The following is a 288,358-nucleotide window of genomic DNA, read 5'->3' as shown; positions in this document are numbered from 1 at the left end:
GTCGTGCCAGACCCTTCTCTATTGCAGCACTCTCCCCTACTTGATATGCGTTGTGAGAACACGCCTGTACGCATTACTGAACAGGTAAGTGTCATGATGCGACACATCTGATTACAGGTAAATGAGATTTGTCCCCCCTCCTCCCCCCTACCCAGGAGACGTCACTCCACCGCCACGCAACACTGCCCCTAGCATTGAAAATGGACCCAAATAGGTGAAGATTCTTCACGTGCACCGTGTCCAGAAAAAGCTATTCAACGATGATTATATCTCGTACAGCTACTGAATATCTGGGATCCAAAGAGTCTCAGGCATTTTCTACCGTATTAATATCGCATGACTTAGTGGCCCAGTCAAGGCACGATAAGGTTCCTGAAAATCCGTCAACCAGCAACGTACATGTGTAGCCCGGTGAACACGAATGTTGACATCTTTGAAGATGGGAGCGTCCACAGCATACTCATCATGAAGATATTCAAGACAGGTAAACACTTAGTAATGTAACAGCCTTATTTCACAAATAACAATCTTAAAATTATTAAAAAAAAATTTTTGCGAACATTCTGTGTTGATTTTAGCGAGAATTAATTTGTTAGAAACGTTCTGCTTCCTAGGAAACACCTAAATAATTTATTAATGTATGTTATACAATTTGTACCATAACAGGGTACGCAAATAAATTTAGAAATAGCTGTAATATTCCTATAAGATGTAGCTAGGAAAGTCTAATTTCATACAATTTACTATGGAGGGAAGGACTGCCCTATGGGTTCACCTTTTCCAGTTCTGAGGATGACCCGGTAACGCCGCGTGGTGGAAATAACGACAGCGACGAGTCACAGTGAGTGCTGATGTAAAACTGGTTTCCACGCATGATTATGTGCATTTTTAAAGGGTAGAAAAGCGTGACGAATATCATGAATTGTTTGGCTATTGAGAAGATATACCAAAAAGTCATTTCTGAAAGTATGGGTCTCACATGGCAAGAATTTCTACTAAAATATCTGTTAGATGATTTGAGCCATATCTGTAGTACAAACAATGGCTTATGCAGGCATGATGGTGACCATTTGTTAATCCACATCGTCAGATATGAGAAGAAATTGCATATATATGATGGGTATTTAAAGGAAAAGGTATGAACCAATACTGTGGGTATAACTGAAGTCTTTATACAAAAATAATCACCAGAGGCCGTAGAAAGACTATCCCATGAGCTGAAGGCTTTCCTGCTACCAGAATTCCTGTAGGTTTGACAGTAGCCAGTCGTCCACTGTGTCTTTGAGTTCGTCGTCCGAGTTGAAGCGCTTACCTTTGAGATGTGTTTTAGCGGACCGTAGCAGTCGCGTGGTTCGGACTGAAGCGCCTAAAACCGCTCGGTCACCTCGGCCGGCAGGCCGATTGCACTTTATGAATTTGCGTGGGCTACGGAGTGTCTCTGAGTACACGTCACTGTTAGTAGTCGTCGTGCTCGAGGAATTTGATGAATATCAGACCCTGGACGTAGAAAAAGGAGGTGAGCATCACCTTTCCTGCTGAGATCAGAGCTTTGAATTATGTAAGAGGAGATGACGACACTATATCCGCGTCCGTAGATGTCTCACTACATTACCCAAAGCGGAATATGCAGAATTCAGTCGGTCTGGATGTTACGAAATTTCGTACATTTTCCTTTTAATACTCCTTATATTAAATTGCCACCACTGTTTCTGACGACACTACAAATTTCAAGGCAAGAAGATAATCGTAACCAATTTTCTTAGTAATGTCTGAGCGTATTACACTCATACACCTTCCATTGCTCAGAGTTAAAAAATACAGCGTTTCATAGTGTCAGTACGATTATTCACAGTTGTAAAATGTTATTAAGTATTCACTAGCGGAAGAAAATATTTTCTATTTTGAAACTGTTTGTGGTCACCTTTTGCTTATAAATGATAAATCGGCTTTAATTTTAACTTAAAGAGCTACGTATTACGTGCCCATCTTGCATCCATCTTGTTTTCAAACAAATCCACTAAGTGAAGTAATTGACTTCAGGATTTCAAAGTTCAGTGAGATTAATTAAGCTTCTGCTCCTCCTGAGTTGGCGATCATTTTCGTTGGAATGTCATTTACTGCAGAGGAATTGTCGTACGGTGTGTCACCACTAGATCTCAGTCCATCTTCTAAGGACAATGCTGTTTTTTTATTGGACGGAATAAAGTTTTCCAAAGCGTAATTCAGGTAGGCAGCAAAGTGAAAATTTTGTGTATATGTGTGTGTTAGAAATTACGACTGGGCCGTTTTTATTAGAATAACATTTATTGCAGGAGTATTATCGTACAGTAAGGCAGTGCCAGAATTCAATAAGTCTTCTTGAAACAATACTGTTCTTAACTCGATGGAACCAAGTTATTTAAACCATACCTCAGGCGAAAACTTTGTGAGTGTTAGAAATTACGATCGGACCCGCCATCGAGCTTACTCTTTGGGAAAAATTGTAGATTACCTTAAAAATTAAAAAATTCAGTTCGAGTAAAATTACTGTCAAAAGTCGGTGTAATTTTGTTTTATTATTAGGTAGTACGGTGTAGAATAAATGCCTGTATCCAACTGAGTGAATAAGAGCAGATACAGTTGTGGAGATGGTTCGTGGTGAAGACAGAATTCAACGTTACACCACGCAGTCGTGGTCATGTAACGAAGCTGCGAGAACGGCTGCAGTAGCCGTAATTTTTTTGTGTAGCTGACAGCTAATGAGTTCTGTAGTACACCACGTACGATAAAAATCGGTTCGGCAAGGCTTTTAAGCACAATATTAAGTCGAGGGAGGTGAGTTCTATTAGGTTACAGGCATAAATACGTAATAGTAAAACAACACGCCGTTAAGAAAACATTTGGTTCAATTAAACGTGGTTGGTTAGGCCAGAAAGTGGCAAACAGAATACGTGAGACTGGAGAGTTTTCACGTCCAGCCTGCAACACTCTCTCCTCAGGCAGCGGTTAAAGTTGCTTACTTTCTACATTTGACGCCTTGCATAGTTGTAAAAACAAGATCTCGACTCGTCGGACCACACTGCACACTTCCAGTTACCTACCGTCTAGCTTCTGAGCTGTTTAGCCCCCTTGGACGCCAACAAACCTGGCAGATTGATTCAGAGTGTTGTCATAGATACCTCCAAACACATTAGCATTTTTTTTGCTATTCTTATATGTCCATCATACCGAAAAATGGAGGCCACGACGTTGGGATCAAGAATTTACTTCAAACTTTGTACATCTTTAGCAGGCCATTAAAACAACATACTATGAAAGTAGTAAGGTGCACTACTCTGACAATTCCGAGAAAATCGCAAGAGAAGTTTTACGCGTCTATTTTGTAACTAAAACACTCGTGCGAAGATATTGGGTCTAAGAAGTCCTTGTACTCAAGTGCTTTTTTTCATCTCATTTTCGCGTTATTGTTCGTTGCATCATCATTTAATTGATATGACATTTGAGATGTAATATAATGGAAAAAAAGACCACGTGCATTTTCATGAATTTGTGTGAATTTCTTACGTTATTTGACAGTTTACTATTTGCAATTACATTTTCAAGGACGAGGGACAGGTTTGAATAGCCCAAGTCAAATCTCGATAAATAATTATGCGAATGATGTTATTCACTATCAGTAATATAGAAAGTCACAATGTGCCAGACCACAAGAGTAATGTGCAATTAATTTTCTGATATGCTCTCGACATCACACGTTGTAAGATAGTATTTGTCATACAGACATGGGAAACAAATTGAAACTTCATGCAAATGCACGTGGGCTTTCTTTATTATATTACCTCTCAAATCTTATATAAATTAAATAATATGACCAATGTGGAAACAGATTAATAATTAAGTTCGATCGGGCATCGAACCATCGCGTTATAGACGCCGCCTGGCGACGAAGCTAGAAAACACTTAACGTTGACTCTAAAGCGTTTCGGCTCACTCTTCCCTAGTTGACGTCGACGCATCATCTTTACTGAGACATCTGTGTTTGCTACTTTTTGTTGCTGTGGATATTTTATTTTGCAAGGTTTATATTTGACAAACCAGTGTGGAGGTGTAATGTTGTGATTCAGTATAACATTCTCAGTATGTCGACAAGACTGATATGTAATTATATTTTTGGGATGTATGTAATTTTTATAGTTCAGATAATATGGTTCCTTGTGTATAATGGTTGTGCGACCATGCCGATTACTATACTAATGTTATTGTATGTGTACATAGTAGATCTCGGAATCTGTGGATGTCAGCTAGTTGCTGTCGAAACTGGTCGTGAAATAAACTGTTTCATATCAAGCGATTTTGGCTTCTAATGTTATAAATTACAACATTAAATGGGCCCAACTACATGTAAATTATTTATCAACTTAGAATTTGTTCTGCTCCCAAACGCTAGCTGAACTTAAGTGGAATAGCCTCTCCGCACGGCAAGCTGTTACGGAGCACACTTTGCACTCAGGAGTACACAGGATTCAATATGATAAGACCTAGGTCATAGAAGCCACAAGAGAGTACTACCATAGGATGCGCAAAGAATCTGTCACCAAACTCGGCAATAATTCCGGTCGGAAAGAGGAAAGTGTGGAACTCAATGACATATAGGTTCTGGCAAAGAAGAAGAAGAAGAAGAAGAAGAAGAAGAAGGGTACTGACTTATCACGTTACGGAAGAGCCAGTGTACTACACCCCATAACGTCCAACTGTGTCCAGATATCATAAACAACTGATATCATCTCCTGCAGCTTGTGCACCACACTTAAAAATTGGTCGTTAGTCATCACAACGACACTTTGTGTGATCAAACGAAGTAGCGACACTACATATGAATACTAAACAATCGGATCATAAAGAAAATCCATCCTTCTGTGGAATAATAGCCCAGGAAGTTTTAACACCTGTAACTTCTCTCGGTATTCTCAGTTCACTTTGTGCTCAAATTAGACAACATAGGCAATGTCAACGTTTTAGGAGACGATCTCAACAGCTGTTTTAGGTTGTTTTCAGATTATTCTGTTGTTTATCTTCTAGGAAGGTCATCGAAAGAGAAAAAAAATTGCAAAACGATTTAAAAAAGATATCTGTATAACGCAAAAATTGGCAACTGACCCTAAATAATGAAAAGTATGAGGTTATCCACTAAAGTGCTTAAAGGAATCCGTTGCACTTCGATTACATGATAAATCAGTGAAATACAAATGCCGTAAATTCAGCTAATTACCTAGGTGTTACAATTACGAACAACTTAAATTGGAAAGAAGAAGTAGAAAATTTGTGTGGAAGGCGAACCGAAGACTTCGATTTATTGGCGTAACAGTTAGAAGATGCAACGGGTCTAGTAAAGTGACTGCCTGTACTACGCTTGTCCGTCCTCTTCTGGAGTCCTGGAGAGTCGTGTGGGATCCTAACTAGACAGTATTAACGAAGTTCATCGAGAAAGGTCAAAGAAGGCAGTACGTTTCTTATTATCGAGAAGTAGGGGATTGAGTGTCAAGGACACGATATAGAATTTGAGGTAGACGTCACAGAAACAAAAGCGTTTCTCGTTGCGGCGGTATCTTGTCGCAAAATTTCAATCACCAACTTTCTCCTCCGAAAGCGACAATATTTTCTTGAAGGCGATCTACAGAGGGAGAAACGATAATCATATTAAAACAAGCGAAATCAGAGCTCGCATTGAAAGATATAGGTTTCATTTCTTCCGCGCGCTGTTCGAGAGTGGAATAGTAGAGAATTGTGAAGATTGTTCGATGAACCCTCTGCCAGTCACTTATGTGTGATTTTCAGTGTATCCATGTAAATGTAAATGGATACTGATCACACTGGGTTGACCCTGATAATATCCGATTTCTCTTTCTACAAATAGCGGGTACAGTTCTACGATAATTCTGATCGCCTCTAAAGTAACACATATAATATCCTTCACGGTTGGAACAGCATTTTGCTTTAAGTTATATTTTCATTTAGGAGTGTTCATGACTATCATGAGCGGGACCTGGGTTCGATTCCCGATACTGCCAGAACGTCTTCTGTCTTAGGAGGACTGGAACGGACTGTTCTCAGTCTAGAGATGCGACATGAGGAGCTACTCGACCAGTTAGAAGCTGTTTGAAAACCATTATATCAAACAAACGCCCTACAATACCACATCTGATGATGTCACTGTCACAGGATGACACGGCGGTCGGCCGGCCCTGATTGGTCCAAATAACGCCAGAACGTGGTGCTTCGTTTTTATTTCTTTGTTTATATTATATTGTCGTTAAGCAAACTGAAAAACGGCGTGAAAAAATTTCAAAAGAGCAGTTTATTCCAAGCTACGCAGGGATGTGTAGCAACCGAATAGTTGTTTCCGAGGCAGATCTCGTTCGGAAACAAACGGTTACTTCCCCATCAGTCCGACACAGGTGCGGACGGCTACCAACGGACCGATGTGTCAAAGCAGCCCCCGTCCCCTGCGTAGCCATTAAGCGCTGCATAGTGCTGACGGGCACAATAAATTTTCCATAGCAGAGTGGCGATTTAACCGGGTCATTTGCGACAGGGAAAATGGTCTGTGGCTAGTGGACATGATAAATCTTTCTATCCCTAGTGACAGCAGTAATTCATCCTGGGAATCAATTTCCGTCAGTAATATAATCTGTGGCGTTATGTTCGACGCTCATCAACGGTTGGGGGCCTAGAATACCGAACGTGAAAATAGCGGATCTGTTTAGGTTCTGTATTAGTGCATGAATACCTTTAGCTCACAATGCATGGGATCGAAGAGATCTGCCGCAAAATAACGGCTCCTAGGTATCAGTGTTTCAGATCTACATCTACATGAATACTCTGCAATTCACAAATAAGTGCCTGGCAGAGGGTTCATCGAACCACCTTTAAGCTACTTCTCTAACGTTCCAATCTTGAACAGTGTGCGGGAAAAATGAACACTTAAATCTTTTTGTGCGAGCTCTGATTTCTCGTATTTCATTACGATGATCATTTCTCCGCATGTAGGTGGGCGCAAACATAATGTTTTCACACTCCGAGAAGAAAGTTGGTGATTAAAATTGCATGAAATGGTCTTGCTGCAACAAAAAACACCTTTGTTTTAACGACTACCATCCCAATTCGTGCATCACAACCTTGTCTATCCACTATTTCAAGATAATACAAAACGAGCTGCCCTTCTTTGAACTTTTTGGATGTTCTCCATCAATCCTACCTGACGCGGATCACACACCGCACAGCAGTACTCCAGAAGGCGGCGGACAGGATTGGTATAGGCAGTCTCTTTAGTAGACCTGTTACATTTTGTAAGTGTTCTGCCAATAAATCACAGTATATGGTTTGATTTCCGTAGAATATTATCCATTTTATCGTTCCAGCTTAAGTTATTCGTAATTGTAATACCTAAGTATTAAATTGAGCTTACAGCTTTAAGAATTGTGTAATTTATCGCGCAACTGAAATTTAGCAGCTTCTTTTTAGTGGTCACGTGGATGACTTCATACTTTGCATAATTTAGAGTCAATTGTCACATTTTACATCATACGGATATCCTTAAAATGTACACTGGCAATGGCAAGAAAGTCTTTTCTGGAAGTATTTGTGTGGAGTGTAGCCATGTGTGGAAGTGAAACATGGACGATACATAGTTTAGACAAGAAGAGAATGTAAGCATTCGAAATGTGGTGCTACAGAAGAACGCTGAAGATTAGATGGGTAGATCGCGTAACTAATGAGGAGGTACCGACAGAACTGGAGAGAAGAGGAATTTGTGGCACAACTTGACTAGAAGAAGGGATCGGTTGGTAGGACATGATCTGAGGCATCAAGATATCCCCAATTTAGTGCTGGAGGGCAGCGTGGAGAGAAAAAATCGTAGAGGGAGACCAATAAATGAATACAATAAGCAGATTCAGAAGGATGTAGGCTGCAGTAGTTACCCGGAGATGAAGAGATTCGCACAGGATAGAGTAGCATGGAGAGCTGCATGAAACCACTGTCTGGACTGAAGACCACAACAGCACTAAACGGATATCTTACATAAATCATTTTGTAATTCGTTTTGATCATCTGACGACATTCCAAGACGGTAAATGACAGCATCATTTGGAAACAATTTAAGGTCGTTGCTCTGATTGTCTCCTAAATCCTATACTTGAATCGGGAACAACAGAGAGCCTATAACACTTCCATGGGGAACGCCAAATATGACTGCTGTTTTACTCGATAACTGCCCATCAGTGTATCAGTACCAGACGTCTGTATTAAGTGAAGTACCATAGAGACCTTCGGTACTTTATGAAGGAAAAAATCAGAACAGTATTTAAAATATTAACATTTGTACCTGTTTCTCCTCAGCTGCTACTTACGTAATGCTTTAATGTATAGATAAGGTAAAAATTCCATATTTTACAACTGAATGTAGTAACTTAAAGAATAAACAATAGTTTAGATTTTTCGTTTGTGTTTCTGTATTGTTAAAAGTATTCAAGATATGGAAGCAACCTCAAGAGACCCTAAAAACATGGCTGCAGGTGTATTACATTTTCTGAAGTTGTAAAGAAACTTGTGAAACTAGCGGAAAATTGACAATATTATAGCCAATGCCTCCAGCAAGAGCAGTGTGTGTTGCATTGCAACTTCGGTTTACTGGAGAACAAGCCAGCCACCATGAGGTTCTTCGCACATGATGCGATTGTGTACAGAGAAGGCACAAAGCCGGAAAATTGTAGCGAAATGCGGGGAGAGCTGCTGAGGATCGACACTTTGTGCTGGTATTGGGAGAAATCCTCAACATTAGGAAATGTAGCGTACTGCGCATAAACAGGCGGAAAGCCCGTTGCTGTACATTACATGACCGTCGAACAGTCGCAAGGAGCAGCCACGTTCATTAACTATCTGGAGCGATTTCAAGCGAAACGACCACAAAAAGCTAATCGCAGAAAAGGCAGTTATGAGACTGAAATTCTTAGGAAAAATATTCAGGAAATGTAGTCCGCTCAGCCGCGCCCTATTAGCCGAGCGGTCTAAAGCGCTGCAGTCATGGACTGTGTGTCTGATCCTGGCGGAGGTTCGAGTCCTCCCTCGGGCAAGGTTGTGTGTGTTTGTCCTCAGGATAATTTAGGTTAAGTAGTGTGTAAGCTTAGGGACTGATGATCTTGGCAGTTAAGTCCCATAAGATTTCACACGCATTTGAATATTTTAGTCTGCTCATGAAGAGTTATCTTACAAAACCATTGTTCGATCGACACTCGGCCGGCCGCGGTGGTCTAGCGGTTCTGGCGCTGCAGTCCGGAACCGCGGGACTGCTACGGTCGCAGGTTCGAATCCTGCCTCGGGCATGGGTGTGTGTGATGTCCTTAGGTTAGTTAGGTTTAAGTAGTTCTAAGTTCTAGGGGACTTATGACCTAAGATGTTGAGTCCCATAGTGCTCAGAGCCATTTGAACCATTTTGATCGACACTCGAATATGTCTTGTCAATCTGCGATCCGTATCAGATAAGACTGAAAAAGGAAATGTGGAAGATCCCAAAAAGAGCAGAATTTTTCGTCACAGATTTCGTTTAGTATGGCGCTACAAGAGATACGTGCATTACGAAGTGGTTTATTGTTAGAATTCTGATAGCCTACGTTCCTAGGAGAATCAACCAATGTATTGCTTCCTCGTACGTCTATTTCACGAAAAGACCAGGTAAGTAAAATTTCAGACACAGAATCTTACCAACGATCATTCTTCCCACACAACATTCACAACCGAAACAGGGAAGATGGAGGAAGTGACTATGGTAAACAAAGTATCCTGCGCCACACACCATAAAGTGTGTAACACCAGAATTAATACTGTAAATATTGTGTAGTGATTAATTCTGTTTCATGTCAATTTTGTATTTTGTACTATGTAATGTCTTTGACCTATTGTAGTGAAGTGAGGAGTTGTGTAAAATGTTTTGTCTTTACTATTTAAATTCTTTGTATTTATTGAAGATTAATGATATATAATTAAGTGGCTTTTGTGTTGACATATTTATGTATTTCAATATTAAGATTTTTTAAAAGATGTTTGTTTACAACTATGTGCAAGCTGGTTCATGCCTAGGGACTTGCATTGTATAAAATGAAAAGCAACAGTACTTTCCATTTGTAACGGAAGTGAGTTGGCGCGCGCCAAAATGTGGTTAGCGCGGGCTAAAAGGTGGAAGTGGCGCTCAGTCTGAAAGCCGAGTGGGAGAACGCAGTCAATCGGCAGCTAGCTACAGGACAGTCTGGTCTGAGCAGCAAGTGAGTGATCAGCGCAAGTGCCGAGGGTGGCATCCAGTACCTGGATTAATATGGAAAGGCCTCGGATGTGTGTACGGCTCTAAAATGGTGCTCTATTATTGGAAAAGGCTCTAAAGTTGGTAATTTCGTTGCTAAGAAGAAAGTAATAGAGCAAATTACATCCCGAGGGAAGACCAGGTAGCCACCATGTACTCGCCACCAATATTACGTCATCACTTCAGCAAAATCTAAGAGGTCAGATTTATGTCAAAGTATGAACCAGTACATTTAAGTGTTGTTTGATTTACAATACTCAGGCAAATTATGTGAAACTATCTGTCTGACCCTTGAATTGGTTTCTCTCATCACGTCTCTTAGGATCCATTCCACATAATTACTAATATCCGCGTATCCTGTATGTGAGAAACGATTGAAAATAAGTGATTGTTGGTGTTGCGTAATTCTGAATGCAACAACATGAATAGAAATACTGTGAGTTTCATTGAAATCAAGGGAGGTAGACAGTATTGCATTTATGAAAACCTCCATAATGTTTTATTTGTTTTAATTCAAAGTATTTGTGCTTCAAAGATTAACTCCATTTAATTCTGGTCAGTGAAAATTACTAGTGGTGCTAATGACAAAAGGAAGCACGTTATTTTGAGGTTAGTTACAGTAAAAAGCATTTAAAGTCTTACTTGAGAACCTGTATGAAAAATCACTAGCATAAACAGTTTTAAAAGTCCTGCAAGGTGAGTGAAATTTGTGAAAGAGTAATACCTAAAATTGCATCTTACAAATCGTCTCAGAAAAGTGTGTTTAGTTTGCTTTAGTGTAATGGTCAGTTGAGAATCCCCACTTTAGTGTTGCTTAATATCAAGAGACATTCTTGAACGATAAATTTACCAATTGCATCATGAAGTAATTCTAGAGTTTTGTGTGCTTTGTATAATAAAAATTGGAGAGACAGTTTCAGCCCTCCCACCTAAGTCTTTGCCCATGAAAGATAAAGTTACTGTAATTGCTTTTATTCACAAAAGAGCAATAAGATTACTTCATAGAGAGTGTAAAAATCCTGTTTCAGGTGACTTATAATTATCTGTATACTATTTGGAAAGTAACTGTTGAAATAGGACTTTCATAACCTTTGGTGATCACATAATTCATATATAACAAAGAAATTACTGTTGAGAAGATAAAGTGTCAATTGTTACTGTGAGAGCTTGCACGTACTATTTATGACTGCTAGTATTCACTATATCACTTATCTTATTACAGCAGAATTTCATTGCACTTCCTTGGGTAAGAAGTAATAGTAGCTTTCCTTTATCATCATTCTATACAGATTATATAAAAGTTATGTTCCACATTACTATGCCTCATTAGGCTGGCGACCGTATTTTGTTTCATTTAAGTAAACTTGGTTACTTAAAACATTTTCCAAATTTCAGTCTTTAGCTTTCTGGTTTCTTCTGTAGCACTGAATTCGGGTTCGATAAGACAAATCTATTAGGCAACTCTCGGTCAATTTTACTTAAATTCTCCCAGAGGATATTGAGATAATACGCGATACAGTATATTGTTGTAAGTGGCTCTTGATGGATTATAGAGGTGGTTGAAGCATCTGTGGTTAAGGGTATGGAAATGCTTTTTGCCGACAGTTTCGGTATTCTTATTTGTTAAATTTTCTGTAAATTTTTAAGAAAAATGCTTAACAGTCTATACGTCAAGATATTGTTTTGCGCTGAGGCTCTCTAACGTCGTTAAAAATGCACAGTTTCACTTCAAAGCATCAGGGAGGATTCCGTATTTCGTTATATCAAAACTTTGCAGGTGTTAATAATACAGAAAAATATTTGTACCTGGGGATTACTCAGATGTGGTATCATGTAATTTATGACATTCAGAGATTTCTTCTTACCTCCAGCCCAGAAACAGGGTGTTGGTTTGTAGATGAATAGTGTTGCACCATTTCTCTGCAGACAGGGTTTTCTGATGTTTCGTGTTTGTTTTGGGTTCGAGCGAAAAGTTCGGCTGGGGTGGAAGTCTGCTCGACCGCGCTGCATATTCAGCACAGGCGGAGGCGTCGCTTGCTTTTCCCTGAGAGCAGAGGGCCGCCTGCTGCAGTGCTTTCTCAAGAAAAACGAAGCACCATCAGGCCTTCCGAGCTCGACAGTTGGGACCTTGACCCTAGAGCTAATGCCACCCGATTTCCGCTTGGCGTCCCTCAAGGTACTGAACTATAACGGGAATTTCAAGTGATGCAGGGAACGTGTGCATCTTACGTAAAGGTGTAGAAAATCAACCACTAGCAGAAAAAAAAAACAGACGCTTGTACGGGTTAGGTTTCATCCTTTGAAAGGCACTATAACGAGAGGTTCTCATGCAGTTTTAAATACCACCTTGAAAAAAGTTACGTCAATAATATTTATTTGTTTACAGTCCACGAAAGTACTGAAATCCCCATGCCGCAGTACCGTAGCATGACGCTAGGGAAGCCAAAACAGAAAATTCTAGGTAAAATCGAGTATCTTGCGGTAATTAGTTCTCTGCATTTCAAAAGGACCAACGCAGCAACAATAGATATGGACATGGGGGAAGCGTATGACAACAATGCACAATCACATAACGCAGCGGTTAGGTGGCAGTAGACGCTTCGGCTGTGGACTAGAGATGGGCAAACTGAAACACGTAAATGTTTCGAAACAAATGAAACAGTACAATGTAATGTTTCGATACGATGTTTCGAAACAGTGAAACAGTTTGTTTTGTAATCTAATAAACCTACACATTTTATCATCTTGAATGCCTACTGTACAAGTATGTCCATATAAACACAAATGAGGTGCGAGATCGCTAATCATATCGCAGAAAGTATGAAACTATCACTTAGGCGTCTTGGCAGTTTCGTATTTCCTGCAGCAATTGCGCTGCTTTTGTGTCATGTGACTTTCATACTTTTCAGTTGGCTGAGGAAAGCCTTAGCTGAAGACAGAAGAACCACCACGAACGGAACTGGAGGTGTGAGCGAACTGCAGAAACAACAGATATGCTACTGGAATTCCCACATTCCATTAGTATGGCTAATATACCCATCCTGCTAATTTCTATGCACACAAAGGGAATCATTGTGGATAATAGACACAGTGACTATAGACTCACAAATAGCGCCAAATAATTCGAATAAATAACAAAATATAACACAAAAAAAATTGTGTTTCAAGGTGTTTCGAACCATTACTATGAATTTACGATGCTTCCCGTTCACCATTACACTATCAGTGATATGTCAAACAGATTGCTTGTAATTATACCTACATCAAATTTATATACATGTCTAATAACTGTCACTCTACGCCTTTTTTTATTTAAAATGTTGTAGTCTTACTTGCGTTTCTTAATATGATTACTGTACATGAACAGAGAAGCGTATGTTATAAAAAAAAGTGTAATTTAACTGAATGATTTTCACATATTTATTATTTTGAATGCGAATAGTATGCGTTATTTTATTGTTTGGTTAGTGTTTATAAAGCAGATGTTACGCCATTTCGGAATAGGACAGTCAGCTAGAAACGAAGCTTTATTTCCGGATATCTTGAGCTTCATGCTATTGCTTGTCAAAAGATTTCGACACTCTTGAAAGTGTTTCATGAAGTGGTATGTTGTGTTTCAGTACCTGTGCCGACCCCGAATCTCGTCCGACACAGAGCGGAATGAAACATTACTGTTTCGATACAATTAGTCCGTTCCAGGCGCAGGTGGACTGAAACAGTCTTATTTTGAAACAACGATACAGTTTCTGTGCCTGGCTCGAGATCCGAGACAAGGGCGGAATGAAACACCACTGTTTCGAAACAGTGAACCATAGCCGTTCCGAAACACTGAAACAGTTCCAGGTATCGATACACTGTATCGAAACATAGAAACAGTGGCCAAGTCTACTGTGGACAAACAAACCTGAATGACGAAGAGCAAACGGTCAGACCATCTCTCTGTAACGACCCAAGAATTGCCAGAGATGTGGAGGCCCTCATCGTCAAAGACCTCCGTATCACAATCGAAGCGACAGCACAAGAGACTCGTGGTCTACAGGTAGCGTCTTTGGCTGGTAAGCAAAAAGCCACGCTTAAAATTTGAACAAGACACATCAACAGTGGCAGCTGAAGAATTCCTGCGGGAAGTCATGCTCGTTCTGAGGACAGCCTCGTCAAAGAGGGCGTAGGAGCAGTCAGAGGTTCAGGGCACTCTCTAGCCTTATTGGCGGCAACTTGCATCTAAAAGGCGGAAGAATCAGCAGTGACCAAAGGGATGAGGATGCAGTAGGTAATGGAAACCAACCGGTTAAATACGCGTAAGATGAATCCATAGGATGGTCTGTAACTGAAAAAGTGTCATGGTCATCATCTCTCCATTGATAAAATTCTCCGGATTAGTTCCTCATTCGGATCTCAGGGATGGGGACTGCCAAGGGGGAGAGTCCCACGAGAAAAAAAATGCAATAGCCAACGAAAAGGTAGCACTCTACGAGTCGGAGCATGGAATGCGAGAAATTTCAACATGGAACGGAAGCTAGAAAATCTGGAAAGGGAAATGCAAAGGCTTATGCCAGATATTCCGGTAAATCCATCTTGCATAAATGGAATGGAATTGCGGCAGTTTTCTTTAAGCTAGATATAGGGGGAATCGGTGAAGTGAAATGAAAAGAAGATAAGAATTTAATGTCAGCACGATGCAGCGAAATATCAACAGCAACAGGAAGTAGTATAGTGGAAGTGGGACTGATGAGTAGGAAGGCAGGTTAGAGAGTGAGTTTCTGTGAACAGTTCATTGACAGTATTGTCCTCATTAGATTCGGCAGCAAACCAGCGCTGACAACCAAAGTTCAGGTATCCATGGCGACATTGCAGTCATATGACGAAGAGATAAAGTATATGAGAACACTGAACGCGCAATACAATATGCAAAGGAAGTGGATCGAAATCATCTGTCCAGACACTCTATGACCATGGTACTTATAGATCACAGAGGAAGATCACACGTGGATCTTCCTTTAAGTTGCAGCACAAGCGACAAATGACAGATATCGAAATAAGTTATCAAGTTATAGAAAAACAGCTTAACAGAAGAAAAGCAGCTGCACCTGATGGGATACCAGTCCGTTTCTACTCAGAGTATCCGAAAGGACTTGCCCATCGTCTAACGGCAGTGTACTGTAGGTGTCTTGAGGAGCGAAGCGTTCCTAATAATAGGAAATAAAATCACAGGTCATTCCCATTTTTGAGAAGGGTGATCGCACAGACGTACAGAACTATAGGGCTATGTCTCTGATGTCACTGTTGTAGAATTTTGGAACATATTCCATGCTCACGTATTATGACCTTCCTGGAGACCCAAAATCGCCTCTGCAGGAACTAATACGGGTTCCGAGAACAGCGACTGCTTGATACGCAGATCGCTATGTTCGACCACGAGACACAGAAAGCAGTAGGTACAGACGCCCAGGTAGATACAGTATTCCCTGACTTTCTAAAGGTATTCCATACGGTTCCACAGGGCCTCCTAATAAAGAAAATACGAGCGTATGAAGTATCAGACCACCTGTGTGACCAGATTGAGGAGTTCCTGCCTGAGAAACAAAACACAATGTGTCATTCTGAATGAAGAGGTGACTTCAGACGTGCCTCAGGGGGGTGCTATACTGCCATTAATTTTCACAATACATGTATAAATGACCTAATATATAAATTCGACAGTTCCACGCGGCTTTTTTCGTATACAGAGAAGTCGCGATGCTAGAAAATTGTTGAGAAATGCAGGGAGATCTGCAGAGGATCGATGCTTGGTGCAGGGAGTGGCGATCGACCCTCAACATAAACAAATGTAACGTTTTGGAAATACATAGACAAAAGTACCCTTATTATGCTATTAAAATTGCAGAACAATCTACATCTACATCTACATCCATACTCCGCAAGCCACTTGACGGTGTGTGGCGGAGGGTACCTTGGGTACCTCTATCGGTTCTCCCTTCTATTCCAGTCTCGTATTGTTTGTGGAAAGAAGGATTGTCGGTATGCCTCTGTGTGGGCTCTAATCTCTCTGATTTTATCCTCATGGTCTCTTCGCGAGATATACGTAGGAGGGAGCAATATACTGCTTGACTCTTCGGTGAAGGTATGTTCTCGAAACTTTGACAAAAGCCCGTACCGAGCTACTGAGCGTCTCTCCTGCAGAGTCTTCCACTGGAGTTTATCTATCATCTCCGTAACGCTTTCGCGATTACTAAATGATCCTGTAACGAAGCGCGCTGCTCTCCGTTGGATCTTCTCTATATCTTCTATCAACCCTATCTGGTATGGATCCCACACTGCTGAGCAGTATTCAAGCAGTGGGCGAACAAGCGTACTATAACCTACTTCCTTTGTTTTCGGATTGCATTTCCTTAGGATTCTTCCAATGAATCTCAGTCTGGCATCTGCTTTACCGACGATCAACATTATATGATCATTCCATTTTAAATCACTCCTAATGCGTACTCCCAGATAATTTATGGTATTAACTGCTTCCAGTTGCTGACCTGCTATTTTGTAGCTAAATGATAAAGGATCTATCTTTCTGTGTATTCGCAGCACATTACACTTGTCTACATCGAGATTCAGTTGCCATTCCCTGCACCATGCGTCAATTCGCTGCAGATCCTCCTGCATTTCAGTACAATTTTCCATTGTTACAACCTGTCGATACACCACAGCATCATCTGCAAAAAGCCTCAGTGAACTTCCGATGTCATCCACAAGTACATTTATGTATATTGTGAATAGCAACGGTCCTATGACACTCCCCTGCGGCACACCTGAAATCACTCTTACTTCGGAAGACTTCTCTCCATTGAGAATGACATGCTGCGTCCTGTTGAAACGTCCCCTTAGAACAATTTATACAAAACTGTGCTTAAACTGACACACAATATTTTTTTCGCAACGCAATCTGACTATCAAAGATCCCTGCAAAAGAATGGCCCTGAGTAACATTAAACTATACCTTTCAGAAATCACTTACCTCACAAAAATCTTCGTCACTCGAACTACTGCAATACAGCGAGCGCCACTACTGCCAGCTAAATAAAAGATTCAAACTACGGAAGGCACTAACTACTGATAGAGATAGTTAGCAAATGAAAGATATTAATAGAGAACAAACACTGCATTTACCTTAATATCATCAAAAGTCATAATATATGTAATTTCAAAACTCCGCCATCTCTCTCCTCACATCCACCACTGCTGGCGGCTCACCTCTAACTGCGCAACGCTACGCGCTGTTCACATCCAGCTGCCGCTGCCTAACACAACAATGGCAGACAACAATGCAAACTAGCCACAGACTGCACACAGCACAGCCGGTGATTTTCATACAGAGCGCTACGTAACGTTGCCAATAAGAAAACATAAACAGCAAACTTACATAAAGAAAACATAAACAGCCTACTTACATAGAGAAAACATAAACAACCTACTTACATAAAGAAAACATAAACAGCCTACTTACACTGTTATCTAGGAACTCTTCGATCCAATCACACAATTGGTCTGATAGTCCATATGCTCTTACTTTGTTCATTAAACGACTGCGGGGAACTGTATCGAACGCCTTGCAGAAGTCAAGAAACACGACATCTACCTGTGAACCCGTGTCTATGGCCCTCTGAGTCTCGTGGATGAATAGCGCGAGCTGGGTTTCACATGACCGTCTTTTTCGAAACCCATGCTGATTCCTACAGAGTAGATTTCTAGTCTGCAGGAAAGTCATTATACTCGAACACAATACGTGTTCCAAAATTCTACAACTGATCGACGTTAGAGATATAGGTCTATAGTTCTGCACATCTGTTCGACGTCCCTTCTTGAAAACGGGGATGACCTGTGCCCTTTTCCAATCCTTTGGAACTCTACGCTCTTCTAGAGACCTACGGTACACCGCTGCAAGAAGGGGGGCAAGTTCCTTCGCGTACTCTGTGTAAAATTGAACTGGTATCCCATCAGGTCCAGAGGCCTTTCCTCTTTTGAGCGATTTTAATTGTTTCTCTGTCCCTCTGTCGTCTTTTCGATATCTGGAAACAGTTGCTTTCGTAAAGTATCTAGAAGTATATCTGCACAGCGATTTGAAGTGGAACGATTACATAAAAGTAATTGCGGCTATGGCAGATGCCAGACTTAGATTGACTGGAAGGGTCCTCAGAAAATGTAGTCCATCAACAAAGGAAGTAGCCTACAAAACACTAGTTCGACCAGTACTTGAATACTACTCGCCAGTACGGGATCCGTACCAGATAAGACTGATAGGACAAATGGAGAAGATCCAAAGAAGAGCAGCATGTTTCGTTACAGGTTCATTTACTAAGCGCGAAAGCATCACGCACATGCTCAGTCATCTCCAGAAGAAGACGATGCAAGAGAGGCCATATGCATCACATTATAGTCTACTGTTAAATTTCCGAGAGTGTGCATTCCTAGAAGAGGCAACAAACATATTTATTCCTCCTAATTATATCTCGTGAAAATATTATGAAGATAAAATTAGAGAGATTCGAACCCACACGGAGGCATACCAGCAATCGTCCTTCTCGCGAAGGGCTAGGCGAGAGTGATACACAAAGTACCCTCCACCACACAATGTAAGGTTGCTTGCGATGTATAGATGTAGATGCAACTGTAGACTGTAATTCAGTAATCATGGTGAACTGGAATACATTTGTAGGAGAAAGAGTAGAAGAAAGTGTTACTGGAGAATATGGGCTGGGCAACAGGAATGAGAAAGGAGAAAGATTAATTGAGTTCCGGAGAAAAATTCAGCTAGTAATGGCTTATAATCTGTTCAAGAATCACAAGAGGAGGAGGTATCCTTTGAAAAGCCCCAGAGACGTGGCAAGATTCCAACTGGATTACATCATGGTCAGAAAGCGACTTCGAAAACACATGCTGGATTCTAACGTGATCTCACGAGCAGATAAAGACTCAGATTACAGTAGGCTATTTTCCTAAGTTACGAGTGTCTTTCAGTAAGTAATGTCCCACATTCTTTTCTCAGAACACATTTATTTTTAAGAGTCAAAAAATGGCTCTGAGCACTATGGGACTTAACATCTGTGGTCATCAGTCCCCTAGAACTTAGAACTACTTAAACCTAACCAACCTAAGGACATCACACGCACCCGTGCCCGAGGCAGGATTCGAACCTGCGACCGTAGCGGTCACGCGGTTCCAGACTGAAGCGTTAAGAGTCAGAATTGGTGACAATATACATCAACATGTCTTGTCCATGTCGTATTTTTCTATGTAGTCTCAATCACGTTCTATGGCTCTGCGCCAACTTTGTTGAAGAGCTTGCATTCCCTGCTGGTAAAAGCTCTTGTCCTGTAGGTGTAGCCGTGCTTTCACTGCATGACTGACAAAAATGGTTCAAATGGTTCTGAGCACTATGCGACTTAACTTCTGAGGTCATCAGTCGCCTAGAACTTAGAACTAATTAAACCTAACTAACCTAAGACATCACACACATCCATGCCCGAGGCAGGATTCGACCCTCCCACCGTAGCGGTCACGCGGTTCCAGACTGAAGCGTCGAAACCGCACGGCCACATGACTGACACTCTCGTCATCTTCAAAGTGTGTTCCCCGCAGAGAATCTTTAAGCGGCACAAAGCGATGGAAGTCCGAGGTTGCCAGGTCTGGACTGTAGCGTGGATGAGGCAGTGGTGTCCGCCGCGCGGAGTGGCCGCGCGGTTTGTGGCGTCATGTCACGGACTGCGCGGCTCCTCCCGCCGGAGGTTCGAGTCCTCCCTCGGGCATGGGTGTGTGTGTGTTGTTATTAGCAAAAGTTAGTTTAAGTTGGTTTAAGTAGCGTGTAAGTCTAGGGACCGATGACCTAAGCAGTTTGGTCCCTTAGAATTCGCATACATTTGAAAATTTTCAGTGATGTCCAGTCCATACATTTTTAGACAACGTAGTTGTATGGATTTAAACAGAGATTAATTTACTTATAATCAATTATTCACAATGTCAGTCACCTTCGCATTATTTATTTTGCCGCCAACCGGTTTCAACCCACGATGGGGTCATCTTCAGGGCAATTTACACCATTTGGTCGCTCGCTGGAGTAGTACCCTGCCTGTGCACAGCAGGGTACGACTCCAGCGAGCGACCAAATGGTGTAAATTGCCCTGAAGATGACCCCATCTCTGGTTGAAACCGGTTAGCGGCAAAATAAATAATCCGATTGTGACTGTCATTTTGAATAATTGATTATGTCCAGTCCAATTTGGTGATGTGTTCCCGGATTCTCAGGATTGTGTGTGGATATGCATTATCGTGTTGGAGCAAGATTTCTGCTGGATTCTTGTCCGATCGAACACGCCGGAAACATTTCTTGAGTTTAATCAGAGTCTTCACGTATGCCTCTGAATTGATGGTTGCCTCTCTTCGCATCACATCCACGAGAATGACGCCTTCACACTCCCAGAAGACCATGACTTTTCCGGCAGAGTGGGTTGTCTTGAATTTCTCCTTTTGTGGTGAATGACGATGATAGCACTCCATGGACTGGCATTTTGTTTTCGGTGCAACGTGGTGTACCTAGCTTCCATCACTCGTAACGATCCGTGACAGAAAGGCCCCTTCGTCGGTCTCAAAACGCTCCAACAATTGAGATCAAATGGCCTTTCTTTGAATCTTGTGTCCGCTGTGAGCATTCTTGGAACCCATCGTGAGTACCTCTTTGAATATCCGAGAGTCTCGATCGTTGCAGACTCACTTCCAATGCTGAATTGAGTTGTGATGCGCCGGTTGACACGAATAATGGCATCGGTACGATTCAGCATGTCTGGAGCAGTGGCTGTGACAGGACGTCCCGAGCGTAGCTGATCATTGGACTCTGTTTCTGCATTTCCTGAGGCTGTAACTTTCGTTACCCATCGCCCAACTGCATCCCTATCAAATGCATGTTCGCCATAAACTACACACAAACGTTTATGGGTGTTCACCACGGTTTCTTTTTCTGCACCAAGAATTCTATGATAGCACGCTGCAAGTAATGTGAGACGTATGCAGATGCTATTTTGACACTGTACTATAGCGCTAGCGTCTGCCAGAACGGGTCGAAACTACACCTGCGCATAGAACAAATATAATATGTGAAGCGCCAACAAGGACTATTGTCTATGTGTGTAAATGGCTTAAAAAGAAAAGAATGTGGAGCATTACGTATTGAAAGATCCTCGTAAAATGTGATTCGGATTGTTGTTATTCTGAATGATTATAATGTTCAATAGCATTTTCGGTCAATTTTCTAACAAAATATCTGTTATTTTTAAGTACTTACTGCTTAAAAACAATTAATTTTCAAGATCTGGTCATGTGGTTGAAACCGCTCAGTTATTGGCTGAAGCTGTGGTGACGTCACAAGCTAGGAGTAAGACGAAGCTGTACGTAGATTATAGGAGTATTAGCCGAAGTTACTAATGTTTTTCCGTAGTTTTTCTGCAAACAGTTTAGTTATTTGGTTTCGGGAAATAATTCATTTACAACTTTTACGTAACAATGGAAAGGGATTTGAAAAGGGCTGGTAGTAAAATCCTTCCGAAAAGTGTTGCGTTTATGATCTCTTCGTGCTTAAAAAACAAGGAACGTGAAAAGTGAACTGAAAGGCGCCTGAGACGGAAGCATTGTCTCGCAGCAACAAATGACAGAATTGTCTTAAAACTGAGGGAATGTGGAATCAAATAGTTTTCTAGTGCAACTTGTGAAAGACTGCACAATAAAACACAATGGAAGCTTTTCCATTCAGACCATTATTTGCTTATCGATTGCAGTGGTTGTTGCCAGAACTACTGTTTTCTTGATATTGCTTTGCTAAGTTTTCAAATTTTCAAATATCACAATAACACTCGAGGGGAACTGCAAAGCATCATGCTGTTTACCTTCAACGGCTTTACACGTTGCAATTTTCCCGTTCCTCACGATCATTAATTTAAACTACCGGAAAGTGATGAAATATGCAGTTGATTTTGCAGGACCTTACAGTATCTGATTTTCTACTACGTACGTAACTCCTGCTGAAACATTATGGTTTGAAGGGTTTAAGTAGGACCAACTTACATTTTAACGTAATGCCCTGGTCTTACTAGCTTTTCTTGCAGGTTCCGAGAAACATTCAATTTTTCAAAATGATAAAGAGCAGCAATCAGCCATTGTTTCCGTTCTAGCTTTATGAGAGCAGATTTCGGCTAGTAACTAGCCACTGTCAGTGCAGTATTTCGGAGTTATCGTAAATACCCTAGTATGTCTACACCTTCTGTTCACCCACTTGTCACAGTTCATTTCTGAACTGAACAACAGGTGTACACCTACTAGGGCATGTATAACAACTCCGAAATACTGCACTGATAATAGCTACCTACTAGCCTAAATGTGGATCAGCTCTAATAAAACTAGAACGGAAACGTCGACTGACTGCTGTTGTTTACCATTTTGAAAAATCACAATCGTGGAGCGCATTCTACTTTCCTGATGATAGGTAATTTCGTGTTCAATTTTTCTCTTTGTCAAAATCATACAGCCTTACGATATGCACAATGGAAACAGTTGGAAGACGCAAATTACTGTCTTCAACGACTTGTTTGGGGAGAATAATGTGCTCAGCAATTGTTAAATTATTTCTCAAATTCTTCACAATAAGAGTTACATCATGGATGAAATACAGTTTCTTAACACCATTCTTGTGATTCATCTCAAATTATTCAGGGTAAAACGAAGCTAATAAATCAAAATATATATTAAAATATAGCATGTTAGAAAAAAATTTGGAAATTTGTGGCAAGGTCTTATGGGACCAAAATGCTGAGGTCATCGGTCTCTAAGCTTGCACACTACTTATTCTAACTTAAACTAACTTTCGCTAAAGACAACACAAAGACCCACACCCGAGGGAGGACTCGAACCTCCAACGGGGGTAGCCGTGCGAACCGTGAGAAGACGCCTTAAATCTCGCGGCTACCCCGCGCGACATGATAGAAAATTTAATGCTCTTAAAGAATTATATTACGGACATTGTAAACCTAAGAAGTAATATTAAGCAATGAGGAAAGAAAACGAAATAAAAAACAAAACTTGCACTGAATGAGAATTTATCTAACGAATATTATAGTAAAAGTCCAGCACTTTATCTATTACGCTATAAGCGACAAGGTGTTAATTTGGAGTTTTTACTTACTTCAGAATGATCCTCACAGGAATAAACACACGCCGTAACCGCAATCTCACTGCGAGTTGCAACTACATTTTACTCATCTTATCAGCTTCGGAAAACTCAATCCAATTTTTCAGGAGTTTTTTAGAGAAGTATTTTCTGAAATATGTTACTGTAGTATCACAGGCATAAATTAGTCATAAAAGTATGGAATAAGTCTGTTTAGATTAAAGGAATAGTGATTACGTAGGAACAATGGAAAAATATAATATCAATTAGAAAACTACCCATGAGAAGACAGATCCCAAAACTTCATCGAAACTGTTGAAGTGAAAATAGATAAATTTATATATATATATATATATATATATATATATATATATCAAATGATCACAAATATTAATTAACTAACAGCCTGTATGAAGAAAGTCAACGAAACGTAGTTGAGGACACAGTGGCGTAACACATCTCATATGAAGTTACGTTCGATAAGAATAACCAGGATCTGTTTACAGACAATATAAGCACGACGGCAAATAACGTGGAAATCGCATAGGCGAATAACATGACGTAACGGGATGAACGAACGAGTCATAAAATAAGAATAAGAAAGTTATAGCACAATGTAGAATACCTAGAATATCAACATCACCAGCAATGGCTTACGTCAACAAGTCAGAAATAGTATAAATACGGTAAAAGTGGCCAAACAAATAATCATAAGATCGAAAAGGGCAATGAAGATATTATTGATGGATCATATGCGGGAATCTAAAATAAACAGGTTATGTATACATGATTATGAGAAGAGATGTGGGCCGAATGTGTACCATAATAACTGAAAATCACTGTGAATGAGCTTTACCAAAGTAATTAGCAGCATGTTATCCAGTAACGTCACAACCATCGCATGACTCAAATGGGGCGTTATAGCGGGCTTCCAAATTATTTGAATTTCATTTCTGTCTTTTTAAATACTATAATCACGAGGAAAAAAGCATGTTACGAGTATAAAATGACATAATTATCTAAGCCGCTTTCCAGAAAACAGTGAATACCCTATTTAATAACTGGAGAATAAATTGAAGAGAATCGTACGGAAGAACGCAAAAAATGGCTCTGATTACTATGGGACTTAACATCTGAGTCCCCTTGAACTTGGAACTACTTAAATCCAACTAACCTAAGGACATCACACACATCCATGCCCGAGGCAAGATTCGAACCTGCGACCGTAGCAGTCGCGCGGTTCCAGACTGAAGCGCCTAGAACCGCTCGGCGGAAGAACTCATTTGGTTTGAAGTGGACTACTGAAGTACTGAGGAAGGAGAAAACGCATCTGAAGTTCACTAAATACATCGATACTGCGACAAGGAACACCACAGTAGGCAGTTCGGTTGAAGAGGAGTGGACAGCAGGAGAAAGAGCAATCAGGCATGCTGGACAGACAAATACAGGTAGGGTTCCAAGGAAGGTAGATGCGAATGAGCCTTCGCTAACAGGAGATATACTTATATTGATCGAGGAAAGAGTGAGTGCAAAAACGTTTAAGGAAAGGCAGGGATATAGAAATATAAATCACTTAAGAACGCAACAAAAAAGGAAATGAAAGGAAGGAAATCCAAGGCGAAATGGCTGCAAGATAAGCGCAAAGAAATCGAAAAGCAATAATTGTCGGAAGGATTGCCAAATGTGCTACGCGGGGCAGACTATTCGTGAGTTCCATGTCAGGTTCAGAGAGCACACAGATTTGAAAAGCTCAGTTTCTTCCTTGAATATCAGCCTTCAATACTATGGTCACCCGGTAGTCAATATAAGTAAAATATAAGTATATTACACAGGGAGAGGAAAAGGCCCTTCATACTGTAGAAGATGTGTAGATTACGTGTAGCTTGATATTGTATCCGGAACTCACTTTTTAACAAGATCGAGATGCGGCATGGGGGCATGTCCGAAAGAACAGACACCGCGCATTCATACAATCTGATAGGCCTAGCTGGGCAGTGAATCCATCTTCGTAATTGTAGATGCACAAATACGTCCGACCTCCTGTGGGAATCTCGAAAGAGCGAATATGGAGGAAATGGACAGGGGATGCGGATAGGTGGCGCTCGATGGGAGCGTGGATCGACCTTGAGGCGAGCCGAGACAGTCCGTGCAGTTGGGATGACCGTGTGTCCCGAATGGTGCAGAGGTTAGATCGGAGAGAGGTGTCTGGTTCTTGGTGCGACAGATGTTGTCCCTAAAATATAGACAATTTTTCTCCAATTTCCTCTGCAGTTTCTTCCTTAACCCGCCCCAGGGCTGGGGTGTTTCTGTCATGAAGAGTTGGTCCCCACCACTTCCAGACTTAGAACCGAAACATTCACTAGTAATCGGAATGTTCTTGTGATGGTCTCAATTAGTCCTCCTCCTCTTCCTCGCGTGGTGCCTGTTTCCTGGTATTAAGGACAAAAATAAATACAGAAAGAAAAATAACAAAAACAGAACGAAAAGTAAATAAATAGAAGATGTTCATTGTACCTCTACTCCAGGTTATCTACGCTTTCATTGGTTCCTGGAGGGTGGGAACGGGATATAGTGGGGTTGCGACCCTTGCCCACTTTGCGACCCCCACCCGCAGGGAAGGTTCCTAAAAATAAAAAAAATAAAAATGGTTACCGCACCTGCCAAATAAGAAGAAGAAAACGGGTACACATTTTCACTTGTCGCTGTCGATTCTGCGTAATGTTCCAATGAAACTGATACCAATGATCCCTCGCCTTCCTTTCACTTGCTTTCTTCCCCTCTTCACCTTCAATTTACAAGTAACGAAATATTTATTTTCAGTTAACAAAACAGAAGTTTGTGAAACCTTAAATTAACAAACAAACAAAAAAAAACATTAATTAAATATCTGAAAAGCGATTTAAAAACTGAAACAAAAGTGTAAAACATGTGATAAGAACAACAATGAACGTTTGGATATTTTAATTAGGTAAAATTTACTCGATATGACATTATGTAGAACTTATTTTCCAAAAACGATATTTTAGAAACCAGCTTTGGTACAAATGGATGGATGTAGCATGAAAGCTTCTTTAATTTATGCTGTATCAAAACTTTTACTTCTCAATATTAATAAATGGTGTGGAGTATTTTGTAAATTTTGAATTCATTACATAAGCTGATTGTACCATTTTCAAGAACGTTAATTGCATTCCAACTTTTCCACGAAACACATTTTTTACATATATCACGTTTTCGGAGATAGTCGCTCTAAACCAAATATGCCAAATTAGTTTTCGGGGTGTGTTTTACTTAGAAGTGAAATTGGGAAAAAACTAAAAGCTACTTGTTGCTTTACTTTCACTCCTCTGCATACCAGCCAAATTTCCTCAAGATTATTTATTCACACTTGCGAATGTTCCCTTGTCAGTATTATTGCAGTTGAATCCTATTCCCTTCAGTTTATCGTGGAATTTGGTCAATTTACATGCATTCCAACTCAAACAATAGCAACTTTCATACAAGTGATCAACATCCATTCCTTGGTTCTCATTTAAATTATTTGCCAGCCCTACTCCGTTATAAACGTTTCTCAATGAAACGATGCTTCATAAATCCTCCAAAGGCTCAGTAGTGAAACTTCCTGGTGGGTTAAGAAATTTGTGCCACACCGAGACTCAAACTTCGAAGCTCGAACTCTTAGGGCATGTGCTTTACGGACTTCCCTTTTTTTTTCAGTATTTCCTACCTCAGGTAAAAGCGGAAGCCTCACAGGATCCCTTTGTTGCGTGTCTCTCCATCTGTCAGATGGTTAAGAACCGCTTTTTTTCGGGAATGGGTAGACGTACCAAGTGGAATGTTATGTCAAGTATACTGAGGCCTATAGTGTTTTGTCGGTGTAAAATATTTAAGCTGATATGTCAACGGAACCAAAAGATACAACCATTTACGCCACATATTTTGATATTCACGAACTCACTCATGAAAACTGTAAGATACTATTAGTTGAGCAAGAATTTTTAAATTTAGTAAGAAGCAAAGTTTCACAGTAAAAGTAAAGGAAAAAATCGAAAAGTTGTTAATTGGTAATTATATCACATGAGAAAAATATTTTTTTCATGTTATCCGACTCTTTGTCTGCCTGACCGTCTGTTAAGACTCATGTTTCTTGGGGGCGGGTAGACGTATCAAGCAGAACTTAACGTCACCTACTAAAGTCTAAATTTCATTGGACGTGTAAAAAAATTAAAGTTTTACGTCGATGCAGTCAAAATATACGGCCATTTATGTCACATATTTTGATACCTTGTCTGTGTCGATATCAATAAAAAACAAAAATCTGCGAAATTCTCGGTTCCCGGTGTGGATGAACCATCTATATACATAGTTATGTTTGTACGGAACCCTCGGTGCGTGGGGCCTACTCGCACTGATGCGGAATATTTTTTTTCTTTGATTGAGATATCCAAGCACGATCCATCCCCTCAGCTTCGCTTCTGCCAACACCTCTTCTTCTACTTAATTTCATAGAAGTTCTCCTGCGTACCCTGCGGGACCAGCACTCCTGGAAGAAAGGTCCCAAGTTTGACTCCCGTTCCGGCACGCTAAATCTGTCAGGAAGTTTCAAGTCAACGCTCACCCCGTTGCAGCGTGAATCGTGAATACTAATTACGCAATAATCACTCAGGCTGTGGCTAAGCCATTTCTCCGCAGTATCCTTTCTTCCATGACTCTTAGTTCCACAAGATAAACAGAATAACTTCTGTCAAATTTTGATGGTAGGAATGAGGCTGTGAAGATGAGTCGTGAGTCATAGTCGGACAGCTGTCTCGGTAGACGGCAGACCACGTACCTGCGAAAGGCAAAGATCCCAGATTCCAGTCTCAGTCTGGCACACAGTTTTACTCTGTCAGCGGGTTTCAAAACTGGGCAAATTTATTCTGGAAACTTAATACATTTCGTGGATTTGTTAATGACTTTCAATCAACTGAAGTTAATTCTCAGCGATGAGAGTCATTTTCGAGAAGGTTCCCGGAGTGGTAGACATGCACGATTTCTTCTACTCTTAAGGAAACATCAACAAATTGACCTCTTATTTTAAGGAAAAGGATGCAGACGTCCAAGATAGCATCCCAAGTAGTTGATGCAGCGAGAAAAGTTGGGCTATAATTCTAATAGTACGCAGTTATGACCTTCTGAATGTACAGCTTTTAAACTTCGTGTGCTCCGGTTGTCTGTCATTCGCTCCGCACCACTACACACGCCTAATGCCCGAGCGCAAAGTACTGTTCAGTGACGTGAGTTTAGAAGTTTTCGAAATACTGTTTTGGTATTGCTAACATGCTTTGTTGTTGCGTCAAAGTGCTCGGTACTAACCCGTAGCTAGTGCCAGAGATCTCCTTGCTTTTAACATGTTTATGTTGCGATTAAAACTGCGGTGTAAGTGAATGAAACGAATGAGTGTGGTATTAAAGGAGCCACATAGTGCTGTTTAGTTGTTAATATCGCTGTTCTGCGTTGTTGCATTATTCTTCAACGTGTATGGCATGATTAAGCTGTTAATCGAAACTTATTTCATAATAATTCATCAGAATTATTTTTAAGCCGGAATTTCATGTGCCCATTCGATACAGCGTTTCCAGATTAGTTTAGTGCGACATTGGGTTATCGATATGTATTAACAGTGACAGTAAAACTCGAAGGATAACCAGTACTCCAGCAAGCGACAAGACTGTCCTGGCTGACTGCTACCGCCAAGCATGCAGCGCTACTGAAACTTCCTGGCAGATTAAAACTGTGTGCCAGACCGAGACTCGAACTCGAGACCTTTGCCTATCGCGGGCAAGTGCTCTACGAACTGAGCTACCCAAGCACGACTCACGCCCCGTTCTCACACCTTTACTTCTGTCAGTACCTTGTCTCCTACCTTCCAAACTTTACAGAAGCTATCCTGCGAACCTTTTAGAACTAGCATGTAGGATTTTGCTATTCGTCTGCGCCACATAATCGCCAATGACGGGGAATATCTCTAGTGTCGTTTACATTTTGAATAAAGTGTGTGCACGCCGTAGTTTGGAATTTTTTTCGAATAGTTCAATAACCTTCACTATATATATACTACGGCTAACATTGTGTATGAGTTTGACATATTACCCACTCGTATTGTTCACCTGTTTTTCCCATAAAATAGCATACGTTCTGGAAAAAAATTGCAATACACTTTCGGCAGCCATGACCCTTTCCCTACTCCCCTATTCCTCCCATGCCTTCAAGATACCACTAATTGGAGGGCTCTGGGTGTCACTCCACTGCCTTGGGCGGTTGCTGTGTGAAACAGCGAGCGACTAAAAACTGATGCCAAGTTTGAAAGCTGTACATTCAGACGGCCATTGTTGTGCTCCATCAGAAACATGACCCAAATTTTCTAACGGGGTCGACTGTTGTGACTGGTGTACTGCAAGTGTGCTCTGTTCTCCATAAAATATGACATCAAGTGGGTGATGTTTCCTCTTCGGTAGTGATCTCTTACGCAGCCGCACCCAACATTTACTGTCTCATTTGTGGTCTGCCGTCATTAGCTCCGATTCACGTCGAGGCGCGGTAGCCGGCGGCGCCACATGTAACTCACAGTAATTGTGCGTGCGTGGAGACGAGCGCGTTATGCTCGACCGCACGGTGACGTGTAGTAGCGGGACGAAAATTGCGCGCGCGTATGCAGTCTCGTATTATCCAGTAAATGCGCGCGCTCCGGGCCTGGGAAGCGACACACGCACAGCCGAGAGAGGGGCAAGGCAGTGCGGCACGCGCCGAGTTAATGCAGGAGGTCGGCGGCGCGGCGCGGGGCGGAATGCAATTACAAGTTGCAACTGCGCCGACTGTGTCGCGGGACCGAGCGCCCCAACTGTGTTAGCGACCGCACCGCAGCCGCAGATGGGGGAAGCCCCGAAGTTTTTCGGATTTAGCTGTGTCCTCTCTGCGACAATGTGATAATGGGCGCGCCACCTCACGCCTGTCGGCTCCACGAGTCCGCCCTATTACTGCCAACGAGGACGAAGCGTGTTACTGCGCGCTGCTACAGGACATCTCAAATGTAAGAAGACTGCCTGTACAAAAGTGCTGAACGTCCCACTGGCGTTAATTTCGCACTAAACGATTGGCGAGCAGAGTGTCGGCAACGACCAGAACTTTTCTGGCAGTTACTTCAGACACAGTTTCTGTACTTTTTGTCGTCTCCCTTTCAGCAGACCATTATTTTCGCCTTAAGCCATACGTTTTGTACCACTTATCCCCCGGAAAAGCAAAGTGCAGAGCAGATAGGGGATGTATTTACCTCCGAGAAACAGGGAGGCAGTAACTGCTTACACCCTGAAACTTTCTACACTACTGGCCATTAAAATTGCTACACCACGAAGATGACGTGCTACAGATGCGAAATTTAACCGACAGGAATAAGATGCTTTGATATGCAAATGATTAGCTTTTCAGAACATTCACACAAGGTTGGCGCCGGTGGCGACACTTACAAAGTGTTGACATGAGGAAAGTTTCCAATCGATTTCTCATACACAAACAGCAGTTGACCGGCGTTGCCTGGTGGAACGTTGTTGTGATGCCTCGTTTAAGGAGAAAAGCGTACCATCACGTTTCCGACTTTGATAAAGGTCTGACTGTAGCCTATCGCGATTGCGATTTATCGTATCGCGACATTGCTGCTCGCGTTGGTCGAGATCCAATGATTGTTAGCAGAATATGGAATCGCTGGGTTCAGGAGGGTAATACGGAACTCCGTGCTGGATCCCAACGGCCTCGTATCACTAGCATTCGAGATAGGCATCTTATCCGCATGGCCGTAACGGATCGTGCAGCCACGTCTCGATACCTGAGTCAACAGATGGGGACGTTTGCAATACAACAACCATCTGCACGAACAGTTCGACGACGTTTGCAGCAGCATTGACTATCAGCTCGGAGATCATAGCTGCGGTTATCCTAGACGCTGCGTCACAGACAGGACCGCCTGCGATGGTGTACTCAACGACGTGCCTGGGTGCACGAAAGGCAAAACGTCATTTTTTCGGATGAATCCAGGTTCAGTTTACAGCTCCATGATGGTCGCATCCGTGTTTGGCGACATCGCGGTGAACGCAAATTGGAAGCGTGTATTCGTCATCGCCATACTGGCGTATCACTCGGCGTGACGGTATGGGGTCCCATTGGTTACACGTCTCGGTCACCTCTTCTTCGCATTGACTGCAATTTGAACAGTGGACGTTACATTTCAGATGTGGTACGACCTGTGGCTCTACCCTTCATACGATCCTTGCGAAACCCTACATTTCAGCAGGATAATGCACGACCGCATGTTTCAGGTCCTGTACGGGACTTTTTGGATACAGAAAATGTTCGACTGCTATCCTGGCCAGCACATTCTCCAGATCTCTCACCAACTGAAAACGTCTGGTCAATGGTGGCCGTTCGACTGGCGCGTCACAATACGCCAGTCACTACTCTTGATGAACTGTGGTATCGTGTTGAAGCTGCATGGGCAGCTATACACGTACACGCCATCCAAGCTCTGTTTGACTCAATGCCCAGGCGTATCAAGGCCGTTATTACGGCCAGAGGTGGTTGTTCTGGGTACTGATTTCTCAGGATCTATGCACCCAAATTGCGTGAAAATGTAATCACATGTCAGTTCCAGTATAATATATTTGTCCAATCAATACCCGTTTATCATCTGAATTTCTTGTTGTTGTAGCAATTTTAATGGCCAGTAATGTAACTGAATGAACGTGATGCAGCTGTTTTGCTTTACTTGGAAACTGTATAACTTTTAAATTGCGATTACAGATTCTGAACTAGAAAAGCTTTAGCTACGCTACTGTTGATCATGCACGGAACTGCGGAAATTATTTTCCATTTATGCGATACTAATTAAATGAAATTGTAACTAACTATCAGTAAATGATATTGAATGTAAAGAATGGTTATCAATGACACTCTCAATGGCTTTCTCATGAAATAATAACATAGAATGGGTGCTGCGTATTCGAAAATGGAAAATGACATGAAGATGTGTTAGATGATGATCACCTTGGCTTCAGGAAAGGTGAAGGCAGCAGAGAGGTAATTACGACGTTTTGACTGACAATGGAAGCAAAACTAAAGAAAATCAGGACACGTTCATAAGATTTGACGACACGGAATTATACAACGTAAAATGGTGCTGGATGTTCGTAATTCTGTGAAAAATCTGAGTAAGCTACAGAAAAAGACGGGTACTGTACAACATATACAAGAGTCAAGAGCCAACAATAAGAGTGGAAGACCAAGAACGAAATGCTGGATTAAAAAGGGTTAAAACAGGAATGTAGTCTTTTGCCCCTACTGTTAAATCTGTACATCGAGGAAGAAATTACGGAAATGAGGTTCAAGAGTGGCATTAATATTCGAGGCGAAAGGATGTCAATGATAAGATTCGCTGATGACACTGCTATCCTCAGTAAAAGATAAAGAAGAATTATATGATTTCCTGAATGATTGAACAGTGTAATAAGCACAGAATATAGATTGAGAGTAAATCGAAGAAAGACAAAAGTGATGAGAAGTAGGATAAACCACAACAGTGAGAAACTTAAAATCAGGACTGATGATCACGAAGTAGATGAAGTTAAGGAATTATGCTACCTAGCGAAGAAACCGCAGGATAGTTGCTTAATTCATATTCTCTTGTTGTGTACATACGACCAGTTTCGTGTTAACTGTTGTAAACTGTAGCAATAAATATATTCTGTTACACGCGAATGGGAAGGGATCCTCATGTCTGAAACATCAGATAAGGAACTACGCGGCCAAAATTTCTAAATTAAAACAAATTAAAACTGAGAACCGGACGTTATTTACAAGTAAAATCACTTAATCAGTTGAGTTCATCCTCAGCCCAACGTTGTCCGGAACCAAAGTTTCCGTGTCAATAACGCATGCTGGAAGGTGGAAGCAGGACATAAAAAGCAGACTAACTTAGTGAAAAAGGGCATTCCTGGTCAAGAGAAGTCTTATTAATATAAAAGGCAGGCCTTAATTTGAGGAAGAAAATTCTGAGAATCTACGTTCGGAGTAGTTCACAGTATGGCAGTGAAACATGAACTGTGGGAAAACCGGGAGAGAAGAGAATCGAAGCGTTTGAGACGTTATGTTACGGAGGAATGTTGAAAATTAGGTGCACTGAGAAATTAAGGAGCGACGAGGTTCTCTGGAGAAGTGCCGAGGAAAGGAATGTATGGAAAACAGTGACAAGAAGAACGGTCAGGATGGTAGGCCATCTGTTAAGGCAGCACGGAATAACTTGCAAGGTACCAGAGGGAGCTGTAGAGGGCATAAACTGTAGAGATTGGAATATGTACAAGAAATAATTGAGAACCTAAGTTGCAAGTGTTACTCTGAGATCTTAAGATTGGCATAGGAGAGGTATTCGTGGCTGGCCGCATTATGCCAGTCAGAACGTTAATTTTTTCTGGAAAGGTTCATTTAGGCCCTATAATTTTTTCAAACCTGTACAACAGATAAGTTGGATTTATTCTGTCTTCTCACTGCAAGAACATGAAATGTTGTGCAGCATGATCCGTAATGAATCTCTGCATGGCAAACTGTCTTGTTTTATTTTATTTTCGTAAATTAAACTTTTGTTACTTTCTGAAAGTATGGTTCACTGTCCATGCATTAGTGTAAAGCGTGGCAGTACAGGTTTTAGAAAATTCATCTTCCACGTACTTGTGTGAGGTTAAGCTCTAATCCAGTATTTATAAATGGTAAAAGGTGGTATTAAGAAAATTATTTCTAGTGCTTTTAATGACATAAAAATGACTTGAAATAACGTGGACAGTAACCTCTTCTCAGAATTGCCATACAATGAAAAAAATTTCTTGTAGACACAATATCTGAATTATTTAATATTCACTCTTTACCTTCCTAATGAATACTTTTAACTAACGATGGTAGGAATGACCTAATTAGAATACTGTACACATGCCATATTTTACCCTGAATACCAACACGAAGACAGTGGTAAACACAATGAAACATTTACACTAAAAATACTTCGCTATTAGTGCTTGCAGCAAATAAAACTTAGTGTTTTTCCAAAAGTTTCGTCTCTCAATGAAATCATCTCAAAATCGTTTTCCATCCTCATTCACATTAGGGAACGTCTCAGATGAAAAGTCATTCTCTGTGTTGTACGTCCACTGTCCAAGCTTCTCACTGTGGTAACATCTTGAAAAGTGATTAGTAAATAAACACAACAAAAGTAAATCAGAGGTGATGGAACGCAGTCCAGTGAAATCAGACAATTCTGAAAGAAGTAGACTAAGACAGTAGAAGTAGCAGATGAGTTCTGTAATATGAGGAGCAGAGTAGGAAGGATATAAAATGCAGACTGGCAATAGCAAGAAAACACGAAAAGAGAGTACAAGTTGATTGTAATGTGGGGCTACAGAAGAATGTCGGAGATTAGGAGGACAGATTGAATAACTAATAAGGAAATACTGAATCGGTCTGGAGAAGAAACAAATTTATGGAACACCTTGACTAAAAGAAAAGATATCTTCATAGAACACATCCTGAGACATTAAGGCATAGCCATTTCTGTAATTGAGGATGTATAAGGAATAAAAACTGTATAGGCTGACCTAGGCATAAATACAGCAGACAGATTGAAATGCATGTGGATTACGCAGAGATGAAGAGGTTTGCGGTAGTATGCAGAATTGCATCAGAGCAGTCTTTGATCTAAAGACCATGGCGCTTGCTTTATCATCGTAGACAATTATGGTATTTTCAGCTGTTTTTCTGAAGTTATGTGTATGAAGTGAAAGATGTAAAGTGTGTAAGATATCGAGCCGAAGGTAATATTGTAGTTTACCAAAGATTAACAACACGCCAAAGCAACTACTACGTAATTTTGACAGTCGTGCCTAGATTGTTTTTAATATAATAGTAATAAGATGATGAAATATAATTTTGTATCCTATTCTGTTTCTCTGTCTACTTGATGTCGTACCTTGATGTAACTGTGAGATGCTTTATGTTAACAACAACAGAGTAAAGTAAGTCTACACTCTCTTTTTAAATCGAAGTTATTTTCTGTGATGTCCTCAGTAACTGTACTAGCTGATGCTTGTGTGGAAGTGTGGACGACCGGTCGACTATCTCGGCAGTTCGAATTTTCAGTGTCTGCAAACACCATTTTGATTCATCAGTAATATACGAAGTCCAACACTTAATCAAAGCGATGCACTGCAACATTTATTTACGTATTTCAACGCGATCTTAGTGCAACGACATAAAGCCGATGTAATTTCAGTAACTTTGGCTTGAACCTAATTCAGTGCATTGGCAGAGGCTAACGCTTATGAAATTCTAATTATCATAATTTGCTTCATAAAAGAATGCTTTATTTTAACAACCCAGAGTTATTTTCACTTCCATTATGTAGCGTGGCAAGGATAATACAGAACAACAATATAAATATTTTCCCAAGTAATATTCTCAAACTTTTCTTACCGTAGAATTACCGTAGCCATTTCTAAATATTTTTGCATTTCATTTAAGTGGGCTACCTGGGGGTAAGTTGTACGTGGCGTCCGAAAAAAAGCTGCAGAATCTGTGGAATTTTATGTGTACGTGAACTTTACACATTTTACCTGAAGTAACGGTAATTTCTGTTACATATACTACAATTAGCGTGATTCTGGTTGCATTTAAAGTAGAAATAGTTTTGATAAAAGAATAAGATGTGGAAAATGAGATTTTATAGCATTTTTCAAGAATTTATAAAATTTCGGATTATATGCTGCTGTACCCAAAATCAGTGCTAAGTCCACTGCGTATGCGAATCGTGTCTGAAAAATAATCTTTAACGTAATATCTGTGATTGACAGTTCTTTATAAAATTATAGATTGTTGCAAACTTAAATTTCTTACAAGAGCGACATTTGCAGCAAACGCTAAAAGAATCGTTCATGTTTTTGTCTGACGAAAATGGAATGCCTAGCGGACAGTGATATTTGAAACGTCACGTTCCATTTTTATATTTTTGTTTCTTCGTGGTAAATAATTTAAGAAGTGAATTTTTTATTAGTGAATATAAGTGATTACATGCAATGGGAAAGGTATGTAGACGTAGGAAAATGGAATCACAGCATATATTCAGAGAGAGCAATTAGCCCATGAGGAAAGTCCTACCGACACTGAAGTCCAAGATATTTCTCCTGTCTCAACTGAAGCAGAAATGGAAGAAGGACCTTCTGAGACTGTATTGGTAACTAAACCCTTGTCAGATCCTTTTGCAGAACTTTTACTCAGTCTTCAGGATCGCGACAAGGAATTATTAGGCAATTTTTCGAAACAGCAAAATGAACAGACCAAAGGGATATTTGAACACTTAGATAAAAAGCAAGATGAGCCTATATAAATAAGTTTAGAAAATTTGGCCAAATACAAAGAAGCCGCTCTGACAAAAGAGATTTTCGAAGTCCTAGACAAGAAAGAGAAAGAAAGAAAAAAAAAACCATGAGGAACGTACAATGTAGAGTTTGGATTTCCTGCCAAAGCAAGAGTATTAACAAATAAAAACTTTCTTCGAGGATATTTAGGCAGAAATTAATCAGTCCAAACAAGCCTATTAAAACATTCCAGACACATTTGGTAAACTCAACAGTGATACAACACTTTATAATCTACAGTAAGTGATTCGTCTGAACAGGTACAAAACAACAATTTGGAGCATAGAGCAGATTAAAAAGCATGGTTCTGAACAGGAATAAAGATCCATAGGTGGCTTTAATAGCTGGACATCCGAGAAAGACACTCAGATAGCTGAGAAAACAGGTTTACAAACCAGAACCATTTAACCATAAACGGGGAATATTTAGGAAATGTTCACAGCGTTATTTAAACAAAGTGAAACATTGTGTTGAACCCATATAACATCATGATGTATTAACAATTTTGAATGTTAAGTTACCGCTTAATATAAATGAGCAACTAGTCATCGTACCAGATACAGATGTTGAAAATTTCTTAGCTATCCTAGATTCACTTGATCTGCTCTATGAGGCCACACAAAACAATAACGATAGTATGTCAATGGCTATTATTGTCAGTGTGCGAACTCTAGTAATAGCAATGACAATGGAAAGAGAACCTCAGGTATCACAAGGTTCAGACATGCAGGCAAGACAAAACAATGATTACCAACCTTTAGACGACTATAATACATTCAGTGTCAGTCGCATATGTAGGAACGATAACTGATACCATCCAATACACCATCCGAATCAACAGAACAATAATGCACACAATACTAGGTGACAAGGGACAGTGGCAACCAAATGTCGTCCCTAAATATTAAGAGAACGTGAGTATATACAATCAAAATAACATACAGACTCAGGAACCAAACGCTGTACCAAGTTAGGAGCCGCAGAATCATAACGTTCGGGTAGTTGAAGTAGTAGATAACAACTGTCCAAACACATCCGGACAGTCATACTAAATGCAACCTCGTTTTGCACTCTTGTGTTGGTCGTTAAGCGGGAGGAGGGCAACACCCATTAATTGAACCAAGTCAGTAACAATGATAACGTCAAACGTAGTGTTAAAATCTTCGATAGAACGTTAGGAAATATGAAGGAAATTTTATGTAGTGAGGTCAAGAGATGGCAGAAGCATGTCAGTAGTAATGATAACATCAAACATAGTATTAAGATGCTTAGCTACTATGTTGTGGAAGAAATGAAGGAAGATTTATGTACTGAGGTCAAGAGATCGAATGGACAGAACATCTAAGTTGTACAAGCAGCGGTTCGTGCTAGTACATTCAATATTTCTGACATAAGCGTTACCATTGACGTTATTGATGTGCATTTGCCAAAAAGATAAGTAATGTGATGTTTTTACCTACCCTTCCAGTAAGTAATTCTGGCGTTATTGCGCTATTGATGCTAGAACAGTGTGTGTGGGAGCAGATACAGGTAAAGGATCATATAGGAAATGGAGCCAATATGTGCACGTTCCTAGTGATTAAAAATTTGACTATAATGAAAATTCTCGGTTTGAGATTCCTACGTGACGGATAGGCAAGACTTGATTTTAGTTATGGTGAATGTTTTTTAGTGGATGAGGGTAAGAAGATATTACCACATTCAATAAAAGCTCAAGCAATTCATGGTAAGTACTGCCACTCACTGAACATGAGATACAGGACACCTAAAGTATTCAACATGGGTAGCCAGTGTTCGAAAGGATATTTGTGAACAATTTGTCACAAATGGAAGATGCTGCTACTAGCCTATCAGACATCCATAACAAAGTTACACAGAAAGTTTGAAAGAGCAACAACAGGTTCACTTTTATAGCCTCCTTGCTAATTACTTAAACATGTTCTCCACAAAACTTTTGAAACAACAAAGGTTATGGGTATAATGCGGATGTGGTCCCTCAGAAATTTTTTGTCACTTCACCTATTCTGTCTCGTGGACCAAAAGGGAGGTGGTCAACAAAGAAATTAAAATAGCATCTAGGCTTAGTTGAAAGAAAGTTAAAGAGATCTGCATCTGCTGGAATAAGAGCAAACCTTGAGAAATCGAAGTTCGGTAGGACAACAACAAAGTTTTTGGGCCACATAATATAGCATACTGCCCAAATACCCAAACCCGGAAAAATCGGTGCTTTTCAGAACTGTCCATACCGGAGCACAAAGAATCAACTTCAAGCATCCCTGAGATTAATATCTTTTTCTGCACTACAATTACTAAACAGTCAAGTGCAGTTGAATCTTTTGCATAAAAATACATGTTGGATTTTATCACCTGAAAGTGAAACAGATTACGACTTGATTAAACCGGCTTCAGTTCGCTCTCAACTTCTACACCACCCAGACAAGAAAAAGTATTTCCGTTTCGCGACAGTTTCATCAAGTTGTGGCCTGGGTGATTGTTTACTTCCAAATAAAAGAAACCAATGGCAGTACTATGGTTAAGGTGATAGGTTTTCCGAGCCTCAGTGTGAAAGAGCATATTCCACTACATCATAAGGTAAAACAAGCAATAACAAAACACGAGAATAACAAACTGTTACAAAAATTTAAGAACGATAGCAACATCTTATTTTATATAAATAATGCAACTTCGGTCGCTGGCAAGTATGCATTCCTACAGTTATAGAAAAACTAATAAGGTAATCCTACACTACATGGGGACACTTTAGATCCACAAAATGTACAAGGAAGCGAGGACTGTCACGTTATTTTCCAAACTTAGCTCGAATCTTGCATAGCTGAAATACAATCTATACTTCTCAGGAGACCACTTCAATAAACAGCCATTGACGTTTCAGGACCACTACCCCATGCAAGAGAAGATCTTAAACATTTACTTGGTGTCTATGACATATTTTAAACTATCTAAAATTTTAAGCAACCAAATCAACAGCAGCAAGCCCAATAATTATAAAAAAAGTTGAATGACTGTATGCTACAGGTTGACAAATCAGAATCAACGCTGTGAGATAGTGCTTCCAATTTTACTTGCTCTAAATGGAATGCATGTTTAAGAGAACAAAACATTAACCAGATTTTAATATCCAGATTTCATGCTCATACAAACGGTATGGAACGCATGTTTACAGGAATTAATGGATTTGTCCGAACTTATGCAGCACACAGGAAACAAAATCGGTAAAACTTGTTGAACCTTTTCAGAAGATTGTAGACTGTTTACCTCACTTGTTTACAACATACTTTTTCCAGCTGAGTCGACATTAAAATCTAAGTAGTTGAACAAGTGATTAATACACTTCTTAAAAATACCAAGGGAAGAAAATAGCTAGGAAGAAAAAAATTGAAAAGGCACTGCTTTTACATAGCAAGAAAGCAAAATTGAGAAAGATATATATGAAAAATAGTTTACATAACACCCAAAAGTTTAAAGTAGGAGAAAAAGTATTACTGAGGGCATACCCTAAATCTTTGGTATTAAAGTAGGAAAACAAAAAAAGCAATGTTTGTATAGTGCATCATATGTAATTGCTAACATACCATATTACTGTAGTTATTTTCTTATTTATTCTGACACAAACGATCTCAAAGGAGTGTAGAATCACAACGACTTAAAAAAAGACCTACACTAGTGTTTCATAGTATTTAGTCCTATAGATACTTTTGTGTAGTAATGTAAGAAAAATCTTATTTCTGTAAATCTCAGTTTCAGGATGTGAACACTAGATCATGGATATATAATATGAAATGGATTGAACAGAGAATGAGAAGTATGAACTTTTTATCTGAAAAGAGTGTTATTGTACATACATGTACTGTAATTTACTAGGCAGTAACTAATCATTACACTTTGGAAGTAAAATATAAGTTTGTGCTCTAGAAATTATAATCTTTTCACGAGAGGACATTTGACAGACATAAAGACCAGTAACTAGGATTCCCATGAAATTTAAACCACGGTATAAATTATAATTGATAATCCAAGTTTATTGAACACCTGTACCTCATTCTCCAAACAAGTTACGTTAATCAACTGACAAAATAGTAACAAGCTTATCTGCATTTATTTTTTACAACCACTATCAATCCTTTATATTTAGACAAATGTGTATGTATACAGTGTAACAACATTAATATTCATAAATATGGGTAGATCTGCAGTTAAGCTGTCTGGGTCACATAAAAAAGTCATACAGCAGGTGAAAAAGGACTTTATTGATCACAAAGTATGCATGACGCGTTTAGGAATTATTTCCAGCTTCAGAAGCCCAAGTACAAAGTTAGCCCAAGGACAAGAAAGTTACCAGTTGTATATGTAAAATATATGCTCTTGTCCTTGTGTTACCTTTGTACTTGGATTTCTGAAGAGGGAAATAATTGCTATACGGTTTATACGTGGTTTGTGATCAATAAAGTCATTCTTCACTTGTAGTATTATTTTTTACGTCTTGTAGAAAGCTTAACTGCAGATCTATGCTCATTTATTAGAATTGTCGCTAGCCTTCTACGTGATTTTATGTCACACAGCTATTTTCATATTCATATGCAGGCATAACCAAGTAGTACGAAGCATGGACCGCATATGCTTGAGATTGATTTTGGTGATAAATAATGCCTGTTTGATATAGTATTATACGTTTCTCTGGTGTAGCTATCTGTTTTTGCTGCAGATCATCTATTATCGAATGATGTATTACTTGCATTAGCAAAGTTTTATTTTTAGAGGTCCGAGGATTGATATCCTAAATATCACATCAGATAAATGTAATTACACCAAGCAAACACTATATGAATGAACTACCCTAAGTTCACGACAAAGTGTACTCTTATATGAGGCCACGTGCTTCAGTGTCAAGAGAAAGGTATATCCTAAAGGATTTTTATATAAAAATGTAGTATAGGAGTCTTTACCTAATGGAAATTACATCCATGTTGAGGGCAAGCAAAATTTATAAATGTAAAGGGTTCTCACTGAAATATTAGTGACAGAGTGTTAATACACTTCACGTAAAAGTGAAGATATCAACATGTGTTTTAAGAAAACTGGTGTTAGTGCTTCGTGTTTATAGTGACATTATCCGTCGATATGGACAATGAAAAACCAGCGCCGAAATGTGTGTGGGACAAATGTAAAGCTTACCTTTTCATGGAGTTTACTGTCTACAAATGGAATGTATTGTCCAGTAAAAATGAAACTGTGGATAATCCGGGCGAGCAGCTCACAACGCAAGAGTTTGTCTCAGCATACAGCGCTGGTAGCGCAGAAGGAATGAAACGGATTGTGCAGTGGTAATGCAGTAATGGAAATGGCGCTGTACTTACTGTTGGTCAGGAATGCAGCGAGTGCTGACAAACTTTGCGAAATGAAATAATGTCGTTTCGTGAATGCAGGGAAGATACAATGACACTTAAAGAGTGCGTATATCTCGTGTAATGTTGTGAAATATGCATATAATTATACGCTAATCACTAACCAAATAACAGTTAGTGACTGGATAACATTACTAAATCGTCAGCTATTATTTTACACTGTCAAATCGGAATGTAAGCGATCTGTTGTGTTAAAATGTGTGCATAAAAATTCTGTGTCAAGATCATGAAAGTTCCTTTACTGGTTACTAGTTTCAGCTCATTGAAGAGCCATCTTCAGATCTAATTAACGGAAAAATTGCATAAAAGAGGAGAACAACAACATAGTACATTTTATATTTGAACTCTCATTCCGTGATACACACCAATAAAAGTTGTTATTCAGAGAGCAACAGCCAGCAGAGATTTCATTTTTTCATAATTTGTTGAGTGTAATTCTTTTTGTTGCCACGTACATGCTGAAAAATTTCAAAGATAGTGACAAAAATAATTACATACAAAGTAAATTTGGTAACTGTCATAAAGCTATAATCTTACCTAAAGTAGGTCTTCATGGTTATATAATTTTCAACGTTAGCCATACATGTTTTCAGCGCTCATATTGCCACATTTGCATTTAAATACAAGGTAACTGACAGTCTTAACTGTCATGTAGTCTATGCGCGGATGTAAGTACGTCGTACCACACGTATCGGTAGCTATAGGAACATGGAAGCAGCTATTAGAACTGCCCACATATGTAGTGCTGACAAACTTTGCGAAATGAAATATTGCCACATTTGTATTTAAATACAAGGTGACTGACAGTCTTAATTGTCATGTAGTCTATGCGCGGATGTAAGTACGGCGTATCACACGTACCGGTAGCTATAGGAACATGGAAGCAGCTATTAGAACTGCCCACATATGTAGTGTTATTGCTAAAGGAAAACGTTAATTATAGGTGGAGCTACTAACCAACGAGGTTCTACAAACACGCGCTTCTATATAAAGCAATGTAGCATAAAGAACTTTCAGTTGGATTTACGTTACATATAAAATGTAAGGAACTATGTAAAATTTCTACAATCTACAGAACATGAGCTGTAGTAGAAAATCAGGACATACTGAAAAAGAAGGAAATTAATATGGTCGCAATTGAAAGTAGTACAGATTTTTAAACAGTAAAGTATGTACAATGCCAATGATACTTTTAAAAAAATACAAACCGTAGTATCAAATAATAGAGCGCGTGATATTGTAACCCAAAGTTTAAGTGCCAGCGTTACAAGTGGCTTTGATTACATATCTGTTAATGGATGGATAAAACCTATGTGGTACAGTTGAGCCATCAGATGTTACATTAAGGATGCGTACAACGATCGAACTTCATGAATATAATCATAGTATGCTTCACAGGTATTCGCTGTAGAGCAATACCACATACGATGCCTGTCAAAATAAAAGTCCACTGCTGAACAACAGACAGCATTTCTGTTTAGTCTGCAATACATGTTAGTGAAATCACATACTAGAATCAATATGCAGAGGTCTTAGACATAAACAAAATGAAACTTAAGTTCTACGTGTTGAAATACACAATACATACATCAAATGCACAATAAGTACATGCCGGTTAAGGTAACTTGGTTTTAGTACTTCTTGTAAGACAACCGAATACCTGAAGTTACATAATTCTGTAACATGAGGTGTAGGTACGTCGTCGTTATTACGAAACCTGACAAACAATACAGGGAACCTCTTAAAGTGGCACATAGGGTCCATTAGATGTTAATTACAGCCATAAGAAAGTAGCCTTCAGACATATTAATTGTGATATTAGATTTCCTGTTGGTCAACCCTAACCTACTAAAATTTTAATAGGATTCGATGTGTCCCTTATTGTAGCAAACCCTCACTAATTTGGAGTACACTGATTCAGAATTCAAGATAAACTGGTCTATTGTTTTTTATCGCGAAGTGAAACGCCGGCTCACTGTACTGTACATCATTTGCTCCAGGCTCATTATGTGTATAATGTCGAACGAATTCCCTTCTTTCGCATCCACTTCATCTAAGACCCATAATGAGTTTCGTATGTATTGTGCTGTGAGAAAATACACTCACCGTCTCAACGGTGGTTTCTTTGGTTTTTCCGGGAGGAGATTGAGCGGAATCATTTGATACAGACAAATTTACAAGATTGTGCAGTTGAAGGATGATTAACATAACGTTCACATAGATTCTGCGCGAGACATTTAATACGCTGATGGCCTGTCTAAGACAGTATTGTCGCCCTGATCACAGACTGCAAACTGGAGCGAGCGTTCCTATACTCAGCCGTAAGTAGACGAGCTGTTCCGGTGGCGAAGCGTCTAGCAGGCGTGGCTACTATGGGGTTTCTCATTCGTCGGCGCAACATGCAGCGACTGCGCTCTCTGTGGTTTCGGTGCTAGGTGCCCACATTACTTTGGCACCTCACTCTTCTGACGACACCACAGTATGTATCACGCTGTGATAGATATGCCGAAAGAAGGAAGACATTTAGCGCATACGAGTCACATCCACCCTGGGATAACTTGTAGCCAAGAAAATGACTGCTCAGTTCACTTGCTTAAGCTCAAATGTCGATTTGTGTCAAGTCCCATCTTTCTGATCGCTTAAAAGAGTATTAAAGTGTCGAACAGTACAATACGAAACCAAGGTGGATATTAGTAGTAAATACAAACTGATAAGTTTAGAAGATAAAGTGAGACAGCTTGATAAAATCAGAGCCAGTGTTTCTGCCCAGATATTGACATTCCTCAGCCGGTTATTTACGACATTAAGACAAACTGCAGTAAAACTTTGTACTTTCTGCTACAACAAAACGTAGTAAACGGAAAAATAAAATGTATAACAGCACTAAAATTGTGTCACCATTGATGATGCTCTATGCATCTTGTACAATAATCAACGCTCTGTTGGGAATGCTGTAAGATGAGTCGAGCTTCAGGTTGCAGAGGAAATATTTGCATATAAACTAGTCAAATCAAAATTTGAAGGTTAGTATTGCAACACCATTTAGATTCTGTATATGCTTCAATACCTCTGAGGGGAAAAAAAAAAACGAGAAGTAAACTTTATGTGTGGACTTTGCGAGGAGCAAAGAATTAGAGACTTTTTCAGAAGTTGGAAATATGCCTTTGAACACGCGTATCAACTCTATTGACATTAATGCAGATTACCAAAAATATTACCGTGAAAGAGATGCTGCAAGTGATGTAAGAACAGTGTGTAACCTCCCCCTCACTTATCGACCTTAATGACAGTGAAAAATTAAACCGCGTGTACCTAATGGAAATTTGGGAAAAGCAATCGTCACCGAAGTTAATCTGTCGGTAAAGAGGGAGGAAAGGGTTACATCTAAATGAAAGGAAAAATGCTAATGAAACTGGTGGAAATTAATTTTGAAATAGGGGTAAAGTTAATAAAGAAAGTAAATGTGCGGCCGTTACATTAACAATCAACTAGCGGTAATTAGATATTTGAGATTTGGGGGAAATTACGGTCGCCAGTCCTAAGGACAATTACTATAGTAACTGAAAAAGAAAGATTATTACACATATACTTAGCACTAGAAGCGTGGCAACTGAAGGTTGACAAGTGTAGTGTGAAAACTGAAAGTTTGTCAGAAGTAATAAATTTCGCTACACTCTGACTTAATTTAGCAAAAGAATTAATAAAACCGGAAAATCGAAAGTTAATTTAGTGACTGAAGTTAATAGTGAGCTTTCTTTCTGAAGCACATCGAAATTCAGCAAAATACGGTTAGTCTTGGACTACCTCAACAATCATTTCAAAAGCTACTTGAATCTGCGCAATTTAGAAATAAGAGATTTAACTTTGAACTTGAATTAAATGATTCTGAACAATTAACAATAGTAAAATTTAGTACGTACCAAGCTGAGCTGCAGTCACAGGTAAGCTAAAATACGGTAACAAAACTCGCACTCTTAATTTGTGCTAGTGTAAACTAACTATTGTAGCCAGCTATGAATACTTTAACTGAACTTTGAAATTAAAGTAGTGAAGTGGAATGATGCTGGCGTTTGAATTTCAACGATACTCGGGTTCATGCCGGAAAAGGAAGGGACCCTGCTTGGTAATGCAATTGGGACAATGAGCAACAAAGGTTCATGCTAAGTTGCTGTAATTTTGTGATTTGAACAGTTTGAAAAGCTGAGGTCTGCCATACAGTTCTAAAACTTTACGTGCTTCCAGTCTTCCTTGTTGGTTGATTGAAGGTTTGAAGCCGTCGATCGAGGAGGTGGCGACAGTCACTCATTGTCGGCCGTCGCTGTTGCAGAAGCTGGATGTTGGCGCGCCTTCTTCTCGACACGGTCACCAGACGAAACGGGCTCTTGATGTGCGCCAGCTAATGCTTCCCGTCCGCGACACCACGTCAGAAACTATCATCGCAAGTCGAGCGCAATTACATGCTGCCAAACCCCGAAAGCGCGGCAACTCGCGGGAGCTTCACACAACACACCTGCTCCACTCGCTACTCCAGCCAGACTCTCTCTGCCCGCGCTCCACGCGACAGAGTTAACACTACCAAAGATCCTAAACACTTTGATTCTTCACACGACCTATCGATGTAATCGTTCGATAGCAGTTTTCCCTAGGCAAGACCCAGCGTAAAAATACAAATAATATTTACGAAACAAACCAATTATACATCGACATAAATGCATAAATATATATATATACAAATAGTAAATCAATTACAATATGTAAAGAGACAGAAATGTCATATATTCAGGTAACAAAAATAAGGAAAACAAATTTATAGTACAATAGATGGAAATAGGAGGATATGCATTTCCGGCGTTACAAGTGCATTAAGGAATCTTAATCATAAATACATTGTTTCTTTAACCCACTGTCAACAGATATTGGCAAAGAAAATATTCATAACGTCGTCAAACTCGGGTAGAAGTACCTCTTCGGATGCTGTGAATCATACCACTGCAGATCCAGGTAACAGTGACGAAAAACTGGTGAAGTTTGTACCATTTGGGATAAAAATTCCAGTACTGAGCAGAGTTTCATTTTTTTAAATAGATACTGTCGTGTGTATGTGTAACAACGGATTGTTTACTCTTGTTGTTCATTATTAAGACATTGTACTGATAATCAGATAACTATTTTAGAAAACATTTCTACAATTCGGTGGCTGTGGTGGTATAGCAGGTAGAGCTCTAGGCTCCAGCTCTGGAGATCCCGGGTTTCATTGTGTGTAGGATTGGGTTTTTTTTCCGTTCCAGTCGCTCCAGGGCAACGTCAGGTACACTCAACCTTCTGTAAAAATTGGTATCGGAGATCTTCATCCGCAGGTGAGGAGATGAGCTCGCCATCTTCCCACTCCTAGTGCAGCAGTTGCACCCCACCTGCAGTACGACTAGAACCTCGATCACAGTTTGAGCGCCACAGACATTTCCTTTTCTCCCCTACACTTCTAACTTTCAGTAATTTGGACTGGTGCTCGTTCCAATTGGTGTGAATTAGTTACGTTTCGTTGTGTTTGCTTAATAGGTACGACTCAGCACTCGTGTTATTCTAACAGTTGCAGTTATGCTAAGAAAGCATTTTTCGACACTGATTTTTCCATCAAATAGGAGTGGCTCCATCGAAAATGGACTCTTATTTTGACTTGAAGTTAAATTACTAACATACATGTTTTGCACATAGTTTTAGAAAATTGGTTACAGCTTGTTTCTTCGCTGTAAGCACTGGACCACGTCCGCGTCGGTGCGACGGGATATTACGCTGGGGCTCGCAACGGCACACAGTGCAACGCTGGGCGGCCTACATGGCAGGAGCGCCTATTTGGCTGGCACTCGCTACACGCCGTCACGTCAACGCGGCGACAGTAGCAGCGTCAGCTGCAGCTGGGGGCCTGGCGTGCGGGCGTCGCTGTCGTTCAGCGGAAAGGGTTCGGCACATGCGGCGCGCAGAGTTGACATGGGGTGTGCTGTCGTACAGTGAGTGCCTCACAGGCGCATCCACAGGGCTGCTCACAGCTGAGGCCCCACTTCAGCAGTAGCCGGCCCCAAGACTTCACTCGGTTTTAGTCACCCACTAGTGACATAAATTAATTGTACGAGTACAACATTTAGATAACTAACAATTGTATGCAACTAAAATGTTACACTTTTCTGAAAAAAAGTCATGATCCCGTTAAGTATTTTTAGTTATAAAGACGTTTCAGTTAGTGCTTTCATCAACCTACAACTAAGAATAAGGTTACGTGAAAACTAGAGCTGGTTACGTACATGTTACCAGTCGAAATGAGTGAATATACAAAACATAATATCTCTCAAAAGTTTAGAATTCGCAAAGAAAGGGCAGTGGAAGTTGTACTATACTTTGTTTCACGAGTTTAAAGCTTTCGGGTTATATTTTTTAAAATTTTGTTGTAGATGTCAACCATTGACTTGAATGTGTACCTTTCATCTGTGACGACAATCTTTTGTCCTTTGACCCATTTACTTGAATTTACATTCAACGTATTTTACAGCTTTAACAGATAATGTCATTTTATTATGGCCGTTACTGTGCATTTGACCACTCACGTCTCATGCAAATTACATAACTTGAGTAGTAAAGCTACGCAATTTACAACCAAATTATGTGCTACAGAAAACGTACAATTCAGAAATTCAACCAGGAGAACACAAATAATACGTCAAATCTCTTTAATTCAAGAGCCAGAAATACTGTAGGGGGAGAGACGTTCTACTAATATTAGAACTTTTTTTCTGAAACTTGTTAAAAACCAAATACATTACAAATTACCAGGCAAGTGTTGACGAGTGGCAGAGAGAGAAAGAGAGAGAGGGGGAGGGGAAGATGGAGAGGAAAACGGAAATGGAGACGGAGAGGGGTAGGAAGTAGGTTGAGGGAAGGGGAGAAGGAAAGGGAGAGGAAGAGAAAAGTTTCCTCATTCATAAGTAAAAGATATATTTGTTTCATTAGTCATGAGTCAAGGTAGACATGATGTAATTATATAAGAATGGCACTGATAATTTAGGTAAATCATTAACAATTAATCATGAAAACATTTCTAAGAAATTTTATACAATACTTTTACAAGATTGGGCAATAAACTTTTATATTCAACAAGATATTCCTGACAAGTTATAAATACGAAGTTCAAGAGAAAAGATTTATTGTTGTGCCAGTTCTAATAAGCCTCACACTGTGAAGCCAATTAATACGAACTATGGACATTAGTTATAAAATATCTGCAATAGAGTCTGGAATTTCTAAATGATAATAAACAAAGAAATTATCTGCAACAACTGCAGGGATGTAAATAAAGTTCATTACAATCACATTATATTAAAAAAATGGTCAGTGTACACCGCAGCTTGTTAGTTTCATTTACTCTTGAAGAAAAACAATTAATATTTTTCTGTCACTATGATTAAAATAATTAAACAAAAATTTGCCCAATATATTAATGAAAACTTTTTCTCTTTTTCCGTGGATTTCAGTTACCGCTCGGAGACAAATGGTAAACTAGCAGTCACAGTAGTACTGTAATGCTGTAGTATGTTATTACTAGGTACTGAATATTGCATTCTGGCGACAATCGTGCCACTGCATTTACGAGACGAGTTCATTGCTGGGCAGTTTGCATGAAGGCAATGTGTAGTGGCTGTTGTTTACAATTGAATAGGGCCAAGGGCAGTAAGCTGCCTGCTCTAGACATCGACAGCCAATAATTATTGGAAAGATTTTCAGAATGCTCTGTGGTCGTTTAAAAAAGTCGCTGCTTTCCTTTAAATTTCTTTATTTACTTTCGTGACGGGTTTCGGGTTTTCAGATGCAAATACGCGAAACTGTATTGTAGACGTCAAATACTGTCGTTACTAATATGTGGAAAAACAGGTAATACCATTAGTTAGTCATTTCGACCCTAACAGTTAGTGTTCACAGATTTATGAAACTCATTAAAGAAACAACGTAGAGGAACAGTACTTTGGGTGGTGTCAGTGAAGGAAGCAGTAAACGTAGCACATGTCTATGTCGTGCATTGTGATGTTGGCTTTGAAAGAAACTGTCACGTCGGTACATTGTTCTTGTGTCGGTGCGTAATGGCACTGCTGTGGAAATGTTTTATCATTAAATGGAGTGTTTCATGATTTCTCGTATGCGAGGACAGTGGATGTATTAAATGGAAGCCAGACTAGTCGAACGTAAACTGAAGAGTGGACTGAAGTGTTACTCTGACAATGATTGACGAGCAAAACAAAATTCAGGAAAAAATTAATGGGGGATAGCATTTATAGCAAATAAACAATTTTTTCAGCCTTCAGTTGCAAGGTAATTTTACTCGTTTACCTAGGTTTCGATTCCAGTAATGGAATCTTCTTCAGAACAAAAAATGAAATTATTTTGTGAGCCAAACACTGGCGTAGACGGAGCTGCGCCGGCCATAAATCAGGACCACACGTGAGCGCCCTAATGGTTTTAATTTTGACTGACATAATCTTATGATTATGCGTCTTTAATGTTTTAATTTTTAATCTGTGACATGGCCAGTGTTTGGCTCACAAAATAATTTCATTTCAATTTGTTCTGAAGAAGATTCCATGACTGGAATCGAAACCTAGGTAAACGAGTAAAATTATCTTGCAACTCTTGCAACTGAAGGCTGAAAAAATTGTTTATTTGCTGTACATTTCACAGTTGCTGACACGCTGCAATATGTTAAAGATTTGTAAAAAAGATAGCATTTATGTGCAATTTCAGAAGCTTCGTATCTGATCGGCTCTGTTGCAAGAAATGCCAATTTCAGAAGAGGAAGGAATATGTTAGCAACAAGAGGTAATAAAATTGTCAAGGTTATATCATCATATGTACCTTCTACGTGTTCTGAATGAACTCTTATGGTTAAAGGAAGAAAAACAACTTTGGGACGAAAGTAGAGCTGTTACCGACTTTGACGGCATACCACAAACTTCCAATTGAGTGAATTTCCAAATAAATAAACTTGCCTTCGAGAAATATACATATGGGTGGGCGTGTACTTATTGTTACGGTGTGTCTTCTCTGAAACCAGACAGAAAATCCCATCTACTGGCGTCCTTTGGACTAGTTATTCCTTTTTTTTTTGGAGCTCACGCCAACCAGGGGCAAGATTTTCTGATATAGTAATTTTTAGTGAAATTAGTTGTAATATGGTTGCCGATGGCCAAGATTCGCAATAATAACAATATTCAGTTACTGTGGTGGGGGAGAAGCAAAGATCACGCAGCTCTCTGCTGATCCACTGGTGATGGCAGCAGGTTAAGAGGATACAGAACTGGTAACAGGAGAGAAAAAATAACAAATTCATGAGTTCTTAAGATCAGTCGCTGTGCTGACAAAAACTTCGCTGTCAGTTATCACAGTCAGAGTTACTATTTCAGTTAACAGAAATTCAGTTACTTATTCAAAGAGCGATTTAACAATGTTAATTACGCTAACTGTACTTAGCCAAACTTTTATTCAGTTTCAGTGACAGCAGAAAGTCTTCTCGCAGTGAGATTTATAAACACGAATGTCATTCATCGAAATTTTCGCTACTAAATCATAATAATAACATTTCACGTAATATTACCTCTAGATACAGTAGATTTATTTATCAGCTTATGTACACATTTCCTGCCTAAATACCAAGATAATTAAATTCTACTATAAATTTACCCAGTGATTTCGTACTGTGTTTTAATGAAGGAATGAGCATATGAATGTATTTAGTCTACACAGTTTTTAGTAAACTTACCGACAAAGCAACTTATTCGAGTACAACAATTTTCAAAATAGAAAGTAACAGTGGCCTTAATGAAAGGAAAAGATTCAACAGATGTGACAATAGCCAAGATTGAGGACAAGGGTTGAGCAGTAATAGCACAGGGGATTAATAATTTCTAACTTTTTAAAATTCCCTCCAACTTTCTTTCTCAAGATAAAACTAGAACGAACTAAATGCCAATTTTTTTAAAAATATAGTTGTTATTCAGTCCTGAGGGACTTTTTGTGTACTGCATACCTTTCGTCCATTAGTCGAAAACAATTAATACTATTCAATGAAGAGCATATGTTCATCAAGGTTTGCGAAAGATGGTATTTGTTTCAGTAACTGATTAACTATTAAATCTAGAAAAGAAGCTGTACCACATGTGATGCTAAAGTGTAGTACTGCCACATATGCTTTACTAGAACGGGAAGTGCTCCTGTTTCTCAAAGTATCCGTGAAGAACTTTCAAATTTCATTTACAGATGTTACCTCGTTTAGCCAAACAATTTGCTGCCAATACGCATAAAAAGTCAGAAGAGTTCTGAAAGCATACCCATTTATTTGCTTCGTGTCATGTTAGACATAATTTATATTTTACAGAAGGGTACAATGTAAATATTTGAGGAGTGTTCCAAGCTTAAATACGAAGATTTCACACAATCGATTGCATAAAATAGGATGATTATTTACTCTGAAAATAAATACTCACCTAAAATGATAATTGACTAGGAAGAAATACTCATTCACTGTTGCAGGAAGCATTTGTGTAAAGTTGATTTATGCAGCCATAGTGTGTGCAACTGCTTTAGAAATACTGTAGCATTTGAAATCCGTATTTGCAAGATATCATAACAGTTCCTTGAAAAAGATGCTAAACTGTGATTTATAATTATAGTACTTTGGGTCATTGCAGTTTACATATGCAATCAGAAGTCATTACCACATTCAGGTGGTCGAAACTTTTGGCTGTGGTGGGAAACTCCCGATACAAACTTCTAGGACTCGTGGAAGGGAGTGAGCATATAATATTCTGAGTAGGGACTTCTGTTTGGAAACGTACCGTTTCCGTTTTACGACTGTAATTCCAATAACTCATCCGCATCTGCTTGAGGAGTTTAATTAGGCGTGATGCATTACAGTTATCAGGCAACAATTACAAAGGAAACATAAGGAAACATCCATTTAGCACTTACGCACATTTGTTTCCACTGACAAATGTATCGTGTTTACCTTCTTCGTTAAAAGTTCGTGTGATGGCGTGCAGCGTTGCGGAAAACGTTCGTGCTGCAGCCGTCTAGAACCCTTCCGTTACGTCGTGCTTTGGTATACGCCAGGAGCATGTCAGTGTATTTTAAAAACGTGTAGAGAACCATGTTTAGTGTATCGCAGACGATCAGGCATTGAATAGGTGTCGCAGCAAGGCAGACGTTAAGTGGGACCAGGTGACCGTCTGACGTAGTACACATCATCCTGTGTACCCTATTGCATTCCGGGACCCGCAACTCTTCAGACTTTTCTCTTTCCCTCGGCAGACGTGGACGCATTACACATCTGAACTGAAAGCGTCATAAAACGCAAAAGGTACGTTTCCGGACATGGATCCCCATACAAAATAGTATTGTGTACTCACTGCACTCCACAAGTCCTAGAAGTTTGTAACGGGAATTTCCGAACAACCTGTGTATAAGGTATACAGCATTTTGATATTAAATAAAAAGAATCATAGTGTATTAAATTGCTCTTGTGTTCACTATTTGCATATTAAATAAGAAGGAATTTTTTGTTGAGTCATACCTTCTGACTGGTTTGATGTGTCCGGCCACGAATTCCTCTCCTGTGCCAACCTCTTCATCCCAGAGTAGCATTTGCATCCTACGTCCTCCATTATTTGTTGTACGTATTACAATCTCTGTCTAACTCTACAGTTTTTACACTTTGCAGCTCCCTATGGTAGTATGGAAATTATTTCCGATGTCTTAACAGACGCCCTATCATCCTGTCCCTCCTCCTTGTCACTGTTTTGCACATATTCCTTTCCTCACCGATTCTGCGCAGAGCCTCCTCATACCTTACCTTATGAGTCCACCTAATTTTCAACATTATTCTGTAGCACCATATCTCAAATGCTTCTAGTCTCTTCTTTTCCGGTTTTCCTACAGTCCATATTTCACTACTGTACAATACTCTGCCCCAAACGTATTCCTCAGATTAGGGTCTATGTTTGATACTAGGAGACCTCTCTTACCAGGGAATGCCCTTTTTGCCAGTACTAGTCTTCTTGGGATGTCGTCCTTGGTACGCGCGTCGTTGATTATTTTGCTGCCTGGGCAGTAGAATTCCATACCTTCATCTACTTCGTGATCACCAATCCTGATGTTAAGTTTCTCGCTGTCGTTTCTACTACTTCTCAATAGTTTCATCGATTTTCTCTCAGTCCGTATTTTGTACTAATTAAAGTGTTCATTCATGCACTGTGCGGCTGGTCCCGGCGGAGGTTCGCGTCCTCCCTCGGGCATGGGTGTGTGTGTTTGTCCTTAGGATAATTTAGGTTAAGTAGTGTGTAAGCTTAGGGACTGATGACCTTAGCAGTTAAGTCCCATAAAATTTCACACACATTTGAACATAAACTGTTCATTCCATTTCAGATCTTGTAGTTCCTCCTTACGTTTCCTGAGGATAGCAATGTCATCAGCAAATCATATCACTGATATCCTATCATACTGAATTTTATTTCCACCCTTGAACCTTTCTTTCCATCATTTCTTCTTCGATGTATAGATTGAACAGTAGAGGCGAAAGACTACGTCTCTGCCTTATATCCGTTTTAATCCAGCACCTCGTTCTTGATCTTCCATTTTTATTGATTGTTTCGTCTTGGCTCGTGTAGATTACCATCGTTCCCTATAGCTTACCTCTAATTTTCTCAGAATTTCGTCCATCTTTTACCATTTTACACTGTCGATCGCTTTTTCCATGTCGACAAATCTTACGAACCTCCTTGATTTTTCTTTAGTCTTGCTTCCGTTATCACTTGCAGCGTCAGAATTGCCTCTGTGGTGCTTTTACCTTTCCTAAAACCAAACTGGTCTTCATCTAACACATTCTCGATTTTCCTTTCCATTCTTCTATATCTTACTCCTGTCAGCAACCTTGCCGCGTTCAGCTGATTGTGCGATAATTCCCGCACTTATCGGCTCTTACAATGTTCGGAATTGTGTGGGCGATATTTTTGTGAAAGTCAGATGGTGTATCGCCAGACACCAACTTGAGTAGTCATCCTGTTGTCATTTCCCCCAAGAAGGAATAAAAATGTCCTAAACTGCAAATTCGTGTATCATTTGAAAATCGTAAAACAGGAGGATCAAAAGTGCATTTGGGTCACAGTTTTTAAAATACAATTTACAAATTAATAATTTACGCGTTAGCATCTACAAGATTCTAAGAGTCGTCACTAGCGTGTTTCAAACGTGTCTGCTGTGTGGCAAAGTAAAGCAGCCAAGCAGACTTTGACGAGAGAAGTGTAGCGCGTTTACCGGGTGACAGTCGGGTTGGTGGCGGTGCGTCGAAAGCCGCACTGCACACAGCTGAGGGCATTTCGCGTCGACGCGGCGCGGCGTGAAGGCATCCAGGAGGCGTGCGTGCTGGGACGGTGGACTCCGTCTCCCTTTGTCTGGCGGAGTCTGTCTTTGGCAGCTGCCGGCGCTGCACGTCCGGCGTTGGCGACAATGAACCCCAGACACCCATTAGGATGTAGTCTTCTTGCGGTCTCGATTACAAGTGTCCTTTCAAGGACATGTCTTTGCGTTTTTCAGAACTATGTCCCTAGGTGCCGCCGTAACCTCAATTGGCTGAATTATGCTTCTCTGGCCAATATACTGAGGTGACAAAGGCCATGGGATAGCTATGTGCACTTAGACAGTTGGCGGTAGTATCGTGTATACAAGCTATAAAAGGGCAGTGTATTGGCGGATCTGTCATACGTACTCAGGTGATTCACGCGGAAATGTTTTCGACGTGATTTTGGCCCCATGACGGGAATTAATAGACATTGAACGCGGAATGGTAGTTGGAGCTAGGGGCATGGGACATTCCCTTTTGGAAATCATTAAGGGAATTCAATATTCCTAGGTCCACAATGTCAAGAGCGAGCTGTGAATATCAAATTTCAGGCATTATCTCTCACCACCGACTACGCAATGGCCGATGGCCTTCACGTAACTACCTAGAGCAGCGGCGTTTACAAAGAATTGTCAGTGCTAATTGACAAGAAGCACTGCGTGAAATAACCGCAGAAATCAGTATAGGACGTTCGCTGAATTTATCAGTTCGAGAGTCCTCTGGTCCAAGTGAACCGATCATTGACTGGAAATTTTTATGTGCGGCTACGGGGAGACTATTTATAGCGTTTCACGGACTTCGTGTTCCCAAACAACGATGGAATTTTTTTGGATGACAATGCGCTTTTCTCAAAGCTAGACATGATTGTCTTATTGGGATTCCCGCGATCGTTCTTTGAATAAAAATATGACATTTCAGTTTTTCATTGCTATTTTTTATTTTCAATGACCGTTTTCAGACAAGCTGCCCATCTTCAGATCATATATTGCAGTTAGAGAGTAACCTGTCAGTACAGAACCGTAGTTCTGTAGCAGTTTGGAAATCATTAAAGAATTCAATATTCCTAGCTCCACAACGTCAAGGGCGAACAGTGAATACCAAATTTCAGGCATTATCTTTCAACACCGACTACGCAGTGGCCGATGGCCTTCACATAACTACCGAGAGCAGCGGTGTTTGCGTAGAGTTGTCAGTGTTAATTGACAGGTTACTCTCTAACTGCAATATATGATCTGAAGATGGGCAGATAGCCTGAAACAGGTAATCGAAAATAACAAATAGCGATCAGAGACTAAAATGCCATATTTTTGTGCAATGCGCTATGTCAGCGGGCCATAATTGCTCGTGATTGGTTTGTAGAACGTTCTGGACAATCAGAGTGAATGATTTCGCATCCATATCTACCAACATGAGTCCAATCGACCGTTTATGGAACATAATCGAGAGATCAGTTTGTGCACAAAATCCTGCACCGGGAACACTTTCACAATTATGGACGGCTGTAGAAGCAGTGTGGCTCAATATTTCTGGGGGGGGGGACTTTCAACGACATGTTGAGTCCATGCGACGTCGAGTTGCTGCACTATTACGTATCCCATTATTTTTGTCACCTTGGTGTGTCATATTTACTCTTCTAATTCTCTCAGGTTCATCTGATGTAATTCGGCTGCACTCCAGTAACGGTAGGTTACTTCACTTTTGTTGAGGTTTGTCCACAACAGATTATAGTGTAGTCTAGCCGATATTTTCAAAAGGTATCTCTAAGTATTTAAAGCTATAAAAGTCGGTTTCTGTTTCTTCAATGTATCTTCTAAGGTAGGTCGTTGGATCAGTACTGACTTGCATGTACGGGTACCTACATTTCTCTCGAACCCAAACTGATCTTCCCAAAGGTCACCGCTAACAGTTTTTCGTTTTTGTGTAAATAATTCATGTCCGTATTTTGCAGCCTTGACTTCTAAACTCTTATTTATGAAATACTGCCAACTCTCAGGAATATCACGTTCTTTTTGAAATCTGGCGGTATTCAGCCGATCTCATATATCTTTCGTGCTAGGTGAAATAGTTTTCTCATGGCTGCCTCCTCCATGCATGGAGAAGTGCTTCGTTCGGCGGTAGGACGAAAGATAGAAAAGGGAAGTTTAAAAGTTGTGACTCTGTGCCTAGTATCAATACGATGTCTCTGTTTTGATTATAATACTGTTTGTTATTCATTTCAATTCAATTCACGGCAGTACCGTATAGTCTGCATTCAACTAGCTGCAGCGCAGGAAATTGCGCAGCGCTGCCCAGGATTTGGCTCTGTGCTTTGTTGATACGATTAGTTGCGCCTTCTTTTGTTACGTTTTGCGACGAGTATCTCATTGTGTTTCTGTATAATTCGTCTTCTGTTGTTACAGCTGAGTTTTCACTGTTTCAAGTAGGGCTGCGTTTCAGCGCGACTCGAACTGTTCGAACAGTTCGAGAAATCTCGTGTTCTGTTCGATCTTTGATCGGCTTGCGTTCTAGTCACTTTGTCGATACTACACCCACGACCAGCCTTAGCGTTTGTATGGCTCTGTGGGCTTTAATAGTAAACACATACTAAAATAACTTCTAGGATGTATGTGGTATGTTACATTGGCAGCTAATCAATAAATAAGAGTTTTAAATAATGACTGTGTCACATTCTCAAGCTTTCGCTCGTCTGGCGATCTACTGACTCCTGACAGTACTATCTCGAAGACAGGCATTGCTGCTATAGTTTATTCTAAGCATATGAATTACAGTTAGCTTACCACAATACATTTAGTTCGTTAGGCATTTAATTTTTCATTATTATCTTCATTGCTTCATCTGAATAGTTGTAATAAACTGACCAAAAACTTTGAAGTAAGTCAGTTAAGTATTTTTCAAGATGAAACTTCCTGGCAGATTAAAACTATGTGCCTGACCGAGACTCAAACTCTGGACCTTCGCCTTTCGCAGGCAAGTGCTCTACCATCTGAGCTACCCAAGCACGGCTCACGACCCGTCCTCACAGCTTCAATTCTGCCAGTACCTCGTCTCCAAACCAGTTTTATTCTGCCAGGAAGTTTCATATCAGCGCACACTCCGCTGCAGAATGAAAATCTCATTTTTCAAGATGTTTAGTGACAACTTTTCTCCAAACATATACGGCCAACACGTCAAATGAATTCGCTGTTGTGAATGAGGACTACCATCATCCGTAGAATGGAATGGTGAACATGAAAATTCGTGCCGGACTGGCATTCGAACCCGACTTCCCGCTTATCGCGAGTGGTGGCCTTATCATTTGGCTATCAGTGAACGACTCACGGCCAGGCCCAAACTTCCATTTGTCGCTAACCCTGGATGTACGAGTACAGCTCGTACACTCAGGGTTAACGACGTATGAAAGTTTGGGCCTGGCTGTAAGCCAAATGATAAGGACACCACTCGCGATAAGAGGGAAATCCGGCTTTGAGTCCCGATCCAGCACATATTTTCGCTGTCGTCGTCCATTCAACAGCTGATAGTAGTCCCTATTCGCAATTGCGAATTAATTTGATGTGTTTCGTAATGGCTATGGTCATCGCAGTGCCTGTTCCTTTGCACATGCCTGCATGTCCAAAGGGACTCTGCATATTAATCAGAATAACACAGGCACAGCAATATTGTACATATGGCCTATGTCTGCCCAAATTTTGTAAGGGGCTCATGCAGAAGTCTGGAGTTAATCGGCCAAGAAATTTTAGAGATATTTGATAACAATCTTTCCTCTTTATGTTACATACATGTATGTTTCAAGTCATATCACGAAATCTTATGTAGACAATGATCTGTCTCTTGTCTTGAAGACACGCACACGCACGCACACACACACACACACACACACACACACACACACACACATATATATATATATATATATATATATATACAGGGTGTTTCAAAAATGACTGGTATATTTGAAACGGCAATAAAAACTAAACGAGCAGCGATAGAAATACACCGTTTGTTGCAATATGCTTGGGACAACAGTACATTTTCAGGCGGACAAACATTCGAAATTACAGTAGTTACAATTTTCAACAACAGATGGCGCTGCAAGTGATGTGAAAGATATAGAAGACAACGCAGTCTGTGGGTGCGCCATTCTGTACGTCGTCTTTCTGCTGTAAGCGTGTGCTGTTCACAACGTGCAAGTGTGCTGTAGACAACATGGTTTATTCCTTAGAACAGAGGATTTTTCTGGTGTTGGAATTCCACCGCCTAGAACACAGTGTTGTTGCAACAAGAAGTTTTCAACGGAGGTTTAATGTAACCAAAGGACCGAAAAGCGATACAATAAAGGATCTGTTTGAAAAATTTCAACGGACTGGGAACGTGACGGATGAACGTGCTGGAAAGGTAGGGCGACCGCATACGGCAACCACAGAGGGCAACACGCAGCTAGTGCAGCAGGTGATCCAACAGCGGCCTTGGGTTTCCGTTCGCCGTGTTGCAGCTGCGGTCCAAATGACGCCAACGTCCGCGTATCGTCTCATGCGCCACAGTTTACACCTCTATCCATACAAAATTCAAACGCGGCAACCCCTCAGCGCCGCTACCATTGCTGCACGAGAGACATTCGCTAACGATATAGTGCACAGGATTGATGACGGCGATATGCATGTGGGCAGCATTTGGTTTACTGACGAAGCTTATTTTTACCAGGACGGCTTCGTCAATAAACAGAACTGGCGCATATGGGGAACCGAAAAGCCCCATGTTGCAGTCCCATCGTCCCTGCATCCTCAAAAAGTACTGGTCTGGGCCGCCATTTCTTCCAAAGGAATCATTGGCCCATTTTTTAGATCCGAAACGATTACTGCATCATGCTATATGGACATTCTTCGTGAATTTGTGGCGGTACAAACTGCCTTAGACGACACTGCGAACACCTCGTGGTTTATGCAAGATGGTGCCCAGCCACATCGTACGGCCGACGTCTTTAATTTCCTGAATGAATATTTCGATGATCGTGTGATTGCTTTGGGCTATCCGAAACATACAGGAGGCGGCGTGGATTGGCCTCCCTATTCGCCAGATATGAACCCCTGTGACTTCTTTCTGTGGGACACTTGAAAGACCAGGTGTACCGCCAGAACCCAGAAACAATTGAACAGCTGAAGCAGTACATCTCATCTGCATGTGAAGCCATTCCGCCAGACACGTTGTCAAAGGTTTCGGGTAATTTCATTCAGAGACTACGCCATATTATTGCTACGCATGGTGGATATGTGGAAAATATCGTACTATAGAGTTTCCCAGACCGCAGCGCCATCTGTTGTTGAAAATTGTAACTACTGTAATTTCGAAAGTTTGTCTGCCTGAAAACGTACTGTTGTCCCAAGCATATTGCAACAAACGGTGTATTTCTATCGCTGCTCGTTTAGTTTTTATTGCCGTTTCAAATATACCGGTCATTTTTGAAACATCGTATATATATATATATATATATAGAGAGAGAGAGAGAGAGATAGAGATAATTAAGATTTTTAATTAATAAGCAATTTGAACATAAATGTTATAGTTGTTAAGCACACTTGTTTCTGCTGTTGCTCGCAGTTCCACTCTTCCTGTGGTCAGTGTCATTCTGGACTGTTCCTCTTTTATATAAACCCGACCGACGCTTCCCTGGCTATATCCCCCTCTGCCCTCACCCCCCCCCCCCTCACCACACCTACCTCCACTAATCACCTCCTGTGCCTTCTGCCTACAGACACGGCAAACATAGCAAGGCATTGGTATCTATCACATTAAGAAGAAAAGTCGTGTGGTAGAAATGGCTGGGAGATCCCAAAGTGTATGCTCAGCCACCTATGTGGAAAGTTATTCTCTGTGCTTCGTACTTGCAGAAGTTTTTCCCTGTGCTTCCTACTTGCAGACAATTGCCCTTTGCGAAGTGTGAGAGGTGTCTGCATAATTGTATCTTTTAAGAGTTGTTGACTGTATTGTGGTGTCATGTTTCTGCTGGACATGAAGACAGACGGGAGAGGCTGAAACCCAGCGCCAGTACAAAGCATATCCCTTCTGATCAGCGCCAAGGGAAACCAGTGAGCTTAAACATCTGATGGGCATATCACCATCAGCAGCGTCCCATGCTGTCACTTCATGAGACACTACAGAGAGTTTTGATTTTTAATCCAGGACACAGGTACAACACTTGTGGTTATGCACCTCCCCACTACTGTAAAGACAAAGGAAAGTTATGTAATCCGTGCAGCATACCCTGACAGTCACCCATCCAAGTACTGCCCATGCCTGACAGCAATCTGACAGGAACTGTGCATCCACCTCGCCATGGCTGTTGACACCAGCCAGCTATACTAACAATAGATAAGCCGGTTCTATGCACATTTTACCTGCAATTTATTTTTTCCATACCACTCTGAAAGGTGAGTGGTTAGGTTATAGGCCCCTAAATTGCGTCTAAAACTAGTGACCAAGACTAGAAGTCTTATATTTTTCATAACGTCTTTCCCCTAAATCCTTGTGACAGGAACTCAGAAAGCGAATACACTGACAGACACATAAAAACGGTTTTTCGAGGGATGCTGTTGGTATCTCTCCCGTCAGTAATCTTTGTAACGGTACTCGTACAGCAAGATATATGCTCGGCAAACCACTGAACAGTTCGTGGCGAAGTCTAATTCGTACAAATATTAGCGATTTTCCATTTGTGTATTGAGCAAGGAAAAAAATTCTGTCTGAACATCTCTTTAGACACCCAGATCCCCTATACAAGGTATATGATGGTGAACTGACGCACAGTCGCTTTCAAAAACATATTTCGAGAGAACTACGTCAAACGTCTTCCAAAGATTTTCCCCGAGCAGAATTCGAACGTTATTACATCGCTGGCGCAGAGCAATGCCGTTTAAATGCACCGCAAATTTAGCACACGCGTCTCATAGGAAATTTAAAAACTAGATTCTGTATCTAGAATAAAGTTCGAACATATAAATGCAAGGGAATTCCACTTATTTGCTGTAAGTATGACCTATAAGTTGCTATACTCTGTCTTTCAAGCAGCATTTATCAAATGTGGCTGCTAAAGTTAAAACTAGAAATAATATTCTTCAGAAGCTTGTTGGTACATCATGGGGAGCCAATACTAACGTCCTGAGATCTACAGCACTAGCTCTGTCATATTCTGTTGCTGAATATTGCTGCCCAACCTGGATCAACAGTGTTCACACTAAGAAGATAGACGTGCAACTCAATCAGGCAATGCGATTAATCACAGGATGTATTCGGAGCACAAACACGCTGTGGCTGCCTGTTCTAAGCAATATCCCACCTCCAGCCCTAAGAAGATCAGAAGCTCTCCTAAAGACGTGGAAAAACATTCAGCAGAACCCCCAGCTCCCCATCCATCAAGATATTGTACAAGGAACACACCAACGCTTGAAATCGAGGAAACCACCATGGCGCACAGCACTCGACCTTGAAGGATCTGCTTTCAACATTAACAGTTCATGGAAACTCCAGTGGGAACAGTCTTCAGTAGCCAATAAACATCTAGTCGAGGACCCTTCCAAGCAGACGCAAGGATTTGATCTTCCAAGGCGTCAGTGGAGGATCATTAACCGCATTCGAACTGGACAAGGCAGATGTGGCTATCTACTGCACAAATGGGGATGGGTTGGCTCTGCAAATTGTGACTGTGGTGCCCCCTCACAGACGATTCATCACATTGTTGCTGACTGCCCTCATCGTACTTTCAGAGGAACTTTAATGGACATTCACCGTACATCGGATGAAGCAGTCAAGTGGATTGAAGAACTAGACATAGAGCTGTAAAACTGTACGAACTTGTGATTGTACATTTTAGTCCTGAAAATATTGTATATAAATGTAAATCAATGTACACATCATACGATAATAATAATAACAGGAAAATAAATGATAACGTCTTGAGTTTTGTACTGAAATTTATCTCACTATGGAGCCTCTATTTTAGTGAGTTACACTGCGGCGATACTGGAAAATGGCTTCACATTATGCCAGTATGGCAGCTTTGGAAAGCCTTCGAATTTGGATCTATCACTTCTACATCTATATCCATAGTCTGCAAAGTGAAGGGCATGGCAGAGGGTACATCCCATTGTACCAGAATTAGATTTTCTCTCGTTCCATTCATGTATGGATCACAGGAAGGAAGATTGTTTAAAGGCCTTCGAGTGTGCTGTAATTATTCTAACCTTTCCCTCATGATCCCTATGATAGTGATACATGGTGGACTATAGTACATCCCTTAAGTCATAATTTACAGCCAGTTCATGAAACTTCGTTAGTAAACTCTCTTGGGATAGTTTCCGTCTACCTTAAAGAGTGCCAGTTCAGTTTCTTCAGATTCTCTATGCCATACTCCCACAGATCAAACTAACATTTAAACATACATGCTGACCTTTGTATATGTTCAATATCCGCTATTAGCCCTAGTAGTATGTGTCCCGCACACTTGAGCAGTATTCTAGGATGGATTGCATAAGCGATTTGCCAATGATCTTCTTTGTAGATTGTGTTTCCCCAGTTCTCTGCCAATCAACCGAAATCTACCACCTGCTTTTCCCATTCTAACATGTGTGGGACTGTTTCTGTTTTAGGAATTTGGTGTTGAACCTATGGCCTGCAAGGTAGGAAGATATAATCTCAGTCATGCAGAGTTCAGAGAGTGCAGCAGTATTGACAGTGATGTAATCAGACAATGATTTCAATCTCTGTTCCCATACACTCCCTGTAAAGAAAACGATATTGCTAACAGAAATTAGTGAATGTGTTCAGGCATAACTATATGGTGGCAAAAAAATCTTGGATTTTCCTTGTTAAAGTTTATTTAACCTCTAAGTGCGACTTCGTGACGTAGCCATGTTAGTAAAATTACTTAGAGGTTGGTAAAATGTTGATATTAAGTGTTCACAGTTGTGAAACTATTATAAGGTTCTTTAATGGTAAGGTGGTCCATCAAATAGAAACAAATTAAATAAATAGGGGCCAGAGATTTCAGTTACGCTAAAATGCGCATGAAAATACCCAAAATTGAATGGGGTAGGTAAAGAGCAATCAAAAAGAAGTACACAGTTAAAACAATTCCATAGTTAAAGATTATAAAGCACTCTACAGTAGCTGTGCAATTCTTTTCATTCAATCGGATAGCTCACGATTTTTCTTCAGTTAAGCCCGACAATCATGAAGATGCTTAACTACAGGTCATGATTGAATCTACAAAAATTGAGAGAGACGGAGACGACCGTAGTTCTGAGTGTCAATTGAATATCACTTGCTGGCGTAGTGCGAGTGCGTGTGTTTTCCTTTGGTCATCAGCGGCAGTGGTGGCTGTTGGTGCGAGCTGTGAACGTGAGAATCTATTCTAAATCGCTCTCTACTGTTAAACACCAGTCGGATACATTTCCTACATCTTTGGTGAAGCCGAGACTCCTAGTTGTGCCGTAGCTAAATTGATGGTGAAACTAATTAATGGTGGAAGCTATTTGGCTGGAATAGTGCGTACATGTTTCTTTTTTTATTTTCTTTTGCTTGTGCGGTTTCTCCCGCGGATACGCAGGGTCGGCATGGTTAACCGGATGTGGCAATGTTAGCTGAAGGGGTGGCCGGATGCCCTTCCTGCCACCACCCCTTACCCCCCTGGAAGGAATTAGTGCACCCCAACTGTCTGCGACTGGTGTAATCCGTGGAATAGTGCGAAAGTGTTCATATGTCTACGAGCCGTGTAACCGAGGCGCGACATGGGGACCAGCCCGGTATTCACCTAGGGGGATGTGGAAAACCGCCTAAAAATTACATGGAATAGTGCACACATCATTGCCCTCAAATCACTCACAAGCGTTAACTGTAAGTGATTAGTGCATTAGTGCGAGTATCCACACTAGGAGACTTTGCAGTTTAACACTTTAGCAGTGAAGACGAGCCTGTGAACAAGTGTTCACATAATGACTCTCGCAATCGTCTTAGTGCAGCGCGAGTCGCATTGCTCAAACACTTGACGATTTTCTGCAAGAGGAGAAGGGAATTTTCAGTCTGCTATTTGCTTATATCAAAGCTGGTGGTTACATGTTTTTTTTCTGGCTAATCAGAGCATTCCTATTTGTTATAACTCCACCCACTAGAGTTTTCCGTAGCCTGTCACAGGTGTCGTTTCTTTTGTAGGGTAGAGTTTAACTTCTGCTACGTAATGAGATAAACAGCTTTTTCTTTAATGGGAGTTTTAGCACAGGTGGCTACAGTGAGTCACCAATGTTTTGAGTTTGGTTTCTCCAGACAGTTTATCTGGCATCCCCCGCCCTGTACCTGCAGAAAGGCTTTCCAATGAGCTGTCGTCAAAAGCAGGGCCAAGGGCTGCTTTTGCCGGTGGCGTACAAAGTAGCTCTGGGGGTCTCATTGCGTCTGCTAGGTGTCCCACTGTGAGGTTTCAGCTGTGTGGAATGGTTGTGCTGTTGTAAAATACTCCTTCCCTCAGAACTGCGTTTTGTATCTCGGGTCGGGGAAATTACATGAGTGCAATTACTAGTGTGATTGTTAGTGATTCATATTCACGAAATGCTGGCTTATTTATTAGATCTGCACATCAATGAAATTCGTGCAATTTCACATAACTATGTTGAGTGACATACCGATTTAACCGAATTGTTTCAATGTAAGTTCTGTTATTTGTTTGACACCTTAAACCATAACTGATTATGTGATCATTTCATTTCACATCCTTACAAAGTGTCACACCCAAGTACTTTTATGAGCTGACCGATTGCAAGTGAGACTCATTGACATTGTAGTCATAGGCTACTACGTCGGTTTTCATTTCGTCGAGGAGAAAATTTTACATGTTTGAACATTTCAAACAAGTTTCCAATCTCTGCACCACTTTGAAGTCTGACTAAATACTTATAAAGCTTCTTTGAGACAGTATTTCATTGTATATAACTGCATCATTTGCAGAGAATCTGACGTTACTATTAATATTGTCTACAGGGTGATTATTATACAACATGAACACCAAGGGTCCTGACACACTTCTATGTGTCACACTTGAAGTTACTTCTGCATCTGTCGATGACTCCATTCCGAGACAATTTAATGCGTCCTCAGTGCCAAAAAATCCTCATTCCACTCACAGATTTCGCTTAACATCTGATACCATCGTACTTCTGATACGAAGTATAGATGACGTACTGAATCAAATGATTTTCTGAAATGAAGAAATACTGCATCTACCTGACTGCCTCAATGCAAAGCTTTCAGTATGTCACGTGAGAAAAGTGCAAGTTGGGTTTCACATGAAATGTTTTCAGAATCCATGCTAGTTGGCATGGAGGAGGGTAATTTGTTAACTATCTCTCATTACGGTTCAGCTTAGAATATGTTCTAAGATTCAAAAACAAATGGATGTGAATGATACTGGACGGTAGGTTTGTGGGTCAGTTCTGCTTCTCTTTTTGTAGGAAGGTGTGACTTGTACTTTCTTCTAACAAGAAAACTTTTTTGATCATTGGATATACGATAAGTTATTGTTAGGAGAGGGAATAACTCAGCCACAAATTCAGTACAGAATGTGACAAGGATTCCGTAGGCATTAGAACTTTGTTCAGTTATACTGATTTCAGCTACTCCTCAACACCGTTGACACTAACACTTATTTCACTCATCTTTTCAGTGGTACGAGAATTCAAGTGGAGCAATTCTCCTGAGTTTTCCTTTGTAAAGAAGCATTTGAAAATGGAGTTCAGCATGTCTGCTTTTGCTTCTCTACTGTCAGTTTCACTTCCTGTTCCATTGATGAGTAGCTAGACACTAACTTTGGTGCCACTAACAGTCTTTGCATATGATCAGAATTTGTTTGGGTTTTGTGAGAGAACATTTGACAAAATTCTGCTACCATAGCCATTGATGGCTTCACGCATTGCTCTCCTGGCAGCCTAAGACGTTTCATTCAGCATACTTTATTTTACACATATTAAGCAAAAGTCTCTACTTCTTTAGCAATTTCTTTATAGTGACGGTGTACCATGGAGGGAAATAAATTAACGATACGAATACGGTTTGAAATATTTTGCGAACTAAGTTATTCCGAAACTTCCTGGCAGATTAAAACTGTGTGCCGGACCGAGACTCGAACTCGGGACCTTTGCCTTTCGCGGGCAAGTGCTCTGCCAACTGAGCTACCCAAGCACGACTCACGCCCTGTCCTCACAGTTTTCATATCAGCGCACACTCCGCTGTAGAGTGAAAATTTAATTCTACGTTATTATGGCTTTCTCGTGATGCATTTTTTTTAAATATTTGATTATCCTTAAGAAAACTAAAGTACAAGTATTAATCGCACATCATCGTTCACCGTGTCATTGGAACTTTGTATCTAGTGCTGAGAAATAAGCATAGCGGTTTGGAGAGCTGAGTAATATGAAGGAGATGGCTTGGAGTGTAAAATATAAAACTTCAACTTCCCGCGTTACCGTATTTATCCAATGCTTGTATCATAAATATAAGTCCATCTTGTGCCAAAGTGAAACGTAGGGGGTGAGTAGTTCAGATAAGAAGAGAATAAACGTTGTTAATATGTTGTACGACGGAAGAATGCGAAGATTAGATGAGGAAATCGAATAACTACTGAAGACATACTGTATCGAATCGAGAAAAAAGATATTTATGGTACAACTGTACTAAAATAAGGGATTGGTTGTTAGGATACGTCCTTAGACACCCAGGAATAGTGTGTTTGGTAATGGAGATAAGTGTTGTGCCAAAAATTATAATGGGGCACTTAGCCATGAATACGTAAGTAAGTCCAAACAAATGCATGTTGCAGGACTTTTTCAGAGATGAGGAGGCTTGTACTTGTTAGACAAGGGTGAATAGCTACATCAAACCAGTCTTCGGACTGACTACCATGGCTGTAAATTACGGCTACATTTTTTGACCAGTATTTGTCTTGTTGCAAAAATTTTGCGGTACCACCAAAATCATCACCGCCTGCAGACTACACAGGGCGAGTCACGTAAGATCTTTCATTTCGCGAACGGTTTCAGGTATCGAAACGTGGGTTTCGGCAGATGATGGTACGCTAATAGGCATGTGCGTTTATATGTGATAAAATGTAACTTTTGTATCGATCAAGTAATTAAGAAAGTTTGATATTTTAAGTAGAATGATATACTTTTTTAACGGCATCCGAAAGCGCTTGTAGAGATGATATAACGCTTGTTAACGTTGAGGTTGAAACTATTAGCCAAAGGATCCAAGAAACGCACTAAAATGGGAAAGAAATGTGCCCAACGTCAGCTGTTGCACTGTAAATACCACCAAGCAGAACTCTAGTACGAGGTTCAGTTTTTATACGCAGCAAGATAAACCTACGCTACTAACGTAAAACCTCATTACCTGTACGACATAGATGCACTAAGGCATATGATAGCTTGTGGTGGATCAAATGGGGCCAAGGAAAATAATTTTAAATATGGGTGCGTTTTCACGAGTCTGCAGAAGCAACTACTGTTTCGTCAGTTAATTTTCCATTTAAACGCTCCTCATTGCAGCTTACTTGCCAAAGCCGAAACAGACACAGCGGTAAAAAGGGAATTACTGTGTTAATTTCTTTAGATCTGAAAAAAAAGTAGCTGAACAGTCTACGCCTGGAGACGCCTGAATGCTTCTTAAAGCAAACCATTTTCTGTAGAATAAATGTGTCTATAAATATTACTCGGAACTGTAATCATTCAGAATACACTTTAAATAAACTAAAAAGTTTAGTCAGAGTGAGTGGCGACATGTCACTCACAAAAAAATACTTGTATTAACGAAATGTAGCTTTACACTTCATTTAAGTATGTGCTGAAATTGTTTACCATCCACTGGGGGACATTTGCAGTCGCCGTTCGAGAGCTAGATGAACAGATGAAAGTAATTTTAATGATATGCCATTACATGCTGTGGCAATTCGATGACGCATATCGTCTGGCACAGTTGGGGCTTCATTGTAAACCTTTAAGTGTTCTCCTGAGAAAGAAATCAAGAGGTGTCAAATCAAGAAACATGGCCAGCCAGTGTACTGCAGCATTCCGTCCTATGCAACGTTCAGGAATCTCCTCTGAACACCTGATGTAATGACAGATGATATGAGTCGAATTTATGACGAATGTAAATGACACTGCTGTGGCTGATCCCACACACCATAGCAATACGTCTCGTGCCATCATTCGCAGTATAAAAGTTGCATACCTAACTTCTCCTCATTGGTGTACATGTCTTCATGCAAGGAATGTTCAACCGGAAATTACCTTCCGGTAGACGACACAAGTACAGCTAGTTCTGCATTGCATACAAGTAAACAGTCCAAAAGGTTGATACAACGACGTAGCCTGGCATGGGTGTGTTTACAACGCAATAGCCGGTTCAATCGACTTCCCTTCCAGTTTCAGAATACTTCTAGAATTCTTTTGCAAAGAGTCTCGGTCCTAACATTAACAAACCTTATATCATCGCACTAGCCTTTTCGAGCTCTTTCGAATGTCGTTAAAAAAGTATATAATTCTATTTTTTAAAAATCGTACTTCCTTCAATGTCTCGAAAGGTACGAGAGTTAAGATTGTTTTCACATACATCCACCTTAGCGTACTATCATTTACCGGAACCCTGGTTTGGATGCCTGTAACTCATCAAGAAATGAAACGTGTGTTAACGTCTTACGTCATTCACCCTGTATACTAGCTTATAGTACATACGCTGCGTTACAGAAGTAAATGGATGATTTCATCGTAGTAATATTTGTTGAACATAAACCTTCAAAGTGTTTGATTCTGCTTTTGTTTCATGCACGTCGTCGAGAACTGACAAGCTCTGATGATGGGATTATCACGTCAGCATGTTCAGTACTCACATGGTCGACGGCAGTCCGTCCAAAACAGAAGACTTAACCTGTAACTCATCTTCTGCGGCGGTTATGGTTATACGCTGAAGTAAACGAATCGTTGTGGATGTAATCAATTTCGCTAATATTGTAAAAGTCTGTTTTTAGCCACGCTAGAATCAATTTTTGCTACACCAAACACGTTTTAAATAGTTGGTACAACAATGTTTGCTCAGCTGAAGTTATTCTCAAGATATCTAATAAAATTTTACCACAGTTACCTACAAATAACCGTAGAGTACGGTAATGAGGAAAAATTTTAATTTCAGATTTGACTAACAGTGCAAACATTCAACAAACTACAGCGCCAGATTCAATATAATCGCTCTTTGTCCAAGCAACGAACACAATCCACAACTGTGTTACGATGGCTTCCGGTAAAGATTATAAAGAAACTTTTACAGAACTGACGATACAATCGGAAAGAATTTAATATCAGAATAAGTTATAATTGAGATGGGACAGCACACGATCAGTTTGGTAATCATAAATAAGTTTAAAGAACAACCCATTCCCGCGTATGATACACTCTGTCTTGGTATTAAGCGACACACAAAGCACCTCATTACCAGGATAACAAATGGAATTAGACCTTTCTAGTAATTACATATGAAAAGAAGGAATTTAGAAAAAGAAATCGGTTAAATGTTTTGTGAAATGATTTGTCTTAAAGTAAGAAATAAACTAGAGAAAAATTTGACGTGCCTCATTTGCTGTACATGATTTAATGTATAATTCAAAGGCACTTCAAGCGTTTATTTATCTTGTTTTGTTTCTTATTTCGAGACAAATCATTTCACAATACATTTGTGAATGTTTTTTCCAAAACAATACCTTACACTGATTACTTTGATACCCTATTTGTCTATTGGTGTTTATGTGGGTATGAAAATTCAGGCAAGAATTCAGTGTGCAATTTTCCTTCAAATCACTGATTAAATTTTTCTTAACTGAACTGATCAGTGTAAGGGAAGCAAATGTATTTCTTTCACAAAGCAAGAAATCGCATTGGTCAGTTTGATATCCCACTTGTCCATTTCCACCTCTTCATTCGGCAATGAAAACCGATTGTCTAATTTATAGGCAGTGCTATCTTCGCTCCACTCAAACATTTGAAGACAGATTAATTTTCCTCTTCTGACGTATTTCGATTTGCATCCTCAGCAGCGTCCGTTATGCTCAGTGGCTGTTACCAATAAAAAAGGCCTGAAAAGAGGGAAATACGAGTTATATCAAACTTTCGGTAATACCACAAAATTTAAACAGCATCATACCACCGTCGCACAACTGTTTCGGTTTCATGATGGCGACACGCATATTATGCTAAGCTCGCCCACATACGTTCCTTTGTACGGGCTTAGGAGAGATGTGTGAGTGGGCAAGCGCGTCGCAAAGCTTGTTTGTCTCTAGCAACTAAGGACCGAAGTGGTACTCAGCAGCGCTCGCCTCTGCGCTAGAAGCCCCTGCCGCCCCTGCTGTCGTACAGCCACCACGGCGCTGTGGTCTCGCGCTGACGGCTGTTGCTCGTCATAACAGGAGGACCGGGCGCCGAGCCGCGCTAATTACACGCTGTCCACCGCTGATTGCTGACACTGCTAGCGCCCGCTCAGCCAGCCAACAGTCTGCGTCGAGGAAGGCAACTGCAATAAGGGACGAAACGTCCCGCAGCTTACAAAGCGGATAACGGAGACATGGTTAAACCTGCTACCCCGTGAGTCACAGCCAGTGTGATTGCAAACTTCAGTCATTTATGGATGCACCCATTTGTTGCTTGTTACTTTTATAGCGAGTTTGCAATAACAGGAATAAAATAACATTTTTGTGCTACGAAAACCTGTAATTTTTTTACAAGATTGGGGAAGAGAGAGGGAGAGAGAGATTTAGCTATAACAACAGAGTACGGTATCGTGTCTTACAAGTGCAGCTCTGCCAATCGCTAAACACCCAGCAACGGTTAAATATTCTCTTTTCATCAGTAAGGATAAATCCGAAATCCATGACCCTCATTTACAGAAGATACTCTTTTTCCATTGTGTCTATAGCTATTTATTATTTCAAGATAACCGGTTTCATGTACTGGCATCCATCTTCAGAACATATTCATAGAGACATAGATAATCAGTTACACAGAAAGATTGTCAGTTTCAATGTTATAGGTATACAGGGTACTTCAGCTGCCCCTACCTATGCCTTCAAAAACTGCACGCAAAAGTTTCATAATCCATCGTTCGCTATGTGCGAACTTTTAGTCCTACAGAAAAATTATTTTGTAATGTTTTGTAAGTTTATTTAAGTGAATGGTTAGATGTAGCAATGTATCAGTTTTCATAGGTAGAATATTGCCATTTGATGGGTCACAGCAGTGCTACAATTACTTGAGTGCATTTCCATTCAGTAGGTTGCTGTCATTACGTAGGAATCAGCATATTAATTTGTACTTAAAGATAGATTTAGGGAGCTGTTGATAGATATGTTAATAAACCTTTTACTGTTGGGCACATTTGTTACACTCAGTCAGTTTTTATCTTTTTAACACGGCTTTTTCAGTAACTTAATCATCCATAGTTACAGGTTGGTAGTCATCTACAGTTATGAGTAGTGGTTCATTTTTAGATAGCCACTTAGATTATCAGGTAGCAGGTCATTTGTTGTTACAGGTACCAATCCGTCTATTGCTTACAGGTGGTGATTCATTTTTGTTGCAGGTAGTCAGCCATATATCAGCAGTTAGCTACAGACATCCTATTTTTATAGTTACGAGTGTTTTGCCTTATAGTTAAAAATAACGTTTCTGGTTAAAACGAACCTTTAACCATTTAACTTCAGTCTGTCAAACCTATCGTACTTATTTCATACAATCAGTGTGAATGTCGCTGCTTACAATTTCTTCACGAAGTGTATTTATGAGTTTGTATACGTTCCTGAACTAGTTATTTCACTGTAACAAAAGTAGAAAATGATACCTACGTTTCTGGCCTTCAATAATTATTTTTGTTCCTTCATTTTGTTTACTAATTAGGAATTATTTCCTACTTCTTCCAGTTTGGTCACGTGGTACTTCCCGCGCGTTGTTCGAGCAGGTGTGTTTCTTGTGAGCACACTATTGACATCTCTCCACCAGTCGGCGATGTGTTGTAAAACGTACCGTATAACTGGTTTGAATGTTGCTAGTTACAGCTATTACATGAATCGTATTTGCGACCTTTCATATGTTTTATTACTAGTTGTTTCACTGTAATAGAAGTGCACAATTGTGCTCACGCTTCCTTTCGTCCATAGTCAATTTCTGTCGCTCCATATTAGCTACTGATTGAGAATTGTTTCTCCGCTTAGTCCAATCACAGCTTCCGGTCCCATGATGCTCGTCGCATTTTGTTTCCGAAACACGCTACTACACCTATTTCGTTGATTGGTCCATAACCTCCCATCCATTTGCGTTAAATTATTTTGCGTAGCATTAATATGTAGAATTTTATGTATTAGTTAATATGCTGGTTATGCGTACTTACATTTTCGCCTGTGTGTAATGGCAAGTATAGCTGCGTAATTTTTTGTTTCAATACTATTTCTTTCTTTTACCTCCAGTCCGAGACCAAGCTGTCATCAGCTGATTAGAACCAGTTGTCGCATGAAGTCTGCACTTGTTGTTTTAGGTCCTTATACGATATCCGTTTATGTGCTATCATTCATGGCTTGTTTCTGCATTAAAGCATTTTATTATTGTATTGTACATTGTTTTTGTGTTTCTGTAGGACCACAGTGCTGTGGTGCTCACCCTTGCTTATTTTTGACTCTCACTAACAATGCGATAAACCTATTTATTATTTCTTTGTCTTTAAACATTTAGATTTTCCTTTCTACATTTTTAATATTCTATCTAGATTGTATTTATGTCGTGTAATTTTCCGCAAAGTCTTCTGAAGAAGCGAACTATGTGCCTGAAACCGGCAAAGAATGAAAATTTGTATCGTGCAACTGGATGCTGACTTTTTTTTCAATAAATACGCTTACTGTTGCAGAAGGCGGAAAAAGTATTTATTCAGCGTTATAAATCTCTGTGAAGGTGGTTAGGGAAAGGCAAAAAGTGAAGAGTGATTGGCTTTAAAACGAGTGATCTTAACAGATTCATCAGATGATAGCTTCACGAAACATTCATACGGAAATAATTCAGAGTCACAGTGACAAACAGCATCTCGAACTGTTGATCGTAGCGAGGACGAGTTGGTGTCTTTTAACGTTTTTCGAACTTAAACATCAACAGAAAGTTATTTGAACGATTTCCGGTCTCTTCTCTATCGATAAAAGGATCTGCATCGTACCTAAAATATTTAAATAACCCATTTACAACCTGTGGAGATAGTAAACTTAACAAAAAGGTTAGTAAGCCGTGGGTGGGAGCATTGTGCACGGTCAACCATTGAGTTAGAAAAAATGTTTTGTCACTATTGCATACAAAGTAAAATCTTACGATAATAGCAATTCATACCACTCCACGTTTGTGCAAAGCCGAGACACATTTTTGTCCTTCTGAGTGTTACCGAACAGTGGAATCTGGTACAGAAAATTTTCAAAAGCTATTTTTCTCCATTTGATTTAGTCAATGCTGTGGGTTCACCACATCCTTCAACACCACGTCGTAAGGACCTAACACGCTTTCTTTAGCAGTTTACTCAGGGGGAAAGTTTCTCCCCCAACCTCATCCTCCTAACATAGTTATTTGAGAGTTGTTTCCTAGTACCCAGCGATATATAGTGTTAATTCAGCAGTGCACTTTTCTGGGTAAATGATTTTTTTCTCCTGGGACACTCTTGCTTTGATATCCACTGTATTTCCATCTTTCGTGTACAGCTTCCTAGACACCTGGACGCAGTTAATCCAGCTGTTAACGTTCTCTGTCTCTGGGATATTCGTTTACTTTCGCACATTTAAATTTGAAACAAATAAAGAAAGTGTCATCCGCTTTTCTTCAACTGAGTGGCTGTTGTGCGACTGCTGAAAGCCTTGTACTAATCACTGTTTGTGCCAATCAGTCTTGGGATTTTCAGATGTTTGAAGACAGGAGGCTCACTTAGACTTCTTTATCGAGGAAAGAAGGAAGAAGAATCAATGTATCAGGTGGACGAGGTCGTTTAAGGCAAAGATCTGATGGTTCTTGGTTTGATGACTGGTCCTGAATTGTCTTTAGGGCGGAGAAGTTTATACTTCGCTTTGACTCCTGGTTTACCTGTTATGCAAGCTAAGCGCGAGCAACTGTTTGCAGCACGTCCCATGTTGTATTCATGAGTGTAACATAGCTTACGCTACGGTCGCAGGTTCGAATCCTGCCTCGGGCATGGATGTGTGTGATGTCCTTAGGTTAGTTAGCTATAATTTGTCCTAAGTTCTAGGCGACTGATGACCTCAGAAGTTAAATCGCATAGTGCTCAGAGCCATTTGAACCATTTAAAAATAGCTCAGGCCAATGGATGATATCTTTAAAGTTCATGTGGTTCGTGGGAATCAATCTACGTGAAAGTTGGAGTGGTTCCACCCCTATGCAATAGATCTAACGATCGGTGTTTTATGACATTTCTTCACACGTGTAGTTAGTCACGAACTTTTTCACGTTCACTAATATTCTTCCAAAAATGTATCACTCTCTCCAGTGCGTTTGATAATATACTTACACACTTCGCTTTTCTTAAAAGTAGCCTGCTAAAAGTTGGTCGCATTTTTAGTGATCTGTCACTAAAAATAGCCACCGAACGCTACAACCTACTTACCTCAAGAAAAATGTTACGACAGTTACTCTCCTTGATCATAGCACTAAAGTAAGTATCAGAGTCGAGGTCAGAATTAGCCGATAGATGTCGCAGAAAATCACACTTTTTTGTCTACATAGAAGTAACAATACTGTGTGCTGCGTGAAACAGTACATTACCAAAGTGGACAAGGTGACTTTGCACGCTTCAGTGTCCAACACTGAGTAACCGGTGGCAAGCAACATGTCATATGCTAGTCAGCAATCAAAGAACGTTAATCTAGAGAAAATGGGTATCAGACATCAAATCATCGTGAAGGTACATATTGCATGAAAGCATTACGAAACGTGTTCCTGTTGTGCAGTTATAATGAAACTCTCGTCATGATCATTAAATATATATTTTATTTCTTCCTGGCATCTCGCCATTGCCCAATGAACAGATCAGCGTTGATAAAAAGTATCGCTTCCAAATTACTCCTACTAAACATAAGTGCCGCTTCATGAAGAATTACGTTATCATTTCATTCGCACATGATTCCTTTCACCTTGGAGGATGGAACTTTATCTAGGACACTAATTAGTGGAATTTTCTTTCCTTGTTCATCATTGTTAACCTTGTCACAAAGCATTATATATTTTAAGCCTGTAAGTTATCGACAGAGGAACAGGCTAAGAGACCAGTTTCGAAGAATAAACAGTCCTACAACATTTTCATACCAAGTTCTGTAGGTTGGTATCGCATCAAATGTTATTGGTTACGCATCTTGCAGTGACAAAAAGCTCTTCACATGGTTACTATATTTGACAAATCGTTAATTGTGCGGTTTCGTCGAGAACGAAGCTTGCATGTATTTTCTGTTAGAACTTAGAAGATGGATGAAGAAAGTCATCGAGGATATTCATATCTCTGTTTTACATACAACATTTAAAGCGTAAAAGCGTTACACTTTGTTCTCTAAGATGCAGTAAGATTATCTTTATGGTTGTAAAAAACGTAGCTCAAAGTCATTTTAATGATTGTAAAGATGTATACAGTATTTCATCAGCAGGAAACACTAACATTCTGTAATTGCAAGTACGACGGTTGCTAGATATCTATGGACACTTACAAATGTTTTTCCGTCGACTCTAAGACAGTGAAATTTTTCTTTTGAAGAAAAATGTTTATCTTGTGTCCATTTCGAACCTTTCAAAAAATTTGTGGGTCACTTATATTCAGGGTGCACTTTAAATATGCTACTAACAAACACAAAAGGAACATAAATATTTACATAATTGTAGTTCATGAAACTACGTTCAAAAATGGCTCTGAGCACTATGGGACTTAACTGCTGAGGTCATCAGTCCCCTAGAAATTAGAACTACGTAAACCTAACTAACCTAAGGACATCACACACATCCATTCCCGAGGCAGGATTCGAACCTGCGACCGTAGCGGTCGCGCAGTTCCAGACTGTAGCGCCTAGAACCGCTCGGCCATACCGGCCGGCATGAAACTACGTGTAACACGCTGCCAGTGAAAATTGTGTTTATGTACACTTTATCACTACCTAAACTTTCTCATTCCAGGAAACTTATATGATAATTTACCAGGCATTTCTGGCCGCATTGGTTGTTTCGTTCAACGATGTTAACTAACAAATGGTCAGATATTTTGCATTAGCAGCTGTTATCGGTTAACAATAAAATTATGTTACAAACAGAAGTTACTTTGGCACTTGATTTGATATGCCTCCTCTTGTGTTCTGCTCACAAACAGACGGTCTGGTTCAGGTCTCCCATCGCCTTTCTGGATGCAGCAACGCCAGATGGGCAGCTATGGGGAAATTCCGGCTCTCGACCATACGGGAATATTTACGGTTTTAAAGAAATGTCTGAGCCCATTTACGATAATTTAAATCAATGATTTCTAGTCTGGATGTGATTACCACCTCGGGAGTAAATCACATTTTTATAATGACTAAAAAAATTCAGTTACTATTGAGACGACAAGTAAATTGTTATTTAAGTACACAGTATCTGCAGTCGTCCCACTCTAGCCTGGCTTAGTTCCAAGTATGAATCGCGCTTTCGGCAAAAGTAGTTGCTGCTTGTTTCCTACTGAAGGCACCGCTCCAGACATAGCTTGTGAAACAAGTTATTACCGATAGTGTGTTGAACTCAGTCAGCTCTGGATGGTCCTCTAGGCGTGGCTGTTAATGGAATGGTATTACAAAACTACCGACGAAGGACACAGTTGAGAGTATTTATTGGTAAGCACTATTTTTTATCCTGCTATAAGTATACGTGTTAAAGTGAAACTGTGTACATTCGCCCCAGATTTGTGGGGCCTTGTGATGTGGAGATGGTATTATCTGCTATCCAGGACGGCAGCACTAAGCAAACAATTAGAGCACATACTAGTCAGTTGAAGCTGGCATCTGGTAGCCAGCTTGGGGAAAATTCAACAGTTACTTAGAAGGTGGACCCCTCCATTTTGGTCTGGTTTGAAGTGGGGAGAATTGAGCCGTGGCGCCGCCGATCCAGCTTCAGTGGTTATCTTAGTTGAATATTGAAGACAATCTGGCGCGGATGACCGAGCGGGGTGGCGCAGTGGTTAGACACTGGACTCGCATTCGAGAGGACGATGGTTCAATCCCGCGTCCGGCCATCCTGATTTAGGTTTTCCGTGATTTCCTTAAATCACTCCAAGCAAATGCCGGGATGGTTCCTCTGAAAGGGCACGGCCGACTTCCTTCCATAATCCGATGAGACCGATGACCACGCTGTCTGGTCTCCTTCCCCAAACCAACCAACCAACCTGGCGCGGATGGTTTGAAAATGCCGAGCTCGGTGGCGCAGAGGACAGAGTTAAACCGGTGAGTACGTCCTTGCAGAGAGAAGAGATGGAGCCACCGAGCAACTAGCGGTATGCCGCGGCCCGTGTGTTGTGTTCTCTGTGCACTGGCGGTCGTACGTGCCAGTATTGGGTTCGGCCAGGCTAAACAAAGTACGCTGCGTCTTAGTGTCTGCCTGCTAGCTTAGCTTAGTGCCGAGTGCGTGGATCGCGCTTTCAGCAATTGCAGCTGCTCTTTGTTTCCTATTGAAGGCACTACTCCAAATATGTCTCGTGGAACAAGTTATTGCCGACAGTCCGTGGAACGTGGTCAGCTTTGGAGGGGCCTCTAGGTGTGTCTGCTGTTAACGGAATGGAATTACAAAGCTAGCGACGAAGGACGCGGCCGACGGTGTGGCCGAGTGGTTCTAGGCGCTTCAGTCTGGAACACGCGACAGCTACGGTCGCAGGTTCGAATCCTGCCTCGGGCATGGATGTGTGTGATGTCCTTAGGTTAGTTAGGTTTAAGTAGCTCTAAGTTCTATGGCACTGATGACCTCAGATGTTAAGTCACATAGCGCTCAGAGGCATTTTTTGAACGAAGGACGCAGTTGGAGTGTATTTATTGGTAAACACTATCTTGCTATAAATATACGTCTTAAAGTATAACTTTGTACCGTTCACCATCCTGGTTACGAGACATAGATTCAGATTCAGTGTTCGCGTAGTAATGCTATGGAAATATCTTCCCTTAAATTTAGAACGCTAGTTGCTTTTCTTAATTAACCTTTCTAGCTCCTTCTCTTGTTACGCAATAAATACTCTTGGTAACTTAAATTCCTTTCTTGAAATCTGCTAGTTACACCAAGTCCTGATGGTTTAAAGGATAAAAATATTTCATTCGTATTGCCTCGTTATTGTTCTGGTGTTGCAGGAGCTGTTAGTATCTGCTGAAATTGTAATACTAAAATCGATGTAATGTCAAACTGGAAAACATAGAGTTGGCATGTATAAGAGATTTGAGCCAGGTTCCCAAGCTGGAGTTAACGCCGTTTTGAAAACGGTTTCCCCACTGGAAACAATGGTCCTTATTTACGCTTACTGTGTAAGGAATTGGTCTACTTACCATTTCACTACTTATTTTTCGAATGATTTAGATATGATGATAAATTTTGAATGTCTTTATTTTTTATTTATTCTAAAATTTTACCTAAAGGGTTATAAAATTTACAAAACGTTTGGAAGTTTAACGTTTTACACATCCTGTTTTTCTAAAATATTTGTACGGTTGTATAGTTGAAAGTTATGAATGTTCGCAATTTTTAATTAGTTCTTATTAGTTTACCAAGAAAGCTGGATATTTGTTTCTGAAACCTTCAGGACAGGGATAAGGAATCGAAAGCAAGCTTCGTGAAGGTGAGACTTGACCAAAATCGTTTGGAAGGGGATAGACTAAGCATGAGCACCTTGACAATATTTATTTAACTATTATTTTGCACAGGTACACATTGGCTTGGATTCAACGCAATCTAGTGAGATACTCGTAGACACCGGGCTTAAATGTCTTTGACACCTTTTGGTAATATGCAGAAAAATATTTACCAAATTTGTAGCTGTTATATTAATACAGTCCTTAACAAACTTTAATAAATGAATTCTTTAACACCAAAATCCTTGACTAAATTTGAGTAACCCAAAAGATTTAGAAACATCATTACAGCTTAAGAAAAGAACTTTATTAAAATTTAAAAACTTTAGCGAATACTATTAAATCTGAAAGTTGTCATGGAGCGAATTTAGCTCCTGACTGAATTTCACCCAGACCTCTGGCACTGCCCTTCTCGGGCAACATAGTATACACCACTGAGTAGAAGAAAAAGGACACGGATAGACAAAACTAATATTGGGGTAGAAAAATACTAACAAGCTTGAAATTGGTCAGTGGAGCTAGTATAGCTCCTAGCTGAAAATTAACCTAGACCTCAAGCACTGCTCCTTTTCTGAAATTGTTTATATAAACAAATGTACCGCTACAGAAAAGCACACTGAATTAATGAACCTTAGCCGTTTTAAAATCATACAGACATATAACTATTAAGAAATCTTAATGTGTGTCACCCTTTTCAAAACACACTGTCCCACATAAAGCTAGGCATCGGGCACTGCCCTATTTTAAGAAAAATATCCAAAGCAAGTGAAAGCACCAGATATGTTCAGCAACTATCGATTACGTTAAACAAGCAATTCACAGGCAAGTAATTAATGAATTTTAGCGAGTGTCGTCCAGCGGGAACTCGCCAGCTTCCAAGCAAATTTTGCAAACTGTGTGTTAAACACAACGGTAGGAAACCCAAGGACGTCAGAGCACGTTTTACAGAATAAGCTTAAGCAAGCCATCACTGGAGTACATACATACATAAGTTGATGGTAACTTTCCTGGAACTGGAAAAGAGCTTAAAGAGCCCTTAAGGAAAATTTCCTCAGAACCGACGGGCTATACGGCCCCTGTGGTACGTAAAACTGCAGGATTTAACCTTTGCATTTTCTCTCACACCCTTAATTATGCCCACGCTTAATGCCAATGAGTTTTTACACGCTTCTCACTCTTCTGCAACAGAGGAAAAATACAGTTAAAGGCTGTACAACTGTAATGTTCTCCGAGGGCACTTCCTCACGATTACTTTAGGCCCACAGATAATTGGTTCTAATGCTTCCGCTATGTGCACAGGGTACTCGCGCCCCCTTTTTAAGAGAAGCCACACTAGCGAGCACAAGCAATCCTACAGAATCGCAAAGAATCCCGAATAAATATAATATGACAGTGAAGAATCAAAGAAACCAAACAGACTGGACGAATAGGCTCAACAAAGCCAGAACCAAGTCCAGTGCACAAGTCCATGTGTGTAGCCTGTCACTTCACAGCCGAGCAGATAGCAACGCAGCGACCTGCCCATCCATAAGCGACTCGACACGCCGTTGACCTGTTCCAGAACTGCTGGCTGATTGAGAACACGGGTTCAGCGTTTCACCACGTGACTTCACTGACGTCAAAATGCTTGCTGCTAATTAGGATCTCCGCCCCTAGTATCCTGCGATCACCACTGGCTTGATTCGCCTTAAGAAGTTTTACTCAGGTGTGCACGAGCATACCAATCGGCAGGAGGCTCATCAGTGATTACGATGGCAATAATCGATAAAGCCGTATCAGTTTCAAAGCAAGGTTTACTTAAATTCACATTTAAACTCTCAGACTGGTAAAGAAAGTGAACGAACGCATTGCTTAAAGTTCAAGAGATTTCAGCAAGTTGTAATTTTGGTATTACCGGCGTCTTTTATTTAGTACTATAAATACGTTGTTTTGAAATAGTAGGTAAAGATTTATTGTACCAACACCGCAAGTACTCGGCTGCCTGTTTGATCAAAAATAATTAGTATTTGTCAGCTTAAAACTTCGTTTGAACGTACGTTTTAAAAATTACGGAACCAGATTTTTAGCTAAGAGCATGGTTTTATGCAGTGGGGATGGTTCTACTTTCGCTTGTGAGTAAGAGAGGCCAGTACTTGTGTATACTGCCGTGTTTTTGAGTTGTTGTGTCCCGCGGGGTACCCGCGCAGTCTGAGGCGTCGGGGTTCGAGTCCTTCCTCGGGCATAGGTGTGTTTGTTGTCCTTAGCGTAAGTTAGTTTAAGTTAGATTAAGTAGTGTGTAAGCCTAGGGACCGATGACCTCAGCAGTTTGGCTGCAATTTTTTGAACTGTTGCAGATACTGTTATTATGGAAGCGGTCTTGGGCAGAAGGAGAGGACTGATGATCTCCTATCTTTCCAAAGCACTGTATTAGAAAACGAGTTTGCCATACGGGAGGTGCCAGCTGAAGGTAGAGTCAATTTAAATCTGCGCTTACGTGGGCTCTTGGACCGCGGCTGATGTTAAACGTGGCGGCGCTTGGTGAGGTAGGTGAAGCCTGCGTTGTTTGTGACAGTTGCTTGTACGGTGTACAGTTTAACATCGAATTATTACAAGACAGTTTCATTACCCAAGTTCAGGCTTTTCAGATTTAGTCTCGTTTGGCGCGTAAAGCGAAATGCTTCAGGATTTAAGAACCATTTATAAAGCCTCAGAGCAAATTTGACGATTGAAAGTATTAAAAGAAAAGTTGGTTCAGTTACACGTGCATGCTAGTGTCGTCAGCAGAGAAGGTCAGTCAGGTGAGAAGGGGGTTTGCTTCCCGAGCAACCTAGTCATGAGGAGGGAGTTGAATACTCAAAAGAAAATATGAGAATAGCGAGAACATGTTTCAGTTAATTTAGAAACCCATTACGGTCAGCGGTGCAGAATAATCAGAGTTTGTGTGTAGAAGGCAATCAGCAAGTAATACATATTTTAAGCCTATCTGTGCGGTTTGAGGAGCAGGCAAAGGTTGTGCAAGTAGAAGATTCTGTGGTTTTTCAACTAGTGAATCCTCTAGTACAGAGCAGGTTACGGCAGATTGTTTGTGAAACCATTAATAATGGTGATTCCACGTTGGTATTTCGGAAGTCACTATTAGGTCATTTGTCTAGCAGGCTGCTTCATGATTTTGTTACGCAGCGTTGTTATCGGATGCGGAGGGGAAATGAATCATTGGGGATTTACATTGAAAATGTGCCTGCAGGAGTGTCAGCTATTTGCATAGATTTATCGGAAGCAGACATAATTACAAATATTATGGAAGAATTACGATACGAGGACCAGTCGAATCTGCTATTAGTTGAAAAACCGAGATGTTTTACGAATTTAGTTAAGATGGTTGTTCAAATATAAAATTTTCAATTTTGTGACCGGTAGTGTGTAACTAGCTTGAGTAATCTTGAAATACCCGTGGTGGGAGAATGTCCACTCCAGAGAATGGTTACTCAAAAGACATACGCAAAAAGGCTATGTTACGGGTGTCACCAAGAGCGCCATTTAATGCGTGACTGTGTGGCGGCCCGGAAAATTAGGAAAACGAGCCGACGCCAAACCATATACCGTAATATTAGAAGCCTGAGTGGCATGATCAGGAGTCATAGGAAGATTAAGGCAGTGTGTAAAGTGTTTGGTTGCCGTTTGTCTGTGTGTGTCTCTTAGCCATGAACTAGTATCTGCTGCAGCGGATTCTGGTAGTAATGTCTCCTTACTCGATTTCAAGTTATACATTAAGTTTGTGAATATTTGGAAATTATATCGGTCGAGCGAGGCCCACACCTTGTGCGTTTTAGTCAGTGAACGAAGTTGAACAGTGACGAGGAAGGTTGAAACTAGCTTAAGAGATCAAGGTTTGGTAAGGCCTGTTGAATTTATTTTTTTGATGTCTTTGTCGACGTCTGTTTTATTGGGTTATGATTTTTTGTTAAAAACTCTATGGGTTTCAGGCTCCACTAGGAAAGTTTTATGATTCAGTTTTTGCCTAATAAGAAGTTTTCCTTGTATATGCATGGTGGACTTGAACGGGTTTGTTATGTCAGTTTACATTACATAGATTTCAACGTAGATCATTTAGAATAAAGCAAGCATGTAATCTGTTGAAGATACTGAAAGGGTTTCCCAGCATTTTGACCAATAAACTCTGAGTGAGTAATAAAATTAAATATAAAATCTTGTTACCTGATCACGTTCCAGTTCAGTTGTCACCACATAAGCTTTCACCGCCAAAGATGAAAGAGTTAAAGAAAATTATTGATCAATAGTTAAGGGACGGAGTAAACAGGCCTTTTGTGTCACCTTACGCGTCACCAGTGTTTCTATTAAAAGAAAAAAAAAAACACCAGAGGGGAAGGATTGAGACTGGTAGTAGGTTACAGGCTTCTTAATCAGAAGATTGTGTCATAGTCTGTCGCCTCCCCTCACTCGCATAACTGCTTTACATTGTTCGCAGGCGGTCAGTATTTTAAGGTGTTAAATTTGAAGTAGACTTACCACCAAGCCCCATTAGCCGAGGAGTTGAAAGCACTTACGCCTTATACAACGAATTGCAGCTTGCATGAATATACTTGGGTATCGTTTGATTTCGAGAAAGGAGCCACAGTTTTGTCTATATTACTAGATCCTGTGTTAGAGGATCTGAAGTACAAATTTGTCCATAATTACCCGGATGATGTGATAATATACAGAAAACCTTTTGAAGAATATTTGAGCCATGTGTGGCAAGTTTTGCATAGATTAAGGGAAACAGGATTAACTGTAAAATCCTCCAAAGGAAAGTTTCGTTTCTAGACATATACTTTTGCTCTGGAGAAGTTAAGGTGCATCAGGAAAGAACTCGGAGTATTCATCAGTTTCCCTCTCCTCGTGATAAAAAAAGGAGTTGCACATTTCATCGGGGTGGTCAATTAGCACAATCAGCCGGCCGGTATGGTTCAAATGGTTCAAATCGCTCCCAGCACTATGCGACTTAACTTCTGAGGTCATCAGTCGCCTAGAACTTAGAACTACTTAAACCTTACTAGCCTAAGGACATCACACACATCCATGCCCGAGGCAGGATTCGAACCTGCGACCGTTGCAGCAGCGCGGTCCCGGACTGAAGCGCCTAGAACCGCACTCCATCCCGGCTGAGCGGTTCTAGGCGCTACAGTCTGGAACCGCACGACCGCTACGGTCGCAGGTTCGAATCCTGCCTCGGGCACGGATGTGTGTGATGTCCTTAGGTTAGTTAGGTTTAAGTAGTTCTAAGTTCTAGGGGACTGATGACCTCAGAAGTTATTTCCCATAGTGCCCAGAGCCATTTGAACTATTTAGCACAATCAGCTGCGCCACTGAACCAACTGAGGCCAAAAGGAGAAAGTTTCGGGTGGACTAAAAGTCACCAGGCAGCATTTAAAAGTTTAAAGCAGGCCTTAGCATGTGCACCAGTTGAATGCAAATTTGTGCTCCTACGGATTCCTCTAATTGTGGTCTGTCCGCACTGACATTAGAGGAAACCGAAGGTGTAATTAAACTATACTAGGGTTTCACTAAAACATACAGAAGTAAAATTTAAGTGACACACTGTGTGACGGCGTTAGAGAAAAATGCGCAGCGAATATCAAACTAGTTTGGTTAGATGTGGAGGACGGCATAATACGTGCCACAAGCCAGGTAAAAGAGGGATTTAAGTGACACACTGTGTGACGGCGTTAGAGAAAAATGCGCAGCGAATATCAAACTAGTTTGGTTAGATGTGGAGGACGGCATAATACGTGCCACAAGCCAGGTAAAAGAGGGATATAGGCGGTGAAGGGGGGAACCAGAGCGCGCCAGATAGAATGTTCTTGCGGCCACAGACTCTGGCCCTCGTGTTTTCTGTGCGGGTTTGGCCGCACCGTACTTTGCACTTCGCACACGGCGGCCGCCTCTGGGACGTCAGCAGCAGAGTGTTTGTGTAGCTCTCCACATCAGCGCCAGCAGACGGGCCTTCGCAGTCAGTCGAGTCTGCATATCATCTGCCTCGCACTCTGCATGCTGCACGTGCTTCAGGCAAGAAGTGCTCCTGCCGTCGGAGGGGCTCTCACCGCTGTAGTGATGGTCCGCATTTCTTGCCGTGTAACGAACGCTGATTTGCATACGACCGAATTTCGGCACGTTTTCTGTAGTCGATCAGCATTGATAATCAGCTGACTTCTCCTACGATGCTTCCTCGTCTATTAGTTCCTGTGTACCGGCAGACTTCATGGGAGCTACGTAGATTTGTGCTCTACGAGAAGTACGGGTCAGTAGTTTTGGTAAAATACATAAATGACGTAGTAAATGGTAGGATTGGTGGTAGTGCTGGTATGCAAAGAAACATAAATGAATATGTAGAAGAGAAACTGGAAGAAATGACGAAGTGGTGAGATTATAAGGTAGTATTGGTGGCGTTGGTAGGGAAAGAATGTGTAAGAGAGGAAACGGGTGCTGACGACTTCGCTTTGTTTGTTTGTTTTGCACATAATTACAACCGCAAATTATTCAGTGTTTGTCCGCTGTGTAATTTAGGTCCTCAAAAATACAAATCGCATTTTATAAGTAATAAAAATTATTTGAATTATAACTTCTGCGCATTTGTATTATCAAAGCAATTACTTCTGATGCAGGTAGAGTTTACATACACCAAAAAAATCTATACAATTATTATTATTATTTTGTACACAGTAGATGCAATTACTTCTGTTGCAGGTACAGTTTACATACACAAAAATAAAAAAAAACCAAAGAATTATTGTAATTATTTTGTGCATAGTAGAACATTGTCCATCATAATTAAAGACAAGAGTTTCCTGTTATTAATGATAAATGCGAATGTTGTTTATGAATAACAGAAACATATTTTTAAGTGAGCTCGCCGAAGTATTGAAGTAACGTTTGATATGTTTTTGTTTTGCGTTTTTTTTTAATTTTTCCCTTTTTTTGTTGAAGAAATTGCGTTTTATAACACTGTATTTTTTTTTTATTTTTCCTATAACACCCCTATGTTCCATTTTCAAATCAACAATTTTCAAATAAAACCTACATCAAACATAGCAAATTTCAATTCTGCTATAATTACTCTTTATTCTACGTAGAACAAAAGTGTACTGTAGGGTACACAGCCCTTTAAACATCCCCACTCAATTTCTAGACGGTTGGTATCACACTGATTGCATACGTCAACAAAGCGATCGAAGTGAAGTAGCGCCAGATGGGTACGCAACACACATACCGTATAGATAAAGGGGGTATGGCCTAAACTGAGCAAGGCTACTATGAAAAATACCGTTGCCCACACTTACTTTTGATAGCCTACACAAGCCAACGGTCATTTCACAATTCTTCACGTTGGTCATTACATTGTCTCTAGAATGATAAACCGAGGACTTAGATGTAATTTAATTTTACATGAAATATTTCCTGGGATGCTTTTCGTGCATGTAAATTTTTGTTTTTATCGTATGTACGCATTTATACAAAGTGAAAATTCGATTGAAATTGTTTGTGTTTCGAAGACAACTATTGTTTTGTAGAAGTCTGTAAAATGATTAATTAAAAATTATTGAGCTGTATCAGGGAAGTAGAGCAGGGGAGAGTGTTGTACCTGAAGGATAGTACAGCTATGCAAACATGATGTTTCGTGGTCGATGTTTCATAAAGTGACCGATTTTAGAATGAAATGAAGGAATGCGGATTTGATACCGCCATGAGAAGCTTGCGGCGTTTTCTGCTTTTTTTGGGAGACATGAGATTGTTTTGTGTAGTGTATGTAAACATTGCGATTTCTATATGATTAACTGATATACAATACACTGAAGCTGTTTTGAGGAAGTTGTTAATTATTCATTTAGAAAGTAAAAATCCGTATATTTTTAAAACTAGTCACAGAACATGTGAATAGTTCAGCCATACTTCGTCAGTCGTGCACCTCCTGCACCTTGAAAATTAAGAATGATTCTTCATAGAATTAATTAACATTAAAAGGGCCCATACACATTTAAAAGTCAGGTTATGTCTTCATTGGGTATGAGAAAGTCGTACCAGTCATGTAAAATGTCCAGAAAATTTATCAAGTAGCATGCCAATTCCCGTTCTGGAGAGGCACGAAAAGATTCTCTGAGTCAACCAGAGCCCCATCGGGTAAACGTGGGGCCAACCAAGAAACCTAGTTTCAAAACTTCTCTCTTCACTCACATTTTGGGCACCTGATGCCAGCATTATTATGCGGTCGAACTACACGCTGCTTTCCCCATATAATAACGCTGGTATTTGTGGTATCAGCTGCCCGCAGTGTGAGTGTAGATATATAACGGACAGAGGGTGAGAAGTTTTCAAACTAGGTTTAGAGAACATGATGCCATTCGTAATCCTAAGTCAGCTTTAGCGTGGCATTTGCCACGCAAAGTGCACAGATTGCGTAACATTAAAGATGACTTGGAAATCGTGAACACACAATCAAAATGCCCGACGCTTAACATTTCGGAAGCTTCAGAAATCATGAAGTGCAAGTTGCAACATCCGGAGAGTAACCTCAATGAGCAAACCGAACTTAAACATAAAGGGAGGTTCAGCCACTATTTGCGCTGCCTACAGCGGCTTCCATTACCACAGCTTGTTGTATTTGATCTTATTTGCGTTAGCTGTACCTATAACATCTCGTCCCCTGTTCTTGGAGGTTGCGTGTCATGTCAACCGTGTGGTGTTGCACAATGTTTTCAAAACTAGGTTCAAATTTTTCCGAGTTATATGTTGTTCCCTAGCTTAGTATCTAACGTGTAAGACTGCAGCTACGTATGTATATAGTAATTTTTTACAGTATACTAGTCGCGCTGGCTCCTCCGTTACTGAAGATATTGTGCTCATGTATATTGACATATCTTCCAGTACTACTTTTAATTTGTAATACGTTGTGTAGTGGTTAATAAAAAAAGAAAAGAGAGAAGAAAAGAAAAAGAAAAGGTTGAAAATGGTGGGAAGAAATGGTGAATAAAAAGGGGGTTTCAAAATCGTATATGACCGTGAAAAAAGGGAAAGAAAGAAAGAAATGCAAATCGGACTTTGTATTACAGAAAAGTTATCGGACTTCGTGATTCGGAAAAGCTATTGTTGGGGTGGTCCTTGTGGCGTTTTTGAGCAAAAGTTAAACCAATTTCCACTACAAAAATTACAGAGAATAACAAAATGTAACTGACAGGGGGAAATGGCGTAGATAAAAGTTCATCCTTTACCAGGTTAACATGTCTTCTTTCGGGCGGCGTCCAGGTCTTCAAAAATCTCCTTCATTTCTGAGTGAAAAGTCTGCTCCGAAATCTTGCAATAAGTTTCATTGTCCAGGAATTTCTAATGTACACAAAACCGTCTTGATATTAAACGCAATTTATTTTTCGTTGCTTCCCTCCTCCAAATTTCATAACAACTTCCTCAATATGTTTACACATTAAAATCAGATCGAGACTAGCTATTAAGTTTTTTACGTCAGCATCAGATCACGTCTGCCTTAAGCTTCGGCTATCAAGAGACAATCAAGAAGCGGATAGAAAACAAAAAAGAGTTACAATTTTAGTATTTTCTCTGCCGTCGAGCGCTCATACCGCTGCGACGGCACGATTCATGTCTGAGGGAACGAGTGCAGCGCGGCGAAATTCAAAGTACCGCTACAGTTGGTTTGACCCATTTATATTTTATACTAAGACTATATATTTTGTTCTATTGTTTTCTTAATTTTATTTCTTGACCGTTTCATTGTACATTTTCGTTATTTTTATGTTTTGAAAATTCCATTATACATTGCATGTCTTGCTTTTATTGTTTGCTCTATATTTGGCCCGTCTCAGTTAATGGCAGGCATCAGTAAGGTGATTTTATCACTATTATTAGCGGGTGGGATTTTGGAGGAAACGTGGGGGTGCGGCAGTGTTGTTAGCTATGATTTCTTCGGTGGTACTTGGCGTCATCGGTAGAAGTTCCGGTGGCAGCCATTCTCTGACGTATGTGTACACGCGGAGTAGAACTGCGGTTCATGCGGCAATCTGTTGCGGTGGGCCCATTGCGACTCAAAGTGAGTAAACTAAAAAATGAAAAAGAATATAGTGACTTATTTATTAATTGTCTATGAATTTTCCCTGCTTGGACTCAACCATGTAACCTGACATCAGCGTCAGTCATGAGGATGAACACCAACAAGTCTTTAATTAACCCATCCAACATGTACATTCATTCAAGTGCATTTTACTCCTTACTGCTCAGAGACATTTGAACCAATGGCCACAGGCGCAGGGACTTGAGCTTCTTATACAGAGGAATCCAGACAGAGAGTGGTAACTAGACGGCGACAATGCGTACACTGCAAGTGGCTGCGGTGTTGAGCAAGGCAGTGATGTCTTGTATTTTGCGGTACGATGCAGTATCGCGCTGGCTTACTCTGCCCTTATGGGTGCCATCATCATTTAACTATGGAGCCTTATCTCTTGGGAAAGATAACGGTTGTAGTTTTCCTCTATCCTCATCCGTTCACAGTACCAGCATAGCAAGGCCATCTTAGATGGTGTTACAGTATCAGATCAGTCAATTATCCACACCCTTGCCCCTGCTGCTACTAAGGAGTCCCTGCTACCAGATCAGAAAGAGGCACAATTTTACCTCCAGAAAATTTTACCCTATAATCACTCAACAGAGCTGGAAGCCCTCGGGGGAAAATAACACCAGTAGTTTCTCTTGCAACTGTTCGCAAAGCAAACCTAGCAAGTCCATGTTGGCTAACGTTAAAAGGACAGATTAGTCAGATACCCAGAGTGTTGCCTCTGCAAATACTATGTACTCCCGTCCGGAGATTCGAAATGACATTATTTTACCTCTGGAATAATTTATCCATCATTTAAATATAAAGATGAGCTGTATCCCTCGGGAAAAATAACTGCCGTAGTTTAACCTCACTTTCAGCCGTTAACAGTACCATCATAGCAATCCCATATTACCATGTTACAAGACCAAATCAGTCAGTCTTCCAGACTCTTGCCCCTGCAATAGCTGAGAGATTTCCGTCCAGATATCCGAATAGGGCACGATTTTATCTCTGGAGAATTTTATTGAAGAGGATGTCATCATAACTTAACTATACGGTAGAGTTGCACAAAATCAGAAAAAATGACTGTTGCAGTTTCCCCTCACTTTGAGCCTTTCTCCATACCAGTATAGCAAGGCCATGTTAGCTAATGTTACAAAACCAGATTATTCGAACATCAAGACTGTTGTCTTTGCAACTAATGATCGAATTGCAGCCTCGCTTCAGGAACCATAGCTTACTGGGGCCTCTGCACCGATAGGAGTACCCCTCTGTTGTGGTTACAGCTGTAGTACAGCTTTCCGTATCGTTGCGGCACGCATTCCCTCACCTACCTTGTCAGAGTGTAAGGTGATGGCGCACTGACGTAGACAAGACCACTTAAACGGAAGTGATCAAATAATTTATAACTACCATGTGCATTAAACAAGGACGACGTTTTTTGACAATATAGTTCCTATGCAATAATAAGTCACCTTCAATGACAAGTCTTCGGTTTAGTTAGGCTGTGATACTGAGCCACTTCTCTTTCAGATATTAAACAGTAAGGGGCCCTATGTGTAAAAACTTTTCTCTTGTTTAAATTATTTGCCAGAATTTGGAATAAATGGGATTGGTGGAATCTCATTGGTTTTCCGCAGGGTGATCTTCAAGATCATATGCCGCAAACTTTCCAATTCATTTTTGGCCTTCATGGTCTCGTGAGCGCAGGAGAATAAACTCTTAACATGGTAAAAGAATGTCGGTGATAAAGTAATAGAGTTTCAAAACAACATCAAGACTATATTTCCAAGGACAGGTATAACCATAGTTCAAGAGGAATGGAAAAATCTGAAAAAAAAAGTATTGTTACGATAACCGAGAAGATTTGTGGGCGGGCTAGTGGCAAAAGATAATGGAAGAAAATTCCATGATAGAAAAAAGAACAAGAGCTTTTGGAAAAATGATGGTTTACACACGTTTATAAAAGAACCGGTTTCGGTCAGAAACGGACAATACTCAGGTGTAACGAGACATTATTAATCAGATGCACGACAGATCCTGAGAATTATCAAACATCATGCCATAACACAGCTGAGGATGGTCCGTTTCTGACCGACACGGTTATTTAATAAAGTGATAATATAGCTGTGTAATAACCATGACTTTCGAAAAATTTTTTATAACGTCTTCTCAAAATAATGAGAACACGAGCTGGTGTTGTGAACAACGACAAAATGCTTAGAAAATACTTCAAAACGCAGACCGACATTACAGGGAGCCATACATAATCGCTAAGGACCATGCAAGCCTATTTACAGAAAAAGTAGAGAAGTCGCTTAACAGATGGAGTGATTCAGTGGGAGAATATGTCAATGGCAGTAAAAAAATTCTATACACGATGGTGAAAAATAGAAAAATGTATAAGGATCATCCCAAGTACCCAACAGATGATAACAGACATCTCACGAAGAATGACGTAAGATTAAAGAATTTTGGGTCTTACTTTGATGAGTTGTTAAATGCAAATTTCATACAGCATATAAAAGAGGATAGTAGTGTATCATATCCTTTTGATTCAGACAATAGAACAGAAGTTGCAGAGTATGCCATCAGATACGACAAAAATGAGAAATCAGCTGGTGTAGATGAAATAACTATAGAAATGATCAAAGGCACGGCAACTGCTGGAAAAAAATGGATCTACAGACTCTTTCGTGAGATAGGGGAAGAAGGGAAGAAGGTACCTGCTGATTCCAAAGTGGGTCATAATTTTCAAGGAAGGTGATAGAAATATAAATAAAAGGTATCAATTGATCATCTCAAGTGGGTAAATGTTATGAATGAATTAGGGGGTGAAAGATCAGACCTCTCACTGAATAAAGTTTAATGGAAGAACAGTATGGGTTCCGGGTGCAAGATCAACAACCGATTTAATTTTCCTCCGCCGGTTACTGGAAAAAATACTACGAACACAACCAAGACCTATTTTTGGCCTTTTGGAAATAAAGAAAGGAAATTGGAGTAAAGGATGAGGTGGTACACAAAACCAAGAATTATTTTAAAGATAGCTGTCTACAGTAAGTCAAAACATCCGTGGAGTTCCGATCCCTCTACTTTTCATTACTGTAATGAAAGAGATCCAGAGAAACGTATATCAGACCATCCTAAGTCATAAAATGGTGTTCGCTGGTGACGTATGTCTGTGGAGCGACTCTAAGCAATAGCTTTAAGATCAAATGAAGAAGAATGTGATCTGATCTGCAGCCAGGAGAAAAGTGAGATGATGGGCATAAACGACATGGGCAACCAATTGGATATGTTGAAATAGAGGACAAACGGGCACGGATGACCCATCATCCCAATATCTTGGTAGGCTGTATAGGTGTAGAAATCACTCTCAGAATACAAGCAGGTAAAATGGAAATGATCGTATGGCGCCAGTGGCTGGGAGTTCCCAGGCGGGAAATTCGGCCGTCAAGTGCAAGTCTTATTGAGTGCGACGCCACATTGGGCGACTTTAGCGTTGACAATGGCGATTAAATGTTGTTGACAGCGCAACACCCAGGCCCTGAGAGGAGAAAATCTCCTACCCAAGCCGGGAATCGACCACGGGGCCCTGTGCTTGGCATGGCAACGTGCTGATCGTTAAGCTGTTGGGGCGGACACAAGCATGTAGTAACTTACATAAAATAGTCAAAGACCTAATATGGAACAAAGAAGTGGTACTAACATGTAAAAGAGCCATATGTGAAACAATGACTATTTAGACATATGAATGTGAAACGTGGACTGTGGGAAGTAAAAACAGGAGCACAGTTCAAGCAGCTGAGGTATGTTCGTAGCTTTGCCATAACGACATAGAGGGACAGATTCCGGAATGAACAAATCCGGAAACAGGCTGAAGTTGTAAGGCTACAAAATAAAATAATCTCGCAGCGTCTCAGAAGTTTAGAATTAGTCAATAGCATAACAGATAGTTGGAGAAAGGTGTAGTACAAAACTGAAATTATAGTAAAACGTGCATCTGTAACAAAACATTAGACAGTAAATACTATTGGGAAAGATTATAAAAATGCAACAAACCTTTGTTGAGTTTCGTGCACTAATTTGAGGTGTGAAATGACTGATCAATCAAAAATTGCCATGACGTCTCGTGACTCGTTTCTGCTGCCTTGTTTCAGTTTACTGGTTTTACTGTATTTCTCAAAATATTTGAAAGAAGGGTGGTTGCAATTATTGATGCAGGTTTCCAGGTTTGAGATTACATTTGAAAATGACGACACAATGTGTCGAAAGTTGTTATGTATCCTTTCAAAAATTTCATTGTTTTAATGACTGTGGCTAGACGACCGTTTGTTATGTCAAATAAACATTTTAATTAAATCGTAATCATAATTTAGAATAAGTCATTAGCATAACAGGTAGTTGGAAATAGGTGTAGCACAAAACTTGAAATTATAGTAAAATGTACATGTATAACAAAACATTAGACAGTTAATACTGTTAGGAACGTATATAAAAATGCAACGAATCTTTATTGAGTTTGGTTCACTAGTTTACCGTAAATTTTCCGGTCTGATTATACTCTAAGAAGTTCATCTGGCAGGCACAGTAAACTTACAGGTTCTAAAATGCAATTTTCTGGCAGATTAAGGCTGTGTGTCGTACTGGGAATTGAACTTGGGACCTTTGTCTTTCGCGGGGAAGTTCTTTACCAGCTGAGCTATCCCGGCACGACTCACAACCTTACCTTCAACCCTTTCTTTCCTCAGTACCTCATCTCCAAGCTTCCGAACTTCTCAGAAGTTCTCCTACGTACCTTGAAGCTGTAGCGGTCCTAGACAGCTCAGTCGGTACAGCACTCATCTGCGGGAGACGAAGGCCTCCTAATCGATTTCTTGTCCTCCACACAGATTTAATCTTCAGGAAGATTCAAATCAGCACATATTAGACTGCAGAGTAAAATTTTGTTCTCGGGTATAGAGCATCAGTCCAAAGACTTTTTTTTCATTGTTTGGGTCCTTTACAAAATGGGTTAGAAAATTGGAAATTATTTTCCTAAGAATCACATAAATATGTAAAGAAATAAATGATTACCTTTTTTAACCGCCTCATAATAATGAATGTCCAATAGAGATGTTCCAAAGGAGCCATTTCACTTCACATTGTGATATAAATACACTACTGGCCATTAAAATTGCTGCTCCACGAAGATGACCTGCTGCAGATGCGAAATTTAACCGAAGATGCTGTGATATGCAAATGATTAGCTTTCAAGAGCATTCACACAAGGTTGGCGCCGGTGCGACACCAACAACGTGCTGGCATGAGGAAAGTTTCCAACCGATTTCTCATACACAAACAGCAGTTAACCGGCGTTGCCTGGTGAAACGTTGTTGTGATGCCTCGTGTAAAGAGGAGAAACGCGTACCATCACGTTTCCGACTTTGATAAAGGTCGGATTGTAGCCTATCGCGATTGCGGTTTATCGTATCGCGACATTGCTGCTCGCGTTGGTCGAGATCCAAAGACTGTTAGCAGAATAGCCCGCATCTCGTGGTCGTGCGGTAGCGTTCTCGCTTCCCACGTCCGGGTTCCCGTGTTCGATTCCCGGCGGGGTCAGGGATTTTCTCTGCCTCGTGATGGCTGGGTGTTGTGTGCTGTCCTTAGGTTAGTTAGGTTTAAGTAGTTCTAAGTTCTAGGGGACTGATGACCATAGATGTTAAGTCCCATAGTGCTCAGAGCCATTTGAACCATTTTTTTGTTAGCAGAATATGGAATCAGTGGGTTCAGGAGGGTAATACGGAACGCCGTGCTGGATCCCAACGGCCTCGCATCACTAGCACTCGAGATGACAGGCGTCTTATCCATATGGCTGTAACGGATCGTGAAGCTACGTCTCGATCACTGAGTCAACAGATGCGACCGGCCGTAGTAGCCGTGCGGTTCTAGGCGCTACAGTCTGGAGCCGAGAAACCGCTACGGTCGCAGGTTCGAATCCTGCCTGGGGCATGGATGTGTGTGATGTCCCTAGGTTAGTTAGGTTTAATTGGTTCTAAGTTCTAGGCAGTTGATGACCTCAGAAGTTAAGTCGCATAGTGCTCAGAGCCATTTAAACCATTTATGAACAGATGGGGACGTCTGCAAGACAACAACCATCTACACTAACGGTTCGACGACGTTTGCAGCCGCATGGACTATCAGCTCGGAGACCATGGCTGCGGTTACCCTTGACGCTGGTGTCCTCAACGACGAACGAATGGCAAAACGTCATTTTTTCGGATTAATCCAGGTTCTGTTTACACCATCATGAAGGTTGCAACCGGGTCTGGCGACATCGCGGTGAATGCACATTGTAAACGTGTATTCGTCATCGCCATACTGGCGTTTCACCCGGCATGATGGTATGGGGTGCCATTGGTTACACGTCTCGGTCACCTCTTGTTCGCACTGACGGCACTTTGAACAGTGAACGTTACATTACAGATGAGTTACGACCCGTGGCTCTACCCTTCATTCGATCTCTGCGAAACCCAACATTTCATCAGGATAATGCACGACCGCATGTTGCAAGTCCTGTACGGGCCTTTCTGGATACAGAAAAAGTTTGACTGCTGCCCTGGCCAGCACATTCTCCAGATCTCTCACCAACTGAAAACGTCTGGTCAATGGTGGCCGAGCAACTGGCTCGTCACATTACGCCAGTCACTACTCTTGCCGAACTGTTTTATCGTGTTGAAGCAGCATGGGCAGCTGTACCTGTACACGCCATCCACGCTCTGTTTGACTCAATGTCCAGGCGTATCAGGGCCTTTATTACAGCCAGAGGTGGTTGTTCTGGGTACTGATTTCTCAGGATCTATGCACCCAAACTGCGTGAAAATGTAATCACATGTCAGTTCTAGTATAATATATGGATACCCGTTTATCATCTTTATTTCTTCTTGGTATAGCAATTTTAACGGCCAGTAGTGTAGTATGTTACATTCAAATAATTCATATTCTTCCACAGTTACGAGAACTACTGATGCTGAAGAAGTCATATCTTGTTTGGACAATCAGTAAGACTGATCATATAACCGAATGACTCAAAGGCTTGTGCAAATATTATAGGGCGGCACAACGTCATTCTAATACGAAGCTGTAGTGGAAGACCAAAGTCTGGGTCAATAAATTGTCAGTAAACAGTCAACAATAACTCACTATTCTACTTACGGTGTTATTATGCTTATTTGTATGCTTCTCCGTCTATTTTATTAAATGTTACAATTTTTATTTGTTTATTTTATTTATTTATGCAATACACCTTACACACAATATAACGTGTCCAATGTCTTTCCTTGGTGCGCTAAAGTCTGTTACGTGATTTGTTAAGAGTTCTTACTGTTAAGAAATGCAAGTCACTGCAAACACAGACATAACGTAAACAATTAGTACTGTAACATATATAGCTTAAATAGTTCAAAGTAAATACAGTGAACGTATCAAAATTTTATAGAAATGTCAGCAGATAGACACCATCTGTTGTCATTATCGTGAGATCCCACATTGAATTTCTTCTGAAGTTCCATCTGGGCTGCAGCTTTCCAACTGAAATTTTTATCTTGAGCTCAGTATCTGTTACTTCAATTGACGGTCAACTATTTTAACTGTCCTGTATAGTACGGCTACCTCTGCTGCGCCGTCTGAATGTTATTCGCCGCTGGCTCACCCCGCGGTGATCTGTATACTTACCGCGTTTGGCCGACCTCTGACACTTCGCGCTGATTTCCCTGGGGTAAGGGGCAGTCGCGAGGATAAAAAATAACACTAGTATCCGTATGTCTGGCTGTCACGTAATTTCCTCAAGGGACGAACGGTACTGCCATTCACACGTTCATTTTTCTTTTATTTTTTGTAATTTTTTGTGCAGCCGAAAGTCGCTCTGTTCAGTGTCTCGTATTCAAACAATAACTAAATGCTGCAGGTGGGGAAGTAATGAGGCTCTCCACCTGCTGCTTTATCACAACGGTGAAGTATTTGCTTAGATACCTTACCATAAATGTTCGTTCAGCACTCTTGAAGTGACAAAATTTGTGAACCAGGATTTTTACATATATTTTGGAAAACGCATTTTGTTCCATCAGCTGTACAATTTTCTGTTTATTCTCCTCCGATTTAGATAGTTACAATCACATTCGAGGAGGAAAACATTGTACATCAGTGGATCAACCATACATTTCGGTCACATATGAGCCATACAAGTGTAGATCAGGTGTAATTGTCATGGGCTGTGTTAAGACGGACCGTTACAACAGTTGAACACTGACAGGAAAAAATCGGAACACCAGAAAATAATTAACGTACAGTAATAAAAGTTTTGGGAATACATTTCTGTAAGTAACATAGCTAAGTGACTAACTTCGTAAGATCACAGGTTAATGAAAGAGCGAGGTTGTTGTTGTTGTGGTCTTCAGTCCCGAGACTGGTTTGATGCAGCTCTCCATGCTACTCTATCCTGTGCAAGTTTCTTCATCTCCCAGTACCTACTGCAACCTACATCCTTCTGAATCTGCTTAGTGTATTCATCTCTTGGTCTCCCCCTACGATTTTTACCCTCCACGCTGCCCTCCAATACTAAATTGGTGATCCCTTGGTGCCTCAGAACGTGTCCTACCAACCGATCCCTTCTTCTGGTCAAGTTGTGCCACAAACTTCTCTTCCCCCCAGTCCTATTCAATACTTCCTCATTAGTTATGTGATCTACCCATCTAATCTTCAGCATTCTTCTGTAGCACCACATTTCGAAAGCTTCTATTCTCTTCTTCTCCAAACTATTTACCGTCCATGTTTCACTTCCATACATGGCTACACTCCATACAAATACTTTCGGAAATGACTTCCTGACACTTAAATCAATACTCGATGTTAACAAATTTCTCTTCTTCAGAAACGCTTTCCTTGCCATTGCCAGTCTACATTTTATATCCTCTCTACTTCGACCATCATCAGTTATTTTTCTCCCCAAATAGCAAAACTCCTTTACTACTTTAAGTGTCTCATTTCCTAATCTAATTCCCTCAGCATCACCCGACTTAATTGCGACTACATTACATTATCCTCGTTTTGCTTTTGTTGATGTTCATCTTATATCCTCCCTTCAAGACACCATCCATTCCGTTCAACTGCTCTTCCAAGTCCTTTGCTGTCTCTGACAGAATTCCAATGTCATCGGCGAACCTCAAAGTTTTTATTTCTTCTCCATGGATTTTAATACCTACTCCGAATTTTTCTTTTGTTTCCTTTACTGCTTGCGAGGTAATCCGCTGTAAATGTGAAATGCTGGTACTTTAATAACCGTTGTAACTACCAGACTGTTGAATGCAAGCGTGCAAATGTGCATGCATTGTATTTTACAGGTGACGAATGCCAATTTGTGAGATGGTGCTTCATACCTGTCGCACTTGGTCAGCCTTTACAGGGGCGGTTAACGCTGTTTGTGGATAACGCAGTAGTTGCCGTCCGATGATGTCCCATACGTGCTCGATTGCAAACACATCTGAAGACTGAAGAGGCCAAGGTGACAAGTCCAGACTCTGTAGAGCATGCAGCTAATAAATACGGTATGTGGGCGAGCGTTACCCTGTTCTAAAACATTCCATGCAGTGATGTTTATGAATGTCAGTACGACAGGTCGAGTCACCATACCGACGTACAATTTTGCAGTAATGATGCGTGGGATAACCACGAGAGTATTTCTGCTGTGACAGGAGATCGCACACCAGACCATAACTCCAGGTGCATGTCCAGTGTGTGTAGCACGCAGACAGGTTGTTTGCAGGCCATCAACTGCCCTTCTTCTAAGCAAAACAAAGCCATCACTGGCACAGAAATCACAACAGACCTCCACCCTGCCTTCCAATGATGTCTCGCTTGACACCACTGACTTCGCAAATGGCAGTGGTTTACGGTCAGTGGAATGCACCTTCCTAGGGTGTGCGGCTCGGAGCAGTACTTGAAGTAACCGATTTGTAACAGGTCGTTACGTCACTGTGGTGCCAACTGCTGCTCAGATTGCTGCTGCAGATGCAGTACGATGCGCCCCAGAGCCGTAAGCCGAACACAACGGTCTTCCGTGCCATGTGGCCGTCCAGTAGGAATCATGTCCTGAAGCTACATTCCTGTCAAGTATTTCTGCAATATCCATCTTCTCATAGCCCTATTACAAGAGCTCGTTCAGATTCAGTGAGATGTTGACAATGACGTCTTAATCGTCTTAAAGGCATCCTTGAGCGACGTCAGTCTCAAAGGTAACTAACACTCGCGCCACTTACGGTGTGTATTTAAAGCAAAACTGATGTGCATCCTCATAGTGGCGCTCTCTTATGCGACTGGCGCGAAATTTGAATAGGCATCATCTTTCTAATACAGAAACTCGCCTACAAACTTTCATTTATGTAACATAACTACTTCTCAGTGTTGCGATTTTTTTCCGGCAGTGTGTAAAAGGCAATGTCCCGGTTGACTGTCTCCCTCACTTATCGTCGCCCAGGCCAAACCACAAAGAACAGGTACTTGAAATTTACAGATGATGCTGATATTGACTGTAGGCGTCGTTTACGATCGGATTTTTTTGAATTCCGTCCATAAGGGTGTGAAACAAGAGATGAAAGTCTATGTGAAAATATGTCGCCATTTGGGCAATTTTGGTGCTAGTTTCGTTCCTAGGTAAGAAATAGATATACCTCTGAGCATTTTTGAAAATTTTACCCCTATGGGGATGAAATGGTTGGTGAAAATGTTTTTGAAAATAAATTATTATTAAACTGCTACTAAAATATTTTTTACGGTACATCTACGAAAATTGACTTCTCTGTTACAAATCAAAAATATGTATTTCACTGATTTTAGGAATTCAACTCCCAAGCACATGAAATAGGGAGTGAGGTACGTGTGGAAATATTTTATTGTGAGAACATTCGTAAAACTAAATCTATGAAAATTGGTATTTCTCTTCTCTTTCTAGAAATAAACCAGTACGTGTTACACTATTCTTTGAAGTTCAACCCTAAGTGGGTGAAATAGGGGATGAAACTTTCTAAGAAAAATATTTCGAAATATTTAAAAAAATCGAAGTTAATTCTGGGAATGTTTCTGTTTCTCTTTTCTGTTAGATTTAAAGAAATATGCAATAGACGATGAAAGTTTCTATGGAAATATTATCAAAACAACGCAAATGGATGATTTATAAAAGCCATGGGCTCCAGCTGTTAGAATCAGTTTTTGGTCTGAAGTAAAATCAGGAAACAGTGTTTTTATGGCCTTAATTACAGAGAAAAGCATAGAACCTTTTGCAGTTTTCGGACAACATAAAAATTCGATTAAAGGAAGACAGAACATATATCTATAGAGCATACAGTCTACGCGAACAAAGTGGTGAGCACTAAGCTAATTCAGTACACAGAGGGAGATGAAAATTTAACAGTTATGGAGGATTGAAATGAGATTGTAAGAGAAAGCATATACTCTCATATATGCATGGTGCTAGGAATGAGACAGGAGAAAGACTAACATAGTTCTGCAATGAATTTCAGCTGGTAAGAGCGAATACTCTGTTCAAGAATCACAAGAGGAGGTGATATACACGGAATAGGTCTGAAGATATGGGAAGATTTCAGTTAGATAATATCATGGTCATCGGTCCCTGCCGTCCGGTGTGGCCGAGCGGTTCTAGGTGCTTCAGTCTGGAACCGCGCGACCGCTACGGTCGCAGGTTCGAATCCTGCCTCGGCCATGGATGTGTGTGATATCCTTAGGTTAGTTAGGTTTAAGTAGTTCTAAGTTCTAGGCGACTGATGACCTCAGAAGTTAAATCGCATAGTGCTCAGAGCCATTTTTGAAAGGGGGGAGGGGGGAGGGGGGAGGGGGGAGGAGGGGTCACGCGGCCCGTGCAAGGCGCCTTAGACCGCTCGGCTACCAAGCGCGGCCATGTGTGGAAAACCGCCACCTGAATGTATTCCACTGTTTATCACAGGAAACGTTATTATCGATCAAACAATTCGAGCATCCCAGCTTCAATTGGTGTTCGTGATAGACTCAGTATCTGCTGCGTGTTCCGTGTCGAAAAATTATTTGAAGACCGTAGCAAAATTAAAGCAGGCAAACAAAACTGGTAAGGTGTTTAGTTTACTGCTTTAACTCAGTAACAACCGGGGATAATCAGTGATCAGGATTGCATTGCGAGACACTGTTCGCTTCGTCCACAAAAGTCCCAGTCTTTGGACAAGTAAGTTGATGAATGTTCGGCCTGAGGCTCCAGCTTGATCACCACGTCCTAAAGTAGCGCTCTGCAAACAGATACTTCACGGAGGCTCTTTAGGGACCAGTGTTCGCTGCAGAGCAGAGGTGGTCTGACGGACTCCACCCAGCTTAAGTTGATAAATTACCCCGGGGTCCGGCAGGCTATTTCAGGCTCATGTGTCCCAGAAAAACAGAGACCAGCCGACCGCCTCTAATCGTTTTCCTTCGTTCCTCAAGGCATCTTGGTCTACTTGATTGGGAGTTCGTTGAAATTTATCCATGAGGTGGCACGTATCTAAAATGGACGTTTCCTATTAAGTGATTTTGATCGGTCAGTTTGTGCATCTATCGTTCTTAAAGGAATGATAAGTATCTCCTCAATGTTTTTAAGACAGATTGCTTTGGTACCTAAATAGTTAGAATATATTATCATACATGCGAAGTACCTTTTTTTTTAATTTTATGGCGACCATAGACACCGCTCTTCGTCAATCGAGGCAGTAAAATAAATGCAAAACAATAAATGCAAAACAATAAAAGAAAGCAATTGCCTTTACAGCATCTTTCACTATACCATTGTATTTTACGAAGTCACAGCTTCATCGTTATATAACGACAGGAATCCTTGATGATAAAGCTGTGACTTCGAAATATGCAATGTTAAAGTAAAAAATGGTACAAAGAGAACTGATTTCATTATTAAGTTTCCTATTTACATTTTTAAAAATTTGAAACCCAATAAGAATGGTGTCTTTTTGATTCGACGTTCTGATATTACTATCTTCTTATGGTTAAATCGAGTATATCCAACAAAAGATTCACAAAAATATTTTTTATTCATTTAATTTTAGTGTTAAGTTATTACTGAAGATTAAGTGAGATAGGACAAAATAGGAAATCAATATGACAGAGAAAAAGCCTGTTGGATAGCAACAAGAAACCGACAAAAGCGTCATATTAATACTTCTGCGAGCCTTTGTGCCCGAGAGGTTCTAGGCGCTTTAGTCTGGAACCACTCGACCGCTACGGTTCGAATCCTGCCTCGGGCATGGATGTGTGTGATATCCTTAGGTTAGTTAGGTTTAATTAGTTCTAAGTTCTAGGCGACTGATGACCTCAGAAGTTCAGTCCCATAATGTTCAGAGTCATCTGAACCATTAATACTTCTCATGGTCCAAAAAACACATGTTCAACAGCGGAGGCCTGTTCCAGACCTTATATCACATATTATCGTACTTTGGATAGCGGTTATTATATCAAACTTTCATTTTTCATTTTTTCTTTCCAAACAGTTCCGTGTTTACCACGTATTACTCGAAATTTTACGGATGTAACTTATGAGTGGTTAGGACGTAGTTGTTAGTAATGAAGACGGGTAACGATACCGGATTTTTTTCATCAAACTCACTTCTGGTGACATTCAGATCTCTGTCCTCACATCTTGGATCGTCTTGTGGGAACGGGAACTTTGGAACAGCGACCTTCTCACACTCTGCAGAGCGACACGTCAGTCAAACTCGGCTTTTCCTAGTACCTGGATTCCCGAGAAGAGGCCGTTGTGGTGAGTAGCATTCTGCAGATAACCCGTTGGCTGCGTCTGATCAATGGGAGACAGACCTGAAAGCGAACTTTGCATACAGTAACAAGCTGTACCTTATAGGTGGTCGAACTGAGATCCAGTCCTCGTTAGGCCCATCAATGGGTAGTTTTGGCCTTTCACAATGAGACTTCCTTCTGTTTGCTCTTGTGACGCTGTTTTGGTAACCAAGAATTAGTGCGACACATGCACCTCAAAAATATTCCCTGCGCATCTTCCTTGGGAACAAGGCTTGTAGCCTTCCTAAAATGCATCGTGGAGAAGCAGCCATAGAAATCTTCACCGTTCACTAATGGCTAGTGAAACTACGGGTTTCATAACCAATTTCCGTATCTGAGGTTAGCGGTTCTCTAGGGCCCTTTTGCTCACTGGTCTCGCAGGGCTTTTGCGAGCGGTGTTCCGAGGTGGCGAGGAGGTCTGGCGTGCCTTAGAGGTGGACAGTTGGCCACTGGGCGGATCCGGAAACGCTGCAAGTGATTACCTTCTACCAAGTCGCCCGGAGTCTAACTTTTTCGAGACTTAAAGATTCAGCCGTGTCGCCATCAACAAGATATTGAGCTCGGCTTCAAGCAGTATTCTGTCATACTAGAAATTTCTATCGACGACTAAACACCTTTTTTTCACGTCAATAATATTCTTCATTACAACAAATAGTGAACAGCATGCTCTATTAGCAGCTCTTACGTTTTTACGGTCGGCGCCACCACCTTTGGCTACGATTACAGCGGCCAAGGTGCGCACTTTCAACTTCAGGTTATTTGGGAGAACGCAGAAAGAGAGGCTCAACCTTGATTTGCAGCACAGCTGATGTTTTTGAGGTACTGTTTGAGTTACGTAAAATTATGCATATTTTTTTTCTAAAATTAGCTTTTCTTTTCTAGAATTCAGTCGCTAACCACTCATGAATCAATTAACATGCTGGTATCAGGTGTAGGTCTCACACCTATTCTCATCATTTTCCAAATCGGTTATTCCAAACCAAACTCTATTCTGGTTGTATATTCTAATGATATCATGCTAATTTGATTCGCCTTCCACTATGGTTGAAATGACTACTTGTGTGTGTCCGTAAATTGTTTTCCGGCCACCATTCAATCGACTTGTCCAGTGCAGTGTTCGCGGCGAACATTTGTAAATAATTACTCGGTATACATCTAGGTAAAGAAATCTACGTTTTTATTCCAATCTGTACGTGAAGTTTTTTTATTTACTTGTAAGGGAATGGCCCAACGTAACATGTCGAAACCTACCGTGAAATATTTCACCTACGAAGAATACACCAGAGAAACACACTGTCACCATTGTAGGTGCTAAGGCAAATTCGTAGTTTTCCAAGAAGCTAGAGAAACATTCACCTCTGCCGGAGCTGAAGCAGACAGAGCATGCCCAACACAATGGGCAGACATCCTTAACTGACGGTAGGTCGGTAAACAGATAGCATAGTGTAGTGCACTCTTAATACATGCAAAGTGGATTTCACTTTCTGTTGTTAGTTTCTCTGACAAATTTTTTTTTTTTTTAATGTGTGTGAAATCTTATGGGACTTAACTCCTAAGGTCATCAGTCCCTAAACTTACACACTACTTAACCTAAATTATCCTAAGGACAAACACACACACCCATGCCCGAGGGAGGACTCGAACCTCCGCCGGGACCAGCCGCAGAGTCCATGACTGCAGCGCCCTTGACCGCTCGGCTAATGCCGCGCGCAATGGTTTTATTCACTCGAATTTGCAACTTATTTAATATCACAAGTAATTAGTAGTTGCCCTTGCGGTGTCTCGGTTAATAATAGAGATAAAACTCAATTAATTTTGTTTGTGATTTCTTCGTATATGTTTGCTAATTGAATCTGTCTTTGTGCAGGTTCCAGGTTTTCACAGTAACGTGGAATCCAATTAATGTTTTCAGCGTTGCAAAAATGGAATTTGAAGTATGGGGTATGCAATCGAAATCGCTTCTCCAACAGACCTACGTATGTGTTATTTATTAGTTAATTTCTTTGACATTCTTTCAGATGATGTAGACATTTCGTTAGAAACTGTGTAAACATGGAAGAAACAGTAAATAATTTGGACAGTTCCCTGCTTGTTTGTTTCTAAGGATGATTGTTGCACTAAGTAAAGCCCAGAACAAAACGGAGTAGTTCCCAGGACCAAAGAAAACACATGCAGTAACAGCTTTCAGTGACAAAGAAATGGCTGTCAATTTTTTGTTTGTACGAAGGAGGGAGAAAAGGCTTGAGCTTGAGCAGTGTGAAAACCCTCTTTCATGAACGGTTTGAACAGAAGAAATATTTACAGGAAGTACAAAATAGGTACCAAAATGGAACTTGCAAAAGTCTGAGAGAAAAACTGTTCGAAAGATTTAGAACTGTTCGTGATAGCCAATGCACCGTTAATGAGGGAGATCTGAGAATGGGCGCTCTGAATTGCAAGTGAGATAGAATTTACCTGCGGCAAATAAATAGAGGGGACATCATTAACAGGCAGTACTGCAGGGAAATTAGTATCTGACGGGAAGAGGAAGCTTCTCGTGATACCCTAAAATGATATGCATAAAGTCAGTCAGTCAAGTTTCGTGCCAGAACTGCATGCAAACCGTGTTTATCATTTAGAGCGAAAAAAAAGATAGTCACTTGTGCTACTTGAAAGTACTATGCCACATTCATATACAACAATGCCAGATAAGTATCAATGGATTACTGTTTCCCTCGCAGTGTATCTGTCTTCAGCAACCTCGAGGCAAATTAGAACAAAGAATTAAAAGAAAGCACTGTTTATTTGTAAAAAATCTTATAATCGACGTAGCAAGATCTGAAAAAATGGGAGAGGAAAATTTTCAATATTACATCCGAAAGGCTTTCTTACCATTTGCAGAAAGTAATTTATTGCTTTGTTGGACTCTTGGCCTGTAAATAACGGCATCTGTGTCTTTAGAAGGACGATGGAAAGATTGTTAAAATAATTGGAATTCCATGCGGAAAAATATCCAGGACTGTGACTGACGCCCGAACAACAGGGACTTACATGCATTGAGAATAAAAATAGCGCATTGAGAATGGATAGCTACTAGCCAAAATCTGGATTTGCATAATAAAATCTAAAAAGGACGACTGATTGCTCCACTCTCTAATTTATAAGTCACATACAGTCGCTGAGTGCATCCACTCTTCAAATGAAAGGTAACCTGATTCAGATGTGTCTTTGTCATTTCAAGTTTATCAGTGGAACAGTTCTGAAAAATTTCAGTCGTTTCTGCATTGTCAATTTCCCTCGTTACGTTTTACGAATTTGATCAAGTATGCCTGGTACACTGCACAATATGCAGAGCAATGGCAACAACCATTTCTTACGCTTTCTTAGTTCTGTCTAAAGAAAACTAATAATTACTTTGAAGTACCAGAAAGCATTAACTTTTCCTTTGTCACTTTGTCAAATGGTTCTTTTCGTCATCCAATAGACACTTTGCATTTTTTGTTACATTCCAGGAAATAAACCACCAAAAGTTGTGATTGAAAGCGTTTCTTAATTCATACCTCGAGTGTATTGAATACAGCCACGTTTGAAGCTGCGAAATACGGATAAAATTAAAACAAGGAATTGTTTTACTGTTAGTAAAATATACATTATTCGAAAATTTTCAAAAGAACTAAGCTGCAGATACCTTTATAAAACATTTAATGTCAACAAATTTTTAAGTCTAAATTGGTGGAAGACATTACACGCTGCCTTGATCTTCTTTCCTCTGCAACAACTGCATCTGCAACAGTTTAGGTCCCTATATGAACTGCATGTTAATCAAAAGATTGAAGGTTTGTGACATCATTGAGGTAGTTTAAGTGCTTAAAATTCGCGTTTGTGCGCTTTGGACTCTGCGCTACACACCGCTACGTTCTCTTGTCACGGCTACGACTGCTTATTTGCCGATTACCCCGTTACGCAGGAAAGGCTGTACAAGCCGCTGTTATAAGCGATTCTTCCTGCAGTAAAAACCAGTAACTTTGACATTTTCAACAAACGTTTTCTATACGCCTTAGCAGTTAAAATTTAGGCTCTGTACTTCTTTCGGTGTATTCTTCCTGTACGTAAAATTTCAAAGTTGGTTTCGCCATCTCCAATTGGACCACAACTATCTTGTTAGTTTACTCACGAATAAAAATAAAATGTTACTATAAGCAACTCTCTCATTTAGTATCTAGTAGATTACCTGACATACTAAGACCCGAATTCTCTTATCAGCCCGTGGATGAGACCCTCTGACAGTTTCAGGTATTTAATTTCAGCGCTTCTTATGAGCAACACTCATTATATCTGTGTAGTACACATACTTCGTGGGGATATTCTGTAGTCTCTCAGAATATGGTACGAAAAATTAGCAAGATTAGGTAATTTGCATACCCATAACAAATTCGTTGAGGTGATATCTGTGCTCCCACAACCCCGAATTCCGGCAGTACCGTTTAAAACACATTGCTTGCTAACTAAACTTCACAGCTGACCGTGTCAACGGATGTATAACGTTATTCTCAGACCTTCGATTCTTTATTGTTGGCTGCGTCGGGTAGCCGCACGGTCTGGGGCGCCTTGTCATGGTCCGCGCTGCTCCCCTCCCCCCCCCCCCTCCTCCCCATCTGAGATTCGAGGTCTTCCTCGGCATGGGTGTGTGTGTGTGTCGTCCTTAGCGTAAGTTTAAGTTGGATTAAGTAATGCGTAAGCTTAGGGACCAATGACCTCAGCAGTTTGGTCCCATAAGACCTTCCCCCGAAATTCCAAATTTTCCTTTATTGTTTGCTGTATGAAAGTGGGAGAAAATGTGTTTTGAAACGTACATATTTGGGTTTATGGCCAACGTGTAATCCAGGAGCAGCATTTTATTAGATGACCATGGAAAGTCTCTCAAATTGACAGGTAGAATCGTGTTCCTAGGACTGAACCCAGGCTGTCCTCGTCTCTCTCAGTTTGACTCATTATTGTGCGGGCATACCATCTGGCATTTCCCATTGCGCTCGGCAGAGTTAATTCTGTGATTTAACACAATCGCGGCCAATCCGAAAAAGCACAAGTGCCCGTCTTGCCCCCTCTAGCGGAATCCTATGTTAACTTGCAGCTATGCAATAATAGTTAAAATTATTCAGCGTATTTTGTCTCAATCTCGATTCGCTTTAGAAACACTGTAACATTCTATTGTTATGGTCGTTTTGACGCCTAACGTTTGTGTGGAATATCATAAACAGTATAATTTAATTGTAACTACTAGTTGTTTAACATTAATGATTTTGCTTGTAAAGTTTTATACGGCAAGAAATTGGGAACGTAGCATTCCCATTTTTTATGTAACAGTATAATTTGTTACAAATACAGTTCTGGTCGGATATCAATGGGTGCTCTAATTTTAAGATGAAGTAAGGTCAGAGATGAATGGAGATTTAGGAAGGCTTTCGATGCTGGCTTGGTGAAGAGCTTACGTGTGAGAAGTAGCTGCACACAGAGCTTAGAACGATAATTATCACAAACGGTTTCTTAAACAGGATGGATAATTTAGCTATGTGGTCTGATGGAGTAACTCTCCACGTGTGAATAATATTGCTCTCTGTATGTGTTAATTACATGTGCACTTCCGCGCCTTCAAGTGACTCGCTGTAAACTGCAGAAAAATAATTCTACAATTTGTAATGTGTAATGTGGAAGCCATGCAATAACTTTGCACAAAGAGTAAATTGCACTGGGTGAAACACAGGTTCTTGTGTCTGTAACGGTTCTAACAGTTGAACCCCACTACAATTAACACAGCAGATACCACAATAAATCAAGTCCTTTTCACGGGAAGTCACAACCGGCATTGCATTAAAGCACGTAGTCTGAAGCAAAGATGTATTACGCAAAGGATGCTGCGTTGTAATGCGTGTTCCAGACAAAATAAGGAACAGGTCTTCAACTTCTTGGACGTAACGCTTCTTGGTGGTACGAAGAGCCGCGGGGATCCATGGTTCCGTCCTTGGGGTGGGAGTTACGGTTTGATACTCTTACCCTTCACTTCGTCTCCCAACCTCTGCCCCCCCCCACTCTTGTTCTCCCGTCCCATAGACGTCGTAAATAGCTTGCTGTTACTCCTTTCTACGAGTACAGTTAAATGCCTAGATTTTTAATAATAATAACAGAAAACATGTAATATTGTAATAAATAATAATAAATAGTTTATTTACAACAAAATGTATAACACATAACACAGTAATGAAATAAGTTTATTTACATCACTTTTATTTCTTTCTGTAGCATAATCACCAAGGAAATACAATTCAGAGAAACACGTTAGTCCCAAAATTTGGTAAGTAGATGTGTCATGAATCTGATTTAAGAGCTATAATATAAACAAACTGTCACAACGGTGACGTTATAATTTGTAAAATATAAATTGCAAGTGTGCACTCGCCATTGCCAGAGTTTCACTTAGCGGTGCGATTGTGAACGCAGAGCTAGAGACTGTGACTGTGTGAGCGTTTAAATGTGACAAATACTCTTTCTTTCATCCATTTCCATTTGTTTTCGGGAACTTCCCATGATTAGCCGACTGAACTGCTGTATCTGTGGATTGACGAACGCTGCTGACAGCAGGGGTGTTCAGTTCGTGAATGTCCGCTTTTCCATGGCTGGAATATTTTGTTCCGTGGGTAGGTCTTACCATAAGCAGCTCCAAAGTATACTGTGTTAAATAAAGCTCGTAATTTTCTGTAATTTCTGACCACTATCGAAACCTGAATTTTCCATGCTATTATAATCTCCGAAAGTTATATGAGAAATTTGGAAATTAATATCTAAAGGCATTTACTACAATGTTGTTTGAGGCATTCGGGGTAGGGGTGGGGAGTGGCTAATAAGACGAGTATCCCACCTTCGATCAACCCCTGGATATGAAACGGAATGACCACATAGGTTCAGACAAAGGCTGGTGTGATCTCTAGATCTTCGACTCGTATTGGAGAGAATAGTGTGTTAAACCCTCTAGAAGTGCCTCTGCGATTTCTAAGCAGGTCCTCCAGTAAATCCAGCGCCCACTTCCATAACCCAAGCACTACTGGTTGGTCATTATAGGCTCATTAGGCCGAAATACCGTGAATCCTTACGATTTTAATCATAACAGGACAAATATCAACGTCTCTCCTTCAGAAAAGAGTCTAAAACTAACAAAAACTAACAACAGATGAAAATCTAAATTGAACTGAGCACGTATACGTCAATGTACAAGGATGCACTAGCGTCATGCCTGCGAAAATATAAAAAGCTATTCCATCTTGACTTGGAAAAGAAACTTCTACAAACACTTTTACTTCCAATTATTGATTACAGCTATTTTATCCTGCAAGGCCTTTCTTCGGAATGCTAATGGCGTCTGGAACTGGTTATGAATGCCTATGTTCTTTATATCTGTGGTGTTCGACTCTGTGACCAGGATATGCACAGTTACAACGGCTGCGTGCAGACAAACTCCAATTTCCATACCTTCTATCTTCTTTACCTCCTTCTCAACGAACCGCCGGCAAGGTAGCTCAGCGTGTTTGGTCAGAGACCTGGCTGCTCTTTGCAATTAAAAAACTGAGTAAAGGGATGAAAACGAACTTCAACGGATGTCATGTGACGTCCGCTAAGGCCAAACACGACGAACAAAAAGAAGTAAAATAAAAAAGATAGCCAAATGGTAAGGCGACTGCTCGCCATAGGCGGGAAAGCCGTATTCGAGTCCCGGTCCAGAGAAAATATTCACTGTCGTCGTTCTGTTCTACAGCTAATGGCTGTCCATATTTGCAATTACGAATAAATTTAATATATTACTGTAATTAGATCAGATGAAACAATTTAATAAATTTTCTCTAAGGTGAAAGCCGCATGTCATTTAGACAATGCAATGGAAGGGAAACCTGACAGCAAATCCGGCAGCTCTGGTGGCCTAGAGGCGGCCCCATCTCTCGTCTACTCAGACAAAGGGTTACAGGGAAGAAAAAAAGTCATCTCAGAAGCTTCGCAAAAGGATAGCTCTCAAAGAACACGACCTAAGGATGTCAAGGACAGGATTTTAGAAATCTTAAAAAGTGCAGTAGTATTAGCATGGAGTGTTAAAGGTTTAGGGCAAAACGAAGTACAACTCAACCGAGAATTAATATAGAAACATACACTACTAGCCATTAAAATTGCTACACCAAGAAGAAATGCAGATGATAAACAGGTATTCATTGGACAAATATATTATCCTAGAACTGACATGTTATTACATTTTCACGCAGTTTGGGTGCATAGATCCTGAGAAATCAGTACCCAAAATAACCACCTCTGGCCCTGGATGGCGTGTACAGGTACAGCTGCCCATGCAGCTTCAACACGATACCACAGTTCATCAAGAGTAGTGACTGGTGTATTGTGACGAGCCAGTTGTTCGGCCACCATTGACCAGACGTTTTCAGTTTGTGAGATATCTGGAGAATGTGCTGGCCAGGGCGGCAGTCGAACATTTTCTGTATCCAGAAAGGCCCGTACAGGACCTGCAACATGCGATCGTGCATTATCCTGCTGAAATGTAGGGTTTCGCAGGGATCGAATGAAGGGTAGAGCCACTGGTCGTAACACACCTGAAATGTAACGTCCACTGTTCAAAGGGCCGTCAATGCGAACAAGAGGTGACCGAGACGTGTAATCAAAGGCACCCCATACGCCGGGTGATACGCCGGTATGGCGATGACGAATACACGCTTCCAATGTGCGTTCACCGCGATGTCGCCAAACACGGATGCGACTATCATGATGCTATAAACAGAACCTCGATCCATCCGAAAAAATGACGTTTTGCCATTCGTGCACCCAGTTTCGTCGTTGAGTAAACCATCGCAGGCGTTCCTGTCTGTGATGCAACATCAAGGGTAACCGCAGCAATGGTCTCTGAGCTGATAGTCAGTGCTGCTGCAAACGTCGTGCATATGGTTGTTGTCTTGCAAACGTCTCCATCTGTTGACTCAGGGATCGAGACGTGGCTGCACGATCCGTTACAGCCATACTGATAAGATGACTGTCATCTCGACTGTTAGTGATACGAGGCCGTTGGGATCCAGCACGGCGTTCCATATTACCCTCCTGAACCCACTGATTCCATATTCTGCTAACAGTCATTGGATCTCGACCAACGCGAGCAGCAATGTCGAATTGCGATAAACCACAATCGCGATAGGCTACAATCCGACCTTTATAAAAGTCGGAAATGTGATGCTACGCATTTCTCCTCCTTACATGAGGCATCACAACAACGTTTCACCAGGCAACGCCAGCCAACTGCTTGTGTATGAGAAGTCGGTTGGAAACTTTCCTCATGTCACCACGTTGTAGGTGTCACCACCGGCGCCAACCTTGTGTGAATGCTCTGAAAAGCTGATCATTTTCATTTCACAGCATCTTCTTCCTGTCGGTTAAATTTCGCGTCTTTAGTACGTCATCTTCGTGGTGTAGCAATTTTGATGGCCAATAGTGTACTTACACTGAAGGCTTTCAGAGCCGGTATTTAGATTGTCAGTGATTTCTGTGGGCTCTAATGCATTGTCAGAGGCCTATTTGTGGTGGATGTCTCTGTCATTAGGAGACAAAATTTTAGGCGTAGATTTATGACAGGTACCGGCTAATGCCATAAAGCAGAAATCGACAAGGGCGGAGACATTACACGTTTCGATTCTAGAATGAATGCTGGAAGTGCTTCTCAGTAAACGAATTTCCATGTCGACATGCCCCTGATATCACTGATAGCACTGATCTTTTGACTGACCACCAAATACGTCCACATACGTCGTATATGCAGGGCTTGGCCACAAATGTCAGTGATAGAACTAGGAGCTCCAAATGGCCAAGAGTTTAGAAAAAAAAACAGCATTTTTGGCGTGGGACGCTTCAGGCATAAGATGAATACACTAGAGGGAATCCCATGAAAACCTTAAAAGTGTAACTAAAAATCGGCCCCCTAGTGATTACAACTATTGGAAGGCCTTGAGATTTGGCTATTAATGTCACTTTCCATATCGGAGACAATGTATTATTTTTCTTCCGGTGTTTAAGTTCTCTACTTTTTTGTTCTGTGAGTGATTTGTAAGTGGACCTTCTAAACGCAGAATATTGTCTTCCCTCCAAAGAAATCCGTGGTAGTATGGACGTTCGAACCACAGATTTTTGTGACCCATTACATACCTTATTTTTCACCCATCGAGTAAGTTGTATATCAATAGGTAAAATAGTTTTCCAATAAAAGTATTCATTTTCCGGAATAAAATTTACCCACTGTAAAGAATGATACGAGTGTTTAACTATCATGTACTCAAAAGCAGACTTTTGTATTCTTTGGGAACACACAGAGCGTCTCTTTCAAATCTCTAAACATTCCCATTTCGCAGGCTCAGAAAACAAACAAAAAATACTGTAGATATGAGAATGAAATCGCATCATGTGCTAAATCATCTCAAAGGATTTATATTTCCGTGCTAGAAGTGGGGCCGGCCGTAGTGGCCGAGCGGTTCTAGGCGCTACAGTCTTAGATTCGAATCCTGCCTCGGGCATGGATGTGTGTGATGTCCTTAGGTTAGTTAGGTTTAACTAGTTCTAAGTTCTAGGGGACTGATGACCTCAGAAGTTAAGTCCCATAGTGCTCAGAGCCATTTGAACCATTTTTGTTAGACGTGGCGACTATTATCGCCGGAGTGCAGCATGATCGCTAGACGTGAAAATGGCGGCTCTACAAAATTAAGCATAAGCACTGGTGTCAATTGCAGAATCAAATTCGCCAGTCGCTGTTCTAAGAAATTATCGTAGGTAGTACGCATGTGAAAACTATTAAGGAGTGGTATCGGAAGTTCCTGGTCGCTGGAATTTTTCTGAAACATTATTTTGGTGCACGTCGTAGTATTTCGGAAGAGCCAGTGGATGACATTAGACAAGAGTTTCTCAGAAGCTCAAGTAAGTCAATTCGGGAGGCATCTAGGCAACTGAATGTACCCTGAGCAACACTGTATCGTACAGTACACCAGCATCTTCGTTTGTATGCTCATAAAGTGCATAATCTGCAACATCTGATTCCGAAAAGCAAATCGTTCCGAAACAATTTGCTACGGATATGCTGCAGCGTAGTGACATGAATGTCACCTTCTTGGAAAGATCTTTGTTCTCTGACGGGGCTACTATTCGTGTATCAGTAACGGTTAACCGGCATAATGTTCGGATTTGGATCTTGCAACATCTGCACAATATCGCTGAACACGTTCGTTATGGCCCTAAACTGAACGTCTGGCGCGGGCCAATGCACGACAGGATTGTTGGACCGTTCTTCTTCGCAGAAAACAAAGTGACTGGGCCAGTGAATCTCGATACGTTGATGCAGTTCATATACTCTTAGATACAATACTTGCAACCCAACATCACCTTTCAGCAGGATAGAGCTCCGCCATATTCGTCAACGGCGATTTGCAAGTTCAAAAATGGTTCAAATGGCTCTGAGCACTATGGGACTCAACTGCTGTGGTCATAAGTCCCCTAGAACTTAGAACTACTTAAACCTAACTAACCTAAAGACATCACACACATCCATGCCCGAGGCAGGATTCGAACCTGCGACCGTAGCGGTCGCGCGGTTCCAGACTGGAGCGCCTAGAACCGCTCGACCACTTCGGCCGGCTTGCAAGTTCCTGGATATGAAATTTTCCAGGTGATTGGTCGGACGTGGAGGAGCGATTGTTTGGCCACCATATTCCCTCAGCGTTACCCCGCTGAATTTATTCTTGTGGGTATTCGTGAAGGAACGCATGGATGCGCCCACAGTGAACAATATTCCTATGTTAAGACGTACTATCATTGATGCGTTTGCAACAGTTACAGAAGACACGTCCCGAAGAACATGGCAAGAAAGTGAACACAGATTCGATATTCATAGTGGTACAAATAGCTCATGTGCAGAGATGTTCCTATAAATATTAAATAAATTATTTGAGATGCTCTAGCATATAGTGCGATTTAATTATCATATGTACTGTAGTTTTTTTTCGTGTGCCTCTGAAATGTGGAAGGGTGATTCTGTGATGATCCTACAATTTTTTTAGGGATGATGAGAAGTGTAACTGCGTCTGTCTCAGGTAAGGGATGATGGAGAAGGGTAACTGTATCAGTCTCAGGTAAGTATGTTGGAGAAGGGTAACTGTATCAATCTCTGGAAACGACAAAGTCGAAACTTATAAGCAAAAATTCTTCTGATACCTCTAACATTGAAATACATTACCGGTACTGTTGTTACTACGACTGTAAGGTAGGCAGTTTTCAGATGGACCAAAACAACTAATGGAAGTCCAGCAACCATGGGATGTAAATGCTTGTCTTAAGAGCTACGAGCACTTAGTTATCTTCGCTACTATGAAACACATCTCTTCTACTGAACAAGTGCCCATAGTTACTAAGGCATTCATTTTGGAGCACCTATTTACTGGACATTTTCTTTTGTTTGGCGTATAGTACCTCTTCCAAAAATACGGAAACCAAAGAGCTAGCAGTAGCAGAGATGTGTTTCACAGTATCGAAGATGTAGACGTTCTCATAGCTCGTAAGGTGTGCATTTTAGAGCACATGTTTTCCGAACATTTTTTTCTTCTTTTGGTCCGTACCACCACCTATAATATTTGCCTACCTCACAATTTTAGCAATAACAGTACCGGTACGTGTACTCTACTGTCAGAGATACCAGAACGATTTTCTCTTATAACTTCTGATTCTGTCGTTTCAGGTCCAGGGTTCCTTATCACAAATTAACACATTAACCCTTCACCATCCTCACTGGAAGTTTGTAATATAATCACGAAATCACCCTGTATAATCGTTATGTGTGTACTGGCTAATAAATTTTTTTCCGTTCCATGGTTAATAACTATAATCGTTATATTTATCTTGTTGTTACTAATTGCCCTAATTTCATAATTTCGTCAAATAATTCAATTATTCCATTATTACATTTCGTTGCCTTCCTTTATTTTCTATATACATAGTAAATTACAGTGAACATTCATTTACATGATTTAGCGTCGCTCTGTTCATTGGTTAAACAATGCATAAATTTCCCTGTGAGAACGAGCAATTGTGTTTCGTTGTGCCGTAATCTGACAGACACCGCTGATGTGTTCGGATGTCGACACAGATGTGGACAGTAAAGGAAATAAATGCTGTGGTTCCGTCCTGGGAGGACCCGAAAGAAATGATATTCGATGTCATCACAGCTATAACTGAGTCTCTGTGACCTGTGAGGCTAGGGAACACAGCCTCTTCTTCCAGTCCAGCATCTAGGTAGTATAGCTCTGTCACAAATGAAAACATACACTTTCAAGAGCGGCGGTACTGAAGTCCACATGTCCTAACGGGCGGAAGAGAGGCGAAGGGTACGTATAGTACGTATTTGAAGAACTCATAAATATTGTTGACACAGTTATGGAAATTATATTAACAAATTTCTTGCTAATTGAGAGATACAAAATTAGAGCAACAAAATTACACGACAAATTCCTACAAATATATTAAACTCCTGTCTAAATTATACAGTTCTTACGTTCTTGTACAAAATCAGCTTGTGCATACTGAAGTTGAGGCAAGCAGTATTTCAGTTCCATACAAAATTTTATGATGTTTTTTAGCGTAATACGATAGAACAAAGACAAATATGAACGTTAGCATTGCTGTACCACCTGATGAAGTATTTAAAGGTCAAACTGAAACCTTCAGTTTCACAAGCAACGAATTCAGTTGACGTCAGTATGCCACAAGCGCTTTTATCAGAATTTTAAAGTTGTGATTATACAAATCAGCAGCTGAATAAAATATTATTGCGTATCTTATTCAAATAACATAGAAATCATTACTTACCTTGTTCAATTATTGTCTTTGTGAAATCATCATCATGACATTTATTACGCGATATTTAATAATGAGCGTGGAAGTTTTATTAAAATATTTTATTTATTCAGAAAAACATTGGTGATTGTAATTTCAGCAGTATAAAAAATGATAAAGAAGGATTAGCAAAGACGTTATGAAACTGAGGAAAAGTCATTATATTTGGTGTTACCACCAAGATTTTCAACTTTTTGTACACGGAAGCTGTTGCAAGAGAGAGCGAGAGAGCGAGAGAGAGAGAGAGAGAGGAAGTAAGCAAGCCGGTGCGTACACAGAACAATGAGTAGTATACCTCTGATTCTTATATTTATTCTTTCTCAGTCAGCTTTCATCGTTTTATGAAGCAGGCAAGCTGCTTCAGTATGATGAGTCGGAAGAACACAATCGAAAAAAGCAATGTGTTAGATCTTAAGACGAAAGCAACATCTGCTGCAAGTTACGTCCACCACCAGACGGTTGTTGGTTGTGACATCTAGAACTACCAGAGTGCTTCGAGCACCTGTACGAATAACGAGTGCATCGAAAGGAAGCCAATCATTGTTAACAGTGCCATTAATAAACCCATCGATAAATTCCAGCACTTAAGCCTGCATGGACAATGAAACAAGTAAACAGGAAAATAAAAGAGGGTGGTGGTGCGCTTTGAGAAACTGATTGTCGTATGCTGCTGTAACTTCTCCAAGCTTGTGAAGCAGAAAATGTATGTCGGGTTTATGTTTACTACCGACTGTAAAGTGTGTCACTGTGACATAGAACAGAGTTTTGCCAGTTGACCAAAAAACTGAGGTTTGCCTAACAGACAATGTGATGAAGCATGTCGAGAATAACGGTGGACCTCAAATGAAATTGGAGTCATAAATTCTTTGATGAGTTTATCGTGGTGGTAAACGGCAGGCCTCTCTCAAAGCATACTTTGTTGCATGAAGGTGGAACTGTAATAAGTGGAGCAGTCTGGAAGATGAATTTACGTTCCAGTGAATGGCAATAGGTGGTAACAATGATGACGATGATGATAATGATGACGTCAATTCCGACGATAATGACACAAGAACGGAAAGGACGATACGAAGGAATTTCTGCTACGGATGAAGAGTGTATAAAGCTACACCGAAAAACCTTCGTAGATTGTGCGGCGAAATTTTCTGAGAGCTTTGATATAACGCAGTTGTCGTTTGTGTTGTATGGTCAGTGAGTTATCATACGATTGTATAAGCAGAACGAAGGAGTCTATAGAACAGTCCTCGAAGATATTCAGCCATATTTCCTACCAGACGCACGCTTGATGATTCATAGGTCTGTCTGGTTTCAAAGTGACGGAAAACCGAAAAATTTTGTATTCAATGTGGAAACTTGCAGATGATCATTTTTACCAATAATGAACTGGTAATGGTAGTCCTAATACGCGACCGGATCGTCATAAAATATAACGATGATGACAGTATTCTTCTAGGATCATGTGATGAGTCTACTCTCAGACATCGGTGTTGTACTGGTTGCTGAAATATCGCACTTGCTGGTTGTACAACACTCTCCGCGGAAGTCGCTGATGATTCGCTACCGTGATGACTGCTTTCAACATTTGGAAAAGTTTCTTTTACTGAACCAGTTCAGCACCGAAACAAGTGTTTGACTCTCCTATTGCTAAAGTTTACGTGATTCTCTTGAGCTTTATTGTGTCAGTCGTGTGATTTGTTTGGTGTTATAATTTTGCCTTACAAAATACACGATGCTACAAACACAAGAATGAAATGAGTAGCTGAATTATTTATTTTTAAAGTCGAAGTCCGTCTTTCTCAGGGAGTTTTCATTAGACGTCAAACTTCTGTTTCCAATTAGTCGTTTGCGAAAGATTTGAAAATATTCAGTAAGCATCTCTGAACAGGAACTGCCAAGTTTTTTGGTGTAATTCATGTTCAAAGTGGTGTTTTTCATTAGTGTTTTAACGTGTAATAATTACAAGATGAGCGAGAACTCCACCGACAAAATTTCATGTATAGTAGTATGGAAAAAACAAGAGAAAGGTCCAGTAAACATGGGTTATAAAAGTAAATACCTCATGAGCTATGAACACCTGTTCATGTTGTCTATAGTGAGGTACATCTTTTCCATTGGTAACTCTTTGCTTTCCATATTTTGAGAGGTGGCAGTAGGGACACAAACAAGAAAAAGACATTTAGTAATATGGCCTCTAAACTGCATTTCATAAGAGCTATTAGGACTTGCTCACCTCTGCTACTCTATATTACTGACCAAGTGCTCATAGCTCATAAGTTATGAATTTCAGGACACGTTTCTTTTTCTTGTTTTGTTCCATACTTCTACCTTTGAAGGTTTTCAGTTCAATTCTGTTTCGCCCTGTATACTGAAGGGGCGATGACGCCAATTTCAGAACTTAAATGTTTACGTAGAAAATGTAGAATCACCAAGACAAAATACGACGTTCCTCCTTAGCCTGGGCAAAGACAATGTAAGAAAGCCACAGGGCAGGTAATATATGCTTATGGTTGTCAGGTAAACGACATTTCTGATAATCTACTCCCGTTCATTCCCAACTGGGAACCCCACTCCCCAGCCCAGCAAGAAGGCTGCTTGGTCATTGGCTAAGAAGAACCACAAAGGGGCCAGATCTAAGAAAAACCAATCTATTTGACATGGAGAGTTAAAAATGAAAAATAAAAGAAAGGATCTGTCAATAGTGACGGAGGTACCTTAGATACATCGAGTACGTCATTGACGTCACTCTGTATAGGCATAGTAAAGTATACCTTTACGTACACTAGGCTTGCACATTTTCGACTGGGATACATTTTCACAGAACTAAATTAAATGTAGTTCACATTCATAGGTTCTGACCAAGGTTTTCTGCACGTTCCTCTTGATCATAGAGCAAATTCTGGGAATGGAAATCCCTCCTTTACCCACCACCAACTGGAATGGCATTTGTCTCCCTGTGTCCCACCACTAGTTGCACTCGTATTTATATCTCTTTGCCCTGCCAATAGCTGCAATAGCTGGACTGTTATTTATCTCCCTTTGCCCCACCACCAGCTGGACTGGGTTTGTCTCCTTTTGCACCACCACTAGCTGGTTCGGTATTTGTCTTCTTTGCGATACCACCAGCTGGACCGGTATTTGTCTCCCTTTGCCCCACCACCAGCTGGACTGGTATTTATATCCCTTTACCTCACCATCAGTTGGACTGGTATTTTTCTTCCTTTTCCCTACCACCGTCTGGCCTGGTATTTGTCTCCCTTTTACCTACCATCAGATGAACTGGTATTTTTTCCACTCTGCCCCACCACCAGCTGGGTTTGTATTTTTCTCCCTTTACCCCACCACCAGCTGGACTGGTACGTGCCTCTTGATGATTAGGTGGGTTAATAATAAAAGAAATGAAGAGAACAACTGCAGAATCGGTGAGAATGGCCTGGTATTGGTCTCTGTTTGCCCTACCAGCAGTCGGGCAGGTATTTACCTGCAGAGTCACTGACTGCCCAGTGTACTATTACTTGAACTGTCTATTCTACGTTTACGGGTAGAGAACGATACGTAATAATAAAAATGAAATGTCTGTAAACTACGTGATGTGAATGTACACCAAAAAGCAAGATAGCGGTACGTGACTCTCTATTAATCAGCAGAAAAAAGGCAGGTATGGAAGAAAAAGTTGCTGAACTGAGAGGAGGACAAGAAATCGTTAGCTTGTCCATTGTAGCAGAGAATTCCACGTTGCCAAGAATGATAAAGTCTTTTTGTGGACAGTAATGAATTATACTGTATCGTCGCTGAAGTACAGCATGGCACAGCCTGGAGGAATGTATTTACGTTATCTAGAGATAATAATGGCAAGACTCCCAAAAACCATCGTATTATGGAGGTATGTACAAACAATAGTTGCAAACTAGGTCATCGTTCGACATGAGGGCGCACTGCACTAATGTTCGAGTACTACGTCTGAAATAAGACGGTGGCCCCTTATATAGAAACTGCATGAATGCTTTTCTCTGTCCCAGATGAGCTAGCTGGGCTTATACTAAGTAGTTATTGCATATATTGCTTGTAAGAGGACATGGAAAAATTTTATGACTTGCAAGTCAACGATCGACAGTATCAACATATTTATCATAGCCTCCTGACGATTAGGTGGGCTGATAATATAAGAAATTAAGAGGTTCACTGCAAAATTGGTGAGAAAAAGAACATATGGAGGGCACTGACACGAAGAAGGGAGGTGTCGATAGGCCATATGTTAAGACATCAAGGAATATCGTGGTAACAGGTGGAGCTGTGGAGGGTAAAATCAATAGGAGAAGACGGAGATTGGAATATGTCTAACAAATAACTGCGGACGTAGGGTGCATATACCAAAAGTGCTACTCTGAGATGAAGAGGCGTTACTCTGAGAGGAAAAAGTTGGCGCAAGAGAGGAATTCATGAAAAACAAAAAGAGCTGTTGATGTCTGCCCAGACTGTCACATTCTAATACAGTACATACCAAACGATGTTTCTGGAAATACCAGAGGGAAAATCCAATGTGGTAGGTGGGTATGTGTGTAATCTGAAACTGGGATATAGTGCTGCAAATACACAGAAAGAAAGATTTCTTATCATTATCTACAATATAGCAGGTCAGCAACTGGAAGTAGTTAATTCCGTAAATTATCTGGGAGTAGGCATTAGGAGTGATTTAAAATGGAATGATCATATGAAGTTGATCGTCGGTAAAGCAGATGCCACGCTGAGATTCATTGGAAGAATCCTAAGGAAATGCAATCCGAAAACAAAGGAAGTAGGTTAAACTTGTTCGCCCACTGCTTGAATATTGCTCACCAGTTAGGGTTGATAGAAGAGATAGAGAAGATCCAACGGAGAGCAGTGCGCTTCGTTACAGGATCATTTAGTAATCGCGATAGCGTTACCGAGATGATAAACTCCAGTGGAAGACTCTGCAAGAGAGACGCTCAGTAGCTCGGTACGGGCTTTTGTTGAAGTTTCGAGAACATACCTTCACCGAGGAGTCAAGCAGTATATTGCTCTCTCCTACGTATATCTTGCGAATAGACCATGAGGATAAAATCAGAGAGATTAGAGCCCACACAGAGGCATACCACTTTCTACGAACAATACAAGACTGGAATAGAAGGGAGAACCGACAGAGGTACTCAAGGTACCCTCCGCCACACACCGTCAGATGGCTTGCGGAGTATGGACGTAGATGCAGATGTAGTATATTGGTCATTAGTCTTCTGACTGGTTTTAACGCTACTCTCCATTCCTTTTCTTTGACAGTCTCTCCATCTTAGAGTAACACCTACACCGAACGTCCTCAATTATTTGTTGAAAATGTTGAAATCTGTGTTCCCTCCAGTTTTTACCCTCTGCGGCTCCGTCTAATACTATGGAAGCTATGACATCCTAATACGTGCGCTATCATCCTGCCCCTCCTTCAACTTCATGTTTTTTTACCTCGGAAATTGTACGATTAGCCTTCTCAGTTTTTGAAGATAGCTCACTAAAGATAAAGCCTGCAATTTCACTGCTTACAACAATTTCTTTTATTCCTACCAAGATCGTCGACAACGTGATACATATCATGCACCTTAGATGATGCTTACGGCGTTTATCGTTCTCCCTCAATTCACCAATAGCTCACAGTGGGATCAGAACTCCGTAAGTCACATGGAAACAGCCGGGAATATTTGTTGATTAGGCTATCGTCGTCCTGGAAAGGGTCTTAATCTCCAGATAAACACTACTTGCAATACTTGGCGAAGTTCATGGCTAGCCATAGCCGACCATTCACTTACTGCTTGACAGGATGGTCATGCTCAGACCACTGATATCGACTTCATCCTGTATTTTGAATGTGTGCAACAGGGCATGTAATTATATGGTTGGATGGCGCCTTTGCTAAGCTTACCGAGTGATTCGATTGTAGCTTTCGCGTAAACACGAGAGTATTTGTCCAAGTCATAAATAGAGCGACTACCGTAGTGCAGTTTTCTTTCGATAAACGTCCTTTAAGACTAACGTTATAATATTTTTTTTTATATTCGGAAGCACTGTGCTAGGGGGAAAACAGGACACGACCTGCTCAGTCGCAATATAAAGTTGACTGTGGGTACTATGTCAACACATCCAGCACAGTGGTCTGAAACGTGAAACATCAGCGAACCAATCGCTCGCTCTCAAGAGATGAAAATATAACATATTACGTCTCCACACATGATACGACGCCGCAGTCGACAGGCTTAACGAAAGCAGCGAAGCGGTCTGCAATGTCGCTGCAGCGTCCGCCTTTCGTAAACAATAACAAAAAGCATCACATAATTTATAAACAACTTACGTCGGACAAGTTCAGAAGTGACAAACCCGGATACCGTGAATCAAGCTCACCTTTCCCACCAACATTCCACACTTTAACAGAAACAAATGGTCCTCCAATGGGTCATTACGTAACTCCTCAGATCACTATACTGTGATCGTCTGCATTGACGCAGCGCATCGACTGGTTCAGAAATCTGTCTCTGCAGGAGAAAAACGTTATCAAGGCTCTAAGGTCCCACTATTGTATTTTATGGAGGCTGCAGTCTACAGCAGTTGCACTAATACATTAAATTAGTATTATCAGACAAGAATTAAACAAGTACCAGGATATAATCGATAAAATTATTTAATAACTATGTAACAGATTTCTTTTACAGGCCTCATGAACGATGAAGTATATCCAGTGTTTTTATGTTAAGAAATTGTTATTTTTTTAACCCACCACCGAAATATTTTGCTAGAAAGATTTATACTCTTATGTGACTATGTTTTCCCGACAGTATCACATTTTTTTCCAGACAGTATCACATTATTCAAGAGTCAATAGGAAGGAAGTTTCCAGACAATTATTTGCTGAAGTAACACGATTTTTCGGAGACCGTGATTAAACTTGGGCGCCTAAGTTGGAAACAAAAATTTTCTTTAGAAGTAAATCTCATAATTATTATGCATGTTTTACACACAAAGACATAGCAAACATTTTGATATTTCCAGGATTTTCTTATCAAGTGAGAAAGCAACGAAGCTGCACTTGAGTGAGAGACGTAATATATAAGAGGCGGTCAAAAAGTTTCCGTTCGAAGGCTGCATAATCCTGAACCGGTATACCAATCGGGCAAAATTGCCGTGAGCAGGGAGGCACCAGGTTGGAACTACCCGTCTGGTAAACTACCGTGTCCCGCTGCGTTAAGTAGTCCGTAACTGCTTGCTGCACAACTCGTCCGAGAGGAATCGTCGATCCAAATCAAATGGCTCTGAAAACTATGGAACTCAACATCTGAGGTCCTCAGTCCCCTAGACTCAGAACTACTTAAACCTAACTAACCTAAGGATACCACACACACATCCATGTCCGAGGCAGGATTCGAAGCTGCGACCATAGCAGCAGCGTGGTTCCGGACTGAAGCGCCTAGAACCGCTCGGCCACAGCGGCCGACAATCATCGATCCTTCAAGTCCTATTGTAAGGGACTGAGGGCGTGATAATCGCATGGGGAGAGATCAGGACTATAGGGTGGGTACACAACTGTCTGCTTGAGTTGGCGTAACTTCTGTTTGGTTTAAATGGCTCTGAGCACTATGGGACTTAACATCTGAGGTCATCAGTCCCCTAGAACTTAGAACTACTTAAACCTAACTAACCTAAGGACAACACACACATCCATGCCCGAGGCAGGATTCGAACCTGCGACCGTAGCGGTCGCGCGGTTCCTGACTGAAGCGCCTAGAACCGCTCGTCCACCACTGCCGGCGTAACTTCTGTGTTACGACTTTTGCGATATTGGTCCTTCTTGTGTCGGATCTTGACCAGGACGGAATTTACGGGCACTATTCTATAACGGTCGTTTTCGACAAACATGCTGCCCCATATACATTCCCCACTCTCCGATGCATGTCTACTTGTGTTTGCCCTTCGGCAGCGAAAACAAGAATAACAGCCCGTTTTCCTGTTTGGATGCATTTGGTAATAACATAGCCATATTTCACGTTACTGCAATTCTCATATGCACATTAGAAATACACGAATGCCACGTTAATACCTTGCGTACTTGGTAGTTCGTATATACATGCATGAAGTCGCACTGCATTACATATACACTGCATCAACGCCTTCAAGTGGAAACTTTTTGATCTCCACCTATCCATTGTATTAAAAGCGCATATTGCATTGGACTCATTTTGTTCAGGGTAGTCTGCATAAACATCATAAACTTATGTAATATTAAATGAGAAACTTCCGATGTTCTGCAGACTATTATTTATTTCATCACGGAGCTTCGCATGTCGAAGCCCTCAGAAGCCGAAAGCTGGTTAGTGATCAAAGAAACATTACTTGGCGGAACTTCGGGAAAGTGTTTCCTACTTAATACTGTTCTCATGTTCTTTCTAGTACCGCGGGAAAGTTCATTCCATATTATAAACTTTTATCTTTGGCAAATATCATACATGCATTACGAATATGTCATGTGGCATGAACGGCTTTTGCAGTTGAATGAAATGGAGTTCTTTACTCTAAGATTGTTGTGGCGAATGTTATCTGTGCACTTCAGTTCTTATTTTTATTATTAAAAACCACTTTCACAACATTGAGTTACGAAGAGTAAAAGGGACAAATACACCACACACACACGCACACACACACACACACACACACACACACACACACGCGCGCGCGCGCGCGCGCGCGCACGCACACAGCACACACAAAGTTTATGTTGTTCTTTCTCTTTCCACAGGAAACTCACGCTTCCAGTACATATTGTACTGCATTACTAAACATGATTCGTTATGGTAAAATACCGATCAATATTTGTTTGTGTATCGCACAATTGTTCTCACATAATCCACCAATTTGTAGTGCAGGCTGATTTCATTGTTGTGAAGCGTAATTACTCGGCGAGACCTGACAGTACTGTTCAGGCGTGTTCCACAGAAAAATGGGGAAACTCCATCGACGGGGAAAAAACTTTCTGCTAGCGCTCCTGGTTTCACCAGGCTGCGTGGCCAGTTCGTCGCGTCGCCTGCAGGGGCGCTGGTGTCGCCCTCTCAGAAGTCGCTGCGGCCACGTCCTTCAGCGTCTCTAGCAACAGAGCCAACATTAACCCATTACACACATTGCTACGTCTGAAGACTATGTAGAAATGTTATTTTCCGTAAAAGTATGGAAAGATGACTAATGCACGTTAGCAAGCCAACTTCAGCTACATCCATACATTTATCACTCTTAGTCTTAGGTGCGAATGGTAATTTCACAGCATTACGAATATAATTATACCAAGATACAGGTAAGATATCGATAGCACATCATGGTAAAAAAAAGTTTCAGGAACCGTACAAACGACTGTTAAGCATAGATTCGGATCATACCTAGTACCGAAAAAATGTCAGAAACGAAGAGAGATAGCAGAAATTTGGAAAAAGTGAAGTTCAGCGAAAAATCTCCCGAATAGAATAAAGCGCATGAAGTGATAGCGCTCAGGCTTGTTCCCTAACAGGCATACGAAACAATGTGAGGTGAAACATAAAAACTACTGTCTACCGCGAGAATAAATACTGCCTGGTGCCGTTACGCACACGTGATGTAGTAAGGAACATCTAAAAGTGGGCAGAGACGAGTGGTGAGTCATGCCGAACGAATATATCTGCGCCGTCTACTTCAACTCCTCACATAGAAGTAATCGCAATCAAACGAGCAATCTGGATATTGGCGGAGACGTCCGATGACCACCATCGCTGTGTCTAGTTGAGGAGGTGGTGTGCTCTCTTGAAATGAGGAAATATTTCAGGACAAAATTTCCCGATGTTCTAAGGGCGTTCTATTCAATGTGGAAGGAGGGCCTCCTCTAAAACACTTAAATATGGCGGTAACTCTGCCCGATGCTCGCCTCATCGCCTGGAAGGATGGTCCTATTTCTTGCACGCCGACGACACGTCAACGGAATGCTGTATGCTTAGTGATGCCCCACAGAGGCCAGTCCTAGGACTGTACGTGTAAATATTGTACACAGCGAATTTGCTAAGGATTCTCAAGTCCAGATGGCCTTTAACGACGACTACTCAGTTATATACTACGAGAGTATGAACATCAACTATTTTCATGGATTCAGAAAAGATTGTTGCTGAAGATCGAAATTAATTGTTTTCATTGTTAACTAGCCGTGGCCGGCCACATTTCTCTGTGTCTCAGTCTGCTTAAATTGAAAAGAAAGGAAACATTTACAACATACATGAGAACTGGATAAACGTCCTAATCTCCTTCTGCGCTACCCCCTGCCTTTGCTTATCTCCTCCTCCCCTCATTTCATCCACCTCTTACTACTCCCCCCCCCCTCTCTGTCCATCACCTCATAACACCTTCCTCTATCCAGCTTATCCTCCCTCCTCTCAGTCCATTTTCGCCTGCCCCTTTTGTCGTGATTAAAATATTCAGTCTATGTCTGTCTGAATGTTCATTAGAGTATTGTGTATCATATTAAATTAAATCGTTCAAGAACTTTCCCGGATTTTCGGTAATAACTTTTCCCCTTTATATATCAGATATTTATTAATGGTTACCTTACATTATTTATGTTCTACACACACACACACACACACACACACACACATGTCATAATTTTGAAGCAATCGCTGAAGAAATTTCAGAAATTAAGATTTTGAACAAACATCAAAATTTGCGTGCCTCAGCGATACAGATGGATACAGATGGCCGTACCGTAGGTGCAACCACAACGGAGGGGTATCTGTTGAGAGGCCAGACAAACGTGTGGTTCCTGAAGAGGGGCAGCAGCCTTTTCAGTAGTTACAGGGGCAACAGTCTGGATGATTCACTGATCTGGCCTTGTAACACTAACCAAACCGGCCTTGCTGTGATGGTATTGCGAACGGCTGAAAGGAAGGGGAAACTACAGCCGTAATTTTTCCCGAGGTCATGCAACTTTACTTTATGATTAAATGATGATGGCGTCCTCTTGGGTAAAATATTCCGGAGGTAAAATAGTCCCCCATTCGAATTTCCGGGCGGGGACTACTCAAGAGGACGTCGTTATCAGGAGAAAGAAAACTGGCGTTCTACGGATCGGAGTGTGGAATGTCAGATCCCTTAATCAGGCAGGTAGGTTAGAAACTTTAAAAAGGGAAATGGATAGGTTAAAGTTATATATAGTGGGAATTAGTGAAGTTCGGTGGCAGGAGGAACAAGACTTTTGCTCAGGTGAATACAGGGTTATAAATACAAAATCAAATAGGGGTAATGCAAGAGTAGGTTTAATAATGAATAAAAAGATAGGAGTGCGGGTAAGCTACGACAAACAGCATAGTGAACGCATTATTGGGGCCAAGATAGACACAAAGCCCATGCTTACTACAGTAGTACCAGTTTATATGCCAACTAGCTCTGCAGATTATGAAGAAATTGATGAAATGTATGAGGAGATAAAAGAAATTATTCAGGTAATGAAGGGAGAGGAAAATTTAATAGTCATGGATGAGGGGAATTCGAGAGTAGGTAAAGGGAGAGAAGCAAACACAATAGGTGAATATGGATTGGGGGTAAGATATGAAAGAGGAAGCTGTCTGGTAGAATTTTGTACAGAGCATAACTTAATCATAGCTAACACTTGGTTCAAGAATCGTAAAACAAGGTGGTATACATGGAAGAATCCTGGAGATACTAGAAGATATCAGATAGATTATAGAATGGTAAGACAGAGATTTAGGAACCTGGTTTTTAATTGTAAGACATTTCCAGGGGCAGATGTGTATTCTGACCACAATCTATTGGTTATGAATTGTAGATTAAAACTGAAGAAACTGCAAAAAGGAGGGAATTTAAGGAGATGGGATCTGGATAAACTGACTAAACCAGAGGTTGTACAGAGTTTCAGGGAGAGCATAAGCGAACAATTGAAAGGAATGGGGCAAACAAATACAGTAGAAGAAGGATGAAGTAGTAAATGCAGCAGAGGGTCAATTAGGTAAAAAGACGAGGGCTAGTAGAAATCCTTGGGTAACAGAAGAAATATTGAATTTAATTGATGAAAGGAGAAAATATAAAAACGCAGTAAATGAAGCAGGAAAAAAGGAATATACAAACGTCTCAAAAATGAGATCTACAGGAAGTGCAAAACGGCTAAGCAGGGATGGGAGAGCCGGTCCTGACAAAACTCTGCCATCTGGTGAGCAAGATGTATGAGACAGGCGAAATTTCCTCAGACTTCAAGAAGAATATAATAATTCCAATCCAAAAGAAAGCAGGTGTTGACAGAACTATCTGTTTAATAAGTCACAGCTGCAAATACTAACTCGAACTCTTTACAGACGAATGAAAAAACTGATAGAAGCAGACCTCGGGGTAGATCAGTTTGGATTCCGTAGAAATGTTGGAATACGTGAGGCAATACTGACTCTACGACATATCTTAGAAAATAGATTAAGGAAAGGCAAACCTACGTTTCTAGCATTTGTAGACTTAGAGAAAGCTTTCGACAATGTTGACTGGAATATACTCTTTCAAATTCTGAAGGTGGCAGGGGTAAAATACAGGGAGCGAAAGGCTATTTACAATTTGTACAGAAACCAGATGGCAGTTATAAGAGTCGAGGGGCATGAAAGGGAAGCAGTGGTTGGGAAGGGAGTGAGACAGGGTTGTAGCCTCTCCCCGATGTTATTCAATCTGTATATTGAGCAAGCAGTAAAGGAAAGGAAAGAAAAATTTGAAGTAGGTATTAAAATCCATGGAGAAGAAATAAAAATTTTTAAGGTTCGCCGATGACATTGTAATTCTGTCAGAGACAGCAAAGGACTTGGAAGAGCAGCTGAACGGAATGGACAGTGTCTTGAAAGGAGGATATAAGATGAACATCAACAAAAGCAAAACGAGGATAATGGAATGTAGTCGAATTAAGTCGGGCGATGCTGAGGGAATTAGATTAGGAAATGAGACACTTAAAGTAGTAAAGGAGTTTTGCTATTTGGGGAGCAAAATAACTGATGATGGTCGAAGTAGAGAGGATATAAAATGTAGACTGGCAATGACAAGGAAAGCGTTTCTGAAGAAGAGAAAATTGTTATCGTGTATAGATTTAAGTGTCAGGAAGTCGTTTCTGAAAGTATTTGTATGGAGTGTAGCCATGTATGGAAGTGAAACATGGGCGATAAATAGTTTGGACAAGAAGAGAATAGAAGCTTTCGAAATGTGGTGCTGCAGGAGAATGCTGAATGTTGGATGGGTAGATCACATAACTAATGAGGAGGTATTGAATAGAATTGGAGAGAATATCTATTTGTCTTCGTTGCAGGACTGTTCCCTATACTGAACAGCATAACAAGAACTGTACCCAAGAGAAAATAACAGGGACCTATGAGTAGCTTGCGCCATCTAGCTATGACCCCTCCATTTCTCTACCTTTCCACTGCAAAATATGTTACTTCTCTCTCATTTCATTGATACGCTCTTATAATTTACTTCATTTTGTTACTTCATGTCGATTTCCTTTCTACTTTAATTGTTATTTCTTATACTTATCCTAATATCAATATAAATTGGAATGTGAGAAGCAGTGCACTACACACTTTCTCGAAGTTTATTCCATCTTCTTCCTTTATAAGACTAATTCTAGAGTCGTCTCGCTGTTTCCTTCAAATGCGTAACCCATACATACTACGAAGCCACCGTCAACTCCAACGACACGTCAGAAACTTGCTCGCGGCTAAGAAACGCCGGGACTGGCGACAGACATGCACCCGTCTTAATTCTGCACTTCCTATCGACTTGTCCAAGTACTGGTCAGCCTTCCGCGGCCTTACAGGATCTAACCCCCCCCCCCTACTACCCTCTCCTTCATGATAATCAACCCTTCCCTGATGACCTTAGTAAGGCCAATCACTTTGCCTCTTACCACTCCAATGTCTTTACCATCCCCGACGATCCCCAGTTCGATTACTCCCTCTTCCCGGATGTTCGCGATCGAACTAACACCTCTGTCCCTCCACTCGCTCCTGGTTTCCAGTACTTGGACAACATTGCACACACCGAACTCAATGCCCCCATCACTACTCAGGATATCATCGCTATACTCCGCACGAAACGCAACACCGCTCCCAGTCACGATCGCGTCACCTATCGCCACCTTTGTGAATCTCCTGCCCCCTTCCTCTCCACGCTGGCCAGGCTCTATAATGTTGTCCTGTCCACCGGCTACTACCCCGAACTGTGGAAATCCTCCCGCATCCGGATGTTCCTTAAACCCGACAAACCGCCGGCCGCTGTCTCCTCCCACCGTCCCGTCAGCCTTACCTCGGTCTTCAGCAAGGTCCTGGAATACATCCTTACCCGACGCATCCACCAGCATCTCCGCCAGCACCGCCTCCTTCCCGTCACCCAGTGTGGCTTTCGGCCGTCCTTCTCTACCGATGACCTTCTCCTTCGCCTCACTCCTCTCCGAACAGCTCAATTCGCGTCGCTCCGCTATCTTCCTCTCCCTCGACCTCGAACGCTCCTATGACCGTGTGTAGCATTCCGGTCTCCTCTTCAAGCTCGAAACCTTCACCCTTCCTATTAACTACGCCCGTCTGATCGAGTCCTTTCTTTCCCAACGTCCTTCCTACGTCACCATCCACAACACGGATTTCTATACCTTTTTCCCCTTCGCTGTTGTGCCCCAAGGTTCCGTCCTCTCCCTTCTTCTGTACCTTTAGTACACGGCGGACATACCACCGCCTTCACGTCGCATCCACCTTCTCCAGTACGCCAATGACACCACCTTCCTTGCCCTCGCCCCCACCCTGCAGCACTCCCAACACCTTCTCCAATCCCATCTTGACTGGTTCACCACTTGGTGCAACCAGTGGTTGCTCAAGGGCAATCTGTCCAAGACCCAGGCGATCATTGTAGGCAAAACCACCCCTTCCTTCCGTCTCCTCGACTTCTATGTCACCATCTATGGCCGTCCTATCGTCCTCACCCCCACCCTTAAGTACCTTGTCGTCACACTTGACTGTCGCCTCTCCTGGACCTCCATCTCTGGACAATCCAAGGCACACTCCCGACTCCGTCTCCTTAAGCTCATTTCTGGCTGCACCTAAGTTCTGGACCCTTCCACCATCCTCCACACCTATAAATCCCTCATCCGCCCTATCCTCCACTACGCCCACCCTGCCTGGATCTCTGCTCCTCCTACCTTTTACAAATCCCTTCAAATCCTCGAACGCCATGCTCTCCTCCTCGCCATCTCCTCCCACACGCGGATCCTGTACGACCTTATTCCTTTCCCCCACCTTCTCCTTTTCCACGAACGGATACGGATCCTCTACACCTCCCGTAAATTAGATCACCCTCACCCGCTTGTCTCTCCCATCCTCTCCCACCCACATCCGCTGCTGCGCCTGTATTTTCACGTCCCACCTGCTCTCCATCTCTCCACTCACCTTACCCTCTCCCAAGGTGGCTTCCGCCAGCTCCCCCTCCCTGATGATGCCCTCCTCCCTTCCATCTACCCCTGGTATCAACTTTGATCCTCCTCTCCCACTTCCTGTGTTTAGTCCTTAGGGCACCCTCTCTCCCTTCTCTTCCTTCACTCCCTCCTCCTTTCCTCCCCCCTCCTCCCCCTGGGCTTCCCCTAACCCCCATTCCATCATTCCTCCCCCCATCTCCTCTACCATTGGCATCTCCGCTCTCCCATCTCTCTCCCCCTCCCACCTTTTTCCCCTCTTGGCAGGTCCCTGGACTCGCACACGTTAAGTGGACATTCGCGCGCAGATCATCGCCATCAGTTTTGTGTGTGTGCCGCTGTGTTTGTGCTTTAGTGTTTTTTCGCCGCCCACGCTCCATCGTTCACGTGTCTAGTCACCATCATCAGTGATTCGTGCACAGTGTTTTCTTCGTGTGTGAACGGCCCGGTGTTTTTTATTTACTGTGTCTACTATTATTTTGACCAACTTTGTGTTCTGTTACTTCTGTGTCTTCACTGTTTATCTCTATTTGTACTGTCTAAGGCTGAAGAGTTACGTAAAATTGCCGCTGCCAGCCCACCTTGTATGAGGTGCAACATTAAAATAAAGGAAAAAAAACACCTCTGGCTGTAACTAATTTTAGAATGAATTCTGTAATCAGTTTTTATTTCTTGAACATTTTGTTAAACCCTGATCAATTTCAAACTATCATAAGACAAATAGATTATTCATACAGTTAGAAACAAAGTGTTTGGCTTACTTAGATAAAACGAGAATATTTTAAAGAACTGTTCTCTTAAATTAATCTCCTTTTGTTGCTTTGTATAATTGTCTGTGCGTTATGTATATTGTCCAGAAGTCCACTGTCACTGGACCGCACTGGACTTCTTCCATTCCCGTTATCCCTACCTCAATGAAATTCTCTACAAGGAAGAGAAAAAAACATTATAGTAGATAACCAATTTATGCACACATACAGAAAGAAAAAACCGAGAAGAAAATGTACTTTTGATCGCATAATTCACCTGCTAAAGCTTCTGGTTCTCGAGTTCTGAAACATCCACAGCCTCTGAAGCGAAAATTAGTTCCATTAGGTGCTCCAGTCTCCAACCTTATATTAGGGGTGACGGAATACATACCTGCATTATCTTCAAATTAAGAACGCTTATTAGCCATTTCTGAAGCGTCATTCACAGTACGAAGCTTCATATCTGGTGCTTTCGACGCTCCTGATGTTACTGCTGCCAGGTCTCAAACTAAAGTGCATTTTCGCGCCAAAACGCCTCTTACTTACAGCGAAAAACCGGATGCATCTAGATTCTGTGCTAGATCTGACCAGTAGGAGACTAGTGTGATACTTCCCCGTGACGTGGGCGATGGTGAGTTCGTTCGTGCAGCTCTCTAATCAGCCGCAGGGTGGCGTGTAGGCATTGGCTGTTGCCACTACCTAAGCCTGCTTCTGCCTCTGCCAGTGCTGTTCAAAGAATGCTGTAGATAATTAGTAACGTTCCGCTGCAGGTAGTTGACACTGTGGATATCTCAGACTGTTACCGAGGTCCTATGTAGGTGTTACAGAGGCAGACAGTGATAATACCTTTTACTCTGCCAGCAAGACAACACGTGAGCTCTGCTAATTGTCCAGCTTTGGGTGGCTGCTGTCTTGGCAAGCCCCCATTTGCCTGTGTGCTGCTTGCTACATCTACATCTACATCTACATCCATACTCCGCAAGCCACCTGACGGTGTGTGGCGGAGGGTACCTTGAGTACCTCTATCGGTTCTCCCTTCCATTCCAGTCTCGTATTGTTCTTGGAAAGAAGGATTGTCGGTATGCTTCTGTGTGGACTCTAATCTCTCTGATTTTATACTCATGGTCTCTTCGCGAGATATACGTAGGAGGGAGCAATATACTGCTTGACTCTTCGGTGAAGGTACGTTCTCGAAACTTCAAGAAACGCCCGTACCGAGCTACTGAGCGTATCTCTTGCTATGTAGACATAGAGCCCCACTTACGTATTACGGCGCTCCTACCTTCTGTTGTGTGCTAACGGATGATACATCCCTAACTTTTAAACAACAGAATGCTGTGAGGAAAAATATATGACGTCTATTTAACCCTGAGGAAGAAACTCCATACTGACAAACGATGGCATTGTCTGTCAATTCTATGTTTTAGCAATACAATCATAATTCCTTAATGTTAAGCAGTTTTTCAGGACAGAGTGTTAAGGCTGCAACATATTGGTATTAAGAGTTCGCATATCTAGGTACTATATCTTTATATAGAATGCAGATGTGTGGTGTCTCAGTTTAATAAAAAAGATCACATCCTTTGGACATGTATATCAGTATACAGTATTCTTTACTAACTCCACCACATGATCTCTAACGCAACGTGTACTGCACACAATATTCTGTTTCACACTTTGCATTCGAATTAGAAAAAGAAAATAAATCCCAGCGGTTTGTTGTATTATATAAAAATCCGTAAGTTGATAATCCATTCGAGGCACTTGATGCATTAGAACATCAATTTAACGTTGGATTGTAAGATAGCCATAGGTTTTTTTTATTACTCTCTCTAAATGAGTTCCACCGTTTCTCTGCCAATTTCATACTGACATACCTATTGCACATGCAGTGTCGCCCTTGTTTGAGGGGATATAGCAGTTTCGTCTCCGTAATGTGCAGGGTGATTATAATTAAAGTTAAACTTCCAAAACGCTGTAGAAATAACACCATTGGTCAGGATTCAAAGCTTTTTAATTACATGTGCTCTCTTTGCCGACCGGTATGGAGCAGCACTGAGGGTATAAAAGGACCATAATAGTGCTATGGAAAAATTCATACAGTCATTGTCAGTCGCCCGTGATGTACCTCGCTACGATTCAAAATGAACTGAAATTCTGCCAGCATCCGTGTACGCTAAGGCTCGTTTGGTGCTGAAGACGATTCACTTGAGCGTTTTTCGGTCGAATTAGTTATCACACACATTTCATGCAGCTGTGTAAAAGTGGAGTTTCAGGGATTAATAATTTAGTGGAAGACCTGTGTTTTAGTTTCAATGTTCTTATTTCATGTAATGCCCCTAGTGTTCCTAAAAACAGCATGGCAAGTGGCGTTATTCGCCACTTTTAAAGCGAGTGATTAACTTTACTTAATTAACATATGGAGCAATAATTAGCAATACTGGGACATTCACGCAGATGTCGTCTCTGAACTGTTTCGAGTGGTGATTATGATAAAGAAACTTTAATTAACTGCAAAAATATTACTTGTGCTTGTGACTGGTATTGAATATACTGATCCGTTAAAAGGCTGTAGACTTTGAGTTATCGCCAAAGATTTCTAACTCTTTTGGATAATATATAGAGTTAGAAAATTTTATTTCGGTTTCGACTGAATTGTGGACTTGTGGACCGGAGATTATGAGCAGCGCATTCGCCAGTGATTTGCGGTTCTCCGCAAATAAATAAGTTTCAGGCTCTTGTAGAAAGCAGTCATATTTAAACATCGCACAAACTATCAGCATGTAAAAGGCAAAAATCCATACGTAGATACAGAGAAAGGAGAAGTATAAATTTCAAGAATAAACTAGAGATTATTTTATAGATGAAATAAAGAAATGTAAGAATTTGGAGGACAGAATACAACGTCTGATGAAAAGGATCTGGACACTAATTTGTAATCGTTGACATTAGTAGACATTTTATAACAGCTTGAACTGTGTTGGGGATTCGTTAAATGAGGTGCCTGAATGTCTATGGAGGAATGATAGCCTATTCTCCCTCAACAGAGAAAATCAGTGAATGTAGTGTGGTCACACAGGACTATAGCGAAGCTGACGGTCTAGTTCATACCAAAGGTGTTCTACAGGTTGAAGTCGGGCATCTGGAAATGTCGGTCAATTTCAGAAATTGTGTTGCCCACAGACCATTGCCTCGCAGATGCTTTCTATGAGAAGGCGAGTAACTCTAAAGTTCGCTTCCCGGCCGGGGCGGAGATTTTCTACGCTCGGAAACTGAGTATTGGGTTGTCTTCATAATCATTTCATCCTCATCGACACGCATGCCACCTGACGGCCGAGCTACCTCATGTGGTATCTCCTGGCCAACAATGCCATATGATCATATCATTTCATTTTAGTAGATGAGATCTACCAGGTCTTCATTTAGCTGTGATTGTTCCTTCGCATTTCCACTTCACAATCACGCGGCAGCTTCTTCTGGGTTGACATGTCGCTGACGGATTTTTTATGTCCATGACGTCCTACGATTAGGCCACATTCGAAGTCATTGAGCTACCCTGATCGATTCATTACACTGTTACTGCTTGTCTCTTGACACAATAATCCCTATCCTCTTATACTGGCATGACGGCTTCTCGTGATATCTGTTGTCCAATTTGACATTACTTAGGGGTGTCAGGATATTTTTGATCAGATAGTATAAAAAGTTAACTGTGTACCAAGTGAATGATAATTTTCTGCACAAATTGAGACATGATTTACGAGTCGAAATACAAATGTAGGATAGGAACATACGGCCTTGGAAGTAATATTGACGTACTGAATGCTTTGGAATGTCAGGAACAAAAAGGACAGTCAATACACATGCACCTTAAGTTCAGTGTGGTCTAACTTCTCTTCAGTTTTGATTTGCAGATCATAACCAATACAGAATGGCCAGAGCTTAAATCTGTCCATGGAAATACACTCCTGGAAATTGAAATAAGAACACCGTGAATTCATTGCCCCAGGAAGGGGAAACTTTAGTGACACGTTCCTGCGGTCAGATACATCACATGATCACACTGACAGAACCACAGGCACATAGACACAGGCAACAGAGCATGCACAATGTCGGCACTAGTACAGTGTATATCCACCTTTCGCAGCAATGCAGGCTGCTATTCTCCCATGGAGACGATCGTAGAGATGCTGGATGTAGTCCTGTGGAACGGCTTGCCATGCCATTTCCACCTGGCGCCTCAGTTGGACCAGCGTTCGTGCTGGACGTGCAGACCGCGTGAGACGACGCTTCATCCAGTCCCAAACATGCTCAATGGGGGACAGATCCGGAGATCTTGCTGGCCAGGGTAGTTGACTTACACCTTCTAGAGCACGTTGCGTGGCACGGGATACATGCGGACGTGCATTGTCCTGTTGGAACAGCAAGTTCCCTTGCCAGTCTAGGAATGGTAGAACGATGGGTTCGATGACGGTTTGGATGTACCGTGCACTATTCAGTGTCCCCTCGACGATCACCAGTGGTGTACGGCCAGTGTAGGAGATCGCTCCCCACACCATGATGCCGGTTGTTGGCCCTGTGTGCCTCGGTCGTATGCAGTCCTGATTGTGGCGCTCACCTGCACGGCGCCAAACACGCATACGACCATCATTGGCACCAAGGCAGAAGCGACTCTCATCGCTGAAGACGACACGTCTCCATCCGTCCCTCCATTCACGCCTGTCGCGACACCACTGGAGGCGGGCTGCACGATGTTGGGGCGTGAGCGGAAGACGGCCTAACGGTGTGCGGGACCGTAGCCCAGCTTCATGGAGACGGTTGCGAATGGTCCTCGCCGATACCCCAGGAGCAACAGTGTCCCTAATTTGCTGGGAAGTGGCGGTGCGGTCCCCTACGGCACTGCGTAGGATCCTACGGTCTTGGCGTGCATCCGTGCGTCGCTGCGGTCCGGTCCCAGGTCGACGGGCACGTGCACCTTCCGCCGACCACTGGCGATAACATCGATGTACTGTGGAGACCTCACGCCCCACGTGTTGAGCAATTTGGCGGTACGTCCACCCGGCCTCCCGCATGCCCACTATACGCCCTCGCTCAAAGTCCGTCAACTGCACATACGGTTCACGTCCACGCTGTCGCGGCATGCTACCAGTGTTAAAGACTGCGATGGAGCTCCGTATGCCACGGCAAACTGGTTGACACTGACGGCGGCGGTGCACAAATGCTGCGCAGCTAGCGCCATTCGACGGCCAACACCGCGGTTCCTGGTGTGTCCGCTGTGCCGTGCGTGTGATCATTGCTTGTACAGCCCTCTCGCAGTGTCCGGAGCAAGTATGGTGGGTCTGACACACCGGTGTCAATGTGTTCTTTTTTCCATTTCCAGGAGTGTATTTTGCAGCTTAAAATCTTGTTTTGAAAGAACTGTCATACTATTACGTAATGTATCTGCCAACGGCCTTGCCGCAGTGGTAACACCGGTTCCCCTTCAGATGACTGAAGCTAAGCTCTGTCGGGGTAGGCTAGCACTTGGATGGGTGACCATCCAGCCTGGTGAGCGCTGTTGGCAAGCGGGGTGCACTCAGCCCTTGTGAGGCAAACTGAGGAGCTACTTAATTGAGAAGTAGCGGCTCCGGTCTCGTAAACTGACATACGGCTGGGAGAGCGGTGTGCTGACCACATGCCCGTCTATATCCGCATCCAGTGACGCCTGTGTGCTGAGGTAAATACGGTCGATACCGTTGAGCCTTCCAAAGCCTGTTCGGACGGAGTTTCATTACGTAATGTATTTGAGAATTTCCAGTGTCCCTGGTCTGTCCCACCTGTGCAGCCTTTCTTCGTAATTCGTAAACTAGGTATTAACAATGATTAAATTGTGCTTTCAACAATTCTTCCTCCTTCAACCCTTTCCTCCGTCAGATACTCTGTTATTCTTTTTCTATCCTTATTATACTATCGATCTACAAGACACCATCACTTTTAATTTCTCGTTTCCCTCAACCACCTGAAAAAATTCATATTGCTCATTTTTCAGAAACTTTTCAACACTATTGAGCTAGCAGGCATATAAATTTGTGTTACAGTAGTGGCTGTTGGTTTTGGATACAAAACTTGCTGTTATAGAGACTGTTTCAATGCCTTTGCGAAAAAGGTATAGGGGTGATAGGTCACGTCATGGGAAACAACATGTGTCAGAGGTAAAATGTTCGCTGACGCTTTCTATCGACGCTAGGTGTTCCTTAGTATTCGCTGGCCCTGGGACATTGTTTCACAGAACTAGAAAGTCTATTAACCAGGTGTACGTTACATTACCCACCCCAAAAACATTGATAGGTTGTTCTCAACAAGAAACGCGTAAGAATGAGCGTTTCTAAGGAGAGAAAGAGACGGCGAATCAGGAACTTCAATTTGCTTGGCGTACGTCGTTTCACATGGATCAGCTGACTGGATGATAGGCAACACACGTTGCATATGAACACTGCAAAGTGCCTTCGACCTGCAGCCTGTATAAGGCATAACCAGTCTTAAAAGAGAGCTATAACATCGCTGGGAAGCATCGGTGAACACTTCGTCTCCAATAAACGCTGTTCCCCATGACGTGATCTAACGACCACAGACGTTTGTCGCAAGGACTTCGAAACACTATGTACTAACACTTATGGATAATCTTATTTTATTATTGCTTATTAGACCTGCACCTATATGAAACTTATTTGATTTTGGATTGATAACTCTGTAACCTCCTGCTATCGTTCTTAATTATTTAGCAACATACATAACGTCAACGTTTTCCACTTTTTAAATCATCCATTTACTTACCCAATTAAGCGATCCAACATATCATGCTCCAACACATAGAACAGCAATTTCATTTCCCCTGGTGAAAACATTCTCTTGAGCTGCCCCTCTCGAAAATATTAATGGGGGAGTAATTTAACTATGAAACTAGTACAATTTCATCATCATTAAGTCATTTGTAACACTACAAACACGAACGAATTGCGTAATTACATGTATCAGTGAGACACCCATATCCGATAGTGTTAACAATCTAACGACAGAGTTGAAGATTAAGAGTTATTGTCGGTTGCATTCTCATTGTTGGCTGCTTAATTAGCGTGCTTTCGCAGTGGAGGGGGGAGTGTAAGTACTGTCATGTGCGGAGACTATTGAATGTGGCCATGTCAGTAGTGTGACTCCCAAGGCCGTCCCCCCATAAGTATTATTATGCTTAATTTGTTATGCAGTAAAGCAAGTAAATCTGTGCTCACCTCGAAGGCCGGTATGAGTACTGCAGGGCTTTACTAGGCATGGTGTTGTGCCCTCGAACTCCTCCCATCTCTGAACAGACTTATATTGCCACTTAGAGGTAAACACACATTCCAATAATTGTACTGAAACACGATGTAACTTCACTTGGCTCTATTGTCACTGTTACAAATGAAAGAAACAGTAGGTAACAGAGCAAATCGTAGGATCAACTCAGGATCGAACCCCAAACAATTTAGTTTTGTAGTCAGGAACTGAAAACACTGAAACATCCAGGCACACTTTTGTACAAAGCATTAATAATTTATTTTTCTAACAGAAAATGCACTGAGCCAAGGGAACAAATACCAGTTACAGAATTCTTTACAAGAGTAAAGAAAGAAAATACTGTGGCATTACATGTTATTTGTTATTTAATGTGAACACTTATTGAACTCTATTAGAAAAAACGTAAATTAGCTACAGACTATGGGGTGCCCACACTTTATTCAACATGTAAAAGTCACTACAGATATTCGGATTTAGGTTATGACATGTTCGATATGCCTGCCATCAATGGTGATGATGTGGCGCAGACGAATAGCGAAATTCTTCGTGACCCACTGAAGCGTCGAAACATCGATGCTGTCGACGACCTGAATGGCTGTTTTCAGCTCAACAATGGTTTTGTGGTTATTGCTGTACGCCTTAATACAGCCCCACAAAAAAGAGTAGCATGTATTCAGATCCGGAGAATACGACGGCCAATCGAGGCCCATGCCAGTGGCCTCTGGTTAACCCAGAGCCAGAATGCGGACTCCAATGTGCTCCTCCATGGCACCAAACACTCTCCTACTTTGGTGGGATCGAGCTCCGTATTGCATGAACGTCTAGTCGACATCAGGATCTCTTCGGATAATGGGGATGAAATCATGCTCCCAAACCTGCACGCACAGTTCGGTAGTCACTGTGCCATCAAAGAATATCGAACCGATTATTCCGTGACTGGACCTTGCACACCACAAGTCACCCCTTGAGGGTGAAGAGACTTCTCGATCGCGAAATGCGGATTCTCAGACCCCCAAATGCGTCAATTTTGTTTTTTGCCGAACCCATCCAAATGAAAGTGGCCGACAACAACTAGGGCGCGTGCGCATGCCCATACTAATTCCGATCATGCCCCGCGGCCAACCATGCAGTATGAACTTCCTAACGCAAATCGTTCAGAAGTTATGACGATTTTATTTCATATGGTACTATAACTGTCCCTTGGTAAGTTACAAATAATTTATGGGCGAATAACTTTGTATAATTATCCAGACAGAAATTCATTCGAATAAGACCATCTTTGCTTACCATCATTCCTTGCCCTTACTTCCTCTCTGCGGTCACTGTAGTTAATATTATCAACCGTGAAGAGTTCTTTGAGATAATGTGCTCGATTTACTCACGAGAGCCTACACTGTAACTGGACTGATTTTTTTTTCTTAATTACAAACTTGAGATTTACAATCTGTTGTTATGCTCCTCAGTATATCTCTTTCTCATTTGTTGTATACAAAATACCTCTCAGTGTCAGAGTAATTTTAGCTGGAGAGTGAATGCAAACATTATTCATCAGCTTCCATTCATGCAAATATACAGATTCGCAACAAAATTAGCGACCTCCAGTAACTTTAAGTATTCGATTATTTCTTTGCTTTTCGTTATACACAAACATACTCGGTCGTAGTATTCGGTAAACCTCAGGTTCACAGCTTTCGCTTTCTCCACCAAAAACATTGAAATCGACAACTAAAAAGGAGTTCTTATCCAGAATGCATTACAACGGTTGCCGGGTCCATTAGTGGTGCTACGTTGTGACGGAGCTGTATAGAGTCCACGTCTCCTAACCTCACGATAGAGCCACGCGCATGTTGGCAAGGATACAGCCGCGAGATGCCGAGTGCGGAAACTGCCGGCGGCGTGCACATACTTATAGAATGACGGGCAGCGAGCTGTATTCACGCAGTTCCACCAAGTAGACGCAGTGCTCCACTTTGTATAAGTGCCACATTTCAGATCAGACAACTTCTTCTAACGGAGGAGAACTCCAGCTATCTCGAATCTCAAGTAAATAAAGCAATGCGTCATATGCTACAGGTGCCGATAAGATCAGGTTTACAAAAAGGGTGTCTTAGCCACAAAATCGCGCTAAATGTGCAGTCGCAATCTTTTGACAGCGTTTTTAGAGCCTTATTTCGTAATTAACTTCGTCTGATAGAACTAAAACTCCGCTATTCTGGAAAAAAATTAGCTTTAAATTTACCAATGTTTTACTACTGTATTTTTTGTGAGGATCGTTTTCCGTAAAATGATATCATTGCACTCATTATACGACCTATAAAATTCCGTAGAAACACGTAGATCGTTCGCGTGAACAAAATTTGTACCAAACATGGTGTTCGCAAATTCCTATTACAAGCTTCTAGGACTTGTAAAGGCGAGTGACGAGATAGTATTTTGAATTGGAACTTATATCCAGAAACGTACCTTTTCCATATTACAATCATTCGAGAACACGTAGCTAACGCGACCACTTTTACAAGTAACTGGTCAGGCGTCACCCACCACTTCACTTGTTTTACAACTCCACTGGCTAATAGGCAAATAAATTGCTAGTGTGCTCGTTGACTGATTCTCTTCAACGCGATGCAGTACGGCCTCTTCTAATTCCGGAGTGCAGCGTCTTCTTGGATCACCACCGTGAAACGGTGGCTCTGAGCACTATGGGACTTAACATCTGAGGTCATCAGTCCCATAGAACTTAAAACTACTTTAACCTAACTAACCTAAGGACATCACACACATCCATGCCAGAGGCAGGATTCGAACCTGCGACGGTAGCGGTCGCGCGGTTCCAGACTGTAGCGCCTAGAAGCGCTCCGCCACAGCGGCCGGCGATCACCACAGTCACGTCCACTGATGGTGAAGGTACCCTTTCTTGAAACCGTTGAGTAATTTCAGCGGAAAGGGTCCTGCTACGGAGTCAGATGTTGCGGAGAACGATTCTGGTAAAGACGACGAACAGCTCTTCCATTATCGTTAGCTTTATCATTCAGAAGGATCATGTCAGTGTACTCTGAAAATGTGTACTGAACCATGTTGCTCTAAGACTCACAACATGTGAATAAGACTCGAACCAGGTTAGAGAGTTAACGTAGACGTCAAATGAAACCAGTCAATCCGACATAACCCCCCCCCTCCACCCACACCTCCTCCCCTCACACTCTGACTATTGTATACCTACCTAGCAGACACGTTTTCAGACGGCTGGAGCATGGAAACTGTATGTTTCTGGACCATGATTTCTATTCAAAATATCATGTACTCAATCCCTTCTACCGGTTCTGATCGTTGGTAACGGAACTTTCCGAACATGCTGGATATTGGTGTCGTAGTGGCCCCTTATCATTTAGAGGGTCCGCGCAACAGACAAGCAAGGTGGACTGCCGACCTCCCTTCAAGAGCTCAGCTCAAAGCATCACCAGTGGATATAAGCATCAACAGACTTCCCTCATAAACATGGCACTACTTTGTGAAAAGCCACGTGACAGAGATCCACCAATTGGAACTAATGTGACTACGTGTAGCACTCCGCTGAATCAGTGTTATAAGCACGCCAGCAAAGTCAGACCGGCAGTGTGTACCTACAGCTATGACAGCTCCGGCAAATACCTACGCCAGCTCTAGCCTAGTAGACAATCGCTTCAATAGGCAATTGCATTTTTGTTGGATGTAGCAGCACTTTGCAATTGTGTAGAGTAGTACTTTGGTTATTATATATTTCCATTGTCTTGTACTCTTATCTGGCTTTTGCCACCACAAGAATTGTTGTGTTGCTTGTTGTTCTTGCGTTCGGATATTAGTGTACACCAAGAAGGCGTTTTAGTTAAATAAAGTGTGTTGAAACTTGATCGTTAGTTCTTTCCTGCCGACTGCAGGATAATACACTCCTGGAAATTGAAATAAGAACACCGTGAATTCATTGTCCCAGGAAGGGGAAACTTGATTGACACATTCCTGGGGTCAGATACATCATATGATCACACTGACAGAACCACAGGCACATAGACACAGGCAACAGAGCATGCACAATGCGGCACTAGTACAGTGTATATCCACCTTTCGCAGCAATGCAGGCTGCTATTCTCCCATGGAGACGATCGTAGAGATGCTGGATGTAGTCCTGTGGAACGGCTTGCCATGCCATTTCCACCTGGCGCCTCAGTTGGACCAGCGTTCGTGCTGGACGTGCAGACCGCGTGAGACGACGCTTCATCCAGTCCCAAACATGCTCAATGGGGGACAGATCCGGAGATCTTGCTGGCAAGGGTAGTTGACTTACACCTTCTAGAGCACGTTGGGTGGCACGGGATACATGCGGACGTGCATTGTCCTGTTGGAACAGCAAGTTCCCTTGCCGGTCTAGGAATGGTAGAACGATGGGTTCGATGACGGTTTGGATGTACCGTGCACTATTCAGTGTCCCCTCGACGATCACCAGTGGTGTACGGCCAGTGTAGGAGATCGCTCCCCACACCATGATGCCGAGTGTTGGCCCTGTGTGCCTCGGTCGTATGCAGTCCTGATTGTGGCGCTCACCTGCACGGCGCCAAACACGCATACGACCATCATTGGCACCAAGGCAGAAGCGACTCTCATCGCTGAAGACGACACGTCTCCATTCGTCCCTCCATTCACGCCTGTCGCGACACCACTGGAGGCGGGCTGCACGATGTTGGGGCGTGAGCGGAAGACGGCCTAACGGTGTGCGGGACCCTAGCCCAGCTTCATGGAGACGGTTGCGAATGGTCCTCGCCGATACCCCAGGAGCAACAGTGTCCCTAATTTGCTGGGAAGTGGCGGTGCGGTCCCCTACGGCACTGCGTAGGATCCTACGGTCTTGGCGTGCATCCGTGCGTCGCTGCGGTCCGGTCCCAGGTCGACGGGCACGTGCACCTTCCGCCGACCACTGGCGACAACATCGATGTACTGTGGAGACCTCACGCCCCACGTGTTGAGCAATTCGGCGGTACGTCCACCCGGCCTCCCGCATGCCCACTATACGCCCTCGCTCAAAGTCCGTCAACTGCACATACGGATCACGTCCACGCTGTCGCGGCATGCTACTAGTGTTAAAGACTGCGATGGAGCTCCGTATGCCACGGCAAACTGGCTGACACTGACGGCGGCGGTGCACAAATGCTGCGCAGCTAGCGCCATTCGACGGCCAACACCGCGGTTCCTGGTGTGTCCGCTGTGCCGTGCGTGTGATCATTGCTTGTACAGCCCTCTGTCCGGAGCAAGTATGGTGGGTCTGACACACCGGTGTCAATGTGTTCTTTTTTCCATCGGCAGGTAAAAAAAAGTGCAGGGTATTAACGATATATCAAAATACTCCTCCCATTGGTTCGTATTATTTATTTACAACCACGTTCCAATATCTTCAGACTGAAGGTTGATTTCCTATTTCTATCTGTGTCCTCATCAACTATATTTAAGAACTCTACTGTCCTTAGTTCAGGCGATATTGTGTAACTTATTATAAACTTACAGATACTCCATTTTTTCCTACATGCCCTATGTTATAAACTGGGTACGTGGTGTGTAGGCGTACCGTCCGATTCAACCTAAAGTGTACTGCCAAATGATTTACAGTCAATGCGACTGAAAGGGAGGGTGTTCAGTGATGTACTATTGATTAACAGAGACCTAAAATTCACAAACGAGCTATTAGAACTATTATTGATACCCTAGCTGTGTGGAAATCGTCCTTTCGTTACTGATTTCAGGAGAATTCATTTGTGTAAATGTTTACAAGATTTTACGGCAGTGAGGAATACGGATACATAAATGTCAACTTGGGAGCATTAACACAGTTTGAGAGCGTGGAGCGACGAGTCTCTACGGTGCTTTGCACGAAAGCCCGTCCTGACTAAAGCGCACTGCAGCGTGGCCCTGAAGTGGCAGCAGACCGGCCAGCGATTAACAGGCTTCCTAAGTGCTGCTCAGTGCCGGACTTTGAAAGCCGTTGATCGAGTTCTCTTGTACGGAACTCAATGAAAGGCTGCGCTCCATTGCGTCCTTTCTTGGCTTCCGAAACAGAAGCGGTAGGGGACGGGAGGAGAAGCTTGTCTCACTAATTACTTCTTCGGTGCTCTTGCTATCCCATGGCCCCTTATATGTAATCCACGGTGTTTTCATGGGGAAAGCAGTTTCTTTTTTCTAAGAAGTTCTCCAATTATAGGTCAGTTTCTCTGTGAAGAGTATGTAACTACTTTCGTCTATCATTATTACACATTTACCTTACCTTTCAAGAGATTAGAAACAAAGTTACTGTTGCTTGAGACTTTTCCGACGAACATGTTGTATATATGGTTCTCGGACGAGACGTCGGATGTCATAATGAAAAGGCAACTGGCCGACATCTTCAGGTGCGACGAACACACTGCTAAGGCATGACTAGAGCCCCTTATTTATGCCAGTCTTAGGCAGGAAGTGCGCATGCCTGGAGGCGCCAAGTTCAATGGCCGATATCAACCGATAGCTGGAAGGACAGCAACGCCACCTGTAGGATGAAGAACTAAAGACTTAGGCGCACGCGCGGAGGCTGCCGCTGCTGCTTTGCGCTGCCATCGGCCGCCCCAGCGACCTATGTCGGAAGCCGCAAGCAAAAATGCGCGTCCGCGTAGGCGCGTGACTATCCTCCCGTTGTCAAGTGAATATTTATGATAATACTCGGCCACTGCGGACTTCTCTGGTTGCTCCAGACGAGTGTAGCGTCGGTGTTCAGTACACCTCTCTTCTACAGTGTGACAAGTTTGTCCGATGTACGAGATGCCGCAGCTACAAGGAATCTCGTAAACACCGGGTCTTCTAAGGCCAAGGCTGTCCTTAGATGAGCCCAAGAGAGCTCTGAGTTTTGCCGGCGGACGAAAGACACATTATGCCTCTTCAATCATCTTCCCATTTTTGAAGAGACACCGCCGATGTATGGCAAGATGACTATTCCCCTTTGTTCTTCGCCTTCTTCCAGTTCCTCACGTTGGGTAACCCACTTCGGGTGTAAGACACGGCGAATCTGTCGTTCGGAGTATCCATTTTGTTGGAAAGTGGTACGCAGATGGAGTAGCTCATTGGATAAGCTGTCTGACTCTAATATGGCTCGTGCTCTGTGAACCAACTCCGAAGTACGCCACATCGTTGCGAAGGATGGTGACAGCTGGTGGCCTGTAAGTATAAGTCCGTGTGTGTTGGTTTACGGTACACTGTTTGACCTAATGTGCCATCTTCTTTTCTCCGTACCAACACGTCCAGAAATGTAAGTTCGCCGTTTTTCTCCATCTCCATAGTGAACTTGATGTTGGGATGAAGCGAGTTAAGATGCTCAAGAAATACATTCAGCGATACAGTGCCGTGAGGCCAGATAACAAAGGTATCGTCCACATATCGCCAAAAAACACGTAGGTTTCAAATCCGACGACTGGAGTGCTGTCTCCTCGAAGTCTTCCATAAAAAAATTTGCCACAATGGGTGACAATGGACTACCCATTGCGACGCCGTCAGTCTGTTCAAAGTATTGTCCATTGAATAAAAAATACGTCGCCGTGAGCACATGTTGGAATACGTCTAAAAGTTCCCCATGTGTGTAAAATGTAAATAAGGCTACGCCGATGGAGATCAGTGACTCGTTGCCCATCTTAAACTGTAGGCTCCATATAACTGACTACTGAGGTCAAGATAAAGTTAGGTGCAAACTGCAAGTTGAAGAAAATTTCCTGTAACAGAGTACTGCATGAAAGTAAAAAGCGTCTTGACAGAGAAAATATTCTAGACAAAGTGTGTAGTAAACATCAGTTATACTTAATGTGTAAAAAATGCATAAAGCTGCGAAACTATGTGAGCTGAGAAAAAACAAGACAGTTGTAAGCAGTTAAGGACATTGGGGAAATATTGGGAGCGCATCCGCAAAAGCGGAGCCATTCTTGAAACAAAAAGGGTTGACATTGAAATCACAGTGGAGGATTTAATCCCCACAGTGAAATTGAAATTAGAAAAGCCCTCTACATTTACAGTTACTCTAAGTCGTCCAGATATTCACGTCATCGCTATCAACCATAATTATCATCTAACAGCTCATAGATCCTGATAAAATACAGTGAACAAAACATTTAACCTCCTATATAATCCAAATATACCGCATATATAACGGCCACCTGTCCACAGAATGCAAACCAACTGCCCTCACTGTAAGCCCAAGCATTTCTTCATATAGTCATAACGCCATTTCCCTTCCTTCTTGTAACACTTATAACTTTTGTTTTTTGTGGTCTTCAGTCCTGAGAGTGGTTTGATGCAGCTCTCCGTGCTACTCTATCCTGTGCAAGCTTCTTCATCTCCCAGTACTTACTGTAATCTACATCCTTCTGAATCTGCTTAGTGTATTCATCTCTTGGTCTCCCTCTATGATTTGTACCTTCCACACTGCCCTCCAAGGCTAAATTTGTGATCCCTTCATGCCTCAGAACATGTCCTACCAACCGGTCCCTTCTTCTTGTCAAGTTGTGCCACAAACTCTTCTTCTCCCCAATTCTATTCAATACCTCCTCTTAGTTATGTGATCTACCATCTAATCTTCAGCATTCTTCTGTAGCACCACATTTCGATAGCTTCTATTCTCTTCTTGTCCAAACTAGTTATCATCCATGTTTCGCCGGCCGAAGTGGCCGCGCGGTTCTGGCGCTGCAGTCTGGAACCGCGAGACCGCTACGGTCGCAGGTTCGAATCCTGCCTCGGGCATGGATGTGTGCGATGCCCTTAGGTTAGTTAGGTTTAACTAGTTCTAAGTTCTAGGGGACTAATGACCTCAGCAGTTGAGTCCCATAGTGCTCAGAGCGATTTGAACCATTTGATATCATCCATGTTTCACTTCCATACATGGCTACACTCCATACAAATACTTTCAGAAACGACTTCCTGACACTTAAATCTATACTCGATGTTAACATTTTCTCTTCTTCAGAAACGCTTTTCTTGCCATTGCCAGTCTATATTTTATATCCTCTCTACTTCGACCATCATCAGTTATTTTGCTCCCCAAATAGCAAAACTCATTTACTATTTTAAGTGTCTCATATCCTAATCTAATTCCCTCAGCATCACCCGACTTAATTCGGCTACATTCCATTACCCTCGTTTCGCTTTTTTGCAGCTGTGGCTTATTAAACTGATTGTTCGGTAATTTTCACATCTGTCAACACCTGCTTTCTTTGGGATTGGAATTATTATATTCTTCTTGAAGTTCGAGGGTATTTCGTCTGTCTCATACATCTTGCTCACCAGATGGTAGAGTTTTGTCAGTAGTTCTAATGGAATGTTGTCTACTCCCGGTGCCTTGTTTCGACTCAGGTTTTTCAGTGCTGTGTCAAACTCTTCACGCAGTATTGTATCTCCCAATTCGTCTTCATCTACATTTTCTTCCATTTCCAGAATATTGTCCTCAAGTACGTCGCCCTTGTATAGACTCTCTATATACTCCTTCCACCTTTCTGCTTTCCCTTTTTTGCTGAGAACTGGGTTTCCATTTGAGCTCATTATATTCATACAAGTGGTTCTCCTTTCTCCAAAGGTCTCTTTAATTTTCCTGTAGGCAGTATCTATCTTACCCCTAGTGAGGTAAGCCTCTACATCCTTACATTTGTCCTCTAGCCATCCCTGCTTAGCCATTTTGCACTTCCTGTCGATCTCATTTTTGAGACGTTTGTGTTCCTTTTTGCCTGCATTTTTATATTTTATCCTTTCATCAATTAAATTCAATATGTCTTCTGTTACCCAAGGACTTCTACTAGCCCTCGGCTTTTTACCTACGTGATCCTCTGCTGCCTTCACTACTTCATCCCTCATAGCTACCCATTCTTCTTCTACTGTATTTCTTTCCCCCATTTGTGACAATTGTTCCATTATGCTCTCCCTGAAACTCTGTACAACCTCTGGTTTAATCAGTCTGTCCAGATCCCATCTTCTTAAATTCCCCCTTTTTTGCAGTTTCTTTAGTTTTAATCTACAGCTCATAACCAATAGATTGTGGTCAGAGTCCACATCTGCCCCTGGAAATGTCTTACAATTTAATACCTGGTTCGTAAATCTCTGTCTTACCATTATATAATCTATCTGATACCTTCTAGTATTTCGAGGATTCTTCCATGTGTACAACCTTCTTTTATGATTCTTGAACCAAGTGTTAGCTATGATTCAGTTACGCTCAGTGCAAAAATTCCACCAGACGGCTTCCTCTTTCATTTCTATCCCCCAATCCATATTCACCTACTATGTTTCCTTCTCTCCCTTTTCCTACTCTCGAATTCCAGTCACCCATGACTATTAAAATTTTCGTCTCCTTTCACTACCTGAATAATTTATTTTATCTCATCATACATTTCATCAATTTCTTCGTCATCTGCAGAGCTAGTTGGCATACAAACTTGTACTACTGTAGTAGGCGTGGGCTTTGTGTCTATCTTGGCCACAATAACGCGTTCACTATCCTTAGTTCACTATGTGTGTAGTAAACATCAGTTATACTTAATGTGTAAAAAACGCATAAAGCTGCGAAACTATGTGAGCTGAGAAAAACAAGACAGTTGTAATCAGTTAAGGACATTGTGGAAATATTTGGAGTGCATCCGCAAAAGCGGAGCCACTCTTGAAACCAAAAGGGTTGACACTGAAATCACAGTGGAGGATTTAATCCCCACAGTGAAACTGAAATTAGAAAAGCCCTCTACATTTACAGTTACTCTAAGTCGTCCAGATCTTCACGTCATCGCCATCAACCATAATTATCATCTAACTGCTCATAGATCCTGATAAAATACAGTAAACAAAACGTTTAACTTCCTATATAATCCAAAAATATCGCATATATAACGACCACCTGTCCACAGAATGCAAACCAACTGCCCTCACTCTAAGTCCAAGCATTTCTTCATATAGTCATAGCGCCATTTCCCTTCCTTCTTGTAACACTTCTAACGTTGCGCATCGTAATTACTCCTCAAGGTGTAAGGCTAATCCCTCATCTGCCAAATCATAATAAGCTCTTACCATCAGAGGTACTGATATTACTATTTATAGAGACAATTCACACTCCTGAATAATGAAGGAATAACACACACACACACACACACACACACACACACACACACACACAAAACCAACAATTGTCCTTTGCAGCTTGTTCTGTACTTCATCTTAATATCCAAGCCACCTACTCCTTTAACCATGCCTACTTCGTATTCAACTGCCTCCACACCTCAGTCTCCTTCCTCGAGCACAACCCACCAGAAACCTCTCCCCTCATCTTATACTATGAAGTGACAGCAGTATAACATTCTCTTTTTTCTAGTCATCAGTCTTCTGACTAGCGTTATGTGGACTACTGCTGATTCCTCTCTTGTACCAACCTCTACATCCGATTGTAATACTTGCAACCAGTATTCTCAATTACTTGTAGGGCATATTTATACCTCTGTTCTCCCCTAACAGTTTTTACCCTCAACAGCTCTATATAGTATTACAGCTATCGTATTATCCAGTCCCTTCTTCTTGTCAGTTTCTTCCACATATTTCTTGCATAGATTTTCTCACAGTCCATGTGCTTTGTATATGCCCGTTCTCCCTTTCTACCAGCTACCTGTCTCACACCACTGTTATGCAAATGGCCTACGTGGGAAGCCCGCAGGGGCCACACCTGCAAATGACAGCCAAAAGGCCCTCACGCGCCGTCGGGATGACAGACGGCAATGTGAAAGCTACCACAGGTCACTGGCCATGTTGCCCTGATTGCTTACGTGGTGTCACGTGGCTGCAAATATATCTCCGGGCGCCGCAGGGTATTTAGGCCGTCACCGAGCTATGCAGAGCCAGTTTATTCCTCTGTGTTCTCTGGGCTTGGCGCCAACCAAAGTGACGGTTCATTAATCAGAGCTCTCGGTAAGCAATTTATCAGAATCTCTGACGCTATGCTACCGCCAGTCGCCACTGCAGTGTGGAGCCGCCAGCGACTACTTGAAGCATCGCCAGAAAGAGGCCTTTACACCAGATTAAGCAGCGGTCTGCGATATTAGCTGTCACCGTTACTTTGTGTTGTAACTTTCCAACTCAGACTTTAACTTGGTCATTTATTTGCCCATTCTTCCCAGTTACGGACTTGTGTTGATCAAGTGACGACCAAAACTTTGCAACGAACGGTTCTTGTAAAAACTTACTGCAGAATGGAACTTTTTATTTGTGTGTCCTTTATAAACTTGTTGCACATTGTGTATCTGGGCTGCATTCTCATTGTGCCTCAACTGGCTCGAGAATTATCAGCGTGATTCACTACCATAAAATACTTCATACATATATTCTCACGAATTTCTTCAGAAGATTAAAGGCAGTCTTTCATACTACCAGACTTCTTTTGCCCATGAATGCCCTCTACACCTGTGCTGGTCCGCTATGTATGTCCGTGTTTCACCCATATGTGCTATTTTGCTTCAAAGGCAGCATAATTCCTTGCCTTTGTCTCCTCCGTGGTCCCCAATTTTGATGTCTGTCTTCGATTTACTCACAATCTATATTCTGTACTCATTAGTTTGTTCATTCCATTCTACAATTCCTGTAATATTTCTTCGCTATCACGAAGAATAGCTGTGCCATAAGAGCCTTATCATTCATATCCTCTCACGCTGAATTTTAATCCCACTCTTGAAACTATTTTCTAGCTTTTAGTTCCTTTATAGCTTCTTTAGGGAGTAGATCGAACAGCAGGAGAGAAAATCTGAATCACTGTGAGCCGTGCTCACTACCAACTATGCGTTTTCGTGAACTTAGTTGTCCATCTGGTTTTGGTTTCCCGCCTTTGTTGTGGTTACTTTGTGGTTTTTCTTCCTTCTACGTGTGGCAGCAGTGATGTGTGTCGATATTTGCGCCATGTACCATCTTTGGTTTGATGTATATACACTCCTGGAAATTGAAATAAGAACACCGTGAATTCATTGTCCCAGGAAGGGGAAACTTTATTGACACATTCCTGGGGTCAGATACATCACATGATCACACTGACAGAACCACAGGCACATAGACACAGGCAACAGAGCATGCACAATGTCGGCACTAGTACAGTGTATATCCACCTTTCGCAGCAATGCAGGCTGCTATTCTCCCATGGAGACGATCGTAGAGATGCTGGATGTAGTCCTGTGGAACGGCTTGCCATGCCATTTCCACCTGGCGCCTCAGTTGGACCAGCGTTCGTGCTGGACGTGCAGACCGCGTGAGACGACGCTTCATCCAGTCCCAAACATGCTCAATGGGGGACAGATCCGGAGATCTTGCTGGCCAGGGTAGTTGACTTACACCTTCTAGAGCACGTTGGGTGGCACGGAATACATGCGGACGTGCATTGTCCTGTTGGAACAGCAAGTTCCCTTGCCGGTCTAGGAATGGTAGAACGATGGGTTCGATGACGGTTTGGATGTACCGTGCACTATTCAGTGTCCCCTCGACGATCACCAGTGGTGTACGGCCAGTGTAGGAGATCGCTCCCTACACCATGATGCCGGGTGTTGGCCCTGTGTGTCTCGGTCGTATGCAGTCCTGATTGTGGCGCCCACCTGCACGGCGCCAAACACGCATACGACCATCATTGGCACCAAGGCAGAAGCGACTCTCATCGCTGAAGACGACACGTCTCCATTCGTCGCTCCATTCACGCCTGTCGCGACACCACTGGAGGCGGGCTGCACGATGTTGGGGCGTGAGCGGAAGACGGCCTAACGGTGTGCGGGACCTTAGCCCAGCTTCATGGAGACGGTTGCGAATGGTCCTCGCCGATACCCCAGGAGCAACAGTGTCCCTAATTTGCTGGGAAGTGGCGGTGCGGTCCCCTACGGCACTGCGTAGGATCCTACGGTCTTGGCGTGCATCCGTGCGTCGCTGCGGTCCGGTCCCAGGTCGACGGGCACGTGGACCTTCCGCCGACCACTGGCGACAACATCGATGTACTGTGGAGACTTCACGCCCCACGTGTTGAGCAATTCGGCGGTACGTCCACCCGGCCTCCCGCATGCCCACTATACGCCCTCGCTCAAAGTCCGTCAACTGCACATACGGTTCACGTCCACGCTGTCGCGGCATGCTACCAGTGTTAAAGACTGCGATGGAGCTCCGTATGCCACGGCAAACTGGCTGACACTGACGGCGGCGGTGCACAAATGCCGCGCAGCTAGCGCCATTCGACGGCCAACACCGCGGTTCCTGGTGTGTCCGCTGTGCCGTGCGTGTGATCATTGCTTGTACAGCCCTCTCGCAGTGTCCGGAGCAAGTATGGTGGGTCTGACACACCGGCGTCAATGTGTTCTTTTTTCCATTTCCAGGAGTGTAGGTTCCGGCTAAGGGGTCGGCAGGCAGTCGGTCGGTTGTTGCGGACGAGGGAAGTTATCTTCGCGCGGTGCAGTCGGCTGGGTCCGCTGGCAGCCTCTGGGTAGTGTCGGAGCGTGTGTGGAGCTGTCCGATCGCTACGAGCTTTGTGGTTCGCCGACGCAGGACGTCAAAGTTGAGTAGTAGTTTCAAGTACCCAAGCCACGTCCATTCATGTTGTGGTGGTTCGTTTCGGTGGTTCGCTGTTGAGGAGGTTTTCCTGTGAGCAACACGGAGTGTTTCTACTGCTGAAATTTAGCCGCCATGCGGTGCAGTTAACTATTTTGGTTGACTACAATTCGAGAACACCAGTGGAATTTTTTGCCTTGTGGCCGTTAGTGTTCTGGTTACCTGCCCTGACCACTAACGTAATTTCAGGCAGCGTCCTTTCTTCACCTGTTGTCGCTGTCCAACATGGTGTGTAATTCTGACAGCTCCCCTCAGGGAGTCACACCTAGTGATTACGTGGCTGGCGACCACGGAGCCCCGAGCTGAGTCCTGGTATTGCTTCCACTTACTTATGCCAGGCTCCTCACTATTATCTTTCCTATCTGGCCACCCTCGGACAGCTCTTGTTCTTTTCCGACCGTGACGCTATTGGGTTTCGAGGGTAGGGGTCTTTCATTTTCCAACCCATACTTCTCATGCAACGTCTGATCCGGAGCGGGCGGCTGCAAAAGGCGTCTGTATCCCAGGTTAGGGGCGGCCTCCAGAACTGCGGAAGGCAACGGAATACCACCGCAGATTATCTTCCCTGCCTAATGCAGTATTTTATGCAAAAATGGCTTCCTCTCATGTTAAATCAGTGTCCGGAGGTAAAATGGTCCTCCATTCGGATCTCTGGGGGAGGGGGGCGGAGGGGACACCTTGAAAGGATGCAAAAAATCAAAACAAGAATTGGTACCTGGGATGTTAGAACTCTGCTACAAGCAGGAAAACTAGAAAACCTTAAAAGAGAGACGGAAAAGAATCAAATGGACCTCGTAGGAGTTGCTGAGGTAAGATGGAATGGACGTGCAGGGTTGCAGTCAGACGAATATGTATTGTACTACTCAGGAGGAGAAGTAAAAGGAATGAATGGAGCAGGAATGATTATGACAAAGGAACTGGCTAAATGTGTGGAATATGTAGACTATGCAAATGATCGGGTTATTGGTGTAAGGCTGAAAGGAGCACAAAAAGATTTACTGATTGTCCAAATGTATATGCCAACTTCAGAACATGATGACCAAATTGTAGAGGAAACGTACAATGTAATAGAGAGAATAATGGACGAAAATAAAAAATGCTGCAAAACAGTAATGGGAGATTGGAAAGCCATTGTGGGAAAAGGAAAAACAATGGTTCAAATGGCTCTGAGCACTATGGGACTTAACAGCTGTGGTCATCAGTCCCCTAGAAAGTAGAACTACTTAAACTTAGTAGCTCCATTGCTTGTATTGCTACCTGGCGAGCGAGTAGACGTACCGTTGCGAGGCTGTCGCGGCGCTCAGAGCTGCTCGCAGCCGAGGCGGGCCCTGCTGTGTGGGCGGCGGAGGCTGCCGTTGGCGGAGCTGGAGCGCGAGCAGCGGGCGGCGGCGCGCGGGCCCAGCGAGGCGCAGCGCACCAGCGACAGCTCCGTGGTGCCGCCGGCCACCGCCCCCGCGCCCGCCCCCGCAGACTCCTCCGCCCCACCTGCCACCTCCAGCAGCGGCGCGCACCAGCGGCACGTTCTGCGCGCGCTCGCCATCATGCGCCGCGTCGCTGCCTGCCACACACAAAACGTACACCACCGCCCTCACTCAGGCATCAGCACACCTCACAATGTTGTCAAGCCAGTGTCTACACCAAAGTAACAAAAGTCACAGGATAACGATATGCACTTATACACGTATAAGGTAGAAAAGGGCAGTGCATTGGTGGAGCTGTCATTTATACTCAGGTGAATCACATGAAAATAAACAGACTTTGAACATGGAATCATAGTTGGAGCTAGAGGCATGGGACATTCCATTTCGGATGGTAGGGAATTCAGTATTCCGAGATCCACAGAGTCGAGCATGTCTACATCTACATACTCCGCATTCCACCATACGGTGCGTGGCGGAGGGTACCTCGTAACACACCTAGCATCTTGTCTCCCTGTTCCACTCCCAAACAGAACGAGGCAAAAATGACTGCCTATATGCCTCTTTACGAGCCTTAATCTCTCTTATCTTATCTTTGTGGTCTTTCCGCGAAATATAAGTTGGCGGCACTAAAACTGTACTATTGTTGTTGTTGTTGTGGTCTTCAGTCCTGAGACTGGTTTGATGCAGCTCTCCATGCTACTCTATCCTGTGCAAGCTTCTTCATCTCCCAGTACTTACTGCAACCTACATCCTTCTGAATCTTCTTAGTGTATTCATCTCTTGGTCACCCTCTACGATTTTTACCCTCCACGCTGCCCTCCAATACTAAATTGGTGATCCCTTGATGCCTCAGAACATGTCTGACCGATCCCTTCTTCTTGTCAAGTTGTGCCACAAACTTCTATTCTCTCCAATCCTATTCAATACCTCCTCATTAGTTATATGATCTACCATTCTAATCTTCAGAATTCTTCTGTAGCACCACATTTCGAAAGCTTCTAATCTCTCCTTGTCCAAACTAGTTATCATCCATGTTTCACTTCCGTACATGGCTACACTCCATACAAATACTTTCAGAAACGACTTCCAGACACTTAAATCTATACCCGATGTTAACAATTTTCTCTTCTTCAGAAACGCTTTCCTTGCCATTGCCAGTCTACATTTTATATCCTCTCTACTTCGACAATCATTAGTTATTTTGCTCCCCAAATAGCAAAACTCCTCTACTACTTTAAATGTCATGTCTCATTTCCTAATCTGATTCCCTCAGCATCACCCGACTTAATTCGACTACATTCCATTCTCCTCGTTTTGCTTTTGTTGATGTTCATCTTATACCCTCCTTTCAAGACACTGTCCATTCCGTTCAATTGCTCTTCCAAGTCCTTTGCTGTCTCTGACTGAATTACAATGTCATTGGTGAAACTCAAAGTATTTTTCTTCTCCATGGATTTTAATACGTACTCCGAATTTTTCTTTTGTGTCCTTCAATGCTTGCTCAATATACAGATTGAATAACATCGGGGAGAGGCTACAACCCTGTCTTACTCCCTTCCCAACCGTAGTCAGGCTCAAATGTTGTTTCTCTAAATTTCTTCAGTAGCGATTGACGAAAAGAACGCCTCCTTTCCTCCAGAGACTCCCACCCGAGTTCCTGAAGCATTTCCGTAACACTCGAGTGGTGATCAAACCTACCAGTAACAAATCTAGCAGCCCGCCTCTGAATTGCTTCTATGTCCTCCCTCAATCCGACCTGATAGGGATCCCAAACGCTCGAGCTGTACTCAACAATAGGTCGTATTAGTGTTTTATAAGCGGTCGCCTTTACAGATGAACCACATCTTCCCAAAATTCTACCAATGAACCGAAGACGACTGTCCGCCTTTCCCACAACTGCCATTACATGCTTGTCCCACTTCATATCGCTCTGCATTGTTACGCCCAAATATTTAATTGACGTGACTGTGTCAAGCGCTGCACTACTAATGGAGTATTCAAACATTACGGCATTCCTTTTCCTATTCATCTGCATTAATGTACATTTATCTATATTTATAGTTAGCTGCCATTTTTTACACCAATCACAAATCCTGTCCAAGTCCCCTTGTATCCTCCTACAGTCACTCAACGACGACACCTTCCCGTACACCACAGCATCATCAGCAAACAGCCATACATTGCTATCCACCCTATCCAAAAGATCATTTATGTAGATAGAAAACAACAGCGGACCTACCACACTTCCCTGGGGCACTCCAGATGATACCCTCACCTCCGATGAACACTCACCATCGAGGACAACGTACTGGGTTCTATTACTTAAGATGTCTTCGAGCCACTCACATATATGGGAACCAATCCCATATGCTCGTACCTTAGTTAGGAGACTGCAGTGGGGCACCGAATCAAACGCTTTCCGGAAGTCAAGGAATATGGCATCCGTCTGATACTCTTCATCCATGATTCGCAAGATACCATGTGAAAAAAGGGCGAGTTGCGTTTCGCAGGAGCGATTCTTTCTAAAGCCGTGCTGATGCACGGACGGCAACTTCTCTGTCTCAAGGAAATTCATTATATTCGAACTGAAAACATGTTCGAGAATCCTGCAACAAACCGATGTTACAGATATTGGTCCGTAATTTTGAGAATCCGTCCTTCTACCCTTCTTAGATACAGGCGTCACCTGCGCTTTTTTCCAGTCGCTCGGGACTTTGCCACGCGGGATTATCCGAGCGGTCTCAGGCGCTGCAGTCATAGACTGCGCGGCTGGTCCCGGCGGAGGTTCGAGTCGTCCCTAGGGCATGTGTGTGTGTTTGTCCTTAGGGTAATTTAAGTTAAGTGGTGTGTAAGCTTAGGGACTGATGACTTTAGCAGTTAAGTCTCATAAGATGTCACACACATTTGAACATTTCTTTGAACTTTACGTTGGGCAAGAGATTCGCGATAAATGCAAGCTAAGTAAGGAGCCAATGCAGTAGAGTACTCTCTGTAAAACCGAATTGGAATCCCATCAGGACCTGGCGATTTATTTATTTTCAACCAATTCAGCTGCTTCACAACCCCAGGGATGTCTATCACTACGTCCTCCATATGGGAATCTGTACGAGACTCAAACGGCGGTATGTTTGTACGATCCTCCAGCGTGAAAGATGTGCCGTGAATAAGAGGGTGCCGAAAATACCAGATTGCAGGCGGTACCACTCACGATGTGGTGCCTTCACTCGACGACCGAGAGCTGCGGCGTTTACATGGTATTGTCAGTGCTAACAGACAAGCAACACCGCAAGAACTAACCACAGATATCAATGGCGACGCACGACGTACGTATTCGTTAGGACAGCGCAACGAAATCTGGCGTTAATGGGCTATGAGAACAGACGAAAGAGGAAAAGGCTTTGCTAACAACACGACATCGCATGCAGGTTCTGTCCTGGGCTCCTGACCATATCAGTTTGACCCTAGACGACTGGGAAACCGTGTCCTGGTCAGATGAGTCCCGATTTCAGTTGGTAAGAGCAGATGGTAGGGTTCGAGTGTGGCACAGACTCCAAGAAGCCATGGACCCGCGATGTCAACAAGGCACTGTGCAAGCTGGACGTGATTGTTTGACAGCGCGGGCTGTGTTTGCATGGAATGGATTCGCTCCTCTGGTTCAATAGAACCTATCATTGACTCGAAATGGTTGTGTTCGGCTACTTGGAGGTCAATCGCAGCCATACATAGACTTCGTGGTCCCAAACAACGTGGAATCTTTGCGGCTGACAATGCGCCATGTGGCTGAATTGTGCGCAGTTAGTTTGAAGATCGGTTTGGACATTTCGAGCGAATGATCTACCCACCCAGATCGCGCGACATGAATCACATCGAAAATTTACGGAACGCAATCGAGAGGTCAGTTCGTGTATAAAAATCCAGGGCGGAAACTCTCCCGCAATTATGGATCGCTGTAGAGGCAACTTGGCTCAATATTTCTCCAGGGGATTGCCGTAGACCTATAGAGTTCATGCCACGTCGAGTTTCTGCTCAAGGGTGGGCAAAAGGAGAATCGCCACGATATTATGACGCATCCAATGGCTTCCGTCACCTCCATGTAAAACACTAAATAATATACGACCTTTTTACAGTGTCGTCGCAGAACCAGAATTTACAGGTTAATTATCGGTTTCCTCTTTCACACAATATCTCGACACCCTCACAGAGTAATTAATTTTATTGGTAAAGAAAACAAATGCCTGATACGAGTCCGCGATCATTACGAATATTTTATAAGTAAACTATCTAGATGACTAGATAAAATCTCTTTATTTAATACTACCTTTCGGCGTCCGCCAGCATCAGATATCAAAAAACTTTGATTTTGCGAAGTTGACGCCACAGCTGCGTATACAGCGTCACCCAAAAGTCCTTTAATAATGAAAGCCCACTACTTCGCGGAATAATGTAGGGAGACAGGTAAAAGCTGCTGCACATGCCTGCAACGTCATAGGGTCTTATTGAAACCAAAAACCAGTGCAAAAACTGGCTAACTTATGGCGCTGGACAGTAACACGTTGGTGGCACCGCATGAAATTCGTGTATAAAATGAGCTGTAGTGAGGGAAGGAGTCAGGTCATCTCTAGCCTCACTGATACACACCTGCTGGAAGGTACGACTTTTATGAAAGATGGCACTCCACCCCATATTGGCACACACGTCAAAGATCTCTTGCGCATTTGGTGAGGATCGCGTGCTGAGCCGCTGCGTCCGTTATGCTTGACCTCCCGGGTCACCAGATCTCAGCCAGTGTGATTATTGCTTGTACGGTTACTGGAAGTCGCAACTCTAGCACTATCGTCGGACCTCATGATGGATGCTAAAAGATAACATTCGACAGCAATTTCTCTCCACGCCTACTGATATGCTGTACAGTACCGTTCACAACATTGTTCCTGATTGAAGAATCGTTGATGAATGATGGCTGACATGCTGAGCATTTATTGTAAAGAACATCATGTTCTCTAAAAATCAGTTGTTCTGATAATTATTGCGGTATCATATGAAGCGCCATCTGTTGGTCATTTTGTGCCCTTTTTTGTTTCCAATAAAACGCCATCTCATTTCAAGCATGTGTGTGAGTTTAGGCTTCTCCACTTATATTATTCTGTGAAGTATAGGGTTTTCAAATATTAAAGGACTTCTGGGTGACCTGCATCTTTTAGGTAGTTAGATATATATTTTCATACTGACGCTGGAGCTTGTTTCGCAGGTTCACAATTTTTTGTTTTGATGTTGGCAGATGCCGAAACATCGTAATAAATAGACATTTGATTTAGCAATCTAGAAAGGACATAAAGGGGGGTTGTTCAGGGGATTCGAACTCCCCCTCCCATCACTTACACGAAATTACACACGACCTAGTCGCCGTGTAGTGAAACTTAAACGTACAAGCGTTAGTCGAAAGTTTCCTGTTTTGGACGCTGCTGCCCATGCGCAAAGTAGTGTGACTGTGATGCAGGTGTATAAGTACCGACATGTGGGAAAGGGATTAATGTGGCATTCACGTCTTCCTGATGTGCATGCGGTAAATGCGGAAACGTGAACTATCTTTTTCTTGGTTTCCGAAGGGTAAAAACTGGTAGACAGCCATCGGCGGACAAAGAATGTGGATGGGGCAGCATGTCAATTGAAAACCATCTTTCTGCTGCTGCTTCATTTTAGTTCACGTCTACATATACCAAGTGTCGTAATGGAGGAGTTTAACCAATTCAGGTGGGAGACGGTGGACCACCCGCCCTATAGTCCTGATCCTCCCCATTCGATTATCACGCCTTTTGTTCTTTAAAAAGATTCTTGAAGGGTTGTCGATTCCTGCGTCGACACTACTGTTACAGCCTAATTACCTACCTACTGCAGTTTAATGTTAGCACTGGAGTCGTCATCTGGAGACTGGCAGAACTTTACGGTTGCAATATTCCAATATTTTACAAAGCAACGGAGCTGTAACGATCATTACAAAAAACATTAAAATGAAATCTGTGAATAAAAGTACTACACCTCTATTTCGCTGTGTCGCCCAAAAATCGCGTTGATCAACCAAAATATCACCCAAACGGCGTAGGCTGCATTTCTATAAAAAAATTTGATTGAATCACTTTCACTAGTAGCCCAAACGCCGGAATGACGCTCCATCTTGTCACCCGGGCTGTACTAAATTATGAAAACCAGTTCTACCATGGAGCGATGGGGAGAGTTTGTGGAGAGCGAAAGTTGTACGTGATGACAGTACACTCTACAGTTCGTTTGTTTTTAAAAGACTTTTCAGCGGGCACATGAATTTGTCCGAACCGACTGCGTTCTGCATCCAAGTCCCCCCCCCCCCCACCCATTTTCCCTTTTTGCAAAAAATCTATTCACACTCTTGTAATACTATAATAACTGGCGGAACAAATTCCCTGCCCAATTAAATATTAAAATATGTGTGCATTGATGCACAGTCAAACGAGGAAACATGAGCAAGTAAAAGGAAATGTGCAGTGTCAGAATCCCATCTCTTATTGTGATGCATTTTATTTGATTTGAAAACAATGTAGAGGAACAAGTTTTTCAGGATTCTTCACCGGTCGAGGTAGCTCTGTGCATTGAGGTGTTGGGCTAGCAGTCCCTGGATTCAGGAGGCGAGGTAGTTCGAATTCATGTGCAGGCAACCTTGAAAATGTGTTTTATGTGGTTTCCAATTTTCAATTTAGCCTTTCTGCTTAAATTAAAAGAGCTGTATCAATAGCGAGCCGAACGTCTCTTCGGAGACTCGTGGCACTAAAAGACATATTTACATTAGAAGCCGGCTAGCAAACGTAATTATGTACAATGTAACTGTGGATTGTGCTTGTGGAATGCATGGAACTCCATTTCCTGTCTGGAGTGTGGGACTAGGGCTGGTCAATGTCCAATAATACAGTACCTAAATAACGGCTATTGATCTTGTATTATTGGATACTGAGCACTTGTGGAATATTGAAAAAAGTTTTACTGTAAGAACAAGGATCAACTGCGAAATGTTTTATTCGTAACATCCTAGGAAAAGGGATTCCAACCATCATAACTCTACCATATTTGTAAATAAAAGTCATATAAACGACATCCCATGTTCTACATGTTAAGAGGAGTTTATTTGTATCAAAGACTATATAGCCATATTTCCAAGGAAAATTCATTTTTGAGATCGCATATGTTGTAAGTAGGCTGTTTAGGTTTTTTATATTGGTAACGCCACGTAGCGCTCTGTATAAAAAATCACTGGCTGTGCCTCGCTATTGACATTCCTTTGTAGAAAGCATCGTAAATACGACACTCTCAAACTTGAAAACATGATTACACTGTAGAGTTCTTAATTTATGATATTTACTGAAATGAAATGATGAGAAACATTTCATGTCTATTGTCTTGCTAGTTGAAAGATTGTTTACTGCATTATGAAATGCCATATGGCTAGTGAATGACGTTTCACGCCGTGCTTTGCCTATTTTGTTCAATATCTAGTTTCTAGCTGCACTGCAGCATTGGTTAAAATAAAATTTAATAGATGTACTAATATAGATATTTTATGCCTACAGATTCAGCAAATAAACATTTTATAATCTACTTCAAGAAAACGAGGGATCACAAAAAGACATTTCCCTTCACAGGAATTGCATACATAATTTTTGTCAATGACTGGGTAACTTTTTTAGTAGTGTAAGTTAAGTTGATGCATCACCCTAGTGTTAAGATGTGACATAGGTATTAAACATGGCCATTTTTACTGTAATATTCTTTCTGCTTGAGCTTTGTCGTGTTTAGATATAAATTATTGCATTTGCTGCTGCTGTTTGCCAGGCATAATGTTACTGAATTTGACTTTGTATTACGCTGTTAAACCAGTTTTACTACGAATTTATTTTTCTTGTTTGCTGCGCAGTGCCTTATATTAGTTGTAATATTGCAATTGCTTTGCAAATTTGAATTTTTTGTCATTGCTGTTTGTGTTAATTGTTTTGTGCTGCTGCATTGCCTCGTCCCTTAGTTTATGCATCTGAGCTCAGTAGATTTAAGTTAGCTTAAGATGGGGTAGGCTATATAAGAGAACCAATTGTGATGAATTGGAAGAAATGCATTGAGAAACTATAATAAAATGGTTTGGCCAAAAAAGTATTTTGAAAGAGGATATGAACAAAAAAGTAGGGTTTAGTGACAACAGGTTTAGGTAGGATTTTCTTGGAAATAAATGATGAGGTAAGATAATGGAAAATAAATAATGAGGTTAGAAATGTGTGAACATATAAATACAGAAAGCATGCTTGGATAGGATTTTTTTGGTGGAAACAAATGTTGAAATAAGACGAAAGATCTATGGAATGAAGTTTTGGGTTGGACTGCAGTATCAAATTTTACACTGAAAACAAACCCTGTCCTTTCCTCCTGTGTTATTCTGCTATGTGTTTGTGTACTCTTGTGTATTTGTGTTTTTCCTGTCTTTATGTGCTTAGCTAATATGATTTATGTTGTAGAATTTTTCTGGTACATTCACTATGACGAGGAATACTGTTATCCTCAAATATAATTTGCATTTATAATATGTCATTTTCTTTGTAAAGATGTTTACACATTATTAATTCTGTTCTGTTTCAATTCTCATGTGTGAAATTAATGTTTCGAAAACCATTCTCATTATTTTATTTATTTACTTATGTCATAATTCTTGTAACACTGATGTATATGTTTATTTCTATTCTTTTGTAAAGTCTGTGTTACTACAAATGTTATCTCTACTGTTTTGTTTTTAATTATGTATTTTGTACCATTATTATTGTATTCTCATGTTATAATATTGTAATTGACACCAGTTTATCAAATTAAGTAATTTGTAAGCATTCATTTCACTGCACACATTTCTGTTGGTCATAGTATATGGACAATATGTGAGAAGTAGGGACTGATAGTGTTTGCACGTGTGTTAATAATTCAGCAAGGGACTGGATAACAGCACTGCTGGTTCTAAGGTTATTTCAAACATTTTTTTTGTGAGTAGACAAGCTATATTCTCCACAAGACTCTTCAATGGTGATTGTGCACCTGCACAGTCACAACAGATGGCTGCTGGCCATCTCTACAAGGACTGCAATGGATCTGCATCTTTGATGACCCACCAATACCATTATTTCTACAGGGACTACAGTGGGTCTACACCTTTGCTGACTCACCAGTACCATTATTTCTACAAGGACTGCAGTGGGTCTGCACCTCTGGTGGCCCACCAATACCGTAATCTCTACCAGGACTACAGTGGGTCTGCTCTGTGATGCCCTACCTACCAATATGCTTCAAAACGTCGAATGACTTTGCTGTGGGTTTGCTCTGTTGTGGCCCATTACCTGTCTGCATGTCAAGTGTCAGTACTGTCTTTCCGTTGGAAGGACAACACTACTTCTTCAAGATGGCATGGAAATCCACTACTTCCGTGTGCATTCTCTTTTACTACTCAGACTTTGAGAAAAAAAAACACTGTAATTTTACTGTGATGAATGATCAGGACTGTCTTTATGGGACTGTGAGAAAATTTTAGCTTTTGACCAACATTGTATCAATAAGTGTGTGCATTTGATATCTTTGTTATTGTAATTATGAAAAATTTTATCAAATCATTATTGGCCACTGCCCAAAACAATTTGTAAAATTTTTTGTGGGGAGCATGGGGGCTATGTAAGTAGGCTGTTTAGGTTTTTCATATTGGTAACGCCACGTAGCGCTCTGTATGAAAAATCACTGGCTGTGCTGGGCGCAGTCTGTGGGTAGTTTGCATTGTTGTCTGCCATTGTAGTGTTGGGCTGCTGGATGTGAACAGCGCGTAGCGTTGCGCAGTTGGAGGTGAGCCGTTAGCAATGGTGGATGTGAGGAGAGAGATGGCGGAGTTTTGAAATTTGTAATACTGGATATCGTGAACTGCTATATACATTATGACTTTTGAACACTATTGAGGTAAATACATTGTTTGTTCTCTATTAAACTTTCATTTGCTAACTATGACTATCAGTAGTTAGTGCCTTCCGTAGTTTGAATCTTTTATTTAGCTGGCAGTAGTGGAGCTCTCTGTATTGCAGTAGTTCGAGTAACGAAGATTTTTGGTGAGGTAAGTGATTTGAGAAACGTATAGGTTAATGTTAGTCAGGGCCATTCTTTTGTAGGGATTTTTGAAAGTCAGATTGCGTTGCGCTAAAAATATTGTGTGTCAGTTTAATCACAGTCATGTATAATAGTTCTAAGGGGACGTTTCAACGTTAGAAATGTAGTTGAAGCTAATGCTTCAATCAGTGTTAAGATCTCAAAATTGTAGCTCACACTAATTGTGTATTCCATTTCCTTAAGTGGTCAGTGCATCTTCTTTGAATTATTATTTCAATAGTCAACTTGAAACTATAGCAAATAAATGTATTTGTTTGTAGTTTCAAGTTGACTATTGAAATAATAGTTCAAAGACGAGGCCCTGATCACCTAACGAAATGAAAGATTTCTAGCTTGGTTTCAGATACATGTGAATTTCAATACAAGGCTGCAATAGGAGAAAGATATCTATTGTGAAAAATGATTTGAACCGATTTGATTCTGTAAGTTATTCAATCCAACGTTACTGTTCTTCAACTCTACTACACAGGAAGGGGAAACAACTCTTGGATTTCTGTGCCAGTATGGTCTTAGTAATCACAAACTCCTTTTTTAAACATAAGAACATTCACCGGTATACTTGGGAAGGCAGGGGAACCAGATCTGTCATTGACTATATAATAACAGATCAGGAATTGAGGAAGGCTATGAGGGACACACGTGTATTCAGGGGATTCTTTGATGACACTGATCATTATTTAATCTGCAGCGAAATTGGGATTGTGAGGCCGAAAGTGCAGAAGGTCAGGTCCATATGTAGTAGGATAAGGGTGGAGAAACTTCAGGATAAGGAAATCAGGCACAAGTACATAACAGCGATCTCAGAAAGGTACCAGTTAGTTGAATGTAGTCAACTACAGTCATTGGAAAAGGAATGGACAAGGTATAGGGACACAGTACTAGAAGTGGCTAAAGAATGTCTTGGAACAGTAGTGTGTACAAGTAGGATGAAGCAAACAGCTTGCTGGAATGATACAGTCAAGGCAGCCTGTAAAAGGAAAAAGAAGGCGTATCAAAAATGGCTACATACCAGAACCCAGGTAGACAGAGAAAGTTATGTTGAAGAAAGAAATAAAGCCAAACAGATAACTGCAGCATCCAAGAAGAAATCGTGGGAAGACTTTGGAAACAGGTTGGAGACTATGGAGCAAGCTGCTGGAAAACCATTCTGGAGTGTAATTACCAGTCTTCGAAAGGGAGGTAAGAAGGAAATGACAAGTATTTTGGACAGGTCAGGAAAACTGCTGGTGAACCCTGTGGATGCCTTGGGCAGATGGAGGGAATATTTTGAAGAGTTGCTCAATGCAGGTGAAAATGCGATCAGTAATGTTTCAGATTTCGAGGTAGAATGGGATAGGAATGATGATGGAAATAGGATCACATTTGAGGAAGTGGAAAAAATGGTCAATAGATTGCAGTGCAATAAAGCGGCTGGGGTGGATGAAATTAAGTCGGAACTCATCAAATACAGTGGAATGTCAGGTCTTAAATGGCTACATAGGATAATTGAAATGGCCTGGGAGTCGGGACAGGTTCCATCAGACTGTACAAAAGCAGTAATTGCACCAATCTTTAAACATGGAAACAGAAAAGATTGTAACAACTACAGAGGTATCTCTTTAATCAGCGTTGTGGGTAAAATCTTCTCAGGTATTGTTGAAAGGAAAGTGCGAGTATTAGTTGAGGACCAATTGGATGAAAATCAGTGTGGGTTTAGGCCTCTTAAGGTTGTCAGGACCAGATCTTTAGATTACGGCAAATAATGGAGAAGTGTTATGAGTGGGACAGGGAATTGTATCTATGCTTTATAGATCTAGAAAAGGCATATGACCGGGTTCCTAGGAGGAAGTTATTGTCTGTTCTACAAGATTATGGAATAGGAGGCAAACTTTTGCAAGCAATTAAAGGTCTTTACATGGATACTCAGGCAGCAGTTAGAGTTGACGGTAAATTGAGTTCATGGTTCAGAGTAGTTTCAGGGGTAAGACAAGGCTACAACCTGTCTCCACTGTTGTTCATATTATTTATGGATCATATGTCGAAAACAATAGACTGGCTGGGTGAGGTTAAGATATGTGAACACAAAATAAGCAGTCTTGCATATGCGGATGACTTAGTTGTGATGGCAGATTCGATTGAAAGCTTGCAAAGTAATATTTCAGAGCTAGATCAGAAATGTAAGGACTATGGTATGAAGATTAGCATCTCCAAAACGAAAGTAATGTCAGTGGGAAAGAAATATAAACGGATTGAGTGCCAAATAGGAGGAACAAAGTTAGAACAGGTGGACGGTTTCAAGTACTTAGGATGAATATTCTCACAGGATGGCAACATAGTGAAAGAACTGGAAGCGAGGTGTAGCAAAGCTAATGCAGTGAGCGCTCAGCTACGATCTACTCTCTTCTGCAAGAAGGAAGTCAGTACCAAGGCTATGTTATCTGTGCACCGTTCAATCTTTCGACCAACTTTGTTGTATGGGAGCGAAGGCTGGGTAGATTCATGTTACCTTATCAACAAGGTTGAGGTTACGGATATGAAAGTAGCTAGGATGATTGCAGGTACTAGTAGATGGGAACAATGGCAGGAGGGTGTCCACAATGAGGAAATCAAAGAAAAACTGGGAATGAACTCTATAGATGTAGCAGTCAGGGCGAACAGGCTTAGATGGTGGGGTCATGTTACACGCTTGGGAGAAGCAAGGTTACCCAAGAGACTCATGGATTCAGCAGTAGAGGGTAGGAGGAGTCGGGGCAGACCGAGGAGAAGGTACCTGGATTCGGTTAAGAATGATTTTGCAGTAATAGGTTTAACATCAGAAGAGGCACCAATGTTAGCACTGAATAGGGGATCATGGAGGAACTGTATAAGGGGGGCTATGCTCCAGACTGAACGCTGAAAGGCATAATCAGTCTTAAATGTTGTTGTTGATGATGATGATGATGATGATACTACACTGAAGCTTACATTAGAAGACAGACTTTTGCATGTATACTGTTAAGAATATATGTTATACTCTTTTTAAGAGAAACTCTTCTTCTTAATTCTATAGACCAAATAGTGTTTCTATGAAGGCCTCACAAAAGTAAATTTTATACATAGAATAGATAAATAGACATATTTTCAGAATACAGTGAAAAGGATGAGTCTATGTAAGGTTCTCTATTGCAAATGCACCTCCCCCCGCGCACTCTTGGTTTGACAAAATCCTGACTATGTTCTTGACTCTAGACTGTTTTCTTCATAAGGTATTTCGTAATTTCATATTTTCGTGCGATACAATACTCAAAGGGAAAGAATAGGTATTTCCAGTCAGATGTTTATAATATGCGATGACTGCCATAAAAGCTCTATTAGGGAGATAGATCGAACATTTAAGGCCTGCTTCAAAGAACACACTCTCATGCAACGTAAAACTGGACTGTATACACATTTACCAACGCACAGCAATAAAATCTCTGGTGACTAAAATAAATTTGATATTTTACATAGTCAACAAGGGGTGGATCGTGATGCCCTAGAAGAATTGCAGCTTTATATTGCCAAAAATGTAAACAATAAAATAAAATAAAATATAAAAGTGAGCCGTAGTTGTGTCCGGCTCTTCGAAAAGCGTGCCAGGCGGAGTGCTTTCGCTTCGCGTCTAGTGTTTGCGATGGCACTTTCGTTTCGGCGCGCTGTTTGCATTGCTACCGCCCTCTGGCGGGAGGTGGAGCAAGTGTACGGTCGTGTAACGATCTAGGCAGTACGTACTGGGCGGTGACCGAGAGAAGTGGTGGCGCGAGCGAGACCCTCTAGTTGGGGGTCGTCAACTGCCGACCTCTTGGCTGTCAGGGGCTAAGTCTGCCTTACCCGCATGTACGTGGTGCAGGAGATCAGCGCGTGGGACCGTATGTCTTCTTATCGGCCGTTCAAACCATTGGCAGCGGTTGGCTCTGACGATCATTTGGAAGTGCAACGTGTTCCCGGTGCTGTGGTGGAGTGTGAGAAGTTGAGTACTGTTTTTATGTAACAGTTATATATATAGGGGATTTTCAAGTTCTAGTGTTCTAGCAAATAGTTTCGAGTGATGCTGATCGTAAGATCATTTCGGAGTTGCAGCACAAGGTGGCTCTGTTGCAGCTAAGCTTAGCTTGTTTAGAGTTTGGTTCTGAGGAATTCAGTGGGCAGGTCGAACCGGATCGGGCGCAGGCGGGGATCTTGCCGAGAGGTCAAAACCAGAAGATGGAAGGTAGTTTGGAACCTTTTGCTAAATTACCTAAACCGATTGGGCTTCTTTTGAAGTATATAGGGGAGTTAACTGTTGATTCCTTGAGTAAGTTCGAGGTTCACTTTGAACAGCACTCCCACTCCTTTGGGGTAGTGCACCCTTTTAGCTTTACTCTATTCTTTAGCCAAAAGGGGACTTAGAGATCTTGTCTCCAGAGCTCTCGCTGAACAGATGCCCTTACTTCAGCTCAGGCAGAAGATTATTAGTGAGAGACTTACTGCGGGGTTTGGGAAGTATTTAGAGTGTCACTACATTTGGAGGGTACAGGGAGAGTGTGAGAGCCTACAGCAGTATTTGGAGAGGGTGAAAGTAGCCTCACAAGCGCTCTCGGTCGATATGTCTGAGGACCAGTTGGTTGCTGTGATTTTGGGAGAGATGGCTGCTGCAGATTAATTGCATTTTCTCTTCAAATCCCCTCCGGTTACATGGGAGGATCTGCGTGGAGCAATTGTCACGGCGTCTGTGTTAAAGCTGCGAGACCAAACAGGGGGCGCTAGGGTTTCTAGGCCCGTAAAAGAACTTTTGGAGGCCGAGGAGCGCGGTCGGGGCAGAACCATCGGAGTTGAGACAAGGCGATGTTTTCGTTGTGGTGAGGGTGGTCATTTAGTCGTCCTGTTCCCCGTTGTAGTAGGAGTAATAAATGACATAAGGGAAAGCGGCGCGCCTTGTTTGGTAAAGTTACAACTTGTTGTAGGAGTGCCGTCGTAGCCGATTCCCGATCGCGTCTTCCCTATATTTGTGTTCAGCTTAACCATGAACCCATTTGCGCCTTGTTGGATTCTTGTAGTACGAACTCCTTACTTAGTGAGGCTTGGTTTTTGGAGTTTGGCCACCTTACTAAACTTAAACCCTTAGAAGATCCCGCTTCGGAGATGTCGTGTCGCTAATGGTCAGGTGTTGCCTCTGGCGGGGTGGGTTGAGGGTAGTGTTTCGGTAGGGCAATTTTCTTGGCCAATCACCTTCGCTCTCGTGACGCGTTTGCCATTGAACCTGGTACTTAGCTGTGACTTTATTTCTAAAACTCAGCTGGATTTGGATTATTTCGGTGGGTTTTTCTTCTTTAAGTTTGCTCCTATGGATAAGTTCGGTATCTGTGAATGTCGGGAGGCGTTGTCGTCGGTGGTCCCTGCTTTTGCGGTAGCTTCTGCTGATGCAATGAATATTAGCCACCTTTCGCCGCAGCAAGGTCAGCAGGTGCGTGAGTTATTAGGTGAGTTTCCGGTTTACTGAGAGACAATCGCCGACATAATGTAGCTGAGGCGGAATAAGGGGAACCAGCCCGCATTTGCCGAGGCAGATGGAAAACCGTCTGAAAACCATCCACAGTCTGGCCGGCTCACCGGACCTCGGCACAAGTCCGCCGGGCGGATTCGTGCCGGGGACCAGGCGCTCCTTCCCACTCCGGAAGGCCGTGCATTAGACCGCTCGGCTAACAGGGCAGGGGAAGAGCGGTGTAGTCGACCCTGTATGAAGAGTTTTCAATAAGTAATGCAACACATTTTTTTCTCACCATTCTCTGTTGAAAAAATTCTTGATTAGCGTGGGACACGGTGGAATATTCCGATTCACCCCCAACAGTTTCATGAAGTTACTACACGTAACGGTGATACAGGTAGTCTTCAAAATGGTGTTTGTAACGGAGGTGCGTTTCAAGCACGGAGCTGCCGTTAGTTTCTTTTGATGGAAAACCAAAGCATCACAAACGTTTATAGGCGCTTTCGGAATATCTACTGAGACCTAGTAGTGAACAAAAGTAAGATGAGTCGTTGGGCGAGACGTCTGTCATCCTCGCAAGATCCGATCCTTGGCTTGCCAGACACCCGCACATAGCTGTGACTTCTGCAATGTTGGAGCGTGCGAATACTCTCATTCGATGTGACTGACGGATCACATCTCGCTGCTCCATTGGATATCTCTGTTAGTAGTGCTGATACACTCGTCCACCATTTAGGGTACTCCACGCCGCCTAACAGAAGACCATAAAGAGCGACGAAGAACCATTAGTGCAGATTTGTTTGCGCATTACGGGGCTGATCGTGACAGTTTTTCTTCTTTTCGTGTTTTTTTTGGGGGGGGGGGGGGGAGGGAGGGGACCGTCACAGGTGATGAAACGTGGGTTTCACCCTTCGAACCGTAAACAAAACGACAAATCATGGAGTGGCACCACACCACCTCTCCGTAAGGCCTCCACAAGTCTGCATACCTAAGAGGAACCTACAAATCTTCATTGGACCTATCTTCCACATGTATCCCACAGCCCGGACTTCAATCTGTTTGGCCCGATCAGGGGTGCTCTCCACAGGAATAAGTACGTGTAAGTACGTGGATAATAGGAGGCTATTGATGCAGCAAGATTTCGATTCGTACAGAAGTACCATGTGAGCATACAGACCCTCTCTGTAAGATGGCGAAAGGCCATCATTATGTTAAAAAATAGGGTTTTAAAGGCAAAAGGGGGTGAGTAATATGGATTATTGGAAACCTGGATAAGACCAACATGCTTTCAGAAAAGAAATGTGTTGCACTACTTACTGAAGGCCTCACAGTCACACAGGTTCAGCACGGAGGTGCGTCTTTCATGTTTTGGGCTGGTGTCGTAGTAGGACGTTGGACGCCTGTCAGTGTTGTCAAGGGTAGCTTGAGGGCTGTGCCGTATCGGTATAGGGTTCTACAACCTAACGTCGAGTCCTACAGTCAAATTTAATTTGATGGGTTCATCTTCAGGAAAAATAATGTGCGAGCACAACTACGACCAATTAATGAACGCCTAGAGCGAAGAACTCAGCCAAACGGTCCATCCTATCCTTTGACATGTTCTCGACCATGGGAACAGCTGAAACGTGCAGTGCATCATAGCAGAAAACCTCATCACACGTTGGATCAGCAACGGAGGAGTGGGACAAGCTTGAACACCTTGTCAACAGCGTCCCAAGATGGTTCCATGCATACCAAGGTGCGTGGGGCTGTCCAATAGCTACTGTATGTTACCAGCAGCAGATTACGATTTCATATGTGTGGGGAAACTAACACTTTCAAATAGACTGGCTTTGGTTATTGTTTCACTTTTTCAGCTATTATTATCCACTCCTGGAAATGGAAAAAAGAACAAATTGACACCGGTGTGTCAGACCCACCATACTTGCTCCGGACACTGCGACAGGGCTGTACAAGCAATGATCACACGCACGGCACAGCGGACACACCAGGAACCGCGGTGTTGGCCGTCGAATGGCGCTAGCTGCGCAGCATTTGCGCACCGCCGCAGTCAGTGTCAGCCAGTTTGCCGTGGCATACGGAGCTCCATCGCAGTCTTTAACACTGGTAGCATGCCGCGACAGCGTGGACGTGAACCGTATGTGCAGTTGACGGACTTTGAGCGAGGGCGTATAGTGGGCATGTGGGAGGCCGGGTGGACGTACCGCCGAATTGCTCAACACGTGGGGCGTGAGGTCTCCACAGCACATCGATGTTGTCGCCAGTGGTCGGCGGAAGGTGCACGTGCCCGTCGACCTAGGACCGGACCGCAGCGACGCACGGATGCACGCCAAGACCGTAGGATCCTACGCAGTGCCGTAGGGGACCGCACCGCCACTTCCCAGCAAATTAGGGACACTGTTGCTCCTGGGGTATCGGCGAGGACCATTCGCAACCGTCTCCATGAAGCTGGGCTACGGTCCCGCACACCGTTAGGCCGTCTTCCGCTCACGCCCCAACATCGTGCAGCCCGCCTCCAGTGGTGTCGCGACAGGCGTGAATGGAGCGACGAATGGAGACGTGTCGTCTTCAGCGATGAGAGTCGCTTCTGCCTTGGTGCCAATGATGGTCGTATGCGTGTTTGGCGCCGTGCAGGTGAGCGCCACAATCAGGACTGCATACGACCGAGGCACACAGGGCCAACACCCGGCATCATGGTGTGGGGAGCGATCTCCTACACTGGCCGTACACCACTGGTGATCGTCGAGGGGACACTGAATAGTGCACGGTACATCCAAACCGTCATCGAACCCATCGTTCTACCATTTCTAGACCGGCAAGGGAACTTGCTGTTCCAACAGGACAATGCACGTCCGCATGTATCCCGTGCCACCCAACGTGCTCTAGAAGGTGTAAGTCAACTACCCTGGCCAGAAAGATCTCCGGATCTGTCCCCCATTGAGCATGTTTGGGACTGGATGAAGCGTCATCTCACGCGGTCTGCACGTCCAGCACGAACGCTGGTCCAACTGAGGCGCCAGGTGGAAATGGCATGGCAAGCCGTTCCACAGGACTACATCCAGCATCTCTACGATCGTCTCCATGGGAGAATAGCAGCCTGCATTGCTGCGAAAGGTGGATATACACTGCACTAGTGCCGACATTGTGCATGCTCTGTTGCCTGTGTCTATGTGCCTGTGGTTCTGTCAGTGTGATCATGTGATGTATCTGACCCCAGGAATGTGTCAATAAAGTTTCCCCTTCCTGGGACAATGAATTCACGGTGTTCTTATTTCAATTTCCAGGAGTGTATTTAGTTCCGTAAGGCTTATCTTTCGATTCGCGTTCCACTAAAATATATGTTCACACACGTCGTAGGTATGCAAGTGATAAACCTTTTTTTAAGCAACTTATTTAGAAAATTGGATTTTTTTGGAGCTCTTTACCACTTTGCTACTGTATGCGAAAGATACATGTAATTATGTATTTTGTCATTGTGAAAAGTGTCCGTTACGTCAGTGCTTTTGTTATTATATCATTACATTGCTCAACTTTCCAGCGGCAAGTAATCCGGACGTTTTGAGCAGGGGATAGTAGCACAAAAAGTGCATGTATATTCAGCCTATTTTATTAGATAATATCGTTTGTGAAAACAAATCACTAGTATGGCCGACGTCACATATGGCCTTCAAGTACAAGTAGCAGAAAGGCAGAGATTGCCAAGGAGTTTCAAGAATGACAAAACCACAGCATCGACCATGCCTCTAATATAAACAGTAACAAAATAACGTAAATAGGCAAATAATTTCGTGAGTGGGAAATTGTTCTCCGGTATTTCCTGACATCCGTCAACATTCTTTCAGTTTGAAGTCTTGTCGTATTTGCCTGATTTGTAAAGCACTAATCAGCTTTCGTCGTGTCTGAAACAACGGTTTACTCTTTTCTCCGGTTTATCAATAAAGTTACTTTTCTCGAAGGCCCTGGCAGTTCGAGTTCATCTAATAGGGATTTACGAAAGTTTATAAGCTCGTAATTACGCGAAGCAAACTTTGGGAAGTTATATGGCTGCTGGAGGTAGTGTTTTTTTCCAAGTACCACAGCTGAGAGTTGATAGAGCGAAGAAACATACTGAGGCTGGCAGCTATTGTATCTCAGTCATAGACAGTCGGATGCACCACAAAAAAATATTAACCTCATGAGTGCTTACCGCATTATCAGTCTCTCACTGACAGACATTAGGCCGGAAATTACATGCCTTCTCCGTATAGGAAGGATGATGAAATGTTATCAATATTCTGTTGATATTTGTACCTCTGTTTTCATTTATAGTTGTTGACTTCATCATCTTTTGTTGTCTATTTGTTTGAAATGGACTAGTGGTAGGCTCATAAGACCAGACTGACTAATTACATTTCAGCTGGCAAGCTGTTCTTTCTTGTTGCTAACTGTTTTAACTAATACGTAAAATACAGGAAAGCACACTATTCCCCTTTAGCGGACTGATGAGTTGAGCACAGACACATGTAACAGAAAGTAGCATTCACACTAGCTTTTGAGGTCTTCGCATTATCAGTCTCTCACTGACAGACATTAGGCCGGAAATTACATGGTCCAGTCACATTACTGTGACAAGCTCCCATGTTCGACATCAGCGTTCCATAACCATTCCGGCAGATGGCAGCACTATCAGCGGAGAGTATCTAAAGCTTGTCGGAAATGGTGCAGTCCTTCTCGTAACGAAGAAACGGAGCGATTTATCTGACGTCCTAAAGGACATGATCATTGTCTTTCGTGTTAATGTGGAAGGATTTCCGCAACGGTTAAGTTTGTAGACGGTTTGCGTGACGCCATGGCTGAAGTACACGGTGTGTGGAAAAATGGCGGTATCCAAAACCGGCACCGGGGGATATGTGGTGCACCACCGGCCACAAAACACGGGGATGAACGACGGCTGCGAAGACGTTGACTGCCGAATAGACGTGCGACTGTCGAGCAACTGACGGCCCAGATGAACCAAGGGGCTACCAACAGTGTCTCCTCAACGACTACTTGGCGAATGTTGCTGCGTATGCGTCTCTGCAACCGACGCCAGATTCATGCACCCATGCTGACTACTGGTATCGACGAAGGCTATAGTTTGCACACCAATCACACCAAAACCGCAACTGGACGTCCGATAAGTGATGACAGATGGTCTTTTCAGATGAATCACGTTTTATGCTCCATCGGACAAATGGCCTTTGGTGTATGCGGCGTGAGACAGCTGAAAGCAAACACTCCACAACAATCGTCTGAAGGAGCCAGGCCGGAGGGCATTCCGTAGGTGATTTTGTCATTCTGGAGCGCACAGTGGATCAACGCGAGTCTCTGACTATCCCTGGGCCGGCCGCGGTGGCCGTGCGGTTCTAGGCGCTCCAGTCCGGAGCCGCGCTGTTGCTACGGTCGCAGGTTCGAATCCTGCCTCGGGCATGGGTGTATGTGATGTCCTTAGGTTAGTTAGGTTTAAGTAGTTCTAAGTTCTAGGGGACTGATGACCACAGCAGTTGAGTCCCATAGTGCTCAGAGCCATTTGAACCATTTGACTATCCTTGGGGATCTGGTCCACACCTACATGGAGTTTGTTTTTCCTTGGCACTACGGTATATACCAGCAGGACAATGCAATGTGTCACACAGCTCGCAGTGCATGTTCTTGGTTCGAAGAGCAGCAGCATAAATGTACCGTAATTTCCTGGATAAAAAACTCTCCGATTTAAACGTAGCTGAGAATTTCTGAAACCACCTCGATCGGGCTGTTCGTACCATGGATCCTCAACAGAGAAACTTAGCGCAGTTGGTTACAGAACTGTAATCGGCGTGGCTCCACATCCCTGTCAGTACATTACAGCAATCTCCGCTGCAAAAGGTGATTAAGCAGGATTCTGACAGGTGGTTACATAAATGTCGCTGGACAGTGTAGTATGGCAAGCATTTAGAAAAATGACACGAGTTTGCACAATTGGAAAGAGGGGGGAAACAAATCTACGCAGAAAGTGACCGAGAACATCTTTTACTTCTAGGTGATTTGTCGCATTAAAGAAAGTTTTTTGCGGATGATGGAATGTGATACTATACCTGCTGTATTAACATAGATTCTCTCTTTCTCATTTAGCATCCTAAACCAAACCGTCTAGTAGTGAGTTTGTACGCGAAAGATACAAGAGTGAATACGTAAATTACTAAGGCTTGAGTGTAAGACTACAGCAATACAATTCTAACAGTTTTAATAATTAAATTGTTACTCCTTTCACTTCATCTGTCACTATTGAGTCGTATGAAAACCTTCTCTGTGTTTCGAATTAAAATGTGTGTTAGGTTACTGGTAACTGTAAGACATTAGGTTGATATCATTTGTGCTCTGACAGCCACCCATGAGAGTATGAAGAATAAATAAATAATCAGTGACCATAACATAGATATAGACACGTACGAGCTCGTGCTCGCTCCTGCACACACACACCCACCAACCCACACACACCCACCCACCCACCCACACACACACACACACCCACACCCACACCCACACCCACCCACACACACACACACACACACACACACACACACACACATACACACACGAACGCACGCACGCAGACATACGTTATTTAATTTTTGATTGGAATTCTGGCCAAGCCGGCCGGGGTGGCCAAGCGGTTCTAGGCGCTACAGTCTGGAACAGCGCGACCGCTACGGTCGCAGATTCGAATCCTGCCTCGGGCATGGATGTGTATGATGTCCTTAGGTTAGTTACGTTTCAGTAGTTCTAAGTTCTAGGAGACTGATGACCTCAGAAGTTAAGTCCCATAGTGCTCAGAGCCATTTGAACCATTTGAACCAATCTTGGCCAAAGCCGATCCGGAAATAAAACAGCTGCAATTCTCTCTTTCGACCAACGTTTATTGGAGGTGTCCTTTCCCCGCTGGAATGCTGGTACGAGAAATTCCAAATACTAACAATTGGAACCCCTTTGGCTCACTCGTACCCTACTGGAATGTTTAGCTAAAAAGGACGATGTGCGTTCTGTAGCAGCCTGTGCCACTCACAGAAATATAGAGTGCAAGGTGGTGACTTTTCTTTTTATGTGCACATGTGGAGCAAGTCTTCGACGTTACTCTTTACACCGGTACTCATAACCATATACACTTTCATATACTAGGCTTTCATTTTTTGTATGCATCATATTTTTCCAGAATTATATTAAAAGTGGGTTGAGATGGCTCTCAGCGTTATGGGACTTAACATCTGAGGTCATCAGTCCCCTAGAACTTAGAACTACTTAAACGTAAGTATACTAAGGACATCACACACATCCATGCCCGAGGCAGGATTCGAACCTGTGACCGTACCGGTAGCGCGGTTCCAGACTGAAGCGCCTAGAACCGCTCGGTCACCCTTGCCGGCTATTAAAAGTAGATTCTATATCCCATTTCTCTCGAAATTCCTCGCAATGCTTCTCTTGGTTGTAATGTAAGTGCAGGAACTCGAAACCCCATCATAAATATTCCCAGTTGAGATAACCTCCGCTCCGTACTCAGTCTACACTCCTGGAAATTGAAATCAGAACACCGTGAATTCATTGTCCCAGGAAGGGGAAACTTTATTGACACATTCCTGGGGTCAGATACATCACATGATCACACTGACAGAACCACAGGCACATAGACACAGGCAACAGAGCATGCACAATGTCGGCACAGTGTATATCCACCTTTCGCAGCAATGCAGGCTGCTATTCTCCCATGGAGACGATCGTATAGATGCTGGATGTAGTCCTGTGGAACGGCTTGCCATGCCATTTCCACCTGGCGCCTCAGTTGGACCAGCGTTCGTGCTGGACGTGCAGACCGCGTGAGACGACGCTTCATCCAGTCCCAAACATGCTCAATGGGGGACAGATCCGGAGATCTTTCTGGCCAGGGTAGTTGACTTACACCTTCTAGAGCACGTTGGGTGGCACGGGATACATGCGAACGTGCATTGTCCTGTTGGAACAGCAAGTTCCCTTGCCGGTCTAGGAATGGTAGAACGATGGGTTCGATGACGGTTTGGATGTACCGTGCACTATTCAGTGTCCCCTCGACGATCACCAGTGGTGTACGGCCAGTGTAGGAGATCGCTCCCCACACCATGATGCCGGGTGTTGGCCCTGTGTGCCTCGGTCGTATGCAGTCCTGATTGTGGCGCTCACCTGCACGGCGCCAAACACGCATACGACTATCATTGGCACCAAGGCAGAAGCGACTCTCATCGCTGAAGACGACACATTCGTCCCTCCATTCACGCCTGTCGCGACACCACTGGAGGCGGGCTGCACGATGTTGGGGCGTGAGCGCAAGACGGCCTAACGGTGTGCGGGACCGTAGCCCAGCTTCATGGAGACGGTTGCGAATGGTCCTCGCCGATACCCCAGGAGCAACAGTGTCCCTAATTTGCTGGGAAGTGGCGGTGCGATCCCCTACGGCACTGCGTAGGATCCTACGGTCTTGGCGTGCATCCGTGCGTCGCTGCGGTCCGGTCCCAGGTCGACGGGCACGTGCACCTTCCGCCGACCACTGGCGACAACATCGATGTACTGTGGAGACCTCACGTCCCACGTGTTGAGCAATTCGGCGGTACGTCCACCCGGCCTCCCGCATGCCCACTATACGCCCTCGCTCAAAGTTCGTCAACTGCACATACGGTTCACGTCCAGGCTGTCGCGGCATGCTACCAGTGTTAAAGACTGCGATGCCACGGCAAACTGGCTGACACTGACGGCGGCGGTGCACAAATGCTGCGCAGCTAGCGCCATTCGACGGCCAACACCGCGGTTCCTGGTGTGTCCGCTGTGCCGTGCGTGTGATCATTGCTTGTACAGCCCTCTCGCAGTGTCCGGAGCAAGTATGGTGGGTCTGACACACCGATGTCAATGTGTTCTTTTTTCCATTTCCAGGAGTGTATTTCAAATTTTGGCCGAAAAGAAAGGAGTCATTGACTTTACTTTGTATACTCAGAAAGATATACGCTTATATAAAGGATGTTTGTGGTATAAGGACTAAAGACAGTGTACTGAACAACATTACATCAATATTTACTCATATGCAGGTTAATAACTATTAGGAGTAGAACTTTTTAGTTTGGTTAGCACCTCCACGTATACGTGGCTAGAGCAAGCCATCAATGTTTATTTTCCCCTGGGCTGCAGGTCAGTTGAAGAAGTGTGGGCGCAAGACTTTTATGACATCTATAGTAACAGACGTAGTTCACGCAGTGGGGCAGCTGCTACCATGCAGATAACATACTGTAGCAAATAATGTGACTTCTTTGCGGGTAAACAGACGCAGAGAATAAAACACACACTGAAGTGGCTACATATTAAGCTGCCTATGATCACAGTATTTGCACTCACATGTCACGAATAATATGTACTATTTCGATTCACAAGACATGGCTTAGTCCACAATACGTACCTATGGGCATATGCAAATCCTAGACCAAGCATCAGAATTGTTTCAGTATCAGTGTCTGGACAGGAATTATGCAGCACCGTACACTTTATAATGTTACTTAAAATCCGTCTTGATTGCAAATTTTTTATTATTCATATGACCGGTTTCGGTTCATTCAGAACCATCTTCAGATCTGATATTTCAGTTACAGGAGTAACCCGTAGCATGTGAAAGGTGCTGGATTTGGACGGGTTACTCCTGTAACTGAAATATCAGATCTGAAGATGGTTCTGAATGAACCGAAACCGGTCATATGAATAATAAAAAATTTGCAATCAAGACGGATTTTAAGTAACATTATAAAATCACTGATTGCGGTTATCCCGTAAGACATTATGTCTGTTTTTGCAAAAAACCGTACACTTTACCAAACAGATTAACAAGTGCTCTGTATCACCGATTTCTGCGCCAATGGGGACAGTTACCATTGCAGAAACAGGACAGAGGTTTATGCACGACAGGACACCACTCCATTTTCTATAAATAGTGAGACAGTACCGCACTGCAATGTTTCATGGGTGGTGGATTGGTCGAGGCGGTCCGACAGCTAGATCTAACCATTCACCAGATATGAATGCGATGGATAACTAGCAATGGCGCCATTTAAAACTATTCATATATACCAAACCCATTGGCAGTAGGCAGACGTCGCAGGAGGATGTGACAATACATGTGTCCTGATTCACTGCGAAGAATGGCTGAAGAGTGTGTCAGGATGCATGGTGAGTACTATCTAAACCTTGTAGACGGATGAGAATCAGATTGTCCCATATCTCAGCATGTATTGGTTTTCGGAGATATCACAAAATTACCTACTTGTCGCTGTGTTTGACTGTCAGAAATGCTTCTGTGCCTAGTTGCATACAGGCACATGAGTTTCTTCGGGAACAGGTGAAAACCACAACCATCAAATAACTCTGTATTTTCATGAGCAGTCTCTTTTATCGCATGTGGCATGACGCTGTATCCATAGTGTACCACAATATCTTTACGTCATACTGAGATTATACCAGTTTACGCTATCAAATGCTGGTCACCTAGACGTGTTAGTCAGTGTGAACTTTTACATATGACATTATAGTTATAACCTTTTTGTATTTTGGTGGTCACGTTACATGTACTGAATATCAGTAGTTAGGAAGGCCACAGGTTGAATCAAATCCCATTTCGAAGAAATCAATAAAATTCGGTAGAAACACATTAATTACCTTTTTAATCTACCAGCAATCTTCACTCCTTCCCACTGTTGCTCTTGTTGTGAAAGAAACTCTTCCAATCAAACTGATGGTTAACACTCTGTATCACCTCTTCAGGTCTTCTGCCTTGTTTAACGCCAACCAATATCATGATATACGCATTATAGGACGATAGCCTAGCGCGAATCCTTTGACAATGTGCATCACATCTCAGGCAAGATTACTGAGAATATTTTTTATTCTGCATCATCATTATCGCTAGAATTTTCGACAGTACCGTGACTCGATCGATTTAAATGGAGTCTTGACAAATATCTTTCTTCCAAGCAAATTAAATCTGAAAGTCAGTACTGAGCTCATCCTCTGATAAATTCGTGTAGTTATTGAGCACAGATACAGTGCTGTATGACACAAGTAAGGTTTACATTAATTTTAGTAGTAAAATTGATTTTTATTTGTCTTCCTGAAACCTGTACAATGTCTCAGATGTGCAGTTATATTTGACTACTTTTAAGACACAAGACAATTATTTTATTTTCGATGACCACTTATACAAGAATTCTCCGTTGGGTGTCATCACATTCTGTATTCTTAATAATCTACATAAAGAGGCACTAATTTCTATAGTAAATCATATTATACGAAAATATTTCGAAATATATTCCGAAAAATCTTGAGTAATAAGTGGCGGGTAGGTGTGTTAAGCTCTTCAGAATACTCCTTCTTTTCTACAAAAATGGTTCAAATGGCTCGGAGAACTATGGGACTTAACATCTGAGGTCATCAGCCACTAGAACTTAGAACTACTTAAACTTAACTAATGTAAGGACATCACACACATCCATGCCCGAGGCAGGATTCGAATCTGCGATCGTAGCGGTCGCGCGGTTCCAGACTGAAGCGCCTACAAATGCTCGCCCACACCGGCCGGCTTCTTCTCTACAGAAACAAATAAAAGTGTGTACTCTTAAATGTTAGAACTGTCCACAAAAATATACGTATGCATTCGTAAGCAGCATGTCCATGACGATGAACAGAGGAAGAAAACCGTTATAAGATGATGCTGCTTTGAGCGTCATAACTATTTCAACCAATTACGACTCGAATACATTTTGCAACTACTTGGAACTGCTATTTCAGTGCATTGGCTAGTCAGATCACTGCTCAATTTTTCCTTTATAGTGTCGTAAAACACAATGCTCGATAAAAATTCTCTCAAGATTCACTGTTGCAACAGCTCATATGGAGCTCATGAAAAACATTTACAGATCAATAGCACAAGCGGTTCTGAGGTACCAGGTGTCGAGTTATGCTGGAACACCCTTGTTAGTACGTCGTGTGGCGTCCGCAGGGGACAATGTAGGCAACGACTCCGCCGTCCAGTCGCTCGTACTGATGGCGACGACTGTCCTGTGACACGTTGTGCCACTCCTGCTCGACATACTCACGTAGTTCTGTAAGAGTTGTTGGTTAACTGTCGGCAGAGTCACATCTAGTCCCATCATATCCCACCCGTGCAGAAAAGTACATAAATTTCCTTCGGGAACTTGTAAAAACCACAAATATCAGAGAAAACTGTATTGTCACGAGTAGTCTCTTTTATGCGGAGATGCAGAGATCGTGCTGGTCAAGAAAGTTGCTGAACGTCTAGCACAGAACGTTGAGTTTCACGGCTAGTGTGCGTTATCCTATTGGAATAACGCATCACCTACCTGCTGCAAGAATGGCTAAAGAACAGGTAACAACATTCTGTACGTTAGCGTCCCCTCCAGAAACATCAAACGTGAATGAGACTTGGAACTTATCTCACCCCACACCATAAGGCATTTGGTGGAGCCAGTGTGTCATGGACGAATGTATTCCACGAGACAGCGCTCACCAGATCTACGTCGTACGCGCAAACGGCCATCGCCTGCATGCAGACAGAATCTACCTTATCCCTGAAGACCACGCCGCTCCATTCCATCTTCTAAATGACCGTCTGACGGCGTCTGTCTAGTTGTGCACTTCAAGCTGTGGTGTGAGAGGAAGACGGGCTGGAGGTGTGCGTGCCCATATGCCCGTTACTAACAACCAGTTCGCAACAGTTCGTGTTGACACATATTGGCTCTCAAGCCCCTTTGTTTGTGCTGTGGTAGCTGTACGATTTTCCACTGTTGCCCTTACAATACGATGATCCTGGCGGACGTTGGACATTTGCGCTGCGTGGACGTCCAGAACCTCGTCTATGGATGTGAGAACGTTGACGTGACCACTGAATTTGCAACGTTGCACAACACATGCAGCAAGTGCAACTTACGTGGCGATTCTCCAAAAGGACCACCGCCACTCAGAAGATCACAATTTGACCCAATTACGCCCGGGTTCCCGGTTTCGATTTCCGGCGGGGTCAGGGATTTTCTCTGCCTCGTGATGGCTGGGTGTTGTGTGCTGTCCTTAGGTTAGTTAGGTTTAAGTAGTTCTAAGTTCTAGGGGATTGATGACCATAGATGTTAAGTCCCATAGTGCTCAGAGCCATTTTTTTTTGTCCCAACTCATTGAGTTGGCTGTAGCAAGCACAGGCGCGGCTCTGTGGCATGGTTGCCTACTTGCTTCACACGTTTGCGCCACATTGAGCCTTATGGCTGTGATCATTTCCTATTAAAGGGTAGACACAGATGGCGCTCTGGTAGCTGTGTAACTGTGTTACCTCCTGGCAGATGTCGCTGAAACCATTACCAGTACGTCTAATGTCCCTCATGTGGCATATGCCGCCATCAGATCAAACCGACATCATCTTTCCAGGTGCACTATTTTGTTCCGGCATCGTGCTTTCTATGAAAAATGTATGCCTGGAAGAGAAAGAACTTGCTTATTGCACTGAAAAAAAAGAAGGTTAGGTCTAGTTCTGCTTAAAAAATAAGCACTACAAAATGGCTCTGAGCACTATGGGACTTAACACCTGAGGTCATCAGTCCCCTAGAACTTAGAACTACTTAAACCTAACTAACCTAACGACGTCACACACATCCATGCCCGAGGCAGGATTCTAACCTGCGACCGTAGCAGCAGCGCGGTTCCGGACTGAAGCGCCTAGAACCGCACGGCCATACCGGCCGGCTAACCAACATAGAATTGACATGTCAGTGTAATGCTTGCACCTCTGTCGAATACGAACACATCAGTTACGCTAGTGAATGTAAATCTCTGGAATTATAGGGAAGCCTCTGCTTGTGACGACTTGGCATAATATAGGCTATTTCTGATGTGTTATATTGCCGCTGGAGCTAAATTTACACGAATAACATATCTGAGTAACCTACCATATGTCTTGAAATCTGAGAAGCTTTACCCGATCATCTCATATGTAAGTGTTGCTACATGCTCTAAAGATCCCATCTGTCTACTAAGATCCATTAGTAGGTATCTTATTCATTTACATTTGCGTCGAGATTTTTTACCGCTTCGTGTTCTGTAATTCAAACTTTTAATTTCCGTAAGAAAAGTTTTCCTTGTCGCAGGCGCTGTGTGAAAGTACCGTACGGGCTTACACAATAGGTTACTACAAAAGTATAGTAATTCTCGGGACGACCATAAGATTGTGAGGCTCACAGCATAAATGCCCATTTCCACCAGACGAGAAGACGATCACGCTTTTAGCTCGAGTTAAGCTTCCCTCTCGCAACCACCAACTATAAATCCCGCTCGACCAATAGGATAGTAGAGATGAGATGCCGTCATCATAATGGAACTAGCAGCGGCGCTTTCGAGCCATTGCAACCCAACTGACATAAGACATTAATATCTCTCAAACGGATTGCTGAGGACTTCATGGTCTGTCAAAGAGGAAAGATCGAGATTAGAACGTGTACAATTCTTGTCTATGGGTGAGATACACAGGTGGTTTGATGTGCCATCGCGCCTAGCATCTTGTATGGCCACACTATAATCGGAACAACAGCCATGATATTGGAAAGTCAGCTAGCTCACAGACTCTCAGTTCACCTACGAACTTACCAGTCGTGGTAAATCAAGTATCCCCTCAGATCGACTCTCTTGTAGCACAGATAACTACGTAATGTGCTCCCTTACTGAACTTGGGGGCAATTGGAACCGTACCATACGTGTGACTGTCTGATGGGAACGATGAAGTATCAAATACAGGAAATCTGACTGTAGGGCAGACGGTGCGCCGCTTGTAGTATTTGCACATAAATACACAACCTTAGTAGAAGATCTGACATCAGGCAAAGAAAGTTACGACATAGAAAACAATTTACTTGCTGCAATAAGGAGAACCCTACAACGAGCTTTGAACCTACTTCCATCAGTAACCACAGCACATTTCTGTTTCTTGGTCTAAACTGAGCAAGACAGTTCAGTAGTTAACGAAATGGACTCGTTTCTGAGGAATGAGGAATTCACATAACCGGCTGGCTATACAGAGCTGAGCAATTAGGATACCCCTTCGATTTGAGTATGGCCAGTCCTGTCCCTGACCTTATCCTATTGTTGGCATATCTTTGTTGGCATGACACTAAATTCTAGTTTTACTTATTTTTTCTTCTAGGCATAAGAACCTCAAAACACTGATGCATAGTTTTGTATATCCAGCCGATCTGCGGAATACTTCCAGCATCTGTGACGCTTGAATTAGCGATCTGAACCGACTTCACACTGGCAGTAAATTTTAGACACGAACCTTCCTCATGAATGAGTCCAACTAATAATGAAACCCTATCAAAATTCCTACAGCAGTTTCTGAGTTTAGTCTCCACATTCATAAAAAATGGTGGGGTAATTTAAATCATCATTATATAGGCCTACATAAACTTTCTTCGTGAATTAATCTATTAGTGAAAACCACATGAAAATCTCTACAGTAGCTCCTCGATTAGCCTTCATATACAGGTTGAACAGTGTCGCATGCAACTTTCTATGTATATTGGTACAGACCAGTACTACTGGAAAGTAATGGCAGTTTGACTACAGTGATCACATATGTGACATTATGTTTCATCAAAGAATGTTCTCCTTATGCGTAAATAACCTGAATAAAGGGAATAAAATCATCAGTAAAAACGAAGAGAGATTTTCTGTTTGCACTACTAAGTTTTTGACAGGAATATACCTTCCATTCCCGTCTGCTCAGGGATAGGCTTATACAAAATGGTATTACTGATTTATTTACGAACCTCATCCAGGGCTTTGAGCTGCTGTACATGAATTTTACTCCACTGCGATACTCTCTGTAACGCATTACATGTTGTACTTTGACCAGATGCGAATAGTTAGAACCCAAATATCTGTGGTAGGCACTGTGCTCTGCTGTAGATGGCCCTGCTTGTGGCTGTAAGGATGGATTGCCGTATTTTTGTGATCATTACGGATTAAAATATCCTATTCTGCCAGTAATCATAATAAAATTTTGTGGTCTTTATTGTCAGTTTTTGTACTACACTCCTGGAAATGCCGGCCGCGGTGGTCTAGCGGTTCCGGCGCTGCAGTGCGGAACCGCGGGACTGCTACGGTCGCAGGTTCGAATCCTGCCTCGGGCATGGGTGTGTGTGATGTCCTTAGGTTAGTTAGGTTTAAGTAGTTCTAAGTTCTAGGGGACTTATGACGTAAGATGTTGAGTCCCATAGTGCTCAAGAGCCATTTTGAACTCCTGGAAATGGAAAAAAGAACACATTGACACCGGTGTGTCAGACCCACCATACTTGCTCCGGACACTGCGAGAGGGCTGTACAAGCAATGATCACACGCACGGCACAGCGGACACACCAGGAACCGCGGTGTTGGCCGTCGAATGGCGCTAGCTGCGCAGCATTTATCCACCACTGCCGTCAGTGTCAGCCAGTTTCCCGTGGCACACGGAGCTCCATCGCAGTCTTTAACACTGGTAGCATGCCGCGACAGCGTGGACGTGAACCGTATGTGCAGTTGACGGACTTTGAGCGAGGGCGTATAGTGGGCATGCGGGAGGCCGGGTGGACGTACCGCCGAATTGCTCAACACGTGGGGCGTGAGGTCTCCACAGTACATCGATGTTGTTGCCAGTGGTCGGCGGAAGGTGCACGTGCCCGTCGACCTGGGACCGGACCGCAGCGACGCACGGATGCACGCCAAGACCGTACGATCCTACACAGTGCCGTAGGGGACCGCACCGCCACTTCCCAGAAAATTAGGGACACTGTTGCTCCTGGGGTATCGGCGAGGACCATTCGCAACCGTCTCCATGAAGCTGGGCTACGGTCCTGCACACCGTTAGGACGTCTTCCGCTCACGCCCCAACATCGTGCAGCCCGCCTCCAGTGGTGTCGCGACAGGCGTGAATGGAGGGACGAATGGAGACGTGTCGTCTTCAGCGATGAGAGTCGCTTCTGCCTTGGTGCCAATGATGGTCGTATGCCTGTTTGGCGCCGTGCAGGTGAGCGCCACAATCAGGACTGCATACGACTGAGGCACACAGGGCCAACATCCGGCATCATGGTGTGGGGAGCGATCTCCTACACTGGCCGTACACCACTGGTGATCGTCGAGAGGACACTGAATAGTGCACGGTACATCCATACCGTCATCGAACCCATCGTTCTACCATTCCTAGACCGGCAAGGGAACTTGCTGTTCCAACAGGACAATGCACGTCCGCATGTATCCCGTGCCACCCAACGTGCTCTAGAAGGTGTAAGTCAACTACCCTGGCCAGCAAGATCTCCGGATCTGTCCCCCATTGAGCATGTTTGGGACTGGATGAAGCGTCGTCTCACGCTGTCTGCACGTCCAGCACGAACGCTGGTCCAACTGAGGCGCCAGGTGGAAATGGCATGGCAAGCCGTTCCACAGGACTACATCCAGCATCTCTAGGATCGTCTCCATGGGAGAATAGCAGCCTGCATTGCTGCGAAAGGTGGATATACACTGTACTAGTGCCGACATTGTGCATGCTCTGTTGCCTGTGTCTATGTGCCTGTGGTTCTGTCAGTGTGATCATGTGATGTATCTGACCCCAGGAATGTGTCAATAAAGTTTCCCCTTCCTGGGACAATGAATTCACGGTGTTCTTATTTCAATTTCCAGGAGTGTACATATTAGTAGCAATGGTAACAGTAGTAGTATTAGTAGTAATTTTTGTCTGTTATACACATTTTTACCAATAATTAATTGTGAAGATCGAGTTTTACAGGTGTAGATATCACCCCAAACTGAGCCAAAGACAGTCTGACTGCAATTGTGTACATTATATCCTTTCTTATAGAATTTTATCCACGTTCGGCACTATCATCCTTGGACTGAAATGAATTGCCAATCAGAAGTTTGGTCAGAGTTTAAGGACTTTGGAAATTTTTGTTTAGTTGGCAAAACTGCTTAAATAAGAGTCTGAAAAATTCTCGCATATCGTGCGAAAAACTTAGTGCGGGGACTTTACCACTAGCAAAGTTTATGGCACAGTTCAAAAGTTTCAGTTGCCTGTTGCTTAAAACAGTTTCATTTAATGTTTCGTTCCTGTTGTTATACGAGTTTTACTGTGTCGTTACAAGGTGAGAGAGATACGCAGATATACCACCCCGTAGTCGTGACGGATCACGTGATGAATTCTGGAGGTTCTAGTAGCGGAACACATGAGACAACGACCATAACTGTTTAGTTTTTACTTGGCACTACGTCTGTAGAAGATACTATCATAGGATGCCTAGGTTTCTGGTGTGCTAAGTATTCTTAGGGAACTAGTGGGTTACCTATTATTTGGTCCAACTTATCCTTACGAATTAAACAGAGCAGCTCTCGGATCGTTCAATTGTGTCCTAGTCATTTACGTTGTTTTAGATATTGATGTGAGGTTGAGACATTTAATTTAAGAACTGTAGGTGAATATACATTCTGCAGTTTGTTATTCCGCGTCGGTTCATTAGGCCTGCGCTATGTTTGACTTTCATGCTATTCCGTTAATGTGTTTGTGCCGTTTTCTTTGATGGCTTTCATTTTTCTGTTACTACTATAAATATTGTATTTGTGAGAGTTTGTTAAATTAATTCCAGAGTCTTCCTATTTACTGCAAATTTCTTCGAGGTTTTGAGAAGAGAGTCACTGTTCATCGAATCATACGCTTTTTAAAAAAGAAGAAATATTAGCACTAACTCTGTGATCGGTGTTTTTATATACTTAATTATTTCATTAAATTTTAAAATTTGCACTGCAGAGAAGGTGCTATTTCTAAATCCAGCTTGATACTCTCCTATTTCTTTACGGTGTATTACCGAGCATTTAAAATGTCCAAAAGAGCTATTGATAAGGTTTTGTATTCTGAGAAAAGTAATAAAATTCCTCTCTAATTATTTATATCTGTTTTGTGAACTAACGCACGTTTCCAGTTTTCTGTAATCGTTTCAGAGTACCAGAAACTATCCACTTTTCCCTTTAAGATTATGAACTCTACACTAGATGTTCACTATATTTTTAAATTTCTGCTGACAGGCCTTCTTCACCTAGGGCCCTGTTGCATTTTAATTGTTGATGCAACATTAATCGATGCTTGGTGGTTCTGGAGTCTCATTTGGAATACTATCAATGAATTACACTTGTTTGGTCGGTTTTTCGTAGTTCAACAATTTTTCATAATAAGCTGATAGTAACTTACAATTTTCTTCATTGTTGAGTGTGAGTTTTCCATATTCTTTCCTGAAAATTAGCGATTGCGGATTGTACCCAGACACACTGTTCTGAAATGTTTTGTAACAACTCCTGTATTATGTTTTTGAAGTGTTCTTTTATAGTATCATGTTGCTCCTTTTCCAAGCACCGTTTTGGAATCACTTATCCTTACCTAATTGAGTGCTGTAGTCCCTCATCGTGGTTATTCTGTTGTTTATATAAACTTTCGACAGACTTTTTTTCAGATGCTGGGGAGCTCTCTCTTACTAGAAATTTGGTGCGAAATGGGGCCGAGGCTAGATGAGGCAGCTGAGCCGTCAACGACCCACCGACAGGAAGTGGGTCTCTGGAGTTGAGGGTAAGCGGCAAAGGCTGGGCCACTCATAATTACTTTAAGACTGGGCAGTAGATCACAATTTAGACGTATAGCAAAACCAAACACTCCAGAGTAATCACGTCACAGAATTATATGTTTTGAGACATAGGCATCACGTATATCCCAAAAAATTCAGATGTTATGTCGTGACAGCAGATGTAAACTCCTTTAAAAACATTAAAATTTAATAACAATTGAACTCTTCATGTAATCTTGAGAAATGAGGTATTAAATCATAGCAGAAGACACCAGCTATCTTCCTTAAAATCCACACATCTGTATACATTTTCTTTATAGACTTATTATCTGCTTTTTATTATTTCAATACACTAACAAAAGGAAAATTTGCAACCTCCTCAAGGAATGTGTTTAGCAGCACCAGGTTGTAGGATTAGCGATTCATTCAAACGGTTCGTATTACTCTGAGCACTATGGGACTTAATATCTGAGGTCATCAGTCCCCTAGACTTAGAACTACTTAAACCTAACTAACCTAAGGACATCACACACAGCCATGCCCGAGGGAGGATTCGAACTTGTGACTGTAGCAGCAGCGCGGTTCTAGACTGTAGCGCCTAGAACCGCTCGGCCACAGCGGCCGGCAGCGATTCATTCGTCACAGTCAATGGCTATCACATGTTGCTCAAGAGGTCTGTTGGACATCCTCGATTTTGTTTCTGCAGGCAGTAACTGTGCTGAGTTTAGGGGTGAACAGTGTTCGAAACATTCATTGTAGGGTACAGCCATGTAGCACTGACAGGTGCATATACCTGCTGAACAGAATCGGCCATTTGAATGGAGCCGTATTGGGGTTAGCGGGAAACTGTATTCAACAGTGGTCTGTGAAACATTTTCACGCGTGTAGATCAGGTTCTGGCCATCGTCATGGTACATACGGTTTTCAACTTCGACGTTTGGTGTGAGCAGTGATGGTTGAGTCTACTGTGCCGTCAGGTACCATTGGGTACAATCTTCTTGCTAGGAGATTAAGATCACCTGTGCCTCTTTTCAGGCTACCTCTGACACCACGACACCGCCAAGCATTGATACTCTGGTGTTGTGAAATAGCTGATAATGGAATGGCACTCTGATGTATTCACTCATGACATCAGTTGGTTACGTATCCAGAATGCATTCGCTCACGACACACAGGTTCCTTCCGAGACTTCATGGTGGGGGGCACCATCAGTTACTACTTGCGATCACATTTGGTGTTTCTGTAAGATAAACTAAGCATTGCCGCTACGCTGGATAAGGTGTTATCCCTGTGTTACAGCCTTTTGTTCGACAGCAAGGTGATGTGCTTCCTCAGCATCACCATGCACCACCTCATACGCCTGATTTGATGAAACCTGCTCCCTGTGGTGTACTATAACTGCCCTGACCGACAAGATCACCAGATCTATCGTCAGTTGAACATGTATGGGGACATGGTGAAGTCAGAACTTACATTTACTTTAGCCTCTGTTAGAACACGTGACGAACTGCAACAAAATGCACAAAATGTTTGAGACACTCTATCGCAGGATGCCATTCGGCACCCGTATGGTCGTTTGCAGGTGAGAATGCCACCTGCGTTGCCCCCAGGGCTCGGACACTAGGAGCTGATGCAACTGTTTGGCCGTCGTCTACTGTGACATGTCTGTTTTGTTTGGTTAGAATTTGTTGTGGCCCTACATGATGAACTACTTGTGAATGAGCTAAGTTTCTAACTTTCTCCAGCAGTGCCTCCCGGGGAGGGGGGGGGAGGAGGGGGAGGGGGGGAGCGGTTCTAGGCGCTACAGTCTGCAACCGCGCGACCGATACGGTCGTAGGTTCGAATCCTGCCTCGGGCATGGATGTGTGTGATGTCCTTAGGTTAGTTGGGTTTAAGTAGTTCTAAGTTCTAGGGGACTGATGACCTCAGAAGTTAAGTACCATAGTGCTCAGAGCCATTTGAACCATTTTCTCTAGCAGTGTACGCGAAGATGCCACATTTACACAGAAAATGAATGTAGCATGGCTTTCCTCGTACCTTCGCTATGTGCCCATTTGTATACATTTTACGCGATTTCTAGCTTACTTAATGAAACATTAAATTGGGCCTTGAAAGTGGTATTCTGAATAGAATGATTGAACAGAGCTTCTGTTAAACAGGTCACTTCTATTTTTCCCTTACTTTAGCAACTATTATGTAACAATTTATTGTAAGGGCGCCTCTGGTCTGTAATGTCACTGTACGTAGTAGCACCTTCTTTAGTTATGAGTTCCGCTTCGAACTGAGTCCCGATATGGCATACCAACCTGACTGTCGCCCAGAATAAAGCCTGTCATCCAGGAGTGATGGTCAGGGGCGCCATTTCATTACATAGATGGACGCCCTTGTTTGTTATCTGCGGTTTCCTTATAGTACAGCGGAACGTCGACGAATGATACCCCGCCTCCCCATCCCCCACTTTTTTCCTTCATGCAACCATCCTGGGCTTACATTTCAGCAAGATAGTGGCTGCTGGTAGATGACGAGAGTTTCTGCTGTTTGTGGCCACCGCATCTCTCACCAACTGAGAACGCTTAGAGCGTTATTTGCAGGAAGCTCAAACCAGCTCGGGATTTTGACGGCCTTACGCGACACTTGGACAGAATTTTGCACGATATCCCTCAGGAGGATGTCCAGCAACTTTGTTCATCAACGACAATCCGAACGACTGATTGTATAAAGACCTGAGGTGGATCGTCATGCGGGCTGATGACTTGTACAATTTGTGAAGCTCATTATCTCGAACAAATCATGCAAGTTTTCTGAAATTACAATCACTTGTTTGTCTGTACATGTACATCATATGTACCGATTTCTGTCCGATTCTGATAATTCCCTCGTGGTGCGTCGTTCTTTACTTGTGTTATATGGAGCAATAACATATTTATCCTTAAGCTATATGTGTATATGATTGACTATATACACTCCTGGAAATGGAAAAAAGAACACATTGACACCGGTGTGTCAGACCCACCATACTTGCTCCGGACACTGCGAGAGGGCTGTACAAGCAATGATCACACGCACGGCACAGCGGACACACCAGGAGCCGCGGTGTTGGCCGTCGAATGGCGCTAGCTGCGCAGCATTTGTGCACCGCCGCCGTCAGTGTCAGCCAGTTTGCCGTGGCATACGGAGCTCCATCGCAGTCTTTAACACTGGTAGCATGCCGCGACAGCGTGGACGTGAACCGTATGTGCAGTTGACGGACTTTGAGCGAGGGCGTATAGTGGGCATGCGGGAGGCCGGGTGGACGTACCGCCGAATTGCTCAACACGTGGGGCGTGAGGTCTCCACAGTACATCGATGTTGTCGCCAGTGGTCGGCGGAAGGTGCACGTGCCCGTCGACCTGGGACCGGACCGCAGCGACGCACGGATGCACGCCAAGACCGTACGATCCTACACAGTGCCGTAGGGGACCGCACCGCCACTTCCCAGAAAATTAGGGACACTGTTGCTCCTGGGGTATCGGCGAGGACCATTCGCAACCGTCTCCATGAAGCTGGGCTACGGTCACGCACACCGTTAGGCCGTCTTCCGCTCACGCCCCAACATCGTGCAGCCCGCCTCCAGTGGTGTCGCGACAGGCGTGAATGGAGGGACGAATGGAGACGTGTCGTCTTCAGCGATGAGAGTCGCTTCTGCCTTGGTGCCAATGATGGTCGTATGCGTGTTTGGCGCCGTGCAGGTGAGCGCCACAATCAGGACTGCATACGAACGAGGCACACAGGGCCAACACCCGGCATCATGGTGTGGGGAGCGATCTCCTACACTGGCCGTACACCACTGGTGATCGTCGAGGGGACACTGAATAGTGCACGGTACATCCAAACCGTCATCGAACCCATCGTTCTACCATTCCTAGACCGGCAAGGGAACTTGCTGTTCCAACAGGACAATGCACGTCCGCATGTATCCTGTGCCATCCAACGTGCTCTAGAAGGTGTAAGTCAACTACCCTGGCCAGCAAGATCTCCGGATCTGTCCCCCAATGAGCATGTTTGGGACTGGATGAAGCGTCGTCTCACGCGGTCTGCACGTCCAGCACGAACGCTGGTCCAACTGAGGCGCCAGGTGGAAATGGCATGGCAAGCCGTTCCACAGGACTACATCCAGCATCTCTACGATCGTCTCCATGGGAGAATAGCAGCCTACATTGCTGCGAAAGGTGGATATACACTGTACTAGTGCCGACATTGTGCATGCTCTGTTGCCTGTGTCTATGTGCCTGTGGTTCTGTCAGTGTGATCATGTGATGTATCTGACCCCAGGAATGTGTCAATAAAGTTTCCCCTTCCTGGGACAACGAATTCACGGTGTTCTTATTTCAATTTCCAGGAGTGTATTAGTTGTAATTTCAATTGAACTTCTAAATTGTTAAAAAATCGGATACAGTGGTCAAGAAACGGTTGCACCAACCTTGATCTCCTGCATTCGCGCCGCGTAGATGATGGGGTTGAGCAAGGTCTTGAGTATGATGAGGAAGTTGACGGTGGTGTAGATGAAGAACATGCGTAACTTGTCGCGCGGCGTCTCGGGGAACGGGAACGGGCAGTCGGCGCAGACGAGCACGAAGACGAGCACGCCCGGCATAAGGCCGACCACGTACGAGCCGAGGATGAGCAGCGTGGTGCGGATGGCCTTGACGCTGCGCGCCATCTGCTGGTTGCTGTGCTGGTGCTGGTGGTGGTGCTGGTGGGGCGCGTGGTGGTGGTGGTGGGCGCGGCGCTGGCTGCCGCGGTGGCGCTGCGGCGCGCCGCCCGTGCTCGTGCTCGTGGTCGTGCGTAGGCTCGCGCGGCTGAAGCGCAGCCGGCTTGCCTGGTGCCGCCGCACGATCACGAAGATGTGCGCGTAGATGATCGCCATCAGCAGCAGCGGTCCGAAGAACAGCGAGGAGAAGGTCGCCCGGAACTTGCAGAACAGCAGGAAGCTGCGCCGTGGGAAACGCGCTGTTGTCGCCCCGCCGAAATCTGTCTACAATATGCGCTATACTGCCAGCTGCCGCGCTCTATGCTAGACATCGGACCACTGTGGAGCTTATAGCTGGTAGTTGCGTCGCAAGACCTGTTACCTTAAGGGGACCTGGACGTCATGAGGACCAAAACTTTTAATTTAAAAAAAATTGTCTGATTCATCTTGATTCTAAAAATACACTACTGGCCATTAAAATTGCTACACCAAGAAGAAATGCAGATGATAATTGGGTGTTCATTGGACAAATATATGATACTAAAACTGACATCTGATTACATTTTCACGCAATTTGGGTGCATAGATCCTGAGAAATCAGAACAATCAACTCTGGGCGTAATAACAGCATTGATACGCCTGGTGACGAGCCAGTTGCTCGGCCACCATTGACCAAACGTTTTCAATTGGTGAGAGATCTGGACAATGTGGTGGCCAGGGCAGCAGTCGAACGTTTTATGTATCCAGAAAGGCCCGTGCAGGACCTGCAACATGCAGTCGTGCATTATCCTGCTGAAACGTAGGGTTTCTCAGGGATCGAATGAAGGGTAGAGCCACGGGTCGTATCAAATCTGAAATGTAACGTCCACTGTTCAAAGTGCCTCCAATGCGAACAAGAGGTGACCGAGACGTGTAACCAATGGCACCCCATACCATCACGTCTGGTGATAAGCCGGTATGGCGATGAATACACGCTTCTAATGTGCGTTCACCGCGATGTCTCCAAACTTGGATGAGACCATTATGATGCTGTAAACAGAACCTGGATTCATCCGAAAAATGGCGTTTTGCCATTCGTGCTCTCAGGTTCGTCGTTGAGTACACCATCGCAGGCGCTCCTGTCTGAGATGCGGCGTCAAGGGTAACCGCAGCCATGGTCTCCGAGCTGATAGTCCATGCTGCTGCAAACGTCGTCGAACTGTTCGTGCAGATGGTTGTTGTCTTGCAAACGTCCCCATCTGTTGACTCAGGGGTCGAGACGTGGCTGCACGATCCGTTACAGCCAAGTGGATAAGATGCCTGTCATCTCGACAACTAGTGCTACGAGGCCGTTGGGATCCAGCACGGCGTTCCGTATTATCCTCCTGAACCCACCGATTCCATATTCTGCTAACAGTCATTGGATCTCGACGAACGCGAGCAGCAATGTCGCAATACGATAAACCGCAATCGCGATAGGCTACAATCCGACCTTTATCAAAGTCGGAAACGTGATGGTGCGCATTTCTCCTCCTTATACGAGACACCACAACAAAGATTCACAAGTCAACGCCGGTCAAATGCTGTTTGTGTATGAGAAATCGATTGGAAACTTTCCTCATGTCAGCACTTTGCAGGTGTCTCCACCGGTGCCAACCTTGTGTGAATGCTCTGAAAAGATAATCTTTTCTTTACTTTTTCTTGTCCGGAGATTTGTTTCAAAGCCTTTCAGCCCATGTCGGGCCAAGTCCAATGTTTCTCTCTTCTCAAGCCATAGTTTGTCAAGGGTACACCTTGTGGGGCAGATGGAACACTGTAGAAGGTGTTCCATATCTTGAACTTCACCAAAGTCGCATTTGTTGTCTCCTTCGTCCTTGAATCCCCATTTGACTAGGTTTGCTTTAACAAGTGCTACGCCTGTTCTGATGCGGTTCAGTGTTCTCCAAATCTTCCAGCTTGATACACTGCCGGTGGGTATTTCTCGTGAGACAGGGTAGTCCTTCGGAGGCTCGTTCAATTCACTAGTGAGAAATATCTTGCGGGATTTAAGTCTGCTACGTCCACTTGAAGAACCATGCAGCGGGTGGCGCTCGTCGAAAATCTGTTTAAATTTTTCTGTATGTTCGTGCGCAATTCTTCGGGATTCAGGAGATGAGAATCCAGCTGCTTTGTATATTTTTCCAAGTGGAGTGGGTTTCATGCATCTTGTTGTTAGCCTGCATGTTTCATTAAGGACTGTAATGACTTTTTTGGCATGTGTGGGTCGAGGCCATACAGGGCATGCATATTCTGCCATGGAGAAGCAAAGTGCTTGAGCAGTTGTTCGTAATACAGTCGGACTAACTCCCCATTTACTATTCGTCCGGTTTCTTTAAATATTGTTCCTGGCAGCAAATTTTTGGCAGGTTTTTTCACAGTGGTATCTGTACGTCAGTGATCTATCCAGCACGGCACCAAGGTATGTTGGTTTGTCCGTATGGTCCAGTTTGTTGCCATTCCAGGTGACATTCAGCTTCCTGTTTGCCTGTTTTGTACGGAGGTGGAAAGCGCTAACCTGTGTCTTAGATGGATTTGGTTTGAGGGAGTTCTCTTTATAGTATTCAGACATTACGTGTAGCGAGCTTTCTAATTTCCCTTCTACTTCCTCGAAGCTATTTCCTTGCGCTGTAATGGCCAGATCATCGGCATACAAGAAATGGGTAGTCTGTTCCGGTGTTGGTTGATCATTGGTATATAGATTAAATAGTAGGGGGACCAGCACACTGCCCGGGGTGAGACCGTTCTTTTGTCGACGCCATCGATTTTTTTTTTCCTTCCAGCATTACATAGAACTGTCTGTTTTGCAGCAGAGATTCAATGGTTTTTGTGAACTGGTGATCCTTAAATGTACAGTACAGTTTTTCCATGAGCTTTCTGTGGTTGACGGTGTCGTATGCAGAACTTAAGTCCACCAATGCTACACCTGTTATTTGTTTGTTTTCAGATCCTTCCTCTATGTGTTCTGTGAGTGCTAGGATTTGATTGGTGCATGATTTCCCGCGTCTGAATCCAGCCTGTTGGGGAATGAGCTTTTGGTCTGCGATACTTGCTATGCGGTTTAGGATTATTCGTTCGTACAGTTTGTACAGATGGCACAGGAGTGCTACTGGGCGGTAGTTCTTCGGTTGACCTGCGTCTTTCACAGGTTTTAGTAGCGCCACTACCTTTGATTTCCTCCACATCTTTGGGATCTTACACGTTTTTAAGCAATGATTAAAGAGCTGCAGGATCCATTGCTTGGCACTAGGTCCGAGCTGGTTGATCTGTTCCACGCATATATCGTCGCTGCTTTCCCGTTTTTCATTGAGTTCATTCCATGATTAAGATCTTTCATGATAATTGGTATTTCGAACATGTTTGACTCTAATCATTTGCATATCACAGCATCTTCTTCCTGTCGGTTAAATTTCGCGTCTGTAGCACGTCATCTTCGTGGTGCAGCAATTTTAATGGCCAGTAGTGCGTATACATTTCTATAGGACCTCATTCTTTTCATGTTTAAATGCCTGTCTAAACCAGATACTCGTGAATACCAGCTGTCTCATTACTGTCAAACATAAATTCTTGCCTGGAATGTCTCTTTATTTAGTTCTGTTGCTAGAAACTCTTTCAAGGGGACGCTGACAACCTCGCCGTAGAGCGCCCTTAAAATCAAAACACACGCACAAATTCTTACGGTAGAACTAAAGCCAATTTATATTTATCTTTCAGATTCTTAATTCCTGGAAAAAATTTTACATAGCGAAACACAGATTCCGAATGACTGCTCCAATAGTTGCATTTGGGAACACTTGCCAAAAACTCTTTCTGTTGGCATGTCATTGTTTCTGAGTAGTATGATGGGCACCATAAAATATTTCAAAGATGGAGTAACAAGCAGATCAAAGACTCCTGTTACGTTGGTGACGAACACATATAAACGTGACCTTCAGCACAGTCTTCTTCCTTCCGATCATTTATGCTTCTAAAACAAGATAAAAACCATTTTTCCAGTGTATTTATATAGGTTAATTTTATTAGTTTCATTATTAACCTTTTAATTCTTCAGTCACTCTAGAACCCGATATTTTCCTGGCTAACATTTGCGAAGGGCATCGTTTGTTCCTGGACATAGGCACACATAACGTGTTTTAATCGGTACAATAATGACAGTTCGTAATTGTAACACAGATTAGTCCCTATTTTGACAGTTGTTCCACATTACACGGGGACCGTTCCCATTTCTTTTTCCTTTCAGATACTGCCTCGTTGTTTTTTAGAAACGGTTCAGTTTCTAATTTCTAATTCCATTCCTTCGCTTTTATACAATGGGCATTCATCATTAATGATGGGCTTAACACCTGAAGATCCAAGCCATGCCAACTGTTACTCTGCGGCATTCTGTAATATGCTATGTGATCAAAAGTATCCGGACACCTGGCTGAAAATGACTGAAAAGTTGTGGCGCTCTCCATCGATTATGCTGGAATTCAGTGTGGTGTTGGCCCACCCTTAGCCTTGGTGACAGCCTCCACTCTCGAGCGCATACGTTCAGTCAGGTGTTGAAATGATGCTTGCGGAATGGCGGCCCATTCTTCACGGAGTGCTGCACTGAGGAGAGGTATCGATGTTGGTCGGTGAGGCCTGGCACAAAGTCGGCGTTCCAAAATACCCCAAAGGTGTGCTGTAGGATTCACGTCAGCACTTTGCGCAGGCCAGTCCATTACAGGGATGTTATGGTTGTGTAACCACTCCGCCACAGGCTGTGCATTATGAACAGGTGCTCGATCGCGTTGAAAGATACAATCGCCATCCCCGAGCTGCTCTTCAACAACAGGAAACGAAAAGTGCTTAAAACATCAATATAGGCCTGTGCTGTGATTGTGCCACGCAAAACAACAAGGGGTGCAAGCCCCCTCCATGAAAAACACGATTACACCATAACACCACCGCCTCCGAATCTTACTGTCGGCGCTACACACGCTAGCAGATGACGTTCACCAGGCATTCGCCGTACCCATAGCCGGCCATCGGATCGCCAAATTGTGTACCGTGATTCGTCGCTACACACAACTTTTTTCCACTCTCAAATCGTCCAATATCTACGCTCCTTACACCAAGCTAGGCGTCGTTTGGCATTTACCGGCGTAATGTGTGGGTTATGAGCAGCCGCTCGACCATGAAATCCAAGTTTTCTCACCTGCCGCCTAACTGTCATAGCACTTGCAGTGGATCCTGATGCAGTTTGGAATTCATGTGGGATGGTCTGGATAGATGTCTGCCCATTACACATTACGACCCTCTTCAACTGTCTGCGGTCTCTGTCATTCAACAGACAGGGTCTGCCTGTACGCTTCTGTGCTGTACGTGTTCCTTCACGTTTCCACTTCACCATCACATCGGAAACAGTGGACCTAGGGATGTTTAGGAATGTGGAAACGTCGCTTACGGACTATGACACAAGTGACACTCAGTCACTTAAGCACGTTCGAAGTCCGTGAGTTCCGCGGAACTCCCTATTCTGCTCTCTCACGATGTCTAATGACTACTGAAGTCGCTGATGTGGAGTACCTGGCAGTAGGTGGCAGCACAATGCACCTAATACGAAAAGCGTATGTTTTACGGGGTGTCAGTATACTTTTGATCACATAGTGTATTATAAATCAGCGCAAGCCTCCGACTGCACCGCCCAACTACACTCGATGTGTAAACTACTTATCTACTTAACACAAATTGATGACAGATTTTGTTAACAAAAGAAAAGTTTTCTCTTTAAAATCATGAACCTAAGGTAACGTTTAGATGTTTGGCCACGTGGCTCCCTCATCCAGTACAACTTGCGTCAGTAACAGTCTGTGCTCACACGTAAATTAAACTCAATTGATAGAAGAGCAAGCAACAGATAATGGCTCATGTTATTTTCAATACTGGGTACGATGTCTAATGACTGCTGAGGTCGCTGATATGTAAGACGTGGCAATAGGTGCCGGCACAATGCACCTAATATGAAAAACGTATGTTTTTGGGAGTGTCCGGATACTTTTGATCACATAGTGTAGGTCCCTTACCATAGGACATAGCATTGTAAGTAACCAAGACCCTTGTAAAAGGGGGTCCAGGAGCATACGGCGGGTCAGGGAACTCCCCAGCCCTTGCGGTCGGAAGCTGCCCCGAAAGGAGGGGGACTCCCCAATGTCAAGGGCATCAGGGTGGAGAAGACAATGGAGAAGACAACTGCATTAAGGACACACAATATGTATCCATAGGACATGTAGCCTATAACTGAGAAAGTGTCTTGAGATCTGTCCATTGGCAAAAGATTTCGGAATAGCTCGTATTCGGATCTCTATGAGGAGGCTGCTATGGGGCGGTGACCGTGAGAAAAAGTTTCCATAATCAATGGAAGGATAACGTTCTACGAGTCGGGGCATGGAATGTCAGAAGCTTGAAGTTAGAAAATCTGAATAGGAAATGCAAAGGCTCTATTAGATACAGTGGTGGTCAGTGAAGTGGAATGGAAATAAGACAAGAATATCTGGTCAGATGAGTATAAGGTAACACCAATAGCTGCAGAAAATGGTATAACTAGAGTCGGATTCATTATGAAGATGAAGGTAGGGCAGATAGTATGCTTCTGTGAACAGTTTAGTGATAGGTGTTGTTCTCATCGGACGCGACACAAACCAACAACGACAGCAATAATTCAGCTGTACATGATGCCGTGCAAGCAGAAGCTGAAAAAGTTATGTGAGGATATCAAAGGGTAACTCAGTACATAAAGAGAGATCAAAAGCTAATACGCATGGGGGGACTGGCATGTTGCTGTAGGGGAAGGTGTAGAAAAAAGGGTTACAGGAAAATATGGGCTTCGTGTTAGGAATGAGAGAGGAGAAAGACTAATTGAGACTGTAATAAATATCAGCTATTAACAGAGAATACACTGTTCAAGAATCACAAGAGGAGGCGGAGGTATACTTGGGAAAGAGCGGGAGACACGGGGAAATTCCAGGTACATTACATGATGGAGAGGCAGAGATTCCAAAATCAGAGACTGTGTCGTAAGGCGTACTCTGGAGCAGATATAGAATCAGATACAATTTTTACTGATGAAGAGTAAGCTCAGGTTTAAGAGACTGGTCAGGAAGAATAAATACGCAAAGAAAACAGGTTATGGAAGTACTAAGGAAGGTAGAAGCACGCTCGAAGTTCTCTAAGGCCCAAGATTCTGCGATAAGGAATAACTCAGTAGGCAGTTCAGTTGAAGAGAAATTGGCAGCTCTGGAAAGGGTAATCACAGAAGTAGGAAAGAAAAACATAGCTGTAAAGAAGGTAACTGGAAGAGACCGTGGGTAACAGAAGAAATACTTTAGTTGATCGATGAATGAAGGAAGTACAAAAGTGTTCAGGGAAATTCAGAAATACAGAAATACAAGTCGCTGAGGAATGAAATAAACAAGAGGTGCAGAAAAGCTAAGGCGAAATGGCTGTAAGAAAAATCGAAAAAGAAATGATTGTCGGAAAGACATTATCAGCATATAAAAAAGTTAAAAGAACTATCGTTGACATTAAAAAAATGGCTCTGAGCACTATGGGACGTAACATCTCAGGTCATCAGTCCCCTAGAACTTAGAACAACTTAAACCTAACTAACCTAAGGACATCACACACATCCATGCCCGAGGCAGGATTCGAACCTGCGACCGTAGCGGTCACGCGGTTCCAGACTGTAGCTCCTAGAACCGCTCGGCCACCCCGGCAGGCGTTGACATTAAAAGCAAGCGTACCAAAGCTCGTCTCGTCTCTCTCCAACGTGCACGATTGTATTGTGTCGTGGTGCGTTCCCGACGACAGGACCTCCTCCACTACGAAACGCCATCCACATGCCGTGCCGCACCCGAACATCGTCGTCGACGACGACTTTTCGTCCCCAACATCACCACACAACACAGGCGGCAGTGGTGTCTGCCTTTGCTCAACATTATCGCCAATTTTATGACGATGAATCTATGGCAACACCTATTCCTGACGATCTCCACGATCCTCACCGTAGCGGAGTCAGCGTCCATGATGTCTGCAATCAACGCATGAGAGGTGGTAGATGCGATCAACAAAGAGGCCTAGAACAAATCACCAGGATCGGATGGTCTCCCCTTGGAGTTTTAGCTGGCGTTCACCACTTTAATGCTTCCTTGCTGGACGGCAATGATCCAGGTACTGTTTACTCAGTCCTTCTCAATCCCACCTGAATTCGTCACTGGCATTCTTCTACTTGTGCCTAAGTCGAAGGGAGGGTCTCATGTCTCTGCATATCGCACCCTTACATTAATGAATGCAGACTATTAAATCTATGCACGCCTCTTAGCAGCGCGCATACACACCGTCTTACCCACGGTCCTTTCAGCGGAGCAGACTGCACGGGGTTGTGGGGCCACCCTACAAACAGCCCTATGAGAATGCCGTGACCTCATCGCGCTGGCGGCAGTTTGTCGCCTTCGCGCAGCACTGGTATCCGTCGATTTCACGAGTGCCTTTGATCACGTTCCACACCCAATTCCTCCTCATGGTGGCGACACTTCTGGGTTGTCATTACTCTTTGTCTATGCCATTCGCCAGTTGCTGCTTCTCGCGGTCTCGATGGTACAAGTCAATGGGATTTTTGTAGGACCGATTCCTATACGTCGCTCTGTGCGTCAACGATGCCCTACGTCTACCTTACTATATGCCATCGCACTTGAGCCCTTCACCACTGATCCTACCTCTAGACTGCAGGGTCTCACTTTATGTGACTGCACCTTTCACTGCAGGGCTTATGCAAACGACCTCTACCTTCTCACCTGCTCCTCCACGGAACTCAATGACGCCATCCAATGGATCCACCAGTATAGGCGTATTTCGGGTGGCATTCTTAATGTACGCAAATCGACTGTGATGCACATTAGGCGCGGCCTCTCGGTTATGGTGCCGACCCCTTGTCAGTACCACCCTTCGTTACTTGGGTATCGAATTTACGAGCTCCTCACACCGCACAGTGACCCTCGCTTACCGGCGACTTCTGCAGTCGATTCGGCACCATGTTTGCGGTCAAGTGCACCGTAACTTAAACCAACTCCAACGTGTGTCCTATTTCAACATGTATGTCGCCCCTAAACTGGTACACGTCCCCCAGATCCTCCCGACGCCGTTACTCCTTGGCCGCCGCATCCAATCAGCCTTTGGATATTTCGTGTCAGCAGGAGCACTTTTCGAAGTCCGCTACAACATTCTAACACTGACTCCTGCAAAATGAGGGGCACGATCTTCTGCACGCTTTGTCCATACTATGTTGCGACACTATCGGGGGCCGGTCCCGTCCTTAACACGCAGTCTCTGAGGTATCCTCCGACCAGCTTCTCTCGATATACCGATAAATGTATCATCTATTTCTCCATTATTGTACCATGTCGCCAATTGTTTCATAGAACTTAGCTACGTTCGGGCCGCTCTTCCAGTCACCCGTCTTCCCCGTACAAAAGACTATTATCGTTTATTTATGCTGTCCAACCCTTGCAACCTCATGGTACTACAGCACCCTAACATTCACTGGCGAACGATTTGGAAGTGTGTGCAAGCACCGTCATCTGTGATGCACTCTGGTATGTTTTAGTCTATGGCAAATTCCCGACCAATAGTCGACTTTACCGCATAGGACTGGCCACCTCCCCACTCTGCCCTGACTGTCAGCTCGAAGACACTCGACGAGCACCGTCATACGTGCCCAGTAAAAGGAAATGTTTTGCTCCTCATCTAACTAATCGTGTGCTTTTAACTCCGTGCTCCGCCAACGACGGTAACCTAAGATTTCTTGTTGTTGCCCCAGACATTTCACTACCCTCTTGCTAAGCATAATACACTCGTAAGGTTTCGAGGACAGGCTTTACAATACGTCTATCAGAGTGGTCCGCATACAGTCCTCGACTTCTGGTACAAAGTTGTGACCGCGCATAGCACCCTCACCTGAAAACCATCTTACCGACAAATAATTAAAAAAGACAAACGAAGAAGACAGAATGTGTTTATTTTGTTGTATTTCATGTTTTTCTAATATTTTTGTTAAACTAACAATCATTTGTATATGTTTAAATTGTACCTTGAAGAACTGTTGTTTGTATATATATGTATATATATATATATATATATATATATAGAGAGAGAGAGAGAGAGAGTTACTCTGTTCAAAACAAAACAAAAAAAAAGGGAACCGACTTCAATTAGCAATAGAACTGTCCTCGCTCCCGGGTCCGAACCCTGCCATGACTTAACTTTTGATTAAAAAATTTAAAAAGAAGTGGCCAGCGCGACGGAATGTCATACCTAACGACCCGGGTTCGATTCCCGGATGGGTCGGAAATTTTCTCCACTCAGGGACTGGGGAGTGTTGTGTTGTCCTTATCATATCACCCTCATTTCATCCCCATTGGCATGCAAGTCGCCGAAGTGGCGTCAACTCGAAAGACTTGCACCAGGCGAACGGTCTACCGGCCGGGAGACCCTAGCCACATGGCATCTCATTTACATTGACACAATATTCGTTTTGAAAAAGTGACACTACACCCTTTACAGAAACTGAGATGAGGTCTGTATTTTCATTGTCACAGTATTCGTTTCAAACATGTGAGACTACACGCTTTATGCAAAATGAGATGAGGTCTGTCGGTGCAATCTTCGTTGTAGCAAGCATAAGAATCATACCTGGATAGTGAGCTCACGTTTATTAAGTTAGAGATTTCAATTTGTTTCATTTGTTTTAAGAGCATAAGACTACATACTTTACACAATATGAGGGGGTATTTATCGCTACAATACTCATTGTAGTAAGCTTAAGAATCACACCTGGAGAGTAAGTTTACACTTATGCCGCTAAAGAGTTAATAGATTTTAATATACTATTTGCACTGTCACTGTATACAGTGCTTTATGTCGTTCCTCTTTACGAAATCAGTGCGGAGTGAGTTTCTTCCAACAATTCTCAAGTGGAGAAGGGAAGGGGAAGTAAGTAGGGGAGGGCAGGGAAGTGGAAAAGGGGTGGCAAGTGGAAGAGTGGGGGAGGGGAGTACTGCCCATGACCATTCAGTTCGGATTTTCAGGTATTTCACTATTGTTCCATGGGGGCCAATCTTACTGAGAAATAATTTAATAGGCTCCAGGAAGCTTCCTGTTCTTGAGACTTTTATCCGTCTGAGAATGATTTCTGCAGACTACAAACAGCGTATAATTGTCAGCAGATTGATCTTTTTGTGTACCATCTGCGACAGGTTGGAACAGTTGGAACAGACCTGGAAAACTGAACTGGTATCCCTATCTATGTGCGGGGGGGGGGGGGGGGGTGTAGGAGGAGGATGAGTGAGGGAGGAAGGGAGATTGAAGCGAAGATAAGGTTGTTTCTATGTTGGTTAGTCCATATCTATACATTCTGGTGAACACACATGCAGCTGGAGCCAGTCTCTCCTGGCGAGATCTATTGGGGTCGGTTTTTGCGGTAGTTGTCATTCCTAGTTCATGTGTAGCGTTATGACCCGTTGTTTACAAGCGCTGGTTTTTTTATTTCCATTTGCAATTAGAACAGTGATGCTTTTTCCGTAGTTATGGTTGCGTGTATTGGTTTTCCTGCATTTCAGTGATATTTTTCTGCTCTTGCCCTTCTTACCATATGTGTATACAGCTTCCGTAGCAGCTATTTCATTTATAGATCGATAGGGGGAATACTCTTTCCACACTTCTGTAATACTTTGCTGTCCCAGCTCTTCTTGCCATGTGTCTGTGTACAAGCTCCTCAGCAGCTACTCACTTGCAGATTGGTAGAAGAAATTCTTTCAGCAGCTGCTGTAGGGTTGTTCGAGCGTTATTGTGAGCTATGGCATGCAGCAAGGTGAACATATACAAACACACGATTAGAAAAAGCCGGCCTCTGTAGCCGAGCGGTTCTAGGCACTTCAGTCTGGAACCACGCGACCGCTACGGTCGCAGGTTCGAATCCTGCTTCGGGCATGGATGTCTGTGATGTCCTTAGGTTAGTTAGGTTTGCGTAGTTCTATGTCTAGGGGACAGATGACCTCCGATGTTAAGTCCCATAGTGCTCAGAGCCATTTGAACCATTTGATTGGAAATGGAAACAAAACTCGTTACAAGCACCCTCAGTCGAGCTCCATTTACCAAGGTGAACAGCTCTGCTTCATTCAGCCTGGAGTAGTGGAGTAGAATGAAATTGTCTCCAGCACTGTGGATTGACTGGCCATTTCAAGAAACACAAACAGATTCAGCACAAGCAGTAGTCTCCATGAGTTACGAAATGCATCCTCAGTCCAATCTCTTGCCTCATCATTATTTTCTGGGAAATATTCCGCATATCTCACCCATTATAATCTCCTTACTCACCCATTAAACTCCTCTCTGTGCAACAGAAGCCCGCCAATTTTACGCAGCTTTATTTCTTTGAATTTCAAGCAGCAAGAGTGTACGGTAAGTGTCAGCTCGGTTTCACCACCAAAATTTTGGAAATTCTTCCAGCAGTATAATACACATATGAATAGATGAACTCAAATCCCATGGCAGTACATTACATACTTCCTCTCCAGCAGATCAGCACAAAATAAGTCTTTTTCCCGTCAGTTCACAAGTGGGGGAGGGGAGGAGCCCTGTCTCCCACAAACTGATTAAAAAAGGAAAATGCAAATAGAATTTTATAAAGAAACAGTATATCCTCTGCATGATAACTAACACTGATTTGAATTTCGTGTTGCGAGATCCTTCCACACCAAGAGTTCATCACAGGCTGAGAGTTCCCCTCTAACTTGCAGATGGAGAATGGAGTGGGAGGGGAGAAGAGGGGATGCGGGGGAAGTGGAGGAGTGGGGAAAGGGAGAAGTGCCTTAGAAATGAAATGGGAAGGAGGTGACCAAAAATGTCCCAGGATTGGCATAGTTTTCCCAGAGAGGTGGGGGAGGGAGGTGGACAGAAATGGCTCAGGGGTTACTTAGATGGGTGGACTATCCCAGGGGGTCAGTATAACAATATGTTAAGGGGAGGTGAATAGGGATAACTTGCCCCTGAATGTGTTCTTGCCACTGGAATGTAGGAAAACTGCACAAAAATAAGTGCTTTTAACCTCCTCTCCCCCTTACTACACTACTTTCTACTTTTGACTATATTGTAGGGTGACCGTCCTGAAGCCACAGTCTGAAGATAATCTGAGAGAGGAAAACTGTATGCATCACGTAAACTTTGTTAACTCTATACCTCGTGTTACCATATTTTCATTGTGCATTGTATAAGGTGGAATTTGTAGCTGACCCAAATATTTTGCTAAATCGCCTAAAAACAACACTCAGGTGGCCATGCACCAACTCACGGTGGTTAAACCCCCACGCAGATTCGATCCAGGTTTGGTTCAGCTCGCTGTATCGCAAGCTAGTTCTTTGTGCATTACAATATACAGGTGTGTCAATGTTTCAACAGTATAGGTTCATACCACTTTCCCACATAGTCAACATGGTTGTCCAAGCATTTGATATAACTGTAAACCAATCTGTCTGAAGCAGTACAAAACAAACCAGGATCCAAGTATAGGAGCCACTTACCTACAGGCAACTGGATGTCGGGATAAATTCTAAACTAAAAATCTTTGGGACATACGGGCAGGGTGTTCCGATGCAGTCCTTCGGAAACACCGAACCAGATCACACGTAATCGAGGTCATTAGTGTGGGCCACTGTGGTGGCTCAGCAGAACTCCTAGAATGGAACACACTACCGATACAACGCTTTAAGTACTAGATAGACAACCCTATTCATTTGGTATTATTTCGTTTGAGCGTTGCCGCGGTACCCAGCGAGAATACTTCCTACAGGTCAGTGGGTTGCGTACGATATCGATTACACAGTTTGTGGAAGTGTTTTTGTTCAATGTACGTCATTCTACGCTAGGCTTGAATCAACCATTTGCCGCGCATGGTAGCCGCTTGATCAGAGGAGCCTTGCCACTGATCGCACTGCTACCCCTGTCGGAGGTTCGAGTCCTCCCTCGGAGAAGTGTAAGTTCAAGATGACACACGTTGTCATTTTAGACGAACAACCTATGCTGACCTGTTGTGTGTGTGTGTGTATATGTGTGTGTGTGTGTGTGTGTGTGTGTGTGTGTGTGTGTGTTTGTGTGTGTGTGTGTGTTGAACTGGGGACCTAGAAACGACGGAGAGGCTTCATCCTGCTGTAGCCCTCAATGGTTCACAACCCCACAACAGGTCACAGCAGTCCACCCACCCCACCGCCGCCCCACTCCGAACACAGCGTTATTGTCTGGTTCGGCCCTCAGTGGCTCCATCCAGGAACGTCTCATACCAGACAAGTGTAACCCCAAATGTTTGCGCCGTAATTTAAGGTGTACACGTACGTGGAGAGAGTGCGAAGCAAGCACCGGCAATGTGTAACTGAAGCGGAACAAGGGGAAGCAGCCCATATTCACCGAGGCAGATGGAAAACCCGTACCCCCATGAACCATGGACCTTGCCGTTGGTGGGGAGGCTTGCGTGCCTCAGCGATACAGATGGCCGTACCGTAGGTGCAACCACAACGTAGGGGTATGTGTTGAGAGGCCAGACAAACGTGTGGTTCTTGAAGAGGGGCAGCAGCCTTTTCAGTAGTTGCAGGGGCAACAGTCTGGATGATTGACTGAACTGGCCTTGCAACACTAACGAAAACGACCTTGCTGTGCTGGTACTGCGAACGGCTGAAAGCAAAGGTAAACTACAGTCGTTATTTTTTCCGAGGGCATGCAGCTTTACTGTATGGTTAAATGATGATGGTGTCCTCTTGGGTAAAATATTCCGGAGGTAAAATAGTCCCCCATTTGGATCTCTGGGCAGGTACTACTAAGGAGGACGTCGTTATCAGGAGAAAGAAAACTGGCGTTCTACGGGTCGGAGCGTGGAATGTCAGATTCCTTAATCGGGCAGGTAGGTTAGAAAATTTAAAAAAGGAAATAGATAGGTTGAAGTCAGATATAGTGGGAATTAGTGAAGTTCTGTGGCAGGAGGAACAAGACTCTTGGTCACGTGAATATAGGGTTATAAATACAAAATCAAATAGGGGTAGGGCAGGAGTAGCTTTAATAATGAATAAAAAAATAGGAGTGCGGGTAAGCTACTACCAACAGCATAGTGAATGCATTATTGTGGCCAAGATAGAGGCGAAGCCCATGCCTACTACAGTAGTACAAGTTTATATGCCAACTAGCTCTGCAGATGATGAAGAAATTGATGAAATGTGTGATGAGATAAAAGAAATTATTCAGGTAGTGAAAGGAGACGAAAATTTAATAGTCATGGGTGACTGGAATTCGAGAGTAGCAAAAGGGAGAGAAGGAAACATAGTGGGTGAATATGGATTGGGGGAGAGAAATGAAAGAGGAAGCCATCTGGCAGAATTTTGTACAGAGCATAACTTAATCATAGCTAACACTTGGTTCAAGAATCATAAAAGAAGGTTGTACACATGGAAAAATCCTGGAGATCCTAGAAGGTATCAGATATATTATATAATGGTAATACAGAGATTTAGGAACCAGGTTTTAAATTGTAAGACATTTCCAGGGACAGATGTGGACTCTGACCACAATCTATTGGTTACGAACTGTAGATTAAAACTAAAGAAACTGCAAAAAGATGGGAATTTAAGGAGATGGGATCTGGATAAACTGACGAAACCAGAGGTTGTACAGAGTTTCAGGGAGAGCATAAGGGAACAATTGACAGGAATGGGGGAAAGAAGTACATTAGAAGAAGAATGGGTAGCTCTGAGGGATGAAGTAGTGAAGGCAGCAGAGGATCAAGTAGGTAAAAAGACGAGGGCTTGTAGAAATCCTTGGGTAACAGAAGGGATACTGAATTTAATTGATGAAAGGAGAAAATATAAAAACGTAGTAAATGAAGCAGGCGAAAGGAAATATAAACGTCTCAAAAATGAGATCGACAGGAAGTGCAAAATGGCTAAGCAGGGATGGCTAGAGAACAAATGTAAGGATGTAGAGGCTTATCTCACTAGGGGTAAGATAGATACTGCCTACAGGAAAATTAAAGAGACATTTGGAGAAAAGAGAGCCACTTGTATGAACATCAAGAGCTCAGATGGAAACCCAGTTCGAAGCAAAGAAGAAAGCAAAAAGGTTGAAGGAGTATATAGAGGATCTATACAAGGGCGAGGTACTTGAGTGCAATATTATGGAAATGGAAGAGGATGTAGATGAAGAAGAAATGGGAGATATGATACTGCGTGAAGAGTTTGACAGAGCACTGAAAGAGCTAAGTCGAAACAAGGCACCGGGAGTAGACAACATTCCATTGGAACTACTGACGGCCGTGGGAGAGCCAGTCCTGACAAAACTCTACCATCTGGTGAGCAAGATGTATGAGACAGGCGAAATACCCTCAGACCTCAAGAAGAATATAATAATTCCAATCCCAAAGAAAGCAGGTGTTGACAGATGTGAAAATTACCGAACTATCAGTTTAATAAGCCACGACTGCAAAATACTAACGCAAATTCTTTACAGACGAATGGCAAAAATAGTGGAAGCCGACCTCGGCGAAGATCAGTTTGGATTCCGTAGAAATGTTGGAACACGTGAGGCAATACTGACTCTACGACTTACCTTAGAAAATAGATTAAGGAAAGGCAAACCTACATTTCTAGCATTTGTGGACTTAGAGAAAGCTTTCGACAATGTTGACTGGAATACTGTCTTTCAAATTCTAAAGGTGGCAGGGGTAAAATACAGGGAGCGAAAGGCTATTTACAATTTGTACAGAAACCAGATGGCAGTTATAAGAGTCGATGGGCATGAAAGGGAAGCAGCGGTTGGGAAGGAAGTGAGACAGCGTTGTAGCCTGTCCCCGTTGTTATTCAATCTGGATATTGAGCAAGCAGTAAAGGAAACAAAAGAAAAATTCGGAGTAGGTATTAAAGTCCATGGAGAAGAAATAAAAACGTTGAAGTTCGCCGATGACATTGTAATTCTGTCGGAGACAGCAAAGGACTTGGAAGAGCAGTTGAACGGAATGGCCAGTGTCTTGAAAGGAGGATATAAGATGAACGTCAACAAAAGCAAAACGAGGATAATGGAATGTAGTCAAATTAAGTCGGGTAATGCTGAGGGAATTAGATTAGGAAACGAGACACTTAAAGTAGTAAAGGAATTTTGCTATTAGGGGAGCAAAATAACTGCTGATGGTCGAAGTAGGGAGGATATAAAATGTAGACTGGCAATGGCAAGGGAAGCGTTTCTGAAGAAGAGAAATTTGTTAAAATCGAGTATAGAATTAAGTGTCAGGAAGTCGTTTCTGAAAGTATTTGTATGGAGTGTAGCCATGTATGGAAGTGAAACATGGACGATAAATAGTTTGGACAAGAAGAGAATAGAAGCTTTCAAAATGTGGTGCTACAGAAGAATGCTGAAGATTAGATTTGGGGAGAATAGATTTGGGGAGAAGAGAAGTTTGTGGCACAACTTGACAATAAGGAGGGACCGGTTGGTAGGACATGTTTTGAGGCATCAAGGGATCACAAATTTAGCATTGGAGGGCAGCGTGGAGGGTAAAAATCGTAGAGGGAGACCAAGAGATGAATACACTAAGCAGATTCAGAAGGATGTAGGTTGTAGTGAGTACTGGGAGGTGAAGAAGCTTGCACAGGATAGAGTGGCATGGAGAGCTGCATCAAACCAGTCTCAGGACTGAAGACCACAACAACATCAGATGAAAAACCACCTTAAAAACCACCAACTGGCTGGCCGGGACACCAGACCTCGACACTAATGCGCCAGGCGGATTCGTGCCGGTGACGGGCTTCCTGCTCGGAAAGCAGCGCGTTAGACAGCACGGACAACTGGGCAGGCTACCTAGGGATTACTACAAGCAACTTCAACTGGAACCATCACATAGAAAAGCTAATGGAGGAGGCGAACCAAACACTTAGAAGATTCAACATATTTAGCAACGACACTGCCTAAACTACGTTCTTCCGCCCTCATCCTATAGAAGAGCTGCATCATATGGGATCCTTACCAGATCAGATTGACGGAGGAGATCAAGAAGCTTCATTGAATAGCAAGTTATTTTTCATTATCGTGAAATACGAAAGAAAGAGTCGCGGATGTGGCATGAAAATTGGGGTGGCAATCATTAAAACACGGAAGCTGCTTTATTTTTTTTTTTTTTTTTGGGGCAATTTCAATCAACAAATTTCTCTTCCGAATACCAATATATTTTTTAGATTTGCACCTGAAATGTAAGAGAAATCAGAGATCTCACTGTATGCGGTAGGCCTTTAGTTTTCCACGTGATATTAGAGAGTGGAAAGTCGAGAATCAGCCTGAAACTGCTTGCATAAACCCTCTGCCACAAAGTAGTCATGCAGATGTTTAGCTGGGCATCAGTTGAAAGTTGCCGGTTCCTGTGGCTGCTTGCGCCTCATACAGTTATCAGCCTCGCTCACTCACTTACAAGGGGAGGCCACAGTGTTCGGATAATGTATTTCCATTAAACTAAGAACACTTTTATTAGTCCATTAGGTCAACACAGTGTGTTAGTAGTAAAGCGCACCACTTAGGCATTTCTGGAATATTGCAAAAGAAATTTTGCGCGTAATCGTTGGATCGTTGGAGGAAGTCCGGCTCTTTTTTCTTTCTTTCTTAATTTATATTTTTTGTAGCGCTGATCACGTTATTTCACATATATTACATTCTGAAAGTAACATAATAAAAAGAAACGCCTATATTTGCACGGAAGTTTACTGAATTTCCAATATTATTTGACTGTTTAGTAAAAATAGTTCAAATGGCTCTGAGCACTATGGGACTTAACATCTATGGTCATCAGTCCCCTAGAACGTAGAACTACTTAAACCTAACTAACCTAAGGACATCACACAACACCCAGTCATCACGAGGCAGAGAAAATCCCTGACCCCGCCGGAAAGACTGTTTACTAACTTCTATTATTACACCAAATATTATATCCGTCCACAAGTAAACTACCAACGCATAAGGTTTTCCTGAAAGAGTATGCCTGTCGTGATTTGCGAAATCGCTTTGCCGGCAATCAGGTAAGCTATCCGTTATTGCTTTGCATCTGGGTGCTTCTATCTGCAGACACAGGTTGCCAGTACGAGCGACAGGCTTGGAAAGCCCAAGTGATACATCGATAAATAAAGGTATAAATACCTTTGTTGCCTAACACAGTGAGTTACAGTACGCCATCATATAAAGATAACGTACAATTGAACATCCGATGTACTTTAGACATTACTGTCTTTATGTTTTCTTCTTGTCTCCTTAAATCGTCCTTCGTTTTCAAACTACGAAATCCATTTATCCTGAGAATTTGTACATTCCAAGTGGGGCATTGTTTCGGCAGTCTCACTACTTTTATTTCTGTCTCCAAGGTAGTGAGTCCACCTTTGGAGTGGAAAAAATTCCATCTTCACGGAATAGGCCTTCTTGATCTACTTCGTTCGAATCAGTATATCGACGGTAGACCGATAAATTTCTTCTCCAGTCGCCATTGCATCAGCACATATCTTTGTTAATTATTCTGTATCAATAACTCCGCTTCTTGAAGGATACTATGACAGTACACAATCTCATCTTTTAACTGGCGCTTTCCAACTTCTTTATGCAAATTAATCTTCATGACATTCATCATCCGCAGTAGTCGAATAATTGGGAGTTTTTGCAATAAAAATGTATATTTTCTGATTTTCCAAAAATTCGCACTATTCGTTCTTGCTACACTGGTAAGGTCTCACCGCTACTCAAGTCAACTGTCGAATGTGGCCAGTCTCTCTGTCTGCAGTTCGAAGCGTCCAAGTACAAAGCTGTTCAGGGTACCGTCTCGATTACAGGTCTAAGATTGGTTGGGTGGATTATCCGGGGGGAGGGGACCAAACAGCGAGTACCCATCGGATTAGGGAAGGATGTGGGAGGAAGTCGGCCGTACTCTTTCAAAGGAACCATCCAGGCAGTTGCCTGGAACGATTTAGGTAAATCACGGAAAACGTAAATCACGACGGCCGGACGCGAGTTTGAACCGTCGTCCTCCCGCATGCGAGTCCAGCGTGTTAATCACTGCGCCACCTCGTTGGGTCAGGCGTAAGAGATTTCGCAAATCACTACACGCACACATTTTCAGGAAAACATTATGCGTTTGGTCGTTTACTTGCCGATAGTTATATGTAATATTTGCTGTAATAATGACAATTAGTAAATAGCCAAATAAAATTTGTTGTTCAATAAACGTTCATGAAATAAATACAAGTAAATACAGGTGATGACTTTTCATTATATTATGTTTCAAATCTAATATACAGTATATGAAACTACGACCATAGTTTGAAAAAAAGTACATAAACTAGAAAAAAATAATGAGCGGGACTCGATCCAGGGATTCACAGATTACGGAGCTAGAGCGCTAACCAAATGACCTAGTAGATAGTGTCGGAAGTTCCATGCGGCTTTTCGCGGATGATGCTGTAGTATACAGAGAAGTTGCAACTTTAGAAAATTGCAGTGAAATGCAGGAATATCTGCAGCGGATAGGCACTTGGTGCAGGGAGTGGCAACTGACCCTTAACATAGACAAATGTAATCTATTGCGAATACATAGAAAGAAGGATCCTTCATTGTATGATTATATGTTAGCGGAACAAACACTGGTAACAGTTACTTCTGTAAAATATCTGGGAGTATGCGTACGGAACGATTTGGAGTGGAATAATCATATAAAATTAATTGTTGGTAAGGTGGGTGCCAGGTTGAGATTCATTGGGAGAGTCCTTAGAAAATGTAGTCCATCAACAAAGGAGGTGGCTTACAAAACACTCGTTCGGCCTATACTTGAGTATTGCTCATCAGTGTGGGATCCGTACCAGGGTTATTTAGTAAACGTGATAGCGTTACGGAGATGTTTAGCAAACTCAAGTGGCAGACTCTTCAAGAGAGGCGCTCTGCATCGCGGTGAAGCTTGCCGTCCAGGTTTCGAGAGGGTGCGTTTTGGATGAGGTATCGAATATATTGCTTCCCCCTACTTATACCCCCCGAGGAGATCACGAATGTAAAATTAGAGAGATCCGAGCGCGCACGGAGGCTTTCCGGCAGTCGTTCTTCCCGCGAACCATACGCGAGTGGAACAGGAAAGGGAGGTAATGACTGTGGCACGTAAAGTGCCCTCCGCCACACACGGTTGTGTGACTTGCGGAGTATAAATGTAGATGTAGATGTAGATCATGCCATCCCGTGCTCAGAGGGCGCAACGCGCCGGTACGTCATCGACGCATAAAATTTCTTTTGCGATTTCGTCGAAATCGTGTAGTAGTACGCCTTACTACTCGCACATTATGTAGTTCTAATGGACTAATAAAAGCATTCAAAATGTGAAGTAAAAGTGTGTTCCGAACGTCGTGGTCTCGCTCTTGTTAGTTATTACCCAATGTGCGTCTAGTCAATAGGGCTATAACACAGCAACAAAAGGGGTTTTACGTTTCCGAGGAATGCAGTTACAGCTGTGCCGTGACATCGCTGTACAGATTACGGCGCTTTATGTCTTACAGCTCAAAGCTGGTGAAGCGCACCGCGGCAAAACGACTTCAATTACTGCAGGAAGACGAGACTTACTAGCGTAAGTACGCAATGAATTTTACTATTGTCTGGAACGTTATAATTTTTGCGATGGAGGGCAGATGAAAATTTTGTGAAAAGTAAATTAGAACTTGATCTTGAACGTAAATGCAAAGAAGTAACACAAGTTCAAAAGCCTAATTGTCCTAAGAGTAAGTAATTTTCACTTCATGTTTCTGTCTTCATTCATAGAAAAGATATACATTTGAATCTTTTTGAGACGACTTTCAGCTGCATTACAACAGTTTGTAAATGGAAAATAAGATCTTCATCAACGGAAAACCGGAATTACTACCTGTCTCTTTCTTACGAGATTCGTTCAACAAGTAAGGTAAGAAGTGCTCTCACGGCACGCGGCAAATGAGACCATCCAAGCTTCTAATCATTGCGGTAGATAGAGGTAGTTGTGCATTTGCGCTTCGAAATATATTTACAAGGTGGAGGGGTTTAGGGATACATGGTCGGCGATAGAACTGCGAAGTGTTGCATTGCATTGAAGCAAAGGGCCTCTACAGAATTTCACCGCCTACTAATAGGTGTTTATGGGGCAAATGGTTTTGGGCCCGGAATCTAACGAAGGCAGGACACATGTGCAAGACGACCGACCATAGGTCAGCCTGCCTGCCCGGCTAGTCGCGCGCTCTAACACGCTGCTTTCCGAGCGGGAAGCCCGTCCCCGGCGCGAATCCGCGCGGCGTATTTATTAGTGTCGTGGTCCGGTGTGCCGGCCAGCCTGTCGATGGTTTTTAAGGCGGTTTCCCATCTTCCTCGGTGAATACGGGGGGTTCCCCTTGTTCCGCCTCAGTTACACATTGTCGGCGATTGCTTCGCACTCTCTCCACGTACGCGTACACCTTAAATACTCTACCACGCAAACATTTGGGATTACACTCGTCCGGTATGAGACGTTCCCGAGGGGTCCACTGGGGGCCGAACCGCACAATAACCCTGTGTTCGGAGTGGGGTGGTGGTGGGGTGGGTGGAGTGGACTGCTGTGGCTTGTTGTGGGGTTGTGAACCACTGAGGGCTACGGCGGGGACGAACCCTCTCCGTCGTTTTTAGGTTCCCAGTTCCATACAATACAATACAATACAATTCCTAGGTATACAGTTGAATCTACGCCGTTTAAATTTATGTCATTCAGCGTGCAATCGAAATTTAAAGGACTTTTTATACTCATATGAAGAACTTCATACTTTTTATTCAAAAATGTTCAAATGTGTGTGAAATCCTATGGGACTTAATTGCTAAGGTCATCAGTCCCTAACCTTGAACACTACTTAACCTAAATTATCCTAAGGACAAGCACACACACCCATGCCCGAGGGAGGACTCGAACTTCTCCGGGACCATAATTTTTATTTTATTGTTTACAGTCAATTACCACTTCTTGCATCTTGCTGATATCTAGATTAAATCTTTTTTTTATCGTCTGGTATCTTCAGTAGATGGTAAATGACAACTCGTCTACAAACAATCTAAGAGGGCTGTCCAGTTTGTATCCTGAATTGCTTTTCTAGATTAGGAACATCAGAGGAGCTATAACATTTCCTTTAGGAAACCCAGATATCGATTCCTACTTCATGAGTTTCTGTCAGTTACTACGAATTGTCACCCATCTATCAGGATACCACGAATATAGTAACACAACTGCGACGATGCTTCCGAAGTATACAGTTTGATTAGAGCCTGCTCGTGACTAGCGGTGTCAAAAGATTTCTGCAGATACAGAAATATGATGTCAATTTGATATCTCCTGTCGATAGCAGGCATTATCTCGTGTGAACAAAGAGCCAGCTGTGTTACACAAGGAATATGTTTTGTAAAGCCGCGTCACTAGGTCGTCTTCTTCTGGGTAATTCCTGTGTTTCCAAATCCTACTTCAAATCAATATCAACGATATGGTGCTCAACGATATGGTGGTAAAATTCAGAGAATTACTTCTATGTCATTTATCGTGTGTTGCACGGACCTGTACTATTTTTCAGTGCTTAGGTCCGAATTTTTCGTCGAACAAGCTGTTGCGAATGTGGGTTGTATAAAAAGTAGTGACAACAGTGTTTTAATTTATACCAGACGTTATTGAGAGATATTCACCGTATTGCGTGCCCTCAATATATTCGCTCCAGATCTCTATCACCTTGCCCCACAGTGATTGAAGGCATTGTACACAGCGCGTTCATCTCTGTCCATGTCTCTCATAGACAGCCCTTTGGCTGGATGATGTCTTCTCTTGTATTGCATCGTGTGCCGTGTAGAAGTTCCTTCATTTTGACGAACAGGTTCTACATCTACATCTACACCCATACTCCGCAAGCCACCTGACGGTGTGTGGCGGAGGGTTGTAATCGAATGGACTGATAAAGGGTGAATACGGTGGATCTTCCAGTATCTCCTACCTCCACATGCGCAGCAGCTCCTGCATGTGTTTCGCCATGTGGCGTCATGAATTGTCATGATGGGTGATGGGATGCAGTGCTAGAAAGTGCCGTCGTTTTTTTCTCAGTGCGGCACGAGGGTGATGTCCCAAGAAACTACTGTAGTAGGCTGCACTGACCGCTTGTCCCTGTGGTACAACGTGATGCGGGATTAACCTATGGATGTCGTACGTCACAACAACCATCGCTTTGGCACCGGCTGGTTCATGGCGCACGTACTGTGGGCGAGGAGAACCAGGACGCTTTCATTCATTGGACTGCCGCTTTAATAGTGGCTTGTACGACCGAGCCCAGGTTTCGTCCATAAGTACGACCCTCCCAAGGTAGACTTCACCCTTCCTGTGGTAATGATTGAGCAATTCCTCTGCAAGTGCATAACGATGCCACTGTTGCACCTCGGTCATTGCATGTGGTGTCAACCCACTACAATTTCGCGGGAACGAGGAATATAGTGCAAAATGTGTAGCACTGTTTCATGGTACACGCCTGCATCTGCAGCTAAGTCACGCTCAGTCCAGTTCACATCCAGCGGGAAGGCAAGGAGCTCAGGTGTCATATTGTCCATTGAGGGGTCCCCAGAACAGGGCAAATCTTGAATGACATCGCTGCCATCCCAGAACACTGTCCTCCATATCATCACCGTACGATATGGCAACGCTGCATCGCCGAAGATATTGTTGTGCACTTTAACCACGTGCCGCCTAAATCTTGATCCACGCACATTGTTTGACAGGGTGTTTCAACATTACTGGCCTCCCGCACTTTCAGACAGTAAACACTGCAAGTGGCACAAACACAGCCGTCCCTGCACTACTTCAACTGCCATAACTACAGCTACAGCTATAGTCAGCGTGCTTGCCATTTGACAGACATCTGTCATTTTACAACACCGTTGCCACTACTTCCTGGTATCAATGGTAAAAACAAAGTTACACAATGTGATCAAAAGTATCCGAACCCAGCCCCCCTTCCACCCCGCCCAAAAAAGGTTTTCATATTAGATGGATTGTGCTGCCACCTAATGCCAGGTACTCCATGTGAGCGACCTCAGTACTAATTAGACATCGTGAGAGAGCAGAATGGGACGCTTCACGGAACCCGCGGACCTCGAACGTGGTCAGTTAGTTAGGTGTCACTTGTGTCATACATCTGTACGTGAAATTTCCACACTTCTAAACATCCCTAGGTCCACTGTTCCCGACGTAATAGTGAGGAAACACGTACAGCAAAAAAGCGTACAGGCCGACTTGGTCTGTTGACTGACAGAGGCCGTCGAAATTTGAAGAGGGTCGTAATGTGTAATAGGCAGACATGTATCCAGACCATCACACAGGAGTTACAAAGGCTCCACTGCAAGTACTATGACAGTTAGGCGGGAAGTGAGAAAACTTGGATTTCATGGTCTACAAGCTTCTCATAACCTACACATCACGCCGGTAAATGCCAAACGACGTCTCGATTGGTGTAAGGAGCGTAAACATTCGACAATTGAACAGTGGGAAAACATTGTGTGGAGTGACGAATCACGGTACACAATGTGGCTATCCGATGGCGGTTTGTGGGTATGGCGAATGCCCGGTGAACGTCATCTGCCAGCGTGTGTAGTGCCAACAGTAAAATTCGGGGGCGGTAGTGTTATGGTGTGGCCGTGTTTTTCATGTAGGGGGCTTGCACCCCTTGTTGTTTTGCGTGGCAATATCACAGCATAGACCTACATTGATGTTTTAAGCACCATCTTGCTTCCCAATGTTGGGGAAATTCGGGGATAGCGACTGCATCTTTCAACACGATTAAGCATCTGTTCATATCGCCCGGCCTGTAGCTGAGTGGTACACGACAATAACATCCCTGCAACGACTGGCCTGCACATAGTCCTGACCTGAATCCTATAGAACACCTTTGGGATGTTTTGGAACGCCGACTTCGTGCAAGGCCTCACCGACCGACATCGATACCTCTCCTCAGAAGAATTGGCTGCCATTCCCCAGGAAACCTTGCAGCACCTGACTGAACGTATGCCCGCGAGAGTGGAAGCTGTCATCAAGGCTAAGGGTGGGCCAACACCATAATGAATTCCAGCATTACTAATGGAGGGCGCCACGAACTTGTAAGTCATTTTCAGCCAGATGTCCGGATACTTTTGATCACATAGTGTTTTTGGTCAGCACACATAAGTGAATAGATTAAAATTTACCTCGCGTTTATATCTTCAGACATGTAGAGGATATAAACTCGGACGAGGCTTTCTGCAGCAGACTGTGCTCATCACTACGCAGAACAATGTGTTAGTCGTGCCGCTGGTTTCAGCATGGCAACTACCGGCTGGCGACTTACTTGTAGTTGCAAGTGGGGCTCTGGTAGCCCTGTCCCGGGACGGACGAGAAGTACACAAAGAAGAAGGCGGCCGGCAGCAGCCACAGCAGCGCGATGCAGGCGGACGTGTTGCGGTGGGTCATGATGGCCGGGTAGTGCAGCGGCCGCAGGATGCCCAGGTAGTGGTTCGCCGCCAGCGCCAGCAGGTGCGCCACCGCCGCGATGATGCCTGACGAGGGGCGCACTCAGTCAAAATATCTGGAATATGTACTGCTACATTATTGTGTTGTGAATTGTAGCTAACTGTGATATTATTTATTTCCGATAGTTTTCATTTTCTTCCCCCTTAGCATCAAAAGCGTTTCCGTCCATTTGATTCTGTCACGTACAAATTCATAAACATTTTGTGCTGGTATACTCGTCATTGCACTACTACCACACCAGCCATTCATAATGATCTTTAATACATATTTAAGAATTTTATAGCACCCTCGGAGGATTGTTAGAAAAAAAAGCACAATAATCTGTATCGTACATTAATTATCCCCATGATGTCCTTTTAGGACAACATACAGAAAAGACCGCGAAATCAAATCTAAATGAGTTATTTATAAAGATCGCATTATAAAGTTGTCCACTAACTTCGTTATCACTGTATTCTAACACGACAGCTATGTACACAACTGGCGATTAAAATTGATACACCACGTAGATAACGTGCTACAGACGCGAAATTTAACGACAGGAAGAAGATGCTGTGATACGCAAATGATTAACTTTTCAGAGCATTCACACAAGGTTGGCGCCGGTGGCGACACCTACAACGTGCTGACGAGGAAAGCTGCCAACCGATTTCTCCTACACAAACAGTAGTTGACCGGCGTTGCCTGGTGAAACGTTGTTGTCATGCCTCGTGTAAGGACTTTGATAAAGGACTTTGATAAAGGTCGGATTGTAGCCTATCGCGATTGCGGTTTATCGTATCGCGACATTGCTGCTCGCGTTGGTCGAGATCCAATGACTGTTAGCAGAATATGGAATCGGTGGGTTCAGGAGGGTAATACGAAACGCCGTGCTGGACCCCAATGGCCTCGTATCACTAGCAGTCGAGATGACAGGCATCTTATCCGCATGGCTGTAACGGATCGTGCAGCTACGTCTCGATCCCTTAGTCAACAGATGGGGACGTTTGCAAGACAACAACCATCTACAAGAACAGTTCGACGACGCTTGGAGCAGCATGGACTATCAGCTCGGAGACAATGGCTGCGGTTACCCTTGACGCTGCATCACAGACAGGAGCGCCTGCGATGGTGTACTCAACCACGAACCTGGGTGCACGAATGGCAAAACGTCATTTTTTCGGATAAATCTAGGTTCTGTTTACAGCATCATGATGGTCGCATCCGTGATTGACGACATCGCAGTGAACGCACATTGGAACCGTGCAATCGTTATCGCCATACTGCCGTATCACCCCGCGTGATGGTATGGGGTGCCATTGGTTACACGTCTCGGTCACCTCTTGTTCGCATTGACGGCACTTTGAACAGTGGACGTCACATTTCAGATGTGTTACGACCCGTGGCTCTACTCTTCATTCGATCCCTGCGAAACCCTACATTTCAGCAGGATAATGCACGACCGCATGTTGCAGGTCTTATACGGGCCTTTCTGGATACAGAAAATGTTCGACTGCTGCCCTGGCCAGCACATTCTCCAGATCTCTCACAGATTGCAAACGTCTGGTCAATGGTGGCCGAGCAAGTGGCTCGTCACAATACGCCAGTCACTACTCTTGATGAACTGTGATATCGTGTTGAAGCTGCATGGGCAGCTGTACCTGTACACGCCATACAAGCTCTGTTTGACTCAATGCCCAGGCGTATCAAGGGCGTTATTACGGCCAGAGGTGGAAGTTCTGGGTACTGATTTCTCAGGATCTATGCACCCAAACAGCGTGAAAATGTAATCACATGTCATTTCTAGTATAATATATTTGTCCAATGAATACCCGTTTATCATCTGCATTTCTTCTTGGTGTAGCAATTTTAATGGCCAGTAGTGTATTTCCTTTTGAACGGGCTAGGAGTGGAATGGAGAGATCAGTTTGAGCTTGGCTGGAAACAAGTACCATCTTCTGCTCGACACATGAGACCAGTAAAGTACCAGAAGAGGGCTTTCTAGCATACAACTTCACTGCAATAGCTTCCGACACTGATCTTATTTCCAGTTTGTAAGCGACAGCAGCGCAGTAGCTACGGCGGCAGCCTGAATTAGCAACCGCAAACATAAGATGTGCATTCGGTGCATTCGACCAGTCAGTTCTGGCGAGGCAGTGTTAAGCAGTGGGCATGTGGTCATACGAAGTATTTCAGCGTTGTTGAGTCACAAATCGCAGTGGAGCTATATCTCTACGCCAAGTGTTCGACATTTTCAAGAGTATTTTGAAGGAGAGAGAAATATGTCATGCACATCGTGACTCCCGAGCAAAAAACTACGACGCTTGGACGCCTGCCGCGACTTGACTGAAATAAAATGGCAGAAAATTATTTTCTGAAAGAAAAGGATCATCACAGACGTGGCTTACCCTTATCAATACTAACCTACCACGAAACGACAAAGTGCAGAATAGGCTTCTGATGGCTCCCCGAGACCTAGGAAGGTGTGAATGTGACGCATGAGTTGAATAATATCCCAAAGAAGTAGTTTTCTCGCTATTTCACATTCACATGGTTTTATGAACGTTGTGTGAATTGTACAGTCGTGCTCAAAAGTATCCGAACAATCTGAATTGCATTTCGCCTGATTCGCATGCAACTAGCATAGAGTAGCTGTCTAGCAGGTCCTCTAATTGCTCCTTGGTACAGTCGTTTGACTATTGAAAATGGTTCCAACAAGTCACCACTAGAAAACACTGCTCTGTATCGCAATAACTCAAGATGTAAAGTTATACCACGATACTACAAATATCAGGGAACACTTTATCATACATAAGACTGTCCTTAAGGCTTGTAAACTCACATTTATTACAATAAATGACATACCTGAAACTTTACCACTCTCATTATTACGTCAGATAGGTAACGCACGTAATACGTTCGTCGTGTTCATGATTTCCTCTTCAAAGTAAGCATATCGTTCTTGTTATTTAACACCAAACTAGACTAAAACTTTAAGTTATTCACGAGCAGGTAGGTGAGAATAAGGATGAACTTCAAATGACACGACGAACCGTCTCGTTTTGCATATGGATTCAAACCCAGGTCATGCAGACTAAGCAAAGATTTAGTGACTGACGGAAACTAACAGTCATCCCTGACTAGACAGAGAGTGATATATCTCGATTTTAGAGAGTATCAGTTAGCAAATATCAACTTTAAATTACATAACGTAAACATTTTTAACGGACGCGAATTCCTACCCAGCATCTATTGTCCCTGTTAACGAACTACGAGAAATGTTAAATATTTCTTATTCACAAGTAACTTACTTGAAATGCCTTGAGGTAAAGCTTTGTGTTGGATAGGGATTCGAACCCAGAACCTAATCGGATTGTTATCGAAGCACAATCAACTGTGACATATCCGATTTTCTCGACAGTAGCTAGATGTTTTAAGTGAAATGACGAGACGAAACATTAATGTTTTCCTTCCTAGGACTCCAACCCGGCGCCTATCGCTGTTATATTCTAGAGAAAACGAACGTTAAATATGGGTTTGTTACACGAGCAGTGACATGTGAGCATGTTTCAACTAGAAATAATTTGAAGAAGATTTGAGTACTGACTGGGAATCGAATCCCACACATATTGTTGATGACTACACACACAGAGACGTCAGCCACCAAATTTTTCTCCGCCAGCAGCTCGGAATAACATCCTTGAACTTACAGTGATCTCTCAAACAGTTTTGTATCTCACTGGGAGTCAAAAACGTCAGATTTCGTTAGTGTTGACAGCGAATGAAAATGCATTAAAAATGAAAATTATTATCCACCAGCAGATAAGTGTTCTCATGCTAGAGCTTGATAATACATAATGAAAACTTAAGTGCCGGGCTAGGATTCCAACCCATTCACGCGCAATATGTGGAGATGTTGAGGAATCTACAGTTTTGAACCAACAACAAATAGTAGTCGAGCTGTATTGTCACGAAGGGATCAAATTCGTCGTAGAGGGCGGTCAGAGTTGCATTCCAAGTTTAGAACCAATTTCATCGACATACAGGAGCTCAAATAAAAGATGGCATAAGTGTCCTGTGACCCTACATAGCGTTTGTTTCGTCACTAGAAATAAATAACTAGTATAAGAAAGGTTACTGGTGATAGTGTTCCTACATTTCGCCACTCCTGACTTTATTGTAGTTCAACCTAACGTCTACTTGTTAGAGAAGGAATATCATGTTTAATGTGAATATCAGACCTCAATGCCATTATGCCTTCCTCATTTGGCGTAGCCATAAGAGAATAGAATCTGTCTCTTCCTGTTAAAAGTCATCGGGAGAAGTTGGAACCGAACCCAGACCATCAGCATAGCATCCCATCATCAATCCAACAGACCACCAAACCCTCTTCAGTACGACACATTTTTCTATCACAACACCGTTGCGGCACACCCGATGAGAAATCCTGATGCTTAGGCTACCAGTAGTGGTTTGTAGCATGTTCCGTACATTCATTTACTTGGTTGACCGAATCACCATGAAGTAGCTGTCTCGGCTACCCAGTGCGACTATATTTTGTAATCACCGAAATAAAATCACGTAACTGCCACCTACACAGAACTGCCAACAGTGGAGGATGCAGAAATTTAAATAGGAACTGTCCCTTTCCGTTTGAGCTACTCTATTGTGCTATCTGTTTGTTGAAAACATCGTGCAGTGCAAAAGAAAAGCTGTAACTGTCTGTCTCTCAGAAGTCTAGATCCGGCCATACGAATTATCTCACAGTTCTGTGGAATGCCTAAGTTCTGGAGCAACTGTTGATAACTTCTGAAGCTCCTATCCGTACGTGGTAGGTAGTAGCGTGATGGTAAGCGTCGCGCACCGTAGATAAGACGTCTCGAGTTCTATTACATTCGCTGCTACATTTTTTTAAACGCAATTCTGCTGTCTGTTGAAGTTACCAATTTAATGGAACTTTGAACCTAATTCCCTTCACTTCTCAACCCAAAATAGCCCCCTGTGGAAAAAGGGCTAACTTCTGCGACATTTCGTTCTTTTCAGGTTTAATAGACGGCCAGGCAGCAGATGCATCTCGAAACTTTTGTATTATCTATGGAGTGAGCGCATCGTGCCAAAATAGAAAAGTATTTTCTACATTAGCTGTCATCTGGTAGTGGCATTTTATTCTTCTTAAAACCTTGTTTGACAGCTTTGCCTCAGAACAAGTTTTCTACATGGATGTAATCAATTAACTGTATGTGCATTGTCAGACTGTTATAGGTAACATCAGAGAATTCGCATATATCGTTGATAACTAATTTCTCTTTCGTGTTCAGTATGGGTTTAACAACACCAAAAGAAACCTTACGAAAATTGTGCACTGTATTATAAGAAATGAAATAAAACTACCCACGATAACCTTACGACGAAAGTCTGTTTTGATAAAACTGAGTTTCTGTACACAAGCGTGCCTCTATCGGCACGAATCAGTAAATTACTACTCACTTAGAATTCGATTGGGTCTGTGTTCAATTGGTATGCTGTGTCATACTCAACAGGTATGCAAATGTGAATTTCATACATATAGTTATGTATTCCTAGAAACCAAAAATTTGCTAGTCAGCAGCGGAATGAGGCGTCACCTGTTGTGTAGCATTGTAAGTTTTTCACCATTTCACTATGAGCTGAAAGTATTTTCTTGCGTTTTCCTTATCGATGTTTGATCTGACTGCTTGTAGCTCTTTCCCAGAAGGGATAAAAATGTTACAGTCCACGAGACTGGAACCTCGAACCATAACAGACGCTTCTTCACAGCTTTTTCTTTCTTTTTCTTTTTTTTTCTTTTTTACCCCCTTCTTTTATTTACTGTTTTTAATACATTCTTAATGTGGTTTTACTTTATACCACGACAAAAATAAATGTATCTAGCACCGCATCGTGCTCTGAGAAAAAGAAAACAATATCTCGGCACGTTCCTACACCGAGGTAATGTATATGGGGAAAACGAAAAAAAAGTGCTTCATACAGGATGCAGAAGGGTGTGGCGCTACTCTCCTTACGCTTCATCATCCAGGTACGTCTTCACGTATATCATGTTGTTCCACCGAGAATCGAACTTAGTCATGTCAGCTCACTCAGTGGGTATCTTCTCCTACCTGTTGATGATCCAGCTGCGTGGAGGGTCGCGTAGGGCACTCCCTGACTAATTAGAAAAATACTGTCTGTATTTTGGGTTCCGTACGATCTTGCAATGACGTTCTTGTAGGTAGTTCCAAAGTCTAATACATCTTTAGGTCCATCGTGAAATAAGTAGTGTACCGCATGCGCACGGATCCACGTGACAGCGTTGGTCTTGGCGCACGGGAAATACTGTTGATCCGGAAATAGTAGAAACCGGGGTGTAATGTGTTCCGGAGTCACTCGTGGAAAATACGACAAAATTTGTCGCACCAAGAGCCATACGTCTTCTGCCGCGCCACATGTGAGACGGTGTTCATCCGTGTCTGGTATCCCGCAGTCTACGCAGAGAGGCGATTCCGCCATGTTTATCTTGTGGAGGCGTGATCGGGTGGTGTGTTTACCATTGACTGTGATGTACCATGTCGATCGGACGGCTGTGTCCAGTGGAATCGCGTGAATCGTCTTCCACACCACCTTCCAATTAACCTGAGGGCTTTTGGTCTCCACGATGTTTGGTGGGCGCCTCTGCTGTAGGACATGATATATATCCCGCGCCGACGCCTGTTTCGTCGGTGGTACTGCGATACGGACATAGCTGTGTTCAATGTAAAAGTTCCCGAAGTAGTAGAAGGGTGGGGGTATGTCTTGCGTCGTCAGTGGGGGCATAATGGAGGGCGGAGCTAAGGACTCCAACAGCAAACCTGTCAAACTTTCCGGGTGGTGGCGCCACAGCTTGATGTGTGAGCTGACATACAGGGCCACAGCTCTGTCGTGGATATGGACTAGACCAAGACCTCCCCTTTCTGGGGGAAGGGTCAGTGACTCATAACTGACTTTGAAGAGCATGCCTGTACTGACGCAGGCTCCGAATGCCGCTAATAGACGTCGATCCATCAGTAACGGTATTGGGAGAACACGCGCTATGTGTGGAAGGCGCGATGCGAGGTAAACATTGACGAAGTGTGTCCTTTGGAGAATGTCGAGGGTCCGCAGACGAAGGTTGAAGATCTGGACCCGAATTTGTTGTAATAAGCGGCGGTAGTTAAGAGCCGCGGTGCGCCGTATGTCGTCGTGAAACTCTATTCCGAGACATTTGATAGTGCCACGAAGCTGTAGGGGTTCGACACACGCTGGGGTCAACCCGTCTCCTATGGCCATGGCGACCGATTTGGCGACGTTGAGACAGCTGCCGGAAGCCACACCGTACGTGGTAATCCATTCTAGTGCTCTGTTGACATCGTCGCGATTGCGGAACACGAGAACCAGGTCGTCTGCATATGCTGTACAGCGAAATGTGACGTCACGTAGGGCAAGACCGGTGAGGCGTTGACGGAGACCACAGAGGAGCGGTTCCAGGGCCAGAGCATATAGTAACGTTGACAAGGGGCAGCCTTGACGGACGGAGAGGAAAATCGGGAGGGACTGCGAGAGACGCCCGTTAACGAGCACTTTGGAAGTCGCCCCTCGGAGTAGGCGCATCACGACGTCTGTGAATTGCTGTGGGTACTGAATGTGCTGGAGAACGGACGTTAGGTACGCGTGATCCACTCGATCAAAAGCTTGGCTAAAATCTAGTGATGCCAGCGCTCCCGGGATGCGGCGTGCCCTGGCTATGGCTATTAAGTCACGGTATCGACACAGTGCTGTGTGGATGTTGTTGATACCCCCTAGGGAAGTCTGATCTGGCGAGATGTCGTAAGGTAGGGTCGGTCGTAGACGGTTTGCTAATAGTCTGGTGAATATCTTCATGTCGCAGTTGACGAGTGTTAGCGGGCGGTAATCTTGTATTCGAGCCCCACCTTTAGGCTTGTGAACCGGTATAATTATTCCTTCTAATTATTCCTTCTACGAAGGTCGCAGGGAGCGGCACCGCGGGGAACATAAGCTCCCGACATATGTCTGTTAACTTGGGAGCCAGTAAATACTGGAAAGTTCTATAAAACTCCACAGGGAGCCCGTCGGGGCCAGGAGACTTATTCGCCGCTCCTTTACCGATGGCGTCGATAACTTCGTCTTCCGTAATGTCGTTCAATAATTCAGTTTGTAAATCCTGTGGGACAATGCCGTAAACCAGTTGTGAGACTGCTGTCACCGTCGTCGGGTCGGAACATTGAGCAGAATAAAGTCGTGCGTAATGGTCGAGGAAGGCTGCAGCAATAGCGCGTTGTGTGGTGTGATGATGGCCGTCCTCAGTGGTGATGGCATGTATCAGCGCCCGTCTTCGCAGTGTACATTCTCGGATGACGTGGTACATGGTGGGTCGTTCCGTTGCGAGTCTGTCTTGTTTCCGCGCTCGGACGATCGTCCCTTCGAGGTGTCGGCGCATATGGGCTACGATCTGTGCTTTCGCACGTTGAACTGTCAGCTGTCGTTCCGTTGTGGGTGGCAAGGAGGCGCATTCGCGAAGGACGGTGAAATAAAAATCAAGGGTCTGCCGCCTCCAAGCAGCAGTCTCACGACCATACGTAATAAAGGTTCGCCGTAGGGCCGGCTTGGCGCAGGTTAACCACCAACTAATCGACGTAGGATACGATGGGAGGCGGCGGACGCACAAACTCCACGTGTCTTCGATGGCGCGTCGACAATCCGGAGAAGCGAGATGAGCAAGATTTAATTTCCAGGGATGTCGGCTGCGCCACACCCGTTGGCGACGAAGGGTGACGGCACATATATAGGCCTCATGATCAGAAAAGGCTACTGGCCACACCTCCGCGTCACTCACCGTTGCCGCGAGAGAACGGGAGACGTAAATCCTATCGATGCGACTAGACGAGTGACTCGTGAAATGGGTGTATCCCGGTCTATTTCCTCGGACATGTTCCCATGTATCTACCAGCTAGAGGTCGCCGATGAGTGTCCCAAGTTCGGGGCACGGTGAATGGCGTGGCAGCTGATCTTTAGGTGCTTGGGTGCAATTGAAATCGCCCCCTAATATCAAGTCATCGTGCCTGCCCTGAAAAAGCGGTGCTATTCCTTCTGCGAAGAAGAGCGATCGGTCACGACGCCGATTCGTTCCGGAAGGGGCGTACACATTGAAAAACCGGACGCCTTGCACCGTTACGGCCATTCCTCTAGCGTCGGGGAGATACCGGACTTCGTCCGCTTCGAGGCCTTCTCTGAGGAGGATGGCGACTCCACTGTTAGTTGGCGAGGCGTGGGACACATGAGCCGTATAACCATACATACCCGGGAAATCGGCGACGAAGACTTCTTGGAGAAAGACAATGTCAACGTCTGCTGCATTGAGCATGTCTTGGAGCAGCGACAACTTCGTACGTGTCCGAATGGTGTTAATGTTGATGGTCGTTAAGCGATAGGTGTGTAGATCGTCTCCTGCGGTGGGGGCTGCCGTCAGTGTCGCCGTAAAAGGTGGGGCCTGTGATCTGCTGGCCGCGTCCGCGCCGTCATCTGTTGGTACTCGGGAGGGGCCGAGGTGTGGGAGGAGAGACCCCTCTCCTCATCCACCACAGCGGCCGTAGAATCGTCTTCACTGTCATCCGCCCAAGGTCCGTAAGTTAACGGTGGCTGCGGTAGAACACTTGTGGGCTGAGTGACTGAGGGTGAATCTGCAGTTGTTTCCGGTTGTGTACCAACGGCAGGCGCTGTGCTGGCCATTCGTTTGTCCGAGGGAGCGGAATCGGGTTTGTCAACATCAGACAAAGTGACAGATGAGGGCGATCTCGTGTCATCCATTCTCCTCGTCGTTTCGTCGGCCGTCCGGTCGTCAACTGGAGAAGACGTCCGCTGGAGGCAATCGTCTGAGGGTGTGCGACGTCGCTTTTTATGTTTTCTCGGTGACCTTTGTTTGCGGACGTGGGTTTCTGTGTCCGAAAGAGTTTGTGGTTCCCGTATAGCATCCCCCTCAGGGAGAAAGGCAGAGGTCGGTACAACCCTAGCGTCGAGTTCCATTCTCTCGTCCGAATTTTCATGTAGAGTCGATGGGCGGCGTTCTTCAACCCTTGCAGACACCGTAATGGTGTTGGTCAATCCAGGATCGGCGACAGGTGCGCATTCTAACGCTTCCTGTCTTCCGGGGGTTTGTCGTCTGTCATGACGGTCGATCGTGTCACCTCTGCGTAATTGAAGGGGAGGGCCATGAGTGTAGGAGATGGTGTCGTGACATGCAATGGAAGTTGTGTAACCCGACGTTGAATACACGCCGAGCGCACATGACCCTCCTGGCCGCAACCAGAACAAGTACGAGGTTGGCCGTCGTACATTATTATTGCTCGACAGCCACCTATGACTAAGTAGGACGGCACATGTTTCTTTAATTCAATTTTCACTTGTCGGACGCCGTTGAGGACTTGGTACGTCTCGAAGGTGTTCCATTTTTCGGCCACGTGGCTAATTACCGTCCCATAAGGGCGGAAAGCTGAGGTAACGACGTCCGGTGGTACTTCGAAAGGGAGTTCAAAGACTCTTAGTGTGCGTAATCCTAGTCCAGCATGGTCAACAGTAACCTCTCCGATGTGACCATCGGAGTGTTTGAACTTGAGAGTGTTCGCGCATCTGTTCACAACTTTGTGACATAACTCGTCATCGACCATCTTGACGTAAACGACGCTGCTTGTGATGGATAGGTGGATACCGACGATGTGCTGTGTTGGTATTTGAACTTCGTCACGGATGAATCGTTCGACTTCAAAGGCTCGTGGTCGTGCGTAGTCGGGCTGGAAGCTGATCGTGATGGTAGCTTTTCTGTACGAATGAGCCAAGGCGACTCAGTGTTAACGGACGCGAGTATTAGCTGCGGCGAGGAAGTAAACAAACTACGCGCGCTCGCGACTCTGCGGACGGGACCGCGACTCTGCGGACGGGACGTAAACAAGACGTCCCCGCCGCTCACCGGCCGAAAGCAGACTGGAAAGTATTTTCTTGCGTTTTCCTTATCGATGTTTGATCTGACTGCTTGTAGCTCTTTCCCAGAAGGGATAAAAATGTTACAGTCCACGAGACTGGAACCTCGAACCATAACAGACGCTTCTTCACAGCTCAACACGTCACCACACAGCTAGTGAAGAGGTATGTGTTGTGCCTTCCTCTTACGAGGGCAATAGCGGCTAGATCTCGTAAACCGCTATTTAAAGGACGAGATTAGTTACGATTTCCACGTGCAACGACTTTTCTGGGCTGACAACCGTAAATATTCAATCTTTTACTACACCAAAAGCGATAATAATTTAGATTATTCAATGGAAATGACAGGTAAAATCAAGGGACTGGAACGTAGTTACTAATAATACTCAGAACTGACTGCAAACTAAGCATCAAGAATCAGTAACTCTCATCGTTGTTTTTTATATTTCTTTCGTAAGTATACTCAAAACTAAGTAACTCATTCACGGACGTTTTCGTGCCTCACTGATAGTCGAGCACAACAAACAAATAAAAATTAAAAGAGAATGTGTGTGTGTGTGTTTGTGTGTGTGTGAGTGAGAGAGAGAGAGAGAGAGAGAGAGAAAGAGAGAGTAAAAAATTGTTGTAAAGAAATTAAATAATGGTATGTAAAGAAATCTTTCATTAAAATAACACGTTCCACATCATTACGAAATGTATTCATGATCTATGGAACAAGAATTAGTCGTAATCTAATCTAATCATATCATATTGAGACTTAATTGAATTAGAGACGTTGAAAATTTGGTGTTGGACTGTGATTCGAATTCGTATCTCTTATTTCAAGGATCTGAATCTCTCGGAATAGTATAGTTCAACCATTTCCTTCCTTTTCCCAAAACTGCAATCTTCTCTAGGTCTCCTCCAAAGGTAAGTATGTGAGTCCGAATACTAATCCAATACAAAAATATTCATAATATAATTTCAAGCCCTATCACGTGCTTACCAGCCTGCTAGTGAAAATTAACGTTAATTTTTAATGTCTGTTTATGTGTTGCCAACAATCGCATTAGGTGCCGTTATTTCTGGTCAAACACGCACACATCTTATTGTTGGTGAGTAAGCAGCTGATACTTAAGCTATATTCGTGGGTGCACGGTAGGTGTGCAGTTCGATTGTCGCTTAGGCACGGAAGTTTGTATCCTTATTTTAGATTCAAGCACCTAGCAGTTGGTAAGAAAAACCTATACGTAACATTTGATTTTACTTAGTTAACAATCGGCTTATGTGTTGGGTTCGTATCTCCGTCACAGAATTCCACATCATGCACTTCATCTTCAAATGCATGCACACTTTGTTACTTCAGAATGGAGGTATATCAGACATCTTTCGTGGTTAGTTAACAGGGACGAAGGGTCTTGATAGGAGTCCCGGTTTATTACAAAAATTGTCGTCTTTTATTGTCAAGTTTAGATTTGGTTACTGGAATTGGAAAAAGTTTCGGTAACTCATGACTCTTCATTGCTATTTCTCAATATGATATGATTAGATTAGATTACGACTAATTCTTGTTCCATAGATCATGAATACATTTCGTAATGATGTGGAACGTGTTATTTTAATGAAAGATTTCTTTACATACCATGATTTAATTTCTTTACTACAATTTTTTACTCTCTCTCTCTCTCATTCTTTTTGATCTCTCTCTCTCTCTCTCTCTCTCTCTCTCTCTCTCTCTCTCTCTCTCTCTCTCTCTGACACACACATACACACACACACACACACATTATTTATTTTTATTTTTATTTGTTTGTTGTGCTCGACTATCAGCGAGGCATGAAAATTTCTGTGAATGAGTTCTTAGTTTTGAGTACACTTACGAAAGAAATATAAAAACAACTATGAGAGTTCTGATTTATGATGCTTAGTTTGCAGTCAATTCTGAGTATTATTAGTAACTACGCTCCAGTTTCTAAACCTAGTTACAGAAATGCGAATCAGACGCATTACGTATTCCAGGCCGTAGCAGCCGCGACTTGGAGACGCCAGCTATGGTCACTTCCCAGCCCGCTATAGGACCACATCGGTTCGTCTTCTTCCTGCTGGTACTGTAACTGAGTTTTCGCAACAAGGCAAGGTATGTTTGGCGACTCTGTGATCGACGAGTTACTTCCTGGTGTCGGTTAAAGGCGCTTCAGTCTGGAACCGTGTGACCGCTACGGTCGCAGGTTCGAATCCTGTCTCGGGCATGGATGTGTGTGATGTCCTTAGGTTAGTTAGGTTTAATTAGTTCTAAGTTCTAGGCGACTGATGACCTCAGAAGTTGAGTCGCATAGTGCTCAGAGCCATTTGAACCATTTGAACTTCCTGGTGTGCACGGAAATAAGCCTCAAACTTCACTTGATTTTACCTGTCATTTCCATTGAATAATCTGAGTTATTATCGCTTGTGGTGTAATAAAAGATTGAAAAGGAAAGTTGTTGCACGTGGAAATCGCAACTAATCTCGTCCTTTAAGCAGCGGTTTACGAGTTCTAGTAACCATTGGCCTCGTTAGACGAAGCTGAGACACATACCTGTTCGCAAGCTCTTTGGTAACGTGCTGACCTGTGAAAAAGCGTCCCTTATGCTTCGCAGTTCCAGTGTCACTAACTGTACCTTTTTTATCCCTTCTGTGGGAGAGCTTCAAGCAGTCAGGTCAAATATCGATAAGGAAATCGCAAGAAAATACTTTGAGCTAGTAGTGCAATGGTGAAAAACTTACAATGCTGCACAATAGGTAACGCCTCTTTCCGCTGCTGGCAAGCAAATTTTGGGTTCTAGGAATATGTAACTTCATCTATAAAATGCCACATTTGTATACTCCTTGAGTATGTCACAACATACCAATTAGACACAGACCCAATCTAAATGAGTAGTATTTTACTAATTCGTGTCCATAGAGGCACGCTTGTGTACAGATACTCAGTTTTATTAAAACAGACTCTTGTCTTAAGGTTATTGTGGGTAGTTTTATTTCATTTCTTATAATACAATGCACAATTTTAGTAAGTTTTCCTTTAGTGTTGTTAAAACAATAGTACACATGATAGAGATATTAATCATCAAGTATATATGCGGATTCTCTTATGTTATCTATAACAGTCTGGCAATGCACATGCAGTTTATTGATTACATCATGTAGAAAACTTGTTCTGAGTTAAAGCTGTCAAACAATGTTTGAAGAAGAATAAAATGCCACTACCACACGACAGCTAATGTAGAAAATACTTTTCTGACGTATTTTGCCACGTTGCGCTCTCCCCATACATAATACAAAAGTTTCGAGATGCATCTGCTGCCTGGCTGTCTATTAAACATGAAAAAAACAAAATGTCACAGAAGTTAGCTCTTTTTTGACATGCGACTATTTTCGGTTGAGAAGTGAAGGGAATTATGTTCAAAGTTCCATTCGATTGATAACTTTAGCAGACAGCAGAATTGCGGTTTAAAAAACGTAGCAGTGAATGTACTCGAACTCGCGACATCTTATCAACAATTCCTCCAGAACTTCTGCATTCCACTGCGCTGTGAGATAATGCATATGGCTGAGTCTAGACTTCTGAGAGACAACGAGTTACAGCTTTTCTTTTGCACTGCACGACGTTTTCAACAAACAGAAAGCGCAATAGAGTAGCTCAAGTGGAAAGGAACACTTCCTATTTAAATTTCTGCATCCTACACTGTTGGCTGTTCTGTGAAGGTGGCAGTTATGTGATTTTATTTTGGTGATTACAAAATAAAGTCAAAGTAAATGAATTTACTGAACATGCCGCAAATTACTACAGGGAGCCTGTGTATGAGAATTCTCATCCAGTGTGGCGCAATGGTGTTACGATAGAAAAATGAGTCACAGAGAAGTGGAATTGGTGGTCTGTTGGACTGATTATAGGTTCATATAACTACGGTCTGGGATCGATTCCAACTCCTGTCAATGATTATACATAGGAAGAGACAGATTCCTTTCTCTTCTGGCTGCACCAAGTGAAGAAGATATAATGGCACTGTGGTCTGAAATCACATTAAAAATGATATTCCTTCTCTACCAAGTAGACGTTAGTTTCAACCACAATAAAGTCTGGAGTGGCGACATGGAGAAACTCTATCACCAGTAAGCTTTCTTATACTAGTTATTTACTTCTAGTGACGAAACAAACGTTATGTAGGGTCACAGGACACTTATTCCATCTTTTATTTGAGCTTCTGTATGTCGATAAAATTGGTTCTGAACTGGGAATGCAACTCAGACCGCCCATAACACGGAATTTGATCCCTTCGTGACAATACAGCTTGGCTGCAATTTGTTGTTTGTTCAAAAGTGCAGATTCCTCAACATCTCCACATTTTGCGCGTGAATGGGTTCGAATCCTGGTCCGGCACTAAAGATTTCATTATGTATTATCAAGCTCTAGCTTGAGAAAGTGGATAATAATTTTCATGTTTAATGTATTTTCATTCGTTGTCAACGCTAACGGTATCTGACGTTTTTGACTCCCAGTGAGACACAGAACTATTTGAGAGATCACTGTAAGTTCAAGGATGTTATTCCGAGCTGCTAGTGGGGAAAAATTCGATAGCTGACGTCTCTGTGTGTAGTCAACAACGATATGTGTGGGGCTCTATTCCCAGTCAACCCTGAACTCTTCGTCATATTATTTCTAGTTCAAACATGCTTATATGTCGCTGCTGTTGCAAGAAACCCATATTTAACGTTCGTTTTCTCTAGAATATAATAGCGATAGGTGCCGTGTTGCAGTCCTGTGAAGAAAAAATTAATGTTTCGTCTCGTCATTTCAGTTAAAACATCTAGCTACTGCCGAGAAAATCGGATATGTCACAGTTGATTGTGCTTCGATATCAATCCGATTAGGTTCTTGGTTCGAATCCCTGTTCAACACAAAGCTTTACCTCACAGCATTTCAAGTAAGTTACTTGTGAATAAGCAATATTTAAGATCTCTCGTAGTTCATTAACAGGGACAGTAGATGCTGGGTAGGAATTCGCATCCGTTAAAAACGTCTGCGTTATGTAATTTAAAGTTGATGTTTGTTAACTGATACTGTCTAAAATCGAGGTATATCACTCTCTGCATGCCTAATCAGGAATGACTGTTTCTGTAAGTCACGAAATCTTTGCTTAGTCTGCATGACCTGGGTTTGAATCCATACGCAGAACGAGACGATTCATCGTGTCATTTGAAGTTCATACATATTCTCAACTAGCTGCTCGTGAATAACTCAAATTATTAATGTCATTTTGTGTTAAAAATTAAGTACGGTATGTTACTTCCAAGAGTAAATCGTGAATATGACGAACGTACTACGTGCATTACCTATCTGACGTAATAATGAGAGTGGTAAAGTTTCAGGTATGTCATTTATTGTAATAAATCTGAGTTTACAAGCCTTAAGACAGTCTTATCTATGATAAAGTGTTCCCTGATATTTGTAGTATCGTGGTATTACTTTACACCTTGAGTTATTGCGATACAGAGGAGTGTTTTCTAGTGGTGACTTGTTGGAACCATTTTCAATAGTCAAACGACTGTACCAAGGAGCGATTAGAGGACATGCTAGACAGCTGCGTTATGCCGGTTGCATGCGAAGCAGGCGAAATGCAATTCAGGTCGTTCGGATACTTTTGAGCAAGACTGTACGCAATGTATGACTATGTGGAATATCTGAAGCACTGAAACTACCGTCTTAACTTTTATCTATTTTTTTATTAATCCAGTCTCGAAATGTTTCGAATTCACAGACTACAACTCTATAACTACACATTTTTAATGTTACTGTCATACTAACAAACGTTCGTTTTTAACTTTTATACCCAACATTTCACATAGACTAACTTTCCTGAAACTCTGTATATGACAGTCATAAATGTTCCATATGAATTAACACTGTGTTTACTGACTTCTGTGCCAAATTGGGTGTATTTAGTTACTATAACACATTCCAGACTAAGCTGACCACAGGACCAGATTCAAATATATGAATGAGCATTCGACCGAAGTCTGTGCCTACTATAACGATGACCTTGTATACGTTAGAAACATGACTACATGTTGCAACAGAACAAAAAGGCCAAACAAGCACAAAAAATACCTAAGTACAAGATTACTACAAGCGACTGATGCATGAATTACGTGAAGGAAGATGCAGACCCGACTGGTTGCGGTAAAACTTCCAGCTTGGTGCAAGCAGTTTAGCGACTTGCGTTTCAAATTTACTACTTATTTTATAAAATAGCTTCCAAATTACACTAACGAGGCTGAGTGGGCCTAGTTTCAGACATTTCTAGCACAGAAATATGTGAGGCGGGCACTAGTAACTGGACATGAACCACTGTCAGAGACGCTACCCACTTCAAGGTATACATCCTCAGCCACTTTAGGGTGAACTTTGGTCGATACTCCGCACCATTATCAGTTATAATTTTACACATAATCCTATATCTGCATCTACATCACACTCCCCAAGTCACGTAACGGTGTGTGACCTAGGGTACTTTTGGTACTGCTAAGTGAACCCCTTTCAATGTTCCACTCGCGAGCGGCGCGCAAGAAGAATGAACCGGTAGGTCTGTGTGTTCGCTCTCGTTCCTCGAATTTTCTCACTGTGGTCATTTTGCGAGATGTATGTGGGAGGAAGTAATATGTTGTCCGACTCTTGCCAGAAAGTGTTCTCGTTAAATTTCAATAGTAAACGTCTCCGTGACGCACAACGCCTCTCTTGCAACGTCTGCCATTGGAGCTTGTTGAGCATCTCCGGAACGCTCTCGTGCGAACTAAACGATCCCATGAAGAAACGCGCCGCTCTTCGTTGTATGTTCTGTGTGTCTTCCATTAGTCCTCCCTGGTACTAGTACGGAACCCAGACACATGAATAATGTTCAAGAATCTATCAAACAAGAGCCTAGTAGGCCACTTCCTTCGTAAATGAGTTAATTTCATGAGATTCTTCTTATAAATCTCAGTCTGCCATCTGATTTTCCTAATGTTTGTTCTCAGTCGTCATTCTAATTAAGGTCGCTCTGAATAGTTACTCATAGATATTTTACGTAAATACTGTTTTCTGCAATTTGTGATCAATAGTGTAGTACTGCAGTAGTGGATTTCTTTTCTATGTTTGAGCCACGTACTACATTTATTGAGCTTCCACTGCCAAAGGCTGCATCATTCCTCAATACTCTTCAGGGCATTCTGCAAGTCGATACTGTCTACTGGCATTGTTACTTTCTTATAGACAATCATATCATATGCGAAGAATGTTAAAGAGTTTCCGTCGCTTTCTACTAGATCATTTATATACATGGTTGACAATAAGGGCCCTATCAAACTTTCTTGGTGTATGACGGAAACGTTTACATCTGTCAATTTTGTTCCGTTAAGTGTGACATCGACATGCGAGGAACTCTTTAATCCAGTCGAAACTCCCGTCTGATACTCGGTAAGCTCGTATTTTTTTCGCTAATCTGCAGTGCACGACAGTGTCAAATCCCTTGCTGAAGCCAAAGGACGCGACCTCAGCCTAACATCTCTTGTCTATAGCGCTATGGATCTCACGTACGGTCAGTGGGAGCTGGGTTTCACAAGATCCTAGTTGGCGGATTCCGTGGTGATTTTTGCTGAAGAGATTTTCGTTCTCAAGGAGCGTCAAAATTCTTCAGCAAGAAACGTGTTTCATAATTGTACAACAGATTGACGTCAACGATATTGGTCAATGATTACTTGCATCTGTACTGCGGCCTTTCTCGTAAACCGGAATGACGTTCGTTTGCTGCTAAAAGAGGAGCAAGTTCTTTCGCATAGTCTTTGTAGAATCTTATAGGTTCCTCATTTGGTCCTGACGCCTTTCCGCTACTAAGCGACTGTAGTTGCTTTTCTATTCTGTGATGGACTATCTCAATATATGCCATTTGGACGTTCTCACGATGACTGAAAGGAGGGGCCGTGTTACGATCTTTCGTGGTGAAACAATTTCTGAAGACCGAATACAATATTTCGGTCTTCTGTCTGTCATCTTTCGTTTTGGTGCCAGTATGGTCAGCGAGTGAATGAACAGAGGATTTCGAACCGCTTCCGGATTTTACGCAAGACCAAAACCTCTTAGGGTTCTTACTCATATCGTTTGGCAAAATGTTACCTTTCAAAGTCACAGAATTCCTCTCTCATTGCTCTCCTTACTCTCATTTTCGCTTTGTTTCTCTGTTGTTTATCAGCTAGGTTTCGACTTCTCTTTAATCTGTGATGCAGCTCTCTTTGTATACGAAGTAGTTTTCTAACACGACTATTAAAGTGAGGGGAGTCTTTCCCGTACCTTAGGACCATAGTCCTAAAATTTTCCTACTTTTCTTAGCATTCCTTGCAGATGCGATCACAGCCTTATGATCGCTGATACTATCCTCTCAGTTAACTGATGCGAATTTTCGGACAACAGATTCAGAATAACATGAATCTCTGGCTCCGGTATCAGTTTTTCTGGCATGACTCTCCCAATCTATTTCTGGCAAGTTGAAGTCACCATGCATTGCAACAGCACGATCAGGAAAATTACTAACGATATTCTCTCTTTGAAGCGCGCTACTACTGTAGCTCCCGACCCAGGCGGTCTGTAAAAGCATTCGATTATGCTTTTTGATTGATCTTTCATGCTTAACTTCAGTCAAATTAATTCACAGTCCGAATCGCTGCATAGGATCGAATTCCTTGCTGCAATTAATACTCCCCCGCTATTGGTGACTAACGATAATTTTCCAATCTGAATCTGAGATTTCGTTGTCGTTTACTTCCGGTTTGAACTAACTTTCGTTCCTAATACTATTCGGGTGTAGTAACCATCAATACGCGATACTAATCCTGGGATCTTACCTTGGATGCTCAAGCAGTTTACTAATACCATATTGAAATTCTCTGCAGATCATTAGCAAGAAGTAGAATTCTCTGAGAACATTATGCCTATAACTTCGATTTTTGCTAGTAATTCGTCTCTGATCCCCGTAAAAAAAAAACCCTATGTGCACGCCACGTGTTCACCGCTAATCTTGTAGCAGCTCCATGCATGTAGTGCACGCCTAACTTATTAAGGGCAACCCGGCAATTCTGCCCCCGAAATTATAGGTTGAGAAATTCGCATGTGATACCGTTGCAGTGTCGTTTGAGCCTCTGCTCCAAAGAAAGGGACAATGGTTTACCGATATGCGATGCTACAAATAGTCAGTTTAGCCTGCACCCCACGTGCAGTGCTAGCTATCTTCCCCAAATCAGCCATCTGCCGAAAAGAACTGAGAATGGTATCAGAAACCAAGTAGCAGGCGTCATTCGTCCTGACATGTGCCACTAGTTGCAGCTGGTTCCACCCAATGCGCTCGATGGCCGTCGGCACGGCCTCTTCCAGGTCACGGTCGAGGCTCGGCTGGCAAACATACAGAGTGCTCACTCTTCAGTATTGGTTGCGCTCCGTCGTACTGAATTTGTATTTACATCAAGGGCCATATAGACGTCTGTATGCATCTCTTCCCGCACCAGTCTTTCTCTTCTTACCTTCGTCATTCCTACGCCAGATAATCGCTGTTGGCAGGAGAATGGTCACTCAGTCTTCCTTCCGTCGTGTCTTTCTAGATTTACTCAACATAGTTTAGTTAAAATAATGTTGTCATTAAAGGATGCGCAACCAATATGAGTACTGAGAATTCGTATCCCGTATTTGGCTGTAGAAGTTATTATTATGCTTTTGCACTTTAGGCTTTGTGCCTCTGACAACCATAAATTATTGGTGCTACATCGAGGGACAGGTATTACTAGTAGTGGTACCACCGTAAGTTATAAGTGAAAAGCCGCCTTAGAATTGCTGTGACACGCCACAAATTATTTACGTTGCACAATGCCATAAAGCCGAAAATGCTCAGTAAAATGGAACTTCTACGTGGAACATGGAGTCGTTTCAAAGTCACTATTCTTCCAAAGATTCCCTTTTAACGTTCTCGAGCTTGTTGCGTCTCAGCCCTGTACGGCTTAAAATTGTCATATGACCGTACCCAGCTCTATGATACGTGAAAAACATATTCCGTGTGCAGTACACCTTAAAACTCGCATCCATAACTGTACTGATATGAAATAAGTGGAGAGTTTCCTCCTAGCATGAGTCCATTACAGACCAGAATACTGCCACCACAGTATTTGCAGTTCCAGATGCAAGCCAGATGAAGAGCCGTTGAGTATTATTATCCACTATTACACTCTACTAGTCCGTGACCAAAAATTGCACCACTGTTCTTTGAACCACCCACAGCGGACAAAAATTCGAGCCACGTAGTGCCTTTGGATTAGGGAAGTTAACCTTGCGATCGCGAGGCACACAAAACAACAACTCAAAGCCAGCGATACAAAATCTGGAGAGAGATGTGTTATAATGGGTATGCAGCTCCCTCCCCTCCCCCCTCCCCACCACCTGAGCCCTCCACCCTAGCGAGTCTGTTTTGAGCGCGTCTTTTGCCACATCATGGAAGATAACGGCTGAGGTTCTGGCATGCAGCAGTACCGGCATGCGGTACTAAAGTTGATTGTTTCCTCTATCCTAGTTTCTTGTCCTTACGCTGATTGCGGCTGGCACCTGATCTGCCAATTATCTGTCCATGTGGAGTATCGTCCATCTATGTCCGGAAACCATCTTCACCACCCTACTTATCTACAACTAGAATGCTGTGATTAACGCACACATGTCCGCCTCCGTAGCGTAGCGACAGCGTTACCGCCTACCACCCAGAAGGCCCGGGTTCGATTCCCGGCAGGGGACTGGGTGTCGTGTGTCCTTCATCATCATTGACTCGCAAGTCACCGATGTGGCGTCACCTAAATAGGATGTGCAATACGGCGGCCGAACTCCCCCGAATGGGGCCTCCCGGCCAACAATGCCATGCGATCATTTCCATTTTTCCAAAATGCACAAATCAAGCAGCCAGAACCATTGTACTAAGAATGCATTTCAGGTTGGCATTTGTTTGATGCTCGTATATTTAAACTAAGAAAGTTGTTACACTGAGCGCGAAATCCACCTTGTTTTGTTAGTGAACCACAGTGGCATTCGTTTCAAGTGAGTATGTGAAACAATGGAAAATCCTTAAATAAAGATGGTCTGAGAGGTATCTGAACGCTGCAGATTCCAAATAAAGGTATTAAAATTAAATGAAGTTTCGGACAGCTAATTTAAGAAACATTTAAATCACGAGTTCTTAAGATGTGAATAAGCCTCTTCATGGTTACATAAATATTTTTGGAGTGAGGCACGAAACGTTAACTAGCTGTATGGTTTGTGGGGTATGTGCCCTGGGTTCTGCAGAACTGTACCTTTGTACAGAGATGTACCTCGTGGATTGACTTATCTCAAAGGCATTATAACAGACGATTTTGTTATTGGCGAGTTTGAAAATCTGTGCAGAAAGAACCGTGTCCATATCATCAACAAATACGGTTTTGGTTTAGGCATCCTTGCTGTTCTGGTTAAAAGTAGATTGCAACTGACCTTTCAATCTATTTTATGACGCCTAACATTTCTTCCCCCTTGAGATGTATATTTCTGTATCAAATATAGGTGTTTGTTCATACGACATCCTTCGAATGTATTCCTGCCATTTCTTTCTGTACTCTTTTTTCTTTGTCCGATTCATGAGTTTGTAACCAGCTACAGGTCTTAGGAGTCTCATCCTGCTACTCAAATCCACCTCCGGTGAATGGCAGTTAGAGTCCAAGTCTCTGACCCACACACTGGAACAGGTACTGCCATCACATAAAATTTTAGAAAGTCTCTTTCTTTACTTTTTTAAGGAGAGTGCGATTTATAGTATCTTCCAATTGTTCGAATTTTTGCCGTTTCGTTTTTTAATCATTGCATTTAATATTCGAGATTACACATACCAGATATTTAAATGTGTTTATTTGTTACAGGGGTTTCTCATCAACTAACAATGCGCTCATTGCTTCGCTGGCATAGACTGTATGGTCTGCAAAGATTTCTTTTCCTTCATTCGAGTTTTTATATTATTCACGAATTGCAGCATCATCTAAATTTTTCACACTAACTAACGCTTCAAGGAGCATGGTCGTTTTCCACAGTGCTTGTCATCAAAAAGCGATTCTGGTAGCTGGAGAAGAAGAACTTTGTTAATCCTGTCTTTTGAGTTGTTGTAGTGATATTTCAATAAAAACTTTCGTTCCTTAACACCTATTTCTCTAGAAGTAAAATACCAATTTTCCTAGGTTTAGCTTTAAACAAGTTTAATATGTACATCAAACAAAGTTTTGCATCACCCCGGTTTCCAGAACTCCTGAAGATAGACGTTGACTATGGATATTGTATCACAGACATAGTCTTTGACTCTTCAGAGATGTTACTAAAACCGCGCAAAATGTAAACAACCATGCATGAGCAGCGGCTATACATGGAGGGGGTCCGACAGCCGATCAGTCCCAGTCATTCCACCAGGAAGAATGTACGCGGCTCGTGTTGTCTGTGGTTCAGTCATGACTAGACTGTCAATAACGCGGTTCGATCACGTCCGCATTGTTAGTTTGTGCCAGGAAAGGCTCTCAATAAGGGAATTGTCCAGGTGTCTCGGAATGAATCAAAGCGATGTTGTTCGGACATGGAGGAGATATAGAAAGACAGGAACTGTCGGTGACATGTCTCGCTCAGGCTGCCCAAGGGCTACTACTGCAGTGGATGACCGCTACCTACGGACTATAGTTCGGAGGAATCCTGACAGCAACGCCACAATGTTGAATAATGCTTTTCGTGCAGCCACAGAACGTCGTGTTATGAATCAAACTGAGCGCAATAGGCTGCACGATGCGCAACTTCACTCCCGACGCCCATGGCGAGGTCCATGATTGCAACCACAACACCATGCAGTGCGGTACAGATGAACCCAAGAACATGCCGAGTGGACCGCTCGAGATTGGCATCACGTTCTCTTCACCGATGAGTGTTGCATATGCCTTCAAAAATGGTTCAAATGGCTCTGAGCACTATGGGACTTAACTTCTGAGGTTATCATTCCTCTAGAACTTAGAACTACTTAAACCTAACTAACCTAAGGACATCACACACATCCATGCCCGAGGCAGGACTCAAACCTGCGACAGTAGCGGTCGCGCGGTTCCAGACTGTAGCGCCTAGAACCGCTCGGCCACTCCGGCCGGCATATGCCTTCAATCAGGCAATCTATGGAGACGTGTTTGGAGGCAACCCGGTCAGGCTGAAGGTCTGAGACACACTGTCCAGCGAGTGCAGCAAGGTGGTTGGTTCCCTGCACTTTTGGGGTGGCAATATGTGGGGCCGACGTACGCCGCTGGTGGTCATGGAAGGCGCCATAACAGCTCTGCGTTACGTGAATGCCATCCTCCCACAGATAGTGCAATCTTATCGGCAGTATACTGGCGAGTCATTCGTATCATGGACGATAATCCACGCCCCCATCGTGCACATCTTGTTAATGACTTCCTTCAGGATAATACCATTGCTCGACTTGAGTTGGCCAGCATGTTATCCAGGCATGAACCCATCGAACATGCCTGGGACAGATTGAAAAAGGCTGTTTATGGACGACATGACCCACTAATCACTACGCCGAATCGCCGTTGAGGAGTGGGACAATCTGGACCAACAATGCCTTGATGAACTTATGGCTAGAGTGCCACGACGAATTCAGGAATGCATCAATGCCAGAGGACGTACTACTTGGTATTAGAGGTACCGATGTGTACAGCAATCTGGACCACCACCTCTGAAAGTTTCCCTGTAGGGTGGTACAACATGCTATGGGTGGTTTTCATGAGCAATAAAAAGGGCGCAAATGATTTTTATGTTGATTTATATTCCAATTTCCTGTACAGGTTCCGGAACTCTCGGAACCGAGCTGATCCAAAACTTTTTTGATGTGTGTATAACGAAATACTTCCATACAAAATTTTCATCCCCTATTTCACCCCGTTTACAGATTTAATTTCCAAGAAATACTGAAGCACGTTTTTTTTTTTTTGTTGTTGTTGTAAATGAAAAGCCAAATACCAATATTCATATACGTAGCTTGGAAATGCGTTAGTAGTACTTTAATAATGTTTTATTTTCATAATAAACTTTCACTCACTATTTTACCTCCTCAGAAGTTGAATTTCCAGGAAAGCAAAAACCAGTATCTTTTTCGTCCTGACCGAGAATCCAAATACCAATTTTCATGGTTCTAGATTCAAAATTTCCGTAATAGGACGTATGTTGAAAACACATTTCACCGTCTACGCCACCGCCTCAGAGGCGGAATTTCAAGCAGTCCCTCACTAAGGAATGCCTATAGTATAAGAACAACACCACCTGCAAATTTCAAGTTTCTATCCTTAGTAGATCACGCTGGGCGATAGTGAGTCGGTGAATCCGTCAGCCCCTGTTTCATCCTCTTATAGGTTGAATTCCCAAACACGTTGAAAGATTTAATTTTTTATTTGCAACCGGGAAGGTAAGTAGCAGTTTTCATAGATGTAGCTTTAACACTTCTTTTGTAGTTTGTAGTGATCCATACCATTCATGGAAGGGTATGTATCAGGTACGTCAAATACAGAGCTCAGTGTAAAGTTATGCGTGATAGCAATTACACTCCTGGAAATGGAAAAAAGAACACATTGACACCGGTGTGTCAGACCCACCATACTTGCTCCGGACACTGCGAGAGGGCTGTACAAGCAATGATCACACGCACGGCACAGCGGACACACCAGGAACCGCGGTGTTGGCCGTCGAATGGCGCTAGCTGCGCAGCATTTGTGCACCGCCGCCGTCAGTGTCAGCCAGTTTGCCGTGGCATACGGAGCTCCATCGCAGTCTTTAACACTGGTAGCATGCCGCGACAGCGTGGACGTGAACCGTATGTGCAGTTGACGGACTTTGAGCGAGTGCGTATAGTGGGCATGCGGGAGGTCGGGTGGACGTACCGCCGAATTGCTCAACACGTGGGGCGTGAGGTCTCCACAATACATCGATGTTGTCGCCAGTGGTCGGCGGAAGATGCACGTGCCCGTCGACCTGGGACCGGACCGCAGCGACGCACGGATGCACGCCAAGACCGTAGGATCCTACGCAGTGCCGTAGGGGACCGCACCGCCACTTCCCAGCAAATTAGGGACACTGTTGCTCCTGGGGTATCGGCGAGGACCATTCGCAACCGTCTCCATGAAGCTGGGCTACGGTCCCGCACACCGTTAGGCCGTCTTCCGCTCACGCCCCAACATCGTGCAGCCCGCCTCCAGTGGTGTCGCGACAGGCGTGAATGGAGGGACGAATGGAAACGTGTCGTCTTCAGCGATGAGAGTCGCTTCTGCCTTGGTGCCAATGATGATCGTATGCGTGTTTGGCGCCGTGCAGGTGAGCGCCACAATCAGGACTGCATACGACCGAGGCACACAGGGCCAGCACCCGGCATCATGGTGTGGGGAGCGATCTCCTACACTGGCCGTACACCACTGGTGATCGTCGAGGGGACACTGAATAGTGCACGGTACATCCAAACCGTCATCGAACCCATCGTTCTACCATTCCTAGACCGGCAAGGGAACTTGCTGTTCCAACAGGACAATGCACGTCCGCATGTATCCCGTGCCACCCAACATGCTCTAGAAGGTGTAAGTCAACTACCCTGGCCAGCAAGATCTCCGGATCTGTCCCCCATTGAGCATGTTTGGGACTGGATGAAGCGTCGTCTCACGCGGTCTGCACGTCCAGCACGAACGCTGGTCCAACTGAGGCGCCAGGTGGAAATGGCATGGCAAGCCGTTCCACAGGACTACATCCAGCATCTCTACGATCGTCTCCATGGGAGAATAGCAGCCTGCATTGCTGCGAAAGGTGGATATACACTGTACTAGTGCCGACATTGTGCATGCTCTGTTGCCTGTGTCTATGTGCCTGTGGTTCTGTCAGTGTGATCATGTGATGTATCTGACCCCAGGAATGTGTCAATAAAGTTTCCCCTTCCTGAGACAATGAATTCACGGTGTTCTTATTTCAATTTCCAGGAGTGTAGTTTGTAAACATCGGGCCACACACCGTGAGAAAGTGTTACACAACAAGTGCAGAATCTGCTTGCCGGAGAACATTTGTAATTTCCGTGGAACGAGGAGGAATGAAGGAGCTCTTGTACCATGGAAGATCAGCGGCACCAAGGAAGATGAATGTGATGAACATCAGCGAGTGTTGTTATGTACTATTCACAAAGAGAATGTTAACGACAAGTCTTTGAGACAGAATGTTAGATGGTTCCCCTGTAACCTTTTGTGACAGTTTGTGATAATGTACAGAGTTAAGTGGAACCAGTCTACACTTCATGTAGAGAAGCAGTGTTTTGGTTTAAATGGCTCTGAGCACGATGGAACTTATCATCTGAGGTCATCAGTCCCCTAGTACTTAGAAGTACTTAAACCTAACTAACCTAAGGACATCACACACATCCACGCCCGAGGCGGGATTCAAACCTGCGACCGTAGCGGTCGCGTCGTTCCAAACTGAAGCGCCTAGAACTGATGCGCCACAACAGCCGGCTGCAATGTTTTGTTTTATAGTCACTTTACTTACAGAAATCTGCACGGAAGAACGAAGTTCGATGCCGATGAAGAACAGGACACGGCATAGGGTGACCCTGTGGTAAGCCACTAGAGTTGCAAGGCTGAATATCTACACCAGTCAAATGAAGGAGTGATGACGCAGTGGTGTTGGATGTAGCTGCAATTAATAGTAGGTGTAGAACAGACGTTGCTCAAGCAGTTAAAACGTCGCCACACTAGCTAAGTAAAGTAGTCATCAGACACAAAGAATCAGTCCAAGTACTTTAACAATGAATTATTTTCAAAAAGCTTTCGCACAATATTTCACGCCCAAAAGGGTTATATTTCCAAAAACGATGAAACACGTATTTCTTTATTTCTGACTGAGAAACCAAGTAGCAGTTGTCGTAGTTCTAGCTTAGAGATTGCTTAATAGTGACATTTTTCAAAAATCCTTTCATCCCCTACTTCATCTCTCACAGTTCACATCGTTCTTTGTCACCGTCAGGCTGCTGTTCGTTTTATCTGGGGAACGACGGTTTATGTGGTACCGGCAAGAAGCATCTTCTTTTCTATTATGTACAGGAAGATTCTACATTCGATTATGTCTTTTCCTTTTAAAAGTTATTCAAATCACAGGATTTCGATGTATCCAGCCTTGTCGGATTTTAAACCATTAGCTGTTTGTACTTTCCCACACTGGTCGAATTTAACGTAGAGATGAAGACTTGTCGAAGGAAGGAAGGGTTTTTTAAATTGATTTTAAACTTTCTACTTCAGGTCTGCTCTAACTAAATTTCGCTTAAAACTAAATACTACACTGGGTTATGTCATCCTGTACAGCTCAATGCAAGTAAATTCGAGACAGCTGACGTTTGAAATAAATCATATGGACTTAAGGCATGTTCTCTCTTTATGCATGTGACTGAAAGGGAAAATAATGTGTTCATTACCCTACACACACACACACACACACACACACACACACACACACACACATATATATATATATATATATATATATATATATATATATATATATGTGTGTGTGTGTGTCTGTGTGAGAGAGAGAGAGAGAGAGATAGAGAGAGTCCTTGCAGTACGATTCTGTGCTTAAATAAATATTTTGTAATTATTAAAGATTTTATTCTCGGTAACGAGACCCCACTACTTCCAAGCAACCTTTGCTTTTGCTTTACTTGCCATAAATATTTGATTTAAAGGGCACATTAACGCTTACCTCCCCTCTTTCTTTAAACTAGAACTCGCACCAAGGCTTTAGCAGTAAGCGTTACACCACAATTTCAGAAAGTGAAATGATTTTTTTTGTTTCTTTTTTTCATTGGCTCCGCCTCGAGAGAAGCAGTTTTTTTTCTTCTGTTACACAGAATTTGTTTCGCTGAACTTTCAGCGTTTTCAGTGGGCTTTCATTTTCTTTCTATTAAACAACAGAAAATATTCTCTTTCCTACTTGTTCATATACAAATTAGAGTTTTTTCCTGTTGTATAGTAGAAAGAAAGTAATAGCGCACTGATAGTGCTGAAACTCTGGGAAACATGTCTGGGCAATAGAAGAAAAGTAAAATCTGTGTTCTGCTCAGGGCAGACCCCATATACAAATTTATCACGGAGATGATGCTTTCTTCTCCTTTATCGCCGTACAAGAAAACTGTGATACATAGTATTAACATACCGAAATACATTTAGCTGAACGTCAAAACGAGTTATGTGTCTTTTCCCTTCTAAGTTTCGTTTAACAAGCAGTTGATCATGTATGAAATGGGACCTCGGAGTGAAAATATATTTTACAACGAAATATGGTATGTTTCACAGATACAGTATTATAACTGGCGCAGTTTATATTTCATTTAAATTCAAACAGCAAGAAACTAAACATGCTTATAAACCACGTAAAACAAAGTAATCTGTAAGCCATGCTGTCGCTGTGGAGAAATGAAACCGTAGTGTGACAGGTATTATAGTCATCCATCGCCCAGACGAGAACTTATCAGCCACCCCTAAATTAATTAAGCATGAAATTTTCTTCTGGAGATTAATTCACTCCACGATGAGCGAGTAACGAAGTAGTTCCATGCCTCTGCTGATAACCTAATTTAACTTCGTGTCCTGAACTGCTGAGGCGTCTTATTGCAAAGTCCAGAACTGGCCGCCTTCCAATACTGCAGATGCGCCTGTGGCTCTTGAAGGCTTCTATTCATTTAGTGTGGCGCTAGTATCAGGGCTGTCCAAGCTTTAAAAATGTAATGTAACAGTCCAAGGGTACACGAATAGGGAAGAACTTACATCAATAGAAAATATATGTATAAAAGCTACGTATTGCTTCCTTGAGGCAACGATATGAAAAGTGACAACTAATGTCAAGCTTTCATACTGGATCTCACAAACACAAATTTTCTAGGGAAGAAAGTGAATTCTCAGTTGAAGTGGTGTGAACAGCCAAAGATGATTGCAAACAAAGTGTCATCAGCATGTTGTGTGCTTAGTGCTGTCGTCATTGAGTAACAGCCAATGCCTTTTAGTTAGATACTCTTCAGTTTCAGTACTTAGCTATTGAATTCTTGTCTGGGAGACAACTACACAAAATATGAACACAGCATTCAAGCTGCAGAAAGGAGCTATAACAACTGCAACCAAAAATAGGAGTGGAGATCATTGTAAAGATGTGTTCGAAACACTGGAGATTTTAACTACATCATTTGAATACATTTATTAGAGAATTATACTCGTCAAAAATAACATTGGGAATTGCTGCACAGACAGCTCTCTCCATGACCATGGAACAAGAGCTAGACAGAATTTACGTTTACCAAGAAAGCAGAAACATAAAATTCAAAACAGCATTTTCTACCAAGCAATAAAACTGCACAATAAATCAGTGAAGAAGTTTACAGAATTTACTGAAACAAACATAAAAAACATTTAAAACACCTGTTAAGCAATACACTACATACAGTGAAGGATTACTTAGATAACACAGAACAGGGCTTTCTTAAAAAATATAACACATATAAACTGTAGTAACTACGATAAGAAAATATACAGTATTTCAGATAACACTTTCCAGTTTCACACCATGTTTCTTCCTTCTTACTTGGAAAATTTGTTCCCACAATTGTATAATGAGTAATACTAACACTTATTCCTCCTTCTGATCTCAGCATCTCACTCGTTATAGAGGGATGCTAAATCAGGCTCGTAAAGGGGAAGTTGCGCTACACAAAATATAAACCTGACTACGTCGCTATGGTCCTGACATCAGCTGAGAGTCCTGACATCAGCTATGTATTGTTACGTTATGAAACAATGTGTGTGGTGTGTGTAGTGTGCAGTGACCGTGAGTGTGACATGAATGAACAGTGTAGCACTAGGCTTTTACATAATTAAATTACTTTACCAGAGACCATTGTACACTAGAGAGAGGTCTACTAAGGTATCACTGTTTTAAACAGGTTGGCCATGTATTTTGGAGGGTGGAGGCTCTAATGTTGATCTGACCCGCTTGATTTAGGTTTTCCAAGATATTTCTAAAGTACAGGGTGTCCCAAAAAGAATGGCCTGATTTTAAATAGAATTATTAATTAGGAAGAAGGGCTTAACAGCAATAAATTGCATACTAAATTACTCATAAAACACAGACCTTTATAAAAAATCCATCATAAATGTTCAATATGTCCTCCATTGGCTGCACGAACGACATCTAGCCAATAGCCGAATTCATCCCAAACAGAGTGTAAGGTGTCTTCTGTCACTGAAGCTACAGCAGTTGATATTCTGGTTTTTAGTTCATCAGTGTCACGAGGTAAAGGAGGAACGTCAACACATTGTTTAACATATCCCTACAGGAAGAAATCACATGGTGTTAATTCAGGGGATGTACGAGGCCAAGAGTGTAAAGCCTGCTCTCGCGGTCCTGTATGCTCTATCCAACGTTGAGGCACGTTGACATTGAGAAAACTGTGCACGTTGTTGTGCCAGTGTGATGATGCTCCATCTTGCTGATAGATGAAATTATCAGAGACAAGTTGTGGGAATAGCTAGTTCCATAACATTTCAAGATATGATTGTTCTGTTACGGTTTCTTCCTCAAAAAAGTAGGATCCATAAACCTTGCTTTGCGAAACAGCACAAAAAATATTCACTTTTGGTGAATCACGCTCGTGTTCAATTGTTTCATGACGATTTTCAAGCGCACATATACGCACATTATGACGGTGAACCGTACCGCTAATAAGGAAAGTTGCATCATCGCTGAATATCAATCGTGACATAAAAGTATCATCTTCCATGTCCTGTAGAATAGCACTGCCAACGTCCACTGGCTTCACTTTGTCAATATCTCGAAGAGCTTGTACCAGCTGCAATGGGTAAACGACGTGTGTTAACACGCCACACTGTCATGCGCCATAACGCAAGTTCTCGGCTAGCACGATGTGTAGACTTGCGGGGGCTCCGCCCAAATGCTCGTCGTGTTACTTCCACTGCTTGTTCAGGAATGTGAGGCCGACTACGACTTTTGCCTTTACAGAGGCACCCTGTTTCTTCCAACTATTTATAATACAGTTGAATGTTCTTCGGTGATGTTGATTTAGCACGAAATCGAATATGAAACGCCCGCTGAACTGCGATCACTGATTGAGTACGACTAAATTCAATAACACAACATGCCTTGTGTTGCGCGGACGCCATATTGCGAGAGACAGGCTGCACGCTCCAGCGACATCTAGCGGATATTTTCTGAAACTTTAGACCATGTCGATTACATCTTGCGCTGCTTCAATTACCTAGTGACAGTTGTCTCAATATTATAACTAGTTGAAATCGGGTCATTCTTTTCGGGACACCCTGTACTTCAGGCAGATTCCTGCTTGGTTCGTACTATAAGACTACGGCTGAGCACTTGTCCCACACGTCTGACTGAGTCTCTTAAGTATGTAAATGTCTGTATATGTGAATGACTTCCTTTGTTGTTGTCAAATTGTAATACGAATACTTATTCAGTTTTCTTCTAAGTGTAATGTACATTTAAATAGAGCTACCACTACCGCTACAAAAACAAAGCGTTCCATGACAGTTTGTCTAAACTACCAACTCTATCATAAAATGTGTGTTTTTCTCTGCCTAGGCTTAAATAGCGAGTCATTAAATGATTTCATTTCAAAATGGTGTCAAGACTGCTAACTTGGTGGAAATGTTCGTAAATGTTAAACTGTGCACTCCACTAAATGAAAAATTGAAGTATCCTATGATCACATCATCGCTGAGTTAGTATTGGAATCGGTCAATTCTTGTAAATAATTATATGTAACACTTTTTAGTGACATGAAACGATGACATAGACTCAGTCTTAGATGAAGCAGGTAACAGACTGCAGTTCATCTGTAGGATACTAGCGAAATGCGACCTGTTTACAAACCAGATGCCTTACAAAACATTTGTGCAGCCCATACTTGAAATTGCTCGAATGTGTGGAACCCATATCAGAAATACCAACATAGGATATTGACAGAAAAAAAGAAAAGCAGCGCGAGTGGTGACAGGATTGTTTGATCCATGGGAGAGATTCATAAAGATGCTGAAACAACTCAATTCGCAAGCAGCCGAAGAGAGATGCGAACCATCCCGAGAAAATCTACTTTCAAATCTAAAAAAAAGAAAAAAAAGCTTTAAGTGATGAATCTAGAAGTACACTACAGCTCCCTACACATCCTCCCCGTAGGGATGGCGGAGACAACATTAGACTAATTTCAGCGCCCAAAGAGAAGTTTTAGTATTTTTTCTTCTCGCACGCCATACATGTATGGGACGTCAAGAAGCCCTAATAACTTCTACAATGAGAAGTACCCTTTGCCATGCACTTCCCAATGGTTCGCAGAGTATGGATGTAGTTTACGATTTATAAGGTATTGCGATAAAATCATGCAGAGCAAACCAATTCTTGATAGTGAAGTAACTTTCTCGAATTTATTAGAGAATTCAAGTTGTAGAGTCAGCTGCAGTAGAGGTAAGCTGCGTAACCGTAAGTCGTAATCCGATGACGGTATGAAACTGACAACACGTAACACACCACGAATTCAAATCCGGGTCCTGTCGCTCAGTTTCAACACGTTTTCCAAGTAGCCGCCACGATTTCTTCTTCGCCAAAACAATTTCGATGTCGAATCCCATATCTCACTGTGTACACTATTCATTCATAAGGACCTTAATATTTACGGGAGAGATATCTGAGCGCGAAGGAAAAACTCAAAAAATGGTTCAAATGGCTCTGAGCACTATGGGACTTAACTTCTGACGTCATCAGTCGCCTCGAACTACTTAAACCTAACTAACCTAAGGACATCACACACATCCATGCCCGAGGCAGGAGTCGAACCTGCGACCGTAACGGTCGCGCGGTTCCAGGCTGTAGCACCTAGAACCGCTCGGCCACACCGGCCGGCGGAAACCTCAAAATAGCCATACAAATCTAAATAATTAGTACCTACCATGGCGTCCGTGAAGAGCGATCTGTTAGACAAGCTGTCGTATTCTTTTTCTACGACTCAAGCTACTACGGTCGTGAACACCACGTAGTTTTGTTCTTTTCCTTTGTCTAGGTCTTAGTTGACATTTTTAGAATCATACCCTTCACTAATTTCAGTAATTAATTTGTGATTTCCTTATTACCAGCACCGTTAGCTCTTCTCGACGTACACCCGTATCTCTCTCTTCCTCTAGCTTACACATCCAGCTTCCCCCATTCCACACTCCCTCCTCGTCTCTTCATGCACCTGTGTGCATCTGTGTGTGTGTGTGTGTGTGTGTGTGTGTGTGTGTATGCACCGGTGTTTGCGTGCACTTCACATGCCATCCTCCCTCAAATCCTCCCATGAACGTAGGCGTGCGATTGCAAACGCTCTCTCCCTCCCTCCTCTCTCTCTCTCTCTCTCTCTCTCTCTCTCTCTCCCCTTCTCTCTCTCTCTCTCTCTCTTTCTCCATTCTCTCTCTCTCTCTCTCTCTCTGTCACACACACACATAGACACGGATAGGAGCTATTCTTGGTAGTGAAACTGCAAAAACCTGCATTAGCATCCTGTTTGCAGCCTAATGGGGCCCGACGTGAAGTGCAATATATCATGAATCGTTCTTGGAAGAGTGTTATAAATACTGTGGTGTCAAGAGGAGATTCAGTCTCTTCTGATAAGTCAGTCATTGGGGCTTAAAGCGCCGCAAATAACCGGGCGATGATAAGAAACTGGTCGATAGCCTTTTTATGTAGAAGATAGGCAGTGAGTTTCGAAGTTATGCGTTCCATAATTCGATTTTCAACTGTTATTCAATCCGAGATGTAACCGTTATACTGCATACGATAGTCGCGTTCGTCTACATTGGAGTCATTCGGTAGCAAAATGCTCCAGTCATCGAAAAAGTGAAAAATGGAGGCGTTTGGTTTTCATAGAAGACATTCAGCTCTGATACAGTTGTGGTTAGATAAGTAGCTATAAAACCTACTTCCGGTTGTGTTTGGTGTGAATAATAAACATTTTTCCGTAAAATACAAAAAAAGCTCAGTTAAATTTTCCTGGAGATCGTAGTTATTGAAAACTGAAGCGCTGTTTTTTAAAGTGGCTGTGAGTTCTGTGATGAGTCTTTAAAACAAACCAGGCTTTTTTGCTTTCACCATACTTGTGCGTTATGTAACAACAAAAATGGTTCAAATGGCTCTGAGCACTATGGGACTCAACTGCTGTGGTCATAAGTCCCCTAAAACTTAGAACTACTTAAACCAAACTAACCTAAAGACATCACACACATCCATGCCCGAGGCAGGATTCGAACCTCCGACCGTATCGGTCGCGCGGTTCCAGACTGTAGCGCCCAGAACCGCTCGGCCACTCCGGCCACCATGTAACAACAGAACTGTAGTCATCTCCAAGATTCTAGTCAACTGAGAGCGTAATCCACTAGTTGATGACAGCTTAACGAATATGGTTTTTCGTGGAACGTATAGAATGGCATTCCCACCAGGAGCCACTTATAAGAAAACAACATAGTGCCTAGTCTAGCAACGTTCTATGATGCACGTTGGATAACGATGCACTGGTACTGAGGTGAGGTTTTACACTGTTGATCGTTGAAATAGCAACATTGTGAAAGGGATCCGCGACAAGCTTCAAATCAGCGCAATGTGTACATTATGCATGAATATATAAACGATTAGCATTTCACCAACACCACGCAAATTACGGTGGAGTAACGCAAGCGAAATTCAGTGTTTATGGACACACTGCGCAGCGGATTTCTCATTCAGAAAGCGCGCTTCAGTATCCGTTGTCCGTAAGTAGACCGTATTACGCCTTGAGCTGGGGTCCCGGGATCGATCTCAGTCACTACTTAAATCTCTCTATGTATAAAAGGAAATTTCCTGACTGATTCACTGTCTCATCATTGAGCAGCCGAAACCACTAAGGAAAGAAACTTGAAATTTACGAAGGATGTCGTTTTATACTGCAGGCATGGTTTTAAAAGGGATTTTTCTAAATTCTACTCCTAAAATGGTGAAATAAGAGATGAGAGATTTTTCGAAAATATGCCACTATGGTAGAAATTTTGAAGCGAGAAAACTGGTATATGAAATTTAAATCAGAAATGAAAAAGTTAGTGTTACAACGTTTCTTGAAATTCGACCCCTACGGCAGTCAAATACTGCACAAAATATTTCTGAAAATAAATCGTTATTAAAAAAGTACATGTTCGAAAATTGGTATTTGATTTATCAGCTAGAAATAAAAAAAAATACATGTTCCAGTGTTTTTGAAACCTCATCTTCTGATGGGGTGGGGGGATAAATAGGCGATGAAAAATTTTATGAAAGTGTTTCATTGTGAAAAAATTTTTAAAACCAAATCAGTCAAAAGTTACATTTGGCTTCTCGGTTGGACATTAAAAAAAAGGTACATGTTTCAGTGTTTTTGGAAATTCGAGCCCTAAGGGAGTGAAATAGGGGATGTTTGCTTTTGTGAAAATACTTTGTTATACTAAAACATTTTTAAAGCTAAATCTATGATAACCGGTATTTGACTTTTCGAGTAGAAATATACATCTACATCTACATCTACATTTATACTCCGCAAGCCACCCAACGGTGTGTGGCGGAGGGCACTTTACGTGCCACTGTCATTACCTCCCTTTCCTGTTCCAGTCGCGTATGGTTCGCGGGAAGAACGACTGTCTGAAAGCCTCCGTGCGCGCTCTAATCTCTCTAATTTTACATTCGTGATCTCCTAGGGAGGTATAAGTAGGGGGAAGCAATACATTCGATACCTCATCCAGAAACGCACCCTCTCGTAACCTGGCGAGCAAGCTACACCGCGATGCAGAGCGCCTCTCTTGCAGAGTCTGCCACTTGAGTTTGTTAAACATCTCCGTAACGCTATCACGGTTACCAAATAACCCTGTGACGAAACGCGCCGCTCTCCTTTGGATCTTCTCTATCTCCTCCGTCAACCCGGTCTGGTACGGATCCCACACTGATGCGCAATACTCAAGTATAGGTCGAACGAGTGTTTTGTAAGCCACCTCCTTTGTTGATGGACTACATTTGCTAAGGACTCTCCCAATGAATCTCAACCTGGTACCCGCCTTACCAACAATTAATTTTATATGATCATTCCACTTTAAATCGTTCCGCACGCATACTCAGAGATATTTTATAGAAGTAACTGCTACCAGTGTTTGTTCTGCTATCATATAAACATACAATAAATGATCCTTCTTTCTATGTATTCGCAATACATTACATTTGTCTATGTTAAGGGTCAGTTGCCACTCCCTGCACCAAGTGCCTATCCGCTGCAGATCTTCCTGCATTTCGCTACAATTTTCTAATGCTGCAACTTCTCTGTATATTACAGCATCATCCGCGAAAAGCCGCATGGAACTTCCGACACTATCTACTAGGTCATTTATATATATTGTGAAAAGCAATGGTCCCAAAACACTCCCCTGTGGGACGCCAGAGGTTACTTTAACGTCTGTAGACGTCTCTCCATTGATAACAACATGCTGTGCTCTGTTTGCTAAAAACTCTTCAATCCAGCCACACAGCTGGTCTGATATTCCGTAGGCTCTTACTTTGTTTAACAGGCGACAGTGCGGAACTGTATCGAACGCCTTCCGGAAGTCAAGGAAAATAGCATCTACCTGGGAGCCTGTATCTAATATTTTCTGGGTCTCATGAACAAATAAAGCGAGTTGGGTCTCACACGATCGCTGTTTCCGGAATCCAAAAACGACATGATACTCGAGCAAAAAACATGTTCTAAAATTCTACAACAGATCGACGTCAGAGATACAGGTCTATAGTTTTGCGCATCTGCTCGACGACCCTTCTTGAAGACTGGGACTACCTGTGCTCTTTTCCAATCATTTGGAACCTTCCGTTCCTCTAGAGACTTGCGGTACACGGCTGTTAGAAGGGGGGCAAGTTCTTTCGCGTACTCTGTGTAGAATCGAATTGGTATCCCGTCAGGTCCAGTGGACTTTCCTCTGTTGAGTGATTCCAGTTGCTTTTCTATTCCTTGGACACTTATTTCGATGTCAGCCATTTTTTCGTTTGTGCGAGGATTTAGAGAAGGAACTGCAGTGCGGCCTTCCTCTGTGAAACAGCTTTGGAAAAAGGTGTATAGTATTTCAGCTTTACGCGTGTCATACTCTGTTTCAATGCCTTCATCATCCCGGAGTGTCTGGATATGCTGTTTCGATCCACTTACTGATTTAACGTAAGACCAGAACTTCCTAGGATTTTCTGTCAAGTCGGTACATAGAATTTTACTTTCGAATTCACTGAACGCTTCACGCATAGCCCTCCTTACGCTATGAAACGACCCCTTTGAACAATTTATACAAGACTGTGCTTAAACTGACACACAATAAGTTTAGCGCAACGCAATCTGACTTTCAATAATCCCTACAAAACAATGGCCCTGACTAACTTTAACCTATACCTTTCACAAATCACTTACCTCACAAAAATCTTCGTTACTCGAACTACTGCAATACTGCGAGCGCCACTACTGCCAGCTAAATAAAAGATTCAAACTACTGAAGGCACTAACTACTGATAGAGATAGTTAGCAAATGAAAGATATTAATAGAGAACAAACAATGTATTTACCTTAATAGTCATAATATATATAGCAGTTCATGACAAATTACAAAACTCCGCCATCTCTCTCCCCACATCCACCACTGCTGGCGGCTCACCTCCAACTGCACAACGCTACGCGCTGTTCACATCCAGCTGCCGCTGCCCAACACTACAATGGCAGACAACAATGCAAACTAGCCACAGACTGCACACAGCACAGCCAGTGATTTTCATATAGAGCGCTACGTAACGTTGCCAATCAGAAAACATAAACAGCCTACTTACATAGCCCCCACCCTCCCAACAAAAAAATTTTACAAATTTTTTTGGGCAGTGGCCAATACAGATTTGAAAAATTTTTCATAATTACAGTAAGAAAGATATCAAATGCAAACACTTATTAATACAATGTTGGTCAAAAGCTAAAATTTTCTCACAGTTCATAAAGATAGTCCTGATCATTCATCATAATAGGAATTACAGTTTTTTTTTTACAAAGTCTCATTAGTAAAAGAAATTGCACACAGAAGTAGTGGATTTCCATGCAGTCTTGAAGAAGTAGTGTTGTCCTTCCAACGGAAAGACAGTGCTGACTCTTGACATGCTGACAGGTAATGGGCCACAACAGAGCAAACCCACAGCAGAGTCATTCGACGTTTTGAAGAAGATTGGTAGGTAGGTCATCACAGAGTAGACCCACTGTAGTCCTGGTAGAGATTGTGGTATTGGTGGGCCACCAGAGGTGCATACCTACTGCAGTCCTTGTAGAAATTGTGGACAGGCCCACTGTAGTCCATGTAGAAATAATGGTATTGGCGGGTCATCAAAGATGCATACCCACTGTAGTCCATGTAGAGACGGCCAGCAGCCATCTGTTGCGACTGTGCAGGTGCACACTCACCATCGAAGAGTCTTGCGGATAATAGAGCAAGTCCATAATCACCACTTGTGCACTCACAAAAAAATTTAGTTTGAAATGTCCTTAGAACCAGCAATGCTGTTATCCAGTCCCTTGCTGAATTATCAACATACGTCCAAACACTAACAGTCCCTACTTCTCACATATTGTCCATATACTATGACCAACAGAAATGTGTGCAGAGAAATGTAACTTACAAGTTACTTAATTTGATGAACTGGTGTCAATTACAATATTATAACATAAAAATACAATAACAAGGGTACAAAATACGTCATTAAAAACATAATAATACAGATAACATTTGTAGTAACATAGGCTTTACAAATGAATAGAAATAACATATACATCAGTGTTACAGGAATTATGACATGAGTACATACATAAAAGATCAGAATAACTTACGAAACATCAACTTTACACATGATGAGCATTAAAACAAAACAGAATAAATAATGTCTAAGCATCTTTACAAAGTACATAACAGATTATTAATGCAAATTATATTTGAGGATAACAGTATTCCTCATCATAGTGAATGTAGCTTAATATTAGAAGAAGAAAAAATTCTATGAAACTACACAGAGACAGGAAGAAAACAAATACACAAGGGTACACAAACACACAGTGGGATAACACCAAAAGGAAAGGACAGGGTTTGTTTTCAGTGTATTTTGAAAACAAAACTTTCTTTGATTCTTGGAGATCTCCCTTCATTCATCATTATTCCCAAAAAGTCCTATCTATACCTCCTTCCTGTATTCTATTCATATTTCTTTCAAAATAATTGTTTTCCATTGTACAATACTCATTTTGGCCCAAATCTTTTTCATATAACTTCGCAATGCATTCTTTACCTATTCTCCATAGTCAGTTTCTTATAGAGTCTACCCCCTCTTAAGCTAACTTAAATCTACTGAGCCAAGGGACGAGGCAATGCAGCAGCACAAAACAATTAACACAAACATCAATGACAAAAAATTCAAATTGGCAAAGCAGTTGCAGTACTACAACTAATATAAGGCACTGTGCAGCAAACAAGGAAAATAAAACAGTAGTAAAACTGGCTTAACAGCGTAATTTAACGTCAAATTCAGTAACATAATGTCTGGCAAACAGCAGCAGCAACTTATATCTAAACATGACATAGCTCAAGCAAAAAAAACATTACACTAAAGACAACAATGCAGACAAGGGAAATGCATATTCACATCTTAATGTCTATGTAATTAAAGTGGTGCAACACAACTTATTCTACAAAAATATTACCAAGTAGTTGAAAAGAAAATTATATATGCAGTTATTGTTATCAGTCCCTTCTTATTGTTCTTTCCATTCCAAAAGCTCCTTTTTCGGAGAATGTGGATCATAAAATAATTATTTAATAGATCTGTTGACAGAAAGTGTTCACATTAGCAAATGCATCTAAGTTTATTTTATAAAACTAATGCTGCAACACAGCTGGAAACCAGATATCAAATGAAATAAGCAACTATGTACAAAGTAAAGCATAAGAACATCATTCAGTAGTCATGAGGCATTTCATAAGTTAGTAGAAAAATCTCTCAACTACAGAGACAGTAGTCATAATCAGGTGTATAGACATAAAAATATTTCTCGTCATTTCATTAGGCATTTCAGTAAATATCATAAATTAAGAGCTCCACAGTGTAATCATATGTTTTCAAGTTTGACCATGTCGTTTTTGCGATGCTTTCTACAAAGGAATGTCAATAGCGAGGATAATTGCCTCCCTTTTTTTTCACCTAATGGCTTTCTTTTGTCAGACGACTACCTCTCAGCTGGGCGCCCAAAACGCATTACGTGCAGGTGGTCACTCAACTTTCTTACGGAAATATTTACGACAGCAGTTTCCGCTACAGTGACAGTCTCATACAAAAATATTTCACAGGTCAAGAATTTGCGTTACAAATCTGTAGAAACCAAATGCTATTGATATAACAGTGTCCAAAAAATTTTCGTCGGCATTGTGATACATTCACGCATTTTACATACATTTCATAACTCTTAAAGTACGTTTCTTGGTTTCCAACATCCTTTTCATAAATCAGAGTCCCTAACCACTATTCATTACTCCTTACCTTACTACACATATACATATTCGTCGACACTTTTTCAATATTTCATCTTAATAAGTATGTAGCATAATCAAATTCCTCATATAACATCGGCTTATTGATCACAAACATACCTCAGCAGCATAATACACATCGTCGTCATAAAAATAACATCATAACGTCTCAAACAAATCTCAAAAACGTCGTAGCTTCCTCCAATAATTTCAAAATCTAAAAAAAATTCTCTGCTCATTTCAATAGTGTCATCTACCTCCAACGTACTTTAAAAATCATGATCCCATCCCAAATACATAATTCAAAGCCCTCATAGTATCACAATGGTTCTGAAAAAAATGTGAACAGTTCACAAAGTACAGACAAAATACAATTTCGTAAGTGTGAAGTTATACAACGGTGTAATTACGTAAACATCTGTCATTGCCGTAGTAAAAAGTTTGTCTCTCTCAGTTAAATGATCAGATAGCTATGTAATTTATGTGTTAGAGGAATATGGTACCGATGTGTAAAGTTGTATAAGCAAATACCATATTAGCTAGGGCTCCTTGTGCTTGCCGAACACATGATACACAAAGTAGGCGTGTACCCCCCTGAGGATAAATGAAAGATTTTAATAGAGAACAAACAATGTATTTACCTTAATATTCATAATATATGTAGCAGTTCATGACAAATTACAAAACTCCGCCATCTCTCTCCCCACATCCACCACTGCTGGCGGCTCACCTCCAACTGCGCAACGCTATGCGCTGTTCACATCCAGCTGCCGCTGCCCAACACTACAATGGCAGACAACAATGCAAACTAGCCACAGACTGCACACAGCACAGCCAGTGATTTTCATATAGAGCGCTACGTAACGTTGCCAATAAGAAAACATAAACAGCCTACTTACAGCTAACTTTGACATCGGTTAGCTTCTGTTTGTCTGAGAGGTTTTGGCTGCGTTTAAACTTTGAGTGAAGCTCTCTTTGCTTTCTCAGTAGTTTGCTAACTTTGTTGTTGTACCACGGTGGGTTTTTCCCGTCCCTCACAGTTTTACTCGGCACGTACCTGTCAAAAACGCATTTTACGATTGCCCTGAACTTTTCCCATAAACACTCAACATTGTCAGTGTCGGAACACACGGGGGTATGCGTGTATTTCACATGCCATCCTCCCTCAAATCCTCCCATAAATGCCGGTGTGCGATTACAAGGGGATGAAGTCTCTATGCATACATCTCAAGAACCTCAAAGGTAGGATTAACAAAAACTTACAACTCTAGCTACCAGAATATCTTTTTGGTCAGAAATACATCCAGAAAAGACCTTAATTAGCTTGAAAAATTTCGAAGATGTTGTAATTCATTATTTAAATAAATTTAATAGTCACCACGACAAAAGATACGGGATTAGTCCCTCATTCGGACTTCCGAGTCAGAAACGTCAACGGGGAGTTGCCATACTGATTGTAGTAAGGAATCAAGAAAACCTGGAAAGGGAAATGCAAAGACTCAGTCTAGTTCTAGTGGGGTCAGCGACATGAAATGGAATGAAGACATGGTATAATATAAATAGCATCGGAAAGGAGTGTAACGGGAATAGAATTGGTCGCGAGTAGGAAGCAGAGAGGGAGATGCTGTGTTTCATCATGATTAACCTCTTCAGAACTGACCTCAAACCGCCGCCAGAAACAATCGCTGAGGTTTCGTGCCGACGTTGCAAACAAAAGAAGAAGAGATGGAGAAATTGAATGAGTAAATTTAACATATAACTCAATATATACATGGAGATGAAAATCGTCGGTGATTAGAATACTGCGGTGCGGAAAGGTTACACAAGAATGTAGACACAGAAAAGAGAGGGGAGAAAATTAATTTTCTGCAACAAATTTCAGCTAGTAATAACGAATACAGTGTTTTTAAATCAGATCACTGGAGGAGAAGCTGTTTTTGGTAAATGCCTGGAGACCAGAGAAGATTGTATCTGAATCACATCATGATGAGAAATTCCGAGATGAGATATTGGATTGTAAGGATGAGATATAGGCTAAGATCACAATTTAGTAGTGATGAAGACTACTCTGAAGTTACAGAGGATTGTCCGGAAGAATCAATGTGGAATGAAGTGGAATACTGAAATATTAAGGAATGACGAGGAATGTTTCAATTACTCTAAGGGCCTAGATACTGCGATAATGAATACCACAAAAAGCAGTTTAGTTGAAGAGACATGGACATCTACAGTCATTATTGAATGAAATAAATGGGAAGAATAGGAAAGCCAAGGAAAAAAGTTGCAAGAAAAAAGAAAAGAAATCGAAAACTAAAAGGTGGCTGGAGGTTTGATTCAGCATATAAAAAAGTGAAATCAACCGCCGCTGAAAACGAAAGCAAAGACGGAAACTTTAAAAACACAAAAGAAAGTCTACTCTTAACTGAAGAGGAGATTGGGAAGGTACAAACAGTGCATTGAAAGCCTTTACGAGGGAGAGTCGGTGTGAAATGAGAAGAAATGGGAGTCGATGTGAAAGGCACACCTATAAGGACAATGTACAGAAGAATGAAAATCAATGTCAGTTTGGCATTAGGATAGGCAAAAGGGACCAGAGAAGCAATTTTGTCGTTGTGCTTGCTAATGAAAGTAAGACATAAGAAAATCAAGACACCTTCATAGGGTTTGCCGATCTAGAAATGGATTGGATTATTTGGGGGAAAAGACCAACCAGCGAGGTCATCGATCTCATTGGATTAGGGCAGGACGGAGAAGGAAGTTGACCGTGCCCTTTCAAAGGAACCATACCGGCATTTGTCTGGAGCTATTTAGGGAAATCACGGAAAATTCAAATTAGGATGGCCGTACGCGGGACTGAACCATGATCCTCCCGAATGCGAGTCCAGTATGCTAACCACTGCGCCACCTCGCTCGGTGACCTAGTAATGTAAAATGGTTGAAGCTATATGAAATTTTACGGAAAATGGGTGTAAGCTTTGTGGATAGGCAGTTGATATCCAATTGGCTCAAGAGCCGAGAGGGAACAATAAGAACGGAATACCAAGAACGAAGCCCCTACTGTTCAATCGGTACATCGAGGAAGTCATGACGGAATAAAAGAAAGTCTCAGGAGTCGTATTACGATTGAAGGTTAAAGGGTATCAATGATAAAATTCGCTAATGAAATGCTATCCTTAGTGAAAGTGAGGAAGAACTGCAGAAATTGTTGAATGGAATAAACATTCTAATGAGCACACACTGTGGACGGAGTGTAAACTGAAGAAAAACGACAGTAATTGAGGAGTGGCAGAAATGAGATTAACGATAAATTTGACATTAAATAGTATACCATGATCAAGACAATATGGAGGAATTCTTGGAAGCAAAGTAACACTTAGTGGACGAAGTAAAGAGGGAAAGAAAAAAATATTAGTACAGTGAAAGGGAGCATTCCTAGCCGAAAGAATTATAATGGCAGCAAATGTCAGCATTAATTTGAGGAAGAAATTCCTGAGTGTATGTTTCTAGCACTGCACGGCAGTAAACCACAGAGTATGGGGAAATCGATAAGGAAAAGATCGAAGCGCTTCAGATGTGCTGCTGTAGAAGGCTGTTGATTATTGAGTGGACTGATGAGACAGGAAGTGAGAAATTTCTCAGAACAATCGGCGAGCGAAGGAACGTGTGGAGGGATGATTTTCAAGACATAAAAACATAGCTTCACTGGTACTTGAAGGTACTGTTGAGGGTAAAGATGTAGGGAGAGACAGATGTTAGTATATAATCTAGAAATGAGTAAGGAAGATGGGTGCATATGTTACTCTGAGATGATGAGGTTGGAATAGGAAAGGCATACATTTCAGAAGATTCAAACAGAAAAGAAAATTCCCTTCTGGAAAGTGCCAGAATTCGACAAGATCGTGGCCCACCGAGTTTGTCGTTTAGTGGTATATTTGCTCGTGTTGATTGTGATCGCTCGTCCATTATGCACATATGGAATAGGTGAGTTCAAGAGGGCAATACCCATACAGGATGTAGTTGGTCCCGTCGAATAGTGCCCGTGGTAACTCGGTCGATCAAGGTCATCCGACCACGTCAAGGAAATGGACTTGTTGCAGGAAGACAGCATACCACCATCGCGTGGCAGAAGGGAGAGACGCGCAGACGGTGATGAGCTCAATGACTGGGCACAGAAGTGGCGTGACGTTGTCCTTTCAGTCTAGTTCAAGTACTAGCGTGGCGATGGAGGCTTTGCGGAGTACGAAGTTTGCCATTCCAACAGAAAAATGATGCTTGTTACCCTCACATCATTTCTTTCCACTCTGTAAGTAATATGCGTGCCACGTTTGGTTCAAATCGATCCCAGGGTATAGAAGGAGCTTTTTACCCGTTTTTTTCGCCCGCAGATGCATATGTCACATATATTGAACATATTTGACACATATTTGTACACATATTTTACATTTACTTCTATCGAATTTCGCCTTACAGTTTCGTTCAAGCGCATTTCAATGTTTATGCGTGATATTTCCTGAACTATGTGTCCACGATGATATACAAACGGTGGTATATGTGAATACTGTATGAAAAATTTGTTGCAAATAGAGTTAATCGTAAAGAAATAATAAATTAAAAGACGATGCCTGATGTGCAGTCTTGCTATGAAAACGTAGTAAGTCGTAATTTTTTTTCTTTCGCTATAGCCGACATACTCGTCTTGAGAGATTCAGCAACTTGTTGATATTTAAGATAATTCTCATTTGTCGTTCTGTCTGATTTAAAATTTGGAACTGAGACGGAACAATAAACGAGAATTATCTTAACTTTTTTTTCTTTCATCATTTTGTAGAGGGTGCCAGCGAGGAAAATGTTCGTAATGATTCGGATTTATGTGTGAAGTAGGTTGCAAATCACTAACTGCTCTTATTGGCAAATACTTGGCTATTTAAGCATAGTCAGCTACGCAACTTTTTTATCTCCAACCCCACCCTTTTCAGAGGTAGGTGATTCTTACCCCCACCAGACATAAATACATTTTCATAACAATTTTAGAACCCGGCGCTGCTCGGTTACGCATTTATTACAAATCTATTATTCCATCTCCTCTTTCCCCCCTCTCTCTGTCTCTTCAGTCTCCCTCTCCGCCGGCCGGTGTAGTCGTGCGGTTAAAGGCGCTTCAGTCTGGAACCGCGTGACCGCTACGGTCGCAGGTTCGAATCCTGCCTCGGGCATGGATGTTTGTGATGGCCTTAGGTTAGTTAGGTTTAAGTACTTCTAAGTACTAGGGGACTTATGACCATAGATGTTGAGTCCCATAGTGCTCAGAGCCATTTTCTCCCTCTCCGTCCACCTCATTATCCCCCATAATTCTCTCAATATCCTTCACCCTCCACTCATTTTCCGTTTCCTCCTGCCCTTCTGTCTATCTGCTACTCCTTCCTCTCTCTCTGTCCATCTATTCCGCTCCAATCACCCTGTCCTTCTCTCCTCTTCCGTCTGTGCATCTACCCCTTCCTCCCCATCTGTCCATTTCCTCCTCCCCTTCTATCTCATCCTGTCAATTCTACCTCCTTCTCATCCTACATCCTTGTCCCCCCTCTCTCGTTCCATCATCTCCTCCCACTCTACTCTTCTCTTTCTCTGTCTATTTCGCCTTCCCTCTCTCTGTTCATCTCCTCACCCATAACTATGCCCATGTCCTCCTCTGTCCATCTCTTCCTTCCACCGTTCTCTCAACGTCTTCACACCCATCTCAATACGTGGTTACTGGTTCTTATCCTCAAAGTATTTCTTTATAGGTAGTAAATCACGTGTGTACCAAGTCTGTGTGAAATCGATCCCAGGTATTGGCAGTTGTTTTATGCGGCTTTGCCTGCATACGCTCATCTCACACATCATATCATACATCTTTAACATATTTCACATATATTTGTTTATATATTTCACCAGTATTTCTAAAGAATTTCCCTGCGTTTCATTTTCACGCAGTGTTTATAATCGTTATATCTCCTGAAATATGTTTCCTACAATGATATAATTTCTTGTGTACACTTATCGTCATATCTGGATATTACCTGCGAAATGTGTTGTGAATAAAGCTGGTAGCAAAGAAGTCATAAATTTAAACGTCATACATGATCTTTAAGTTTTTCACGCATCTCAGTGTGTATGACGTCGTGTATGCTGAACTATGTGTCGCTCAATGGTACAGTTTTACAGGTACATTTACTATATATTGTCTACAAAGTATGTCACGATTAAAATGAGAAGTAAAGAAGTGATCAATTGAGACGTCATGCCTAATGCTGCAGTCTTACTCGATGAACAGTGAAAAAGTAGTAAGGGTAAACTTTTTCGCCATTTCGTTTTGAGGGTTGTCATCAGCAAAAAGTTTCATCGACTTTTTTAAAATTATGTGTAAAGGTGTCGCGAATCACCAAGTGCTCTCATTCTCAAGGATTAGTAAAGTGTGGATGTTCGCTCGTCATTGGCTACACATTTTATCACAACCATCCCTTTGGCAGCCTGTTCTTACTACCACAGCAAATCCTCCCAAGCACCAGTTGATGTGTGTACCAAGTTTGTTTGAAATCGGTCCAGTGGTTTAGGAGTAGATGTGGAACATCCAGACGTTCATACGTCCAGTTTTATAATTACTATGAATAGGTATAGATTCCTGACTTCCTTTAACAGTCTTGTAATTCCTTCTTTCATCAGTCGCCTGAAGTATATCTTTTGTTACCCAAGCTACCTTCCTAGTACCAACGTTTGTCTTTCCAACATCACTGCTTGCTTCATTTAGGGACTTCCAATCCTCTTCAACTGCACTGCCTACTCTGGTATTGCTTATCGCAGAATCCACGTCTTTAACGAACTTCAGATACTTCTCATCATTCCCGTATTCCTGTACGTTAGTATCCAGCTTCTTTCCACACTGACTTTTCCGGACAATGCTCTCAAACTTCAACATTCGCTTCATCATTACCAAATTGTGATCTGAGACTATATCTGCTCCGGGTACGGCTTGCAATCCAGTATCTGATTTCAGAATCACTATCTGACAATAATGTGATCAAAATGGTACTGTCCCGTATCTCTGGGGTTTTCCACTATTCTTTCTACTCTTGTAATTCTTGAACAGAGTATTCGCTATTACTAGCTGATATCTATTGCAGAACTCAGTCTTTCTCTTTTCTCACTCCTGCTACCAAGTCCACCTTCTCCTGTCACCCTTTCTTCTTCTAATCCGTCTCCTTCTACCACATTCCAGAACCCCAAGATTCATTGATTTTCGTCTCTCTTCATTATCTGTGTATACTCATATAATTTCTCTGTTTCTTTTATCTTCTGCTTGTGATGTATAGCTGAGGCATTGTAGACGTTGGTTTGCTGTCGATTCTGATGAGTACAACGCTATCACTGATTTGTGCACAGTAACTCATTCTCCTTCCTACCTTCCGCTTCATAACGAATCCTACTCAAATCATATAATTTTTATGCCGCTTTTGATATTGCCAAATATTCGTCTGACCATAAATCCTTATCTTCTTTCCATTTCACTTCATTACACCCTCTGTACCTAGACTGCACCTGTGCATTTCCCTTTTGAAATTTTGTTGCTTCCCTGCCACGTTTAACAGTCTTACATTTTACGCTTGGAGTCATAGAATATTACTCTTCCGTTAATTATTCGCTCTTTTTCTCATGATCACCTCCTCTTTGGAAGTGTCCTCCCGGAGATCTGAATGGGTAAGTAACCCGGAATCTTTTTCCCATAGAGAAATCATCATGAAACTTTTTCAACTACTGGAAACATGTCCTGTGAATATCTCTTACATGCCTTTAATGCAGTGGCTTCCATTGTCTTCTGCATTCTCAGCTCGTCAATCATCGTTATTCATCCGACCTTTAGGGCACTCCTCCCCCCCTCCCCCCAAGGGCAAGAGAGCGCCCTGAAACTCTGTCCGCTCCTCCTCTCTATTTGACAAGGCCGTTGGCGGAACGGGCTCACTTCTTACACCGGAAGTCTTCGGCCACCTTTACTGATGTAAACCAATCTGAGAAATAGTGCGCCAAGCACCCTAATCTGCTGAGCACATAAATCTGTCATAATATGGCAGTGTTGCAAAATAAAATATAAACATTTCTCCTGTTTACAGTAAACATGTCTTCCGATGTCCTTCGATAACTAAATATTGACTGAATATTAACTAGCATGAATTGTTGTTATCACCCCTCGGATTTCCACCTGTTATCACTTTTAAAGAAAGATATGGTTGAAGAAAGTGTAAGAGCATATGAGTATTTTGCACACTTTCCAGTATTCCACTTCGAGGAAAGAACGTGATTAAAGACACTGAATAAAATGCATGCAGAACAGCTGTACCTGATGTGATGTAGACAAAGAGAGCATATTATGTGAGTAGAGTGTCGTCAAGTCTTGGTCTTGCCATAGATGTGACAGTCGTCAGCAAGATGAGTACCACGTATGTGAGTGCGTTCCCGGCACTTGCAAGGTTGCCGGCAGTGCAGGCACTAGATATTTCACATATATCATGTCAAAGATGTAACTTAAGTATTGTGATTCGTGAGCAAGCACTACCGACGTGAGAAATGCCTCATACAACAGCCTTTAGATGTCATTAGGGTTCCTGTCACTTATCGCGGAATGTACGATTGGTAGATGGGCCACAATGCAGCCAATCTTTCGCAGATGTGCACTTGGATGTGTGATTATGGAGGAGTCGATAAGGTATATGTATCACGTAGTAACAGCGCCGTCGGGATGAACGTAGGAAAGAGAGCTTCGTGAGGAAACGGGTAGTGGAACCATACAGTAGTGCAACCGGTATGTATCTTTCGCAGGCAATTTATGTAGAGCTCAAGATACGGACAGTTGTCATGATTTTGACGTTGTTGTTTTATAACACAATAATCGGAGATGTCTCTCGAACAAAGGCTTTGGTGTTTTAGTAAAACACCAGTAAGCCAACCACCCTTGATCCTCTAAAAATTCGAATACTCGTGAGTAAAACAGCTTTGAACATCTGATTACCTTACTTCTTCTTCTTCTCAGCGATCACAGGCCCTGTAGAACACGCGCTGCATCAAAGATCTGCTTACGTCACCTTCTATCTCTAGCAGTCTCTCTCCGCCCTCTGGAAATTCCTAATTTTGCGATGTCCTTCTCTATGTCATCTTTCCATCTTGTACGCGGTCGGCCAATGGCCTTGTTGCCTGGAGAGTTCCTTCAAATGTTTTCTTGCTGATTCTGTTGTTTTCCATTCTAGCCACATGTACAGCCCACAGCAGTCTCCTATTTTTTGATTTCTGGATGATAGTGGGTTGCTTCATTAACTGATAAATTTCATTGTTCTTTCGAATTCTCCATACACCATTCTCCAACAAGGGATTGCCAGATTTTTCTCATTACTTTTCTTTCGAAATCATTCAGTTTTTTTCTTTCATTCTTTGTAAGCGTCCAGCTTTCGGAACCGTACAGTAATATGGGGCAGATGATAGTATTGTATATCTTTATCTCTGTTGTGATTGACAAAGCTTTACTTTTGAGTGGGTTGCTTAGTGGGTACAGACATCTTCATCCTGAGGCTATTCTTTCGTTTATATCCATTCTTATGATATTTTTACTGTTGAAATGTGATCCAAGGTATTTAAACTAAAGAATGTTTCTGAATTTAGAGTGTTGTTCAATTTCAAAATATGGATTTGGGTTTATTACTAGACCTGTTTCAATGTATTCTGTTTTCTGTTGGTTAATCAAAGGCCCCATTTTTCTGGCACTGTGCCTGAGAGATTTGTACTTGTCTTTCAGTTCTTCCTGAGTTTCACTCAGCAACACTATATCTTCTGCATAATCCAGGAGTTTTATTTCACTGTGTTCGAATCGGGGACCATTGTTTGGATGTAAATTACTCTCCTGAACCACTTTCTCTAATGCAAGGTTGAAGAGGACACATGAAAGAGCGTCTTCTTGTCGTAAGCCTGTTGTAATTGGAAAGGTAGGGGATATGGATCCTCTGAACTTTACTCCTGCCTGGGAGCCATCCATGCACAGTTGTATTATCCTAATGATTTTACTGGGTATACTAAATTCTCGTAATGTGTTGTAAAGGTTACTTCTGTGGAAGCTGTCGCTGGATGCGAATGAAGAGACAGTGGATGTTTTTGTTAAATTCCCACTATTTCTCAAAGATCTGTCGTATAGTAAACAAATTTGCCGGCCGCGGTGGTCTAGCGGTCCTAGGCGCTCAGTCCGGAGCCGCGCGACTGCTACGGTCGCAGGTTCGAATCCTGCCTCGGGCATGGATGTGTGTGATGTCCTTAGGTTAGTTAGGTTTAAGTAGTTCTAAGTTCTAGGGGACTGATGACCATAGATGTTAAGTCCCATAGTGCTCAGAGCCATTTGAACAAATTATCAGTTGTGGAACGGTTTGTTCGAAATCCCACCTGGTAATCTTGAATAATGTTTTCTGCATAAGCTTTAAGTTTTTCCAGAATGATCATTGACAGAATTTTGTACGTTATGTTATGTTATTACCTTATGTTATGTTATGTTATTACCTTACAAATGAGTTAATGTGTGAAGTATTTCATGTATGGCATGTAAGCGGAAGGGTCTGAAGTAACGTCAAAAGTTTGTTAGAAATCGCTAACTGATCTCATTACCGAACACTGGATGTGTATAATGTGGGTAATTTGCGCTCCACTTTAAGCAAAGCTCATTTTTCAAGCTATTCAATGTGTATGACGCCACTATGTGTGCTACAACGATATACACAAGTACAATCAATGGTATACATGCTATTGTCCGCTAAACGCGTTACCGATAGGAAGTAATAAATTACGATGTCATCGCTGATGATGATGGTTTACTACATAAAGAGCGAAAAATGTAAGCGACAGACATTTTTTGTTTCATCGTCTCGTGAAAGATATTAGCGAGGAAAAAGTGCTTAATAGTTTGAAACTATGTGTAAAGGTTGTTAGAAGCCTTTAATTGGTCTCATTCTCTAATAATGGATGGATGTAATGTGGTTAATTTGCACGCAATGAGTTCTTCTGGCTAAAGACATACATAACATAAGACATACATAACATAAGGCATACATAACATTGGGCAGCTGTGTTAAATCTTTAACATATCGTTGTACCTCTCAATGAGTAGACTATGAGTGCATTTTAATGTTTTCAAATTTGGTCAATAATTATATGAAATATGGAAAAAGAAACTTTTTAAACGTTTATAAGCCGTTAGACAGCGACTATGCAACTAAGAGACCATTCACTGTGCACTGGATTAACCTTTCACTACTGTACAGGATGTCTGACAATTCATGTTAGACACATCTAGAGTTTGTTTAGGGGAATTAGTAGATTTAATTTAACGCAGGAACCGCCGTCTGGAAAAGTCGTCCAGAGATTACAGACTGTCGAAGTTATAGGCGCATTCGCCTGTAAACGTGCTGCATGTATATACAGGGTGATTCCGTGATGGTGTTACAAACTTTCTAGAATGATGGAGAATAAATGAATCAATTTGAGGTAAGGGTTTCTGTAATGGAAACGAAGGAGTCGTAAGTTATAAGCGAAAACCGTTCTGATAACTCTGGCGCTGGAATAGATGTAAGGTACTGCTGTTGCTAAGATTCCAGGTTAGGCGACTTTGAGAGATGGTAGTATGGACGAAAACATGGAAAAAGTCCAGTAAACGTGGGCTCTACAATGCACATCTGAGGCGCTGTGAGCACTTGTTCATCTTCGCTACTGTGAAACATATCCCTTCTACTGGAGATGTGCTCATAGCTCTTAAGGTATGCATTTTAGATCCTATGTTTAAGACATTTTTTCTTGTATTGGTCCATACGACTACATCTGAAAGTTGCCTGCCACACAGTTCTAGCAGCAACGCTACCAGTACATGTGTTCAACTGTGAGAGGTATCAGGCAGGTTTTCGCTTGTATTTGTCAACTCTGTCGTTTTCGGTACAGAGATAGTTACCTCAAATTGTTACATTTACCTTTCTCCATTATCCTAGAAAGTCTGTAACGTCATCACGGGATCTCCATGTGTGTACATACACTCACAGGCACGGCGTCTATAACTTGACCCTGTGTAGCGTCGCTGGATGACGTTTGAGAACATGGGTTCCTATGTAAAACCTGATCTACTAAGTTTCCTCTAGAATCTCTAGACGTGTGTAACATGAATTGTGGAACACCATGCAGGTGAAGTGATACATTTAACCTGTGTGTACACATGATGGTATTCAGTAAAACCTGTTGACGTACATGTGGATTTAACGAACACATGTGTCTCAGTTGCTGACGTGCGCCAGCAGTTATGACGTCATGAATACCTTAGATTGCGGCAGATGTATTAGAATAGAGGGAGTACCTGTGAGCCGGAGCGCCTCGACGGTGAATTGCAGGCACTGGTCCTGCTGGAGGTGCAGCGCCTTGAAGAGGCTGTTGAGCGTGAGGCCGATGGCGAGGGCGGCCGAGGCGAAGAGGTCTGCGCCGGCCAGGCTGAGCGAGATGTGCAGCGTGGGTGAGAGCGGCCGCCGGATCCAGCACACGGACACCAACACGCGCGCGTTCACCGACAGCGACACCATGCACAGCACGATCAGCGCCGGCACGCTGCGCCACCGCCGGCAACAACACACGACCACGTCACCAGCCAGGTCCCGGACTACTGCCGGCCACCGAGCAGTTAACAAGCAGCATTATGTTCAGCAGCACCGGCAATGTCAGCATGTTGCTACTGCCACCACTACACTATGCAGATCCCAGATTACTGTGGGTCACCAATCATATAAGAAGTAGCAATATCATCAACTGTACCAGCAATGCTGGTATGCTGCTACAACCATCACCGACAGCACTCAACTACGACAGCAGACAGTGCCGCTGATACTGCCAGCCATCAACCTTTTCACAAGTAACAATATAATAAACGGCACCAGCACCATCAGCATGTTCCACCATCATAAACACACAACTATATTACCAAATCAGTGCTCTACAGCTGGCCAGTACAAATATCGATGCACGATGCACGAATGTAGGTCCACCAAAGTAGCTGCATGGTTAGTCTGGTGGACTGCTAAGTGAAGGTGTCTGGGCTCGATTCCTGGCTGAGGGAGAATTTTCTCCACTTGGCGCCTGGGTGTTTTTATGTCCTGATGTTCATATTGTCATAAATGACATTCCACTGTCGAAATGGCTGCATCGGCATGTCCCAAATGCTAATAAAGAAAACAACATGATGTGTATGGAATCTATACCAGCTCCACGTGGGTACAAGACTCAATCCTATCACATAATCAAACTTTCGACGTAAAATTTTGCTTTGGAGACAGTGACATCAGGTAACGATGATCTTAGACGACAATGTAATTCGCAAGCAACGTTACAGATTTTATAAAGGAATTTAAGAATACTGTAGGTGAATATCCAGTACACTTAAGAAAAACCTAAATGGTGAAAGACTGACTAATATGTGTAAAATTTTTCAGATAAAACTGATGTACAAAGATTTTAAGAAAATAGCAAGAAAAATCAAAACTTGGATATCTCCAAATCCAGTCCTAGAATAATTTCAAATTTATCACATAACCAAATCTGAAAGGAATTTCATGGAAACTATGACCATAAAGTAATAAGAAATAGGAAATTTGGTTCAGATTATTATCCAACATTAAAGTACAATTTATCCCGCCCAAAACAAAAAATACAACCAAGAAAGAAATTAAACACGCCCCACTGCAGCTAATACTACAATAGAAAATATAGAAAAATTTAAAGAAGAAATTGCGATAACAGACCAAAGTGACTGGCGTGAAAACCAGGTATAAATTACGAAAGCAGAAGAATTGAACATCGATAACGCTAATGCTACTGTTGTGATTAAGAGTGAGGACTACCGTAGGAAGTTCAGTGACCTTTTGAATTCTAACACCTATAAAATGCCTCAGAAAGATCCTACAACGAAAGTGTTAGGAGCTACCAATCGATTAATAAAAAAGTCTGCCATTCCTACAGAGGATAAATATCTATGCAAAACGGAAGCTTACCCTCCTAGATTATTTGGGCTTCGGAAGATACATAAGCCTAATGTCCCATTGAGACCGATAGTGAGTGCTATGGCATCGCCTACTCAAGAGTCGGCCACAACCGCATATCGGTAAAACTAATTATCACATTAAAATTCTATGCACTTTATCGAAAAACTGAAGGCGATTAGTGTCAGCCCAGGTGATATCCTTGTCAGTTTTGATGTGGTATCGATGTTTACCACGGTTCCTGTTGACGAATCTCTTTCATACATACCTGATATGTTTCTTACTGATATAGTAACTCTGTTTTGACGTTGCCTTTCCAACATTTATTTCCAGCATGATAATGAGTTTTACGAACAAACAGAAGGAGTGGCCATCGGCAGTCCTCTCAGTCCAGTAAAAAGCCCAGTAAGTGGTATCGGTATATGGATGACGCTTTTGTGGTTTGGAATCACGATGAAGAGGAGTTAGGTGGTTTCTTGATGCACCTAAATAGTATTAATCCAAAGATACAATTTACTATGGAGGAAGAGTGTAATGGACAACTTAATTTTTTGGATGTATCAGTAATTTAACTGGTATAGGGGAGTATAGGGCATAAAGTGTGTAGAAAAGGTACACACATGGAGCGTTGCCTCCAGAAGGATTCGAACCATCATCGCAGGCAGAAGACAGGTGTCATTAAAACATTGGTGGAAAGAGCTAATAAGAGCTGTGAGCCAGTTTATTTACAAGATAAACTAAATCATTTGCGAACTACTTTTAAGAAAAATGGATTCGCTGACAACAAGATACACTCCTGGAAATGGAAAAAAGAACACATTGACACCGGTGTGTCAGACCCACCATACTTGCTCCGGACACTGCGAGAGGGCTGTACAAGCAATGATCACACGCACGGCACAGCGGACACACCAGGAACCGCGGTGTTGGCCGTCGAATGGCGCTAGCTGCGCAGCATTTGTGCACCGCCGCCGTCAGTGTCAGCCAGTTTGCCGTGGCATACGGAGCTCCATCGCAGTCTTTAACACTGGTAGCATGCCGCGACAGCGTGGACGTGAACCGTATGTGCAGTTGACGGACTTTGAGCGAGGGCGTATAGTGGGCATGCGGGAGGCCGGGTGGACGTACCGCCGAATTGCTCAACACGTGGGGCGTGAGGTCTCCACAGTACATCGATGTTGTCGCCAGTGGTCGGCGGAAGGTGCACGTGCCCGTCGACCTGGGACCGGACCGCAGCGACGCACGGATGCACGCCAAGACCGTAGGATCCTACGCAGTGCCGTAGGGGACCGCACCGCCACTTCCCAGCAAATTAGGGACACTGTTGCTCCTGGGGTATCGGCGAGGACCATTCGCAACCGTCTCCATGAAGCTGGGCTACGGTCCCGCACACCGTTAGGCCGTCTTCCGCTCACGCCCCAACATCGTGCAGCCCGCCTCCAGTGGTGTCGCGACAGGCGTGAATGGAGGGACGAATGGAGACGTGTCGTCTTCAGCGATGAGAGTCGCTTCTGCCTTGGTGCCAATGATGGTCGTATGCGTGTTTGGCGCCGTGCAGGTGAGCGCCACAATCAGGACTGCATACGACCGAGGCACACAGGGCCAACACCCGGCATCATGGTGTGGGCAGCGATCTCCTACACTGGCCGTACACCACTGGTGATCGTCGAGGGGACACTGAATAGTGCACGGTACATCCAAACCGTCATCGAACCCATCGTTCTACCATTCCTAGACCGGCAAGGGAGCTTGCTGTTCCAACAGGACAATGCACGTCCGCACATATCCCGTGCCACCCAACGTGCTCTAGAAGGTGTAAGTCAACTACCCTGGCCAGCAAGATCTCCGGATCTGTCCCCCATTGAGCATGTTTGGGTCTGGATGAAGCGTTGTCTCACGCGGTCTGCACGTCCAGCACGAACGCTGGTCCAACTGAGGCGCCAGGTGGAAATGGCATGGCAAGCCGTTCCACAGGACTACATCCAGCATCTCTACGATCGTCTCCATGGGAGAATAGCAGCCTGCATTGCTGCGAAAGGTGGATATACACTGTACTAGTGCCGACATTGTGCATGCTCTGTTGCCTGTGTCTATGTGCCTGTGGTTCTGTCAGTGTGATCATGTGATGTATCTGACCCCAGGAATGTGTCAATAAAGTTTCCCCTTCCTGGGACAATGAATTCACGGTGTTCTTATTTCAATTTCCAGGAGTGTAGATCGAGCACCTCATTCCAGAAGAAAAGTGTCTGATAACATGCAGCAACAACTGTCAGCTGGAAAAGTTTTTCTTTCAATTATTCGAAATATTACCGACCGTATTGGGTAATTTCTGGCCAAGTTTCAAGTTGAAACAATGTTTAGACCACCAAGAAGATCGGCGAAAGACGCTCGACTCCCCTTAGCAACTCCTTGGGTGTGTAAAATTCCGTGTAGCTGTGGGAAGGTTTATATTGGAACAACGAAAAGAAGTGTCAATACCCGCTTAACCGAACACAAAAGGACCTGTCGACTGTGACATACCGACAAATCAGGTGTAGTGGGACACGTTTTTAAAGATGGTGGTCACGAAATAGAATTTAGTGAGAGGAGCGTGCTGGCCAGGACATCACATTATTATGCACACATGTGTAGAGAAGCTATAGTGATCAGAAACACCACAATAATTTTAATAGAAAAGAGGAAGGCTTAAAGTTAGGTAAGGTACGGCACTCGACTTTGCACCAACGGTGCGACAGTCGATTATCTTCAATCGCGGATGTTATTCAGAGATAGACTTACAGTCGGCACCACGTGACGTGTGTTAGTGCCGTCTATGCACGTACATAAACGTGACTTCCTCGGCCTGGCAGCCAGTTGTTGAGTCACCTCGGAAGATGTTGCCCGCAGTTGACAACGAAACGTCAGGGAGAAGAAGTTTTACAGATCGACCACGGCCTCTCAGCCCGAAAGTTTCAACTAATGAAGACGCTGGCCGTGAAGGCCTACACGTTACGATGAGGAGTAAGACTTGTTTAAGAAAAGTCTTGCAAATTCGACTGAAAACTTAATTGCGAAGCAGGTCACCTTTGTTGCCTCCATTCCTTAAAACATTAAGGGAACTCTACTAAGCACAGAAAACACAATGCACCTTGTAACCAACTTTTTTCTAAAGCAACGAACATGGATGGCAGAAATAGCTCTCCAGACTACTAGGTTCCCAGGAGAGAGATTTGTCTTACGTGGTGTTCTTTGGGTACATTCAGCCAATCTGACGCTTTGCCAGGAGAAATCGATACACGACAGTTAAAATTTTGGTGTCAATGGTATGCAATCTCAGATAAGTGTTCGTTCTGTCTGCATTCAAGTTGTTCCTATTACTAACGAGATTGCTTCCGGCTTAGGGGATGCGTTGCTACTAAAATCTGCTTAACTCACTTGTTCCGAACGTTTTTACTCTCAATGTCACTATCACCCACAATAAATTCTTCCATTTTTCTGCTTTTAGACTGAAATCGGAAATTTGATCTTGTGCCCACGTGGGGCGCGTATCCACTCAGTTATACTGGTATTCATTCTCATACTCTATTTACTTTCTTTGACATAAACCTGGCCGTTGGCCGGCGCATGGAAGTCCGAGTCGTTCACTTAAGGACCCAACAGAGGCTGCCCCTCAGAATTCAGTCCAGCAATCTGCACGATCTGTCAACACTGTATTATATAACACTTTCAGGAGGAAGTGCTGTCTTCAGCTTGACGTGTTACGGTGCGCTATCTACTCGTGGTCTAGTGGTAAAAGCTGTGCAATGTAAAATGAAAGCGCGCGGGATTAGCCGAGCGGTCTCAGTCATGGACTGTGCGGTTGGTCCCAGCGGAGGTTCGAGTCCTCCCTCGGGCATGGGTGTGTGTGTTTGTCCTTAGGATAATTTAGGTTAAGTAGTGTGTAAGCTTAGGGACTGATGACCTTAGCAGTTAAGTCCCATAAGATTTCACACACGTTTGAACATTTTTTATAAATGAAAAATTGCGAGTTCCAGACCACTCTACATTTATTTCTTTAACCGCTTTTCGGATGTCTGCTAAAAGTATCAGTTTCATTGAACCTCAGAGATAAATTACTTCACTTTGTAGTCCACCAGCAACAGCAAAACCTTTCGTGAAAGAGCTTGTGGTTGCATCTAAGTCAGAACAGTTAATGCTCGATAGTTTCCTTGCCCTACAGCGGTCACCCGTCACCGGCCGCCTAAGACCGCAACTGTCACCAGATGGTGACTGCGTGGTGCTGCTTTCTTGCATGTTTTTACTCTTACATTGGTAAACACTGAATTGCTTGTTATAGTAGTTTTATGTTCCGTGCAAAATAATTTCCATAAACCGAGTGAACATTGTACAATTACACAGTATGCGTAGGTTACTATGTGTGGTATTATCATTTGTCATTTTCGTATCTGAAGTTCTAGTTTCTGCCTTACGGTTGCATACGGGATTTTGCGTATTTGAATCGTATGAACGTTGATTAAATTTTAACCCTATTTTGTGTAGAGTCTCAAGTGGTTAGAGGGAGAGAGCTATAGGGCAACAGACGTCAGAAAATTGTTTTATTGTTTCGAGAAACATCATTCTGGCATTAACGACTTTCCACAGTCATGGAGTATCGACAACTGACGTATGTGAAGCACTGCGACCATTTCATCTTCGTGCGACATTTGAGTTCAACAGCTGACTCACAGTCTGGGTGTCGGAATACTGTATGCTCTAATTAAAAGCAACAAAAATCAAAGATGATCGTCATCAGGCAATACTGTTATTGGAAACGAGTTATGATGTCTTTAAGTTAACTTCTTACGAATAAATTAGTGGCTAAGGCCTTAAAAAAGACAAATACTCGAGAAAATGGAATTGTGGACGCATACTATTTTGGATACAGTGTTGCAAAAAAGGATGTTGTGCTTTATGAACTCCTCCCTAGTTACGTGTCCTTCGCAGCTAGCATTTGTCGTTCGTTTCCAACAACTGAAACACTTTTGAGTCACAGTGTACTAGAAAGTACGAACAAAACTGCGGAAAGTTTTGTTACTACATGATAATGTGCTGCGTTGATTGAAAAAAAAGGTCACTCTTTACGCACTTAATCTTCTGATCTTTCGCACTCAAGTGTTCATCTCTCCTACTCCGTGTTGAACATTCGCCAAAAGTTTTCTTTCCAGATCAAACTGCAGCTGAAACCAGAGGTAACAGCAACTTTACTACGGTACAGGTAAGCCACTACAGGTGTAGAATTGGTATAATACCTGATATCGTAAGGCTGTATTATAAAGTCTGACAGAGTATATTGTTGATGATTAATTTTTCTGTTATGTACTGCTGTGTTCACCGAACTAATGAAGAAACGCTGTTAAAATATGTACTGTACTAATACAAAGAAATTACAATTTATCACAATTACCCTACTATAAAAGTAATTCTAGCAAAACATAACGTATCTGTAACACAAGCGTGAATGAGTCAGCACGAATGAGTTAGGTTTGTGCCCTTTGGACTGTGAAATGACTTGCGTTTGTGTGCTGTCCTACGTAACACTAAAATAGCATAGAAATGTGGCTGTTATAGTATATATAGAAAGAAACCCAGATAACAAATTGTTCAGTGTCAAAATTTCGAACATAGAACTGCGCATTAAAAAAAATTCAAATAATTTTTTGACAGAAGAAGAAAAGGCACTACCAAATGTGCAGTAGCTTATGTTTCTCGCCGTTATGGTAATAGGATATTAGAAGTACTGAAATGTAAATTTTTTCTTGAGATTTTCTTATTTATATCCAGGTTGATTGTAGCTCCGTCACCGATTAAGTCAAATCCTCATCACCATCGGGATTGTAACCGAGAGCAGACACAACCTTCATCTTAGAGCGTGACGCCATCCCAAAACTAACGAAAGGTTGCATTATTTGTGTCTCCATTACTATACCAGTGGTTGCCAGGATACCTAAATCTTAGTCCTATATATTGAGGAGAGAATAGTGCCAATTGTATCTATGAAAGAGTTACAGAAATCAATAGGAATTGGAAAATTGGAATATCTCTAGACTCCGGAGGTAATCCCACTGAGCTGATAAAACATACAACAGAGGACGCCTTAAAAATACTTCATCTTATCTTTAATAAGATGACATAGGACCACGCAAGCCAAGCAAACAAAGCTGAATTCCATCAGTTGCTAAAATGAAGTTAAGAAAAAGATGAAAACCGTTTGTATTAATCAATAATGTAAATTATTTGTTTATCTACAGCAAAATCATGGGAACTGACAAAACAATATAAAGAAGGCTTGAAGCTGTGGAAATGGATTTTCTGTGAAGACGTTGAGTTTCAAGGCGAGAGAAGGTCCTGAACAAGGAAACCTGGAAGCGAATGGAAACTCCATCGTGCATCACCAAAGAGGTAGGAACACTGTGTTTAAGGTGGTATGGACGTGGGATCAGATTAGACAATGCACGATGGCTGTAAAAAGTACTTTGTTGGTAACCTCCATACAAGAGGAAAAAGAATGTCCTGCGCACAATGGTAAAACCAAGTGAAGGATGATATGCAACGAAGCTTGTTTATACAACAGTTCGACTTGGATACAATGCTGCGAGAAATGGCCTCAAGAAACGTAAGCATCTCGAAGAAATTTGTGTACTAGATTTAGCCCTGTCGTTTCGCCATGTATGCATCCAAAACATATTTCAAACACACCTCCTCCTCCCCCTCTCTGTGTCTACATCTCCCTCCCTCTGGCTGTCCACTTCACGCAGCCTCCCTTATCTATCTCCTCCTCCCCACTCCCTCAGTCTCTCCATTTACTCATTTTCCATTTCCTCCACCCCTTTTCCATTACCATCTCTTCTCTTTATGACGAAATCATCCTCCGTTTCCCTCTTTACATCGCCACTTCCCTGTTTACATCGCCACGTCCCACCTTCCTTTTCCACTTGGCCCCTACCCCCTAAACCTTCTAACTGGCTCATGCATCTCGACCTCCTCCTCCCCTATCCGTTTCCTCCTTCCCATCACTGTCCATTTCAACCTCTCCCCATCCATGCTCATCGACACATATGGCACATCCAACGTAGTTCAACAAAGCAGGCCAATCTCTTACCCAAAATGCCTGTCATGCAGAACAATCAGGGAACTGAAAATCATTTATTTGTCCCTCATGTACAGGGTACCATTCAAATCAGGTTGATAAAGCACGCCGATACTAGTTCAACACAACGTGCCTATCATACAGGGCAGCCTGGAAAAACCGTTTTTGGCCTCTGACATATAGGCTGCCCTGCAAAGCAGGCTGATTTGGCAGGCCGATACTGTTCATACACAAAATTCCTGTCATGAAAGACAGCTTATATGCCAGGTGTGGAAAGAAAAACGTTTTTGCCTGGATCTCCAGTCTTATAGGATCTAGGAGGTTATAAACTCAACAATGCTGATACTCAAGAGGCCTTGGGTAAAACTATGTTCTTTTGCACAATGTATTGCTAATGTTAACTGTCGTCACTGCACTATATGGACAGATGCGACATTAAATGGG

The 288,358-nt window shown here is 42.6% G+C and overlaps 1 protein-coding gene across 1 annotated transcript; it reads right to left on the bottom strand.

Moving 5' to 3' along the window:
• Positions 1-158,146: 158,146 nt before the first annotated feature.
• Positions 158,147-279,733, bottom strand: LOC126188478 (beta-3 adrenergic receptor-like). The gene is made up of 6 exons (XM_049930081.1): positions 279,649-279,733; positions 279,141-279,440; positions 224,805-225,012; positions 198,404-198,580; positions 198,070-198,319; positions 158,147-158,404 (listed from the first exon to the last, which is right to left on the bottom strand). Exons 1-6 carry the CDS (start codon positions 279,731-279,733, stop codon positions 158,147-158,149), a joined length of 1,278 nt encoding a protein of 425 aa, XP_049786038.1.
• Positions 279,734-288,358: the final 8,625 nt, after the last annotated feature.

The sequence above is a fragment of the Schistocerca cancellata genome, chromosome 5, assembly GCF_023864275.1.
Source record: "Schistocerca cancellata isolate TAMUIC-IGC-003103 chromosome 5, iqSchCanc2.1, whole genome shotgun sequence".
Classification (NCBI taxonomy): domain Eukaryota; kingdom Metazoa; phylum Arthropoda; class Insecta; order Orthoptera; family Acrididae; genus Schistocerca; species Schistocerca cancellata.
This window is presented reverse-complemented; position numbering and strand designations above follow the sequence as displayed.

Bases quoted from the DNA above. Each gene is read 5' to 3' on its own strand.
- LOC126188478 (XM_049930081.1), bottom strand. From the start codon at position 279,733: ATGGTGGAACATGCTGATGGTGCTGGTGCCGTTTATTATATTGTTACT. The intron at 198,581-224,804 runs GTAAGTCGCCAG...CCCACGGCGCAG, and splicing joins AGCCCCACTTGCAACTACAA to CTTCCTGCTGTTCTGCAAGT. The intron at 158,405-198,069 runs GTTGGTGCAACC...TGTGTGTGGCAG, and splicing joins CGCGAATGCAGGAGATCAAG to GCAGCGACGCGGCGCATGAT.